Source organism: Sceloporus occidentalis, unplaced genomic scaffold (assembly GCF_023333645.1).
Source record: "Sceloporus occidentalis isolate IW3139 unplaced genomic scaffold, rSceOcc1.0.p SCAF_7, whole genome shotgun sequence".
Taxonomy (NCBI): Eukaryota; Metazoa; Chordata; class Lepidosauria; order Squamata; family Phrynosomatidae; genus Sceloporus; species Sceloporus occidentalis.
In genome coordinates this window covers 64,437,763-64,726,120 of record NW_028316987.1, presented here as the reverse complement: position 1 = coordinate 64,726,120, position 288,358 = coordinate 64,437,763, and the positions used below count along the sequence as shown (strand labels likewise).

The 288,358-nt window shown below is 38.8% G+C and overlaps 1 protein-coding gene across 11 annotated transcripts; it reads left to right on the top strand.

The window, feature by feature from the left end:
• The first annotated feature begins 119,604 nt into the window (after positions 1-119,604).
• PHF14 (PHD finger protein 14) lies at positions 119,605-288,154 on the top strand. 11 transcript variants are annotated; one of them, XM_089533155.1, is made up of 20 exons: positions 119,607-119,764; positions 123,595-123,705; positions 135,123-135,817; positions 142,238-142,382; positions 144,893-145,052; positions 150,690-150,801; positions 152,015-152,152; positions 154,560-154,706; positions 156,849-157,119; positions 161,985-162,091; positions 163,618-163,713; positions 165,541-165,644; positions 167,951-168,082; positions 172,926-173,094; positions 191,524-191,574; positions 191,697-191,818; positions 222,703-222,820; positions 234,438-234,470; positions 254,949-255,062; positions 287,605-288,154. In XM_089533155.1, coding segments are annotated over exons 1-20 (2,901 nt in total). In that variant the 5' UTR covers positions 119,607-119,763; the 3' UTR covers positions 287,680-288,154. The 11 variants fall into 11 exon arrangements, with proteins under 11 accessions (XP_089389290.1, XP_089389288.1, XP_089389281.1 ...); XM_089533154.1 differs by having other exon boundaries at positions 119,607-119,768; XM_089533164.1 differs by lacking the exon at positions 135,123-135,817 and having other exon boundaries at positions 119,605-119,764.
• Positions 288,155-288,358: the final 204 nt, after the last annotated feature.

Here is a 288,358-nt window from a genome sequence, read left to right as displayed (position 1 = left end):
TTCCCCCACTCCCATCCCCTCTTTCCACCAGCTCATGTAACTTCTATCAGTGAGAAGGACCAAACCTGCCTTCCTCTGTGCTTGGTCCCAAGTCTAACATCTACACAAGGGCTAATTGCACGGATCCCATGTGCAGCACCATTAGGCAGTATGAGCCTAGCAGCTTTTTGAGGGTTTGAACAGCTGCCAGTCGTGTGTTGTTTAATGAGCCTATTCAAGAAGATGAATCAGCTTTAGGACAGCCTCATTAGGCAGAATAAGCCTAAGCATTGCCCCAGCCTGCAGCTCTTGGTATCAAGAAAGTCCATTTTGTCACAGGAAGTAGTTCCGCATGCCATTAGTCAATGCCACTGAACAAAAGTGACTGATCATGATTGTAAGAAAACATGAAGCATGGTGGGTCTAGCCTGGTCCAGCATTCTGGTCATCCAAAAACCAAGGGACAGTCTCACACCCTTCCCACATTTTGCTTAGTAGCTAGGATTCAGAAGCATAAAGGTTCTCATCCTGGAGGCAATGTATAACCATAGTGACCAGTAGCCATTGATAGCCTTAATCTTCACAAATTTCTTTAGTCCCCTCTAAAACTGCCCATGTTGGAGGACATCACCACATCTTTGGAAGCCATTTCCATAGTTCAGAGATGTAGTATGTGAAGAAGGACTTAGTATCATAGAATCAAAGAGTTGGAAGAGACCACAAGGGCAATCCAGTCCAGCGCCTTGCCATGCAGGAACTCTCAATCAAAGCATTCCAGACAGATGACCTTCCAGTTTCTGTTTATCTTTTTATCTTGAATCACTCATCATTCAGCTCCATGGGATGGCCATTGTTCACTTTATCTATACAGCACACCTACACACCTCTATCATATTGCCAAGGTTTGATGAAGAACTTTGTAGAAGAGCTCTTAGAAAGTCAAAATAAACAATGTCAGTTGGCTCCCATGCTTGCTGATGCTCTCAAATCATTCTAAAAGCTTTTAGGGATTACCTCTGTATAAACTATGTTAACTCTTCTTCAGAAAGACTTGCTCTTCGGTGTATTTTATCTTTTATAATGCCTTTCACCAACAGATCCAGAACAATATTTAAGCTAATCAACTGAACATTTTTAAAATCCTTGTTTGTTTTTTAAGTGTCATATTGGTCATTTTCAATACTAATGTTACAGACAATGATCTTTGGAAGATCACAGAAAACTCCAACATGTAGAAGACGATGGTGATGATCATAAGCGTGATAATCATGATGACAGCAATGATAATAATTATGATCTTTATATTCTACCTTTTCCCCAAAACTGAGATTCAAGGCAGCTTACAAATTAGAGAGTACAATATAGTTAAAAATACAAAGAATTAACATTAAGAGAGAATTAAAGTATTGAAAATACAGAACATAGTTAAAACATACAATTAAAATGTTTTTTTAAAAAAATCAGTCTAACAATAATACATCTTAATACAGTATTGTACACAATAGACTACACTCTTATACACAATGCATAGTTATTAAACTTTGTACCTCTTAATTGTCATGGCTCCATCATATGGAATCCTGGGATTTGTAGTCTGGAGAGATACTTAGAGTTCTGTGTCATAGAGCTCCAGTGCTCCATTATACCTCACTCATCGGCCTACAAGTCCCAGGATTCCATGGCATGGAGTAATGACAGTTAAAGTAGTATCAAACTGCTGTCATTTTGCAGTGTAAAGACACCGTTAAAGATCCTTTCCTTAAAATAAAACATAGGTGCGTTACAGACCGCCGAAAAGCGGCGGACTGTACCCGCCCCTTTCCCTGGGCATCGGGGCCTCAGTGACCAGAACAGCAGCCGGTGAGGCCCCGATCCGCCGCTTTCCAGGCTGCAGGGAAGCGGCAAAAGGCCGCTTCCCCGCAGCCTGGAAAGTGGTGTCCTTGGGGCTTCAAGCCCCAAGGACACCCCGCGGCGGCGGGGAGGAGGAGAAAGGGGACGAATGGCCCCTTTCTCCCTTGCGTTGCTGGGCGCAGGCATCTGAAGGCTGCGCCCAGCGATGCAAAGCAGCGACGCAAACCAGGAAGGAGCTCCGAAACGGAGCTCCTTCCTGCTCTGCGCAAAGGGCGCCCTAAGTGCCCTCGCACGGAGCGATGACGTCACATCTGTGCCGCCCCGTATAGAGGCGGCACGGTCGTGACGTCGTCATGGTGGCCCCCATGTAGATGGGGTGCCGCCATTTTGTACGGACTCAGTCCGTACTAGGGTTAGGGGGTGCGGAAGCACCGCACCTTCCTAACCCTAGTACGGACTGACTCCATACTAAAAGGCCCGTCTGTAACGGGCCATAAATTTTCAAAAACCAGTTAAATAAAACTTAATATTCTAATACCAGCATGCTATTAAAATGATAATTTTAAAATATATTTTCCTTCATTTCAGTTCAAGATATATCCTGAAAGATGTTTTTTTACTATCCTATAATATGTTTTCACACACACACACAAATCCAAGAAGTACAAGAACAACAAGATGAAGACATGAAGATATGAAAAATCTGAAAGACAACTGTGTTCCACTTCATTGTTAATCTGAGAGGTGTAGACCAAGCAGGTTAGTTTGCTCCAGGCTGAACAAAAATAATAAAAATCCTTAGTTTTTCATTCTCTCCTTGTGGTCACAATGGTATTTATGGGGGGCAGAGAGGGGGATGATTAAAAAGTAAATAACCTTTTCATAATGTATCTGATGACCTCATCTTTGGGGATTTATAAGTCCAAGAAAACACCTGAGACTCCTTCTGGAAACTGCTGATCTCTCGTGGCCAAATAAAACCAACTAAGAAGTGACATCTGATATTGTGAATCAACTTCAGCTCCAGAAGCAGGCTTCAGCATAATAGAGCTTATTTTTAGTCAGTAATTGCTTCTGATTGCCATTAATGCTACTCTTCTTTCATCTTCAGAATGTGGGCTCCTCTTTTCCTTACGCTTTTTTACAGTCCTTTAAAGAGATGAATTGCTAAAATAAGCCATTTTAAGTTTTTGAATTATGATAATGAATAACCTTAAATCAGACCCCCCAAAAACCCCAAACAAAATGCTCTTCTACTAACCCAGATAGAGGCACACAGTATGGAAAGAGTTCTGTAAATTAGGATCAAATTAGATAGCAATGTTATTCATCTCTTTTGTCTCATGTGTAGAGACAGATTTGATTCATTTTGCATCTTTCTTTGCTTTACTGGATAGTATGGAAGGAGACTCCAAATCAAGATCATGGCATGATGGAAAGGAGAATGTAGCTCTTTGTCCCTCCCATGTTCCTGATCCATAGTTCAGACATGGACATGCCAACAGTGGGCATGCCCACAATGGAAAACTATTTCCACTAGTGTTAATGGAAGGTTTCCACATTGGCTGCACCTGCACTGCAGAAATAATCCAGTTTGACACCACTTTAACTGTTAGGACTCAATGCTATGGAATCCTGAGAACTGCAGTCTGTTGTGGCACCAGAGTTCTCTGACAGAGAAGGCTAAATGTCTCACAAAACTACAGTTCTCAGAAATCAATAGCTCTGAGCTATGGTGGTAAAGGCAGTGTCAAACGATTATTTCTGCAGTATAAGTAGCGATTGTGAATACAGAATTGTTATGGACAAAAAAATATACATAAATACAGAAACATATGTTATTTGTGTTTTGTAGAGAGAGAAAAACAAAACAAAAACAAAAAAGCACCATGGTTTTTGCCCCAAAAATGTACCTCTTGAAATAGTGTGGATGTTTTGGTCAAGAATGTGGTTGTTGTTTTTCCCCACAAAAAGTGTGTTTCTAGAAATGGTATTTCTTAGTGCAAATTTGTTTCTTTGTCAAAAAGAAAACAAAAACACACTTTCTGACACCCCTCCAAAAATATATGTAATATACAAACATGTGGATGTCAAACAAAAATGCGAGAGGGGGGTATACTCACACACACACACACACACTGGAGAAAACTAGAGAAATTAATCATCCTCTCATACAAGTATAAAAGAGTCAAAGGTTTACATCTCTAATGAATGTGCAGTGGGAACTTTTCCAGCAAAAGTGAAAGCAAAATTCCAGATGCCTTTGCAATGTACTCCAACTATTAAGCCATTTTACATCAACATAACTGGTTACAGACTAATAATTTGCTGTTTTCTCATTTCTTTTTGAATTATCGCACAGCTGGAATGCACACGTCAAATGCTCCAAATATCTTTAACTTATCTCTAACACCTATTACTCTTGAAACTTGAAAAAATTACCTTTCGGATGAGATATTTTAAGCAATGTTCCTTGGGGATTCTGGGAGCAGTAGTCCAAAAACATACCTTTTACAAGTGATGATTACAAAAAAGAAGGATATTACATATAATGAAACTTGGAGACTCCATTAGTACACAGAAAGCATTTTTCTGTCCCATACCAAAAGTGATAGCAGCAAGCAAGATTTGATGAAGTGATGTCTTCCAATGCAGCTTGCTACATCTTCAGTCTCTGAGGGGAAAAAATACTGTTGTCTAACATTAAAATCACAGACATTTCTCTAGTACAGCAGAAAAAGAATGGGAGAGATTCTTATCCCCAAGTTTTTTAAGAGAATGTGCTCCACTGACTTTCTTTTTATTTTAAATATGTCCATAACAAACTACAAAAAGATTAAATTCACTGTCTAAGCTATTTTTCCATGGAGGTGAATTAATGCAAATTAGACAAAATGACTTTCCCAGTTATAATTGGGCTGAAATGAGGTGGAAGGAACAGAAAGACAATTAACTTTAGGGTCCCCCCCCCCTTTTTTTTTAACCTAATCTGCGGTGTTTTGGAGTAGGTTTTAGTGTCTGACAGTAGGACATTGTCAGTGCTGCCAGGCAAAATTATTCCAAGACCTTCAAGGGCTTTGTTTATCTCATTTTTCAATTAACCTCTGTGTTTTAACTTCATCATAATGCCTGCACCAATTCACACCAAAGAACAAATAAAAATTCACTTTTTCTGTCATTATTTCTTTGCTTCTCAAAATCAAGATTTTCCTTTACCCCAAAAGGTTTTTCTAAACATAAAAGAAGATGATGTAAAATTAAGATTATTCTTCGCTGCAAGTATTGCTACTCCATAGGAAAAAAAAGTAAAATTAAGATTATAAGAGACCAGTACCCATTGCAAAAGGTTTCACATAGGTTATGTGTCTGCATTAACCTTTTCCATCTTTTGCTTATATGTATCATCCCCTTGCAATATGTGCAATACTTATAGCAGCATTCTACAACCTATGTCCACTTGATGTGTTTGAGGTGGATAGCTGTAGGATGCTGGGAGTTGTAGTCCAAAACATCTTGGGAGAACCAGTCTGACAGAACTAAGGCTGATTTGTAACACAAATGTTTTGTATGCAGCTCTGTCACTATACTTGTAACACAGTTGATTTACTAACAATAGTGCTTAAGTCATAGAGCATATGATGTTTTCTACCAAGACAACTGGAATGTTAGCTTTGGCTCACACAAGAAGTTACTAGCTCAATGTATATAGTTCCAAGTGTTGGATACATCTTCATATATGCTCTTAACTAGAGCCCCTCACTTCTGCAGAGGTTTTGTCTGCAGAGGTTGAGCCCTGGTGGCGCAGTGATTAAATACCTGTACTGCAGCCACTCACTCAAAAACTACAAGGCTGCGAGTTCAAGACCAGCAAAAGGGCTCAAGCTTGACTCAGGCTTGCATCCTTCTGAGGAGGTCACTAAAATGAGTACCCAGATTGTTGGGGACAAATTAGCTTATAGTTGTAAACTGCTTAGACACTGCTTAGGTAGTATGAAGCAGTATATAAATGAAGCTTGTTTGTTTGTTTGTTTCAGCAATAATCCAGAAGTTGAATTTAAATGTTCCACAGAACAATTAATATAGTGCTATAGTACCTAGTCTACCAATAGCATTCACTTTCTGTGGTGGAGGAACTGCATGCTCCTGTGAGGCAAGAGGCTATGTTGATGGGATGTGGTGCTGGTACAGTCTCTCATGTCAGACAAGCTTTTGCTGAAGGACCAAGTGCCAAACAGTTACTGGGCAGCAGCAGAAGTGGAGGTGACACTGGCGGAAGATCTCTCAGAGACAATGGCAGTGACACCATAACTAACAGTTGTTAGTACTGTGCAGAAGGAGGCATGGTAAATCCCCTTTGAATGTCTTTTACCACAAAAACACTATAATGGGACAACCTTAAATGAAACAAGAGCTAGTTCCAGAAGATGACACCCCCAGGTTGGATGCAACTCAGTTAAGTTACCGAGACAGAGCAGACAACAACTATGAGTAGCGCTGTAGCTAATCATGCAACTGGAGTCAAGGTGAAAAAGTGTGTAGCCGTTGGCATGCACAGTGGTGAATGGGAAAGTTCAAAGCTGAACAACACATATTGTAGGTACGTGGACTGTGAGAATGAATCAGGGGAAGGTGGACATAGTAAAACAAGAAGCTGAATGTGTAAATGTTGTGATACTTAGGGTAAAATAAGAGTTACTTCGATACTGTAAGAGTTACTCTAAAATGCATCAGTGGCCATGGGGTTCACAGGTGAGTTGAACAGTCTGTAAAGAACTTCCTGACATGGGGAGAAGGGAAAGAAACAATTAATATCATTTTTTTTAAAAAAAGGATTGTTGTCTTTATTGCATTTTCAGTACAGTACAAAAACTGTAATGGAAAAACCTTGCCTATGAGAGAATATGCTATAAATTGGAATAATTTACACAAAGGTGATAAATTACAAATTTAAGTCTATAACAATCCCAGGGTGGGTGAAAGTAGGTGCTAAGAATTCAAATTTTCACTTGTTTTTTTCATTCTCTCTTCACTGAATGAGTTTGCATGAGTTTTTAGGTATTTTCTATTCTGATTTTCATTTTTGCACTTAGGGGCTATTTGTAATTTTGTGGAGGTTTTTTCCCTCAACAAAACTCCAATGTTTTATTCAAAACATATTTTTTGCACAAAAAACAACACTTTTTATACCAAAAACTATTGCCGATTAAGGTTTTTTCTTATCTAATGAAATATCTCTCACACCATGTTTGAGGACAAGAATTGTGGCCAGAATGTTCTGTAACAGTCTAAGTAACTTTACACATACAGTGGGCCCTTGTTGTCTGCTGGGGTTTGGTTCCAGGATCCCCCCATGGATAACAAAATCCGTGAATGCTCAAGTCCCATTAAACATAATGATATAGCAAAATGGTGTCCCTTATATAAAATGGAAAATCAAGGTTTGCTATCAGGAATTTATACTTTTTAAAAATATTTTCAAACCTTGGATGCTTGAATCCATGGATAAAAACATCCATGTATAAGGAGGGCCGATTGTACTAAGCTACATATCTGAGGCACTAAGAAATCCTCATAGTGAATTGCAAAGATGTGTATCTGGGCACCAGCAAGAGTATCCCAATGCACATTGGGCTTTACCACTGTGCATCGGTACTCCCTAGCTGGTATCCCAATGCACAATGGTCCCATTGTGCATCTATCACTTAGCTATGTAGTTCTGTAATGATGGGACCTTGCTGAATACAGACATTATGAAACAGCTCCATTATATTTCCTACATATATAAGTTAACTTGTAAAGACATAGGACTCCAAATGAATTCCAGCCATTCTTTACATCTCCTATATCATGTGATTATCTGAACATATGTACATTGCCTCAATTTACTTTATTTCTGTAATGGAGTCCGTGGAGACAGCTCTCACAAAAAATCTCAGATGATCTCTTTCAGGCCAAATCAAAAGGTTTATATCTGGTACCTATTCTCTTTGGTCTCTCTGCAGCCTTTGACACAGTTGATCATGCCCTTTTGTTGGATTCACTTCATGGCCTAAGGTTTACTGAGTGAGTCCTCAGCTGGTTCACATTTTATCTCTCAGGTCAGTCATTAAATGTGGTAGCTAGAGGTCATATAACTTCTTTCTCCCTTTGGGTGCCACAGGGTTCTGCTTTAGGCTGTTTATGTTTTTTTTCTTTATATGCTATCTTTAGATAATCTTATCATTTCACATGGTTTTCAATATTATCTTTATGCTGATGGTACTCAGCTGTATTTCTCCACTTCAGAACTCTCTTCTGACATCAAACATCATATTACAGCAAATCTTTCAGCTATCTCAGCATGGATGATTCATCATTGAATAAAACTTGACATGGTAAAGGCAGAACTACTTATTTTTCTCTAAAACATTCTTTACAGAATGTATTCTCCATCACTGTTAATAATGTTTTCGTTTATCCTGTGAAGGAAGCATATAGTCTTGACTGTATTTTAGCTCTATCTTTTGTTCCTCACATTGAGGCTGTAGTGAAGCCATTTCAATTTTTTATTTATAGCATTGTTAAAAATCAGACCTTTTCTTTCTACTTCCTCTGCTAAGAGCTTAGTTAATGCCTTGGTCCTTTCCCGTCTTGATTGTTGCAATTTTATTTTGACTGGTCTTCCATTATCTCACCTTAGTCTTCTGGTTTCTATTATCTTTTGGGCCCATCAGTTGGATCATGCTATCCCACTTTTAATATAGCTTCATTGGTTGCCCATTAAATCTAAGATTCAGTGTAAGCTTCTTGTTTCAACTTTCAAAGCCCTACACAACCTAGCCTCCCCCTATCTTCCCACCCTTTTTTCTTTTGACCCACCTGCTTGAGAGTTCTAGTGTTCTAGATCTCCTCTTCCTTGCCTCAGCTTCATCCCCACAGTCAAGGTGCTTCTACAGAGAAAACCCTCTTGTATGTACCAGCCAACCTAACTTCACGAGGTGCTGAAACACACAACAGGACCTCCTCTGAAGATCTCAAATTTCTAGCAGGCTCATATGGGAAAAGATGGTCTTTCAGATATCTTAGGCCCAAGTCATATTATAAAACTTTAAAAAATTAAAATATATTCTTTTAATTGAGATTTTTAAATCTTACTTTAAAACTGTCCTGTTTTCCAAAGCTTTGGGGATTTTAGTTTGGTATTGTTTTTATAATCTTGTATATTTTAATCATATACATTTGTCTTCTCTGAAGATGCCAGCCACAGATGCTGGCGAAACATCAGAAAGAAACTCTGCTAGAACATGGCCACATAGCCCAAAAAACCCACAAAAAATTGTTTGTCAGTTTGCTTTATACTGCATTTTTGCATTTTATCTGGATAATTGTTTTACAGTTGTATTGTATGCTTTTATATTTTTATTGTTTCCTTCCCTCTGAGTGTGTGTATTTGTATGTACACACACACAAACATATATTTTAGATTGTAAACCTTTTGCAAAAACCCACTGTTTTTGGTTGTGTTACTTGGAAAGCACCATGAACATTGATGGCACTATATTAAGAAATGATAACAACAAGAAGAACATATAGAAGGGATGCCATGTTGGCCAAGGAATCAACAGAGATCACAATACAGAGGCTAAAACATCATGTTCCAATTTATCATGTCAAATCTTAATTTGAATTTGCCAGTCCTGGATGAAATGCCATACTTCTGGTCCCACAGAAGTGACAGATGGTTCCCCATGAGGGCTGGCCTAAGATATTTTGCTGCCTGAGGTAGAACAGACAATGATATTAAACCCACCAAAGTAAAGGTGGATAGTCCTCAAAGCTGCCCAGATGATTTTGGCCCATGATGCAGAAAACTCTGCAATCACATCCTCCTATCCATAGAAGTAAAATACATTAAGAAAATAAATAAATAAATAATAAGTAATAATAATAGAGTAATACTGCAGCATGTGTTAGCTGAAACAACTGTCTCACTTGACTTCAACTTACTTAACACTACCCTACTTAACCTTAAGTAGCAGAGATTGCAATGCACACCAACTCAACTATTGTTTTTACTTTGGACTGTGCCTTTCAATGTATACAAGGTGCATGAAAAGAAGAAGCTTCCTTCTGTGCATAGATTTCTTTTACCACATCAGACCACAGCTTCCCCTCACTCATGGATATTTCTTCAAGGGAATAGAATAATTTGAGGGACAACCCTAAAATATAAACTGTGACCAGTATAAATAGCAGCACTAGTGGGGAAATATGGGTAGGTTAAAAGTAGATGGCAGTGTCACACGGATGGAAAATTATGTGAAAAAGGTGGGCAATTGCTACACAAAACCACTGTGTGGGAGCACCCTACGGTTGGGTGTGTGACTGTGTGTGTGTGTTTCATAACCAAGCCACTGAGAAAATCAATTTATCTGGATCCTACACAGTTAATAGTAGTTTCTTGAAGTGAAAGAGTCACTATAAGCAGGAAAAAAAATTCTGATTAGAGCAGCTTAATCCTAATCCCTTTTCTCTGATCTTGGCAAAGAATTTTTAGCAAGTAACTATATTTAAATAACTACCCAGAATTAATCCTTTTGGTTGCTCAAGGCATGAAGGGAAAACAGGCAAAAACAAAGAATTCAGAAAAGTGTTGCAGCTGTTTCATAGAATTCCCTACTTATAATTGAAAAGATTCTTCCCTCCCCCACCCTTTTTATGAAGGCACAAAACATAACCTTCAGCTTGCCTGCCTCGTCCTCCCTTTTAACAACAGCAAGTTTCAAGTCAGACAGTATATATTTTATACTTTTGGGGAAGGAATTTAAGTTCTTTTGACACTTTACAGTGTGCAATATAATACTGTGTGTAAAGGGAAAAGAATATTTTTTGTCTTTATACAGTTGGAGGATAATTTAATAATATAAGAAGAAACCTCCCCCAGCACCACATTTTGTTTCTGCAGTAATTGGTTGAATAGTCTAGACTCATTTCCAGATAGCAGGATGTTCTGTTGAGTTCTTCTTATTAAAAAAAGAGATTTATATGAACGATTTTCATCGTATGATTTTATTATCATTTCATAAAACTTAGTACTTTTCTCCCTCAAGTCATTTTTATCATTGTCTCTTTAATCTCCTTAGTAACCCCATAGAAAATCTTTTTAAGCCAGTTTCAAAGAAGCAGACACTGGACTTATTTACTATAAGTTTCTATCCCTGATGTGCCACACCACAGTAGGGAAGGAATCAGAGCTTCCACAGCTATCCACAACCACTGGTGCCAAATGGAACTGGTGCGGCTTAGGACAGAATCACCTGGGGCAATGGGTCACTGGAGAATAGCAAGCCACCTATCATTCTCTTCTGCCAATAGCCTATGAACACATGTAATCCATTGCATGTATTTGGTATGGAAATAAAACTGAAGAAGACATACCCATGAGAAGGGATGTATGCTCTCAAACTCAGTTCTGGGTTGCCCTGGGACTGGGAGAAAAGGTTTTTGGCCTCCACCACCCCTTATAAACAACACTATTCTCCACTTAAAAACATCACCATTTAGTTACTGTATATACTCCTGTATAAGTCTAGAAATTTTAGTTAGAAATTTGACCCCAAAAAACTGAGTCGACATCTATAGGTCAATGTAAGTACTGAACTTTAACTCTTATAAAAGGGGAACCATCCCTTGGTGAAAGGCAAAAGTGTAATCTGATCTGAAAGCACTGCTCTCTCATCCATCCAGTATTTAATGGCAGCACAAACAGTTCTGCCTGCTGGAATTTTTTAAGTTCTTTGGCATCATTTTCCTTTGCTTCATTCTATAGATCAGTGGTTCTCAACCTCCCTAATGCCACAACCCTTGTGGTGTCTCGGTTCCTAAGACCATCGGAAATATGCGCTTTCCTATGGTTTTAGGCGACCCCTGTGAAAGGGTCATTCGACCCCCACAGATTGAGAACTGCTGCTATAGATCCTTTGTCACATACCCCTAAATTTTACCCTTGACTTATGAGTCATATCAAAATTTTAGCCCCAAAACCTGACCTCAACTTATATGTGAGATCAACTTATAGTCGACTATATATGGCACATCTACATAGCTAAATATTGTCTCCTGGGCCAACTTCCTGTTTGGCCCCCTTTAGGAGCCAGCAGCCAGATTGGGTGAAGGAGGTCTGATCAGGGTGTAAGAAGGGTGCAGTTTCCACACACTCCTTCCACCAGTGAACAAAGCTGTGAGAAAGACTTGACTCTTTTGATTCTGATTGTCACAAGTTTGCTTGATGGCAGGAGGGGTAGGAACATCATCCTTCTTGTGCCCCAATCAGAAGCTGAATGGACTTCCATCACCCAATGTGGCTTCTGGCTCTTAAGGTGGAGTAGAGATGTTGGGCCCAGTGACATGCCCCCCCCCCCATTGGACCAGCCAGTTTATTAATGTATAATTGGCGAATTGCCATGTTTGTCATCATTTCACTACAAGGGATGGGTGACCACTTGTGCGCATGTGCAGTGGATTCGCAGGAAGGTGAGAAAAACAACTATGAGCAGCCATGGTGCCAGAGGCTCACCAGCCCCTTCCATCATCTCCACACCAGTGCACAGTCCATACCCCAGTGCAATAGTTCACACTTTCCAGCTTGAACTGGAGCAAACTAGGGGCTATTTTTGCTCCAGGGTTTAGCCCAGAGCACAATTTCATTTCATATTCTTCCTGTTTTGGCCAAGTTTGTCATCTGAACAAGTTGCTTTCAACATGGAGTAGAGCCACTTCATTTAGCCTGTGTGGACTACCCATGAATGTAGACTAAATGCAGAGCAGCTATAGACCCTTAACTCAGTTACAAATTCTTAACTACAATACTGAAGATAGTATCAAATAAAAGTCAGCTTGAATCCATTTAAGATATATATATATATATATATATATATATATATATATATATATATATATAAATCAACTAAGCAAACACGAATGGGGGCATATGGAGAATTTTATTTGTTAATAATGGACTTTTATTTGTTAATAATGAAGCAAAATGGTGGAATTGCATGTTGTAATTCCAAATATTGGAAGTTTCACTTTGATAAAGGTAGGATATTAATTAAACAGGCAAACAAATACTGTCCCCACAGGAAGGACTGAGGGCTTCTGGATTCTCCAAAGATGTCTCGTTCTGTGTTTGGCACTAAATGGGAGGGACAATTCTTAGGCATCAAGTTTTTTATAAACTTTTCTACTGCTGGCATGAGTACATTAAAAATGTGAGACAAAACTTTTCAAATGAGAACATTTGGTTCAACGCTAACACAAAGATATATGATTCATAGATAAATGCTGGATAAAGGTATGATTCATAGAAAATAGTTGAATAAAGGGAATACAGATAGAAAGAGCACTTTTGTGTAAGTATCAGTGTTGGGGCAAAATCAGAGAAACTTTTTTCACACATGATCAATGAATCTGTGTAGGTTAAGCAGTGGGATTTACTCTGATTCATACACATTAATTCAAAACCCAAACAGAGTTCCCATGTGTAGAGCTGATGTGTATATCTGTGTGGTCCCCATTCAGGCATTGGATGAATCTACTTGGATGGGGAATGGGACCAGCTTTTGAGGATGACAGCATCCAGAATTCCACAGGCCACATGGCCCTGGTTGATGCTGGCTGGGAGATTTTGGCAGTTGTAGTCCAAAAAAGGTAACATTTCTAGGTGCCACAGTGCTGCTACAATTCAATTCTCCACTGCAATCATTTATCCAACACACAAAGGAATGATAGCTAAAATATTTAAAGGATACCAGGGGTGTTGTTTTAATCGGTGGATTGTTACAGGCTATAGTATGTTAATCAGATCTTGGTCTCTGTCAGTATAATAAGGTAGTTATGCTTTTCTCTTGCTGAGCAGGGTGCCAGTTCCTTTATTAACAAATAAATTGTCAACTTGAGAATATGACTGCTGCTACTAGCTTCCTATCATACTACAGGCCTCCCAACATATGTAGAGCTCAGGAACCATAAAAAAATCTACAGCAAGAAAGAAAGAAATAGACAAACTTTCCAGCACATTCTAGCATATGTCCCCAGTTTGACTGAGGCCCTGCTCTACTACATGATTTGCATAACAGTTAATCAAGCTCAGCTGGCTGGTGGCTAAAATGAAGTGGACAGATCATTGTTATTATCTGCACTGAAGATATTGCACCAGTCAAAGAAAAAGACAGGATTCTCCCTGAACCAAGCAATTATCCAAGAACTTGCAGTGTTAAGTGCTAACACACTGCCCGATCAATATCTACTGGAGGGAAATGGTTTGATTTGTGTCACATGTGGCCTAGATTGTAGCTACCACAACATACATCAGAGGAGAAGGCCCAATTTGGTCTGCAGCAGACTTGTAAACCAATAGCTGCAGAGGGGGCTGTGGAGAGAAAAACCTGAGTAATTGCCAACACAAAACTATTTTGACTGTCTGTGTTATTTAAGCACCAGCCATAGGTCCTAATTCATTACAGTTACAATAAACCATGGCTTCCCCAGTTAAAAATGACACTTGAAAATATTTTCTCTTTTTTCCTGGCTGACACCATCACACGACACAGTTAATGCAAGAGGAAAATAAATTCTGCTAACTAGCATCATGCTTTGTAGTCTATTAAAATTCAGGTGTCAGCCAGAGTTAATGAAATGATTGGGGTTTGTCCTATTTCTAATTAATAATAACCAAAGATTAATAAAGCAATTTGGGGGAAAGAGTGTACTAGGTAAAGATTTATGGACAAAGGAAAGTTGCTTTATTGTAAATAAACCTGAATGAAATTAAATGGGAGCAAAGACATTATATAGTGCAGCAGAAAATATCTGGCACATTTTTCAAGCTTGGCTTCATTTAGAAAGATGTTAATGGAGCTGGACTGGAAACTTGCAGTTTACCTAAGACAAATAGAGGCACCACCTTCAGTATTTTCTTGTACTTTCCACGGATATTATAATATATCTACTTCTAAACATTTTCATATTGATAATCTAATAGCATGTGACCAGTGGTCTTAAATAAAGCTCAGTGTATGCTAAATAGACTTAGGCTAGGCTATAGTAAACACAAAGTGCATTATTTCTTGAAGAAAGGGGATATTTTTAGTAGCTGAGTATAATCTCCTGTTTCTAACTGTGACCAGTAGAGGATGTTACAGAAAGAATATGGAAGAGTGAGATTCTAATGCATAAAAAGGAAAATTCAAACAGCGCCTGTCATGGTGCTGTGAATGTTGTTACATGTTCTCTTCCTACCCCGGGGATGAAGCTTGAGGGACGGCACTACTTGTTTCTCACAGATGGAAAATATTGGCGAAAGCATTGGGTAATTATTTATAATAATGCAAAGCACCAAAATAGAGCCAGTGTGATACAACTGCTAATGTGCTGGTCTAAGTTCAAAAATGTCCACATGGCCATAAAACCCCCTGGGTAGCCTTGGTCCTATCACTATCTCTCAGCCTACTCTACCCTACAGGTTGTTGTGAGAATAAAATGGAGATGAGGCAGAGTTGCAAAGTAATTTTTTTAAAAAAAAGTGATACGGGCAGTTTCAATTCCACAATCCCAAAAAATAGTAAACTTTATAGCAAAGTTTTAAAGCAATCCTTTCCTTCCTCATTATTCAAAAGTAAAACATCAGAATGGTACACACTGCTGCCCTATGGTACAAAACATACCTAAGTAGTAAAGGTACCCCCCACACACACACACACACATATACAGAGAGAGAGAGAGAATGAGAGCGAGGAAGAGAGAGAGAGAGACTATTAAAATAACGAAAAACTTGTTACACAGCAAAAAAAAGTCAGTCTTATGTTGAAGTCAAAACGTTACCATATAATACCTTAATTATTGCAAAAAGTACCGTAATTGATAACATCTAGCTCATTACTTCTAATTACAAACTGAATCTCCTTTATCCCTTATCCAGAATTCCAAAATAAAAAATATTTGAAAATCCAAACTTTCTGATGGTTCCAATGTATGCAAACTTTGTTTCCTGTACAATATTAAAATATTACAATAAAATATTGCAATATTAAAAAATATTACATATAAAATTACCCTCAGGCTATGTTCATAAGTATATGAACTACAGGCTATGTATATGTAGCATAAATGAATATCATATTTAGACTTGGATCCCATCTCCAAAAAACCTCCTTATGTATTTATTTATTTATTTTTATCCCACCTTTCTCCCAAAATGGGACCCAAGGCAGCTAGCATACACAAAACATAACAATGTATATGCAAATATTTCAACCAAAAAAAAAAAAATCAGAACACTTCTGGTCTTAAGCATTTCAGATAAGGGAGACTCAGCCTATAGTAACTTCCAAGCTCTTTAGAATTCTCTGTTGAGAAGTATAAAGTCTAGAATTCTAAGATTCTATGTGGAATTGTAAATGCCACTCCATAAATTTCCAATCCCAAGATTCCATAGGCAATGCAAGCTCAAAGAAGCGTAAATCTAACCTTGACCCTCAAGGTAGGGAACTCCCCTAATATTCTTGACATGTGGGACGAATGGATTGTCCTCAATATTGGCAAGAAACTGTTGCATGGAACTTTACACTCCAGACCTTCAAAAGGGTATGGGGGTCTCTTCAGAGACCAACATGCCCTCAAACAGTCCTGGAAGCCATTTATTTGGTTGTTGCTAGAGCCTGGAAAAACTAATGGGGCCTAGGGATGTTGTAGTCCCAAAAAGAATTTTCCCAAACTCTGGACTTCTCCCTCCACCTCCTTTTCCCCTACCATTTAGGGCAGCGTGCCTCAGCACATGCCTCCTGTTCTACCTCTCATTGCTGCCTAATCCTTTTTTATTTTGGTTCTCTTCCCAGTTGGGGCTTAATTCTCTGCTGGACCATTCATAGTCCAGTCTGGATCCATCACTTCTGGGCCTGATGTTATTTATCCTGCTGAGCCAGTTGCCCATCAGAGCCTTGGGAGACTTCTCAACCTGAGGGTTTCTCAAGATTGTGTACACATTTTAACCAGGCTGACTGAAGTGGTGATGCACAGCTATACAACTGTATGAACAAGAAAAGAATTCCATCACTCACCGATATATTACTCGGATGTTGAAAGAACTATGCCACAGATTGATGTTTGTTACCATTAATGTCACTGATCCTAATTCACTTTTCACTGATCTTTAACTTCTTTTAACAAGGTGCTTTCATTCAGTCTAGAACAATCTGCCCAGATGGTACTTATAGGTCATCATCTCATACAGTATCTACTTCATAAGAATGCAAAAAGGCTTTGGGGGGGGGGGGGGGGATAAAGACTGTGAGGAAGCCAGGGGCATCATCCATATGCATATCTATTGTCAGTAATATTTTTATATTAGAGTGGCAGATTAGGAGCCATTATCATCTGTGTTGTACAGGTGCCAAGGACTGTTTCAAATATGGGAACTGGGGCAACGCCTCCAATTGTCTGTGCATAGAGATGCAGGACATAGCTTTATGGGATTATGTTTGCTTAGAATGGAATACTGGCTTGACTGACAGTGCCATTAGATATAATTCTCCCAGCGGTCATTCCCTTTCCTATATTTACTATTTATTTCTCCCTTTGGCTTCTAGGCAGTAGGTCTTGGCCCTTCGCTTATCTCTCCTCTCCACTACGTCTAGGCTCTGGCTTTATGCTCACTGGGAAGCAATTGTTCTCCAGCAGTACAAAGGAATTGCTCCACTGGGAGAACCATTTGTGCAAACACAAATTCAGTTTTGTGTGCCCGATGACTAGGAAATCTCACATGACCAGATCTAGCTTCTATTTCCCAGTCCAAATTTCCAATGCATTATTGAATCCTAGTTGTTCTACTCTGCTGCTGACACAAACACCATCTGTGCTCACTGGCCACTTCCTCCCACTCTAATGCAACCACCCCCTCTAATTATCTCTACAGTTTTGGTCATGTTTTGTACATTTACTATATTTTGATCTTGTTGTACAAAGGTAAGAGGGGAACAGCAACCTTTCAGTTCTGTCCAAGGTCCTGCTGGGGACTAATTTCTGTTTCCCACTAGACTAGAGGTTATTTACTCCATCTAGGCCACATAGATTGCTTGGTTTGTTGTTGTTGGTGGTGGTGGTCATTTTCAGTTTAAGCAGCCCAAGGCAACCCTATCATAGGGTTTTCTTGGCAAGATTTTCTCAGAGGGGGTTTGCCATTGCCTTCCTGTGAGGCCAAGTACAGGATAACTGATTATGTGTCCATATAAGGCATTTGTATATGTCCATAATATAGAGGCACATTTATTTCTCACTGAAAAAGTACAATATGATCTTACACTCAGTATGAGGAGCCAAGCTAAAAGGGTAAAATCTATATATTTGTGGCAGAAATCTTGCTTGAATCAATGGGGTCCATACCTGTTTCATTTTAAAAAATGTCAAATTCTGTGATCAGCCAAGTGGAAACATAGAACACAGTCCAAGTAGGTAATTATACTGCAGTTCAAGGAACAAATGAGAAAAAGATTGAAGTCTGGGCAAACCACTGGGTAAAAACATCCAGGTAGAGTTCCTTGGCTTTGAATTCATAATTCACAGCTCAGAATGCCCAAAGCCAGGTTTGATTTAATCAGGAGATGTGTATATATGATTTCCACACTATTAAAATGGGTAACTCTGGGCTTAGGTTATCCCACAAGCAGCACAAAACATTCAGCTATTTCAGTGTTTACTTTAGCTTTCAGACTGGGTGGTTTGTGGATAGAGCATGTGCCAATCAAAATGAGAATGCTTTTGAACAAAAAAAAAAAAAAAGGGGGGGAGGGGGGATATACTGCCCTGATTCAGTAAAATTCAATAGTCCAAAATGTGTGAACTGTGGTAAGAAGGAAGCCAGGTTTCAGTATTGGAAAGACACGTTGTTGATAGCAAGAAGGAAAGAAAGAATCACCCTATCCAAGGTCAAGAATGCCTTAAACAGAGCCAGATGTTTCAGGGGTTATCCTTAATCAAGTTGTTACTAACCCAGGATAAATCCATCAGGAACTAAGGAACTATGCCTAGAGCTGAAATCCAGAAATGGTGTTGTCTTCAACAATGAGCTAGTGTTCTTTTCTGCCTTTTTTTAGGAAGAGATTTCCATACAACACCCAGATTCCCATCTGTAATAAAGGACAGGGTTCTTTTGCTGTGCTCTTCCCAAAACCTTCACTGCAACCTCATACTATGTCTGAAGGGAAAACCCAATCTAGACATCTTAATCTATGCCTTTCTTGGTATTTAAAGGTAAAGTTATTCCTCATTGACAAGGTTGTCAAGTCATGTCTGACCATAAGAGGTGGTGCTCATTTCCATTACTAACCCAAAGAGCCAGTGCTGTCAGAGACTACTCTGTGATCATATCACCAGCATGATTGCACAGAACACTGTTTACCTTCCCACCAGAGTGGTACCTATTTATTTACTTGCATTTGCATGCTTTTGAACTGCTAGGTTGGCAGAAGCTGGGACCTAGGTTGGCAGAAGCTGGGATTAGTGATGGGAGCTCACCCCATCATGCGGCACCTGGACCTCGAACTACCAACCTGCCAATCTTGAAATCAACAGAGTCAGCATTTTAACCATTTGAGCCACCTTCCTCCTACTCCTACTCCTACTCCTGCTTGGCTGGACTTCAGGAATCTACTGAGTCTCTTCAACTGGTAAATCCACTCCTTCTTCAGAAGAAGATGACTTGTGGTAGTGGTGTGTGCCTTCACATTGTTATGGTGTCATTAAAACAAACCTATGATGGGGTTTTCTTGGCAAGATTTGTTCAGAGCAGGTTTGCCATTGCCTTCCCCTGAGAGCATGTGACTTGTCCAAGGTGTCCCCCAATGGGTTTTACGGCCAAGCTGGGAATTGAACCATGGTCTCCAGAGGTGTAGTCTAACACTCAAATCACTATGCCATGCTGGTTCTCACATGTCTCAAAATAAGAAGCATCTAATAGCTCAACAGGAATTTATACCCCTCCTATAAACTTAGGAAATATCAACATTGTAGAAATAATGCAGTTTGACAGCACTTTAACTGCCATGGCTTCATTTGACATAATCCAGGGATTTGTAGTTCTGTGAGCAGCAGTATTTGGCACAGAAGGCTAAAGATCTTATAAAACTGCATATCCCAGGATTCCATTGTATGTAGCTACAGCCCCTTATACTGGTGTCAAACTGCATTTTTTTCTACAGTGTAGATTTACCCTTAGAAACACTGATGAGAAGCCACCCCCCTTTTTTCCATTCTTCTTCTTTTAATGCAAATTTAACTTGAGTCTTACTTAACTATCTCTCTTCTCCCTTCCCCCCCCCCCCCCCCCCAGCCCTAGCACTTGAAACACTTGCTGCCTTGGAAGAATAAACACAGAACTTTATGCATGAAGCAACATATTTGCAACTCCACTACAGGAATTATATATATATATTTTAAAAAACACAAAAGATAACATTGAGATGCACTTTTGAAAATTAGATCATTAAAAGTGCTAGCAAGATCCTGTGGCCAAGTACAGAGCAGTGCAAAATTTAGGAGGAGAATTACCAGGGTCGTTTCACTGAAATAACAAAAAGGGAACGAATAGCAAGAACAATGATAGCAGTAATAAAGAAATGCCCTTAACCTGTGCTTCTGCTGTCATTCGTGAAAATAAACCGAACAACTGTATTGACCTCAAACATATTATTACTTTATGGTCCTAAACCTGACAGAAGAATGGAAAGTAGTGCTTAAGAAGGGCTAGCACTTTTTGTAGTGGTATATACTCCAGAGGAACTGCCACACTTTGTAGAAATTCAGATTCTTAAATGCTTTTGGGACAAATTAGAATTTCATCTCAATAATTTTGGGGAATTTTTAGCTAAGAATCTTCTCTACCATTATGAAGACTTTGGCTTTCTCTAACACTTTTTACAGTAAATTGATTCTGTGTGCAACTTACGTTGATAGTTGTGGGAGGAATATATTTCACTTGAGGTTTAGGAGAAAGAGAGGAAAGAACATTACAAATCTAATATTCTTAATTTTTCTTGTTGATTCCATTCTCTTACTACCTAAATTTCACAGCCATAAATAAAACATTAAACAGACACATGCTCCACAGTCAAAACACATTATTACTTCATGAACAAGTCATCTGAATTACAGACAATGCCCACTCTGCAGGTTAAGTGTTTTAACAACAGAGGGGGGAAATCCATTCACCAAAAGAGTACAAAAGGCATGTTTTCTGGAAACATTTCCCCCTTACTGAGGTAAATAGTTCATAATTAATGAGGGGTTTGAATAAAATATAATCAGCCTTTCCTTTCATCTGGAATTTTTAAAGCATGTGATCCACTAAAGTTTGTTCTTAAATCTTATTCTGCATTCAAATCTGCCAAAAAATGAAAGAAGAAAAGAAACAGCAGAGTGCAAACCGATGAGGTCAGCTATATATGGAAAGTATGAAATAGTTCAGAGAAAAGATAGGCAGCTCTTGATACTCTGGGGAAAATTTGACAGATTTAGATTAATTTTAAAAATTGACTCCAATTGAAGCTAGCTTAAAATTGGGCCTGTCACTTCATTAAGGAAAAATTAGTGGATTGATTGGTGTTGCAAAGTGGAACAGGAAATGACAGGAGAATAAGGAATGAACAAGCAAGGTTTTCCTATATAACAATATTTTTGCTACATAACATATCTTGAATAAACTCCATGTACAAGCATCTGTAGCAAGAAGAAATATATCATTGCATAGCTAGCTTGTTTCCAGTCAGGGCACACCATTTGTAAGAAAGAACATAAAAGTAGGTGTGTTTCTGCATATGAATACAAACTGTTTGAGGGTGATACCTTGTCTTTATAAGCTATAAGACCCTGAACAAGCCTCCTACTATCTGACAGTTATGGGAGATTGTTGTCATTGCTACTGAAAGTGTTTCATCTAGCATTGAGAAAATGATTTGAGGTTCTTTGGGTTGTGAGAGGGCAAAGCACTAACTGTAGTGTCCATCTTCCATTCTGTTAGGTAGGAGAGTGGATGAATTGTTCTTTTTTCAACTGAACTGGGGAGACATTTAGAGGCTGCCCTGGATGTGATGCAAATAGAAATTGAACCCTAAATTACGACACTACCAGCATGAGGTCAGTTCCTTATCAAGCAGTTCTCTACTAGATGGAGGCACAACTTTATTTGCATGCTAAGCCACCCAAGGTTCCCAGGACAAGATCTCCAGTTCTCTAGGATTATTACCTTATGCTATCAATTGAGGGTGTGTGTGTGTGGAAAGAGGAATATGTGACCATTTTTCTCTGGAAAGAGGGTGACTAAAAAGAGATATGGCCTCTAGAGCAAGGTGGGACTAGTCAAAAGAAGGTTGAATTGGATGGTATGATCCCTAACATTGGTGCGAGAAGAGGAGAAGCAGACAGAAGGGAGTATTCTATTCACCAAATATTTAGATATAATTAATTCTGAACACTGTAGCCTGGTATGGTTTGTTATGATTATGGTTTACAGTTAAGAGCAGCCTTTGATCTGAATCTATGCTGGTATGAAAAGCAGCCTGGCTTGGAGTGTCAGTTTATGATTTCCACCTAAGCCAGCCAAGGGGACAAGGCCAGACATTAGCTAACTAAGCCACATCCCCAGCTGTGGCAATATGAGACAAGCATTTCAGCCCTGTTTGCTTCACTGGGAATTCAGCTGAGGTGGTAAAACCACATTTACGTATTTACAAATGAATATTCCATTTTTGTATTCCAACCTTTCTAATGAAAGAGTAGCCATTAAGTTTTATTACCATTCTTTTGATCTAAACCAAATTCAAAACAACTTACAAGTGCCATGAAGACATAAACTCCAAACTTTGGAGCTTATCGCATGGATATTTAAATTATCTTACCTCATCCGGTTTAACTCTTAATTCAGGTGGCATCCTGATATTATCAAAAGGTTTTTGACTCCAGAATACATACCAGGCCCATCTACACTTCCAGGAGGGCTCCAGCAGCCATTTTTTCAAGCTCCAAGATCCGAGAACTCCTGGATCCAAAAACTCCCAGATCCGAAAAGAGCCACAAGGAGCCTCTGGAAGCGGGGATGGACCTGGGATGTATTCAGGCAGCAAAACTGGAGCCAAAAACCTTGCGATAATATTAGGATGCTGCCCGAATTAAGGATAAAACAGGAATGAGATAAGATTATTTAAATATCCATGCAATGAGCTCCTGTGATTTCACAATCACTGGGCAACATGTTTTAGGGCTGAACCAAATGCTCCAAAAGCACACAGCCATATTCTCGGTGGAACAGTAAAGCCAAGGTATCAATTTATCTTCTGTGATAGTAAACTGTTTCTGGTATAGCAAAGCATTTCAGTTGCACTTGTTGGAAATACTAAAACCAAGGTCTTTTCCTCTGGGGAAAACTTTAAGATGGATTTTGCATCTGAGTTGGATTAAGTTTCCTTTCATTTATCTTCCTCTTGTTTCTGCCACTACTGCAAAGGGTGACAGCTAGCCCTAAAGGATACAGGTGCTTGTCCTCAGCCATATTCTGTCGCAGTCCCATGGTTCTCTTGATTCTATCTGTCCTACTTTCCCTTCTTTAGGTCTTGGTGTAACCCTGCAAGATCAAAGCAATTCTGCAGAAAAAAATAGTTCTGTGTCAAAATTACATTGTATTACTCTCTACCCATAAGAAGGCAAACATTTGCCAGGGCACTTTAGGCTTGCTTCCTTCATGTACAGAAAACAAAATGCAAAAGTTAAAGTCAAGATTTGACTGTGTTTGTTTGTTTGTTTTCCTACCTTTAGATCCTGCCTTTCCTCAACTAAGCACTAAACTTGGTTTCCCCAATAATATCTTCAAAACAACTTTGGAAAGCGCTGCTCAGAAAGCTTGATGGAGATTGACTGAAGCAAGTTCTTCAGTGAATTTCATGGCTTGGTGGATATCCCAAATTCCTGCCCAACAATCTAACGACTTACTGTACTGGTCCTGCAACATAAACTTTATCTTTATCAAATGAGTTGGAATTCTTTAGCCCTCTAGATGTTGACAGGCTGCAGCTTTCAGCATTCTTCACCACTGGGAATGTTGACTAGACTGCTGGGATTTGCAGTCCAACAACTTCTGAGCCAATTCCAATCTTTACTTTAATTGGTTCTATGACAGACACAGATACTGTTGGTATGGCAAAATATATCAGATCATGCATGGTAAAGCCCCTCCTTTGCCTTACCTGGAAGCATCCAGCTGCCTTTGACTTGTGATGCACATGCAGGAATGACACAATAGACCAAGGCCTAGGAAGGCATAGAACTTCCTAGCATGGAGACACCATGTCAGTGGAGGGCTATGCTGAAATCTAATTAGGCTACTGCACTCTGGTGACTTTAACTAGAGAAACTAGGAATGCATCCTCAGAGTAAGACTGGGAAACCAATAGCCTCCTAGAAGTTTATTGGGGCCCAATTCCTACCAGCTTCTACCAGCCTGTCCAGTTGTAAGGGATGATGAAACTAGTAGCACATCAATATCTGGAGGTCCATAGGTTCCCCAACCCTTATTTAGAGACAAACATATTTGGGGGGAATGTTTCATTACTTGATTATCCTGGAGCCCATCAAAGCTATTAGTTTACTATGTTGCAGGTCTATTGATGGGATGCACAAAACAAAGGGACATATTTGATTTCATAAAATCAATCAATAACACTTGATTAGAAGAGGCATGATGTATTTTACTGTTTTTCTGTTGGATCTAGTCCTGGGTTCATTTGGGGAATAAATTGCCTGGTGCCCATATATTAATAATTGCTGAGAATGGCGTTTATGAGGCTGTCATGAAGAATGAGGAAGATTCACACATAGGAATGTCATTTAAAAGGCCAGATTAGATGCTGACATGCCCAAGTGGCTGCTCATAATGAATTTGAATGAACTTCAGTTAATTGCTACTCAAATATAGTCCCATTTTGGCAAATATTAATAAGGCAATCAATAGGTTGCACTTTTTTTGCAATGAGCAGGGTATTTTCTTATTCCCCAAGTACAGATTCGAATTATGCACAACATTTTCTTCCATTTAATGAAATATTTAGAAAAACCATAATCAAAACCATCTCATTTATACACAGGAGATCCTGTCCTCCTAACATAGTTAAGATATAATGGTGCATTCCAACAAAGTAATATTTATTTCCTTTGATGTTTATGATCTTCTTTTACCAAATCAGTCCTCTTCCTCTCTAAATTCAGATCTTAAAGTATAAGTGTTGCACAACTGCTTATACCTATTAGAGACACTATAAAATTATTTGTTTTGTGAACCCTAATATAGTTATGGTTAGCTTGGCATTGAAACCAGAGCTGTTCAGGAATCCTACAGCTGCCTTTACACTGGGCTGAGGAATCTGCAGTTCTCCAGGTGTTGTTCATCATTCCCTGGAACCCTTCTCCTATGCATTATTTTCATTTATTCAGAATTGTCTATTGTTTCTCTATATTACTGACTGTTGTACTAAGTATTATGGAACTTCGCATGTTTCTATGTGTTATATGGTGTAATTACAAGTATACCTCTGTTAATGTAGTAGATGTGTTCCAAGGCATTACTTCTTTAACAGCACTTTTGGTGCCAAGGTCAGAAATAACATAGAAAGAATAGGGATAGATTCCTATACCTCAAAACCAAATAGAAGTTTAACATGGTTTGGCAAAATGTTTATTCCAAGATGAAGAGTAAAGAATGTTAAATGAAACCTTGCATAAGTACACAAAATATTTTGACTCTTCTAGAGACTACTTGAAAGTTTATTTCAAAATGCATCAATTTTTTTAAAAAAAATGCTATCAGATACTCTGTAATTTTTAAACAGTCACAGAATCTGCTAGTATATTTTCAAAGGTGTGGTATGTGAACAAGACAAGAGTTAAAATGTGTGTATATTTTCTGAATGCATGGTAGGAAGGAAGGCAGAACACCTTTTTTTACATCTGAAAGTGCTTTTACCATCATATCCAGATTCGTAGGATGTGTGCTATATAGTCCTATATAACTGCTTGTTTCAGAGAACATATTCAGCAAAATAAAGTGGGTCACATTTGAACATAATGTAATAAGCCATTTAGCAAGAAAGCATGTAGCCTCTCGCTGAACTCACAGGATGAGCATCTCCCCAACTTCAATATAGCCACAACTATTATCAAACATTTTCTTTTCTATTTTTGATTAACCACATCTTGTTGTGATATCTAAGCCCTGGCAAACTGTAAGCTAAGCTACTGGATGTATTTCACATGCATAACTACAGTATATCTCCCATTTAAAGCCACCTTTTCTCTGTTGTAGGCACCCCCAATGTGACCATTTTCTGGCTGGTGGAGAGAGGAAGAATGGCAGAGAAGTGTCCATCTAGCTTTTGTAGCTGGATGTGCAGAAATGACTTAATCCTTAGGGACTTCCATGTGACCTTCTCCCTCCCAGGAGGCTTCCAGGAAAAAATGCTGGATGCTTCTCTCCCATTCCCTTTTACTCTACCAGCCAGGAATCGGATGTTTGAGGGATGATATAGCAGATAAAAGGTAGATTGGGGGGGGGGGGGGTTTGCATGGTTGATACAGAATTCCTCAAGTGATTAAGATACTGACTCTGTTGATTGCTAGTCAGTAGGTTGGCAGTTTGAGGCCCAGATTCCGCATGATGGGGTGAGCTCCCATCACTAGTCCCGGCTTCTGCCAACCTTGCAGTTCAAAAGCATGCAGTTGCAGGTAGATAAAGAGGTACCATTCTGGTGGGAAGGTAAATAGCATTCTGTGCAGTTGTGCTGGCCACATGATTACAGAGTACTCTCTGAGAACACTGGCTCTTCGGCTTAGTAACTGAGATGAGCATCAACCCCTATGGTCAGATACAACTTGACAACCTTGTCAATGGGGAATACCTTTACCTTTACCTTTGATACAGAATTCCATTCTCTACAATGACCAAAAATGGAAGCTACAATGGTATAAGCTAGACATACAACATAGTGACTCAATGATAGGAGGCTAGCTACAATTTCTCCTAACCATGGTTACTGGAAATAAGGCAACTTGAAACCATGGTTTATGAAGACAGATTGTTTTTACTAATCAGAGTTAGATTCTGGATGACAAACTAATCTGTGGTTAATCCAAAAGGAATATGAAGCTTGTGGTCCCTTCCTCAAGGTAAGTCAAGGTGCAAGAGGAGTAGCAAGACTGGAAATAGAACCAATTCAGCATTCACTCAGTATTACATATACAACTTTTGTATGTATGTTTAATGTTTCTTATCATCACATGGACTCATGCTGGATCATTTTTTTAAAAAAAATAAACAAAAAGCAACAATGGAGGGCATTTGTGAGGCAATCCCTTGCAAAAAAAAAATTAAATCTGAATTTAACAATGAAATAAATCAGCCTCTATGAGCAACCTCCAAGGAAACTAAAAAAAATTATCAACAATCCTGTTAATTAAAATTTGCTCAGTATAAGCCCCATTTTATCATATCTATTGGTTTCTTTACAGACCCTCTTTCTCTTTAATACTGTGGCAAAGAATGTATTACTTAAAGTAATTATTGAGAGGACTGGAAATCTTAATCAAGTTGGTTTTTTACCATTATGGCACCTACCTAAGGATTTACATAGCATTTTATTTCATTTTTAGAAACACATTTTTAGAATGGACATTTTGCAATCAAATAGTCATGTAATAATAATAATGTAATATACGTCATCGAGATGAGTTGTCAATAAACAGTATCTATAATCACTATCAAACAAATGGTTCAAAGTTCTACACTTCAGTACCCATTTGAAATTCTCTTCTGTTCACAGACTACCTCATTCTGTTCTAAACTAAAATATTTTACATATCCAGGGAAACAGCTACACACATGGAACAGTCTTTTATTAAAGCTAGAATTATAGCAAGTTACATATGTGCAACATCCTCATGTGACTTAGGGTGTATCTCTTTCTTTTACTGAAAGCCTTACTCCTACCTATTTTTATTCTAAGAAAACTCAGAGGAGATTAAAGAGTAAAGAATAAATTTTGAGATGCAGGTACTCTTCCTGCCAATCTCCCACATCCACAAGGAGAGTTTAACAAACATAAAAATTTACAGCGCTTTATAAATAAAGGATGATAATAATAATAATAATAATAACAACAACAACAACAACAACAACAAAAATCCCACCACACATCTGGGTTGTTCTATATCAACATATCTGTTTGAGGATTTTCTAGCTCTACCAGGAGCAGGTCATTTCTATGTTAAATGCCCATTCCTGACCAAATCACCCCACAAAACTTTGCATTTCAAAATCATCTTTCCACCCAGGTATTATAAGTATTTCACTAAAATAAAGTGGAATAAGGAAATCTGAATGGAAGGTTGGTGAGGGGGTGGCTGATCATTGTCCCTGCTGATCAAAGGTGCCATTGCTTCAACCCTGAGAATCCTGGTTCCAGTATATTAGTGAGCTATAACCTTTGGTGTTAATCATTAAGATTCCCTGAGCTTTCAGTTCCTGTACAATTGGTCTGCAGGCAAGAAGACTCATGACATCTTAGCTGTGTTAATACGTATCTCATTCATTCTGCAGGTAAGCGTCTCCTGAAATGGGGCAGGTGTCCAAATGATAATAGAGTTGATACATTATGTTGGACTTACTACATGTGCTGTACAATGAGAATTTGCTGTACTGTACTTATGTATAAAGTGTGAAGGTGAGACATGAAACTACATACATTGGCAAGTTTCTTCAGAGTGGGTTTGCCATTACCATCCTCTGTCTCAGCATATTACTGGATTGTATGTTACTGCAGCTCTTGTGTAAACAACTACTAAAGTGGCCCTTTGTTTACCCAAATAATTGTGTGTATCTCTTTCTTCACTGAGACAGCATGGTGTAGTGACCTGAGTATTCAACTATGACTTTGGAGAGCAGGGTTTGAATCTCTGCTCAGCCCTAAAAACCCATCCTCTCATCCTCAGAGGATGGTAATGGCAAACCCCCTCTGAATAAACTTGCCAAGAAAAGCCTGTGATAGGTTTGCCATAGGATCACCATAAGTCAGAAATGACTTGAAGGCAAACAACAAAAACACACTTTTTTCCAGTGAGTGAGAAAAAAGCATAACGACCACTGCAGAAATTGTGTTCCACCCTGCATATAATTTTACACATGAAAATCAACATGCCACATATGAAAACCAGGACATGTGTGGCCAAGCAACATCACGCTATGGTCAAGATGACAAATGTTATTAATGAGAAATAACACACAATCTAGGACAGGACATAAGGTAAAGGTAAAGGCAGTCCCTTGACATGGATATCTAGTTGTAACTGACAGTAGGGGGTGGTGCTCATCTCCATTACTAAGCCAAAGAGCCAGCATTGTTAAAGACAACTCTGTAATCATATGGCCAGCATGACTGCACCAGATGCTGTTACCTTTCCACTAAAGTGGTACCTATTCATCTACTTGCATGTGCATGCTTTCGAACTGCTAGGTTGGCAGAAGCTGGGACTAGTGATAGGAGCTCATCCCATCATGCAGCACTTGGGCTTCAAACTGCCAACCTTCCGATGTTCCAGTTGTCAGAATTGGTGTTTTAACCACTAAGCCATCACATCCCTTGACAGGACATAGCAGTTTGCTTTTGAGTCTATAGGGAAGAGCAAGACTCCACCTTCTCCTTTTCTCTCCCCACTTCCAGAACGATTGAGAGCAAATTACAAAGTGGGAGGAAGAGAGTCTAACTGGGACAGTTGAAAAGCAGATGAAAATATGGGATGACAGAGGGTCAACTGGGGCTGTCCCTGCCAGATTCGAACAACTGGAGACTATGCAATATATAATTCACATGGGCAGGAGTTAAACAGTTCAATTGTGGTGGTGATCAGGCTCTCTTATGCCTAACCTTCTTGCAAAAAAGAAATGAATTTTCCTCCTAGTACCATACTCATTCTAGTTTGGATATTTGTCCTTTCATAAACTGAGTTACCAGACTGAAACTATCACATTCTGGCTTTTCCTTATTTGATATGATCTTAAATTTAAGTTTCCTACACAGTAGCTCTCTACTCAGGAGGAACATTAAAAGAAAGCATTAAAATGGATTTTCCCTCTTCTAAGAACTGTGAGATTAGAAATGGACCATGGGATGATGAAAACCCATACAGCATGGAGTACTGCCATCTTTTGGTTATACAATTTATCAGTGTTGCAACACAGATCCAACAGGAGCAGGCTTAGTAGGTGATAAAAGCACAACAGAATGGCTGCTAAATAGTAATTCTGTTCCAATTATAGGTTCAATTACATAACTCACTGGGATATAATTTGTAATATTTCTACCTATATGGAGGCACACTTCTGTTAGGCCACTTTGCATGAAGAGACAGTCCAAGTAAAAAAGAATACTGGATAAACTGGGGAAATATGGTTCAGCCAAATTTTCGGCTACTTTTAAGTACATCAACTTGAGGCAAGCATCCTGGTTAACTTTGATATTACAGTAGTCTAAATTTAATTCTGCAGCACATGAAGTGCAAGCAAAGAAACAGAGGGCACTGTTGTTAAAAATCTTTTGTATCAGGTGTATATAAACAACAACAAAGGTGAGTAACAACCTAACATAACAAGAAGAAGAAATAAAAAAATAGGTATTCACAAAATCTAAACCGTTAACGCAGTCTGCATTAATAATATCAAAAGTATTTATATACTGCTTAAAATTCTAAAAAATATACATAGACATAAACATTAAAAAATGGGGGAAAAGTATGCAACTGTAACCACTTATTTAGGCAGCTATGCTAGAATTATTTTCTCTACTTCTATACGTTTTATGTACTATACTTCTAATGCACTTCTTTAAAAAATAAAACTTCTTTCTGTTTCATATGAGTTCAGTACTTTATACATATGTATATATTTGTATGTATATACATATTTAAATAATTTCTTAAATCTAAAAATATTTTATGTTTCATGATTGTTTCATTATGTTATTGCCATTTCTTGTGTCAAATCCTTTTTATTTTAGACATTACGGAGACCAGCTTTTCTGACAGTACTTGAAGAAAACTTTGCAGTCCTTTTCCCATTTCTCAAATGAGTTGTCTCTAATTAGCATTATTAATCTATCAAAATAAATCATATCATAAGCTTTTAACAGCCATTCATCAAATGTTGGTAACTATTGGGCTTTCCATGGAGTTTATCAGACGCAAGTTTTTGGACCCTCAATTCCACTAAGGAAGTGAAACAAACGTTGCGCAATGACCTTATAGTGTGATGTTCTACCACATTGCTTGCTTTTCCGTCAATCCCCCGAAACGTTATGTTAGCGCTACAATTGCGCAAAAGTTGCGATTTGCGTGATGCGAAACCATGTGTAGCAGAACTTTTTACTACACCAGCGCCTTCCTTTTGTCTTGAACATTTCACATCAACATATTTGTGCATGCTCCTTGGAGGTTTTGGTGGCATCCTGACCTTTGTGCTTCTGGGGGAGAGAGGGGAGAGGGGAGAAGCCCCTTCCAGTTTCTAGCCTCCTATGTATTCCTTCAAGACAGAGTACGGGACAGGAGTGGAAGGCTCTTTGGGGCTCCTTCAATTTCTAGCCTCCTAGGTGTTCTTGCAGGGCAGAGGAATGGGGCTGGAATGGATGACCCTTTGGGGTCCCTTTAATTTCTAGCCCCCTATGTATTCCTTCAGGACAGAGTAGGGGGCAGGAGTGGAAGGCCCTGTGGGGTCCCTTTAATTTCTAGGATCCTACATGTTCCAACAGGACTGAAGAAGGGGCTGCACCGAATGGCCCTTTGGGGAATCCCTTGCATACATTAGTTGTATGTACCCCCCCCACCCCACCCCACCCCCCGGGGTTGCCCTGAAAAGGAAGGCCACCGGAAGGGAATGGGGTGAAAAAGCAGCTCAGCATCATGGGAACTTTGCAATCAGTAACATTTGCATCGCATTGCGTTGCTGCCTATCACACCAAACCATTTTGCAATGCATTCGCAAGGGTAACGGGAGACAAAGGCCTGATTTCCCTTTTTTCCCGTAGTGCACAAAAAGGGGAGGAATGACGCTAAAACTACAGGAGCGTTGCGCAATGGGCTCCCATAGAAATGAATGGTGTCTGGAAGAACATTGCGCTATCACGTTATTGCGCAATTTTGGTGGCGCAAACATTGCGCGATAGGCAGAAAAAATTGCCAAAAACTCGTGTCTGATAAACTCCCATTTTTGAGCGATAACTATCCTTGCTACTTTTACTAAAGATAGTATATAATTTAAATGTTTTCATCTTTCTCTTGGATAATGTTGAGAAGAAATAGTTCTGGCTCAAATTTATTTTTAATTTTAAAAATTTCTTGTATTATCTTATGTACTCCTTTCCAGATTTTTTTTGTCTCATCGCATGTCCACCAGGTATGAAAGAAGGTACCTTCACAGTTACCACATTTCCAACATTGTCTGCTTCCATTTTTGTACATCTTTGATAATTTGTTTGGGGTCAGGTACCATTGATAGAACATTTTATAAAAATTTCCTTTAATATCTATACTCAATGTAAATCTTAGGTCTTCAGCCCAGGCTCTCTTCCAACTATCCAATTGTATTGGGTGGCCAGTGTTGCATGCCCATTTTAACAAATTTTCCTTAATTATACCCGTCTCTGTTTCTCTTTTTAAAAGTAATTTATATGTTTTGGAGATGGTGGCCCTTTTTTCAGACCATAGAATCCCATTCAATTCATTTTTTATGTTTGTGATACCTTCTATTTTAAGATCAATCTTTGTCCTTCGTTTGAGTTGCCTGAGGAAAAACCATTGGCATTTGATATCATCTTTTTCCAGTTCTTCAGTTTTTAACCTTGGTATTTTCCCCTCCCAACTCAATATATTTTGGTATCTCAACCAATCTTTTTTTCAACTTTATTTCTAAACCTCAGCACTTCATGAGTGGATACCCACTCTGGTAGTTCCATATATATATATATATATATATATATATATATATATACATATATATACATACATACACACACACACACACACACACACACAATATTATTCTACACTCTTAGAAGGGATCGCCGAATTATATGATCATTCAATTCTTTATTCAATGGTAATTTATTATACCATAAATATCTGTGTCACCCGTATCACAAGTTGAATCCTCCCAAAGCAAGTAATTTTTCGTCTTTTAAATATATCCATTCTTTTGGCCAATCAATGCAGCACAAATAATAATACATTTTTAAGTCCTGAATACCTAGTCCTACATTTTCTGTTACATCTTTCATCGTTTTCCAGTGGATCCACGGCTTTTTCCCTAACCATATAAATTTAGAAATGTCTTTCTGCCACTGTATAAAAGGTAAGCCATTAATAATAACAGGTAGGTTTTGAAACAGAGACAGAAATTTGGGGAGAACAGTCATTTTGACAGATGCTACTCTCCCCATAAATGACAAATTTAGGCTGGGCCATCTCTCCATTTCTCTTTTGATTTCTTTCCATACTGGTAAATAATTGTTGTCATATAAGTCAGAATTCTTTTTTGTTATCATTATTCCCAAGTATCTAAATTTTTTTCTGTATATGAAAACCCAAACGATCTTGTAATTCTTCCAATACTACTTGGTTTGTTTTTAGAATTTTATATAAATACATTCAATTCTATATAATTTTATATAAATACTTCCAATATTATTCATACAGACTGTGTAACCTTTTAGATTTTGTTAATATCTAACTTTTCTTTCTTCTTCTCACAGATGTATATATTCAAAAGTTTAGTTTAGATGCCCATAAGGGAGCTGTCCTCTTTTAGCAACAGCTAACTTTGTCTTTAAATTGAATCAGCATAAAGTTTAGGTAAAATATACCCCCACTCAGTTTTCAGACTGCAATTTCATCCAAGATGTAAGTCTGCCATCTGTTGATATTTTAAGCATACATATTCATCATTGTAATTTAATTTATTAATTTTAACCTGAAATGGGGAAAGCTTCTTTAAAACGCCTGATGTAAAAAGCACTTTAGAAATCTGCATTTTAAAGAATTGTTCTGACTGAACTTTCTTGTTCTTCACCTTTCCTTACCTCTTGATGGAGAGGCAGGAAATACAGATCTGCAGAAGCATTGTAATACAGCAGCAGCCTCTACCCTTGACCAATCCATGTTTATTTCAACCTCTGAAATCAGATTTATACTTACAGCTTTATATCATGCAGACGCCTCTTTGCAGGGTCCAGAACTGTGCATTCACAGGATCCCACATGGCATCAGTGGTGCTCACAGCCTGGGTGACACCCGATGTTAGGCATGGGGCTTCCTGGGCTTTTGGGGCAGAGCTTGGGGTGGGACCAAAAGGATGACTTCCCCCCCATACCTTCTGAGCCCCACAGGACTCAAAGGCAGACTCCAGAAGGACTCGGAAGGCAGCTGGAGAGATGACAGCAGGACGCTGGCCCTCCTTCTCCATCTTAGGCTTTCTCCAGAGAGAGGAAGCTCTGGACAGAGCAGGCTGCAAGGGGACGTGTGCATCCTCCTGCCCCAAACGGGGAGGGGGCCCAACCAGGTGTCACCCCACTTCTGGGTGTCACCTGGTGCATTCTGCACTCCCTGCAAACCCCCCCCCCCCCCCATGATGCTACTGAATGGTATGGACACATACTTGTCCATGCCTCAACAGCAATGAATGCTCATAGGTCAGGGCACACCGTCATCTACACACATTCTATCTGTAGATGAATGATGTCTGAAAAAATGCTTCTGTTTCATACTTTTGATTTCTCAATCTATTGTCAAGCCCAGATCCTAATTTTATTTCTATACAGGGCTTGGAAAGTGAAGGAGAAAACAATAGTAAATAAATATTATGAGAATATAACAAACCTTAGCAACTGTTTTTCAAATATGCCTCAAATTTATTTGAATTATTTATACTTTATTATTTACACAAGGCTCCAAAGCATTTGCATTATTTAAATACAGGGTGATTAAAAAAGAATGACACAAAAGTAAAGCTGTTCTTACTAAGTTTTGCACCATTTTTAAATCACTCTGGAGAAAGAGAGAAAGAGACAGCATGGTGTAGTGGTCTGAGTGATGGACTACATCTCTGGAGACCAGGCTTCAATTCTCACTTGGCCATGGAAATCCACTGGATGACCTTGGACAAGTCACATATGCTCAGCCCCAGAAAATCCCATGATAAGTTCATCTTAGGGTTGTCATAAGTCTGAAATGGCATGAAGGCACACAACAGCAAATACTTTTAAAACATAATCATTTAAATGATAAAGGAGTGCAAGAACAGAACTTTAAACGGCCATGAAAAAGCTAATCTTTTAGCAATTTCAACACACAGACGAAGCTTGAAGCTGGCATGACTGTTAACATGCTCGTGACCAAAACAGCTGTTTGAGTAGATCTTTGGAAGCAACAACTGTTTTGGAAGAAAAAAGAAGGCAAAATTCCCATGTGTTCATTCATGCTTTTTCCTTAGATGCCAACCAATGGTCAGACCAAAGGTAGGAGAAGTACAGCCAGCAGTTCACTTTCTGCAGCCCTATCCCCCTGTGCAATCTCTAATCTTAAACAAGGAAGCTCCTCATCTTCACCACCAACACCCCCCCCACACACACACACACACACAAATAAGTAATTTTCCACTCCTGGAAGCCTCCAGGAGCAGTGATTGTTTACACAAAGTCCAAAGCTCCTCATTAAAATCAAAAGAGGAGTTCCAGTCAATTGCAGCTGTGAGTTGCAGATGCAGTGGCAAGCATGGGGCTATTCATATAGCAAGAATGAGAAAAGACCACATTATTCTGGAATGAAAAAGGACACTGATTTATTGGTTACAGCTGAACAGGATTGGCCAACATCATGGGTCCAAATCCTGGCATTGATTGACCTGCCTGCCAATTGATGGCAACTCATTCCTGGAAACTCTTCCATTCAACTCACCTGCTGGAGAGCACTGGAACAACAGATGTACTGGAACAACAGATGTACTGTAGAAGTAGACATCACTGTGTGATTCCCTTGGCATGTGGGACTGAATGGGTGAAGCTGACTGATTGTTATGTGGTGACAGAGTGACCAGATGTTATAACTGCAAAGGAGGGAAAATGTAGGACAATCAATAAAAATGTACAGTTGGCCCTTCTTATACACAGATTTTTTATACACGGATTCAAGCATCCACGGTTTGAAAATGTTCAAAAAAAGTATAAATTTCAAATATCAAACCTTGATTTTCTATTTTTTATAAGGGATACCATTTTGCATTTTGTCATTATATTTAATGGGACTTGAGCATCCACAGATTTTGTTATACACGGGGAATCTTGGAACCAAACCCCAGCATATAACAAGGGTCCACTGTATGTTATTACAAAATAAAAGCTAAAAATACTAATATAAATATAAATTCATTTCACATGGTTGAGTTACAGATATATTATACATACTGTATTTTATTATGTACTCAACCATATTTTTCTGATGAACATATCTTCATTAAAATGCCTTGTTGGCTTGTATTATATAGAACTCTGAATAAAACAAATCGTTAAAATTGTACTTCACTAGCAATAAACCGTTGACTGAATCTACATTTACATGATTACTTTCATTTGCGGTTTTCCCATTTGCTCTCTCATCTCTCCTGCATCTTCCTCAACCCAAATTGCACACCCACAGATCCACTTCCCCTTGGTGCTGCTGATCTGTTTCAACAACCTAGATCCATCTTTCCTTTCCATACCTCCATCAGAAAACAGACACATAAACAAAACCCTCACATGGTCAGCAACAGTCTTCTTGCCCCTTTCCCACTTCCCATATGCTGGGATTGTGTCGCTCAAGTTAGTGTCTCTCCAGCCTGCAACCTTGCCAACTCCTCTCCATTTCCATTATTATTATTAGTAGTAGTAGCAGTAGTAGTATTAATATTAGCTTTATTTATAAAGCGCTATAAATGTACACGGCGCTGAACAAAACCAAATAAAATCAAGGATATTTGGCAACAGTAGTAATGTGAGTTTTTTGGTCATGTTTATTGCTTGGCAAAAAGTAACAAGTCCATTGCAGCAGTGGCAGCAGTAATAAATCTGTTGAGCTACCTCTTGCTTGCCTGCTGAGCAATAGCAAGCAATAGCAAGTACATTTCTATGCTGCTTATCAATGCAGTATAGAAATGTACTTGCTAAATTCCCTAAGCAGTTTACAATGTGTAAACTAATTTCCCCCAGCAAGCTGGGTACTCATTTTAGTGATCTCAGAAGGATGCAAGGGTGAATCAGTCCTGAGACTCTGACTGGTACTGAACTCACAATCTTGTGGTTTTTGAGTGAGTGGCTGCAATACTGGCATTTAACAACTGTGCCACTAGTGCGGAGGCACGGTATAACACAATGACAGGTTTTATGGCTCAAAACAGAGGACATTTTGGAATTCCTTCTCAACCTCATGTCAGAAGGTTAAAATGTAGGACATGTCTGGAAAAAGGAGGACCTCTAATCACCCTGTGCAGTGAAGCTAGCTGCTTAGATAAACCAGAAATGGTACTCTGTTTCTGATTAGCTGACCTTCCATACCAGAGCACAGAAAAACAGTGCAGGCTTTTGGTAAACTGAAATAGCTTCAATGTCTAGAACATGCTGCCTGTCCTCACTTCACCAGCAGCCTCAGTCCACAAACTGGCAGTTACATAATATAATATAGGGCCCGAACAGACAGGCCAAAATAAAGCTGCTTTGGGTCACTATGGAGGTATGCTATTTAAATGACACATGCATCTTAAGAGGCCAGAAGCTGTGCCAAAGCTGCGCTTCAGTCCTTAGGACTAGAGCATGGCTTTGGCATGGCTTCTAGCCTCTTAGAATACATGCATTATTTAAACAGCATACCTCAAAGTGACCTGAAGCAGCTTTATTTTGCCCTGTCTGTTCAGACCCAGAGTTATGCTTTATTATCAGGAAAGGTAAGTATATAAAACTACCTAATTGTTTGTAACCAGTTATTTCTATGCACATAGGCAGAGTACATTCCTCTTATCACTAAGCAAGTACAGATTATGTACTCTTCCCACACAATCAGAATTACACAAGCAGTGCATGTGATATGAATTGTTTAGGCCTGAGCCCTGGTGGTGATGGTGATGTTTGCCTTCAAGTCATTTCCATCTTCTGGCAATACTAAGGTAAACGTATCACAGGGGTTCCTTGGCATGTTTCTTCAAAGGGGGGTTGCCATTTGCCCAAGGTTACCCAGTGGGCTTTCAGGGCTGAGCAGGGATTTGAACCCTTCTCTCCAAAGTGACAGTTCAGCACTAAAACCACTACACTATGCTGGCTCTAGGCCTGAGCCCTACCACCTCTCTTTCTAAAATGCAGCATTATCTCTATCTCTTTTACCAGTATAATATACAATCAGAAAACCCATTTCATCCCCACAGAAATCTGCTCTTGGTTTTCCATTCAGAAGTTCTCCCCCCACCATTTCTCTGCCTCCTACACCACAGGCAGGCATGTTCTCATTGTCTCAGCTTACCCAGAGATGCATTCAAAACCAGACGCTGTTCCCTATGTGCCAGAACTAAATCCAGAGGTACACAAACACATGAAAATCCATTCCAGTTCCCCCCTTACCATCTATTTCTTTCTTGATCCAAATGAACATGAGGTGGTTGATTGCTTTCTTCTTGACATTTCTCTTGTTGGAAAGCTTAAACCCTTTCTTTTTGCTCCTTCAGTGGCCTTTCAGGTTCCCCGCATATCTGGATTTATTTCTTGCATGAAATTTGCCATTTTGCCAGCAGTTATTCTGATTTGTTGTTGTTGTTGTTGTTGTTGTTGTTGTTGTTAGAGTGACTAAGGGGCTGTTCGGATTGGCCATTAAGGCCAGCCTGGGGCCGGAGTCAGGGTGTGGAATCCATACAATGCATGCCCCGACTCTGCCCCCATGGTGGCATGACGCTGTGTGCCGCTCCACATGGCATGCAGCATTACGGCACTCCTCTGACAGTGCATTTACACAATGCACCATCAAAGGAGTGCCTTAAAGCCACAATGCCACAGCTATCGCACCCAGGAAAGACCAGATTGGGGCCATGGTGCGCGGTTGCTGCAGCCCTGATCTGGGGAATCTGCACAGCCTCTATGTGAATAATCTCACTCACATATTCCGGTTTTGTTGTTCACACAATTTTTTTAATTGGAAACACATCTATGAACATCTTTGCAAATTTTGTTGCTCACACATGTCAGCACTGTGAAGAAAGATGGAGTCAATGATTCGGATATATTCTAAACACATTCAAGGCATGCAGAGTTTTATCCCAGTTTATCCCTGGCCTATTTGCATTGGTTATTCACACAGCCGACTATGTGAATCTTTTAGGAAAACTCAGGAAAAAATTCAAGATCAATTATCCCAGGTTAAGTGGGGGTTTTGGCAGCCTCCTGCCAAAACCTAATTCGAAATGCATGTGAACAATAATGATTCAACCCACATTTTACTGGAATTATTTTCACCATCTGAATAAACCCTTAGTGGTATTGAAGAGGTTTGACAGTTGTTCTTCCACACCATACTTGTTTTACCACATCCTGGTTCTGCTGATGTAGTGATGCATCTTCAGTCAGTGGAGGTTTGAAGGCATATTATAGGAATAGTCAGCTACAAGAATTTCCTGGGGAGAAATGTCCCACAAGCAGGAGGCACGATTTCTCATTTCTCATCTGTATTAATTACATTATCACCCTGAAACCACATTCTAAATGAAACCACTCAGTAAAATGCTTCCCAGCTGCTTGGACTTCAGTGAAGTCTTTGTCATCTATAAATAATCTGCAGGGAAACCAAAGAGTGTACCAAGGGGGTATCCAACTTCTTGAACATCTGCCCATCATTAGTGTGGAAAGCTTGTTCATCCTAGCAACTGTTGCTGTACAGAAGGCTGTGAAAACTAAGAGGCCAAATGGATCCATCAGAAAAGAACAACATGTTTGTTTTCTGAACCTCTTTCCTGGAATATATATATATATATATATATATATATATATATTTAAAGTCTAATAAACAGCTGTGTTTTTTGACATAGCAAAATATACGCTCCATACTGGGTGAATTCTGAGCCTTAGTTGAATGCATGTCAAAATGAGTCAAGCTGTATGGCAAAAAGCATTTTTGTACATGACACCGAAAGTAGCTTTTAAGCAGCACTACTGTATTTCTGTTCACCTGCATTGCAAAGTTGTCACAGAATCATAGAATTGGAAGAGACCAAAAGGGCCATCCAGTCCAACCCCCTGCCATACAGGAACTCTCAATCAAAGCACTCCTAACAGATGTCCATCCAGCCTCTGTCTAAAAACCTTCAAAGAAGGATACTCCACCACACTCCGAGGGAAGGTGTTCTACTGTTGAACAGCCCTTATTGTAAGGAAGATCTTCCGAATGTTGAGGTGGAATCTCTTTTCCTGTAGTTTGAATCTGTTGCTCCAGGTCCTATTCTCTGGAGCTGTAGAAAACAAATTGCTTCATCTGCAGTATGACATCCTTTCAAATATTTAAACAGAGGAGGGGTACAGACTGCCCAAAAAGGGCAGTCTGCCTGCACCTTGTTTTGCTGCATGAGGAAGCTGCAGCTGACAAACCATGCGGCTTCCTCACACAGCAAAAAGAACCCGCAAAAAGCATGTCCTTTCTGCAGCACCCTAATGACAACGCAGTGCGTCAATGGTGCACTCGCAACGTCATTATGGGGGCGTGACGTGTAGATGTTAAGCGTCCGTTGCGTCAAAATGTGTACAGGGCGCCGCCATTTTGACACCCTCGTCACGTGCTAGGGTTGAGGCACGTGTAGGCAGTGCACCCTTGGCCAACCCCTAGCACGTGACGAGGGCGCCCTATAGGCCCGTCTGGACTGGGCCAGAGCTATCATATCACATCTTAACCTTTTCTTCTCCTGGCTTCTATACCCAACTCCCTAAATTGCTCCTCATAAAGCATGATTTCCAGACCTTTCACCATTTTGATCACCCTCCTCTGGACATACTCCAGCATCATTTAAATAGCATACCTCCAAAATGACCCGAAGCAGCTTTATTTTGACCTGTCTGTTCAGACCCTTACATTTCTTCCTGTTGAAATTCATTTTGTTAGTTTTGGCCTTGTGGTCTTAGGTAATTCCATTCACAGTTGATCAGCTCTGAATGGATATAAATTCTTAAGTGATTCAAAATGGCTGATCAACCTTATTTTCTTCTAAATTGATTATATTCACTTATTATAATATTATAATATTTATTCATCACCCTAGAGATATCAGGATGACATGCAATAAAATCTATTTGACCAGTTAAAAAGCCAGTAAAAATAATTTACACAGGTCAAAATCATATTAAACAATTTAACATGTCAAAACAAGACAACTTTAAAACAGTTTGAGACAATTTAAAACTATACTCCTTTGAGCAATACTGAACTATAATGTCACTCTGTACTATATTGAGCCAACACTCACTTAAAACTTATCGATTTAGTGAGTTTGATTTACATTGGGACTAGCAAATGTATTTGGACCATATGTTATGAGTATCATGGCCTGAGAAAGAAATTAAAGATTTCTCTACAATCACTGTTAATGCTGGATTTTTGTGCTACTGAAGATCAATTTCTAGCATTATTCTTTGGATGCTCAAACCTTTGGTTGTGCTTTGTGTACCCTTGTTTCGTTTGAAACTCCCAGGGCACTTCATACTTTTAAAAAGGATTTTGTCCAGTAAAGTAGTGACTTTACATTCAGGGTCCAAGAAGCAAAAATAGATTGTTTGCAGTTAATTATTCTGAGTCTTCACCTCAAAGACATTCACACGAATAGAGCAGTTAAAGAGTAAGAGGCACAGAGTAAAAGAATTTGGGTACCAGAATGATTCTGAAGGCTATCTAGACTTATTCCTGCAAATCAGTACTCAAATTTTCTTGATAGTTTATTCTTACATCAGCATCCATGGATATTGGCACTAGAAAGACACCATAGTATTAACGCCTAATGGGTAAGTAATAAGTGTGGTTAGTTTTTAAAAAATCCAGATTGAAAAAGCAAATGAGCTATACCAACCATAAGCTACAGAGGAACGTGGAAATGCCAGTCTGAACAAGGGATTTGGAATTAGAAGGAAAAATCTATTAGTAATGACTCAATCTTGATACCTCATTGTTCAACAAAATTGTTAGTGATGTGTCTGTAGCAGAAGTCCATGCACTAATGCGCTGTCCCATTCTTATTGCATTTATCCTAACAATGTTCTGAGTCACAGAAGGCTACTTGGTATGTATTTGTGCTAGACTTTTATTTGTCTGAAGCCAACACTCCAGCTACAGCACCATGTTATATTATGGTTATATTATGATTAGCATTGTGCATATTATGATTATTTGTCCAAGAGCAGTATTTTGCATTTATTAATGATATAACATGCAGCATTACAGAAGCCAGGCACACAGCATAGGAAGTTGAACCTTACAACCCAGACGTCGCATCTTCAGAGTCAGAGTTTTAATTTTTTCAAATATTGCCAATCACTATTCTTGATCAGATCTAAACATCTGTGTTCTGAAGTTTCAAGGATGACCCATTCAAGATCAAAAGACCCAATATTTATCTCCATGAGCAGGAAACTTTAATAACATAATCAAATCCAGAAAGTCTTGGCATGCCCTAGAAAAGAACAAACACATTCAGATTAGTGCATACTAAAATGGACTATTCAGGAAGAAATAAAGTCCTCTAAATATCTAGAAGCAAAAAATTTCATTGTAGCACATTTTGTATTGGGTTCCAGCTTTTATTGTCAGAGTAACACTGACTGTACTACAGAGACAGAAACAGCAATAGAAATATAAAGACTTGTGCATGCCAACATATAATTTTTACCCTTTATATTTCAATTCAATTGTATTCTGTGTTGTTCAAAGAGATAGCCATGTTAGTCTGTTTTAGAATACAAAGAGAACAAAATCCAGTTGCACCTTTAAGAGTAACTGGAAGGCCGGGAAATCCAGCATAAGCTTTCATTGAATACAACCTACCTAATGTGTATTTTTTTTAATTGTGTTTAGGATTATATGGCCTCTTTTGTACCATTCCCCACATGGAGTGGAATGTTAACTACTGCTGCTACAACAATAGATGTATTAAAATACAGTATCTCAATGAATATATTTACCATGACTAAATATGAATGAAAAGATAAGCATCATCTGGTGAATCTTTACTTGTCAGACTATGGTTTAATGTGAAGGAGAGTCTATAGGGTTAAAAAAACAGGTGTTAACTGTTTCAGAATAGTGGCTTTTGTCAAGTGTGAGAGAGCTTGGTTATGCTGATCAATGAGACATAACCCCCAAAGAGGCCTTATTCCACCTTCCTCTAAACCTACTTTTGACATCAATCTTTTTCAAAAACCATGTATGACTAGGTGCAGTAAGTTCATGTCTATATTCACTCAATTGCAGATGAATCAGCATCTTGAAAACTGTTCTGTTATGATCTTCTGACAGACTTGTCAATTTTCTTATTATTAATTTCCCCTCTTTCTGGTGCCCAGTATTGAGCTATTTCCTTTCCCTTTTGTTTCTGCCTTTTGATGCAATGGCTGGCTCCTTGATTTCCTTTACAGATTCAAAACCATCCTTTTTTGTAGCAACACCAAAGGACAAGCACAAGGACACAGAAACTGCCAATGCAATGCAATGCCTTTTATTTCACCACTCTTTTCATTTTGAAACAAATAACCAAACCCCCAACTAATCACTGTGTATTTCTGGTTCCCAGGGCACTCATGAGTTCCCCATATGCTCTCTTCAAAATGGAGGTTCTTGCTTCAATGAGATATAAATTATGCAAAGAAATGTAATCATACAGTGAAAGAGTAATAGCCAAAGAAATTCACCTCACTTAACAAAACCATAAACTTAAACAATGTACCAAATGCATGTATTTCTCATAACATTATCTTTCATACTGTTTCAGACTCATGGCCTTTGTCTTAAAATTCTGCTGCTTCATGCATCAAGTCCATAGGATGGGGAAATACATAAGATAAAATTGTGGGCTAAGTGTATGCAGTAATATAGTATTTCCAAAGTCATATTGTTTTGATAGTTGAGATCTATAAAACACATGTTCATATCTAGCTAAAGCAGTAAAAGATTTTTGCCCATTGAATTATACATGGTGCATATTTATTTTTCCAGCCTTGGAATTTAAGTAAAATTATGCAGGAGGGGAAGGAGTACCTCAGTATTCTTTGCCTAAGAAAATCCTAAGAAATTCATGGGGTCACCATAAATTGACAGGTGACTTGAAGGCACACAAACAGAGAGAAGGAGAATCCTGGAGTTGAGTTCCATCATTTATTCAGCAAAGAGAGAAATAGCAAGGAAAATCATGAGGGACGTTCCTCACAGTTTCCCACAGGGTTTTTAATAAATAATAAATAATAATAAAACTTTTATTTATATACCGCCCTTCCATTGATCAGGGCGGTGAACAACATAATACAAATAATACATACAGTAAAACATTTTAAAAACAATCATAAAACCCCCGGTCAGCTCTCCAAATTGCCGTCAGCAAGAGAGAGAGGCCATCTAGGACTTCATTCGGGGAATGCAGTTCGAAATAGGAGGGTCTTTAACTCCCTCCTAAACTGAGCCAGGGAGGTGGCCGAGCGGAGCTCTGTGGGCAGCGTGTTCCAAAGGGTCGGGGCAACGATGGAATACGTCCTCCTCGATGTCGAGGAGAGTTTAGCCCCAGGTACCCTAAGTAATTGCTACCCAGAAGTTCTGAGGGTGCAGGGCGGAATGTATGGGGAGAGGCGGTCCTTCAGGTATCCTGGGCCCAAGCCATGTAGGGCTTTATAGGTAATCACCAACACCTTGTACTGTGCCCGGAAGCAAATAGGCAGCCAGTGCAGGTCTTTGAGCACCGGTGTTATGTGGCTGGTCCTGGAAGTACCAGTGACCAGCCTGGCCGCCATGTTCTGTACCAGCTGTAGCTTCCGGGTATGATACAAGGGTTGCCCCATGTAGAGCGCGTTGCAAAAATCCAATCTAGAGGTTACCAGAGCATGTACCACCGTTTCTAAGTCCCTCTGGGCCAGGTATGGGCGCAGCTGGCGAATAAGCCGAAGCTGGTAACAGGTGTTCCTGACCGTCGCATTCACCTGAGATGTAAGGTGAAGCGACGAATCAAGAAGCACCCCCAGACTGCGCACGGAGTCCTTCACGGGAAGCGTGATCCCGTTCAGGACAGGTGGAACTACCGCCATTCCTGGGCCAGGGGAACCTATCACGAGTACCTCCGTTTTCTCTGGATTCAGGCTGAGTCGGTTTTTCCTCATCCAGCCCATTACTGACTCCAGGCATGCCACAAGAGGAGAGACGCCATCCTCGGTCACTGCATCAGTCGGAGACATAGAGAAAACTATTTGGGTGTCATCAGCGTACTGATAACCCCGCGCCCCATGTCTCCGGATGATCTCTCCCAGCGGTTTCATGTAAATGTTAAATAGCATGGGAGACAGAATGGCTCCTTGAGGGACCCCAGTTGTGAGGGCCCTCTTATCGGAGCACACGTCTCCCAGCTGCACCATCTGGAACCTCCCAGAGAGGTAGGACCGGAACCACTGGAGCGCAGTGCCCCCGATACCCACCTCAGCCAGGCGCTCCAGAAGGATACCATGGTCTATGGTATAGAAAGCCGCTGAGATGTCCAAGAGCACCAACAGGGACACGCTTCCCCTGTCGATGCCCAGACGGAGATCATCGACCAAGGCGACCATGGCCGTCTCAACCCCGTAACCCGCCCAAAAGCTAGTTTGAAATGGGTCCAGATAATCCGTTTCATCCAAGACCGACTGAAGCTGGATTGCAACCGCCCTCTCGATCACCTTCCCCAAAAATGGCAGCAGAAAAACTGGCCGATAATTATTGTGTACCAGGGGGTCGAGGGAGGGCTTTTTTAACAAAGGTTTTACGATGGCCAATTTTAATTCAGATGGAAATTGCCCTTCCCTCAAAGATGTATTAATAATCCGTCGCAGCAACGAAGTTGCTGCCAGTCCCCCCTGCACTGCTAACCATGAGGGACAGGGATCGAGAGAGCAGGTTGTCTTCCGAACACTTCCGAGGATCTTGTCCACATCATCGGTACTCACCAACTCAAACTGATCCAGTATAATGGAGTCCACGGAGGCTCTGGACGCCTCTACCCTAGGTTCTGCTCCAATGCCAGCATTAAGACCTTTTTGACTCTATAGACTAGAATGGTCAAATATAATAGGCCTTTTTAAATATATGAAGAGATGTCATATTGAGGATGGAGCATGCTTGTTTTCTGCTGCTCCAGAGAATAGGACATGGAGTAATGGATACAGAAAAGAGACTCCACTTAAACATTAGGAAGAACTTCCTGACAGTAAGGGCTGTTAGACAGTGGAAGACATTCCTTGGCATGTGGTAGCATCTCCTACTTTGGAGTTTTTAAAATGCGGTTTGAGAGTCATCTGTCGGGGGTGCTTTGATTGTATATTCCTGCATGGCAGGGGGTTGGACTTGGTGGCCCTTGAGATCTTTTCCAATTCTGTGATTCTGTGACAACATCAAAGAGGCCATCCAATGCTGGCAAAAAGCAAGGCTTGACAGTTGCTATATAAATGTTTTATAAAAATCACCTGGGCAGACTATGATGAAGGAAGAAACCAGAGCGTCAAACAGCAAATAAAAATGTCACCATCCAAATGCTGGATATTTAGCCAGGTTTCGCTGGGCAAATGGTGGGGCGGGAATGAATGTATAACAAACCTCTGTGCTCACCTTAATCATATTTTCATGCCTTACAAATAGTAAGGAATATTTTTAAGAGGCTTTCAATTGTTACTTATAATGACATGAAGAATCAATATGCTTTCCTTTAGAAAATGCAGCACAAGTAACTGATTCATTCCTTTCTACAAATATGCAAAAGTCAGACCTGAACAATCAGCTGCATTGACCACACAAAACGATGTGTGAGGGCCAATTCATTTTCATTTGTCTGCTCAACCCTCCAAGTCCCACAGTTACACCTATTGATTTTGACTCCTTGTAGAACTGTAGGCAATTAAGTGTATACTATATGGATTATGCCTTTTGAAAAGGTTGTCACTGCACTGGAGTGTTGCTGTTAGATGGTAGGTAGGTAGGTAGGTAGGTAGGTAGGTAGGCAGGCAGGTAGAGATAGATAGATAGATAGATAGATAGATAGATAGATAGATAGATAGATAGATAGATAGATTTGTATGTGTCTTGCAAAGGCATAGGAACAAACTGATTTTACAAATTTCTGACACAGTCCCTGTACATAAATGTTAATTTGTTTTGTATGTATGTAACTTCTGATGATATTTTGTGACTACTTGTGCACTAAGTGCTTTGAAAACTTATTAATAGGGCCTGTTATGAGTAAAACACTCCCCCATCACCGAGACCCAGAACAGTTTTTGAACTGTTTTAAAAATTATTACCTATTAATGCTAGTATTACTTAAAAGGAAATAGTATGAATGCCTCCTGTGTCCAGACAATTGGTGAATAAAGGCCAAAAAAGGAAATAGACTTTGCAAGCAGTTTAGATCAAATCTATTTATCTAGAATATCATCATCAGAGAAACTGTTTAATTTTTAATTGCAATTTTAGACTATTTCAAAATTCTAACGCATGACATTTGACAGTGTTATAGACAAAGTATCTATCTGTGCAGGCTATGTGCTCTCATTTAGGGCAAATATTTAAGCAGAAGCTGGACCACTATCTGTCAAGGATTATGTAACTATTTTATGCATTGTAGACTTTCAGTGGAGAAGGAAGTTAGCCATTTGTTTCTATGATTTTAATAATTCACATGGTTGTACAGTGTATTGAATAGACATTACTATCCAATGGTAGTGATGGTGGAGGAGGAGACAATGAGGAGGAAGAGATGGAGAAGAGGTAGGCCATGGTCATCATCATTACTGATAATCAAATAAAGGTTACTATCTCAATGGTCACTATGAAAGCCAGCTTTCCAAATAAATATTAATTGTTGTCATCCTAGTTTTTCTTTTCATTTCATTCTGTTGAGTGGATCTTTCTACAGACAACCCATGAAAGGTGTGAGCCAAGCCCCCTGTACCTGGTCCTGAGGTCATCCACCCCTATATGCAAAGCCACCTTTATCTTTTAGCAATGATTTTCTTTTCTTCTTTCTTGAAGCATGGCCTTCCTTTTGTCTTGCAGTCTAGTTAGTTTCTGCACTCCTTGGGGAAATGGCTACAATATTCAGTTAGACTAGAAATTAACAGGCTTTTGCACAGTGCATCAAGGCTTCACTTATCTTCTTAGGGTCACCAGCTGACAAGAGAAAACACTGACCTATTCCAGTGTCATTAAAAATAGTTTGAGCTGAAGAAATCAGCAGGTGAAAATTTTCATGGCAATGACATGAATTCTATCAGCTGCTAAGATCTGTAGAACAAGCTGCTATTAAAGACATGAGAGCAAGCAAGGCTAGAAAAAAAAATCACAACCCTCCCCTTCTTTGCATTAACTGAGCTAAAAGGTCCTTTTCACAAAATTCTAGGTCATAATTTGAGTGATGGAAGAAACTCCTGTGTCCGTGTCTGAAACTGGGTAAAGGAACATTTGTGGAAGTTTAGGTCTATATTTCTGTAATGGTGGTCCTCTTTATTAAAATTTATTTTCATCACTGTTTGAGAAGAGAGAGAGGCAACCCTCCATAATGACTCTTGGAATATCATAAGGGAGGGAAGGAATAGAAGCCCTTACAAGTTGAACCAAAGTTGAAATGGGGAGGAAACTGTTGCTACTATCAAGTATTAAGTGCTCCACTACAATTCGCTGAAATCCCTTCCCATTATATTTTTCAGAAACATGGTAAAGTAATAATTTTGCTATTATTCAGCTGTAAAATTTAAAATAAAACCTTTTTAAAAAAAAAATGTTCCCAAACATTTTAATACACCAAGCACAGATTTACTGCTTTACAGGGCATGTCTCTTCATGAGTATTCCCTGCTGAGTTCAGTGCTTCAGACACCCGGGTGGGCATGTATCATAGGTTTACAGACTCAATTGGGCCAGTTTCAGTCTCTATTAAAACATTTACAGTGCGTGGACTTGAGCTCAAGCCACGGGAAGCGCACGGAATGCAAGGGGCAGTTTGTCCCATTCAAATGAATGGGGCGCGCAACCGTGGCACCCCGCATGCTCTCATGCCGCCGCACACACAAGCCCCATTCAAATTCGCCTTACGTGGGGGGGGGGGGTCCGGAATGGATCCCCCGCATAAGGCAAGGGCCCACTGTATTTGCTGTTTTGTTGTTATGCAGTATGCCAGCATGAAATTAGATATGAAGAATATGAGGAGAAGGCCTATCTCAACAACTCTGGAGGGGTTCGAGTTGTACTAAGCACTAGTCTGGACTAAAGTCTCATTCATCATGAGACTTTGTGCACTATTTGGAGCAGTTATTGCTCCAGATCACATGCAAAAATCTTGCAAGACTTTTAAATCTCATGAGACTTGGAAGCAGAATTTGGTAGGTCTTATATAGGCCTGACCACATGGTCTTGGACATTGTTGGCCATGGACTCAGTGTGAGCAGGTCACTCCTAAGAAGGTCCATGTAGTCTAGCCTACCCAGGCTAGGGTGCAGTATGCAGGTAAGTATGAGTTAAAGTGGGGGGGAAGATCTCCATAGGAGCAGGGAGAGAAAAATGTGGCTTCCTGCATTTGGCACAGATGCAGGTGACTTCACCCCTGAACTGTAGTTTTGGTTTTATACCGTGAGTGGCTAAATTGGGATACCCTGCCCAGAGGTTTACTAACGTACGCAGGTTTATACCCCCATATAGTGAAATACCAGATACTGACCTATTGGGGACTGTATCCCCTTCTCCTTGTTGGTGCAAATGCACTGTATGATTTATGATATGATTTATGATTCAGCTATTACCATTAAAGTTGTGGCCTATTTTAGAACCCAAATCACAGTGTCCAGCCTCTGGTCTCAGTGCAAAATGTGAGACTTTTCCTGAAACAGAACAGCCCCTTATGTGTAACACTTTAAAAGTGTGGATTTCTACCAGTGTGATATATATTTATTTATTTTAAAAGGCAGCAATATTTATTCAGGAATACACCCATACTCTCTAATAATATCATGCATCTCACTCACAATAATTTCTTTCTGATTAACTGCTTGGGTACAATTTATTTTCCTCTCCGGCTATGAAGGCGAGTGCAAGTATGGCAGGTTCTGGTTGAAGCTGATAAGCCATCCCATAGAAGCAGCACTGCTGGCACAACGAGATTTGTTAAGAAGACAATATACTATTGGCTCTGACAAATCACACAGTATATCAAAGCTATCAGCAATAATATCTACACAACAATGCCTTTGTGCATCTTGGCAACACATGCAGAAAGCTCTCTGGTGTTTGTCTAAAAATTCTCACTCTCGCACCCTCACATTCCCCCCCCCCCCAGCCTTTTGTGTTGCTGCCGTAAATGCTTGAAAGCATACCTGGCTGAATGTGTTTGAAATTTCTAACAAACCAATACAATGATTATTGAAATCCAGCATTCAAACATACAAAAAAGCTGCAATAAAAGATCATTATGATTATTCGGTGTTCTCCCTCTTTCTTACCCTTAAAATTAGCATCACAATACATATAATGTACACACAGAACTGCAGCAGAAGTTTTATACCTGCAGAGTCCCCAAAGGCTTGCAGACCTTTAAATACCAATGTGAGTTCTGTATTTTAAGGCATATCACAAGAGGCTTGGACATGCAAAGCTTGTAGTAAATGCCATAATGCATTGGCAGACTTTTAGTGAATGTCATAATGGAAAGCAAACTAAGTAAACTGCATAGATGGGGAAAGACATCTATGTTTACAAGACCATGAATGAATGTGCCAATGTCTGTCATGTTATGTGACTTGTTGTACCTGACAAATGAGGGTGCACTTTCCAACTCACTTCTGCTACTGTGAACCCTTTTCTCATTTGCAATGTTGGTTCCATGGAAAACATTGCTGCCTATCATCATCTCAGGTTTATGGCCATTATCTAAAGAGGGGAAAGTAACCACTGAAGGTCTCTAGTAGTGTCTTTATGCTAGTAGAAAGTACTTTGGTGGTGATAGGTATGTCACTTTTGCACCTGCACCTGCTACATGTCCCCTAAAAACCTTTTCCTAAGGGTTAAGGACAGTATGAGATATAGTGTGGTATAATGCAACTGGTAGCAAGCTACCACTCAATATACAGCCTATAATGTTGAACCTGTAGCATAAGCCAATATATTAAAAACTATGATCCAAAACACACTGCAGAAATAATCCAGTTTGAGAACACTTTAACTGCCCTAGCTCAATGCTATCAATTGTAGTTTATTGTGGTACCAGAGCTCTCTGACAGAGAAGGCTAAATGTCTCACAAAACTACAGCTCCCAGAATTCCCTAGCATTGACAGGTAAAGTGTTTTCAAACTGGATTATTTCTGCAGTGTGTTTTGGATATATATATATATATATATATATATATATACACGCGCTACCAACTAGGTTTTGTTTCATGTGCTGAGCCATTAGTCTACTCAACACCATTCTTGCTTTCATTCATTACATTTTTATCCTGGCCTTTCTCAAGGAGCTTAGGATGCACTGGATCCACCATTCGCCTTGACAACAATCCTGTGAAGTAGGTTGCCTGAGAAGAAGTGCCTTGCTCAAGATCACCTAGCAAAGTTCAGTATGCTTAAAATAGAGATCTGAACCCAGAACTTCCTGTTTTAGAATGTTTCCCTGTGTGTTTTACCACACTGATGTACTCTCATTTGTCAATTGCATGTTATTTTCATTTTAAGTGCCCTGAAGTGAAGTACTGTCTAATGCTAAAGAGGAAAGAAGGAAAGTCTTATACTGTATCTCCACCCTCCACTATATAAGGATGATAACATCATCACTAAAAGACACTCAGCATTGCAATTCAGTTCCCTCAATGACACCTATGCACCACCAGCAACTGTGCACAAATGCCAGCTCTGCCATCTGAAAGAGGAGAGTCCAGCCAGGACTCATAACCAGAAGACAACAAACTAGCATGGCCAGAAAGGCCAGCAGTAACAGCATCTCAGTTCTGCATTGGTCCCCCCAGCATCTGCGTAGCAAGAAGCCCCTTCCCCTGACTTGATGGTTTGCCAAATGTGGGAGGTGCGAAAATGATGTGATGCCATTTCCCCTGATATCAACAGACTGCCAAATTTGAGGAAAGTTGTAATGTCTCTTTCAGACAAGGCACATAGGGCACGTATACTTTGTTTAGAAGCTGTTTAGGACTCCCAGAAGCATCCAAGAAAAAGTAGTCCATTTGTAAACAAGGTGCCCCCATCCCTTCAAAGGCAAACTATGACTCTCTCTGCCCTCTCCTGAAATTCAGTGGGGCAGCAGAAGTGAGGGTGAAGGGCTATCATTTGCCATCCAAGCAAGATGCTCTTATATTTGGTCATCAGCTTGTGAACAAGGCGTATAGCACATCTCTCATAGCAGGACTAGAGCTATCTGAGTTGCTACAACTCCAATCTGCTACAGTCAGTGCTCCACAGCCATGGATTCTGTATCTACAGATTCAAGCATTCACAACATAAAAACATTCCCCCCTCTAAAAAATTTCAAAAAGCAAATCATTTTTGCCCTTTCATATAAAGCACACCATTTCACCATACCATTGTATATTATGGGACTTGAGCATCCATGGATTTTGGTATCCACAAGAGGTCCTGGAACGAAACCCCAGTGGATAGCAAGGGACCATGTACTTCTTACTACCTGTCTCAGCAAGCCATCCATCATTTCAGAATGTGTATCAATTATGGCGCTAACACGATATCTAGGCCCCATCAAATGCAGGAATATTAAACATGATTTTGTTTAAATATCTCAGGCAAATGAGAGTAATCATTGCACAGGTCAGTTGTTCTACTTTCAAATAGCTATTTCTCACAGTCTGTTCTCTTGCAATTTCCATCTATCTTTTTCTTCACAACAACAGAGAACAAAGTCTATCTTCTGTGGGACAGTCCTTCAGATCTTTATCTTTTTATTCCTCCAGGCTAAATCTACCCATTTCTTTCCAAACTTTCAACCAAACTGTCTCATTCCTTGATTAATTTTGTGGGGGGGGGGGGGGGAGGGGAGTTCAGTTGTATCAAATCTATAGCTCTTTAACAAAGTGCAAGTTATTCTCCATAAAGCATCCAGTTTAGTAGATCAAATTCATCCAATGGATTGCTCCAGTTGCTCAATTGGAGATCAACAGAATCTTTGCTTTCCTCCTAGACCAATTGGGTCCAACCTGTATCTTTTAAATAAAGTGCAAGATGTTCTGCTCCAACTTCCCAAAATATATCTGGAATCACCTTGCGCAAATAGTTTGTCCCAGCTACCACAATGAAATTACAGAGCATGAATTTAAGCAAGTTTCATAACTATCCCTGTTGTAATTTCCTACCAAGACATCATAACAACATCACCCATCACATATTTAACTTTTCATAGGAAGTGGTTAGGCCATGTCAACCATTCTCTTTAGTTTCTAGGACCACAGATGGCAATATCTGTAGATTCTTTTATCCAGTACAGTAGGCCCTTCTGATTTGTGGGGTTTGGTTCAACACACTCCTATGAATGGGAAAAAACATGGGAGCTTAAGCCCATATTAGTCAATGGGTGCCAATGTATGCATGCCTGTGGACATCAGCGTGCCCTTGGGTGCACTCCGCCATGGGCTAATATGGGATGGGATAATTTGGAGAAGCCCCAATCCACAGATTGGCTCACTGTATATGTATAATTTTGATATTTAATTTTTATATCCTTGTATTTTTGTATGTTTTGCAATGGCCTTTGATTACAAGAAATAAACTGATAACTGTCTTTCTGTCTAACTTTCTGCTTGCCTCCATCCCTATCTACCTACCTACCTTTGGTTAATTTCCTAGACATCTTTTTTTTTTTAAAGAAGCTTCCAAAACGCTCAGTACTACTTGTTCAGTTTGCACAATTACATTCAAAGCTATCTGACAAATGCAAACTTTGTTCTGTCTGAGAGATCTATAAGAGCTCCTTTGCCCTATATAGATGGATTTACCAACTTGCTCATAAATCATTTGCGGTAACATCTTCCTTTTATATTTAAAGGTAGAATATTACAAGGAAGAGTTACAGCACTTTTTTGGATTGCCTTCTTTACATCCTGAAAAGTTCCATCCTTCTAAGTAATTGTCTCATTCTTTCTTTTCTTTTTTGTTTTGTTCTCATTTATCTTGTTTCAATAGGCATGGGGCAAAAGTTAGAATTCTTTTGAAAAGAAAAGTAGCAAAGTCTGCTGGAACAGTCATATATTCCAATAACCCTTGTCTGTTCCCAGGCTTTTAACCCTTTGTTTCTTTTTTTTACACGTTTTCGCTTTTTGAGGGGAGATGAAAAGGATTAAAATCATACTAACTTTCTGACCTTTAAAGAAGTGAGAACGGAAACAGTAAAATGATGGATGCACTTCTAAAAAATGCTCCTAGAATTACCTCCCTTTGCTCACCCATTCCTTCCTCTAATATGGGGGAAAATATTCAGAAAAATAGGTTAATCCATTAACAGAAGGGGAAAAAAGAATTAAAATTGGTAAGATTAAATTTTGAGTTACATACTGCATAGACAGAAGACCGGAGAAAAATGGAGAAGCATTGTACACCTATCACTTCAAAATCTGGGGAAATAAATGTTTATAATGCTCTTGCAGTTTGGATGCAACATCCCGAGATAGTAATATGTGTTATAATCAATGGCACTTACTTCCAAATAAGGCTCTGTAGGGGTAGAATGTATGCCTACACAGCCCATTAATTTGAATTTTAAAATGAACATATTTCATGATCCAAACAAACTTCGCTGTCAGTTGTTACTAGTTATGTATCACATATGCAGTATGGATAAATGTCCTCCTATGGTGTGAAAAAGTAGATGAACATCCTATCCTGCCTTTCCCCTTTCTTAGCATACCACAGAGTTTTTTCACTAGTTGCGACAACATTTATGTGTTAGCTGTTGTTTTTCAGTATTTAGAATTGGTATCACATCAGTCTGCCCTTCTTTCAAGGCGCTTAGGGCATCATATATAGTTTCCCTTACAGTATTTTTCTCTTTAAAACAATATCAGGTAGATAATGCTGAAAGAGAGGAAAACCAACATAGAGCTAGCAGAGTAAGCTATATTGCCAACACTTTAAGCAATCTACTCATAGTATAGGGCTGTAGATTAAATATGAGCTTTGTTATAGATTCATGAAAGTGGATAAGACAGGAATGCTAATAAGTCTGGTTTTTTGTGTTTTTTTTTAAAGTATGTATTAGACTGAGGAATTGGCTAGGAAATGGAAGAGCATAGGGTAGGAGTCCCTATGAGACAAAAAGAAATATTCCCAACAATGGACCTCAAAGGCCTTGTCTGCACTGCAGAAATAAAGCAGTTAGACACCTCTTTAACTGCTTTGGCTCTATGCTATGGAATTCTGGGATCTGTAGTTTTGTGAAATATTTAACCTTTTCTCTCCAAGAGGTCTGTACCACAACAAATTACAAATCCCCAGATTTAATAAGATGCAGCCATGACAGCTAAACAGGTGTCAAACTGCATCAGTTCTGCAGTATGGCAACAGTTTGATGACACTTTTTAATGAGATGTTTAGCCTTCCCTGTTAGAGAGACCTGGTTCCCCCACAAAACTACAAATCCGAGGATTCCATAGTATTGAGCCATGACCATTAAAGTGATGTCAAACTATATAATTTCTGTAATGCAGATGCAGCCTAAATTTCAGTTTCCTATGTTTCCTATAGTCATGGCACCCCCCCCCCCCACACACACACACACACACAAACATACACACAAGAAGGAGTGGGTGAAGAAAACCAGCAAAATGAAGCGTTAAAGTAAAAGTATAAAATCTATGCAAAACAGAGATAATTGAAGGAGGGAAATTATTTCTAAATTAAGAATATCTTAAATATTGATCCCAATTTAGGGATATTGGAGATGGAGAGGTAATCTAAAATCAGGGGATGGATTCTTAATTGTCATCTGCAAAGACAGTGTTGAAGCTGACTACAAAGTAGCTCACTCCCCCAGATAAGGAGGTAAGAATCAGTGACTCCTTGGGAAAAAAACTGAAAAACTGGGGATGCAAATGTGACTTTCTCCACTGACCCATGACTGTTGGAGGCTATGGTGCCATACTTCCTGATTCTTTCATTTTGAAAGATCTAAGATTGTGACCTGATAATCTTGCAAATTCTATTCATCAAGATGAAAACCAGGGCACGTGTGACCAAGCAACATTAGAGTGTGATCAAGATAGTAAACTATTATTAAAGAGGAAGGGCACATAAGCTAGGAGAGGCTGCAACAGTTTGCTTTTGCCTCAGCCTGCTGGGCAAGGAAAGCTTACATCCTCTCCTCTCCCAGTGCTGAGTTGAATGCAAACTGCTCTTGTGCTTTGAAATCAGTTTAAAGCAACTGAAGTAAGCTGAGGACAAAGGGAGAAAGTGGGAGTAGGAGGAAGAAACTGGGCCATTTCAAAAGCAGCTGAAAAAGTGGGATGTCAGGCATTAACTGGGACTATTCCTGTAAAACAAGGACAGTAAGAGGGTATGCATGCTTCACCCCAATTTTTAGGCCTCATGAGTTCAGGCTAAAGCTTGAAGAGGGCTGCACAGATAATAGAAAAAGATTGCATTGATTAATTGGTCTCAGCACAAGAAATTATGTTTCAGCCTCAGTGCCACTGTCACCAAAGGGTTTTTGGCTGTAGTATAAATGACATAGCTTGAAAAAATATGCCTTCCTATGTCCCTAAGAATTAAAAAAGAGGATCTCTCTAAGATTAATTTTACAGGTAAATTTTTTGTGCGTCAGCTTTGTTAGCTAGGAAATCACACACACACAGAGTAATGTGATGTCTCCTTTCTCGTTTACTTAATATATTTGTTGCATTCAAGGAAGTGGAGACACAAGGCTATTTTTTAAAGGGATGTTGGAAAATAAGAGGCCTATTACCTTTACATTTTATGAGTTGCTCGCTCTCTGGTGTTTGTCAAGACAAATAGAATTGCACACTGTGAGTGACTCAGAACAGAACCTCCATATCAATCATCTGCCTGCCTCTACATAAATTCTGTAGGGCATTCAGGACATTTTGCTGTCTATTAATATTTTAGACAAGAAGAATTCATGAAAGCTTCCTGATGGATTAAGATGGGGAAGTGGGACTTTCACAGTGTTTTAGATCTGTTTGCCAAAATGCTACCACTATTACAGCTCTCTGGTGAAGTCAAGCCTCTATAAACAAAAGAAGAAGCAGCCCAGTGGAATATCACAACTTGCTCCTAATGCAAAGCCACTGGAAAGGGATGATATTTAATATATTAACATTGTACAAAAAACACAAATAAAAATGTGACGACATGTTAAGCATCAGTTTAAAAGCAGAACAGAAACTTGCTTTGGCTCTGGATGCAACATATCCAGGAAAACATCTGACATATATCTGGTTTTATTAATGGCAGCTGGTAGCTTCATACCAGTGTGGTGATAAATGCACTCTGGGTTTAAGTCTGTAGTTTAACTGAGCACTCCAAGTTGCAGAACATATTTTGGAGGCAAGGTTCAGCAACTTGGACAATTCCATTAAAATTAAAAGCCTAAAATAGATTTCACTAACAGAGAAGCTATCAGCTGCCGCTGGGTTTTATCAGGTACTCAGATTTTGTGGGGACAAGATTCAGCAACTTGAACATCTCCATTAAAATTAAAAGCCTAGAATAGATTCCGCTGACACAGAAGCCACTAACTGCCACTGGGTTTTATCAACACCAGGGGTACTCAAAGTACCAGGAATGGTACTGATCCTCAAACAGCTGGTGAGTTTCCAGGAAAGAATGAAAGAAATAATGAATTAATTGTAGCCAATGGGCCAAATAACCAAGGTCTGAAACAACTCCCATATGAGGAGTGCTTAAGGCTTTTAGCGTAGAAAAAAAAGATAAGACATTTAAGTGTGTGTCTGGGATGCAGTGGCTCAACACTGATTCTTGACAACTGCAAGACTGACAGGTGGGCAGTTCGAGATCCAAGTGCTGCGTGATGAGTGAGCTCCCATCACTAGTCCCAGCTTCTGCCAACCTAGCAGTTCAAAAGCATGTAAAAGTGCAACTAGATAAATAGGTACCACTTCAATGGGAAGGTAACAGCATTCTGTGCAGTCATGCTGGCCACATGAACAGAGTTGTCTTTGACAACTCTGGCTCTTTGACTTAATAACAGAGCTGAGCACTGCCCGCTACAGTCAGACACAACTTGACAATCTTGTCAAAGGGGAAATCTTTACCTTTTTTACCTTTATGGGGAGAATAAGCCATCTCTCAAAATATTAAAACTGGAGGACATCCAGTCACGCTTGATGGTGATTATGTGCAGATAAAAGGAAGTGCATCACATTAACTATGGAATTTGCTACCAGAAGATGTAGCGTTGGCCACAAAACCAAACAGCTTTAAAAGAAGATTTGTCAAATTCATAGAGTAGCATGCTAGTACTCATGACAGTTCTGTATTATTGCCAGTACCAGAGGAAGTATACATCTCAATACAAATTGCATGTAAATTTGAGTAATAGGGTGCTATGTCATTCCTGCCCTGATTGTGGGCTTCCCATATGCACCTGACTGACTACTGAATAGCCCTTTTGTTTTATTTAATGTGGCACTTATTATATTATTCCTTAAACCAAACACAGCCTAATACAAGACAGCCTACCAGGGGTTAAAAAGTAGCAATTGCTACTTGGTCAATCCTCAATCACTGGGATAGTGTAGCGGTATAGGCATCCACTCCCAGGTGCTGGAATTCCCAATGTGCCTTTATCACACACTTTATGCATGTTCTTAGCACTCAGGGGCACACTGTTTTCACAAAAAACTGAATACATTCATACTCTTCAACTGTCTCTATTTGGCAGGGACAGTCCTGAATAATCCTCTGCTCTCCCACTTTTTTCAGCTGCTTTTAAAATGCCCCACTTTCATTCTCCTATTCTCACTTTCCCCCTTTGTCCTCACCTTACTTCAGTTGTTGCAAGTTGAGTTCAAAGTGCAAAAGTAGTGTGTGCTCAAACACTTCATTGAGAGGAAGAGGAGCAGAGGACAGTCTTGGGACAGCAAGGGAATTTTAAAACCTCAGATAGCACAAATAACATGTCTTTTCTGGATTGCAACAGGATTAAGTTAATCACTTAGTGATCTGGATCCTATTTGTTAGTTGAATGGTGGGTCAACACATAGATGAATCCCACTGATGCACTGCCTTAGTTAGAACTAATAATAGGATGCAGTCCAATAGATGTGTTTATCACTGAACACTTGAACACTGATCATGTTTATCAGAGGGACCTGCAAAACAGAAATATAACAATATTGAAGGTGGCAGCATATAATCCAAAGTACAGCATATGTCAGTTCAAAGCAGCTGAAGAATGCTGATATCTTGCTACAGCTTTTTAATATTTCCATTTCATCAGTCATGTTGATATTGCTTTTGTCTTTAATTAGCATCAAGTCAGCTTTGATTTATAACAACCCTATGAACGAGATACCTCCAAGTCCCCCTCTTGTCAACAACCCTGCTCAGGCCTTGCAAGCTCAGAAACATGGCTTCTTTCATTGAATTTATCTACTTGTAATGCAGTCTTCCTCTTTTGCTACTGCCTTCAGTCTTTCCAAGCATTATTGTCTTTTCTAGCAAGTCATGTCTTCTCATGATATGCCCAAAGTACAACAGCCTCAGTATAGTCAACTTGCCTTCTAGGAAGAGTTCAGGTATGATTTGCTCTTGGACCATTTATTTGTCCTTTTTGGTACTTTGTGATATACATAGAAGTCTCTTCAGCACTACATTTCAAATATACTGATTCTCCTCCCATCTCATTTCTTCCTGCCCAGTGTTCACATGTAAACATATATATAGTAATCCAAAAGCTCAAAAAATGTATTGAGAACATTAACTGTTACCAATTAAAAAGCTGTAAATGCTGTAAATGTTCTACTGCTCAGACAACTGAATTAGATACATTCCACACTATATAGATGACCCCTCATTTATTTACCAACCATTCAGGGAATCTCATAGCAATTAAAACAAATTATAAAACACCATACATTCCAAAATATCAAAAATAAAAAAATAAAGAGAGATGGATGCTGCTGAAATGTGCCATAGCCTGTGATTTAGAGTAACAGAAATTTATAAGGAACAAAACCTTTATCACTTTTATCTGTTCTTTTTTAGACTTCATTTCATTTGCCTTTCCTCTTATAGGACTCCATTTGAAAACAGACCTGAAATAATTTGGTTGAGAGTTTTAGGCATTTGGGCTCAAACTTCATAATTTGTTAAGTGATAAAATATTTTTCTTTATTAGCAAATCTATTAAACAGACCTTGGCTAGTATCAGTGCAGTACATCTGTGGTAGTAATGGATATGAATTTGCCAAGCTATTCTTTTCATTTTGTGAAGTACGAATAAAACAAGCCCGGCCCATTAACAAGGACTAGGTAAATGATTGCACTCAATCATTTTCAAAGGAACTGATGGAATGTGAAATGAGTTTCCTGGCAATAAAACTGCATGGAACTACAGAAATTTTAGGACAGACAGACAGACAGATATAGATCAGTATAAGTAAATTGTGTACAGCAAATCAGCGCACTTCCACAAATAAGGAACTACAGTGGACCCTTGTTATACGCTGGGGTTTGGTTCCAAGATCCCCCGTGTATAACAAAATCCGTGTATGCTCAAGTCCCATTAAATATAATGACATAGCAAAATGGTGTCCCTTATAAAAAATGGAAAATCAAGGTAAATTTATACTTTTTTGGGACATTTTCAAACCGTGTATGCTTGAATCTGTGTATAAAAAATCCGTGTATAAGAAGGGCTGACTGTAGTGATATTCTAAGAAAGAGGTCCATCCATCTTTCTTTGCTTCTGCCAGCAGGGCCTATAAGGGGGGCTTTCAGTCGGTACATTGGTCCAGGGCATGAAGAGCCAAGGAGGGATCCATTAATTTTTGACATCCGTTGAATTATTTTAAAAAGGTTAGCAAACATGTAGCTTTTCAGGTATTTTGTTGGGTTTTTAAAAGGCCTGTCTATTCTTCCTATGAAACAAGTATTTTGTGGCATTGTTGTTAACTGCCCTCAAGTTAACTTTGACTTACGATGACCCTATTAAAAATTTTTAAAAATTTTATTGTAATATTTGTAATTGTTGATGTACTGTATTGTGACATGTGTGAACCGCTTTGATCTGGAGGAAAAGCGGTATACAAATAAAAGTTTATTATTATATTATTATTACTATGAATGAGAGATCTCTAGCATATCATAGCAGAAAGTGAAGTACTGGGAAATTTTCACATCTAGAACTCTGAGAAGATTATTGCTTCTACTTCTACTTCTCCCGTACTTTGCAAAAAATGGGGAACTCCCATTCTTTCAAAAAGTGCCAGAGAAGTACGGATCAGATATGGGATGTCAAGATAGGGTACATGATGCCTCCAGACTGGGTGCAGAGGTGTGCGATAATATGAACTTGCCCTCGATCATGATCGGGGCAAATTCAGGGAGGGATTAAGGTCAGAGGGCGGGCAGAGGTCAGAGCATTCCCTCCCCTCGTTGGAGTGGAGGGGGAGGAGGAGGAAAAAGCCGAAGGAAAAGGGGGAATCTGGAGGAAAGGGTGACAGGAGGCAAAAGGGGAAATCAGGGTGACTGGGCTGCAAAGGGCTGGTGGGGGGAGTGGAGAAAGTGATGGAGGAGGAGGAGGAGGAGGAGGAGGAGGAAGGAACCGTGGGAAGAAGGGAGCCATGGAGGGCGTTATCTAACAGAGCAGCAGGAGAAGGATGAAGGAGGGGGGAAGGGTCAATTCAGGGCCCCTCAGAGGGAGGGTCGGGTCAGAAGGAAGGAGGAGGTGGAGGATTGCCAAGGGAAATTGGGCTGCGGAGCTAAGCCGGGGGATGTCAGGAAATCAGGCTGCAACAGAAGCAGCCTCTTTTATTTTTGACAATTTATGCGCATGATTTTTTGGGTGACTGATAGGTCACTCTCTCTCAGCCTCAGTGGAAGGCAATGGCAAAGCTCCTCTGAAGAGAATGTAGCAGGAGGAAAGGGATCAGTTCAGTTCAGGTCAAAGGCAGGGCACAAACGGAGATCGCATCAGGCACCTTCCCCCCCCCCTTTTTTTTTTTTATTTTTTAAAATTATTTTTGACAAAATATGCACATTTTTTTCTTCAGGCAGATATATAGATGGGTAGAATGTGGCTAGCAGCTTGTTAACTTTCCCTTTCATTTGCTGGCTTCCAGCAAGGGGGAAATGTTGCAAAGGGCTAGAATTGTGAATGAATGTAACAATTCGAATGTTACATTTGTTGCTCTTCAAATTGGCAAAATGATACATGCTTTTGCTACTGTCTCTAAGGAATTCAGGGGTAGCCTTTTAAAAGCAAAAAAGAATGCATGACAATCGCATCCTTTTCTGGCATTTCCGAGGTGAGGAATTTATTATTATTATTATTATTATTATTATTACATGTGTAAGAGGCATTCTGGGGTGGCAAGGAGTGGGGGATACAGGATGCATTAGCTTGCATTTTGGGGTTGAAAATGGGGCCAAGGGCAGATCATAACCTGCACTGACCCAGATGCCCACAACACACACACATACACACAAAAGAGGTTAATTTGACAAAATGTGCACATTTTGGTGCATTTTGTGCCTGGCTCTTTTTTAACAAAGGAGGGGGGAAACATGCCCCAATGAGTGCTGCAAACGTCACCTATGATGATCGCTTGATTGACAGCAGGTGCCTTCAAGTTAAACCCAATTTCTGAGTAAGGCATTTGGGTTTAAATGCCCCTCAAATCGTAGTGGACACTTGCTAAGAGAGAGATTTGGGACGGGGCCCCCCGAATCTGCCCAGTTCCTTCCAGTGCAATGCTGCCAGTGTGAATGGCCCCTTAGAAAGCATGATCCTGGTAGATCCATGTTTTAAAGGCATTTTTTAGAAGTGGTTCTCAACAGGGCTTTGTTTCCAGCCAGGGCAGCTAATGATGAAGGATTCCAGGAATTTAAATCCAACAACATCCACAGCCTCCCTTGAAAGAACCCTGGCTGTGAAAGAATAGTCTTGCCCAGAAGAGGAGAAAGGATATGAGTATAAAGGGAAGGTGACATAATGACTGAATATCCTACTCAACCTCCAGAGAGCCAAACCTGACCTCCATAGTCAAATCAAACAGAAAAAGCACAGGCATGATGAACGGATAAATATGTGATAATGGAAGACAGCAAATAAATGTTATTTTAATGAACATTAAGCACATTACTAATTAATTTCAGTAGCAAAGCTGAATTTTCCAAATATTTTAATGAATTATGTATGGGTAGCAAGCAGCATGGAGATTAGTGTATTTCTTGGCTTTCTTTTAGCACCCAGCCATGAATTCCTTTTATATATCCAAGAATCTGTCAGAAGGCAAATTAATTTTGGAGGTGTAAAAAATGTATGTTTGGGCCACTAATACTGGAATGAATCAGCCAATGAGAAATTTGTGCATTGGAGACATATAATCAAAACTAAACAAACGGGGGAAAATAAGAAAATCTAGCACATATTAGCACATGGCTTCTGGGTAATGGGAAAATATTATTTTCACAACACCAATGTCAATATTCAACCCCCTCAATATAATCTTTAAGGTGTTAATATGAAATTATTCTATTTTCTGAAAATCCCCATTATTCCCTGTTCCCCAGATTTCAAAACCACAAACTGTATTTGTTTAATGTGATGTAAAACCAATGTATGGAAATGCTTTCCAAGTTTTCATGTCAAAGGTGTGAAATTAGTTTTGTACCAGAGGTTGTTTTTGATTGCTGGGGATTTGGAATATCAAGAAGCATAACCACTTATGGCATAATTGCTTATGTTCTATTGTAAGGATGATAAAGAAATTCATATAATAAAAAAGCAAGAAGAAGAAATAGATTTGTTATAGACTCTGGCATATAAAGCTAGACAGAAGTATGTTTTTTAATACAGTGCAGGATATTAAGCGCATTTGAACAAAATCTTTGTTGAAAGCGTTGAGTATGTTAGTCATCCTACTCGTTCCTGCTAATTTTTCCTCTGAGACCCCTTTACATTGCAGTTATCACAAATTCTCTATAATAACAAGATCATTTTGTTTACAAAAGCATAATCTTGCCAAACATTTGCATCACTAATGTAATTAAGTGCTTGTGAATGCGATAATGACTGCCACCTAATCTTAGGTTTGCAAATTTTCATTTCTGTAGTAAGGGGTTGAAATTACAGTTTCCTCCTTGCCATTTTAAGCAAATGCTTCCGGCTTGAATGACAAAAACATTCCTTTGGCTGACTTGCCCTATTTGGAGCAGTTGAGAAATCTAGGCTGAAAGGCACAATTTCATTACAATCAAATAAATAAATAAAATTACCATCCATTTACATTATTAAAATGGAGGAAATGCAATAGGACTCAAATTAAACTACTGTGTTACCTCCATTTACCGTGTGTGTGTGTGTGTGTGTAGCTTGTCGGGGAAAGACAGTCACAACAGAATGGAATGTTGACCACAAGAAATATGGCTGCTTTTCAGAACCGGTCCTGCTATTAGGCAGAGTGATCTAGCTAGCTCAGGCACTAGATTTTGGATGCTATGAAATGACAGACTAGTGAAATGCATTTGTTCTATCTCTGAAATATAATAATAATAACAACAATAACAACAACAACTTTTATTTCTTTCCTGCCTCTCCTCAAGGCTTGAGGCAGGGTACAACATTTTAATGTAGGGGAGAGCAGCAAGGATTGCTGCTGATTCTATCTTGCCTTCATGGTTTAGCCTAGAAATCTAGACTCAGAGTCTATCAGCTGCAGACTAGGTATATCATAACTGAGTGGCACTGAGCTTCTTTCATTTGCAAGAGTGGAGTGCTGTTCCATCAAGCTGGTCACAAAATAACCCAACCAGCAATTAGGAGAAGACTGGCTGACCACTTCATGTCTTACTGTCATACTTTATCTGTGATTCAGTGGTACATAGATGGCAAGTGCAAAAGAAAGAGGTGGAAAATGAAGCAAGCATAGGGTTGCATAGACAGTGTAGAAATAATGCATTCTGACACCATTTTAACTGCCATAGAAGGGTGGCTTGCCCATATTCACCATCTGACGCTACTGCTGAAGTCAGAATGAAATATCCAGCCATGCCATTGATACTAGGTGCCTTGTTCTGACCTCAAAACAACTCACATCCACAGTGTCAGCACTAGGCAACTCACAGGGACTGTGAGTGAAAAGGCAGTCACTGTCATCACTAGGAAGAGAGCTGAAACCCTGTAGCAAAAGATGAGTTTTTTAAACACTGGTTAGGAGAGGAAGACCCAAATCAGATGCAGGCATCATGAAGACAATCTGAGCCTGCTTCTCTCCGGATAACTTGTTTTGACACTTGCTGCCCATAGGCACAGGGCAATGCCTGGTGTGCATGACTTCAAAAAGTTACTTTTTAAATGTTATACCACTTTCTTTCTTTTTTCTCATGCCCCCCACATACTACTTCAGTTTGAGAGAGAGAGAATCCTCAATCTGTATGGATAGATAACTGTACTATATTTTTAAAGGGGCCATCATTTATGTAGGAAAGACAAGAGTTGAAATGGAAAGGTGCAGTGGAAAGCAACACTCATAAAGTGAAAAAAGTGCAGGATAACAGCAAGGTGACATAACATCTATCAGTAAAATGAAACAGCTGTCTTGGGCAACAAAGATAAAGAGCAAATGACTTCAAAATAGAAGGAATTCAGAGCCACCAGATATTGTTTGAAAACTGAAGCATCCTGTCTATAAAGAGTGCAAACTAAGCATTAAGTACTGAACATTAACAAAGAGTGTGCCTAGACCAGATGATTTAATAAATGAATATATTGCAAAGTGGAGCTGAGTATTTGTTACCCATTTTTGAATCTGTTACTTGTTTGGATTAATATGCCCCATCCATAATAATTGTTTAGCCCATCCATATTAATTCTGGACAATATCCTGCTATACTGTTATAGCAATATTATTCCACCTTGACTGCATGGCTGCCTCCTGTGGAATCCTGGGATTTGTAGTTTAGGAAGAGGCATTTAGAATTCTCAGCCCAAAGGGCTCTTAGGCCTCACTGAACTACAAACCCCAGAATTCCACAGGAGGCCACCATAGCAGTCAAAGTGAAATAACTGCTCCATAAGAGTGTAATGTGCTATTACCTATTGTGTCCCTTCCAGATTAATTTATTTTATACAAATTTCTTAAACACATTAGAAATACTAGATTGACCAGGACAGAAGTTTCTCTCTTCCTCATCATATCTTTTAATGGATGGCTAGTAAATTCACATTAGTGGAGCAGTTTAATCCACTCTGGGCTTTAGTATGAACTACGGAGCAGTTACACAAGTGCTGCCATGAGAGCCATCAGCTGTCAAATGGACAACAAATGAAATCAGAAAATAAGGAACTCACTATTTGATCTCCCAGGAAAAGTGGGCTATAAATAAACAGTTTATTATTATTATTACTATTTATATTGAACATATGAGAAGGTGTTGAAGATACTTTTGTTGGGGTCTAGGTTTGCCCTCATGTTTCTTTCTCAAAGCCTTCTTCTCATCTTGCATTTCTTTTGGTTGAAGGTGAATTTATAACATTTCCTCCCATTTTCCTAGAAACCATGTTAATTTAACATGCAAATAATTTTTAGAGGACACTGAAACTTGCCACACCACAGTCCAGGAACTCACCAACCGATTGACTCTCTTGGAACCAAAGAAAAGAAGGATACAAAAATCATAGCTGAATTTACATTTCTGAAAATGAAAGATCAGCTATGTTGGAAATAGTGAGAAGAATTTTTTTTTCCCTGTGGCAGTGAAGAATAAAGCTGTAATAAAACAAGATGAATTGTGTTAAACGCTAGTCTGAGTGTATCCTGAGATTAAAGATAACTTCAAGTTGATAGAAATGGAGAATTTTCTCCCTCTGAGCCTCCTCCAGATCTAATCCACTAACACTTTTCTGCTCCTCTCCAGCTCTAGGAAGTTCAAAGTTTACAATGTCTAAATAATATACCCCCACCTCAAAAAAAGACCTGTAAAAAGCTTTGTGAAAAACAAACCTTACAGCAGTTCAATGATGACTGAACTTGCTCAGTGAGGACAGAATAATGATCCAGATAGTGGATGAGTGGAGTGTCTGTGATCCTGAGCAGGAGACCTCCTTGTTGTAACATTTAACATCGTATTTGGTGTTGCAAGAATTGGTGAAAAATGCCCTTTTCATGTCTAATATATGCAATAACATAACAACATATTAACCAAATAACATCTTCAATGCAAATCATTCTTTGTAAGTTTTGGTAATGAAACTACTGTGCAGTTGATTTCATACCAACCGTATACAGTCAGTCCTCTGTATCCACAGATTTTTTTTAACCCATGGATTCAAGTATCCATAGCTTACAGATATTTTAAAAATATATAAATTCCAAAAAAGCAAACCTTGACTTTGCCATTTTATATAAGAGACACCATTGTACTATGCCACTGTATTTAATGGGACTTAAAACATCCATAGATTGTGCTATCCACAGGGGTTCCTGGAACCAAACTCCAGTGAATACCAAGGGCCCACTGTACTCTAAGAGGTCTTAGAGATTTCCAGAAAGCCATCTGTATGACTGAGACAAACAGACAGGTAACAGTGAAGGGTGTGGATGTCTACACTGGCAGGGGGTTGAACAAGATGGCTCTTGGGATTCCTTCTAACTCTATAAGACAAAGCGCAAGATGCTCTACCTACAATCACCATTGTTATTGTTGTTGTGTGCCTTCAGGTCTTTTCTGATTTATGACAACCCTAAGGTGACGCTTTCATGGGGTTTTCTTGACAAGATTTGTTTAGAAGAGGTTTGCCATTTCCTTCCTCTGAGGCTGAGAACATGTCATTTGCTCAAGGTCACCCAGTGGTTACATGATCAAACAGAAAAGCAAACCCTGGTCTCCAGAAGTATAGTCCAATGCTCAAACCACTATGCCATGCTGGCTCTTCATAATCACTATTACATATACAGAAATAAGCCAGGCTTGCGGGTGAATTTTATTTTGTGGTGGGCTCACTTCCTCCACTACAAGTAAAGGTGCAGGCTTTCACATCCAGGAAACATATCTGAGGTAATCGTGTTGTCCATATAGCACTTTAAAACACTTTGTTTCCCGGTACCACATGTCCAGAAGGAGAGGCCTGCCTGCATAGATATCCCTCCATACTCAGATGGACACCAGCAACCTCTTGACAAAATGCAGGCCAGTGACCAACATCATTTTAAAAACTCCTATATTATCTTTAATACCTTTGCCCGATGCAGAAGCCAGTGGAGTTTCAAAAGCTTGCAATATATATTTTATGCATTTTGGTTGACCCACTTTTTTGTGGATTTTGAATATTATTTTAGCCTCAGTGCATTCTTCTCAGTAAATGATCTTCATATTGACATGTCCTGATCCTAATGGCACTATGTGGATAGATGCAATGTGTGAGGTCAGTACTGTATATGTATCAAAAAAGGTCATGTTATAGATCAAAGAGGAATGGAAAGGAGAATTAATGCTTTCCTTGTTTTCATTTGTATCTCTATATGCCCCATTCCTTCTGTTTAATTTAGCATGAATTTTCTATAACTGTTTTTATGACTGAAAACTTATCAGTGTATTATGCATGTATATGTTTTCCTATAGAAGAAGTTGGGCATTTTAGTCTGATATAAAGCATCCACATTCAGGTGTAGGTCATGGAAACAGAGTTGTGTGTGCAGTGTCATTGCACATCTCTGTGTGCATGCAGATGCTTATTCAGCAGCACATTTGGTTGTGTGTTCAGTTCCACAGTGTTGCCATTTGGAATAAAGATTGCATATAGCACAGTCACTGCATATCTGTTTGTGGAGTGTCACACTACACAACCTTGAGGTAAGATGCTTGATGCACAATCTCCTAGCATACAGTCTCCAACTTATTAAATGGAACACTATAAGCAAAATGTTCTGATTGCTAGCCACATATTATCTGTTTTTAGAAGGTATTCTGAGAGCCAAGCAGGATTCATTTTTGAGTTTTGATAGCACTGTTTTGATAGCATTGGTTTGATGTGTTTTGCAAGTCATCTTCTAATTTAGTTCATTGTACAAATTTTCTGATTTCTAAAGCAATTTGTCCTCATAAGAAACATGTGAAAAAATTCAGACTGAACGATTGAGCCTTTTGTATTAATTTTCAAAGGAAAAACAACAAAGGTGCAGTTGTTTCTCATCCATATTGCAAGATCCAAATGTCTGTAGTCTGCAGCTGCATCTGCACTGCAGAATTAATGCAGTTTGTCACTGATTTAATTGTTGTGGGAAAACGCTTGCACTTGATTGTGACATGCACCACCCACTGCTTGGAGTTCACTTTGGTTTGTCTGTTTATTAAATGTCTACATCATTCCACAGTGAAACTTTTGAAGCAGATTACAATAGTAAGAGGGTGTGGGAGGGAGTAAAAAACCCAGTACTAAAGAATAAAATTTTAAAATGAAGAGAAATTTGTTTACAGCAGGAGTGCAGCTCACAAGTGCTTGCTGCTCCCAGGGCTCTTTTGTGGTCCCCAGCACCCCCATGAATCAAAAATCAAAAAGAAAAATTCAAAATATTTTTTCTCCAAATGCTCTTGGGGAAAATAGGTGGGATTATTGCCAAGTTTTTAGCTCCCTTGGGCCATTTTAGGCTCAGGCAATTCTTTCAAAAACAAGAGGTGAACAAGAAGTCACCTTCCACTTATGACCTGTTGTTTAAAAAATGCTTTATTGGGCGTACAAATGCCCAGGGGGCCTAAAAATGTAACAAAATGCCCCCCTTGAGGGATATAGAGGGCCTTTGAGACCAAAGAAAAATCAACATGGGATACAGTGGAAGTGCGGCACTTCAAGGTCTCCCTGGAGGACTAATGCAGCATCCCAGCCTTCCACAGCAGCCCACTCCTGATTTGCAACATAAAAATAAGAAGACAATGACTTATTTAAAAGCTCTATGCAAGTGACATTGTTTTATCTGCTGCTTGAAAGCCAGCAAGAAGGGGATGACAGACAACTCCCAGTACCTTTTTCTAAAACTAGGAACCACCTCAGAGAAACCTGTAGACAAAGTGGACAGAATGTTTTGTATGTTCCCTGCCAATCCTAATTTTTCAGTACTCAAACTCTCGGCACTCTCCTTCTAGTCAAAAACATGGTTGAACTGCCACTCCTGAAAGCCTCCAGGATCGGCAGTTCACTTTTAAAAAGTTGTAAAGGTCTCATGCAATATGTCACACAATATGTCCCCTTCCCCAAGCAAGAGGTCAGCTCTTAGACATTTTCAATTGTGCTTTGTACTTAAGGCATTTGGGTTTTTCTTTTTCTTTTCTTTCTTTTTTTCCTTTCTGCAATAGCTGCAGCCCCCACCCTCCATTCCCAAAGCAGTAATTCCTAGCCTCTGGCCTTGTAGATATTTTATACTTTGGTTCCAAGAATCTCAGTTCTTTGGCCAAGATGGCTGGGAACTGAAGTCCAAAACATCTGGAGGATTCCTGGGCAGAAAAAGCTCTCGAGACTTCATGCAACTGCCATCCCTGCTGCAGAGCTCTAGGGTGCTTATCATACCCCAGATTATAAGGTCCCTTGCAAAAAAGATTCCTGAAGTCCAGTGGCATCACTGATGGAAAGTGTGTCACCACGGAAGGGCATATGTTCTCATTCTCCTGCTCCATCACTGAGCTTCCTGCCCAAGGAGAAAGCCAGACAATGGAGCAATAGGGAAGGGCACACATTTACCTTCCTGCACCAAAGGGAGAGGAGGGACCTACCAGGTGTCACCCCTCCTTTGAAGTGTCACCCAGTACAGTCCACACCCCTCCTCCCATGATACCACTGTGGTGACCCGAAGAATTAAAAAGGGTTGGTTGGTTGTTTTTTTTATATAAGGAATACTCAGAGGCAGTTCCCCATTACCTTCCTGTGAAGGCAATAACACCTACAGCTTCTGAAGATTTTTATACCTGGTTCCATCTAAAAGCCTGGTGCGCTCCCTGAATCGTTGTGGAAACATGGTTCCCCCTAGCATCCCTGAATCATCTCAAGGGGAGTGGATTTCCTATGAACGCAAACTTTGCATTCATAGGAAATCCTCTCCCAGGAACATTTCAGGGACGCAGAAGAGGGAGCCACGTTTCAATGACGATTCAGGAAGTGTGTCTGGCTTTCAGACACAGGCGCTTCCCCCACCTTTCAGGGACATTTGGAGGATGTTTTAGTAGCAATGGAGCCAGGTATGAAAATCTTCTCTGATATTCATTGATGGTCCCCCATTCAAGTACTAAGCAGGCCTGACATTGCTTAGCTCCCAAGTTCAGAACAAGAGGAGACAATAGCCTCACCTGGTCATTCAGAAATTGTAAGCATTATGCCATTCATGTTACCAGCTATGGCCTCAGAATCCATAGAATCATAAAATCATAGGCTTATAAAATTGGAAGGGGGCCTATAGGCCATCCATTCAAACCCTTCAGTCAGTACAGTAACTTTAGCTAGATCATCCCTAGCTGGTAGCTATCTGGCCTCTTTTTTAGAGACATCCAGAGAGAGAGAGAGAGAAAGAGATGCTGTGGTGCAATGGTGTGAGCACTGAACTTCAACTCTAGAGACTAGGGTTCAAATCCCCACTCAGCCATGGAAACACTGGATGACCTTAGGCAAGCCACAATTTCTCAGCCTCAGAGAGAAACAAAAGTGTACCCTCTCCCAAACAAATGTTACCAAGAAAACCCTATCATACTGTATGTTCACCTTAGGGTCTCCATAAGTCAGAAACAATTTGAAGATACACAACATGAGAAAGAGATCCCACCACCTTGTTTAATAGCATGTCATAAGTAAACTGAACTCAATAAATTATATTCACTCAGAATGCTCTAAAAAGAGAAATTTTCTTGAACACCCATCATCAAGATATAGACAATATTAGCAACAGGAACTATTATACAACTTCATAAATGGTAAGCCCAAACTCCTCCTGGAAGTCAGCTAAGGCTGTCATACTTTGACTACACCATGAGAAGATATGAGTCCTTAGAAAAGACAACAATGCTAGGAAAAACAGAGGGTAATAGAAAGAGAGGGAGACCACATGCCATATTGTTAGACTCAGTCACAGATGCCATGGGCCTGATCATGCAGGGCCTGAGAAGAGCAGTGGAGGATAAGGGGGCTTGGAGAAATTTCATCCATAGAGTCCTCATGAGGTTGACTTGAGGATGATTAGCAACAAAGTGGATTACATGAGTGTGGAAGGAAAGGGGAATTCACACTCTAGCCCTGCTGCTCTACTCACAATATTCACAGTCAATAACCATGGTAAGCCAAGGTTCCCAGTGGCATAGAGTTTAGTAATCACATTCATTTTTACATGGTTACATTTCCTTCTGTAGAACCCCTGCTCAATATGAGACAATTGTAAGGGAAGGAAAAAGACTGGACTATACATTCCTCCTTATTTTCATGTCTGTAACATTTTAATGCCCAAACAGGACCACAGAATCAGATCTAGATATCTATAGCCCTGTTTGAGAATTCAAATGTTTCGACTTACCTGGAAAGAAAGGAAACCAGTGAATGAAAACCACTATATGTAAATTTTGGAGATGACTTAATATAAACCAATATTTAGTCTGAGGATGATGATGATGATGATGATGATGATGATGATGATGATGATGATGATGATAAATAATAATTAACAGCAGAAACAATAATAATAGTATGTGTTATTTGTTACCTATCTCTTCCCAAGGCTCAAATTGAGGTACAAGATAGGGGTGAAACAGACTGCCCCAAAGGGGCAGCTGCAAGCCACCCCTGACAGAGCTGGATTGCAGCTGCAGCAACCACACGCCGTGGCACCAATCTGCCTTTTTGTGGCCGAAAAAGGAGGGCAACCAGCTGCTCTTTTTTGTGCCAGCCAGGCTGCTGGAGCACCTGGAAGCCGGCACCCATGTAAACAGCCAGGCGGCTTGAAGCCAGCTTCCGGGCATATTGGGCGCGTTCAACATCTGCATGCCACTCCCTCAAGCCTGCTGGAAGCTGGCTTTTTATGCCGGTCTGTTCCAGCCTTAGATTAAAACACATAAAGCCATTTCAAAACATTAAGTAAAACACATAAACCTAGAACACATTAAAACCATCCAACATGACTGGGTAGGCTGGCTAGAAGAGTTTTAATTGCTTTAAATTCAGACAGCATATTTAGCTGTCAAATCTCTCTCAGCAGGTCATTCCACAGTCTAGGAGTGGCTGATGAAAATGTCCTCTAGGAGTCAGTTGTCAGTCTAGTTCTGGCCAGTTAAAGTAAATGTGCTCCAGAGGGACTGAGTGTATGGGACAGATGATATGGGAGGAAGTGTTCCCATAGATTAGATGAAATAGATCAGATGAAATAATGAGAAGGGATATACAGAGCTGGGATGCATTTCTTCTTCACTGCATAACTACACCGCATTTCCACAATTCAGGGATTAATGAAATGGTTGGTGCAGGAAGGAGTGTCAAACTCCACCAGTTGTTGTTGAAAATAATCATTGTTGTTGAAAACTATCACAGATAATTTTCTCAAAACTGTTATGGGTTTTCAAACTTTTTTCATTACATCAGACAAAAGTCTATATGATATCATTCAGTCTGCTAAAGTCTTTCATATCCTGAAGGACAATCCATTGTATTAATGTGTGATGTCGCACAATTCATCATACAGCAGGAACAATACTAATCACCCCTCTTGCTTGCATCAGCCATCACTCTTCAGCTCTTAATGTATCTGAATCAATCTAGGCTCATTTATATTAATCGCGACTTGTTTGTATAGAAAAGCATCAAGCAGGAATAATATGCACAGGTGCCATACTACAATGAAGTATATTATAAAAAGGAGAGCCAGCTCTGTAGAACTTTAGCCAATCTGGATTTTTTTCAGAGCCATTTCAGAAATAGACAAGCTAATCCAAAGATATGTTTATTTAATAATCACCAGCATTTTCATGTCTGTGGGGATATTCTTTGTGAGCCAAGTACAGTGGGCCCTCAGTATCTGCTGAGATTTGGTTCTGGGACCTCCCATGGATACCAAAATATGTGGATGCTCAAGTCCCACTATATTCAAAGGGTAAAATCCCCTTAAATAAAATGGCAACATCAAGGCTTACTTTTTTTTGGGGGGGGGAGGGAATTATCCATCATGTAAAGTGGGGTCTGGAGCCAACAGGGACATGGCGGTGGAAATAGTGGAACCAGGAAAGGCCACACTGTCCAGATCCATGCAGTTGTTGGCTTTGCTTGGCTTTCCCATTATTGCCTTTCACAAAAAGGGCTATCGTCAGACAAAAAAGTGGTCATGAACCCATCTCTGTGACATCTAAAGTTCTATTGAGGGATTTACCATGGAACTGACCTCTCTTTTTCTATAACCATTTCACTGCACAAAAGTTTCTTTCTCCATGAAGCTTCCAAAAACTTAAAAGAGAGGTGAAAAAGTTCACCAGGACCAAAAGTCAAGAGCTATTACAAGAATGAAAGAAATATAACATTTTTCAGTATGTGAAGACTACAAGAGGTAGAATTTTCATTTTAAAAGATTTTAATATAAAATTGAACTAAGATTATGAAACATTATAACTCAAACCATATGTTGGTACTAATTCTACAGTTTGATAGTGCAGGTTAAATTGGGGTGACCAGACATCTTCCTTTTTGAGGACATGTCCTAGATGTCAGCCTTCTGTCCACGAGGAATTTCAAAATGTCCTCCATTTTGACCATGACTAAAAAGCATGGATTTATATTTATATGAGTGTTTTTGGCTTTTATTTTGTCATGTCCTCCAGGTTTTGGGGGGAAAGTTTTACATTTTGCAGTGCCTTGTCCTTCTTTGTGCTTATGACACCTAGGAACCCTGGGTTGAGTACCCCTGAAATACTCCAAGATCCAAATTGTTCACATAGTTGGCTGAGGCAGTGACATCTTTGCTTTCTAATGGTCCAGTGTACATAAACTTTGTGTCGTGCACAAAACTATTTAAAATATTATATTTAAAATTACCGTCAGGCAATGTGTATGAGATGGATAGGAAACATAAATGAACTGCATTTTTAGACCTGGTCTCATTTCCAAGATAAGATTATGTTTGTCTAATTCCAAAATCCTCTAGTCCCAAGCATTTCAAATAAGAGATACTCAACTAGTAATGGTTTGGAATGTCAATGTTTCATCTAAAATGCAAATACATAATATATACTTTTTGATGTTTTTGCTATATTAGTTCTATTTTTACTCTAAACCAGACATGGACAACTGTGTGTTATCAGATGTTGTTTGCCTGTTGTTACCATCAGCCCTACCCTAGGGCTGATGCTGGATGTTGGGACGGTTGCACAAAATGCAATGGGTTTACTTACTGAAATACCTGCCCTCCATCAAAGTCCTAAAACACAACAAAGGATTGTGAAATGTGCCCAAATATTCATAATCTAGACCAGCAAGGAGAAAACTTTCCATATTTCATGTTCTCACATATGAGAATGGCATAAGTGAAGATTTACATCCTTAACATAAAAACCACTTCTAAAACAATGCTACAACATAACTTTTTCAAACTTTTTCAAATTCATATTTTGGGAAGTCAATTTCTTCACTGCACTCCACTCAGCAAATATATGACAGAAGTGTAAAATTCAAGCAAATGGGTATCAATATGTCACATTGTTTTAATAATCTAGCATTGGCCTAGGTAAGCAGAAAGTATGTTCTCACGAAGTCCATTTATGTTGTGTCTGTTGTTTTAAATGTAAATTTTTTAATTTGGCTATATGTTTTCAGTGCTGTCATATATAAAAATTAACCATAGTCACAAATAAGATTTTAACTACAAACTATCCATCAAAGTTTGTATTTGTAAACCATCTACATGATTAACTCTTTCAAAAAATTGAATCTCTAACAGAAGCATCAATATAATATTGAATGAAGTTAAACATAATGTTCTAGCTGCCAAAGGAGAGATATAAAGATATCTTGTTTCACCAGAAGTCAGTGGAAAAAACAGAGCTCTTTATATAAAAACCTCTTTTGTTGAAAACTGATTGCTTCAGCCTGGCATTTCATTTTTGTTTGTACATAATTTGTGTCTCACTGATTAAATAATTTCTAAAATTACCTTGATTCTGTCACCTGTATTTGTAGCTCTTCATAACAACCAATTTAATTTTAATCAATTTACATAATAAAAGCGGACAAATCTTATTCCAAAGGAAGTAACAAAGTATGCCTGTAATGTTTTGAAAAGCTAGACAACCTATGTATTGCTTCATTTCTGTGTTTTTGAAGGATGAATTAAATAAGAGTTTACTTCAAGTACTGTGGAAGTCTTTTACATATAAATGAGGTTAGCTATTGGATCCCAATCCTATTCATGTTTTCTCCAAACCTGAAGTAGTTTATGTGTTCCTAATATGAGACCAAGGCTGTCTCTTCAGAAGCATGGTAGATTTAGGACTGTCCACTAATAAGAGCTTCATAAGTTTATTGAGATTCTTCACTGTTATGGCCAGTTGCTAGAAAAGGTCATGGCGTATACAGAAGGGGAGAAAATAGATGCATATCCCATTATGTTCTCTGCCAGGACAGCTGAAAAAGGGGAACTTCCAGGGTATATACAGTGAATTAAACATGCACACACACATACAGAGAGAGAGAGAGAGATGCCTTATACCATCTTAGAAAAACTGGCCGAGATCCTGCCATAGGAGACATGCAAGTAACATACAGCTGCTTATCCTTTCAACAACTTGACTTGTGCAAGTTTGTCTATCAGATTTGTCAGAATTACAACCACTGTATTGTTTAATGACTTATCTACCGGTGACTCCCTACAAACCTGGTTCTGATTTAGTTTTCTTGATCCTGGACAGTTTTGACACCATATACCTCTTGTTTACATGGCTTTCTGACTTGGGAATGTTGAACTTTGAGCAGAACACTACCTCCATTCATGCTCTTATGAGTCCCCTCCTGCTTCTGCTGAGTAGTATGGCACCCCTTTTGACAACAAATTTTTATTATGGCATGCTTGTATGGAGACACAGTTTTGCCAGTTCCTTCCCCTGAAGTAGAGTCTCCAGCACCTGGTATCCATCTGCTGTCTCCCATCCAAATGATACCCAGGGCTGACCCTGCTCAGCTTCCTTTTTTTTTAGAGGTGATACTCCAATATTCACTTTTACCCCATTAAAAAGATTCCCACATACCCTAATACATCGTAGTATTCCCAATTAAAATAGTGATTATGTAAGAATTTGTAAAAGAACATACTTCCTAAATTCCATAATGCAGCTTCCCCCCATTTTATATACAGATTATCAACATGTGTCATCCCTCTTCTTTTAATTAAATTGTCAAAATTACTTCCTTTATTTCTTGCATTTTTTAAAATTAGGGAATAGCTATAGACAGATTTTTTATTGATGTTTATCACTTAATTCTCTACTATTCTTCAAATGGGAGCCATTCTTTTTTCTAATTTAGTTGCACATTTATTGGTTAATTAAAAATGGTAATTTGTCCAGTTCTTTCACATCATATATTTTGATTTTCCAGTCTTCCACTTTTGGAGGTTCATCTGCCTTCCATCCATTTGCTATGATTACTCTCGCTGCCATCAGTAAATACAATATAATTCTCCCATATGCTTTCTCATCCTCCTTTTTAAGCGCCAAGGTCATATTTAATAAATATAATTTGGATACAAAGGGATATTGAATATTCAGGGTTTTTTATATACATGTGTGTATTTTGGACCAGAAGTTTTTTATTATAATAATAATAAAATATTTATTTATATCCCATCTTTCCCTTTTGAGGATCTAGCCAGGTAACAACAGTCCAATATAAAATTCAAAAACAGTGGTGACATAATCCCAATCCCCTAACCTTCCTTCCTTCTACTAAAATACAAGTAAATCATCACATTATAATGACAGTAACAGTATCACATATTACACCTAGTTGCGTAGGAAATGCAACTAAAATTAGGAGCACAGAAAAATATTTACTGGAGTAATCGTTGGGAGAGGCAATGGGTAAGTGGGTAGTTCAGATTTAATAATGGGGCAAGTCCACCACATATGGTATAGTGTGCCAGACTCTTTCTGGCACTTTCAGCATCTGTCTTTCCCTGTATTATAAATTTTGTTCAATATTACTGGTGTATATTATTATTATTACTACTAGTAGTAGTAGTATCCCACTCTTTTTGCAGAACTGGGAGTCAGAGTGGCTTCACAACATTAAAAAATAATACAATTAAAAACATAGAAAAAAGTACATTAAAAGGAATTAAATTATTGCAGTATTAAAACAGATAGTTATTAAAAGAATAAAACACATTTTATACACACACACACACACACACACACACACACACACATAAACTATATCAAGTTTTTTAAATGGCACAACATCCCAGCCTGTCCTTATAACAATTCCTTAAAAGCCTGTGTGAACAGGTAGGTCTTAACCTGCCCACGGAAGGCCAGCGGAAGGCCAGTTCTAATCTCTCTGGGCAGAGAGTTCCATAGTCTAGGGACAGCCACCGAGAAGGCCCTCTCTTGCATCCCCACCAACAATGCTTGTGATGGTGTTGGGACTGAGAGAAGGGCCTCTCCAGAGGATCTCAGAGTCCAGGCCAGTTCATACAAGGAGATACAGTCTGCCAAATAGTGTGGACCTAAATCATGTATAATAACATCTATTAAATATTTTTAAAAGAAAATATTTAAATCTTGAGATGCTGAAAATGAGTTTGGTTTTTTCCAATAATTTTCCCAACTTTCTAATGGTATAGGTCGACCAACATCTTTTTTTTTTTAACTCCTTCCTTGTGGTCTTCCCTGGGGTTTTTAATAACCTCTTCTGGAAAGGATCTTGATGCTTTGTGCTTCTCCTTAACTCATTGAACAATTGTCTCTCATCACACTCACTCCAATAAATACAACTTAATACCATCATCTCATTAACTCTTTGGTTACCAGGAAGGGAGACTATATCCCTTAGTTGTGTTGCCCAGATAATGAGAGAGTCCATTATCATACACCCCAAAACTCCACACCTTGAAAGCAGCAAAACCCACCCCAACACAGCCATTTCTGTATCATCAGAGATCAGGAGGATAAGCAGCAAAACATCCAGCTATTTTCCTGTAGCTGAACATTCTGTGACAGGTATCTGCAGAGACCACTCAGCGTCCTCGCAGCACATCCAACTTCAAGAAAGTTGCTGGATGCATCCTCATTCATTCCCCCTGCTATTTGACAATATGAAAACGTCTATTTTGGGGAGCCTGTGTTGCTTACAAACTGAGTTGGGGATGAGATTTTGGCCAGTGTATTGTCAGAACAGAATTTTGACAATTATCATAAAAGTGAGTGGCAATAGTGTAAGCCACTGCAATTCACTAACAGGATTCCACTCTTTATTTGTAGTTTACCTGAACTGAACCCAGGACCTTCTGCATACAAAATATGTGTACTAAACTATGGGCTTTCATGTTTCCAAATCAGGGCTGGATAACCTTTTTGTCCCCAAGCCCTGTATTTGATGAATCCTTGAGGGCCCAGACATTCCATAGGTACATAAAAACATACACATGCATGTAGATACACACTCAGGAATGTGAACACTACAAATGGGGAGAAATCAGGAGCATGACTGGGAAGATGATTGGCTTGGGAAGGTTTTTCACCTCTTCTGTTTTCCTGCAGTCTCCATCAAAATAGTTGCTTCTCTCCTTTTACTAGCAGCAAGGAACCAGCAATTCCGCCAGCAGCAGCATCACTATGAGTTGGAAGACATTTTCAACTTTCCCACCCATCTACCAGCAGTCTTAACTGAAATTGCTTTCTGGTTGCTGCTAACAGAAATGGTGGGAAAGAGTCCCAGTCAACTAGGCAGTACTGGCAATGGGTAGAAGCTACTCCTGGAGCATCCTACAACTTTTACATCCTTACTATGAGTTGTGCTCATATCTTTGGAATTTCTCTTCATACCAGTTTCCTAACACCAGCTGATAGAGAACTGTCCCCTTTGCGCTACAAACCTGAATTTTACTCAGTTCTTAGCTCATTCACCCAACCTAAAAATTTGAGGATACGGGCACATATTGAAGCTGATGCTCTTCTTGTGGGCATGGACATCAGTGTAAAATAAGCATGCTCACAGAGTGAAGTCAAGGTAACACCAATGGAAATCACAGACAAAATGCTCTGAGGGAAACTTCAAGGGAGTAGCAAAACAGATCTCTGCATGGGCATTGCAGAAACTTTTATTCTGGGAATTTTGGGTCTCAGGAATTCTCTGTCCTTTAGATGATCATGTTCTTGTCTTTTAAAGTTGGTTCAGTTTCACTGAAAGAGAAAAGAGAACCTCCTAAATAATATCAAAAGTTCCACTGAGTGCCTGTACTTTGTTCTGAAGATATATAAAGAGCATCACTGCCACACTGAAAGTAGGGCAGCATGTTGGCATGAGAGTTACCAAATATTACCTAAAGAGAAAGAGTAGGTGACAGACTTGTTATTAAGAAAGGCTACATGTCACTGATAACACTGCCATCTACCCTAAAAACAGCATTTCGCCCTCCCTTTAAATTGGCTTCTAAATGAGATAAGACAAAGATTCTAGTACTTTCATTCTGCCCTAGAGCAAAATGACTGCTGAGGTGGAGAAACTATCAATCTCTTGAAAACGCTAACTTTTTTTTCCTTTCTTTCTTTTTTTCTTTCAATTTTTCTTTTCTCTCTCTCTCTCTCTCTCTTTCCTTTTTTTAGCCACAGCTGCAGTTCAATGCAGTGGAAACCAGCTGGAAGATGTTTAACTTTTTTCCCCAATTATCTTCCATGCATTGCAGATTTGTATTGAAAGAGTACCTTTGCTCATATTTCTAAGGAGATATTTGATAGGTATTGCTTACAAGAAGTTTCAGAGCTCTTTGTATTGCCAACCCACCCATTCAGGATATAGGTGGGTTGGCAATACAAAGAGCTCTGAAACTTCTTGTAATACAAAATGTATGGATAAATGAAGACTACTAATAGTCTTTAAAAACTATTTAATTCTGGTCTGCAAGCAGGATTGCCTAGTTCAGAGTATTCTGAAGCAGGTATAATCTTACCTCCTATTAAGCATGTCAAGGGTGAGCTATGCCAACCCCAGAGGCAAGCTAATCAATTTAGTGTTTTCCCCAGCCAGTCTATTTCCAGGATGCCTGAACACACTGACCTCTTCCCTCAAGCCCCAAACCTTAAAGGAAAAACCCAATCAAATCAAGTCCTAAAGGTCATTCTCTTTTCTATCTCTTTCCTATCCCTGTGTCCCATGAGCCAATGGGGAAGTCCAGAGAACTTTTTTTCACACAAAAACAATACCCATAGATGCTAACCAATTGTTGATCAAGATTTCACTTTCCCAGACTAACATGCTGAAAGCACCAAATACTAATTATTACAGTGTGTAGAGAGTTCTTGTAGCACCTTTGAGATTAACTGAAAGAAAGAAATTGGCAGCATGAGTTTTCTTAGACTTCAATCTGCTTCCTCAAATGCATCTAAGTAGACTGAAGTCTATGAAAGCTCATGCTGCCAATTTCTTTCTTTCAATTAAAGACTGTGCATTTACATGATGCAGCACCAAAGGAGTGCCCCAATCCAGCGCAGTTGGAGGTATCTGCAGGCCACCCCTTATGGGCGTGATGGAGTCCCAAAGGTGCTACAAGATCTCCCTACATACTGATTCCATAGAGTAACATTGCTACATCTTTGAATTCTAATTATTACAATGAAATGCTAACTTTTAAACATAACCTACTTAAATTGCACTGAAGCCAATATCTCATTTTTAAGCATCCTCAAACCCAAAGTCAATAAAAGTTAGACAACCCTTTCCACCTATGAAGACCATGGCAGAAGCAAAATTCCTACCCATTCCCCAAAGAGTGTCAAAGGCCAAAGCCTTTACTAATCTCCAGAAGAATTAGGGCAAGAAACATTTAAAAACAGAAGAAGTAAGACAGTCCACCAATGCCACTACCTTTCCATGGTGGTGGGAATCCATGCTTCTGTAAGGCAAGTAGCTATGCTGATGGTAGCAGTACTGCTGGTAGAGTCTCTCATGTCAGTCGGGCTTTTGCTGAGGAGCCAGACTAAAGTGTCAAATAACCCCTGGGCAGCAGTAGTAGTGGGTGACACTGGCAGAGTATTTCTCAGAGACAATGGCAGTGGCACCATAGCTAACACTTGTCAAACACTTGTCAGTACAACATAGAAGGAAGCACAGCTAACTCTCTTTGAATGCCTTTTATAATCAAAAACCTATGATATGACAATCCAAAAATGAAACAAGAGATAGTGCCAGAAGAGGAAATTCCCAGGTCAGATGGCACTCAATGAGCTACTAGGGTAGAGCAGAAGACAACTACAACTAGCTTTCTGCCTAATGATGCCTCTGGACTCAAGCCCAAAGGATGTTCTGCTGTTGATGTACTCGGAGACAAAAGGAAAATCCAATGCTGCACATCACATATTATGGGAACCCAAGATGTGAGAAGCATGAATCAGGGGAAGCTGAGAACCAGCATTGGACTATGACTCTAGAGACCAGGGTTCGATTCCCCACTTACCCATGGAATCCACTGAGTGACCTTGGCCAAGTCACATGCTCTCAGCTTCAGGAAAAGGCAATGACAGACATCTTCTGAACAAATCTTGCCAAGAAAACCCCTGATAGGTTTGCCTTAGGATCACCATAGGTTGACTTGAAGGCACACAGCAACAACAACAGATGAAGAACTTTATCACACTCGTTTTTCGGAGCATTAAAGGCACTGGAAGAGGACGCTCATGTGCGCATGCAACAGGCCAGAAATGGATTTTACTGCACGTCAAAGTATCCCCCAAAAGGCCCCGTTCTGTTCCATTGCGCCTAACCGTCCTCCTTCAGTGCTGACGGGCGCCATTTTGCTCGGTAGGAAGACTTCCGACCAGAACATTTCACATGCCTCAGCACTGAAGGAGGACAGCTAGGCAGAATGGAATGGAATGGGGCCTTCTGGGGGTCACTTTGACGTACGGTAAAATCCGTTTCTGGCCTGTCGGGCACACACATGAGCGTCCTCTTCCAGTGTCCTTAATGCTCCGAAAAATGAGTGCGATAAAGTTCATAGTCAAACAAGTAATTGAATGTATAAACATTGCAATACTTGGGGTGAATGAGCTAAAGTGAACAGAAAACTGTGTGACAAACTGTGAGTTTTTAAAAATTCACATTAAGGTGTTTTATTCCAAGTTTGCTGACGATTGGGCCCTGCACCTTGTGTCCTTGATGTGCCAGATTTGGGGGAAATGCCATGCAATGTGTGTCCTGATCAGCACAGATTGGGGAGGGGGGGGATTTCATTTTGTGTAAACTTGATTTGAGAGAAAGAAAATGAGTTGAACTACTGAAGTTTCACTCTAGCTTTACCCCCTCCTAGAATGAGCCCCCCTCCCATTATTGGTTTGCAGCCAGTTATCCCTCAGAGGCCTGGCCCTTGATAAAAATATTTTCCATTCCCTGGATTAGAACATAGTTTATAAAATAAATGGAAAGTGTGTGTGTTCATGTTCACATGCCCCCCCCATTCAAATAAAAAGAGCAACTAATAAATTAATTCCAACACTTAATAAATAACCATTAGTTGGAGGCATTTGTAGGTAGTGCATTTTCTTCTTATATTGTTTACAGGAAAGGCTCAGGATTTGATGAATTTCCTGAGGAAGGTGGAGATGCAGATATATATCAACTGCTAAATGGAATAGAAGCCATGCCTGGCATATATGCATGACAAGAAGAATGATACCACTTCCAACATTTATCATCAGACATATACTGCAAGTATACTAACAGTACAAGCCTATATATACACCTATGCAGAAGTAAGTATCAAAGAGTTCAGTGGCATTTTGCACAAGTTAAATACATATAGGATTGTAGTATAGATCAATGGAATCATAAATACACATACAAAAACTTCACATTATGTTTCCAATACCATTACTTTAAGAAAGAGCATGGTGGTTGGAATAATGTGTCATAGCTGTAATCTCTTAAAATATTAGAAATGTATGCAAATACTGAAGATAAAGCTGAAGATACTGGGGGGAGGGACAAATGTAAAACTTTTTCATTGGATTACAAATTGGGACTACAGTTTGGCAAGTTTGACCTATATCGCACCTAAAAGTTTTTCTAGATGTAACAATACAGAGACTCCTTGAGAAATTCAGTGTTCCTAGCTTAAGAAAGGAGCAGTTAGTTTTGCTCAGGACAGGGACATTTGAGTCTCAAGAGAAATTACCTATCTGTTCTTAATGGGAGTTGAAATTGTAATACCTGTCTTTTATTGCTCCTTGCCTTGAGTATTACTTGGACAATAATAGAACTGGCCTCTGCCTGTATTGAAATCACTCAATACCATCTTAATTTACAACATCTCAGGCAGAATGGAGGCCTGTGACTCTAACATTGTCATCGTTTTTCTCCTGTATCATTTTTAACATCTTTGCCTGGTAAAAAAGCCAGTGAAACTTCAAAAGCTTACTTGGGATGCATTTACACTGAAGAAATAATGTTGTTTGACACTGCTTTAATTGGTATGGCACAATGCTATGGAATTCTGGGATTTGTAGTTTTGTGAGATATCTAGCCTTCTCTGTAAGAGATCTCTTGTGCCACAACAAACTCCAAATCCTAGGATTCCATAGGATGCAGCCATAGCAGTTAAAGTAGTGTCAAACTGCACTATTTCTGCAGTGCAGATGCAACCAAAATGTATTTTATACTTTGGAGCAGATCCAAAAAAGGTATCACTGCTTTTGCATGTTGTATTTTGTTATATTTTGCTGGAGATGCCACGTTTCCAGAATTACAACTTTTTAAATGGCATTAGCTAAATAAAGCCCATGCAAATTATTATGAGGCGTTCCCCAAAGTTTGACATTTTACTGTTCTTACAGCTCGTAAATTTTGTATATTTAATTCTTACTGGTAAGTTTAGTTGTATTAAAAATGTAGTTTGAAATTTATATTTTATATTCAATATTTTATATTTCAACTTTGTTAATATGACATTTGTATAATCTCTTTGTTTTATACTGTGATGTCCTATGGTTATAAGCAATTAAAATTTGAACTAGGAACTACAACTGATTAAAGATCCAACCTATGAGAATGTGTGAAAATAAGTGCATGGTGGGGAAAGGATTTTATCTTTAAATATCATATGGTATTAAATAGTGTCTAAGCCTGTCTGTGACAATGTTTTAGGAGATTATCACATTTATTTTAAAGTGATTTATCCCTGATGGGATAAAGTGGCATTTAAATGTAAAAGTGGTTGTTATTGTACCCAGCCGCAGCTGGACAAGTGCAACCCGTCTGCAGCCTGGATCCCAGCCAAGCTTATCCAGAGGCTTTTCAAAAATGGGAGTTTGCCATTTTTAAAAAGTTGCTGGATAAGCACAGCTGGGGTCCGGGCTGCAGATGGGTTGCATCCACCTGTCCACAACTGAATGCAATAACACCCCCTTTTACATTTAAATGTGACTTTATCCTATCGGGATAAGTAACTTTAAAATGAATGTGATAATCTCATTAGTCTGCATGCACACTACAGAAATAATTCCAGTTTGACACCATGCTAATTGTCAAGGCTCAATGGTATGGAATTCTGGAAACTGAAGCTTATTTTGGCACCGTAGCTCTCTGACAGAGGAGGCTAAATGTTCAAAACAACAATTTCCAGAATTTCCAGAATTAAGCCATGGCTGTTAAAGTGGTTTCAACCTGAATTATTTCTGCAGTGTGGATGCAGTCTTATAGAAATATTTTTAAAAAGACATATCCAGGAGTAGCTATGTTGGACAGGTAGCAAAGTAAAATAACATCTGTTTTAGGCAGATTTGTTTCTATAAGATGATTCATAAGTAACACCTAAATTATCATATGTAATTATGCTGGACATAAGAAAAGTAACAAAATCCATATTGTGGAAATGTTCGGGGGGGGGGGGGGGGAGAATGCTAGTCCTTCACATCAGGAAGCCTAAGAAGCACTGATGTAAAATCAATAAAGTCAACAAATGTAGTGTGTGTGTAATAAAAAAAGAGCAATGGCAAATCCATTTTATGATGCCATGGTGTCCATTTAAATCATGTTGATATCAAAATGATTTCTACAAAGTCAGGTCAAAAATTTTGTTTTTTATAGAGGGAAAATCCAAATATAATGCAAAGGTTGCTACTCTAATTGGGAGGCATGAATGAATGCTGGTCAATGAGTATTGGCTGCTGATCCCAGAAGAATTTCTTGGAAAGAAAGAAACAGTTGTAGCCAATTGGCACAAGTATACTACAGGTCCCTGTTATGTTCAGAGGAGGGGAGAGAGAATGCTAGCCCTTGACATCAGGAAGCCTAAGAAGCACTGATGTAAAATGTTCACGTTGTTAAGAAAATGAATATTAATTGCACAAGTCTTTATATCAACAATGAAAGATGTCAAAGATGTGGGGGGAACTGACATTTTTCCTTGAGGTACTGATGCTGCCTTATGCTTAGCATGATGAGCACCTCAAGGAAACCAGCAATAACAGAAAAAGTAATGCATCATTCACACAAAAAGAGCCACTGGGCTTTAGTTGCCAGGATATCAGGAAACAGCATGGGATAGCTCCAAGAATCCTGTTGACAAGCTGAAGATGTATGAGGTAAGAAGATTTCCCAGACTAATCAGCTGAAAAACCAGAAAGTTATCTGAGAAAAGGATGAGGGAATAAAGTCTGAAAAGAAGGGGGGACTTTGAGCAGTATATCTGTTTACCATTATGCACATACCCCCACAGAAAAATCTGAAGAATTAGTTGCCAGTCCTTCTCCTTTATATTCTTCCTTCTCTTCCAATTTGGATCAAAAGGTGTTTTTGTAAAATTGCCAAACCAGTGTTTGTTCTCCAGATACAGTAAATGCCATTTGCATCTTCCCACATCCTCCTTATATTTACATGATCTAACTTGGTTTGTTGCAGTTTCACATACAGGGGGGTCATAGGTGTTACTATGCAGGGAGGGTGTGGGTATTGTCCAGCAAATAAGAATGAAATTTTCCTTCAGTCTTCACATTTCTAGCATTGTAGTAAATGTAAAACTTCAGTTGAGCATTGCAAATACAATTTAGTGTTTCTTTTTTCTATTTCACTATGTCTTATATCCAACAATTGCTGCCTCACCTGTTATCTCTCAATTATTTTATAATATCTTCCCAGTCATTTTCATATTAGCATCATTAGCTTGTCCACTAACATCATTTCAATTTATGTAGCCAGTCAACAATATTTGGTGTATTCTTCTCTTTCCAAATATTGCATATATGAGTTGTGCTGCTGTTATCATGTATAGCACAATTTTCTTCTGTGTCTTGTTATCTTGATCTTCTGTTGTATTCTGGAGATACATCTCTGGTTTCATTTCCATTCTCTTTCCCAATATTTTCTCAATCATGTCATGTACAGTATATTCCTCCAATATTTTCCAGCTTGTTCAGGTGCCCACCATGCACAATAAAAAGTTCCATTGCCTTCTCCACATTCCAACCATCTTCCATCAGTGTTTTTATACGTCTTGACCACCTGTGCTGGGGATAGATGCAATCTAAAAAGAATCTTGTGATAGTTTTCTTTCAGGTCCATACTTACCGTAAACTTCCAATATTTCTCCAGCCTTCTTTCACCATCCTTCAAATGCTGATGCTGTTAAAAATTCTTCCAGCTAGACAGAGGACAAGAAAAAAAAAGTGGGGATGAACAGATATAACATGACTGTGTAAAAAGGAATTTCACTGTCAGATGCTTTGATAACCAAAGCAGGCCTGGACAGTTCCCAGAATCCCCAGCCAGTATACTTTTTCCAAACTGACCAGGTGGCATAAATGACAGTGAGGCTTCACTTTCTGTTTGATCATCTTGCACTTCAAATGCTGCCTCCCTGTCTTTTGCCTTGCATGAATTTGGCAGCAATCTTGACTTTGGCTCTCTGCTGTAATATTTGCCTTGGCCCTAAATTGGTCCCTCAGACTGTGCAAACTTCATCTCAGTTTTCTTTTCCTTTTGTTGCAGAAAGTAATTTAAAACTGTTGGCGGATTCATTCTTCCTTTCTTCATGACCTAATTCACACTGCATCCTAATAGTACAAAAGTAAATGAATCACATTTCTATCTAATTATTGTGTGTGCACTGAGCCTGCATTTGCATTTCCCATCTAGGAATGCACAAGGACACGCTTCAGAAAACACTCGTCACCTCTTCTTCAATATAGGCAAATATTCCTCTCTTTTTTTACCTAGAAAATGGAAGCAAAAAAAAAATCAAACTTGAGTTCTCCTCCATTTTTTGTCATTATCTTAATTTGTGCATTAGGATACAGTTTTAAGATGACTGTGGGCTCAATTCAACTAACGTTAGCTGCTTATATTTCTTACAAGCAACTTTGAACAGATTTCAATTATTAATGTTTATTTCTTTAAGTATTTGCAAAACCATGTACAATGATGTACAACAGGAACATGTGACCCTTCAATATGATTGAACAACAGTTCCCAACACCTGTTCCCAGGTATGGTCAATGGTGAGGTATGATGGGAGTAGTAGTTCATCAACATGTAGAATGTCAAATGTTCCCAACTTTTTAAATTCATGGTGTTTTCAAAGGACAACAATCTAGAACAACATCTTTTTACTCTGGAGGAATCCTTAAAGTCACTGCAGGAGGTAGCAAAGGTGTCTTATGATAAGAACAGTGGCAATGAGGACCAGCGTTTACTGGCTTGTGCTCATCATTTAAAATTATAATATATCACCATGGCTGTAAGAGGGTGGCCACATGTACTGCTTTCGATAAGAACAAGGAAATTTAGGGCCCAAACAGAGAGGCCAAAATAAAGCTGCTTCGGGTCACTTTGGAGGTATGCTGTTTAAATGATGCATGCGTCCTAAGAGGCCAGAAGCCATGTCAAAGCCATGCTCCAGTCCTAAGGACTGGAGCACATCTTTGGCGCATCTTCTGGCCTCTTAAGATTCATGTATCATTTAAACAGCATACCTCCAAAGTGACCCGAAGCAGCTTTATTTTAGCCTCTCTGTTCAGGCCCTTAGTTTGCATTGCTCAGGTTAATATTGGTTATGATTTGAATGAAACACAAAAGTTGGATTGGCTGCATCTAAATTTTTTTTTAGTAAAATGTTTCACACCAGGTTCCATGCAAAATGGACAAACCCCTGTGAATTAGAAATGGTGGGGAGACCCTCAAGTTTACTGATTGGTGCCAAACATGAACAAAATGATATTTAACCTAAGTTACATATCACATTTGGTCAAAATCCATTCATAAATGGGCATGGTAGAACAAAAAATTGCTGAAAGCAAACATGTATGTTCCAGAGGTATCTGAAGTAGCTGACAGACCAAGTCCAAAATGTTATTACAGTTTCTGTTTTGGGTCCTACAAAAAAAAGCGGTATTGTGATCAGCATAGATTTGTATAGTACGGGGTGGGCTACTGTGTCAGGATCAGGAACAATTTTTTCCCCAAATATTTTTCGCCTGTATAATTTTTAACATTCTTCCCTGTGCTAGTTTCAAAAGCTAGCACAATTTATTTTGCACCTTTTTGTTGGCCTAATCAAGGCACCATCACAAAATGTATTTTGGATTTAGCTGTATGTAGCATAATAGAGGGACAGATAAACATATAGATAATCATGTATTGGCGCGGTAGTCAGGACAGCCCTATATTGGAAGGGTTTCTCTATTTGAAACTGCAAGTCTGGTTTAAGCCCTACAGTATCTCCCCATACAAACCTGCTAGAGCCCTAAGATCCCCAGGAGAAGGCTTTTTCTCAGTCCCGCCACCATCATAGGCTCACCTGGTGAGGACACAAGAGAGATCCTTCTCGGTGGCTGCTCCCACCCTCTGGAATGCGCTTCCATGGAATGTAAGGCTGACCCCCTCCCTGCTTGCTTTCCATCAGCAAGCAAAAAAATAGTTTTACTCAGGCAGGCATTTAATGCATAATCATGGGATCATTTTTTATATGGGGTATTTGTTATATGGGGTGGGTATCATGTTTTTATGTTACTTCTTTGATTAAGTGTTTCAATTAATTTCAGTATCATTTACCTTCTGATCTAGGATATCATTCCCTGCTTTCTTTCTCCATCCATCTGTTCGTCTAAGAGATGAGCTAGTTAACCCAAGGTAGGCCTGTGAGCTTCATGTGCAAGAGGGGTTTTAGAACAAGGATCTTCACAGTTGTAATACAAGATTCTACGCATCCACCATGCTGATTCTTGGCAGTGGGATGATAAAAAACAAGGACAGAGAGAAGAAAAATATAGAGTAATGGATCTGACAGAACTGTAGCTATATGTACCTTCAAGTTATTTCTGACTTATGGTGATCCTAAGGCGACCGTGGCTCCAGCCACACTGCAGAAATAATCTGATTTGATGCCACTTTAACTTCCATGGCTCAATGCTATGGAATTCCATAGCATTAAACCAGGGTCAACTTGGATCATTTTTTCAGTGCAAAGGCAGCTGAAGAATAAGAATAAACAACACTGTCATTGAAATCAATGGGACTTTAAATGCTTTAAGCATGAACAAACCAAGGTTAATTGTTCAGTTTCCATAGTTTGCATTCAACATGAAAAACAGGCCTTTATATTTGTCTCAGAATTGCAGTCCTGGATGTAAAATCTTTTCCTTTATACTGATTAACTATAAATGGTAGTGTATTATTATGCAGAGAAAATTCAGATTAATGAAGCTTGAAATATTGGGTGAGGTGGCAGAATTGTAAAACTACTGCCAGTACTTATGAATTCTTCCCATAGAATTACATTACTATTTGATTTTATAATGTACATTACCTTGAGAAAGAGAAGGGGGCCTAGGTTGTACTTTTTTACTCACTTATCTGAGAGTATATCCCTTTGAAATCAGTGGTGCTTACTTCTGAGTAGACACATGGGATTGTATTTCAGGATCTTATAGCCATATGATATTTCTTTCTGCATTATCAAACCGGTGTTAAGTGTAAAGTTCTTAATTCTTTAGTATGTCTCAGTAGAAAACAGATGTAGCCATTCCACTGTCAGGAACCTTGATGGCAAGGTTTGTCTCTCAAAACTATTTCAGTTCTCATTCTCACCTCATGTGTTGTCGGAGCCTGTCATCTCAGACCTGTGGCTTGATTTGTTATACAAATCAATCCACAGGTCTGAGATGACAGGCTTAGACTACACATGGCCCCATGTGAGATAATTCACTTAGTTGAACCAAATGTATTTCTAGACTATAACCACTTCATTTTTGTATGTTATCTGTTGTTTACATCATGCATTAAAATATATTAAAATGTAGTAAAATAGAAAACTGGTGGCACTTCTGAATGTGATTAATGTGAGTCCTTGAGATTCCCCCTACCAAGAATGTTTATGCATATGTAATGTCTGTAAACTCCCACTTCACCAGGTCAGTGGGTGGGTACTAGTTTCAATGTTGGACTAAGACTCTGGCAGACCAGGATTTGAAACCCTGATCAGCCATGGAAACCCACTGTGTCACACTGTTTCTTCTTCAAGTCAATGGCAAATTCCTTCTAAACAAATCTTGCCATGAAAACCCCATATTGGTTTGCCTTAGAGTTGCTGTAAGTTGAAAATGACTTGAAGACACACAACATGGAGATACACCAACAAAAGATATCCACCAATGGACACTGGTTGAGGCTGGTCCTATGATTAGACAAGGTGTGGCTACTGCCTTAGAAGGGCCAGAGAGAGAGAATGAAAGACAACCCCCATGGAAGACACACAGCCTACCCTAACTCCTTTACCCTAGCCTACAATGATAGCTGGTGGCTTCCCTTTCGGTGGAATGGTGAATCCAGCTTTTACTCTGAGACTTAAAGGAGTTATCAAAGATGCTGAACCTATCTAGAGGACAACGATCAGCACCATGGACAGCTTATATAAAGTTCAGACTAAAATTCATAGCAGACTGAATCTTGTAGTCATCATGGCTAGACTACTTCCTTCAGTTGGTGCTGTGTAGGATGTTATCCAGTCACCAGTGTTTTGTAAGATTCAACAGCCTGGCCAATAAGCTTCTATACAGTATGACCACCATATTTGCAGAGGATATGTTCCCAGACTTCCTGTGGAAATGCGAGACCATGGATAATAGCAAGCCCGATTGAAATTAATGACTTTTGAATTAAGTTTACCATAGAGTTACACTGAAGTACCTAGAGATTCCTAGAGAGAACACTTCTCCAGGCATTTCTAGGTATTCCTGTGCAACTGTTGGAAGCCTGTCATAGATCGTGCTGGAGGACCTAGAAGATGCCTATAGATAATATATTTTTTCAGACATGGGCAAGTAAAACCATGGGTACCAGTCCCATGAATATGGGGTTATACTGTATGTATGTGTAAGGGGCTTGGGTGCCATTTTGTCTTTTACTTTGAGCAGCATATCATGGATCACAGATGAAGATTAACTAGGCCCCTCTTCTGTTGGTCCAGGAAGCTCAGGGTCCAGACAGACTGAAGACCATCCCATCCTTAATAGAGGTATAGCCCAAAAAGAGCTGCCCAAATTGTTCCCTTCAGATGCACTGTGCAGCTAAAATCAAAATGTGCTTGACAGGAGCTTATCTAAGAATGCCATTTAACCAGTTTAAACCAACAGCTGGGAAGCTGCATGGGGTTAAGAGCCTACAGCATTATAAGTGAGGCAGTAGCTGTGAGCTGCATTGAAAACACCTAACGTCTTGCCATATCTCTGCTTGTTATGTTCAGCTTCTGTTTACAAACCATGTTCCTTCTTTATAATTCTCTTTGTTGCTGAACCTCTAGCTCTGATGTTGATTTACTTCCTGGCTCTCAACCTTGGACTATTCTTGGCACACACATTCTTCACTGCTTCTCCTTACAGCTTTCCTGGCCTTCTCATGGTTGACTTGTCTTTTCTCAGCCACAGCTCATCCACACCTGACTTCAACCTGCTAGACTCTGATGTAACAGAACACTATGCCAGCTCTCCTCATTGCATAATGATAGGGCTGTATTTGGATGGGCAAATTGTATATTGTGCAAAAATGTGTACTGCTTCCCTTTCATCTCCTCTTAGGTGTCTTTCCAGACAGAAAATATTGAACATATCAAGATTTGAAATCATTCTGTTAGAACACCCATATCTACTATGAGATTAAGGAGCAGACAGAGAAAGGCCAGACTGCTTTAGCAGTTTCTTGTGGAGATTGGAAGCTCATGCAATTTCCCTAGGAGAGTTATTTGTGAATGATGGAGGGCATGGGATAACTGGTGATGAGAACAATGCTTTTAACATTTTTCCAAAGTGCTTCTAATTACCAATAGTAATTTAAAAGACAAATCTAGAAGTGACTTATATTTCAGTCTACATACTAGCAAATAAATGGAAGTTGGGAAATGATACTATAATATAGAGTGTTTCTGTTCAGGATCCCAACCAGCTGTCCATGATCTCTTTCAGTATATTCCATTCCATCCCCTCCACAAGTTTTCTTTCCACCCTAACATTTTTCCACTGAGCATACACCATCTTCTCTGGAACTGTTTATGATGTGTTTGTGTGTGTGTGTTTGTGTGTGTGTGTTCTACTTCTACAACTCATTGATGTGATGGACAGAGCTTGTCTTCACCTCTTCTGTGTATAATGAGCCAGTATAGTATTTTTTTTATGTTTAAACAGAAGACTCAAAAATAAAACTTACTATCTAGAATTCAACCACTACCTGAACAATGCACTACCAGAGACACAAAGACATACACTCTTGTCCTTTTTAAGAATCACATTATTTTCCTTGAAGTAGCCTAGAGTGAATTCTGAAAAAGGGATAAGATGAGTAGCTTCAGAGTAAAAAACATGATCTGGAGGTGGATGCTGGCACAGTGGGATTCAGCTAATCTGGCTGATACCTCCTTTATTGGATAAGAATGGTGCGGCCCTTCTACTGTTATTGACCTACAATGCCAAGCAGCCCTAGCCAGCACAACCAATGGTGAGGGCTTATGAGAACTGCAATCCAACATTAGTAGTATGTTTAATTACCACCCAGCTCATGTGTTTGGATAAGATCTATAACAGTGGTTCTCAACCTTTGCTCCTCCAGATGGTTTGGAGTTCAGCTCCCACAAGTCCCAGCCAATAAGATAAATGTTCATGAATTTTGGGAGTTGAACATCTGAAAGAGAAAAGGCTGTGAACCACTTATCTATAAGGATCCACTTGGAGAGGTGAGTTCCACGTTTGGATTTGTTGTTGCTGCTGTTTTAAGATAAATGTGTTTTTAAAAAGCCAAGGAAGAGAAGAGGAAGGCGAATACTCTGTGGTGTTCCATGCTGAAGAGGGCAAAAACATCAAGAATTGTTTCATTTTTGAAATTATCATCCAAGGAGTATCTGTTAGTTCTCTTTCTCTCCAAAGTGGATTCTCTTTCTCAATCAGCTGAATTCAAAGTAATGGCTAGAATATTGAAGAGGATAAACTGCTTTGACTTCTCTGCCCATTTCAAATTATTCATAACCTGTTAAAGTGTGCTGCCGGCCTTTAGAACCCCTCACCTTTGACTTCTGAAAAATATGACAGTTCAGTCCAGCTTCAGTGGGGCAATTACTCAGTTTTATAGATCATTATATAGTCATTCTTTCAAGTCACTTTTTAAAGACAAGACAGAGTTAGGAAACATATCTGTGATAGGACTTTTCAGATTATATTTGACAAAAGAACCTATGCAGAATTAAACATAATTTCCTTCAATTAAATACCAGGCACAGATTAATTCATCTTAACTTCCACCTGTCTGATATTCATGACAGAATTTTATATCCACTCTTTTGTTCTGTTCTATAAATACACCAGGTTCTATAGCATGTAGTTTGTAACATTTTTTTTTCCTGATTATGATCACTTGGGAAGGATGTATTAGCTCAATTCTAAATCAACAGAATCAAGTTTACATCTTATCACTTTCCTCTCTGAAGATATGTGAACCAGAGAGGGTAAAGAACTCTCCTTTTAATTAATAGGTACTTTTTGTCTGAAGAATAATGCAGATAGACTTTTTCTGCAGCTTGTTAGACAACCACAAAGACCAGGTCTACAACTAGGCATTCTAAAGAAATTATTCCATTTAAATATATATAGGGCTTGCTTACAAAAGTTCTCAGAATATTTTACCTTGGGGAAAAATAAATAACACCATGTTTTTTAAAAAAATAAGAAAAAACCTCATAACAAAAATCGAAAATGCTATGGCAGCTGATTTTGAAGAATGGTTCAAAATTGTTCTTCAAAATTGGCTGCCATTGAAAAGATGGGTAACAGCCGGGGACTCCCAGCGGCATCAGCAGTGTTCTCCTGTGCAGTAACACTGATTCTCACCCATTCCACGCCGATCCCATCCAGTGCTCAGAAAGGTCTGGAAATGGCATGCGATAAACCTATATGATTCAAGCAGACCATTCACCCATTCCTAATTATAGGACTTCACCAGCTGATATCTTTTCAGTCTCATCTGGATTGTATTTATTTACCAACCAATTTATAGATTACTTTGCTCTGTCTAGCTGTATTGATTTCTGTGTTACAATAGTACAAACGCTGTACTAGCAATGGTAAATGATTAGCACATAGTATTAAGATTAGAAATCCTTATGGCAGCAGTACTTGAACACTAGTGATATAGGCAAATACAGACTGAATGAATTGAATTTGTCCCATAACAAACTTATGAGCAGAGATTCTATAGCACCAGTGGTATTAAGCCTTTTATTTGGTGCTGTTCTTCTAGCATGGGTGGCAGAATTGTTCTCTGAGCCATTTGAGTAGTCACGGCTATGACTAATACCTGATGTTGTGTTGGATTGCCTGCACACTCCCAAAGTTACTTTGCACCACTAGTGTTATAACTACTGATGGGTGAACCTCTCCAGCTCCCATTGGAATTTAGTTCAGTCATCGTTTTCTCAGAGAAATCTCCAAAGAAGCATAGAACTGTTCTGAGAATTCTCCTGCAGTGCTCAGAAAGACTAAATCTAGAGGTTCTTCCCAGCAGCAGTTACCACCATTGATCTCTCTCCCCACACCAACTAATCTTGGGAGGAAACCAGCAACCAGAAGAGCTAGAGAAAGCTGAAGTCTCATCTTTAAGTTCCTGGGCTTTGTTGTAGCAAAAGGAGACTCTTAAGCCTGGCAAGAAGCAGCACAATGATGCTTAGCACTGTACCTTTCTAGTGAGGAACAGACAACAAGAGTTCCCATTGCCTGCTTTAAAATTGTTTTAATTGATATTTAATTTAGCTTTATATTGGCTCACATCACTCTAGAAAGGGGCTAGTGCTGGGCAAGGTGAACAAAAAAGTCCGCCTCAAGAAAGCAACTTAATACAAGGAGAGAGAGAGACATAAAACACAGTAGTGAGCAGCAGCAGCCTGTGATTGAAAATGACATGGCTACCCCTATTAGATAGGCAGTATTTCAAGAGCTTAGACATTTATTTTCTAAGTCACTCATTTTGTAGTCTATAAGAAGTAGTAACCAATTGGTATTATTTGTTGCATGGTTGCAAAGGTAACTTAAATTCCAAGTGGCATTGCTTCTTACCTTTCCAATATTTTCCATCACATTTTTGAGAGACCAACCCTTACAAATTACAAAAGGGTGGCACAGAACTTGAAAAATTCCTTTCAAAATGCCTGGAAGTGACTGTGGCACCTGTTTCTGGAGATGTCACATCTGGCTGTGTTGATGCATGCCTCAATCACATCCTATTTGGATTACTGTAAAGCAGTCTATGTGGGGCTGTATTGAGAAGCTGTTCAGAAACCACAGTAGAAATGTTACAGCCAGACTGTTAACCAAGATTAGTTAAAGGACACAGATCTTTCTCTTGTTTAAACATCTTCATTGGCTACCAGGTCATTGCTGGGGAAAATTAAAAGTGTTGGTTGTGGCCTTAAAAGCACTAGATGGGTTGGGTTCAGACTATCTGAAAGAATGTCTCCCTGTGAGCCTCCTCCAGTTTTAAGGTCTTCAGGGGAGGGTTTCTGCAGAGGATATGAGGGCCTTCTTGGTGGGAGCTCCCAGGCCATGGAACTCCCTCCAATGGGAGGCTAGGCTGGCCCACTCTCTGCTTTCTTTCCACTGACAGAAAAAGAGCATATCATTTAAACAGTGATTTCATAATTAAGAGTGTATACTGAACTTTTTAACTTTATCGTTTTGTTTTTAAATGATTTTATACTGTTTCGAATCAAGACTGTTTTAATGATAGTTTGGATAATTGTTTCTAAACGTTTGTATCACTAGTTTTTTGCTGCATCATGTTTTCTTATTTATTTTCATTTATATGCCAGCTTTCTCAGAGATAACATTTTTTTAAATTACGATAAAATTTAAAACAGTTAAAATCATTTTAAAAAACTATAAAATTACATAAAATTATGCAGAAGTTAAAAGCAGGACTAAAACACACATACTCCATAAAAACCACCCTGGTATGATTATATATCAAACACCTGCTTAAATAAAGATGTCTTTGCTTGCAGATGAATGTTTTACTCTGTTCAGGAGAAAGGTGAACTACAAATTAAGTAAATAAATTACCAACTCACCAGCATGGCATAGTGATCTGAGTGCTGGACTATCTGAAGAACAGGGATCGAATCCATGTTCAGCCATGAACACCCATTGGGTGACCTTGGGCAAGTCACACTCTCTCAGCCTCAACTGAAAGCAAAAGCAAACCCCTTCTGAATAAATCTTCCCAAGAGAACCTTGTGATAGAGTTGCCATATGCTGGAAATGACTTGAAGGCACACAACAACAATTAAATTATATCTATAAAGTATCTTAACTTTCTAATTTCCTTATTTTCAAAAGTTTAACTTCATTACACTTCTGTTATGTGAAAAAATAACTACCGTATATACTCCTTGATAAGTCTAAAAATTTATGACCAAAAATTGACTTATTTACGGGTCACTATGCAAACATGATAGCAACTCTTTCAGATTTCCCTATGCCTTGTGGAGAGGAGTTTAACAAGAAAGAACCAAGCAGAAAGGGTCCTGGTGACTGACTGATATTGCTGTTTGTTTAATAGTCCCCCTCCCACCACCCTGGTCTGGCTGAAATGAAAGCTGCAACGATGAAGAAAAGCCTCAATGAGAATCACTCTTGCCATATGGACACATACACACAATGAAGGATCCTTCAGGTTTTACCCTCGACCAATCAACAGGTCATGGCAAAATCCATAATTTTGTCCCCAAAACCTGACCTCGACTTATACATGAGGTCAACTTATAGTTGAGTATATATGGTAGTTTCAAGTAACGTATTAACCTATATTATTTATAACAAAACTTTACATTTTCTCAGGAAGGAAGGGGACAAGGAGGGCACATTTGCTAATGCCACTGAGAATAGGGATGCCATATCTCTGCGGCCCCCCGGGACAATCCCGCTTTTGGAGGACCCCGCCCCGCCCCGGCCCGGTTCGTCCAAAATCCCGGCTTTGTGCCCGGCCACCAGACTCGCTCATGCGGCCATTGCCGCGACTGCTAATGCATGCAGCCGGCGGCCACCCACCTCCTCCTCTTCGACAGCGCCGCCCTCCTCCTCCTCCTCCTCCTCCTCCTCGGCAGCACTGCCCTCCTCTGCCCGACTGTGCCGCGTGGCACTTGCCTGGGCAGGCAACAACGCGCGCTTGCCCCACTAGCGCACGGGGCTAGAAAAGAAGAGCTCATCCTCTTTGTCCAGCCAGCCATTGGCCAGCCAGCCAAAGGGGACAAGCTCCTCTTTTCTAGCCCCGCGCAGCTGCAACAGTGTGCGCTTCCCTGCTAGCGCGCCTGCGCAAGGGACTGGAAAGGGGGAGCTCGTCCCCTTTGGCTGGCTGGCCAATGGCTGAAGAGCAGGGGTGGGGCTGTTTCCAGCCCCAGTGTGCCATTGGCCAGTGCCAAAGAGCTGGCGAAGCTTTGGAGGAGGAGGACTAGGAGGAGGAGGAGGACCAATGAGGGTAGGCCTCTGGGCCAGGGGGAGGGGAGAGCGCCATTTCCAAATGGTGCTGAGGAGGAGGAAGTGGAGAGGTGAGTGGCCACTTCGGCTCTGCCTTATTTCTTTTATTTTTTAATTATTTTTTATTCTTAAAAATAAACAACCCTGCCATTTTATTTTATTTTTATTTTTATTATTAAAAATGAACAACCTTGTCTTTTTATTTTATTTTTATTTTATTATTAAAAATAAACAACCCTGCCATTTTATTTTTATTTTTATTATTAAAAATAAACAACCTTGCCTTTTTATTTTATTTATATTCTTAAAAATAAACAACCTTTTTTATTTTATATTATTTTTATCTGTCTAGAAATAATGCCAAAATGTCCTCCATTTTGATCATGCCTAAGAAACATGTATTTATATTAACATTTTTTAAAAATCATCAAATTGTTTCACGTGTCCTCCAATTTTAAAAAATGTGCCCTACATTTGAAAATGTTATCCTACATTTGTCCTACATTTGTCCCGGTTTGGAGGTCCTGACTTATGGCAACCCTAATTGAGAACTACAGCACCAATTCTCTTCCAAAATCTACTTGTTTTTCCCATTACCATTTGTTGCCATGAGCCACCCCTTTTAAGCATTTTTATTTACCAAGGTCAAATGCTTTCTCTCCCATGGCCTGTTGGCAAGCTGGTTTGTTGAAGTCTCATAGTAAGCAGATACATAGTTTTAAAAATGATTAATGAAAATGTGAATTAATGAAAATAATTTTAAAAATATAACACAAATAGTTCTAGGAAGGTTTTATTCTCATTTAGTATGGCAGTGTTCCAGGGCAATGGGAGCTATAATCTAGTACAGGTTGATATGTCTTATCTAGAATTGTAAAATCCAAAATACTCCAAAATCCAAAATTGCCCACATGGGTAGCTGAGATAGTGACACCTTTGCTTTCTGATGGTTCAATGAACACAAACTTTGTTTCATGCACAGAACTATTAGAAATATTATGTATAAGTTGTTTATGAAATATAAATGAATTTCATGTGTAGACTTGGTCCCATTTCCAAGATGTCTCATTATGTATATGCAAATATTCTAAATTTTTAAATGCATGGATATGGAGGGCCAACCTTTGCAAGATTTTCTCCTAGAAGTGCTCTTAACATAATGCTCTTGGAAGAGCAACAAGTTTAGAAAAATAAGAGATAAGCATCTCCAGCACTATAATGTTTTACTTTCCTCCCTGGATATTTTGTCTGAACTATGTAGTGCCAGTACCTTCTAATGTCTTTCGCTTCTCTCTTTTTTTAACTGATTGTTAATAATTTCTTTCCTTCTGAAGAAAGGATGAAAGTAGTTAAGATACTCAGTGCCCCTGATCTACAATATCACTTACCAAGCTGGCAGGTTCGTTTTTCCTGGCTGAAGGTCTTCCTCTGATCTCACTACAATGATATTTCCTGGATCATAGAACAAAGCACATGGAGCTCTTTCTGTACAGTGGAAAGAGACACATTTTCATTATTGCGTTGGCAAGAGCCGAGCAGCCATGAACTTAAAAAGGGTTAGGAGTATATTTCCTGGGTTTCATATCCGACAGCTGTCTTTGAAATTCACAAAATAAGCATGCCAATGACACCATACTAGGCTGTACTCACATTTTGACAATGATTGCCCTGTTTTGATTTGCAGAGAAAGGCTTTCTTCGGCTTCTTTTTTCCCAGGCTTTTTGCAGATGAGCAGAGCACAATGAACCAGGTCTTAATCATGTTTTGCTTTCATCTTCAGATAGGTGTGGGCAATGTCAGGGGAAAGAGAGACAAGGAAACAAGCGGTTTGTGGGTGCATAGATTGGGGGGGGGGGGGGGCAAAGAAAAAGGTCCAAACAAGGAATGAACCTTGTCCATATCATTATGTTATTTAAAACATGAAAATGGATCTTAAGGAAGATAGGTGTGGGGAGCTGTTTCAGTGTTAGTGGGGAAGTCGCATGTGAGTGAGGTGACAAATATGCAGTGGCATCACTGGTGTGCATGGGGATGCAGACCTCAGTGAGTGACACCCTTTTGGGTCTTCCTTCCCCTTCAGTGTAGGAGGAGCAAATGTGCCCCCTTCCTGGCTGCTCTGTCACCAGTCGGCCTCCCTCGGGAGGAAGTCCAACCATGGAGCAGCAGGAGGGGTGAATGCGTTCTTGGCTGCTCCATCTCTGAGCTTACTCCCTAGGGAAGAAACCCAACAATGGAGCAGGAGGAAGGGTGAATGTGTGCCCTTCTTGAGTGACACTCTCCACATCGGGTTACATCCTAGCTAGTGATGCCCTGTAAATATGCTCTGGGTTTTAGCCAGAACTTTAAACTTCTTGGTGGGTTCATTGACTTGAATCCCACTAGCACCCACTGAACATTTCCCTTAAATACTGTTTCTTCTTCAAAGTAGAAATTCAGTGATTTCACACACACACAAATCCTTTCATCAGCATCCCTATTTCCTCACCAAACATAACACAAAACTTTTATTTTGAGGTTTAACCAAATGGGTGACCTTGGGTGAGTTACACTCTCTCAGACTCAAAGGAAGGCAAAGAGAAACTCCCTCTGGAGAAATCTTGCCAGGAAACCTCATGATAGGTTTGTCAAAGTATAACCATAAATCAGAAACAACTTCACAACAACAACAACATCTGGGTTACAATGTTTAGGAAAGACTTATCTATAAATGTACAAGACCTCCATATTCCCGATGCTTTTCCTCAATAATCACATTTTAGGATATTATTATAAATACGATTACTGCATATTTAAATTCTGATTATTTATTTTAATCCCACACCGTAACCAATGTTATCTGGGTGGTATACAGGTTTAAAACACGAAATACTAAAAAACAATACAGCAAGTCATATAAAACCAAAATATGAGTTAAAACAAAATATAGCTAAAACAATGAGTAAGACAAAGGTAATTTTTTTTAAAAAATATCTTATTTCAAGCATTAATTTAGAGCAGTTTAAATGATCCACAAACTACAGTCCCTTGGCAATGAACAAAGACAATGGTTTCCTGACTCACTACACACACTTCAACACTATCTGACCCATTCTCATGCGGGTGCCCTACTGTAGCAAGGCAGAGGTAGAGATTGGGAGAGTTGGGAGGGCTGAGGAGGACCAGGTGGAAGAAATAAGGGAAGGAACCTCAGGGGAGGGGCCAGAGAAGGAGAGGGCGGAACAGGAGGAGAGTATAAAGGAGGAGGAGAGAGCTTGCGCGAGGAGAGGGAGAAGGCGCGGAAGAGGGGGACGCGGTGAGGCGGTCGAGTTGAGAGGAGGAAAGGTAACTCACAGCCCACAGAGAGTGGGAAGGCCTGTGTCGCTGGTGGGCCGAGCAAGCCCTAGGAGGCCCGGACCCCACGAGGCCGTGAGGTTAATAGACCCTCGAGTGGAGGGGGAATTCGGGTACCCGGGAGAAAGCGACTGGCGTTGACGGGACCCAGGGAGTTTGGAAGGTGAATGGTGGGACCCAAAAGGAGGAAGCTGGGAGCAAAGCCCAAAGCCCCAGGAATGGGAAAAAGCGGATAGGGAGGCCCTGGAGAAACACTCAGAAGGAAAGCGAGGCAGAGAGCCCACACCCGGCCCGAGCGAAGGGACCAGTGAAGGCCTACCCACTACAGCCTGCTGAAGAGGACTACGAGACACCAGTTGGCTTTGACTGTTTATTTTGTTACGTTACCTGTTGCCAATAAAGGCGTTATTGTTGCTGCAAATTCTGCGTTAAGGAAAGTTTGTTTCCCACATGGAGCGGGTTTCCAGTTACTCTATTCCCGCCATGCAACCTGCTACGCCAGCCCCGCCCACACCTACATTCATCTATTTCGCTCACCACAGGCCAGTCCCATTGCAAAACTGGATCTGCCAGTTCATCTCTATGCACAAAGACCAGTTTTCTGTGCCTTTGTGCACTAACAATCACAATTAAAACTGGACCTGTAACTTCATTTCTATATACAAAGGATTTGTAATTTGTATTGACATCCTCACATACCACTGATACCTGTGTGTGTGTCTGTGTGTGTGTGTCTGTGTCTGTGTCTGTGCCTGGCTTCCACTCCACAAAATGCATCTGAGGAAGTAGATTCAAGTTTATGAAAGCTCATGCTGCCAATTTCTTTCTGTCAGTTAATCTCTAAGTTGCTACAAGATCTCTCTACGTACTGATTTTACAGACTAACACAGCTATATCTTTGAATTCTACCAGTTTAAACATAGTAAAGAAAAAAGTACATAACATCATGTTAACAGATTTTTATGCCATAGCCAATTTAAAAGCTGAGGGTTTATATGAATAAGGTGTTTGCTTGCCAGTGGAAAGAGAGGAGAGGCTATCCAAGCAGTACTAGTCTGGGCACAGCTGGCAGGAAGGCTCTCTCCCATGTCCTCACCTGTGAACCTCACTGTCAGCCTCACCTATGTGCCTGTGAAGGCGGTGGGATAGAGACAGAGCACTCCATCAAAAATCTTAAAACATGGGCAAATATATGTTTGGGCACAGGTTCATATAGAGAGAGATATGTTTGGGCACAGGTTCCAAAGGCAGTTTTATGTACAGCAGATTCCAGTAATCCAAGCAGGGTTTTACAGTACTATAAGACATGTTTTACTGTAAGTTGTATGCATGTCAGAGAGGAAGAAATAGGACAACAATAATGGAAAATACTGTTGTAGTCAGATTATTAACATTCAGAAAACATATTTTAACTGATAATACAGGCAGCTATAGCTACCATCATGTTTTGAGGCATGTCAGAACATTTAGTTCATATCAGAGGAGTCTGATTTCACAAAAGAAAAGAAATATTAAGTTTTCAAGCTTTAGAAAAGTCACTTTTCTATACCATGACTGAAGTGCAATGTACACCAAAGTATCTACTGGATGATAAAATATATGGCTACCGAAAGATCCAATAACCTTTATTTTGTACAGTGGATAGAGAGTTTGTTCATTAGAAATCTGGGATCTCCTTTTTTAGCTTTCTGTAGTCCACATTAGTGACATAAAACTGAGTTATTATAAGTAGCATGAAAAAAGTATTAAGTACAGAAATCAATGGTAATGTGTCACATTTTTTATTTGGGGGGGGGAGTTTAGATTTTGTCTAGAGAACAACTACTTGCTATCAGCTTTCATATTATCTATCATTGCATTAAGTTAATGTGTCAAAAGTTCATATGTTTGTTCACAATGCATCATAAGATGCTTAATAGATGTTATTTAAATCATCACTTTTCTATATTTCCTGTTTTCATACACCTACTGTCCCTTTTAATAATGCAGCTGGAAAAAGCTGGATGACAGCTTTTATACAAAACCAAATGTGGGAAAGCATTTTATGTTTTCTTTCTTTCACAGATAAACTGGAATGCCTTAACTATTACACTGTTATGCAAAGGCAACTGGCACATAATATAAGTGTCATACATAGATAGGAGGTATCTGAAAATCAATGCCATAGAAAGCACAAAAATACTGCTGGCTTGTAAGATCTTTGTTAAGTGCCTTGAAGCTCTGCACAGGTGGTTAATCTTACAATTCGTCCTCGACACATCCACATACACCATTGGAATTCTACGTAATTGCTTCGATATGAACATATAAAGAAAGGCTGTCTGATTCTTTGCCTGTAAAGGGTTTCAAAGCAAGTTTTCAAGAAGAGTCAAGAGTCAATGGAAGTGACTCGGCTTCTGCTGTGTTTACTCAATTACAGAAAAGGTTTAGAGGAGATAATGGGAAAGCAGATTGAAGGGAAAAAATTGAAACCCAGTGTAAGTGGTTTGCAGAGTCCACCCCCTGCTTTGGCACATATATAATTTAGAAAGCGTTTCCATTAATACTGAAGCCATTGATTGGCATGCTACATTTCAATATGCTTCCAAACAAGTCACCTGAGCCAAAACATGCTAGTTCAACTACAGTAATCTCATTCTAGGGTATGTAAACTAGTGTAATTGATCATGGTCAGCAATTTACTGTACCAGAAATCTGATCAGCTGTCAAAAATATCAGCTGTCCCTATCACTATGACTATGGCATTTTGCTGTCTAAGGGCTTTACCTTTCAATAGTTCTGTGGGACCAGATGGTGCTTAGAACAGATTTGCCTATTATTCCTAAACAGGATGTATCTGAGGAAATTAGCTGCAGTCCCTGAGAGCTTATGCCAAGTAAAACCTGTTAGTCTTTAAGGTGCCACCATACTGTTGGTTTGACTGCAACAGACTAACATTGATACTCCCCTGAGAAACTCTCCAGAAAAATGGAGAATGCAACTCTGCAACTGACAGGGGAGCCATTATGCTGTCAGAGAACACCTGGAAATGTGCTGTAAAAAACGGAGGTGGAAGGAATAGCTACACGTGCTGCACTGTAGATGAGGACTACGGTTTTGCTAGGATTTTGTAAGCTCTAGGTTTGACTAATTCAATGAACTCTATCTATTAGTCCAATAGTATAAATTTTGTATCAGTAATGTCAGTTAAATGATAGTTATTTGCTGACCTGACTTTCATATTGGCCATGAGACAAAGAAGCTTGTAGGGCGCTGTATTGTATTTAGAGATGTAGCAGCTCAAACTGTTATTACCAGGCTTCCTCAAGCACACTGGAAGCTGGAGGTGCCGTGACAAAATAATGCCACATCTGAAGGAAGAGGTATCTTTGAAGATGCAAGCAACAGATGCAGGCAAAACATCAGGAATAAATTCTTCTAGAACACAGCCACATAGCCTGGAAAACCCACAGAAAACTATGGATGCCAGCCGTGAAAGCCTTCAACTTAACAAGAGGTATCTTTGTTTCTAAGAACAACATACTTGCTTTAATACTGACCCAAACTGACAATGACCCATGGGATAATCAGGGTTGTACCAAACTATGTTTTTCACCATACCTTATGTCATTGGGCCCAGTTTCTTTCAAGGCTCTGGATTATTCTTTTTGTCCCAATTATACAGAGAAATGCTAAAAAGAAAAAGATATACTTCAATCCCTACTTCTCCGTCAAAAGAGTATTATTACAGAGTATGTGAAGAATTAAATACAGGATTCCTCCCACAGTTGTCACCAACATAATGGCATAATCACTGCCTTGAGTCCCTATATTGGGAGAAAAGTGGCATATAAGAAAATAATATTAATACAATGGACACTTGTTATATGTGGGGTTTGGTTCCAGGATAACAAAATCCATGGATGCTCAAGTCCCATTAAATATAATGACATAGCAAAATGGTGGCCTTATAAAAAATGAAAAATCAAGGTTTGATATTTGAAATTTATACTTTTTTTAACATTTTCAAACCATGGATTCTTGAACCCGTGTATAAAAAATCTGTGTATAAAAAGGGCTGACTGTAATAATAATAATATAGTTCCCTAGCAGCCTATATGCTTACAGTTCATATGTCCATGGCTCTTTTGTAACCTAGATTGCAAGAACTATACACTGTATTACCAGAATTTGGGGGACAAGTCTTTCAAGCCAATGTTGCATTTTTTAGAACGACTGCACCAGTTCTCCATATAGTGGTACATTTGTGGGATGGTGGAGCGTGAAATGTGGTGCTAGAAATCCAGTGCTACAACTCTCTTTGCTTCAAACTCCTGTCTCTTGGGATCGTGAAGAGCAAGGCACATGACATATAGAGGATACGTCAGTTCCTCCAGCTCCAATAAACAGGAAGAGAAGAAGCAACTACATATAAGAAATGGAATTATTTGATGTTAACAGATAATCCTGAAAACATTGGCAGTGTAGTCATATGTCTGAGTATTGGTTCTGATATGGTATATTTTTCTCTCAGGCAGATCACCTAACTTCATTACATAAATGTTCAAGGCTATGGAACTGAAGGGAGCATGAAAGACAGATTTGAAAACAGCAAGACTAGAGCTTCCTGATGGGTAACAGAAACCCTGTGGATTAAAAAAGAAAAAGAACAACAACAAAGCATAACACTAAGAGCAAATGGACTACTGAAGGTCAGAGTGAAGTTTCAATTCCCGAGATATATGAAAGTATGTTTCACTTGAATAAAAGAATATCCACTTTTTCCTGATACAGTCTTTCTCCCTGGTTCTCCAGGATCTTTACTGAGCTGAGGAGGCTGAGACAATTGAGACATTCTGCATACAGGGTATGTGGTCTTCCCTTAAAGTGTAATCTCCTTCACATTCCCAGATGGAGCATCAAGTAAAGTTGGTTGAGAATTAAGAATCCCTGATCAAAAATCAACTGGAAGCCATTGTGATCTAGTCACTGAGAAGACCAAATAATTTCAAAGATGTCATCAAATAATTTTTTATGGCTCTACAAGAGATGGATAGATATATTCCCAAGGATTCCAAGAATGTCAGAAGAAACTCTTAAGCTTTCAGTACTATATTCTGAAAGCTGTTTCAGCTGAGAAGAGCAATCTTTGTCTCAAGGGATCCTAGGAATTTTGGAAATGAGAGTGATGGGAATTCCCAAAGTGTTCTCAAAAGATTACATGTCTTACAATTCTTTTGGGAGAAGAAGAAACCCATGACAATAAAATTAGCTCACATTTGCACTGAAGACAGCACACTAGGGGGAAGTAGTATAGACAAGGAGATGACTAAGAGGGTTATCATAAGTGAAGGAAATCAGTCAAATTCCTTCTTCTGCACCTTAGAGTCCAATTAAAAGCTGTGTAAAAGAACCCGAGAATGCCCAAGAACACTACTATGGTATAGTGAAACATTTAGGTACCTCATGGGATAACCAGACATTTTCAGAACAGTTGAAACTGATGGACAATTAGCATGATTCACCTCAGTGATGCTGAGTACTACAGATATTTTATAGTAAAATATATAAACATGTTTGTATGAAAAGGAAGTGCTGGTTAGTCAGCCTGACAATTTTGAGGCCTGTATGCCAAGACAAGGATGGCATGAGACAGATACACATATGTTGATGAATTAATTCTAGATATGTACAATGGCTCCCCGGAAGCCTGTGTACAAAGAGAGGAGAGGAGAGGGCATTGCTAAGAGCAGTGCACTGCTTTTTTTTGGGGGGGGGGGAGCTCTTCTAAGCGCTAGCTATTTTCAGTGGCATCAATAACAGGGTGCAGACTGTATGAGGTGACAACACAAGGGAGGTGACACCACTTTCCCTCAAACATCTGACTTTTGGCAGAAATGGGCAGTGGCATTCACCTGTATCTCTTCAAAATGCTGAAGAGATGGGGTGAGTGAGGTGAGGCTTAGTGGCAGGAGAAAGGAGAAATAAATTTAAAATTTAAAAAATTAATTTAATTTTTTAAAACTATTTTTTAAAATTTCTTTGAAAATATCACATTTTACCAATTTTTCATTTTAACCACATAAAACTATGTATATGTAAACACATTTATTCTGTGTGTATGGTATTGTAATTTAAAGGTGTAATTTTAATTTTGTAAATTGTTTATGTCACAACTCTTGCAATTATATTCAGCGATAGATGGGAATTATGAATTAAAAACATTACTAAAGATTTTGTATGGGTGTGGCAATGGAGGAGGTGAATAGGGGGGTGACACGATGCCCTGGGTGACACCAACCCTAGTGACGCCACTGTCTCTTTTCAGGATCTTTTAAGCTGAAGGCTTTAAAAATGGACCATTAACCAAAGTGGCTCCAAGTAAAAATGAGATAGAAGGAAAAGCTGATTTTGCAGCAAAAACATTAATTATTTTTCTGTCTTTATTAAAAAGACAGCACTAGAAACCAGCAGAGCAGTCTGTACCTATTTCTCAAAGTAAAAAGGGTGGTAGGACAGAATTGATGCTAAAATGTTCTCCTACCTAACCAATCTAAGAGGGACTAGAGCAGTGTAGCTAAGTTTAAGGGGCTTACAGACTAAAAAAAAATCACACATGGATTTTCTCACCCTCTGATGTGAAGAAGTTGACTGAAGACTGGGGAAGACCAGAGGGGGGGGGGGGCAAGAGAGGCCAGGTTAAAAAAGAGAGAGAGACATCAAAGACATCTTTGTGCATCATTGTCCCAAAACATATGGGCCAAAAGAATTGGCTTCCGGCCACTTCAGTGATGTGGCATTCAGATGAACCCCCCCCCCCCAAAAAAAAAAAGCAACATGAAGTTACCTGAGGCTGCCAAAGGCGGCCCAGAGACAACAAAAACAGGAGTAGATTTAACCCACTCCAAGTAGTAACTGGCTCAGGACCATGGTGGCAGCCCGCTTTGAGAGCAGGCCATGCGGTTACTGCAGTCCTGGACTGATCATGGCCTGGTTGCAGCCAGAGAAGCTATATGCCGCTCCTTGTCACCCTGCTTCAACCTGCTATTTTAAAAGCTTTCCTAATGTGAGGAGCAGTCTCCTAAAAGTGAAGGGAACGTCTCTGGGTGGAACAGACATGACTTCAACATGTACTTGCAAAATGACAGAGGTGAAGTGTGCTTGAGGTTCTGATGATGGCTCATAAGTGGTCTCACTAGGAGGGAACAATGGGGTTGCATATACAGGACAAAACCAATCATATATAAATATTTACTCCCTTTGAAATCAAGGTAGGTTTGCCAGCCTCTCTGAAGGCAGTGCACTACCTCTCCATGGGCATCCATGGGCAGTGTCCCAGTCTGAGCTAGCTTGGCAGTGTATCCATTCAGCCAACGTGAACAAATTAAGCCCTGATTGCTTTCACTCAGCGAAACCATTTCCAAGTTGGTGAGTACGCTTGGCGCGTACAAAATGGCAGCACCTGTTCTATAAAGGCGCCGCCATCTTGACGTAGCAGACCCTTAGCATCCACACCTTCTTATTTCGATCGGCATTCCCTGTTTAAAAGCCCCTGGTGGCCCCCTCCCTCTTTTTAGCCGGCAAGATGGCTGGCTGACTAGGTTTTTAATTTGTTTTAATACTGTATTCCATTTATTGTATTTGTATATTCATGTATGTGCTTTTAACATGTTGTACACCGCCCTGATCTATGGAAGGGCGGTATAAAAATAAAATTTTTATTATTATTATTATTATTATTATTACACGTCGCGTGACGCTAATGACGTCGTGAGTGCGCCATTGGCGCCTTGCAGCATCATTAGCGTGCTGCAAGAAGAAGCAGCATTTTGGGGCTTCTTTTTTGCAGCGCTGAGGAGCCTCGCGGTTTGGCCGCTGGGGCTCCTCGCCACCGCAAATGACGGCGCCAGCAGACCGCCCATTTTTGGTGGTCTGTAATGCGCCAAAGTCTAATATTTCTGTTTGCTGAACATACCTCATTACAGCATAACTAAGCAAAAAAGCTGTAAATGGAAGAGTTGAGTGGTATAATTCTAATATAATAAAAGCTGAAACTCTTAACAGATATTACTATGTCTTGGCACATACAGCAAAGAGCAAAATAAATTGGAAGAAGAGAGAGGTGCTTGGATTAGGATGCCACTTATTTTGTCAGGCTTTGACTAGCATGTTAATGCTTGGATGTGGAAAAGAGATTTTTTTTAGTCCTGACTATATGAAGGTTTTACAATAACGAACATGAAGAATGAAAGTACCAACATTTGAAGGTACATTGAGTACCAACATTTGACCAGAAAAATGTTAGTTGTTTAATTTATGATGATTCTGTTTTTACACCAGGAAAAGAAGATGTTTGTGGGATTTTCTGCTCCATGTGCCAAAATAACTTGGCTGGCTTTAGATCTGATGCACTTCAACTGTAGTTTTATTCTATTTTATTCCTGTAGTAATGTTCAGGGAATTTCTGTTTTAAAAAATCAGAGCTGGCAAACAGATGTTTGTTTTTATTTGGTGTTTTGTTCATCAGAAATGTAGAAGCAGGTGGAAAGCAAGAAATTCTGTAGGGAGAGAAAAGTAATATTAGTTTTGTCTGAAGGTAATACACATGACTTTGTAAGGGTGAGGAGGTGTGAAACATTTAAGCCCAGAGACTAAAATTACCTAGCTACAATGTAACTGCTTGCTTACGCACTTCAAGGCCTGTCCCAAGAAGTGACAAAGCTCAGACAAGATGGTGTGTGTTTCCCTGTTGTCTTCCAGCAGATGCTGAAGGAACAACTACTGGAAAAAAAACTGCTGCTTACTATTTCATTGCCTCTCCTCACCAAATCAGGTGTTTCTCCTTGGAAATAAAAAGCACCTTTTTCCTAATACATATTTATATAGGGGCATCAAACAATCCATACAGTGTCTTGGTCGCTGAGAGTGAACCAATCAGTGAGTGCCCCTGTTCTGAACCAAGAGGATTTGTATGAGATAGCACTGGGATGCAGTATTAATCATGTGAAACTACAAGACCAAAATATCAAAGGCAAACTGAGTTGAGTCAGGAATAAAGTGTATTGTTACGTATGCTAGACTTATCCTTATTTACCAGGGGCAGATCCTATTTTCTGATATGCGTCCCTCATAAATCGCTAGCGTTTTTTGTCTCTATTGGGGAGATTTTGGAGATCGCCTTTTAATAATATTGTGACTGAACAGACATATTAATTGGTTTTTCTCCCATCGCCCCTCCCTGGAATTGTCTATCAACACAATAAAGCATTGGAAATGTCTAAATTCCAGGGGGGAACATGTAGGTCGCTATATTTTAAAATGTCCATGATCCCGAACCACTAAAGTCATTGGTGAGGGATTGTGTAAACTGCAATTCAACAATATCTGAGGGGATGAACCACACATTCCTTATTCTCACCATACTTTCCCCACAGGTCCTACAGCCAGATCCACTGCATTATAAAGAGAATATTATATAATGTTAAATGCTATGAAAGAAAATGAGAGTGTTGTGATTAAACGTGTCAGGCTAAAACAGAAGATATCTGGATTCAAATCCCCACTCTGCTGTTAAGCTCACTTGGTCTAGTCACCGTTGCCCAGACTAACTTACCTCACCGAGTTGTTATGAGGGCAAGAGGGGAGAAGACCATGCACCTTACCATGAGCTCCTTGGATTAAGAGAAAACACATACATTTAGGCTGTGAAAATTGGAGGAAGGAACAATTTAATCCATGCAGATGACACCACTCTACTAGCAAAAGCAGTAAAGACTTGGAGCAATTACTGAAGAAAATCAAGGAAGAAAGTGCACAGGTAGGTTTACAATAGGACCTTAAGAACACAAAAATATTGAACACAGATTATTTACATCACTTTAAAGTAGATGGTGAAGACAGTGAAATAGTTCAATATTCCCCATATCTTGGCTCAGTCAATCAGAATGGAAATTGAAGTCAAGAAAACAGAAAAAGACTTGGCTTAGGAAGGGCAGCTATGAAGGAACTAGACAAGATTATGAAGCATCAAGATATCTCATTGAATACTAAAGTTAGGATTGTCCATACCAACATATTTAACTTATTTATATGATTGTGAAAGCTGTACAATGAAGAAATTTGATAGGAACAAATATGCAAGGTGGTGCTTGAGAAGAGTTTTACAGATATCATGGGCTGCTAAAAAGACAAATAAATAGCTCCAAGAGTCTGAACGCTCCCTAAAAGCCAAGATGACTAAGGGGCTCAACAGACAGCCCCCAAGAGGCAGCCTCCAGCCTCTTCTTTCTTAGCTAGACCCTGCCCCAATCCAATCTTTTGAGGGAGCAAAAAGGAGCAAGGAATGCTGTTACCTTCCCACTGAAGTGATACCTATTTACCTACTTGCACTTTAACATTCTTTCAAATTGCTAGGTTGGCAGAAGCTGGGACTAGTGGCAGGAGCTCACTCCGTCACACGGTGCTTGGGTCTCGAACTGCTGATCTGCCAATCTTGTAACTTTCAGAGTCAGCATCTCAACCACTCAGCCACCATATCCCTCTGTATTAACAAACAGGAATGGATAGAAACTTAACTGTTTTTATTTGGCTATAAATTCCGAGCTATACTAGAAAGGATAAAGCTGATTAAACCAGGTCTCAAATATATATCAGAAAGGCATAGATAAGATGAAATGCATTTAGGGTCACCTAAATCTGTAAATTTGTGTTGTGCACTTAGGATTTCTGGCTTAAACTATGAGCTCTGCCACGGTTTGTCTATTCATCCTACTTTTTCTTTGCAAAGAAAAGTGTGAGCAAAATTTCTGCCTTCATTAAAATTTGTTGATTTTACTAAGGGCCAGATAAATCATTGGTTTGGAAGGCAGGTTTAGCTTAGGGTGGAAACAATGAATTTTGGGGGCAGAATGTAAGAGGGAAATTAGTCTATCAAGAAGGAAAAATATTTCTAGTGTTTGTTAGATTAATCAGTAGAACTTGGTTTCATTATTGCCTAACAGCACAAGCTTTTTGGAAATTAACAAAAGTAACATAAAATTAAAAAAACTGTTGTTGTTGTTGTTTTCTAGTGAGAGTGAGTTATCCTGTTTTTGAGCAAGGAGGCTCCATAATGGCTGCGGATGGCCTTATCCTATCTCAGAATATTTTGTCTGAAATGAAGCCCCAAGGAGGTCTCCTATCCCTAGCGCTTTAAAACATGTCACTACCGCCCTCAGACATCAATTTGTGTCCTAAACTATTAACACATTTATGTGTACAGTCTGAGATATATTTCATGCCACGCTGTTTCACCGGCACTCTGGAAACACCGATGCCCTAAGTTGTTCCTATAAATCACGTGGAAGCAATGTACAACAAAGGTTTAACAATCCACTGGCTCTCACTCTGTGTTTCATGTAGCCGTTCAAGCCATGACTAGCATCCCTCATAAGGACACATTTTAAAATGCAGACGGTCTACCACATGCTTTCATACACAGCACCTCTTGTGAATAACAGTGCCTCTGAGCAGTTTATGAACAAGTTCCACTAAAATGAAAGGCATTTACATATGAATAAACTTGTGCTCTAGGATCAGAGCTTTGGTGTGCCAAAGCTGTTAGGCAATACAGCTAGTTTTAATAATGTGTACAAAAGCAGGTGGAAGGTTTGTACAATCTGATAGCTTTATGGTGTAGCTGATAAAAAACCAATGGTGGGGCTTAGGGGTGGAGGGGGAAGAATCTGAAAAGAATTGCCAGGGTTACAATCTTCATTTTGGATTACAGCTTTTGGAAGCGTCTGTATTTTGTGTGCTCTGCCAATTACTGTGGGGAAATATTTCCCTCTTCTTAGCATAATATCTTTGTTCTTAACGACGTTTCCATTTAAGTGTGGAAGACTGCATTAGTATATTTCTGAGGGGTAGATAATGAGATGTTTTGATGTGAGCACTGAGGCCTGTCATCCTTCTTTGAAGCATATATACAATATGCCCGTCCAAATCACATTGTATGATTGCGTGTAATATATAGCTGTGATAAGACTTCAGAGATAGAAATTCTTATCTTCTTTTATTTGATCAGTGGAGCCTAGATTGAGGTGTAAATTATGTGATAAGCAAAATACAGCATATTTTGATTTTCCCTTTTCCTACAAGGCGCAGAGGCATCAAAAAATTCCTTTGAGCATGGGTTCATCACACAAACCAGCACAATAAGAGAAAAATGGGGTTGATAAAGGACTTAGGTGTTACTGTGTGACACAGAGTAGAGGCTCATGTTTTGCAGCAAAAGAAAAATCAAGATGAAGGGAAGGGAGCAGATTGTTTACTTGTTTGATGCCTCCCCCACCCCAGGTCTTCAAAATGATGACAACAAAATAATAATAATCATGTCTTTTACATAACTTGCTTGTCTGAACAGCTCACTATCCTGTCCATTGCTCCACTGATGCTGTCTCTGCCCATCTGTTTTGTTTCTCTGGGATTTGCCCCTTAAGAGACAGCTCTTCCAGGCTGCTGTTCCTTGTTCATTGAAATATGATCACTACACCCACAACCCCCACTCATTGGAGAACTCCTGTAATGAACATCCATTAGAATGAATATACTACACACTGGCAATAAGGCTGCCATGTCTCAGAGCCCGGTCCTGGTTTTCCAGTTTTCATGAGTCATCTCATCTCAGAGGGGAGGCGAGAGTGCAAATGCTGCCATTTTAGTGGGTTCAGCTCTAGGCAAGAGATAAGGGCTGTGTGCAGTTGTCCAGCTCAGCTAGCCGAGCAGCAGCTTTTGGCAAGTTGCAGGTTTTGACTGATTTGCTACTGCTTGCAAAGACACTCCAAAAGATCTATATATTTACATATTTAGGTTATTCCTTCCTTCCCAGACATTGTGGCTTCAGGACTCACAATCTGCTTTGCTCTGCATTCACCTGGGAACAAACAGGCTACATTAAAAGTTCCTTATCCCATTTCTCTAAATTAGTGATAGGGGATAATCCCATTTCACCTTAATGTGCAAACAAGTCCTTTAGTAAAGACCTCTCTATTAGGTCTTGTCTAAATTAAGGATACACACTGGACTCACCCCAGGCCTGGCCACATCCACAGCAAAATGTCTGTTTTAAGCCATTAATTTGGCTAAAGAGACCCCATTGTTTACTCTGGTTCTCTTTGGTATCTGGACAGCTGGATCATGTCCAATTCAGCCCAATCCAGTTGTCCAGACAGCAAAGACAGAACCATCTCCCTTACCGTGTACTGAGCAGCACAGGGAAGGGGATAGATCCTCTTGGGAGCTGCCACCACCGCATCTTCCCCAACTAAGCAGCCTTCTGTTCAGGGAGCTGTTTGGCTGACAAGGCAACTGCAGCAACAGGGACAAGGGGACAAACTGATTTGCACTCAAGCAAATGAATTCTATTTAATTCAGGGTACAGGGCCCAGTGGTGTTGTCACCATTGTGGTTGGTTTGGGGCCAGTCTGGGATATAATACTCTGGACTGGCCTCATATTAAAGGGTCAGTGTAAACGCACCCTCCATTTCATTTGGCTCAGAAACCTTAGGGCTTTGAACAATCCTGACCTGGCAACTATACTTGCATACATACATGCTAATGACACCCAAATATTTCTCTATGCCTTCAATAATAGCATCAACTGAGGGCAGTGTATCTCCTCTGAAGGAATGTCTGGAGGAGGTAATTGGCTGGATGAGGAAAATAAACTGAAAGTGAATTCAGACAAGACAGAGATGCTTATTGTCAAGCGCCCTAAATTCCCCATTGCTATTGAAAATGTCTATTGTATATGTTTTGGAGACATACATTGCCCCAGGGCATGATCTAAAGGCAAATGAGGTACCCACCTAAGTCAAACTAATCAAGGCTGATGCGCTGGCTGCTATGGGACATCATCATCATCATCATCATCATCATCATCATCATCATCATCATCACTGTCATCTTTAATAATTATTATTAGCAGGTGAACTGTTGTAATCTGCAAGCTCCTGGAGTTTCTCTATTCCCTCTGAGTGTAGTTGTTGACATATTCATAGTAATCACAGGTGAGGGAGGGACAGATTTTCCCAATAGCAAGATACTAGTGTGAAGAAGTAGCTGTTAATCTCTTGTAGCATAAAAGGAGGAAAGGAAGTGGAAGGAGGAAGAAATGTATCAGACATTTAAGATTAACAGATTTTAATTTTTGAGATTTCCTGATATAAACCAATTTCTTTGGATCCAGTGCGGAGTGAGCTATCCCAGGTGTAATCTAAATTATTCTCTGCTGGCTTGGTTTTGAATAATTCACTGAAAACCATTAGTTTTGCTGGATCATTGTGGAGATGAAAATGACAAGAATTAATTTCTTGTTTTGGCCAATAGATTAATTTTTGTTTTTTTTCTTGCAGCCTGAATGGCTGTGGAGACTGTCATACATAAATTGCTGGACTTTACAAAGAACCCAGTGTTTAGACACAGCCGATGCCCAGATAAGTAAGTGGAGCAGAATCCTATGTAAGCCCCTTGAGTTCATTGGTAAAAGACACAAACAGGATATAACCGTACTGAACAGCATAATATAACAACACTGAGACCTCTCCAGGGGTGTCACTAGGGTGGTGCAGGGGTACAGATCAGAACAGGTATCACCCAAAGTGGAGGGCTGATCCCAGTGCTCCTCAGACATCAGGTTTTTGGCAGACGCAGGCATTCACCTGCATCCCCTTAAAATGCTGGAGCTCAGTGGAAAAGATGATTTTAGTGGGGTGAGGCTCAGTGGGAGGAGAAAAGAGAGAAAACAGCCAGCCCCTAAGGGATGGCACGATGCTGCCCCTTTCCTAGCCAGATGGGGCTGCAGCAACTGCATGCCACGGCCCTGATCCGGCCTTTCCAGGGCACAAAAAGGAGCGGCAAAAAGCAGCTCCTTTTTACGACCTGGAAAGGGCACAATAGCTGTGGCACCGCAGCTATACAGTGCTGTGTTGTGCGGACACAGCACTGGAGGATCGCCATGATGCAGCGTGCCATGTGAAGTGGCGTGCAGCATCACGGTGCCCTGGGGCAGAGTCGGGGCATGAGTCATGTGGACGTAATGCCCCAACTCTGCCCCCAGGCCAGCCTTAATGGTCGGTCTGAAGAGCCCTTAAATTATTTTAATTTTGCTAGTTGTTTGTGTCACAACTGTTGCAATTACATTCACTGATACATGGGAATTACAATTTAGGAGCGACATTAGTACAAAAATTGTTACTAAGGATTCCGTATGGTGTGGCATGGGAGGAAGTCATTGTTGGGGTATGTGTGACACCATGTGTCGCCACACTAGACACTAGTGGACCTCTTCCTTAAACTGACTGTTGGTGTTGTTATGTGCCTTCAAGTCTGTTTCAGACATATGGGGCTGGGAGGACAGATAGGTACTAAAGAGTGGCCTGAGTCTGCTGTAGCCAGAAGAGGGTTGGACATCTGCGGTCTGCATGGCCGACTGCCAAAGTGGATCATGGACATAGGGGCTGACTGGTACCGCCAGGAGTCACATTATCCTGGCTCCTTTTTGCTTCGGTCTTAAGGACCAGAGCGTGGTTTCAGCACAGCTTCGCGTGCTATGGAGGCATGTGTCGTTTAATAGGCATGCCTCCAAAGCAGCCAGAAGCCACTTCATTCAGCCCATCTCTTTCACCCCATGGAGACCCAAAGGCAAACCTATTATGGGGTTTTCTTGGCAAGATTTGTTCAGAGGGGGTTTGCCATTGCCTTTCCCTATCCCTAAGGCTTAGAGGGGGTGACTTGCAGAAATAGTCAGAGATAATGTGAAGACAACAGCAACCATGTTTTTAAAATTATCTTTAAAAGAAGCTTTGTATCTACACTTTAATGCTTTTGTATTGTTTTTAACTGTTTTAAATTTGTCATCAGCCACTTTGGCTGCATCCTCACTGCAGAAATAATCCAGTATGACAGCAGTTGAACTGGCACAGCTCAGTCCTAGGGAATCCTGGGAACTGTAGTTTGTTGTGGCACCAGAGCTCTCGGACAGAGAAGGCTAATGCCTCACAAAACTACAATTCCCAGAATTCCCTAGCACAGTTAAAGCGTTCTCAAACTGAATTATTTCTGCAGTGTTTTTTGAACCTGCATCTTTGAATTCTACGATTCCCAGGATGCCCTAGCACTGAGGCAGGACAGTTAAGGCTAGATTATAGCACTAGACTCTTATAGCGCTACTATTCCTCTTTCACTGCTCTGCCTGCCTCCTGTTGCATTCTGAGTTTTGTAGTTCAGTGAGGCCTAAGAGCTCTCTGGCTGAGAATCCTAAATGCCCCTCATTAAACTGCAAATCCCAGAATGCAACAGGAGGCAGTCAGAGCAGTTAAGAGAGGTATAGCAGTGTTATGAGTGTAGTTTAGTGTGGTAATGCGGGGTGTTATTTCTCTACAGCAGCGGTTCCCCAAATCGTGCCCTTTAAGAGATTTTGGACTTCATTTCCCAGAAGTCTCAGCTATGTCGTCCAATAGCCTGGGACTCTGGGAGCTGAAGTCCAAAATCACAGTTTGGGGACCACTGTGTGTTTTGGGCTGCTTCTGAAGAGCAAAGCACCCTTCACGATCCGAGTGCTGGCAAAAGAAAGCCTTCAGGTCTGCCCAGGGCGCATGCGTCCGAGCCCACCGGAAGTTCCTGAGGCGGCGCGGTTCCTGTTTCTGGGTTTTGGGAGTGAAAGGAGGAGGAGGCTAGGGAAGTGCATCCGGGGCGGCGCTTCGCCTATTGTCTGGGCGACGGAGCTGGCCTGCAGGGACGCCGCAGCCTCTCTTGGCCTGAGGGCTTGGCCGCTTCCCGTATGCCCGGCAGCGGCTGCTCGGCTCCAGTGAGTAAGTCCGGCGGAGGAGCCCCTGAGGGACGGGAACGTACTAAACGTACTAAAACAAAGGGCAGTACTTGCCCATGGGGAAGCCATACTTGCCCCATAGAGAACCATTGGGCAAATGCTTGCCCATTCCCTATGGGCAGGTATTCCCCAATGGTTCCCTATGGGCAAGTATTCCCCAATGGTTCCCTATGGGCAAGTATTCCCCAATGGTTCCCTATGGGCAAGTATTCCCCAATGGTTCCCTATGGGCAGGTATTCCCCAATGGTTCCCTATGGGCAGGTATTCCCCAATGGTTCCCTATGGGCAGGTATTCCCCAATGGTTCCCTATGGGCAAGTATTCCCCAATGGTTCCCTATGGGCAGGTATTCCCCAATGGTTCCCTATGGGCAGGTATTCCCCAATGGTTCCCTATGGGCAAGTATTCCCCAATGGTTCCCTATGGGCAGGTATTCCCCAATGGTTCCCTATGGGCAAGTATTCCCCAATGGTTCCCTATGGGCAAGTATTCCCCAATGGTTCCCTATGGGCAGGTATTCCCCAATGGTTCCCTATGGGCAAGTATTCCCCAATGGTTCCCTATGGGCAGGTATTCCCCAATGGTTCCCTATGGGCAGGTATTCCCCAATGGTTCCCTATGGGCAAGTATTCCCCAATGGTTCCCTATGGGCAGGTATTCCCCAATGGTTCCCTATGGGCAGGTATTCCCCAATGGTTCCCTATGGGCAAGTATTCCCCAATGGTTCCCTATGGGCAGGTATTCCCCAATGGTTCCCTATGGGCAGGTATTCCCCAATGGTTCCCTATGGGCAGGTATTCCCCAATGGTTCCCTATGGGCAAGTATTCCCCAATGGTTCCCTATGGGCAGGTATTCTCCAATGGTTCCCTATGGGCAGGTATTCCCCAATGGTTCCCTATGGGCAGGTATTCCCCAATGGTTCCCTATGGGCAAGTATTCCCCAATGGTTCCCTATGGGCAAGTATTCCCCAATGGTTCCCTATGGGCAAGTATTCCCCAATGGTTCCCTATGGGCAAGTATTCCCCAATGGTTCCCTATGGGCAGGTATTCCCCAATGGTTCCCTATGGGCAAGTATTCCCCAATGGTTCCCTATGGGCAGGTATTCCCCAATGGTTCCCTATGGGCAGGTATTCCCCAATGGTTCCCTATGGGCAAGTATTCCCCAATGGTTCCCTATGGGCAGGTATTCCCCAATGGTTCCCTATGGGCAGGTATTCCCCAATGGTTCCCTATGGGCAAGTATTCCCCAATGGTTCCCTATGGGCAGGTATTCCCCAATGGTTCCCTATGGGCAGGTATTCCCCAATGGTTCCCTATGGGCAGGTATTCCCCAATGGTTCCCTATGGGCAAGTATTCCCCAATGGTTCCCTATGGGCAGGTATTCTCCAATGGTTCCCTATGGGCAGGTATTCCCCAATGGTTCCCTATGGGCAGGTATTCCCCAATGGTTCCCTATGGGCAAGTATTCCCCAATGGTTCCCTATGGGCAAGTATTCCCCAATGGTTCCCTATGGGCAAGTACTGTATTCCCCAGTGATCCTATAGAAAAGTATGATTTCCCTATGGCCAAGTACTGTCATTAGTTTTAGTATGTCCCTGAATATATATATTAGCTGTTTCAGTTTTGGTCACATCCTACATTTTGTCCTCTATTATCCTACATTTTTGTGGGCCCCGGTCCTCCTTTCCGGTTGGGACCTGGAGGCGTCCTCTCAACCATCCCATGGAAGGGAGCCTTTTTTTTTTGCAGCCCTATTGCACACAAACACAAGCGATAATAATAATAATATTTATTTATTTACGGTATTTATACCCTGCCCTTCAGCCCTAAAGGCTCTCAGAGCAGCTTACAATTATTATTATTTTAATTAGATGGTTCCTTAACCTCAGGCTTACAATTTTAAAGCTGTCAAGATTGGTAATATTTCAGATCTCCTCCGACAGGCCGTTCCATAATTTGGGAGCAGCAGATGAGAAGGACTTCTGGGTAACTGCTGTCAACCTGGTCTTTATTGGCTGAAGAAGGTTTTTCCCAGAGGACATGGCCAAATCCAAAGACATAGCCATGTTAGTCTGGAAAACCCGATAAGAGAAGGGATCTCGCAGCACTTTTGAAGGTGAACTGACAAATAGAAATTGGGGCAGCATGAGCTTTTGATAGACTTGAGTCTGCAAATACATCTGAGCTGTTCCTCTGAGGCTGAGAGAGTGCAGCTTGCCCCAGTTTCAACATTGAGTTTCCATGGCCAAGCTGGGACCTGAACCCTGGTCTCCACAGTTGTAGTCCAACGCTCAGACTTTTAGATCTCACTGGCTTGGAAGAGGACACCTTGCTCATCATTCTTAATTGGTTTAAATCCTGTGGCTTGCATTGAGTCTTCTTGTTGCTGTGTACAGTCCTCCCTCCAAATTAATGGGCGGTCCATTCTGGGGACCCCCCCCCCCCCCGGTGAATTTAGAAATTCACATATATTCAAGCCCCATAGGGTTGAATGGATGCATGCTCCCATGCGTGGGTATCATGGGCGCGGCACCATTAACTTTAATGGAGGTTGCCCTTCCGTGAATAATCAAAACCGCAGATCTCAAGTCCGTGAAAATGGAGGGGGTGACTGTACTTTCAAGTCGTTTCGGACTTATACCAACCCTAAGGCAATCATATCCCTTGCTAACACCTGTTCAGAGGGTGTCTGCCATTGCCATCCTCTGAGGCTGAGAGAGTGTGACTCGCCCAAGATAGTTGGACTGGATGGCCCTTGTGGTCTCTGCCAACTCTACGATTCTATGATTCTAGTGGGTTTCATGGCCAAGCTGGGAATCCAACCCTGGTCTCCAGAGTTGTAGTGCAACCATGTGTAATTTTAAGAGGATTTATAATGATCGTTCAGCCAATATATATTTTATAGTCAAACCACTACACCCCACATGAGCTTTTGTAGACTTGAGCCTACAAATGTATCTGAAGGAACATACTTAAGTCTACAAAAGCTCATGCTACCAACTTGTCTTTCAGTTAGGGCCTGAACAGACAGGCCAAAATAAAGCTACTTCAGGTCACTTTGGAGGTATGCTGTTTAAACGACGCATGCATCTTAAGAGGCTGGAAGCTGTGTCAAAGCTACGCTCCAATCCTTAGGACTGGAGCGTGGCTTCGGTGCAGCTTCCGGCCTCTTGGGACGCATGCATCATTTAAAGAGCATACCTCCAAAGTGACCTGAAGCAGCTTTATTTTGGCCTGTATTCAGGACCTTAGTCTCAAAGGTGCTGCAAGATTCCTTTGCATACAGAAAATAAAGTGATCGTTATGGTGGTGAAACTTCTCCTTTGAAAAATTCTGTGATTCGCCCCCTCCCCATTGCATCTTAACATTGATTGATTGATTTGATTGAAATTTTATTTATATACCGCCGTTCCTATGATCATGGCGGTTTACAAAACAGAATAAAAATACAATACATTACAGATTACAGATATAATACAATACAGATCACAGATTAAAAATCAAAATTAACAACAAAAATCCCTCATATAAAACCATACACTACTATACATCATTAAAATCCGTCGTTAAGACCAGTCGAGATAATAGAACTGTCTAAAAATACAATACATAGTATACAGGAGCAAAACAGTCAGGACATGTGAGGGAAGGCTTGATGAAATAAATGAGTCTTGAGGTTTTTCTTAAATGACTTCAGGGAGGGGGCTAAGCGGAGCTCCTCAGGAACATATTGGAACCAAAAAAAGAAACATGTCTCTCTCTCTCTTTCTATTTTTTCTCTCTTTTTCTCATATTTTTTCACAGTGGATCGTAGCTCAAAACGGAGGCAGGTGAAGCCTTTGGCTGCTTCCCTGCTGGAAGCTCTAGATTATGACAGTTCAGATGACAGTGACTTTAAGGTTGGAGATGCTTCAGGTAAATGTTTTGCCCTTCCTTGTGTTTCACAATTTCTTTAGGTTGGATACCCCACCCACCCCATATCACTGTCTGCTTTTTAATTCAGTTGTATTACTTTACATGAAAAACATTTTTAGGTTTTGGTCCCTTTTTGTTTGAATGGAGAAGAACTCAGATCCATCTGGCAATCATTTTTCTCCATCAGGCATTGCCCAGGAACAGCTCAGGGAATGAAAAATAAATTTGAAGGGGCCAACAAGACATTGAAGGCTGGAGAGTTGGGAGAGTGGTCTAGGATATGGAGGTTCTCCAAAGATCTTGGACATATGCTGTATTCTCTCAACATGCCCTCTTCCTCTGTCCCTCTATCAGGTTTTGTGCCTTTCTCTGTCTAGGCTCACTTTTCTGGCAATGCCTTCAAGAACAAATCCTTTCTGCCCAGTTTTGTCTATCTTCTCATATCTGCAAATCAGCCATTTTCAGAATCACTCTGATCTATCTCTTTGTCTTGGCCAGCTGTCCAGCACTGCTATCCTGTTTTCCAGTCCCTGTTTTTCTTCCAGCCTTCTGTTACTTGCTTTCCTTTCTCTCTTCTAGCTCTTCACATATAGTTCCAAAATTCTCTTCTTCTTTTTTTCTCTTTCTTTTTTTCTGCCTCAAAGCCTGTAACCCCATTCTAACTTTTTGGTCATTGATGTTTTGTTAGCCCATCGACAATATAGTTCTAGAAACTGCTGGTGAGAGCAAGCATATGAAATGTTCATAGCACATAGAAATTCGATAAGAATTGTGTTGGATCACACCAAAAGCCTGTCTGGTACAGCATTGTGTTCACACACAGTGGCCAACCAGATGCCTTTAGAAAACTGTCAGCAAGCTTTGAATGGAGTAGTCATTAGTAGAACTGTAATTCAAATAATGGGATGAGACATATACCTTTGTGTATGAGTATTCAGCACTCAATAGGGGGACTGGATGGAAAGGGCTTCCAACTGAACTGGCACAAAATCCAGTTAAATTTTGTTCTTGAGTTCTTGTCATGAAATTCTTCTGCCTTGCAACAAGTTTTGTAGATATACACACTCGTGGTGGTACTTTTTTTTGTCTTGAATATGCACTGTGAGTTGCATGCTGACTTAGCCACAATTAAAATAGACCCATCATAATTACTATAATTTAAGTTAATCATGAGTAACCTGTTGATTTTCATAGATGTGCTTTAAGCCTGACAGAGGTCCAAAACATACTGCAGAAATAATTGGTTCATTGCTAGGGAAACATGGAAACCAAAGTTTATTGTGGCAGCACAGCTCTCTGACAGAGAAGTCAAAATGTCTCAACAAACTACAGTGTCCAGAATTCCCTGGCATTAAGCCAGGGCAGTTAAAGTGGTCTCAAACTGGATTATTTCTGTAGTGTGTTTTGGACCTACATCTACTAAAGCTAGCTTTGGGCATACATTAACTGTGTAAGAATTGTGCATTACACTACGCATGTAAGCATACATTCAAATAATGTATTTCTAGTCATGTGAAGTCGAAGGCTTTCATGGCCGGCATCCATAGTTTTTGTGGGTTTTTCGGGCTATGTGACCATGTTCGTCAGGAAGAAACTCCTCTAGAACATGGCCACATAGCCCGAAAAACCCACAAAAAACTATTTCTAGTCATTTTTGGAAAGCAACGCTTTGGAAAATTGCAATGACTGCTGATTTGTGCATGCTGTTTATACGTGATTACACTTTTTTTTTAAAGCCAAGATTTGCATGGTAAATGCATGTTCCGAGTTTAAGCACCTTTGTAACTTTCGGTTTGAAGACACTGACAAACAGTGCATTAAGATTAGTATACTAACATAGTTTTTTTTTAAGTTAAAATCTTTTACACATTTCATACTGTAAGTCTGAGCTGATATTTTATAAACTTGTACAATTTTTTTCAGTATTATCAAGTAACAATAAATAGGCTATCTATGGACTTGGACAAGATGGTTCAGTGATTTAGTGTTTTAAGTTACACAGAGATCATTTCTTGGTGTACAACATTTAACAGTAGCTGCAAAGTCTATAGAAATATTTTTTGTAATGTAACTGTAATTAAATCTGATTAAAATATTGAGCCAGCATGGTGTAATGGTTTTACTGTTGGACTATGATCCCAAAGACGACTGGGTGCTTGAGCTAGTCACACTCTCTCCACCTCAGAGGAAGGCCAAGGGATCCCCCACCCCCCAGAGAAATTTTTCCAATTAAAACCTGTGATAGGTTCAATTTAGGATCATCAGAAATCAAAAACAACAAAGGCACACAACGATAAGGTGCACTTGAGGATCATTGTTATAAAGAAATAACAACCTCTAATTTATTGGTTGTACATTGCTCAGAATAATTCAGTAAATATGCTCAAACAACAGTGCATATTTTCAGGAAATGAATGATGGAATTCTGTATATCCTATTAGGTTATGTAACTTTACATAAACCCAACTGCATATCAGAGATGCTAAGAAGCCCCTTTACTGAATTGTGAAGATGTATTAACTAAACACCAGCAAAGGTGTTCAATGCGTATTGGTGCCTGATGTGCATTGGGACCAATTGATGTGTATCAAGACTAATGCGAGCACATCCTGTTGTATATCAGTCCCATTGTGTAACTTAAAAGCAACTTGAAGACAAAGAAATATGGAAGTTTGTGCAAAAATAGGAGAAATATCTAATCATAATGCTGCTGTCTAACAAACCCCTCAGGTTTTTTCGGGAGCACCTTGCGGTCTGGTAGCTAATCTTGATATCTATGAATTGATTCAAGTATCAAAGAGAATGTGCTTCTGAATACTCTACGGGCTCGAAAACACAATTAAGAGGGCAGTCTAGTCCTGCATGTAGGTTTTCCATAGGGTTTTGGTTACATGAGATAGGCCTTGGATTTGATTTCCCATGGCTCATTATCTTACAATAAGGTAGCATAAGCTTTCATATACTTAAATTTACATCTGATGATGTAGACTTAAGTATATGAAATCTTATGCTACCCTATTATAATACCCTCCTGGACATGACAGTCCGCACCCCCCACTGCAACTGCTTCTGCAAAACAAATGAACAATTTTGCCCCCGGGTGTTCTCTGGGGGACATTGAGGCTGTTCCCATCATGTTCGGGGGCCTTCCTGTCCTCCTAAAAAGCATTTTTGGGGCATTTTCAGACAAAAAACCTTTTGGAAAAAATGTTCAAATACTTGTTTTGACTTCGAGGGAGGTCCAGGAGGCCTAGCAAACATAGTAGAAATGCCTTTCACACTCCCTAGGTGTCAATTTGATTTTGTTTTCCCTCCCAAAAAATTAACCCTTGGGGGCCTCTGGGAGGCCATTAAAATGGTTCTAGGGAGTTGCATGAAGCATACAGATCACACTTTGCCCACCCATGGCCTATATAAAGTGTCATTAGTATTTTATCGTTTTATTTTTATTTGTTAAAAATATTTTATACTGCCTTTTGAGGCAAAGCAACTTCTAAAGCTGATTTCCAAGGCATTTTTTTTTAAAAATAGCTATCATAACACAATAAGCAGCACATTAAAATAACCACTATAAAAACATAAAATAAAAATTGGCATCCTTTCATCTAAAATCTGACTAGGTCATCTAGCTCTTGAAGACCTGTCTTAAAACATGATGGGATTCACATACATAGCTCTGGTAAGACAACAAGGATGGGTCTAGCACCAAGAAAACAGTATTGTGCCTGCCAGTCAAATAATTCCTAATAGTGAGGTCCTCCATGACTTAACCTAAAACCCAGGCAGATTGATATAAATGAAAGAAGCCCTTCCGATAGTCTGGCCCTAGAATATTCAGGGCAGTAAATGACTTGAAGTTAGACCTACAAATTCATAAACAGCAAGTGCAGTTACTTGGTACTGAATTGATATTATATGCTGTGACTGCCTAGCTCTCAAACTGCCACATACTAATACTGAAGCTGCTGAACTGTCTTTAAAGAGAAGCAATATATAAAATCTGTGAAAGTAGTCAAGTCAGGTTGTAGCTAGGACATAGTTGATTGTAAACAGGGACACAGTTGGCAAATTTGCCAATGCTGGTTAAAGCTTACATGTACTTCTCACACAAGTAGTGCTGGTTTCACAACAAACTTCTAGCCATACACTTTTCCATTCATAATGAACATAGTCCTATCCAGCACTAATTTCAAACCTCCATCCAAACTGGAAGGTCTTCCCCTGACAGGACCTTATCTGGATTTAGTCTTAGCTTTTTTTTTGCCCTCATTGACCCCTAAACTGCTCCTAGAGAGCTGTTCTGTAGCCTCCATGTGACCACTTGGAAAAAAAATAAGAGGTAGAATGTTGTGTCTTCCTAATATTGTCAATTAACAACTGTTCTTCTGGTTGCACATGAACAGTCAGATTAATGGTTACTTAAATAGTACTTTACAACTACCAGATGCTTCTCTGTGATAACTCATATCTGCCATTGAGAGAAATCTACTTTGAATACACTGCAATTCAAACCCATCTGTTCATGCATGTTTGGGTAGCTTTGTGGTGGCAATTGTAGTTGGTCATATCAAAAATTAGGAAGCATCTGTAAAGATTACTGTTCCTCATTTGCCCCCGTGGATTGGAATATTTTAAAGCATTCACATTAACCTTGTGAATAAAATTTTGGTTTTCAGATACAAGACCCACAGTCCTGCTGTCCAAAGAGAAGGGCAGGATATAAATTAAATAAATAAAAATACAATTTGTGGTCTTTTATCAGTAGTCAGCAATTTGCTTTACTTGGTGGCATTTTTTGCTAGGTAAGTTACACCATAATGCAACATTAATTGAAATAATTCAAATTCACAGTATAAGGACTTGATATTAACACTTGATTCCCCTCCCCTTGCTTTTGAAAAATTGGCTAGCTCCTTAAACCACACCAGTTACATGTTGTTTATATGTTGTTCTTTTGCTTGATATTTTTAAATGAAGAGGCAGAAGTGTAGAGATACATTTTGTCTCCACTGTTGTTTGAGGAAAACTGTGCCACAATTGGCAATTTAATAAAGAAAGATAATGTATATCAAAATTAGCAGACTTTGTTGCTAAAGAATGTTGAGATTCATTCAGCATTTTAATGTTTCAAATGTGGAATGAAAATTCTGAAATTTTTGCTTGTTATGTCACCTGAATCCTTGAATTGTATTTTATTGGAGTCTTGAATTGAGAGTGATCATAATAAATTGGGAATATAGAGGTTGTCCTTAATTAACTTCTTTGTCGCTTTGAGTCTTACCTCATGCTTACAGTCTTCAGGTCACTTGCATATGAGTGTTCATAAGAAACGCCATTTATTATCACCTTTTGAATATAGAAGGTAATAAACCTACCACTGCCTAAATACCCTAAAGGCACCGGATCTCATTTGATCTTGGAAGCTGAGCAGAATCAGCTCTGGTTAGTACTTGGATGGAAGACTGCCAATAAATACCAGATGCTATATCTTAGAGGAAGGAAACCCTATGAAATTCATGGAGTCACCATAAGTCAACAGACAAGTTGAAGGCACATACACATACAAATCTGTTATTATTCATACAGTCACTAATCATATTTTCCTGTCAGTGACTATGTTCTCTTGAGGATAATCTGTTCAGGAGTTGCATGATGGTAGTGGGTGAAGTCAAGTGCTGCCATTTGGTGGGGCTGAAGCTAGTGCTGGTAGATGTTACAGCCTACAGTGAGCAAATCCACAACCACTTTCCTTTCTCTCTCTTCCATCTCTGTCCCTTTTATCCAAGCCTTGTGAACTGAGGAGGGAAAGAATGGTCTCGCAGAGGCCTGAACTGATCGTTTGCAGAGATCTTTAAAGTGAGAATGAGAGCTGCAATTCGAGAAAGAGTTTTGCATATATTTGTGTTATCAAGATATTTGAGGGATTTGGCTTATATTTTTGTAATTATATTGTTTAAATAAATTTGCTTTACAGAGTTTACCATTTAGTTGCATAGTCGGACTCCTGCTCCCACCCAGCAGATGCCAAAAACAGCAGGACCTCAAGTTCTCTTGTTCTTAATGGTGGTGCATGCATACATTCATGCACATGCTACCATAAGAGCCAATGGGGTTTGCCAGCTGCAAAGGCTCAAATCTGCAGATGGCAAGCCTGCAGTTGGGGCAGGTGGGCTGTACAAGAGCAAGATACATATATGTTTGTGTGAATAAGCCTGACTGTTTGGGTGGGTGCAGTTTGAGCAAACTAAAGTGAATGTCAAAATAAGCAGGGATCCAAAAAATTTGACGTAATTTACTTGATAGATGTTATATGTCATCGTTGGCTGCTTTTCTTCCCTAGATTCTACAAGTGTGCAAGAGAAGTTAAGACAGGAGCAAGGAATTTTCACTTTGCTCTGAGCTCTGGAACATGTAGAAGCCATGCTGTACTGTCAGATGCTGCTTCACTGTGACATTAGAGCTCCTCAGTTTGCTGTATTTGCTAGAGGGCTCAGGAGATGAGATGAGAGGAATGGCTGTCTCATGTCATACTGGCCTTAGAAGCAGTCCAGTTAATGCAAGTTATTTTGGCGCACACTCTGGACCTTGTTTTCTGTGCTGGGTGGGGTGGGGTGATGATGATCTTGGTGTGGAAGAACTCAACAGATCATTATCCGGTAAGGTTTAGAGTCACTGGGACTTGGAATCTCTACAGGAGTGGGGGACCAATTAAGATGGTCTTCCCAGGAGGCTGATGGATCCAGATGGATTCCTGAGTGCTCTTGGGGAGTTTTGTATCACCTCGGAAGGTGCTTCTGTTGAAGCTCCGGCCGACCTTTGGAATGAGGAAATGGCCAGGGTGGTGGACACAATTGGTCCTGAGACTCCCCTTTTACGGAGTGGAGCAAAACCAGCCCCCTGGTTCTCCAGGGAGTTAAGAGTGATGAAGTGAGAATGAGACTACAGCGATGTTGGCAGAAGACTTGAAATGAATCTGACCAAACACGGATTAGAGCCTATTTCAAGGCCTACTCTATGGCAATGCGGGCAGCAAAGAAATTAATTTTTACTAGCAGCATTGCATCTGTACGGAACCATGCAGCAGAGCTGTTCCGAGTGGTCAGGAGTCTTTTACGCACTCACCCTCAAGTAAAAAATGCAAACCACTTTGCATGCGGTGAAGAATTTGCACTGCACTTTGCGGATTAAGTCACTCAGATCCGCTCCGACATGGATGCTGTAGGCACCTGTCTGTCCATTGTTAATGGATACTTTTCAACTTGTACATCCTGATGATGTGGACAGGCTCCTTGGAGAGGCGAAAGCCACCACATGTATCTTAGATCCGTGTCCTTCTTGGCTGATTAAACAGGCCACGGGGGACTGGCTCAGTGGGGGAAGGAGGTAGTCAGTGCCTCCCTACAACAAGACAAAGGCCCAGCATACTTAAAAGAGGCAGTTGTGAGACCTTTGTTTTTTAAAAAAAGCCATCCCTGAATCCTACTATAATGGATAATTTTCGACCAGTGTCCAGCCTACCATTTTTGGGCAAGGTACAGGAATGTGTGATGGTTTCCCAGCTCCAGGGGTTTATGGATGAAACGGATTATCTAGATCCATTTCAATCTGGTTTCAGACCTGGCTATGGAACAGAGACAGCTTTGGTCATCTTGGTGGATGACCTATGCGGGAACTGGACAGGGGGAGTGTGTCTCTGTTGGTTCTACTTGACCTCTCAGCAGGTTTTGGTACCATCAACCATGGTATCCTTCTGGGCTGCCTCTCTGGGATGGGACTTGGAGGTACTGTTTTACATGGGCTCCGTTCCTTTCTGGAGGGGTGAACCCAGAAGGTGGTGCTGGGGGACTCCTGCTTGACCACCTGGCTATTGGCCTGTGGAGTTCCTTAGGGTTCTGTGTTGTCCCCTATGCTATTTAACATATACATGAATACTCTGGACGAGATTGTCCGGAGTTTTGCAGTGCGGTGTCATCAATATGCAGATGACACTCAACTCTACTGCTCCTTTCCAACTCAATCCAAGAAGGCTGTCCTGATTCTAAACCAGTGTGTGCCATCAGTAATGGACTGGATAAGGGCAAACAAGTTGAAACTTAATCCAGACTAAACAGACGTGCTCCTGATCAGCCATAAGGCACATCAGGGAATAGGGATCCAGCCTGTGTTGAATGGGGTCCCCCTGAAGACACGGTTGGTGGGGACACAAGAGGGGGCCTTCTCGGTGGCTGCCCCCTAGACTCTGGAACTCCCTTCCCAGGGAGGCCAGAATGGCTTCCCCTTGTTGGCTTTCTGCCAGCAGGCTAAGACCTACCTATTCAGACAGGATTTTAAAACGGAATGTTTGTAAAGGACCAGCTTGGGATGTTGTTTCATTTTAAAATGTTTTATACAGTTTTATCTTTTTAAAATGTATTTTATTCTTTTAATAGCTGTCTATTTTAACATCGTAATTAATTCCTTGTCAATGCACCTCTTTTCAGTTTTTTATTGAATTTTTTTTAATATTGCGAAGCCACTCTTGAGTCCAAGTTCTGGGAAAAGAGCGTGATACAAATAAATAATAATAATACAGTGTGCCCGTGTCTTACGCGGGTGCCATATGCCAGAAGAAACAATGGCGCGTGCGAGCCGCTGCGCACCGCCACAAGCATGAGCCCCATTACTTGCAATGGGTCTCGAGCATACGGGTTTTTTATATGCAGGGGGGTCCAGAACAGATCCCCCGCATAAAACAAGGGTGCACTGTAATAATAATACATACTTACTACCAAAGCCCAGAACAATATGAAGATTCTGATCTTGATTCAAGAGAATCATACTGTGCTGGGCTTTGGAACAGGCAAGTGCTGGAGGACTTGGGATTATGGAGGTAATAATAATAAATAATAAAAATTTTATATATATTTCCTCGCCTCTCCCATTGGATCGAAGCAGGGTTACAGACTAGGTAAAATCCAACATGTACATAGAAATCTTTAAACAAATTACTAACATTAAAACCTCAGCATATCAGCCACAATTATCAATTAAATTACCAGTTAATAGTACAGTTGGGGAATAGAGCAGCATCTCTTCCAGGGAACATGTCAGTCAGTATATGGTAGTGTTGACTTGGGGGCTCTCTCCAGGGATGAGCTGGGAAGGAGATTTATGGGGGCCTGGGAGAAAAATAATTGTAACCAGAGTTGGATAATGACATGATACTGGTTACATAATGGTAACAAGAGTTGGGAAACAACATGATACAATTAATGTTACATATTGGGATAATGAAATTAAAAAAATTCAATACGTTTTTTTAAAAAAAATAATGTAATGACAATGACATTAACTTTGTAACTTTTTAAGTAGCATTAATAATGTTTTCTTGTTAATTGTAAACCATTGTTTAAAAGTGTTAATTATGGCAGATTTTTATTTAAGTATTTTAAAAAACAAAAAGTAACTTTAAAGTAATGCAGGAGTAACAGTTACTCTTTAAGTAATTAATGTTTATAAGATGTTACTGTAAAATTAGAATGATAAATCACTTTTAAAAAAATTCATGCTGTAATAAGGAAATGGTTTTAAATTTGGTTTTTAATGAAGTGTCCTTCAGCTTGTTAAGGATATGATGATAATAGAAAGCTAGATTCTTTCCATCCTCATTGCTACAGAGATAATAAGGGTGTAGTGTCAGCCTGTCTTCTAGGTGGGTATTTTTTAAGGTTCTCTGGCTCACTTAACATTCTCTTACTTCATTTTGCCTTGATGTATATTGTCTTATGATGACCAGATGTTTTGTTTTTCAGTTGCACTTGAAAGGTTGTTCCCAGTTATGATTATTGTGATTACTATTATTAAAATTATCATTGTGATTAAAATTGTGATTAAATGTAGAATTGCTTTGTACAGTGTGACCCAGCAGTCCATTGGATATGTTCATGTGAAGAACTTTGTATGTGCCAGGTCTCCTGAAACTGTATCACCATTGTGAAGAAAACAGGTCTCAGGAAAGCTATGGCTGTGTTTATTAAGGCATTAGTCACATGTACGGCTCTTCACGTGAATGAAACACCTAAGAGTTTTAGTGTGAAAAGTATGTTTACTGTGCACATCTGAACTGGCTTAAGTTGTAAAAGCAGAAATGCAATTTAAAAATAATAACTAATTACCTCCTAAAATAAGTTCTAATACAGGGTGTCTGAAAATTATCTCCACAATTTGAATTATATCTAGAATTGAAATTGTAAAGATATTTTTCAGATACCCTGTATAAAGCCCAATCATTTTCTTTATTTGAAATACATTAATGTTTCACTTATGCTGTTGATAATTTTATTATTGATAACATGAAAAGTCAAATAAGGTACATTTAAAAAGTATTACAGCAGTGATTCTGTTACTACTGTACTTTTATTCCTTTGATTTGGAAAATTCCCAAGGTGCTGCATATAAAACAGTACACTAGAATTGAATGTAATTGCATATATGTATTGACTAAGATTACAGGTTTTACAGTTAACATGTTCATATCATATTTATGTTCATGGCTGAAATCAAGCAATGGAAAGAATCTTCAATATTCCTCAGTTTTATTTGGGTTAGGAAGAATCAATGTTCTTTTCAATATGTAGATATTTATGATGATAGTATTTACAGTTAGCCCTCCGTATCAGCAGGATTTGGTTTTGAAGCCCCCTATGTATACCAAAAATTTTCTTATTCATAAAGTGGGACAGTTCGTTTTAAATTTAAAATGCCTTAAAATACTGTATATATAAGATTTAATATTATGCCCAGTTACGATGCTTGAGCAAAGGTTTTTCTGTCATAGGCTTTTTAAAAAATACTTTCAATGCCACACTACAAGAGCATGACAAAAACTTGTTTTGTCTTGGTGAAAACATTGAACTTTATCTGCTACGTCTAGTGCAGGCTGGAGAAAAATGTTAATCTTTTAAACCTCCAGAATAAAGGTTTTAAGTTCCTACGTAGCAGTGCATTGTCAGACTTTTGTTTGATTATGAAATAACATTGTGGGTAGATGTCTGGATGATGTAACAATGATTTGGTTTTCTCATTTTAAAAAATCAGCTGCTTAATATAGTGTGGCATGCTTCACTAGAGTAGTTTGGATAATGGCTAGTATATGTAAAAACATTATTTCTTGTTCATGTTATTTATTGTGATGGAGACAGAAATTCTTCTTGTTCTGCTACATAATAAAACATTCTTCATCAGTAGGTTGACAATGTTAAAACAGCTATGGCAATTTTTAAAAATGGGCCAGATGAAAAATAGGCTGAGTACCATAAAGGGAAGAATATTAAATTTGACTAAGTTAGTTTCCCCAAGCCTTTTAAAATTCTTTTTTAAATTCTTTTTGGTACATTTTGCTTTGGAACTCCTTTTTTAAATTTTCATATGCTCAACAGATTCTGAAGGCAGTGGACATGGCAGTGAAGATGGATCTAAGGATAGCGGAGATGGCTCCTGTAGTGAATCAGAAGAAAATATATTGGAGGAAGATCTGGCAGAAGAGGAAGAAAAAAGAGAAGAAGAACAGCCTAAAAGCTCAGGTGGAGAAGAGCTGCCAATAACAGAGAAAGAGGTGATTAAAACAGAAAAAAAGGAAGAAGAGGAAGAGGAGGATGGAGAAGGAGAAGAAAAGCCAGGAAAGAGAAAGGAGAAAGAAAGAGAGAGAGAGAGACCTTCTGAAGCTGATACTGGCATTGATGAGCAGTCAAATGAACCCAAAAAGTGGAACTTACGAAGAAATCGTCCTCTGCTGGATTTTGTATCCATGGAAGAGCTAAATGACATAGATGATTATGACAGTGAAGATGATAATGACTGGCGTCCAGCTGCTGGGAAGAAGAAGGGGAAAAACACAGTTCAAAAAGAAGGCAGTGATGGTGATAATGAGGATGATGAAGATGATGGGAGTGGAAGTGATGAAGATGACAATGAAGAGGAAGGCAATGATGAGGATGAAGATGATGATAACAGCAGTGCCGCTAGTGATGGTGGATCCAAGAAGAAGAAAGCAAAAGCTCTTAGCAGAAATAGTGCTGATGATGAAGAGCTGACAAATGATAGCCTGGCCCTTTCACAAAGCAAGAGCAATGAGGTAGAATAGCCAACTTTTTCTAATACCTCTGATGAAAAATGGAAAATGCTCTGCAGTGTGGTTGTTTTGAAATTGTTCCCTAAAGCTAGGTAGAATTACTGGACAGTAATTGCATTAATAAGCTTCAGAGTTGTGCTGAATGCTCATTATGATAAATTTTCATCAGCTTTATGCCTAAATCCAGCACCCATTGAAGACCAGTGGGAATCTTCCATTGGCTTCAGTGAATTTTGCATTTGGATTTTTAGATCATAATTTATGCTCTTATAAGAAATTAACTTTTGGTAAGAGCCTGCACAACACTGAACACAAATCAGGATTATACCTGGGAAGTCTGCAGAGAAAGCATAAAAATGCTAATGAAAGGTAAGGGAATATGGCTTTGTAGGCTGTCTCTGACTGGTGATGAGAACACAACATTCTCAGTTGTTTCAAAAACTGTTTAAAAGGATCAGGATCAATTAGAAAGTGTAGATTTCTTGTGCAACTTAAAACACAAAGATGTGTTACTGTGTATATTCTTTAAAGTTGTGAACTAACATGAATAATGTTGATGTTGAAGTTTTAGTTGCATAAACCTTACACTGAGTATTAATGATGGTATGTTGTAACACCTTTAATTAATAGAAAATACATTTTTGCAATATCTTTTACATGTAGTTTCTCAATATGGTATGCTAACTTTGTTACTTTTAGGATTCAAACTATTGGTTGATTTTTTTTCTGAACTAAAGGAAGACACTATTTGGTTTTAGATTAGTAAAAAGCTTTTAAAATTAACCTGCTTGTTTAAATGTGCAGAATCAATTCAGTAAACCTCCCCCTCTCCCCAGTTCCTGTTTATTTTCAGAATTCAGATTTTTAAAAACTCTAACATATGTATCTACTGAAAATATAAAATGCTATAAGTACAGTTGGCCCTCCACATTTACATCTTTAACTTTTGTGGATTTGCTTATTCTCAGATTTAAGTGATATGTTCTCTCTAGGAATCTCTAGGTCTGCCAGCTGATTCTGCTGGAAGCTGACCATAGAGTCATGCTGTAGGACCTAGAGATTCCTAGAGAAAGCATTTCTCTTAAGTATTTATTGGTCCTCTAGCGCAATTCTGTGGCCATCCTCCAGCTAGTCTTGACCTTAGAATTTCACTGCAGGGCCTAGAAATTCCTAGAGAATGTGTTCCCTCTGGTAAAAAATAAAGAAACACTTTGTAATTTTTCCACTATCATGAGGGTCCTGTGCCTCCAAATTATTATTATTATTACTCTGTCTATTTATATCTCTCCTTCCTGCAAGTACAGGGACTTAAGGCGGCTAGCAAATCTAAAACAAGTAAAAACAGTATAAAACATTAAAAATACAAAGTTTAAAAAACAATTAAAAACATTACATTATAAAAAATTAAAACTCTTTAAAACAAAACATCACCCATGTCAATATTCGAAGGCATGGTGGCATAAAAACGTTTTTATCTGCCATTGAAAAGAAAGCAAAGATGGAACCATCCTGGCCTCTCTGGGGAGGGAATTTTAGAGCTTGGCAGCAGCCACTGAGAAGGCCCTCTCTCTTGTTCCCAACAAACACGCCTGAGAGGGTAGTGGGAAAGAGAGAAGGGCCTCTCCAGATGATCTCAATACTTTATGGGGCTCGTACAGGGAGATAAGGACCTTCAAAATAGCCCGGACCCAAGCTTTATAGGGCTTTATAGGTCAAAACCAGCACTTTGAATTGTGCCCGCAAATGGATTGACAGCCAATGGAGCTATTGCAACAAATGTAGAGAACCCACTATATTTAAAACATGGGGCAAGACATTATTTGCTGTGATAAAGCCACAATCCATTCCATAACACCTGCTATGCTAGAGCTGAGTTTTATAATCGTGCATTCCAACATATCACAGTCCTTGCTCAGAAAGCCCTGCCTCATTCAATAGGCTTATTTTCTACTAAAGGTTACTTCTTTAACAGTACATGTCTGTTCAGGTCTGCAGAGGCACGTATTCACTGCTGACTGTCCTGGCATGTACAGTGCATAGTTAATGTGCTTTATAACCTGATTGTGCATGATGTGAAGGACTCTATTACAGTTGAATTCTTTGATGTTTCATCTGCACAATTTTTATCATGTTTCTTTGCCTTTAGGCTATCCTTCAAGTAAAGTCTCACATACTCTTTTACAGATATTAATAGGCTGAATCTTAACAAAATTTTCCTCTACGTCAATTCGCAGATATTATGACTGCAATCCAGAGAAGCCATATGCCTGCATGACAAAAAATGCAGGTTTGAAATTTGGGTCCTGACAGAATTGCCTTTGAAGATTTTGCTTCAGCTTCTCTTGCTACTAAACTCACAAGCTGGTTTCAAAAATGAACATATACTTTCCTTTACATTAGTGGGAGCCTTTGCAATAAAACATTTTTTAAAAAATGTCTGGCTGGGCAAAAGGGCCTCTCTCCCTTGTGGGAATGACTTTGTACACAGTCTTGCAAACATGCCCATAGGTGTGCATACACATGTTGTTTGGATTGTAAATTGCATCAGTGTTCTGTTTTAAGGAATGAGGAAAATGAAGGACAATGACATGAATTTTATTTATATTTAATTACTGACTTTTATGTGCAGTTCCAAGTGCTGTCAATACTGCATCTTGAAAGCAAAGTTCTTAGTGGTAGCCCAGAGTGTACCAATTAAAATGAATGGGATATGTCAGTAATAGTTCCATGTAATACTAATATAGGACTCATTTTCTAATCTGAATATATATGCATATGAAAGAATACATCCGGGGGAGTTCTTTTTATGTCTTCAAATGATGCACAAATGTTAGGCAACATATTCAAAGAAGCACTTTTCCTCTCTCAGATGAAGGAATGCCTCCAAGATAGTGTTTGCAGTTTTTCAGGGGCACTATTTTAGTTAGTTCAAAAAAATTAAATGTGTGTAGTGTATTAATCTGTCCAAATAATTGCCAAACTATTGATTTAGGTCTAAATTCTTGAATTAGAATTTTGTACATACAGCCATACTTCAGTTAGCAAAGCTTCTTTAAGAGTTTAAGAGTTTTGCCATTTACACCTTTAATTTTCTCTTCTACTCTTAGTGCTCTATTCACAACTTCAATCACCAATAAGAATAATAGTGCAGATAGAGGACATCTTTGTCTCATCCATTTTTGGATCTTGCAGGGTTTAGTTAAGTCTCCATTTACTATTATCAGTTCATCTTATTATACATCTTCTCTTAATCCAATCTATCATTTTTTTTCCAAATTTTCCAGAATTGCGAATAAGAATGACTAACTGAGATTATCAAATGCTTTTTCACCATATAAAACAAAAATCATTGCTATCTGTTTCTTGTTACGTCCCTCATAATACTCCAATATGTTCAAAACTCATCTGGTATTGTCTCGCAAACATTTTTTAGGTAAAAACCCTCCTTGATCTTCAAATAGAATTTATTTATATCCTGCCCAATCACTGGAAATCCAGGCGGTTTACAATAGTGGGGATAATACAAAGCAATAACAATAAACATGAAAATAATAAAACAATATAACATAGCAATACATAGTAAATCATCATAATAATAATTTCATAACAATTCAATAATAACAAAGGATAACACAAAAGATTACATTCAAATCAATGATTATTGTAGTCATCAAAACATTTTGCAATCTTTCTGCCAGAATAGTAGAAAAGAATGTGCAGTTATTATGTAGGAAAAACATAGGTCTATAATTCTTAGGTTCTTCCAAGTCATGGTCTTCCTTAGGAAAGTTATATTTGTCTCCAAGACTGGTAATTTACTCATCAATGAATAGTTCATAATTTGTTGAAAGGATATCACTAATTGATCTTGAAATATCTTATAATTTTGTGCTGGTAAGACCACTAGGGCCCAGGGATTTGACTGTTTTCAAATTCTTTATTACCTCTGCTAGTTCCATCATGTATGAAAAGGGATCTTGTAGCACCTTTGAAGCTAACTGAAAGCAATAAGCTGGTAGCACAAGCTTTCATAAACGTGGAGATGTAGTTCCTTCATGGTGATTGGTTCATCAAATCTTTTTCTTTGTTAGAAATTTCCAAGAGATTCTACCTTTGTAAATAATCAGGAGAATTTGTCTTTTCAAATAGCCTATATGTTGATCTGGTACATAGATAGATTTATGGAGAAAAACATAAAAAATCTGGAAAATCTTTTTGGTAATATCACTTTTCATTTCAATATTAACTTCTCTCTCTCTCTCTTTGCCTTATAGGCAAGACATTGGTCTGTTGTTGTTGTTTTTGCTAATTCAACATTATTATTTTTGCTTTGCATAACGTATCTTCTCAATCTCATTCACATACATTATTGACAACTTTCTGTAAAATCTTAATCTTGGATCAATTCTTTATTCACTTATTTTCTCACCGGTTTCTGTTTCTTTTTTAAAAATCACATCAAAAATCTTCCCTATATTTCAGAATATTCCAGAAGAATATGCTTTTTGTAACCAAGTATTTTTGTGACTATCAAGCCTCCCTTTATCATTTTTGTTATGTTTAGATGGATGTTTTTCAGCAGCATTGGGACTGAGACCATGGTAAAGGAGAGGTGGAGAAATACAGACTTGGTGCAAAGTTTTAACAATATGTCTGCTGTAAATAGTGCAGTAAAGCTTGAGGTGGCAAAGAATGGGATTCTGCTGTAGTTCATCATCATTCTGCAACTTTGTGTGCCTGCCTAGAACAGGCAAGGTAAAAAGCAGCTGCTGTCAGAATCTTTTACTGAACATACATGAACAGCAAAAAAGAGAGAAAAGAGGAGAGAGATCCACTTCCCTTGCCATATTTAAAACAATCAAACAAACATAGATCTATAGATTTGACCACCAAAATGGAAACCATAATAAAAGTGGAGGCAGGTGGAAGAAAAATTTATCCCTGGATGCATTTTGGAAGAAGCCTTCAGATAGTCTCTACAAGGTTCAATATGTTTTTGATTCCTTATTCAAGGCTTACTTGACCTAATTGTTTCATTTCACATATGCATCTTGTTAGTTTTGGATAAAAAAAAGTCTGCTAAGGCATGTTGAATTGCTCTTCTTTTTTGTGATGCAAGAACCTCTCTGTATTCTTCTCATGTTATTTCTACTTCTGGTACCAAATTCTTTGTTAAAGAAGTAATGCCCAGGAATGTATCTATTTCGTTAACTGAGATATACCTGTAATTTAGCACCTTCATAAAGGCACTGTCAATTGGGGCTAAGCAGCCTAGATGGTTTAAATTACGTTGAGAATTTAAATCACTAGTAGAAGGAATTATAAAGACTTCAGATGTATTTAGTTATAATAATAATAATAAAATCTTTATATTTCCCACCCCTCCCCATGGATCGAGGCAGGAGTACAACACTAGTTGGTACTAGTGGGGTATTTTTAGTTACCTGACAATGTTTGTCTTATTTTGCTTTGCTCCAGATTAAAATATATCAGTGAATTATATGAACAACAGTTATCCCAAATACTAATTTAATGGTATGCTTCTCAGAAACTGTCAAAGAGGAAAATCAACTTAAATTATTCATATAAACACTTCCAGATCTCATTTTCCATTTACAGTGCTACCTCGGGTTACGAAATTAATTCGTTCCGCGGCGCCGTTCGTAACCCGATAAATTTCGCAACCCGAAAAGGCGCTGGAAAGCCGCTAGCTGCCCGCTAGCCGCGCTTTCAGATTTGAATTTCGCGCCGAAAAAAATTTCGTAACCCGAAAAAATCTTCGTAACCCAGAACAGTTTTTTCCTATCTAACTTTTTCGTACCCCGGAAATTTCGTAACGCGAGCAATTCGTATCCCGGGGTACCACTGTACTTAGTACCAAATAAGAGTATATGGTTTTATGATAGGTAACATTATAGCATGCAGTGAGAAGTTGATTAAATGTGCATCTGCACTGTAGAAATAATGCAGTTTGATACCACTTTAATTGTCCAGCCTACAGAATCCTGGATTTGTAGTTTTGTGAGGCACCAGCCTTTGGCAGAGAAAGCTAAAGATCTTATAAAACTACACATTGCAGGGTTCCATAGGATGGAACTACACCACTCAAAGTGGTATCAAATGGCATTATTTCTACAGTACAGATGCATCCTAAGTCAGCAATTATATAACTGCTTACCTAAAAATAAGTAATATTGAATTCAGTAGAAATGTAATCAGAACCTTTAATTGTATAATCTTAGCACAGGAGTTAACTGGAAGTTTTTGCAGCTGGGCGAATCATAACATCAAATAAAAGAATCAAAGGTGCTGCAAGGTGCCTTTGCATACTGATATTCCAGACTAACATGGCTATGTCTCTGGATTCTACACCCATCAGGCAATGGTGTTAGTAACTTATACGTCTTCATTTTTCCCTTATAGGACTCTCTGATTCTTGAGAAATCTCAAACTTGGAGCTCTCAGAAAATGGACCATATTATGATTTGCTGTGTTTGTCTTGGAGATAATAGTGAAGATGCTGATGAGATAATCCAGTGTGATAATTGTGGGATAACAGTGCATGAAGGTAATTCTATGATGACTTCAGAATGAAAGAAACTTGTCCATTCATCAAAACGATCTGGATCTGATAGAGATTAAACTTGTCATTAAACACACACACACCCCAATAATTTCTGGTGGTGTAGAAGGTAGGAGGAAGCCAAGAACACCACATTGTAGGAATGCAAATGCTATCATAGAACTCTGGATGCAGCCTTTTACGTTTTCATATGAGATAGTGTTTAACTTACTGCTGTCACATATAAACTTATACAGTGCTACCTCGGGTTACGAAATTAATTTGTTCCGCGGCACCATTCGTAACCCGATACATTTCGCAACCCGAAAAGGCGCTGGAAAGCCGCTAGCCGCGCTTCCGATTTGAATTTCGCGCCGAAATTAATTTCGTAACCCGAAAAATCTTTCGTAACCCGGAAGTTTTTTTAAATCTAACTTTTTCGTAACCCGGAAATTTCGTAACGCGGTCAATTCGTATCCCGGGGTACCACTGTACTGTTCTTCCTCTGTTAATGGGACTATGCCTGTAGAATTAAATTCTGAATTTCCGAAAAGTGATATTATGCCAGAACTGTAATGAATTGTGAAGAGATTAAAATAGTTAACTCCAGCACTGAAAGGTCGTTGCTTTTCTTTCCCCCTCCCTGAGTGGCATTTTGGATTTACAGTAAGATCTTGGCAGCTGCCTGATGTTGTTCACCCCTGAGATGTTGGCCCTCTCCTCCAGACTAGATAGGGTGACACTTGTGGATGAAAAATCTTGTTCGTATTGTAAGGAAGGTGAAACCTTAATGGAGCAACTCCCCCTCCATAGTTGCTAAACTAGAGATTCTCTGTCTGGGCATTCCCCTCTCAGGTAGAACTTTTTCTAGTTTTAGATCTTTAACACTTTCTCTTAAGACTTGGATGACAACAGTGCTTTGAATAGAGATTGTTCACAACATCAGAACAAGTATAATTAATGTTAACATGTTTCTTTATGAATAAGACATATCCTTCTGTAGATAAATCCTTTTAAAAATACATTAAAAAGTTCTTACACTCTCCCCCATCACTCTGAATAATAAGTTCTACTAACCGGTTTGTAATAGCAGAGCACCCCCAGCTGTGGTGTCACTTCTCCTGATGTACTGATTGCATAGTGTCTGAAGAAAAATGTCTGGTATATATTGTAGAATGCAATATAGATGTAGATAATTCACATGCTGGAAATTGCCCTTGCATCATTGCTGTGAATTAAAGACATAGAACCATTTTTCTAAAATATGTTTTATTCCTTTGTTTACTGTAATATTGGCATTGTATAGCAGGAGTATTTATGTTTCTATGAATTGCATAAGCTACTTAAAAGCAGGAAATGGTCAGTGCTTTAAAATAATGCAGTCTTTTTAAATGTCTTTTGGATTAACTGATTATTCTAAAGTAAAGTACAGTCAAGCATACAAATGAACAAAGTAGGACTTTCTGTAAGAAGGTTTGTGTTTCTGAAGCATTACAGTGCACCCGTGTCATGTGCGGCTTTCAGCTTATGCTGAAAGCTGCACCCCGGAAGAAGCAATGGTGCATGCGCCCATGGTGCGCACGCCGTACCGTGGGCACGAGCCCCCATTGTTTTCAGTGGGGCTTCAGCATATATGGTATTTCCCTTATGGGGGGGTCCGGAAAGGATCCCCCATGTAAGGGAAGGGCACACTGGACAATTACACAAAACTGTAAAATATGATTTAATAATCACATCATTGCACTTGTTCTTTAAGGAACTGCTGCTTTCATTTTTAGTGGAAGCATCCTTATTGCCACAGGAAAAAGCTTCATAGGTAGTTTCCAAACTGGAATGTAGCCTCTAATAGTCAAGGGGTAGGGATTTACTTAAGTTAGTTTCTCTTCTGAAAAATAAAACTATAGAAACATTATTTTCCCCCCTGAAACTTGAGAAACCAGTTTGGCTAGAGTTCATAATGAACCTCCCTTAAGTGTATATAACAGGTGCCCATACCACCTTCAGATCTTTGGATGGGGGGGAGGGTAACATTCTGTATGTAAACATTGCTTATATCACTTTCTATTCCTGTTTCACCCAACCTTATGGTTTACTTGACAGAAAAACTGCTTGTGAGACTATATGTAAATATAAATACACATGTACAGCTGCCATCTGTATGGGTGCCCGCATCATGATGCATAAGCAACTAGCAGGGGGTAATGACCAACTGCCTTGGTTCTGTGAGCAAGTATTGTACTTCCCATTGTGTTTTGGTATACTTTAACTCTTATCCATACCAGTTCAAGTACCCTAGTTATTTGCCTACTCTACTAAAAATGAAAGATAGGAGAGGTTTTTGAAATCTTCCCACTGTTCAGTATATAGCTCTGATAGTTCTTGAGAGGGAAGGAAAGAAGGAAGTCATGAGATGTACTTCTGGTCTTTTGCGTTCCTTGCCTTCTCTCATTCTTTAATGTGTCCCTTGATGTAACCTACCTTTTGGTTTAATGCATTTATAATTTTCATGCTTTCAGGTTGTTATGGAGTAGATGGTGAAAGTGATTCTATTATGAGTTCTGCTTCAGAAAACTCCACTGAACCATGGTTCTGTGATGCCTGCAAGTGCGGTGTCTCGCCAAGCTGTGAACTCTGTCCAAACCAAGATGGAATCTTCAAAGAAACAGATGCTGGCAGGTTGGTTAACAGAGCTGTTGTCAGTAGGTATCTGGAAGGTACCTCAAGAAATCTAATTCTAAGTTTCTTAAGCCATTTCTGAAGAATCAGACATATATTTTCTTTCTACTTTTTGAGTAACTGCTTAGAAAATAGGAGAAACACAGCACTTTTCATACTTTCACATTAAAGATACACAATTTGTCTAGGACCCTGTGCACTGCTCGTAGTGGGAAGACTGAATGGATATGTAATATGCTGTTCCCTGAACATGATAAATATGGCCAGATTACCACATTGTATAACCCTCTCATGAACCTTTGCCTGATCAGTTTACTTGTGGAGAGTTTTATTGAAAATATTTGTGTGCAAAGATCATTCCCATTGTCAACTTGAGCATGGCTTCATTTCCTTTTTTCTGTTCAGAGTAGCAGTGTTTCCTTAGCGACCCAGTTCTCAAAAGGAGGTGCTTTGTTGCTGATGCAGAAGGAATTTTATTGCATTTATTTTACTGCCTTTGTTCCCAGTCACAGCATGGCTATAAGGGGATGTATGTAACCTCACCTTTCTGTCTCTATTGACCATCCTCAAGACTACCTTAAGCATCAGATATCTCAAGCAAGATGTAGAACAGTGTCTCTGTTGCTTTCCTTCCCATGCATGATTTTTACTCCCTTTGTCTGATGAGGTAATCAATGGGCTTTGCAGGCTAATGTGATATGTTGCACTTTTTGTTTGGCCTATTAAAATAGCTGCAATATGTATTCTGAATATACAGAAACAGAAGTCCTAGCAATACAAAAGCATTTATACATTTCTTGCATTTGTCATTTAAATTATAGTCATTTTGGTTTTGTCTCTATTTAAAGCTTCCTGTTGAAAATGATCTTTGCATTTGAAATCATAGTCAACAGGTTGTACAGTATATACTCATTATAAGTCTAGAAATTTAGGTCAAAAAATTGACCCAAAAATCTGAGTCGACTTATCCATGGGTCAGTGTGAGTACTGTATCTTAACTCTTATTTAAAAGAAGGAACCAGTATAATCTTTTCTGGAAGGACTGATCACTCTACTCTTTCATCCATCCAGCTTTAAGATTGAGTACAAAGAGCTATTTCTGCTGGAATTTTGTAAGTTCTTTGACATTGTTTTGCTTTGCTTCATCCTTTAGATCCTTTGCTATATGCCCCTAAGTTTTACCCTCAACTTATCCATGAGTCATATCAAAATCCATAATTTTGGCCCCAAAGCTTCCCTTCGACTTATACATGAGGTCAACTTATAGTTGCAGATATACGGAAATTTAAATATTTGTAACATAACACTACTCCAGTTTTAAGAATCTCAGTGCTTACATTTTGCTCAGGTGCAAATTATGTGTTCTTCAAAAAAGTTAAAGTGCAAGTAAACAACCAATTTTGTAAGCTGCCTTGAGACCCTTTAAAGCTGTGTTGACATAAATTAATAAGGATTTTTTAAAATTTAAAAAATGAACAGATATCAGCACAAAATAGGCTTTTGAAAGCTTATTACCTTATGCGGAAGCACTTACTGGCAACAGCTCTTAAAAGACAGATTGTTAATCAACCAATTATTCTAACTGGAAATTCATGTGGGATGCTCCAGTAGAAATGGAACCAGAATTACGCCACCAAGAAAGAGGACATAGTTTGCTTAGGAAAATCCTGTGGTTTTCAGATACTTTTAAAAAAAAAGTAAAAATCTTGCTGAAATTAAAAGCAGCAAATAAAGGGAGATGGATAAATACCCCTTATGCACAAAGACTCCAATGAGTGAACCTTTTCAGTAGCTGTATTGAGCCTCTCTTGTGGGGGATGAAGAACCGGGGTGAGGAGGTACAGTGTGAAAAAGCCTGCTAGATGGGAGCAGCTGACTAGAACCTCAAACAAAAGTGTTTGGGAAGGAGGACTCACTGCATGTTTATGTGCCCTATTTGTTCCTTCTCATACAGGAAGGGACCATAGAAGCCAAGCAAGGTTATATAAAGCAGCATTTTTCACATACTGGAGGGATTCCCTAAGTTGTAGAAGTATAGTTGTTATAAATAAAAAAAACCTATATAATTAAAATGTCTCTAGAGGAGGGGAGGGGTAAGGGAGTGCTTCTGGGCTGATGGCCACATTCCAGGTTGGCCAGGAGTTTTGTTTTGTTTTTAAATCTTATTTAATTGAATGATTTGTTTCATTAGGGGGTAATTATAAATTATAATTATATTATAATTAAATTATAATTATAAAATTATATTAAAATTAGTAAAATTATATTACATTAATTGTAAAATGCTCTAAATCAAATTAACAGCAATTGGATACCTCACCACTGCTTCTGTGATTTATTTATTAATTGACTGAGGCCTGTGCTTTGCTACCCAGTGCCACTTTGCCTACCAAGCCCTGCAGGGATCTTTTAAGCTTTTTTTCCTGACATCTCTTCTCCATGAGTACGCCCAAAAGTGTCATTTTTCAGATTTTCTGGTTCCATGAACATTCCTGTTAGAGCCTGATTGCTATATTGGGTTACAGCTTGCTACTTTGCTTGTATGTTCCAGCGCAGTGTTCTTCCTATTGCTGTCAGACCTGCTCTAAGGCCAGGATACCATGTCCATGTGCTCCAGACATTCACATCCTGCAAACAAAATTACATAGCTTTCCTTTCTGCTTAAAATTGTCAGAATATTAGACTGAGGGCCTGAACAGACAGGCCAAAATAAAGCTGCTTTGGGTCACTTTGGAGGTATGCTGTTTAAATGATGCATGCATCCTAAGAGGCCGGAAGCTGTGCCAAAGCCACGTTCCAGTCCTAAGGACTGGAACACAGCTTTGATGCAGCTTCTGGCGTCTTAAGATGTATGTGTCATTTAAACAGCATACCTCCAAAGTGACTCAAAGCAGCTTTATTTTGGCCTGTCTGTTCAGGCCCTAAGTCTCTTAAATGTCTTTCTATTGAGGGATGACTTCTCACGATCATCCTTTTGTAATGAAATTGATAATTTGAAACAAATTTATATTTCATATATGTTTCTTAGGGGTGAAAAAGACTTCCCCTTTGCATTGCTGTCTGGGTGACTTCAGAGCGCAGCGTTTTGACCCTGTACACTCTGAAGCCGGCTTCACCCCACCCAGTTGCCCAGATATGGTCAAGTTTCTGAGTGCTTCAGTAGCACGGCGTTGAGACATGGCATGCCACAGGAGTGTGATAAAGCTACGGCTGGCTAGAAAAGCTGGCTTTCTGCTGGCACAAAAAGGAACAACAATTTGCTGCTTCTTTTTGCACTGACAAAAAGGCAGAATTGGGGCTGCAGCACGCGGTTGCCATGGCCACATTCCGACTTTCTTGGGGGCAGCTTTGGGGCAGTCTGTTTCGCCCCTTAGTTTTATGTACAGCAGTGTGGATATGTAATGAAATCTGTTTTGCTAGATACTATATTCCCAACCAGAATAAGACTATTGTCTTTATTTTAGTTCAGTTTTTTTCCTTCTCCATCACCAACATCTGTCATCATTGCTCAGAGCAAAATGGATGGGGAAGTAACATGAAAGATTATTCTTCTTTGATTACCCAATTTGTCTTAATTACAAGGTTCTCAAACATGTGCAGCTAAATAAATGAGCAGGAAAACATTTAGGCACTAGTATTAAAAGCAGCTGAAGCTGCCTCAGCTGTGAACTTGACTGACTTCTGTGTATTTTAATAAAGATTCAGGATGGAGTTCACAGATAGGTGGTTAAGGAAATGAGACACTTGTGTGCCAATCATACTGAAATGGCAGTTTAAATCTGTAATACTACAGTACTTGTGTGACATGTACTAAAACATTTTGAGAAGGTCAGTATGAAGCAAGCAGCCAGCTGTTGGGTTTATCATAGATAAACTCCTACAGAGTGCAGCAGCATTTAATACACCAGTGGAGCATGAAAAAACTGTGCAAATTAAATTGAGAAGCAGCTGCTTGTTGAAGATGTGTATCTTTATATTGAACTCTACAGGGAGCAATGGGGAGGATGCATTAAAACGTACTATCGAAAATCTCCAGCCAAACCCTTGGCTTTTAAAAAGAAAATATAGAAGATAATGCAAAGATGGGCAACTATTTCCCTCCATTTCTCTCTTAAAGTTGTTCCCAGTGTGATACATCAGTGGTATTTTACAAAAAGTGAAGCTCCCTCAGAATTTAAAACCACAAGGACTATCTTAGTAGGGGTGAATACGTTAGACTTTGTATTTATTTGCGTGAATCACTGGCTATTTTATTACAGATTAGTATTAAACAAAAAACTCAAACTGTTCTAAAGATATATCATTGAAGTGACTTTAGATGGGGGGAGAAAAGCAAGGCATAAACTCCCTGCCCCCTTTTTTTTTAGTCACAGTGCCTGGGAATGAAGTCCAGCACATGTAAAGGACAGGAGATTGGATAGGGTTGGTATAGGTGTTCATGTAGGAAAAACAGATTGAAGCACAGGAAATGAGTAGTTCACCCAAGTTATATTGCTTGCTGCTTAAGAAAAGGTTATAACAATAAAATGTAAAAAGAATAAAGATGTAGACAACGATGCACAAATTACTCCTCTAAGTTGCCTGAATCCAAGTAAATGAAATTAAATGTATAACATGCATATCGACTCATTGTAGATATCAGTCACCCTAATCAAAGCAAATTGAGAGCTGGTGATGTAGTGGTTTGAACATTGGACTCAGTCGTGTAAACCCCTGGGTGACCTTGGGCAAGTAATACTCTTTCAGCCTCAGAGGATGGCAATGGCAATGGCAAATCTGCTCAGAGAGAAACTTGCCAAGAAAACCCCATGATCAGATTGCCATAAGTTGGAAACAACTTGAAGGCACACAACAACATCATAATAATAATCAAAGCTAACACATATGGCACAACTATGGCTGTGCATATAGAACCCGTTGAAAAGGAAGAGGAATAGAGCCTTTGCTGAACAACTGTAAAATGGAAGGAAGGAATAATTCAAGTTTTCCTTGCTAAAACATTGAGCTGTGTTATATTCAACTGTGGGGGGAGATGAGTTTTTGTTTTGTTGAGATTTTTAAGGGACTGTTCTAACATAGCCTCAGGCACTGGATCAGTGACTTCCTCTTTGTATGTATGAGTTGTGCCATGTTAAGGATAGCAGAACATACAGTGCTGTACACAGTAAATGTACCAGAAGTGGTTTTATACCGATTACCTATTTGCTGAATTGGCATAAAAGTTTGGGGGGTTGCAGGATTTATCTTTAATATAATCCCAAGGAATTCAAAGGAAACATTTAAAATACTGTTGAGTTTTACAGTAATTATTATCATATTAGAAATTATATTTTCATTCTTGCTGAATTATTTAATTGGTTCTAAATTGTATTATCTTAATACTCATATTATATGAAGAAAGTGTCATAAACCGCTTTATAATTTTATGTTATTGTGCCTTTAAGTCATTTCTTTCTTATGGCAACCCAGGGATTCAAACCCTGGTCTACAGAGTCATAGTCCAACACTCAAATCACTGTACCACACTGGCCCTCACTATTCTTTACTTCTCTGTAATTCTTTTTTGGATTCATACACAAACAATCTGATACATCCCTTCCCTAAATGCTCTGTATTCCTTCCCATTTTTTGTTACAGATGGGTCCACATTGTTTGTGCACTGTATGTTCCAGGAGTAGCATTTGGAGATATTGACAAATTGCGACCAGTAACGCTTACAGAAATGAACTATTCGAAATATGGTGCTAAGGTAACATTAATTATATGTTTTGTTTCTTTCCTTTGCAATTACTCGCAACTAACTCACTGAATGTAATGAAGGTCAATATAGACCAGGAGTAGGAATCCATGAGGCCCTTCTGCCCTAACTAGTTCAGCCACTAGTGAAGAAAGCTGGAGATTGTAGCCCAGCATCTTCTGGAAGGGGGCTTGTTTCCCACTCTGTATATAGACAGTCTCCTTTCTCTTTGCTTATGAATCCTAATTAGATAGGGATATGCAGCTATGCCTAAGCAAAGTTGGCTGTCTTTTTCTATACTGGGCTTTAGTTACTATTGTTCTAACCCCAGGGTAGTCATACATGCAAGGCAACCCAGTTGATCTTCTGCAATTAAAGATGTCGCTATAAAACAGAAGTAATGTTAATTTGAAAATATGTAAGATTTCCAACATGTAATGTTTGAGCAAAGAATTGAGAGGCTTTCCCTCAGCCTAACCCAGAGATTTCTAAAATTCAAAGGCATAGATGTATTAGTCTGGATCAGTCTGCAAAAGGATCTTATGACACCTTTGAGACTAACTGAGATAAAGAAATTAGTAGCATAAACATGTGTAGACTTAAGTATGCATCTGATGAAAGCTTATGCTTTAATGCAATCTGCCAAAGCTTATGCTACTGACAACTTTCTTTCTTTTAGTCTCAAAGATGCTACAAGATCACTTTGCATACAGAGTTTCTAGTGATTCATAGAAAAACCTCTACTTCTGTGGTTTTCACTCATATTGATGCCAGCATTTTAGATTGTATGCTGAAGGGAAATTGTAATGACTTACCAGTTTAGATATGTTTTCCACCCTGTATCTGTGGTTTTTGTGTGTCACTTAGTAGTTGCCTTGGCTTTTAAATGTAGATCATTTCTTGAATCTTCTATGTAACTTTCATTTAGATGGCAAGATGGACATAAACTTAATAATTAAAATAACCTGTTTTAATCAGATTGTGATAGAGTGTGTATACACACACAGAGAGAGCATGCATTTTCTGTTCCCAAGTAACTTCTTTCTCTTGTTCCTTTTTTCCCTTCATCTTTCTCTTCTGGATACTAAACCACTTAAGCCACTTTAAGTGTGTAGGAGCCTTTTAATTTTTTTGTGAAAGCATATATAATGGTTTTAGCCATTATATAAAGACAGTACTTGAGTCTGTTTTTAATATTTACTCAGCCCTCATTTATCTACTGCAGGAATGCAGTTTCTGTGAAGATGCTCGTTTTGCCAGAACTGGAGTTTGCATTAGTTGTGATGCTGGAATGTGCAGAGCTTATTTCCATGTGACCTGTGCTCAAAAGGAAGGCCTGTTGTCAGAAGCTGCAGCAGAGGAGGTAGATAAACAAGTATATTTTGCTTTGGTTAAGTTATCTCCCTATGGGATGCAGTGGATTAGTGGTTAAGACACCAGTTCTCATAACCGGAAGATCGAAAGGTTGGTAGTTCGAGGCCCAAGTGCTGCATGATGGTGTGAACTCCTGTCACTAGTCCCATCTTCTGTCAACCTAGCAGTTTGAAAGCATGGAAATGCAAGTAGATAGATAGGTACCACTTCTCAGTGGGAAGGTAGCCGCATACGGTGTAGTCATGCTTGCCACATGACAACCAGAGCAGTCCTTGGCTGGTTCTTCAGCTTAGAAACAGAGATGAGCACTGCCCCCTACAGTCAGTTACAACTAGACATTCATGTCAAGGGACTACCTTTACTTTTTAAAATTATCTCCTAGAGTCATATGCCAAAACACCAACATGGCATCATAAGCTACAACAGAATCTTTGGCAGCATTATTCACATAGGTACTTACTACAATTCATTTTGAATTTGTTAAAATAATTTCTGTGCCTGTATTCATGTGCACGCCTTTGATTTGGCTGCAGAATGGAGGATGGAGGGCTTTGGGTGAGGTTTTCTTTAGATTCAGTTTCCAATCAAATACTTTGTTTAATGTTAATTGGTTAAGCTTTGCAGTGTCAGGATGTAATGACTACCTGTATTTTATACTTTCCTCTCCATTTCATATTTCCTTGAATGTAGATATCTTTAGCAGGAAGCATTTCTTTGGCACACATTCCATACTAGAAATAGATGCATGTCTGAGGAAAGTGCTTTACTTCCAATCAATCTTAATTATTCTGCTATGAAATACCTTTTTTTCAATTCCTCTATCAACTTACCATCTACTTCTTGATTATTTTTCAGAGAAAAATTTGTCAAACCTTTCAGCTATCCAATTTCTGTTTATTATAATTTGGAAATAAAAAATGTAATGCAGCATAAAACATATTTGATTGTGCTGTGTCTGACAGAGAAGCAAATATGTTTTGTGATGTATGCCAAAAATTCTATTTTTTTCAGCTGTGGAATATATTAATGTATAAAATGTATTACATCTTGCATTTATGTATTTGGAAAATGACACAGAATTATGTACTTGATTTTCAGTAGTACCTCCCCTTTGAATGCATGAGATTAAACTTGAAATTTGCACACTAATATTTACATAAATGTTGCTAACAGTGAGCTCTTTGTGAAGCCAAAGCATTTCAAATTAAATGAGCTGGATCCATATTTAGTCAGATTTAGAGTGGACCCATTGAAGTCATAAGCACTTAGCTAAAGAAAACGTCCCATTGATTTTAGTATGTCTGTTCTAACTGTGACCAAGTCTGGATCCAACCTAATGTTTTGTTTTATGAACCAAATTATAAATAAATAATAATAAATAAAATAAAACTTTTATTTGTACCCTGCTTTTCTGTGACGAGACAATCAGAGCGGCTCACAACACATTAAAATCCACATTCACAACATTGTGTCCCAAATTCCCCCCCCCCTTAAAACAGGATTAAACATGTTACAATTAAAATATCTATTATAACATATATATATATATATATATATATATATATATATATATATAACGAGGACAGAGCGGTGGGCTAATACATGATGTGAGGGGCAGTCATTCTGTGGCCGGGCACTTTTATTCAGGAAAGGCCTGCCGGAAGAGATCCATCTTGACAGCTTTTTTAAAGCTGTCTGAGCTGGCAGTTTTACGGATCTCGTCCAGCAGGCTGTTCCATAGTTTGGGAGCAATTGCAGAGAAGGCCCTCTGGGAGGTAGCAGTTAGTCTGGTTTTTAAAGGCTGCAGTAGATTCCTCCCAGAGGACCCGAGTGTGTGGGGTGGATTATATGGAAGTGGGCAATCCCTCAAATAGGTCGGGACCAAGCCATGTAGGGCTTTAAAGGTTATAACCAACACCTTGTACTGTGCCGGAAACTAATAGGCAGACAGTGAAGAGATTTTAGGACAGGTGTTATTCGGTCACTCCTAGTTTTTCCAGCGACCAGCCGGGCTGCCATATTTTGCACTTGTTGAAGTTTCCGAACTAGGCACAAGGGTAGCCCCATGTAGAGCGCATTACAAAAATCAAGTCATGAAGTTACCAGTGAATGTACAACAATTTTTAGGTCCATGTCCTTTACCATTTCACTTGTCATTCATTTTCTGAATTTAAAAGCTATATCAAAAGGAAAGGTTTCACATTCATCAGTACTGATTTTATGTAGATATACCTATTTTTAGTTTAACTAATTTAAACACTTTCACAATTACAATACTCTTTTCAAACCACATTGTCATGAATTTGTGAAACGTATTTTTAAAAACGATTGTATGGACTATTTTCTTTGTTTTCTTGTATAATCCTTCACATTCTTAATTTTGAAAATTTTTACAGGATATTGCAGATCCTTTTTTTGCTTACTGTAAGCAACACGCAGACCGGATGGATAGAAAATGGAAACGCAAGAACTATTTGGCTTTACAGTCTTATTGCAAAATGTCTTTGCAAGAGAGAGAGAAGCAACTCTCTCCAGAAGCTCAGGTAGTTTACCCACACCAAACTTACATTTATATTCAGTACTGAATGAAAGGAGTGACAGATGCAGAGAGATGCTGGAATTGCAGTGGTTGCAACTTTAACAATGTTTCTCATTTGTTTGCAAACAATCTAATATATATCCTGAAGCTTGAAGGAGAATGCAAGCAGATACACCTGATCTGAACCCCATGATTTCCCATGACTGTTTCCATATCAATTGTTCCAACCCCCTCAGTCTCCAGACAGGCTTTATCTCCCTCAGTCCTGGCTAATGTCTAACAAACAAAAACAAGCTTCATTTATATACCACTTCATACCGCCTAAGCAGTGTCTAAGCGGTTTACAACTGTAAGCTAATTTTCCCCCAACAGTCTGGGTACTCATTTTAGCGACTTCGGAATGATGCAAGCCTGAGTCAAGCTTGAGCCCTTTTGCTGGTCTTGAACTCCCAACCTTATGGTTTTGAGTGAGTGGCTGCAGTACAGGCATTTAACCACTGCACCACCAGGGCTTCTAGCTTGAGTACATAGTACTGTCGCAAAATTTAGGCTATCACAATTTTCTGCCTTGCTGTGTTCTGTTCTAGTGTTATCAGCACCCTTTAGGTAGCATTAGCTAAGGAATTCTGAAAGGCTACCTGCTTGGGGAGATGTGAGTGATATTCTATTCTCCATGGGATAAATGGGCAATATGTGTTTAATTGGACTTTCAAAGAGCTTTTGACAAATTGCCTCCCCAAAACTTCTGAGGCAACCTAGCAATCTTAGAATAAGAGGACAAGTCCTTTTATGGATCTGTAACTAGTTAGAAAGCAAAGAACAAGGACAAACAATACTTTCTCACAGCAGAAGGAAGTATACAATGTTATCTGTCACAGATCTGTATGGGAGACCAAAATAATGAAAAGGGTAGAGCAACTTCCTTATGGAAAAATACTACATTTGCAGCTTTATAGCTTAGAAGAAAGTAAATTAAGGGAGAAACGATAAAACTGTATAAAATGATGTATCAATAGGTAGAGCTTTTCTCCCTCTCTTGCAATGCTGTAATCTGGGATCGTCCAGTGAAGCTAGGGTTGCCATAATTGTCCACTTTTACCAGGGACAAAATGTGGAACAAATTCAAGACCAAACTGTAGGACAACTGCAGGACAAAACTCAGCCCAAAATGTAGGACATTGAAGAAAAATGGTGGACCTTAAATGTCCTACATTTTGAGCTGAGTTTTGTCCTGCAGTTGCCCTACAGTTTGGTCTTGAATTTGTCCTACATTTTGTCCCTGGTAAAAGTGGACAATTATGGCAGCCCTAAGTGAAGCTGAGAGGTGGAAGATACAGGACATAGAAGGGAATTTCCGTACTATGGAATTTGCTCCTACAGGATCTAGTGATGGCTGCCAACTTGGGTCTAAAACACTTCAGAAATAATTCAGTTTGAGACTGCTTTAACTGCCCTGGCTCAGTGGTATGGAATCCTGGAAATTGTAGTCTATTGTGACCCCAGAGCTCTCTGAAAGAGAAGGCTAAATATCTCACAAAACTACAGTTCCCAGAATTCTCTAGTATTGAGCCAAGGCAATTAAAGCAGTCTCAAACTGGATTATTTCTGCAGTGTGTTTTGGCCCTTACATAGCTTTATCCAACTTGGATAGATCAGTTTGTGAAGGATAAGCCTGCCAATGGGAGCTAGTCATGATGGATATATATTATGTTCCATTGGAAAGAGCGTATCATTGAATACTAGTAGCTGGTAAACATGAGTGGGAGAATGCTGTTGGACTCATGTCCTGCATAAATATCATGTTGACTACTGTAGGAGAGTGTTGGATGAAATAAACCGCATGTCTGATTCAACAGGGCTCTTTATGAGGATTATGAAGTGCTATTATGGGAAATAAAAATAATGGAAGAACTGGTGCCATTTCTAGATTGTTCTTTAATGTCTATCTAAATATGTTGAATGTGTGTAGGATCTGTTTCAAACCTATTATTTTCTAATCATAGAAGATTGAAATTCATGTTAGAGAAGTAGTTCTAGGACCTGTTACTCTGCAACATTAAAATTCATTTCTTCCCACTAAAATATTTTTATGAAACAAAAATGTTCATACTTAATTTGATGCTTATGTGCTATTAAACAATTTTAGGCTCGAATTAATGCCAGACTACAGCAATATCGTGCTAAGGCAGAAATAGCACGTACCACCAGGCCTCAAGCATGGGTACCAAGGGAGAAACTGCCACGGCCGCTCACTAGCAGTGCTTCAGCAATACGTAAGCTGATGCGCAAAGCAGAATTAATGGGAATTAGTACAGACATCTTTCCAGTGGATACTTCAGATACCAGTTCCAGTGTTGATGGAAGACGGAAACATAAACAGCCAGCTCTGACTGCTGATTTTGTGAATTATTACCTTGGTAAGGATGAAAATACACATGCTGTTGTTGTTGTTAATTTATATAGGGCCATTGGTATATTTTTGGAAAAGCTTCCAGCAATCACAAAATGCAGGATTATTAATTATGCATCCAGCGAGGTCCATGCTGCCCTTATTTTCAGCACTTCTTGACCCTTTTCTGATCTTAAATAATTTTTTGCCCCCCAAAATTGAGAATTGAATCTTCAGAGGCCTCCAGTGGGTGTTATGTTCCCTTTAAATGCTACTCCTATTACTATTTAAAGCCCAGAAATACCTTTTTGTAGAAAATGGGAAGTAATCTTCAAGTCACTTCCTTATCTGAAAAATAGGTAGGTGTGATTTCCAGAGCCAGGCACATAAAGCTTGTGGGAAATGGGATGGATGTAGCCCCTGGAACCACTGTGATTGCCTAACCTTGACCTAATAGCTTTCCCTCTAAACTTGGAAGGAATTGTTTTCTAGTCCATAAATGAAAAAGTGGAGTTGCTGTCCTTCTGTTGGAAGCTAGAGACTGTTTTATCCCAAGAAGCATATGTAAACTGAAAGTTTTTTAAAGAAAGAGCTTTTGATAAGGTGCTGTATTGCATTAATTGTGCTGTTTTTAAACTGCTTTTTATTATCTAATGGTATGTATTAAATTGGTCATGATGTTAGTGACTTAATTACACTGGTGGCGCAGTGGTTAAATGCCTGTACTGCAGCAATTCACTCGAAACCACAAGGTTGCGAGTTCAAGACCAGCAAAAGGGCCCAAGCTCGACTCAGGCTTGCATCCTTCTGAGGTCGCTAAAATGAGTACCCAGACTGTTGGGGGCAAATTAGCTTACTTGCTAATTAGCTTACTTGCTGTTCACCGCTATGATCTTTGGAATAGCGGTATATAAATAAAACTTACTATTATTATTATTAATGGCGCGGTACACACGTTGCTAAAGTGCCATGCTGGCGCCGTACTAGGGTTAATGGACTGCGCAGCAAACGCACGGTCCCTAACCCTAGTACAGTGTGGCGCCATAACATTGTGATGTGACGTACACATAGCAGCCACACGCTGCACCACATCTGTGACGTCATGAGTGTGCCAAGGGTGCACTTGTGACGTCCGCCCTGCGGGTCAAAAAGAGCCCGCTTTTTGCAGGTTCTTTTTCATCTGCAGGGAAGCCGCACGGTTTGGTGGCTGCAGCTTCCCTGTGGAGGAAAAACAGGCGCCAGCGGGCCTCGCATTTTGGGAGGTCTGTACCGCGCCTGTGTCAACCTTTTTTTGTTTGTAGCTATAATGTATTTGTATTAATTTGTGAGCAGCCTTGACTTCTGGGTTGGGGGGAAAGAGCCAGACTATAACAATGATGATCATGATGATGCCTCCTATATACTCTGAGATATGGCCAGTATAAACCCTACATTTTAGATTTAAAGAAATGAAACAGCCACCGATCATTGATGTGTAGCAATTAAGTAGTGATTCAGACTATAAATGTAAAATATTTCAATACAAATATTTTAATTTTAATTTTAAAATGTATTACCTGATTCCATTATAAAAAATACCAAACTCAGTTAAATGCACTACTAGTGGTACTGCATAATAAAGTAATATACTAATATTGTATTTAATGCAATACTAGCAAAAGACAATATAATAATATTGTTGACTTGTAAAGCTATAAAAACAAGGGAGAAACCTTGCACAGTTAAATTCAAACCAGATTGTTTATAAATAAATAGACATTCACACGATGCCAAACTTTATAAGACTTGGTTCCAAGAATGGAGATAAAGAATGGATTGAGTACTCCAGATTGCCACTTGGCTATTGTAGCATTGTCAAGATAGCATTTTTAATAGATCTTAATACCCAGAAACATAGCACATAAGGCACTGCATCATGTGCAATCCACCCTTCTTATCGGTAGATTTGCCATCCATGGATTTAACCATACGTGGATGGCAAGCTCCCCTTTTGCTTAATGGTGGCGTGCGCACGTGGCTGCGCTATAGGGTGCACATGCACCATTAATTTTAATGAGACTTTAGCATGCATGGATTTTGGTAACCAATGGGGATGGGTCTGGAACAAATCCCCTGCGGATACGGAGCAACAACTGTATCTAAGTTACGTGGCCAGGCTATTGCTGTCATAGAACAGCCATATCTGCACAGAATCATTCCTTACCACTGAAACCACTCGTGACTACATTGATCATGATGGAGCTAGGAGAAATATCATTCAAAGGGGCTCTCTGTCCAGAGCAAATTACGGTTGGCCCTCTATTTTCAAGAGGGATCCGTTCCAGGATCCACCCCTGGCAAAAGCAGAGGCTCACGCATATTTAAGCCCCATAGGCTTGAATGGGGCCCACAGCCCATTGAAAATAGTGGAGGTCACCCCTCCGTGAATTTTTGAGGTCGCAGATCCGCAAGTTAGGAGGGGCAACTGTACTTCCCCAATTTCCAGATGAGGGAAGTGTGTCTTCACATTGTTTCCACCTTGACAGAATCAGCTTTGGCTTATCTTCTAGCCGACTGGATGTTGGTCCAGAATGATAGAGAGAAATATAGTTGGGTGTCATGTGTATTAGCGTTAGTGGTAATGCAAATCTAGTAATGATTAGGAACCCTATGGAACCTTAGCCTTAACTACCATGGCATTGAGATGTTATCTTCCAGTTCTGTCCTCTGGGTATAAGTTCATATACTATGGCCCTGATCAGAAGGAATACCATAATTAAAGCTGTTGAGATATTAAGGAGAATGAACAGTCTCTTTCTTCTAGTAAAGTTCTTTTGCCACATTGGCCAAGACTTATGCTTTTAGAAAAGCTGGGCTTATATTGCACAAGAATGGGCCTAGACTGTGCTGGGCAAAGTGTAGTCATGCAGATGCTGTTGTGCTCCTACAACCAGCATTCCTTGCCATTGGCTTTGCTGCCTGGGTCCTGCAAGAGTTGTAGTCAAACAACATCTGGATGGATGTACTTTGCTCCTGGTATAGACAAGGTTGTTCGTCTCAAGAATTTTAGAAACTACATGGTCTGTTCCCTCTCATGCATCTACCCTATAATGGGTCTATTTGTGATTGCAAAGTAGTTAAGAAGCTTTGGGCCAGTGTCCATGTTTTGAGAAGCAAGCTCATCAGTGCCTTTCTGAAGACATCAGCTCTTTGTTGAAAGCATAAGAAACAGTAGTGCACAGTAGATCCACTCAGTCAGTCTGTTCCAACTCATTCAAATTAACCATGGGTGGAGAGAGTATATAGTTGTCTTGTCCAAATCCTTTGACTTCAAAAGCTTAAACATTTCCACAAGAGCAAATCAGACCAAACAAACTCTGGGCACTTCATTTGGCCTTGCATCAGTTGTGGTATCCAAAATCACCATTGAGGCAAGCAGTTTTATCCAAAAGTGCCTTGCAAATGTGTCTCAGTGGGTGTTTTCTCTGAAGATGCCAGCCACAGATGCTGGCGAAACGTCAGGAAGAAACTCTTGTAGAACATGGCCACATAGCCTGAAAACCCACAAAAAAACATGTTTCAGTAGGTGTTTCTGTACTCAGGTTTAGGCTTTTTTTCACATAATGTTATATTGGCCTTAATGCTACCAATTTTCTCTCAAATCCTTGTTTTTGAGGCTAGAGTAGCATTATAAAATGCTCTAATAGTGTGACCAGGATTGCTCTCCATTGTAAGATTTCCTTTTCTGCTCTCTGGGGATGGAATCACTTACTAGCATGTTTTATATATTTATTTTTGATCTTAGTAAAGAAGTGATTTTAAAATATAGGTATGTTGCTGGGCATAACTTCTTTAACACATTGGTACCAGAGGCAAAAATAGCATGGAAAGAATAGAGACAGTTCCTACATTACCCACCCCCCAAAAAGTGCAGTTTTATCAAAAACTAACAGTATTTACATGTGAAATGAAGTGACTCAAATAAGCCTTGCCTGAGTGAATAAAAATTGTTTTCAACTTTCTAGATCTCTTGAAAGCATCTTCCAAAATGCATCCAGAAACAATTTTTTTCTTTCACCAAACTCCACATTTCTTCTGATTTCCATTTCAGTGGCCAAACTTATAGAACTATGCTTTTTTAAAAACAATCAGGGCAGAGATGTAAAGCAGGTTTATCTGTTCTTCCCCTTTTGCCTTTCATGCATGCTCAGTAAGAGATTCTGGAGGGAATGTCTGTTTACCTTGCTTGTTGTAAGCAGGCACACACAGCTTCTGTAGAATTGATTAGAATAAAATCCTGCTTTTTCCCATTGAACTGTTCAGTGCAGACATGCTGCTGCAACTTCACACTGAACATCTGTGTTTCTCTAGCCCTCCTTCACCATGCTCTTAATGCAGATGCTGCTAAAAAGCTACCATCTAGACAGAATGAATGGGGGGGGGGGAGGCTGGACAGCATCAAAGGACTTTGTAAAAAGGAGCTTCTTTGTCAAAGGCTTTGTTAACTGAGGTATGCTTGTACTGTCGGCCCTTCTTATATACGGATTTTTTTATATATGGATTCAAGCATCCACGGTTTGAAAATGTTAAAAAAAAAAGTATAAATTTCAAATATCAAACCTTGATTTTCCGTTTTTATAAGAGACACCATTTTGCTATGTCATTATATTTAATGGGACTTGAGCATCCATGGATTTTGTTATCCATGGGGGATCTGTGAACCAAACTCCAGCGTATAACAAGGGTCCACTGTATTATGCCCATTCTCTAACTTACTAGAGGCTGAAGCGGTCTGTGTCTTTGTAACCAGCTATATATAAACATCATATGTTTTGTGTTATCCTGATTACATTTGGCCTGTTGCTTCGCACACTCAAAGAAATAAATACAGAAGGTGCTGGTTTTTATTTTAAGAGAGAAACATGCGCATGATCCAGATCCAGGAAAATATGGCAGAACAAAAAAAAATTAAGGACAAGCTGGAGAATGAACAAGAAAAACTCCATGTGGAATATAACAAGGTAAAGAATATGCTTTCAATAATATGTTAATTAGTGCATTTAAAAAATAGAATGGAATTGAACTTATTTACAGAATCATTCATTCCTGTGTCCCCAAAATTCTTGTTTGGTCAAATTTTAGAATCAGTTAAGGGTCTTGATTTTTCAGTAATCTTTACGTATAGCCCAGTAAATGATTAACTTGTTCCTAAGAGGCCCTCATTTGTACAGCCTCTCCCCACCTGGTATCAGAGGCTTACACTTGCTTATTGGTTGTTTGTTGCTCATATGTACAACACAGAGTTGCCACTGAAGTGGTTCATTAGGGCATATCTCTGTCAGCCACTATATGGTAATTGCAGAGGGAAATTTCTGACCTTATCTTTAAGCATGAAGTTGCGACGGTATCATGAGTTAACTCTTTTAGTTCAGTGAAGCACAGAATTAATATATGAACAGTTGGCTCTGCTGATATCAGGTGCCCAAACTGGTTCAGGGATGCTTGTCCATTCAGCAACCATACAATTGCATGGTGTTTACTTACATGACCTTTATCTTCACCACAGCCTATCAGTCTTAAAGATAAGGACAGAAATTCCCATCTGCACCCTTAGATATGGAACATCCCTATCTGTCCATTTAATTTAATATTACCTATTTTGACTTGCAGTGGCTCTGCAAGGACTCAAGAAGAGGTGCTTTACATCACCTGCTACCTGATCTTTTGGAAATACTAGGGATTAAACCTAGAGCATTTTGCATTTAACTGTGAACTGTGTTTCCTTCCACTTGGTCACCATGCAGCAGCTTCCAACAGCTTCATCTTGCAAAGCATTTCATACCTACCACTGTGTATATACTGTTTCCTTGGTGTAAAATTGAAATCTTTCCTAAATGAAGTTTGGAAGTTTTGAAGGAACCAGTTACATATATGTTTAATGATAACACACAGTTGTGTGTGTAGAGTGATCTAGGTGACAAGAAAAAAAATGCTGTGAAAATTTAAACTGCAGATTTATATTGTTCTCAGCTTGCTTTCAGAAAGCCATTTACATATACACCCCCTGAAAGTGACACTAGATGTTGGAATTGTCCAAAAATAAGGAGTAGTCAGGAAGAAACAATGGCTTTTTCATATAAATGTACAAGATGTAACATATACATTCTTGATTTATATCTTTATACTTTTTAATGTGCAGGTGTGTAGTGCTGAAATCATGATTCCCTGTGTAAAAATACTTGGCACATCTTTGCAGATGGAAATAAGAGTGGAACTGTTGTGATGTTTCTTGACTGTCATTATAGTCTTATTGTCAGACAAAATTGCTTTAGGTTCTCTCTGACTAAACAGATGGATGCCCATGTTTTCTTTCTGGTGTTATTGAATGGCTGATTAACTTTACTGATTTCAGTTGCATTGACATGACTGAACAATTTTATTATTTAATTACCTCTCATAGATCAGGTATTGTAGGTAAAGAATGCCTCCTCCTGGATAAGAAGTGCTAAATAATTTTCACAATGGTTTCCACTGCATTCCTTTTCAGTTGTGTGAATCCTTAGAAGAACATCAGAATATAAATGCAAAATTGCGTACTGAAGGGCAAGGAATCTGGGCCGTGCTGGGGAGAATAATTGGGCAGGTTGGTTTTTTCTTCATCCTTGTCAGGGTGTTTTTTGTTCATTTTTGTTATGTCTTGCCTGTCGTGTGACTCCTAAGAATAGGCTTTTCTGTTTGTTACTGCCACATTTTGTGGCCGAAAAGATATATTTGAGAAACCCTGGCATTTCCCTGGGGATAATGATTTCTGATTGAAATATATCTAGGGCTCTGCAGGCTACCTATTGGGAACCTGTAGCTTAATTTTGTTTTTTTATTAGCTATCTTGTTTGCAAAATTCTTTCATTTGCTGTAACTGATTGACCTGTCATTTGTGATGAAGCTAAACCTGAAGCATGGGTTAATCCAACTGCATTTCTCAATGTTCCTTCTCTAACAATTGTAGCTTTCAAACAAGTTTTCTTGGGGTATATTATTGTCTAGAGTCCCCTTTCCTGAATAGGATCATGACTGAAATAATTTGCTAGAGTTTTCAATTAATTATGAATAGGGAAAATCTTTCTTTCTCTTTTTCTGTGTTTAGGGCACAAAAGATTCCCGAGCATGCACAAATATTTAGATTTTTGAATGCAGTACTGACTATTTTGTCAGTTGTAAAAAAGATGCAGCCTTCCAATTATTAAATTTATTGAATTATAGAGTTTTCCATTTGTAAATCAGCAAACTCCAGTAATTTTCAACTGTGTTTAAAGATGGCAAGGAACAATTTTTACTATTTGGTGCCTGTTTTCCCCCTTATTCTCCCATCCTCCAGAATAAATGCCACTCTATAGCTGGCTGTATCTGAAGCATTGATGACTGTCACTGGCTGCTTTCCACCTCAGCCTTCACAAAAGGCTTATAACTGGTATTCATTGCAGCTAGCCGATTCTCAAGAATGTGGATTTGTTTCATGTGTTATTCCCAACACAAAGAAGCATTTAGCTTTTTTCTAAGATTAAAGATGATCTCTTCCAAAATTAGACAACAGGCCAGCAGTGGTCTTGTAAATATTCGTTAATTTAAGTTAGCAATATTGAATTAAGAATTTATACAGAAGTGTTTGGTAGGTCCTGTTAAACTGACTAGAGAATGTAATTGAATCTGGTCTGTATGAGCCTTTCATACATATGAGAATATGTCTTCATGAATATAACTTTGTTAATAGCTCTTTAACTTGTTCCCCCTTTTTTAAAAAATCTAAAGATTCACACATGTATTTCCTGGTGCAATCATTTAATAATAATAAAAAGTAGTAGTTTCATTTGCACAGCTTGCATGACACTTTTTTCCAGTTGGCTGAACAGATGCAGGCCCACAGGGCCACTGAGAAATGACTTTGATAGATGGTTGCTGTCTGTGAAGCTAGCATACTGCAGATTAGTAGAAACCCGAAGAGAATCTCTCCTGCTTTGTGGAGAGTTTGGTCCAATAAGATAATTTTTCTAATTAACCTATGGAGCACCACTGTAGCAGGGATGCTGAGGAAAATAAACTGCCTCAATATTCTTTTGTGAAGTGTAGTGGATTTTTCTTTTTTTCTTTTTTCTTTTAACCTTCTAAACCAGCTTGTCCTTGTCTGTCTCTGTTAAAGCTTCCTCTGTTAAAGGGGGAAAAGTTAAAAAGCCAGGTCTTTAATGTCTTTGGCTTTTTTTTTTCATTGAAAAATATAGGAATGCAATTTCATTTTTCATGCAGCTCACTTGGGGGCAGAATATATAGCATACTCATTTTTGTAACCTGACTAAGCAGTTTTTCCTCATAATTTTTAGCATATTGGGCATGGCCAAATTTTATGACTGCTCAGAATTAAATAAAAAGGAATATTCCATTATATACCAGTGTTTCTATATTTCTTTACACTTAATAGAAATTAAACATACCAGCAATTTTGCGAGCACCTAAGGAGAGAAAGCCAAGTAAGAAAGAAGGTGGGACTCAGAAGACTACAACCCTTCCAGCAGTTCTTTACAGGCAAGTAGTAGCAACGTGCTGCAGTAGACACTGGTGATAAATAGAGCAACATGTCTCTATAACTAAAGTTGATATTATAGGCAACTGAATAAAATTTGTTTCAGCCATTCCTTTTTGTTCCTATATATACTATTATAATGTACTAATGTCATTGGTTTTAAATGATTTTAAAATACTAAGGACATCAGAACTGGAGCTTTCTCCATCCACTGGCAGCACTTCAAAAGGAAATTGATTTTATATCTAAAAATCTTAGAATCTATTTTGTGAGCAATTGTTGAGGCCTTCGACCCCTGAAGCTTTATATTGTAGGTTATTCAGGAAAATATGAACCAATGTGCTATAGACCCTTAAATATGATTTTTAATTTGATCAAGTTAATTTATGGTTTTTACACATTCATTTATTGTTACACATACAAGTTCTTTTTTCTTTATGTTTCCAACAACTACATAGTATTTTTACAAGTATAAAACATTTCTTGCCCAATTAGAGCAAAGGTTATTCTGTCCATCAGTTTAATCAGTAACCTCTCAGATATATTTGTGAAGCTTTCAGTGGGTATCATAGTGAGAACCAATTCCTGCTGTCTATTGCCAGCATCTGATGACCCTTTGTACTCATTCTTGAGGTTACCAATTTGCTGTCATAGCTAATACCTTTGATACACTGATCCTCCATGGATCTGCCTAATCCTTGCATATCCATATCTATTTTACAAATTTCTATATTGCACTCTCATCACTTAGGTTCCTGGGGTGGTGTACCTGAATACACACACACACACACCTAAATTACAAGAAAATGGTACAGCTTTAAATAGCAGGCAGTGTAAAAAATCTCAAACCAGCAACAAGCAGTTCATCCAAGTCATGTAGATTGAAACTGGATTTATAATTTAATAATCTCATGATCCTGATTTTCTCGGACCTCTTCTGCAAATATGGGCATCATAATTTGATGTCAAAAAGAGTATAGAATTGACACTAGCCATATCTCCCTGAGGGGGTTCGCACCACAAATAGGGACCTTTCTTATATAGATATTTAACACACTTTCCCCAGTAATGATAGATGGAGAGAACTGTCCTGTAAAAATGTTAATACACATGCAGCATGATATGGGAGAAAGCATTTCTTTAGATATTTGAGCTTCAGACCATTTTATTCTAAATGATTTAACACTGATGATCAATACCTTGAATTGTTTTTTTTAAATCCATGTTAGTTATTTGCCATCACCATGATTTATGATGAATGTCACATGTCAGTTACCTTTGGTGCGAAGTAATACTTTCTATTTGTCATGAGTCTTCTTTCATTTCATTTCAGTATATGACCCACATTTGATCTTTCTGATCACAGTGTTCATAATTTTATGAATATATAATTGAATTGGGACCATTGAATGTTAGTTTGTCCTGTATGATCCGGTCTACAAATTAGGTTCCATCACTTGATGTTTTCCACCCCATTCTCGCTGTATAAATGATCAGAAATTGTTGAAATTCTTAGATGAATACCTTGTTGAAGAAAGACTTTTTTTTTGTCACAGCTGTTCTGTTCTTTTCTCATTTTATTTGTTTTTGCTTAGCTACATAGGATTGGATCCAAACCTAAATCTCACAGTAGATGAATTGAATCAATGGAGCAAATAAATCATGACTAAAAACTTCTGATTTCAGTGAGTCTGTTCTAAGCATGATTAGGTCTGGATCCAGCCTATAACATTTTGACTCTGACATGACATGGGTTATTTACAATTCTACACTGATTTAAAATAATAATAAGGTTCATAATTTTGCATCCCTCATAATATGTAAAGACCTTTTTTTTGCACTGTATCATCATCACAGTTTCTATTCAAAATGAAGACGTGCTTTACAGATAACTACCTGAGGTAGTAAGGTTTTATCAACAGACACCTGCTAATTCTTAATAGGTAATCAGGGAATTAAATAGAGGTCCCCCATGTCTCATGCCAACACTGCCTATAGAAGAAAACTGCTCATATGGAAGTTTAAAATTAGTTAATTTCTAATACTTAAATGTATATCGGGGTATTGGAAATTATAAATACCTAACATACATTTGTTATTGGGGGTCTCCAAGTCATTTCTGACTTATACAACCCCAAGATGAACCTTTCATGGGACTTTCTTGGCAGAATTTGTTCAGAGAGGGGTTGCCATTGCCTTCCTCTCTTTGTTCAGGGGGTTCTTTGAATCTCTTCCCATGTAAACATTGAGATGATTCAGTAAAGTATCTGCATTATTTCAAATGAAACTTTTTCCCTGCATTTCCAAGTTGTGGGATTTGCAAGAAGAACCATGATCAACATCTCCTTTTGCTGTGTGATACTTGTAAACTCCATTATCATCTTGGATGTCTGGACCCTCCTCTTTCAAGAATGCCAAGGAAGACTAAAAACAGTTACTGGTAAGAATATTGCACATGTGTTATATTACTTACTAGGGCATTATAATCTGCCTGCCTGCCTACCTACCTTATTCTATATCAGTTTTTCACAGATTTTAAAAATGTATATTTGAGTGCATACCAAGTTTCACTTCTAAAAATTTACTTGAAAACTTTCCCTCTTTTAGTCACTTTTTGGAAGGCATTTTTGTAAGAATACTTTGGACTAGCACAAGTATATCACTGGAAAGGAATTCTGCAGTCTTCCTTTATCCCAGTGAAGGGCAGTAGCACTGCTTAATGTTAACAAAGGCTCTGGCTTAACTAGGGTCTGAAATCAGCATAAAATATGATTTGATTCCTTGGTTACATGGAATATGTACACTTCTTCTCCATCCTCTCACCTTAATTCTGGATAAAAAAGTTTCACGTAAGAAAGAATTGTACATTAAAGATCCAGCAAACAAAAATGAGTAATAAACAAAGGCTGATCAGACATTCAGGCCAGTTTACTTTTATGACTTCAGTCCAATTTATTTTTATGAAGTCATACTTAAAGTTGGCAGTGTCAGTTCCTTTAACCAGAATTAAGGTGGGAGGATGAGAAGAAGTGTACATATTCCCACTGCTCAATCCTATTATATTAAACACAGTTAAGAGGGAGTCAGTAACACTTTTACAATAGTTCCAGAATTTGACAAAATCATTTAAGTTCTCTATATAGTTGGCTCTACATGTCTGTGGGGGTTCCATTCTGGACCTACCACCACCACCCCATGGATAGCAAAATCCGTGGGACCTCAAGTTTCATTCTTTCCAATGGTGATGTGACGTGTGGCCATGTGCATGAACCATCACTGGGGAGAATGGAGCAGGGCCATCTGTGGTGCTCCAATCTGTGAATGGCAAGCCCATGGATGAAGCGGGCCGATTGTGTTACCCATCTTTTTTCTTTATGATATTTATGGCTCATATTTGGTTGACCTAAATAGTATGTTTTTGCCCATATCTCCCTCACAATTTTTTGGGAGATAGTTCTGAGTTGACCAGAAGAAGATCGTAAAATACAGTGCGCCCTTGTTTTACGCAGGAGATCCATTCTGGACCCCACCCCCGCATAAAACAAAACGTTTGTATGCTCAAGCCCCATTACAAGTAATGGGTCTTGTGCTTGTGGTGGCGCATGCGTGCCACGGGCGCATGCACCATTGTTTCTTTCAGCGCATGGCGCCAGAAGAAACAGCATTGCTTCCAGCGTATGCTGAAAGCAGAGTATAATGCACCCACATATGACACGGGCGCACTGTACCATAATCAGCAAAGAGCCCAACACTTTCTTTGATAAACAACTTTCTCCATTTGACTTCCGTGTAAGAAGGAATTGCACATTAAAGATGCAGCAAGCAAAAATGAGTAATAAACAAAGGCTGGTAAGACTTTCAGTCCAGTTTACTTTTATGAAGTTGACCATGGAGTTGCACTACAGGACCTCCAGATGCCTAGCAAGACCATCTCTCTATGCACTCGAAAGTCCTCCATCACAACTCTGGTCACCTTCCAGCAGAAATCTATATTACCATTATCCTGTTTCTGTAGATGAATTCCACCAGTGAAATGGATGTGTCCCTCTCCCTCCACATTCCCCATTCATGTTTCACTTGGTTTCTCCTGCTACTGTGCATCTTTTTAGACTGCCAGAAAATACAGAGTGCCCACCCCAAACGTGGGCTTGCCATCTATGGATTTAAGCATCTGCGGATGGCAAGCCCCATTGACTTTAATGGCCATGCATTCATGCGGTCATGGGAGAGCAGCCGTACGTGTGTCACCATTGAAAACTGCAGGACTTGAGGTCCCATGGTTTTTGCCATCTGTGAGGAGGGGGACAGAACAGAACCCTCAGGGATAAGAAGGGCCCACTGTATGCTCCAGAGAGTTTACCAGGCTTTGAGATCACATGGGTCTGTGGGGTGGGAGTCTGTTGCTGAAATTGTTCCTTCATGAGATAATAAGTTGGCTCCAGTAAGCAGACGGGCAGCCTGGATTGATCTCTGGCCACTCTGGCGGCAGCAGCTGAGCAGTGTGGGACCACAGCAACCAAATGCTGTGGTCCTAAGGCCAACGTCTTCCATGGTCTGCAGTGGACCGCCAGCAAGGAGCACTTCTTTTGTACTCCTTTTGCGGCCGGTTTTGGGCCACCCTAGGTGGCTGCAGCACACTCTTGGCCCAGTCCGGGAGTATTGTGTCATCTGAATACCATACCCCTGGATTGGGCCTGAATTTGGTGCTTTTGGGCCTGTTTTGGGGCTTTGTTTCTGTGGTCAGTTACAACTGTGCTGTAATTGACTATTGACTAAAAGTTGCACAGTTTTATTTTGTTTTTAAATTATATTGAAAAGATTTGTTTGACGTCATCAGATCAAGAAAACACAAACTGAATATCTCCATGGTACTAGGTCAGAAAGATAGCAAGGCCTTTTTTTCAATAAACTTTGTGCCTTTGCTATGAATTTCATGCTTCAGCTAGACTTCCGATCACACACTTAGCTTTCACTTTTAATTTAGCTAGGGTATATTCTAAGGAATAGGATTATAACAGAGAAATTGAGTCTTATTGATTGTGTCCTTTTCATCTTTAGATGTGTCTTTGTAAATTCTTTTCAAGATCAGGAAAAAGGATATAGACTACGATCCTGATTATACATGTGCAGTTCAACAGAATGGTGTTGCTGCTGTTTATAGTACGCTTGCCTTTTCAGATGTTTCTCATATTAACTCTTAGGGCATCAAATCAGTCAGCTGTAATTATTATGTATGCAGTCCCAAATTCTGAATTATTTCTTTTTTTTCCTCTTTCCCCCATTGAGTTGAATAGACCATGTATAGAAAGAAAGATTTTGCTAACTAAAATTCTTGTCTTCATTACACTTTAAAGGAATCAATAGTTAAGTCATCTTATCCTTTTTCTTTTTCACAGCTCTCTATTTTATTTATCCATCTCATGTTTGTATTTTGTAAATATTGTGCTAGTAGTTAGTTAAAATTAACTTTTTTTATTTCATATTTAAACAATCAGTTTAGGAAAATGCCAGTCTTAGAGATCCCAATATACTTTGCCAGTCCAATTAATGAAAGTATGTGGGAAAAGAAGATGCTTATTACATGTGTACTCCTGAGAGGACAATATGTAATGCAAGGCAAATACTCTGTAAGCAAAAGAAAATCTGTACAGAGTGACAAAAGGATATAATGGAGGGGAGACACAGCCGTATATGGGCATTTTATTTTATCAGATATACCATCTTTTAGAAGCCACATCAGTAGTTTTAGTCCTTAGCGCCATAATGTTACTTAGCGTTGCAGCATGGATGACTAAGGTATGGTTAACTAGAGAAGATGAAGACAGGCATTTATGAGTTGCATATATGTTGCAGCTAACAGTTTCCATTTTGGGTTTTAAAGAAAACACATTCTTCAAGAAAAAATATTTGCTGATTCATAGGCTGTAAGACACAGCAATGTCTCATCAAGGAATTGCAAAATTTCTCTTGTATTTAGCAGAGTGGAATATGTTAGTTTGTTAACATCTATAGAAGATGTTTTATCAAAGTAGTCCTATGCTGCATCCGCTCTGAAGAAATACAGTCGGCCCTTCTTATACACGGATTTTTTATATCCGGATTTAAGCATCCACGGTTTGAAAATGTTCAAAAAGTATAAATTTCAAATATCAAACCTTGACTTTCCATTTTTTATATGTGACACCATTTTGCTATGTCATTATATTCAATGGGACTTGAGCATCCACAGATTTTGTTATCCACGGGGGATCCTGGAACCAAACCCCACCGTATAACAAGGGACCACTGTAATTCGGTTTGACAGCACTTTAACTGCTATGGCTCAATGCAATGGAATCCTGGGAATTGTCGTTTTGTGAGACATTTAGCCTTCTCTGTCAGAGAGCTCTAGTGCCACAACAAACTGCAAATCTCAGAATTTCCTAACTTAGAGCCACAGCAGTTAAAGTTCTATCAAACTGGATTGTTTCTACAGTGAGGATGCAACCTTAGTGTCTTTTAAAGCGGTCCTTTTTCTGAGACATTAGCCATTAAACCAGTGTAAACTAACACTGCAGTTCTTACAAAAAGTATCTTCCTTAAGCATCTCAACAGTGAATTGTTAATTTTATATAAATCTAATGTTATGTATGATTCAGGTATTTCATATTACAGCTGTCTTCTAACTTTCTTTCAGCAGGCTATGGACCTATGTTAAATGGCCTCTCAGTGAGGGTTTAAAAAATAAGAAAATGTATATTTAAATCTTTTACAATCTTTGATTTTATCCATACATAGGGGTGATTCTTTCCTTGTCGGTTACAGTTTTTGTCTCAGAGATCATGTTCAGCATGAATGTCATTGATAAAGATTAGAAGGAGAAGCAACTAATGAAACAGGGAAGCATAAGTCTTACAGAGTCAATGATGTAGTCAGAACGAGATATTTTCTATGAACATAATGTTCTGAATTTTGCAAGGTGAAGAAGAGTGTTGTTGAGCTCCAGATCTTGGCTCTAATCTCTTGATGCACTGGCACACAGCACGATGTTTCCAAATAGCTCTCACTACAGAATTTGCCAGCTGTTTTTTTTTTGTTTTGTTTTGTTTTGTTTTTAATTCAAGAGTTTGAGGAAGAGCTTGAGCAATGCTTTTCAGGAAAGGAAACCAAAAAGGCATCTTTTACATTGTAAGAATTGGCTTCCCTCAGTCTTTGGCTTTTGATTTTCAGTCTGCATGTTTGTTTGCGTTTGGTAGCTGCTGTATTCAGTTAGGGGTTTTGTTTTGTTTTTTTGGTACTTCCAGGCAGTGTTCAGAGTGTGACCAAGCAGGTAGCAGTGACATGGAAACAGACATTGCCATGGAAACTTTACCAGATGGAACTAAGCGATCAAGGAGACAGATTAAGGAACCAGTGAAATTTGTTCCACAGGATGTTCCCCCAGAACCAAAGAAGATGCCCATCAGAAATACGGTAAATGATAGCTATGTCAGAACTACACATACCACTGTCGTTAGCTTCAAAACCAGCATTCTTAAAATGCCGTAATCTTCAGTGTGAAGTGTTTATAATGATATAAAATGAATATAATGCATTTGGTAAGAAGCATGAAATACAATAAACACCAGAGATTTGTTTTGAAGGATAAAATCCCCTTTAGGTTTTTTCTCAAGTTGATTTCACATAACTGAATATTCTGCAGTCAGTTTTCTTTTTGTGCAAATATGCATAACAGAACTTAAAGTATTACAATTTACAAAACTGTTCTCAGTCTGTTTTGAGCGGTAAGCAATAAATGGCCTTATTTTCCTATTGCATGGCCATACATTCGCTCTCCATGGAGAGATACATTTTGATGTCAAATTATTTTCAAACACAGATCTCCACTGTGCATTCTGAGATGGTCTCATGTCAGTGAATTATGTCATATGAATGTCTGCACTTACAAATATATGTGCTGAAAGTAATTCTACTTCCCCAGTCCACATTCTTATGAATATTATTTTATTTGACAAATATTTGTGCTTTAATTCATATGGCCAAGTCCTTTGTGTATCTGTTCTTCTCTGCAGAAGCACATTGTTTCAGAAAGTGGAAATATTTTCTTAGGAATGGATTTAGAAGGCTGTTCTCCCCCACCCCCTCCTAATGGCTGACACATTTTTGCCTGAACCATTGAATTTTGGGAGCAAATATTTGCCTTCCTATGTAAAGGTGATGTTAAATTACTTGACAATTTTAAACTTTGTTCTGATCCTCAGAGGCAAGGTGGGAAAGAGCATTTATATATTTGTTCAGTAATTTTGTCTTGTGGCAACATGTTATGTATGCTGTAACTAATCTATTTTTAATGAGGTCTTACTGCCGTTGCTTGTCGAAGTTAGACAATAAACATGAGTCACTTAAATCCCTAGTTCTGAGATGGTTGTGTGGTTTGCTGCCTTGACAAGATTAACCTTCTCTGTGTAGACTGTGGCCTGCTGTGGGTGATTAAGTGCTGTTTTATAGAAAATGTTCTCCATGTTGTACTGTCTTATATTGCCTTTATTAATGCATGACAGCATTCTGTGTTACACTTTAAGAAGAAAGAGAGAATACTGTGCTTTAAAAAGCAAATAGTGTTCTATTATATATGCTTCTTTGGATATTCTTCTCCCCCACCCAAGAACTGTGTTTAAGGAATACACTTGTTCAGACTATAGTAATAACATATATTAATACGTTTTCTGTCATGATACAATCCATTTATCATTTGTACATTAAAAAATTTGTGAATGTTAAGTTGTAACCATCAAAAATATAGATATTAGATAGCTAATTTTCCATAGAATATTTGCTAAAGATGTTTTCAGTGCAATCTGCTATATGTCAGTTTACGTGATGTCGTAATTATCAATGTTTCCTTATCTGTCCGTCTTTTGTCCCTGTTGCCAGAAAGTATAGATAGACATTGCAGCAAAGATAGTTTTTTTCTCAAATAGGGAGGCATAACACAAAATAGCAGGCACCTTTGTGGCACTTTTCTGTATTTAAAAAGGAGATGAAGAATGTTATATCCCCTCCCCCTCCATTTCAAATACATAGGAGTTTGAGCAGACAATATTTTTCTAAGAGCAACTGCAATATGTCCCTGGTAATGTTTAATTTTCTAGTGTGATGAACAGTAAAGTATTATGCAACATACTAAAGTTGATTTACATTGATTGATTACCCCATTGGAATCAGCAACACTTACAGTGTCTTTTCTGAGAAGTGCTACAGAAAGCATCTGGTGGATAGGCTTATGATCCATCTTTGCTAAGTAAGTGTGTGCCATCACTGAAAGAAAAGTAGCTGTCCTCCAGTTACTTCTTTGCCTCACTGATAAAATTGTTCTTTTTTTAGCCTTTGTTTCCTCAGACCCTTTATATAACTACCTATCCAATAATCTTGGCCTCCTTCATTTTTTTTTTCTTTCCTACCTCATTATTACCCTAAGTATGTCCAACATTGTTTATCCAAATTTGCTTTTTGGATCTTTTTTGGATCTTTCTCTTCTGTAGTCTTCTTTTATATTTTTTCCCTTTTTCTTTTCCCATCTATGATAATTGGTGAGGAGAAAAACTCCATTACAAAATAAAAGAAAAAAGCCTTTGTCATTTTGTGGTGTTAGACCTTGAACCTGCTTCTGTGAATATATCCACAGTACTCCTAAACACCACCGCTAATTCAAACCAGAGTATACTAATCCCAACAGTCACCTGGGAGAAAATGCAACTGCTAACATGAGAGGGAAAATAGTGTGTCCCAAAGGCAGACAGTGCATTGGTCTGACAACATCCGAGTTTGGCTTTTTAGGCAGTGTCTTCAATTTAATCTCCTCTTCCTGGAAACAACATTGAAGACAAAGGTCTTTGGAGAAGGTACTTTGGCTTTTGAAGCTACCATACCACAAAATTACAGTGGTAACTGATTTCTGGTCACTTCTTAGGCTAATTGCCTTCATGTATGGCAATTTTTTTTAACTTCCTAGCAGTTGACTCTTTCTCCAGTTGTCCTGAAGATTTAATGAGCAACATGCACAGGCTCCCTGTCCTTAACACCCTTCGCTCATTATTTTCTATGGCTTCATGAGAATTCCCCTTCGCCACAGTAATATTAACTGTTCTATGATTGAACAAACTGTAGAAATATTTTAGGGACCTCCCATTGAATGCTCTCCTCCCAAATTCATTGTGCTACTGCAGTTAATCCATCCACCAAGAGGCAACCTTAAAATTTCTATTGTTACGTGTTTCCCAGGCAGTCCTAGCCAGCTGACTTCCATTCTTGTAATGATTTCCTCTGAGCCTCTCCAGGAACCTTTGTAGAAGATGTCCTCCTTCGCTCCCTCTGTTCTGGGTGAGGCTAGCATGACAGATAAAGACTTAGAAGAAAAAGAAGGATTTTTCTAGGGATAGAAGGGGTTGTTTTGCTCTTCAAAGCTATAGCCTTTTTAGCTCTTAATCCTGAGCTTCTAGCTGCCCAATCTAGTTCAGACTGCTTTTTTTCTGCTCATGCCACTTTCATTGCCACTAAATAGAAGCTGATTAATTACATTTCCCTTTTCTCTCATCCTTTGATGAGTTAGGCTCAATACAGACAGGCCAAAATAAAGCTGCTTCAGGTCACTTTGAAGGTATGCTGTTTAAATGATGCATGCGTCCTAAGCAACTGGAAGCTGCGCCAAAGTTGCACTTCAGTCCTTAGATCATGGCTTTGGCGCGGCTTTCAGACTTTTAGGACACATGCATCATTTAAACAGCATACCTCCAAAGAGACCCGAAGCAACTTTATTTTGGCCTGTCTTTATGGGGCCTTAGTTAAAGAAGAAAGGGATTCAAGAGAAATGCAATACAGAAAATGTATTCCTTGGCCACTCAAATTGTACATGAACTAAAGAACCATTGATTGTTGCCCCTGTGGTAGCTTTTCTTTCTGATGCTCTGGTCCCCACCTAAAGAACCTGGAAGAAAAGATATAATTTAGCCCAGGGGTAGGCAACCTGCAGCCCGCGGGCCAGATGCGGCCCGGCAAGGCCTTGGGACCGGCCCCAGCCTGGTCCTGCCACCGATTGCCGCCGGAGCATTTGGTCTATCAGGAGGAGGCGGGCAACGGGGGGGAAGCGGCAGGCAAGGGGAGCAAACGGCAGGCAAGGGGGGCAGTTGTCTATAGAAGCCTCCAAAATATGCATTTATATTAACATTTTTTTGAAATCAGCAATTTTTTTAGCGTGTCCTCCATTTGAAATATTTGTCCTACATTTGGCCCGGTTTATTTATTTAATTTTTTATAAAAAAATTATTTATTTTTTTTTTGGCTTCGGCCCCCCAGTTGTCTGAGGGACAGCAACCCGGCCCCCGGCTCAAAAAGGTTGCCTACCCCTGATTTAGCCCTTTGGAAAAGTAATGAGGCATCTGCCTTAACTGTTTTACCTTTTGTAGTGATACACTGTTATGGGTTGAGAACACCCCCAATTCTTACTTGGATAACCAAGCTATATGCAGATGTCTGCTTAAACTTTACAGAACCTCACCTTCATGGCTGATGGTATTAAGAATGCCATTTCTTTTTGATTCCAGCTATAGCTTACCACCACAGTGTCAAGACATTCATCTTAGTTAAAACACTGGAAACACAGGCATCCCATTCTAGGACCAGTTTAACTCTTTTTCAATTAAAGAATCATTTCTGTTTGAAAAATATATTCATGGAGGCAAAAGATTTAAAAAAACACCAATTCCTTCTTCCCTAAAGTAGGAGGAAAATAAGGTTACTGAATGCCCTTAGCAATCTTTTTGTCTCGATATTTCTCCAGAGGCCAGGAACATATAAACATATATTTAATCCCATATGCCACCTTATCCTGATGTGCACCCTATCCAGTCCAATAATAGGCAGTAACAGTTCTACTCTTTCTTGCTCTAGGTCAGAAGGAGATTCAGGTATATACTTGAGAACTGGAAGAATACCTCTGTATATACCTGGATCCTCTGGATTATCCAGCTAGGATGTTAAATAGAATTCATCTGCACACATAAACACGCACCTTGTTGGGTCATGGTCTGCAATTCACAGTCTAGGCAAGATGTCATCACCAAAACATCTTCACAGTATGGAAATACAAAGAAAGCATCTCCAGATGTTGGCTCTATTTTATTTGTGGTACCAAAGAAGTGGGTCAGTTGAAGGTAATATTAGACTTCACATATTTGAACAAATTTGTGACATACAAAAAAATGAAATTGCAAATACAGTGCGCCCTCGTTTTACCATATGCATGTCGTGCCATATGCAGCTTTTAGCATACACTGAAAGCTGCGCCTGAAGAGCCCCTTGCACACCCCAGAAGAACTAATGGGATGTGTGTTGTTGTGTGCCGCAAGCGCAAGCCCAATTACTTCCTATGGGCTCCAGCATACGCTGATTTCCCCTTATGCAGAGGGATCCGGAACGGATCTCCGCGTAAGGGGAGGGCCCACTGTACTCAGAGCAGTACAAGGGGCCTTGCACAAAAGAACTGTCCTGGCTGCAGCGTCTTGAGAATCATCAAACTAATATGCAATTACACAGATTCCTCATCACCCTTCCCAAGTGACATCTTGTCTGTTATTTATTATTTATTATTATTTACAGTATTTATATCCCGCCCTTCAGCCCTAAAGGCTTTCAGAGCGGCCTACAATTATTATTTTAATTAGACGGTTCCCTGCCCTCAGACTTACTAAAAAGACACGACACAAAAGGAGAAGGGAATGGTGGTGGGGAAGGGGATCAGGTCCAGCAGTTCTTCTCTCTGAGGCCTGGACCAAAGCAGATAGACTGGAGGGAGGGCTCTTCTTCTTAATCGAGGCTGGGCCCAATGGCGTTGGGCCTGTTTTTTCACTCCCTCCAGGCCAGAAGATGACAGTTGGCAAGGAGGGAGGGCCTTCTTGTTTAGGTCCGATGGCGTTGGGCCTGTCCTTTCACTCCCTCCAGACCAGAAGATGGCAGTTGGCAAGGAAGGAGGGCTTTTCTTCTTTAGGCCTGTTGTTCATGTTGTAGCATTAATAGACATCGTGAACGGCATCATGGCTTCACTAGAGTATATCTCCAAAATTCATCACACAGTGAGGTTATTTAATTAGTTATGTGGACCTTATGCCCTTTACCCAATTCCTGAGTCTTGTGATTTCCTATATTCAATTAGTTCTATATGTCCAGATGGTTCATACTCACAGTGATGGTCCAGTCTAACCCTTGATCACTCCTGTCAAGGAAATTGTGTTAAATTGCTTCAAAGTGTGGCACTGTTGCCTGAGAGGTTGAGGGTGGGGGGTAGCTCCCACTCTCCATGCAATTTTTCACCTCTTCATTACACATATGCAAGGGAACAGTATTTTACTTTAAAAGAACCGAGGGCTTTAACTGCTACATTCTCCTCCCATCCCATTTCAATGAGATGAAAATTTCTTGATCCACTTTAGCCTGTCCGATTCTGATCTGCATACCACAAGCCTATGGTTTGGCTCACATACTTACCCAAAGAGACATATACCACATTCCAGTAGGATAGTAGCTGCACCATTGCCAGAAATTTGTGGAGTGGCCACTTGGGCTAACCCAGCAATTTTACCAGATACTTTCAGACTCTTTCTTCAGCAGTGACTCGTCCATAGACTTCTCCAGTCAGCTGTCCGTCAGCAACAGACCCACTCTTCTTAGGCCTATGCTTGGGCAATTTTCAGCCTTCCAGATGTCATCCAAAACACCTCCTAGAGAAGATATACAAAGGTGTATCTTCTAATGAGATCTGAAGAAGCTATTTAATAACTTTGTTGCTATGGATGTTAGCCCGAGGCCGTACACACAGTGCAGTACGATCTTTCACTTTGTTAGTGTAATCTTGGGGGGAGGGGCTTTCCTTCCTCTTACATCTCTCTCAAGCTGTTTTCTTCACTGAAGAATCCCTAGATCATGATTTAAGCTTGGTTGTGCTTAGAATTGAAGGTATAAGTGGAGGGCAGGTACTTTTTGAATCATAGAATTGAAAGGGATCTCTTGGGCGTCAAGTCAAACCTACTTCATTTAGGATCTCCGGCTAAAGCATCCCCAGCAGGTAGCTGGTCCAGCCTATTTTGGAAGACAATCAAGAAAAGAATTCCACCACCTTCTTTAGACAATTGGTTCTTTTATCATACCACTCGTGTTGTCAAGACGTTCCCTCTAATGTTCAATCAAAATCTGCTGTCCTGTAACTTCAAACCATTAGACCTGGTCTTCCCTCTGGAGAAGCAAACAGCAGGCTTGCACCCTCCTCTTTGTGACAGCCCTTGAGGTATTTAAACAGTGTAATCATGTCATCCCTGGTCTTCTCTTCATGCAGCTAAACAAGCCCAGCTCCCTCATTCTTTCCTCACATGTTTTATCGAAACCTTTTATCATCCTTGTTGCTCTTTTCTGAGCTTGCTCCAACTTGTCTGTATCTGTATCTGGGACCTAAATGTGGTCCCAAAACTGAATGTACTCCAGATGAGGTCTGACCAGTGCAGAATATAGTAGGAATATTACTCCGCTCAACTTGGAAACTATGGCCTATTCCAGACTGCCAAAATAAAGCTGCTTCGGGTCTCTTTGGAAGTATGCTATTTAAATGATGCATGGGTCCTAAGAGTCAGGAGGTTGCTCCAAACCCACACTCCATTCCTAAGCACTGGAGGGCAGCTTTGGTGCCGCTTCTGGATTCTTAGGGTGCATGCATCATTTAAACAGCATGCCTCCAAAGAGACCCGAAGCAGCTTTATTTTGGCAGTCTGGAACAGGCCAAAGGTTCTATTAATGCATTTAAAAGATATCACATGTCCTTGCATCCCTGAACAGTGACTGAAGCATAACCAATTTTTGTCCCATCCTCCAACTTCCCTAGAAGGTACCTTCACATTAAGTATTATATGTTTGACATTATTTATATTCCACCTTTTCTCCAGCATTGGACCCATATATGCCTTAACTCCCAAATGGGAGAAAAGCAGGATGTAAATAAAATAAATACTGTAAGTGTAACTTTGTTTCATTTCATTTTACTGCAGTTCATTTCACAAATCACAACCAGATCAGTTTTCCCAAAGGTCTGTTTCATTGTATTTATAGCATTAATTTTCTTCCCTCTTCCTTCTGTATGTTAAGTTGTGGATGTAGAATTGTAGAGGTTGACAACTTTTGTCGTTGAAGGGCTATAGTGATGGTGTTTGAGTAGCTGAGGAATGACGAGCCAGCAGTGGACTTTCATAGTCAGATGAACAGACAGACTCTTTTTCTCTGATCATAGTTACACACACGCAAGCACTGTCATCAACACTCATTTATGCTCTCTGATTAACATTCAAATTATTTTCCTTGCACCCTCTTGAACACCCTCATCTTTGGGACATCCCTCCATCCCCACTTATCTTCCTTGGTGGGCAGGTAAAAAAAAGTTTCTTTTTCCCCCAGTCTAGCACTGATAGAAAGTACAGATTGTTTTGTTTCTGCACTAACAGCTTGCTTTCCTTCCATGTTAAGTTGTCAGGAAAAAAAGCCTCCTCATCCCTGAGAAGCATATCTTTTCCCCCTATGAAAGCTGTATTTGATGAGTGTGAGCTTTGAAAAGTGCTGTATACTGTCATCCAGATATTATGCAACACCCCTTGCAATGCAGAAAAATGGATTTGTCTTGGAGGTGCACATTTGGCCAAATCAGTGGGTGAGGGGCATGGATGCCGTCTAGGGCTCTTGGAAAGCCGCAAGAGATTCCCTCTCAAGTCTGAATGTAGGTTGTGAGTTGTCCATTTGTGATTTGTGGGCTGTACAGACCAGCAATTTGAGCCAGCATCCCAGCGAAGTGGGGGCATGGCCCAGACTCTATCCCAAGCCGCCATCATGCTTCCCACCCAATGACATGGAAATGCTTCTGCAGCACAGCATTTATACATGCTGTGTCGAAGAAACAGGAAAAAACCACTGCGGCTGCATTTTGCTGCTTCTTTTTGAGCTGGCAAATCGCCAGATTTGGGCTGCAGTGTGCAGTTGCTGCAGCCTTGATCCAGTGCTCAAAGGGGCGGTGGCAAGCCACTCCTTTGGGGTCATCTGTTCAGCCCCTTTGGTCCCACTGAAATCTTTGGCATATGAATTTGTTAAGTCTATTTAACACATAAATTTTTATGTCATTAAAATATGACTAATGCAGTTGGATTCAACCCATTATTGTTTATATTACAACTTTATTTTGACACAGAAGTCATTATACTAATCTAGTATTTGTTAGACATGCAGAGGCTGTGTAGGAGATCTAGAAATTTTTTCACAGTTTCTTCTCTGGCAAGAATTAAAATTCTACAGTTACAGTTGATCCTAGTAGCAAAAAACTGCTCAGGAGTTGATCAAGTGTGCCACCTACTGTCTGTCTTCCTGATCCTGTTTGACATGACATATTTTTACTCTTTAGTGTGTTTTTGACTGATAATGCAAACTTAAAATTGACATTTTTCTTTTACTTAGTTTTAGTAAGGCAATGCCCATCCAAACATAAATGGGGCAAAGAGCTAACAGCTAAAGAAGCTAGGATTAGGAGCTACCTTACAGATCACAAGTATTATAGGAAATATTTTTACTTATTTTATTTTAGTTACTTTATTTTGACTTGTGTTCTTTTTATTGAAATGTTTCATGCCATTTAAGTAAGAGTGGATAACTGTGTTCACTATACATTCTTGGACTGCCATTCTCATCCTAGCTGTTATAGGCCATATAAATGCTTGCCTTATTTGTAGATAAATTCATGAGATGAATTGATATGTTCAGTGATGGAATTAAGAATTTCTTAATACCATTGTAAAGGTGAAAAGGTTTCCCCTTTGACAAGATTGTTTAGTCGTGTGCGACTATAGGGAGCACTGCTCATCTCCATTACTAAACTGAGGGAGTCAGCATTGTCAAAGACAACTCTGTGGTTATGTGGCCAGCACGACTAAATGACAAGGCTCACAGAACATCTTCCCACCACAGTGGTACCTATTTATCTTCTTGCACTTTTACATGCTTTCGAACTGCTAGATTGTCAAAAGCTGGGACTAGTGACGGGAGCTCACCCTGTCACTCTGCGCTTGGGTTTTGAACTGCTGATCTGCCTAATGTTGGAGTCAGTGTCTTAACACTAAGCCACCACATCCCTAGTAATTTGGGGGGGGGGGGGAATGTAGATCATGCATATTACACAGTCATTATTTTCTTTTTTTGCTTACTTAAGTGTATAGGCAAGGATCCAACATTGTTCATTTGCCTATAGAAACAGTCTTGTCAGTGGAAGTAGATTTCCCTGCCCCCTGGCACTCATATGCCCCAGGTTATACTCTGGAACACTAAAAACCCCTCTAGAGCAGGTTTTCAGACAGAATGGAGGACTGGAGGAAAGGGGATAATCTCCCTGCCCATTGTTTTGCTGATCAAACTGCTTCTGACACTAGAAATACAGTGCACCTGTGTCATACGCAGCTTTCAGCATATGCTGATAGCCATGGCTGGAAGAGGCATGGCGCGTGTGCCGCAGGCACAAGTCCCATTGTTTTCAATAGGGCTCCTCCATGTGCAGTATTTCCCTTATGCAGGGGAAAGGATCCCCTGCGTAAGGGAAGGGCGCACTGTACATTGTTTTACCTGGCCATGGAATTATTCTTCTATACTCATTCATTCATCACTTTTATTAAATACTGGTTTTGAAACATTTTAATCCTTAGCCTCTTATGCATTTGGAGGCATTGATTTTTGCCTGCCTTTATTAATTATTTTATATTTAATTTAAGACATATTTTAAATAAAAAGAAAAATGTAATAGCAATAACAAAATATATCATTAAACTAAACTAAATGCACCTTCATGGTAAGTCTAATCTGTCATTTTGTTATTGCTATTATATTTTCTCTTTCATTTATTACACTACAGATCATAGGAGAGGCAGTGTGATGTAGTGGTTTAAGTGTTGGACTATGACTCTGGAGACCAGGATTTGTACCCCTGCTCAGCCATGAAATCCCACTGGGTGATCTTGGACTCAGACTCAGAGGATTGCAATGACAAACCACCTCTGAAGAAAATGCCAAGGAAAGTCCATGATAGGATTGCCTTTGGGTCACTATACGTCAGAAATGACTTGAAGGCATGAAACAACAACAGCAAACAAATCATAGAGGAGATACAGATTCAGAAGTCAGTCATAAAAAAGCTAAAAAATTATTTAAAAGATTGTGTGTATATAAATGTACATTTAGGCCACGCAACCCTATGGGCAGCGTCAGGTCCACCAAGATCTACACGCCGGGACGGAAGGAACAAGGGCAGCCTGCCATCCCATGCCAGCTTGCTTTGGTCTGTAGCTGCCCACACTGTGTACATAGGCCCCCTCCTGCTGCCCTGGCCTGGGCAGGGCCCATCCTTGACAGACACTGAGAAATAATTTTATTATTTCTATAAATGTTGCTGCTTGCTGGCCAATAAATAAATAAATAAATGTACATTTAGATGGCAATCTTGGCAGAAAATTTAAATTAGTGGTTCAAGTATTGGAAAAATTTAGTACGTCATGATTTAACTTTTACCTTATTTCTTAAAAATGCATTTTATTGTACAAAAAAGTGCAACAGGTCTCTTTACTACCATTTGTCTTGGATGAAACCGATTATCTGGACCCATTTCAAACTGGCTTTAGGATGGGATGCGGAGTCGAGTCTGCCATGGTCGCCTTGGTGGATGATATCAGTCTGGGCCTCGACAGGGGAAGTGTGACCCTGTTGGTGCTCTTGGACATCTCAGCAACATTCGATACCATTGACCATGGTATCCTTCTGAAACGCCTGAGAGAGTTATGTATCGGGGGCATTGCGCTCCAATGGCTCCACTCCTATCTCTCAGGTAGATTCCTGATGGTGATGCTGTGGAACAGCTGCTCCCGTAAAAGGGAGCTGACATCTGGTGTCCCTCAAGGCACCATTCTGTCACCCATGCTGTTTAATATTTACACAAAGCCGCTGGGAGAGATCATCTGGAGACATGGGGCGCGGTATGATCAGTATGCTGATGACACGCAAATCTATTTCTCTATGTCCCTGACTGTTGCAATGACCACGGATGGCGTCTCTCCTCTGAATGCCTGCCTGGAGTCAGTAATGGGCTGGATGAGGAAAAACAAACTCATGTTGAATCCAGAGAAAACAGAGGTACTTGTGATAGGAACCCCTGGTCCAGGGATGGAGATTTGCCAACCAGACCTGGACGGGGTCACACATCCCCTGAAAGACGAAGTTCGCAGTTCCAGAGTCTTCCTGGACCCGTCTCTACAGTTGACATCTCAAGTGGAGGTGGTGGCCAGGAGTGTGTGGTACCAATTTCGGTTGATACGTCAACTGCGCCCCTACCTGACCCAGGGGAACCTTGAAGCTGTGATACATGCACTGGTAACCTCTCGCTTAGATTTCTGTAATACACTCTACATGGGGCTACTCTTGTACCAAGTTCAGAAGCTTCAATTCATTCAGAATGCAGCAGCCAGATTGGTCACAGGAACACCTAGTTCAGACCCTATTACACCAGTGTTAAAATCTTTACACTGGCTGACTATCAGCTTCCAGGCGCAATACAAGGTGTTGGTTATCACCTTTAAAGCCCTACATGGCTTGGGCCAAAGTTACTTGAGGAAATTCCTCTCCCTACACAATCCGCCCCGCACTCTCAGAACATCAGGGAAGAATTTGCTTGACTATCCAAAAGCAAGACTAACAACAACTTCCCATAAGGCATTTACAGTCGCAACCCCCAAATTGTGGAGCAGTCTAATAGGTCAGGTGGGTAGGCCTGCTGGAAGAGATCCATCTTATTGCACCTTGGAGGCTTTCAAGAGGGCACTTAAGACGGATCTCTTCTGGCAGGCCTACCCACCTGACCTATTATGATGACCCTGAAACAACCCCATCCGACTATGACAAGATGAAAGATAGATGACAAGCTAGCTTTTAGAAATAATTGTGATATTGTGATTTTATTGAATATTGTAATGTGTATGTTTTTATGCTGTGATCCTGCCTCGATCCACAGGGAGAGACGGGAAAAGATAAATACTTATTATTATTATTATTATTATTATTATTATTATTATTATGCACATGTCTTCATACAATTTTGTCTTATCTACCTTCTTGCAGCTAAATTATGCTAACCAATGCCACTTCTGTAAACTCTTCCCGTTTTTTTACCTGACCAAAGTTCCTCCTGCCCTAGGCCTTGTTACTTTTCTTTTTTTAGACAGGTTTACCTCTCACTTGCCTTTGGAAAGCCAAATGATTTGTCAATATTTTGTTGCTGATACTGTCTTCCTGAATGTGTATGGATATCAGTTGGAATATTACAGCAGCTGAAAGAATATAAGATGGTTCAGACATTTTTCTATATAAATTTGGTGCATTTTGTTATATGTCAATAATTATGCCTCTGTACAGTATTTCATTTTGGTTTGCATTCTCCTGAGCTCTGACTTTAAAACGACCCTTTTAGCAACCCACCTTAGTTATAATAGGGACATGATGTAATCTTCAATAAGATGTCACAAGACCTAATACTGTTGTGTAGATAGCATCTTTAGGATGTCACCCCAAGGGTAGTTGTAGATGAAAGCCCATCCACAGATGGTCAAAGTTTTCATGATGCAAGTCTGAATTAATTATGTGTGGTTTTAATTAAAAAGGAATAAAAAGTACCAGGTGCTACAACTATGGCCCTAAAGCTAAAATCCGGGGAGGGGGGGGGAGCACTCTGATGCGTTTTAGATAGAAAACTGATTTGTGTATGGTGAATAATGTAAATTAGAAGAAAAAGCTACAGCTGGTACATATATGTGCTACAGAGAAAATCAAACAATGCTTGACAAGTGTATTCATTAAGCACATTACAGAATGTGTAAGTGGGAGATTTTTAATGGTCTAGTTGCTGTTGTAATCTTGATATTGAGGAGTATAGGGTGAGATCTGTCTTGCACAGTTAATATGGGTCTTAGTCAATATGAACAAATTCATTTTCCTCTCTGGATTAATGAACATCATAAGGAATAGAAATAATAGGCTCAGTTTCATGAAGACCTGTTCCTTAGCACTTGACAACAGAAAATACATCTAACATCACTATCATCATTTACTGATAGAATTAAATTTGTGTATTCACCTTTTACTTTCCTAGAGGAAAGGTGAGATATAAATTAAATAATAGGTAAAAGTAAATAATTAATCTTGGCTAGTAGGGTGGGTGTGGAAAAATTGTTGGCTAGTCTGAAGATTCTTGTCTTTCTTTCTTTCTTTCTTTCTTTCTTTCTTTCTTTTTTTGAAGGTCCTAATTTGATTGACATACTGTCAGAAGAATGCACATAGTTTGTAATATTCTATTTTATGTACTGTATGTACATAATGTACTGTATGTAGATACTCCTAACATGTACCATGTACTGTACTAGCTGTAATAACTGTAGATACTCCTAACATCCATTTCACTCTGGATTTTAGTTGGATGTTGGAGCTGACAGTATCTTGACCAATCTGGTGGTTGGCCTATACTGGGAAAGATGCAGGGATTATGATCCCATTGATCTTTCTGGACTTCTTTATGACTTTCCTAATATCCTTCCAGATCAGTTATGCGAGGTTGGAGGAAAACCACTACTTTGTAATAGCTCATTTTTTTTTGAATATTTGAGAAAAGGATGCTAGAGTACTCATTGTATTCCCTGTAGGAAATAGAGGCAAGCATGTACGCTCCGCTCCATCCCCTCCCTGCCGCTGTGTAACTGGCCCAGCTGATCTGGCTATGAGATGACAGGGAGAGGAAAGATAGGCAAGCATGCGTGCTCCTCTACAATGCCTCCCTGCCGCTCTGTAACTGGGGGGGAAGGGTTATTCGTGAAATTTTTGCATTCACAGGAGTCCTTCGCCCCTAACCCCCACAAAAACAGAGGGACGACTGTAGTCTAAATGGTAAATATAAAGCATACATATTGAGTTATTATAATCAAATGTTGGACTACAATATTTGGCATTGAGCATCATAAAATTTCCTATGAAGTATCATGTTGAACAATATCATATCTTTGCATTTGAAAAACATTATAAATGAGTGAGTGAAAATGAGTGATCATTGGAGCTGTTCAAAGCAAATGTCCTAGTCCCCTCCGCTTAATACAGTAGGGTAAAAAGCTGTTCTTTTTAACTGTAAGGCTTTTTTTTAAATGTAAGGTTTTGAATGTTTTCTTAAAGTACAACAGAAGCAGATTGTCAACCTAGGCCCATCAACACATCCTTGACATTACCTTCTCCCACCCTTCCCACTGATCCCACATGTAAGACCATAATAGCAGTAAATCCTACAGCATATACATATAGAATCATAGAATTAGATGGACTGCAAGTCCAATCCCCTGCCTTATATGAATAAACATTCAACTTCTGCTCATAGACGTTCAAAGGAGAGTCCACCACCATGCAAAATGGGGAAAAAATTAAATAAAACATGCTGTATTCTGTGCTGTGTGTTTTCAAGTCATTTTGGTTTGAGTATTGAACTACAACTCTGAATATCAGGGTTTGATTCCCAGCTTGGCCATAGAATCCACTGGGTGATCTTGGGCAATTCACACTCTCTCAGCCTCAGAAGAAGGCAATGGCAAAACATCTGTGAACAAATCTTGCCAAGAAAACCCCATGATTGCCTTGGGGTCGCCATGAAGTGGTTTAAAAGGACAAATAAGACATACACATTTTAAAACAGTCCGCATTTGAGATTCATGATCTAAATATTAAATAATTTCTGGAAAGGCTTAGCCAATCCAATCTAATGGGAGACATTTCAGATGAGATGATCACATCGTAACATTTCTAGTGGAGTGATTCTTAAATATTGGTAAACAAAGAACTGCTAGATTATGGAAGTAATTGAGAAAGATTAGCATATCGTAATGAAGGATTTATGTTGCATTTAAAAAAAACCACCAAGGATGTTTACTGTCAGGTTGGTGTAAATGGATGTTGACCAGTTTTAATCAGGCTTCTTGTGACATTGTGGAGGCTATATGGAGCAATATGTAAAAAGAGTATTTAGCACAATCTGTATTTCTAGGTATGACTTGCTTGCTTGATCTGCAAACGTACCAGGACATTTTTGTGGCTCACTGCTTTGTTCTTTTTAGTTGGTTTCCTGTGTATGACATTGTAAGTATAAACTAAATTAAATTATGTTGCACTACCAATTGGCAGTGTTAAAGTAGTTGCCACTTCTGGTGTGATAACCATTCCATCTGCTATATGCCAGTAGCCAGTGAAAGCAGATGGTGTTACACTTTGTGGAAATATGTTGCAGATTTCCTTTTTTGTAAATGAAGCACATGAATATACAATTTGTTTTCCATGCTTGCTTGTTTCATAGATTTTTTTAAAAAAAAAGTTTTAGTACTTCCATATGTCTGTGAATGCTGATATATCATTAGTATTGTAGCTTCAGGACTATCTGCCAATAGCTGTTGGCATTAGTGTGTTTCTGCATTTCAGTCCACATTAATCTAAAACTGTATAACTTGACATAAGGGGTTGACTTAATTACCCTAGTTAACATTGAGCAGTTGGAGTTCCCTAAGTTCAGAAGCACTTCTTGTATTTAAGTATGATTGAGTACCCGAAGATCAGAGCTGGGACTGAGACTTGTTTGGATTCCCAGGCTTGAATCCTACATGTCACTCAGCAGAGGTCAATTTACTTAAATTACCTGCTCAGACCTCCTCCCCCAGGCCAAATCCAGCATGGAGTTGAATGCAGAAGCTTTATGCACTCCATGGACTTATTTTTTCATACACTTTATTCACAGGATCAAGTGCTTTTTGCACACCATGAACACACTGCAGTGTTTTGTTGGAGGGTTTCACTTATTCTTATGGAATAGAAAATAAAGGGTACGTAAGTTAGCAATCTCACCATAGGTATTTCACGTAGGAAGACATGTTGGACTACTGTCATCAGATACCCTCTCCATTGCAAAGATCATCAAAGGGAAAGGAAACAGTAGCTCACCCCCATTGTGCTCTGTGTGACCTGCTGCTGTGTGTCATACAGATGTGAATAGCTTTGAATAACAAAAATAAGGACAGTATCATCCTAGACAGAAGTGGCTGGAGAAGTCATAAAAGGCTCTATTTAGGTGAGTGGGATACATATGGCAGCAGTAACTAAAATGAAATGCTCCCCTATCTCTGGTTCTGAGTGCCCAAGATGGCTTTCAGTTTGTGAATCTTGAACAACAACTGAGAGGAAGTCAGGATATTAAATAACTGAAAATACATTTTTAAAGTAATTTGAAGGGGTCTGCTGTATGAAGAAAAAGAAATTTAAAATCTCAATGGGAGCAAAAGCCCTAAATTGTACCAAAAACAGCTTTCGGGGAAAACAGCCAAAAATGTTTGCTAAAAACAAAGATGAGTATAGATATAAACCAAAACACATGCTCCTTAAAAGTTCTATATATATATTCTACTGAAATCAAACATAACTTATGTCAGATGAAAATTTGTCTTTACTTTGGTGTATAGGTATTTAGAAACAGAATTCATTAGGGCCAGTATGGCATAGTTGGTCAAATATTAGGCAAAGATGGCAAGCGACCAGGGCTTAAATCCCTGCTCAACTGTGGAAATCCACTAGATGATCTTAGACTTAGAGGAACGCCATGGCAAACCACCTCTGAATAAATCCTGTCACGATAACCCAGTGATAGGGTTTGGACTAGTTGGAGTCTCCTTAAATGTACATAACAGCAAATCTGAACCACTTAGTCTGGGCTATTCATTGAAAACTCTGCTGTTGCCATGTCATAAGTCATGCCTTCTCAACCACAGCCCCTGACCTGAATTATAGAGACAACAAAAGGTATTTGCTTTGGGATTTGGTTTTCTAATGCTATGTTTTTAAATGGTCTCACTAAATAATTACTGAATTAGCAAAAGCTACCTTTAGGATACTTTTGGAGATAGGGATTGGGTGGACACACTGTTTTTAATCTTGATCACATTACAATATTGGATTTCTCCACTGATTTCTATGAGCAACTCTTTACCTTTGGGGACTTTAAAAAAGTATCTTCACAGAGTGAACCAGAAATATTCAAATATGAGATGCTTCTCTGTGTCCTTTTTGTACTGGTGTGTCTTATCTTCTGTCTTTTTTGTTTTGTTTTGTTTATTTCTATCAGAAAAGTGAAGAGGAAAGAAATGGTGCAAAGCACAAGGGAGGAAAAGACAGAAATGCAACTGTTTACTTTCCACCCCTGTCTTATACCCTCTGTACTTTTTGCCATTTTTCTTCAGACTTTCCTCCCCTGTCCGTACAACCCCTGCAGTCTATTCAGGTGCATTGTGAAGTTTCTTGGCCTGCTGGGACCACATCCTCCTCTTTACAGGTGCCAGTCAGTAGGGAATTCCATTCCCCTGCAAGCCAGCACATACTTTCTTTTCTAATGGACTCAGTATTTTGTAGCAATGGAGCATTTTAAGTCTCCACTGACCTTTCACCTCCCCCCCCCCCCCATTATTCTCATTTCTCAGGGTTCCCACCCTCCCCTTAGGACATTTGTTTTGGTACTTCTGAATATCTTGCAGTTTTCCCTAGCTTACTCTGTTTTGTTTGTGCCTGGTACTGTTTCAGTTGTATAAAGATTGGCATCTTTATCACCTTTAAACACAGGATATAACGATACAATAAATACAGGAAACAGTGAGCAGGTCTTGTATATATGGAGCTTTGTTTTGTTTTGTTTACAGTGAATGACAATTAATTTAAAAATATATTTACTTCCAGAGAACTAGAGGACGAAAACGAAGCTATCTTCCTGAAGAAGAAAAACCTGAGGTTGGAGTATTATGATTTTATTTATTTTAAGTTAAATTGATAGAAGTGTTGCCATTTAGATGAACAGTATTTTAAAAACTAAAAAAGTTGCTTCTCCCCTCCCTTTTTTACCCTACTGATAGGAACGTATTCCTAGAGAAAGAAGGCAAAGACAGTCTATAGTACAAAAGAAGCCCAAATCTGAAGATTTAAGAACTGAATGTGCAACATGTAAGGGAACTGGAGACAATGAAAATCTAGTCAGGTAGGTTTAATGGTGTAACCATTTCCCAAGGGTATTAAAGGTCCGTCTTCATCACCTTTTTATCACGGCTTTAATGAATCAAATCTTTAAACAGAATACTTTTTTTAAAAAAAGAGTTTTATTTGTTTATTTAGAGGGAAACATTACTTCTGAAACAGTCATGATACACTTATGACTGGCCACACACCCTTACATAAAGTGTCTTGATGCAACTAAGCAGAGTAATGTTTTCTGACATAAAATAATTCTGTGTTGTCAAAATAAGTTTCCGGGGGTTTATCAGAGGTCATAAAGATAACCATGGCAGTCATTTTGACAGCATACAACAATAACAGTTACTGATCTTCTACCCAAGAAAGTTACATATGAAGTTGACACTTTAGCTCTAAGATAATTGTAAACTTTTCTTTTAAATGGCCAAATGCTTTATCTCAGTGCAATCTGAGGAATGCCTCATGATTATCTGTTTTTCCTCTGATGAACAGCAGTAATGATCCAACCTGTTAAGATGTTAGAAAGTAACCTTTGTGATTCAGACTTCAAACCAAAAAGCTGTGATTATCAGATAATGAATTGTAGCTATTAACTGCTAATGCCCAGATGAGTGGTTTGTCCTTGGTTTTATAACTGATTCTTTTTCTGCATTGTGAAAACAGAAGGAAACAAGGAATTTTCACTTGACTTTTGATGCCAAATAAAATATACCCAATATAAATATTTGTTCTTCTCCTAAGAAAACCTGCCTTAATATTACTTTTGTTGAAATATTAATCGGAAAAAAAAAACCCCACTTGTCATCTCTGCAAGGAAATGCAAAAAAAAAAAAAAAAAAAAAAACCTTTAATTTTGTCAGGAACAATACTGAACTTTTAAAAAAAATCATATTATGGTCAGAATCTTGTGGGGTTACTAAGCTGTATACCAGCACTTGACACCATTGGTGCCTCAGAGGTAGGTGTGGAAAGAAACATAGAAAGAAATCACAAGTGAGCTAATGAAGTATGATAGTGTGTACTGTTATGATAATTCAGCATGTAAAGTAATGCATGACAACAACTTAGTTGTGATTCACATAAATAATGTGTATTTACTTAGAATGAAAGACTTTGAAATCCATTATAATTTTTTTCTCTCTCTCAAGGATTTCAGAACTACAGTAAGGTCAAGCTAAATACTTTTTTGTTTTGTTTTGTTTGCAACATCTGACCCGCCAGTAACAAGCTGCTGCTACATATCTGCCTTTTCTGAACTAGGCTCTTTTTTGAAAAGTACAACTTTCGATGTGCATTATAGGGCAATTTACAGGAGATGCCTTGATAACAGTGTTGTGGCCCTGGGTGTCAGCATTCCTCTTAAGTTTTGCTGCCTACACATGTTTATGGTTCAGTCAAAAAGGAGAGCATTGTTAGAAGTGTACAAGCTCATTAGAGCCATTCCCTACCCCACATTGTTCCAAATCCAGTATTCAATGTGTGTTCTTAGGACTGCATTAAAGAACAAACCTGAAAGAACAAACTAACTTTTTATTTTTAAAAAAACCAAACTCCTGGCATTTACTGCAAGGCGTTCCTTGAACATTTGCCTTCTGCATGTCACACTTGCAGATGCTATGGCCTGAAAATTTATGTTAATATAGCTACCTGTAATAGTGATGTAGTTGCAATATAATTTTTTTGTAGAGTCACTTTATAAAGGTGCTCTGATGTAACAGAAATGTCTAATGCACTACAATTACTGAGCTGTTTCAGTGTTGTTTGATATGCAGTCTTGTTCTGTAGTTTTATAACTCATAGAGCTCCTCTATTAAAAACTTGGGATTTGCTCCTTATAACTCTTACTTTCCAGAAAGTTTTCACCAGTGTTGCACTTAAGGAATAGTATTTAGTTTTGGAAGAATATGTATTGGGAATAGCTGTTGTTTTCAAAGAGCACCACCATTCTAACAAATACCATTATTAAATGCACTTCTTTTCTCCAGCAGCCAAAACTGTTCTCAATTCTATCATCTATCAGTAGGCAGGCTTTGTTTTAAGATTGTACTGTTTTGTTGTGTTTTTTAAGGGTCAGAAGGACGGTTTCTCTTCTGTCTCTCAGCAGTAGCTAAAAGTGTTATTGATTGAACTGATCTTGCTTCTCAGACAAAGGCTGTATTTAAGAGGATGTGTGTGATCAATTGAAGCCATATGCCCTAAGAAACCTCCTAGTTTATGTGAAAACTTCAGAACATTATTGAAGCTCACTTTCTATTTTTCTTTCCAAGAATCAAGGGATAGTTTTTACAAAATAAATCTAAATGATAGTGCTTCTCTTCCCATCTTTGTAAGGTTAATCTAAAATAATATTTGCAGTATGAGGAGTGTGAACATCTCGTATGTAATGCTGATAGTATGTACATCTAGAATATTAAATTACATCATGTTTTGTATAATGCTATGTGTTATTTTCATGTGCGATGTTGTTTATATAGATGCCTGATGATAGGTGGCTATATAGGAATTAAATTACTGAACCTCAATCCAAACAAGATTTAATTATACTTACAACGTGAAAGGGAACATGCAGCTTTAATTTGTTGTTGTCATGTGCCTTCAAGATGTTACTCATGGCAACCCTAAGGGAACCTATTATGTGCCTATAATTCTCAAGGTACAGTTTAAAATGATAAATACAGTGGTACCTCCTTATATGCGGATTTGCCATCCGTGGATTTGAGCATCCATGGATAGCAAGCCTAGGTTGTCCCCAATGACGGCACACACGCACCCGTGCCACCATTGGGGACAAAAGGCTCTCCTTCCCTTCCTTCCCCTCCCTCCCTCCTCCCTCCCTGCTTTCCTGCTTCCTCAGAGGCTTCTGCCCCAGCTTGGCTGTGGGGGCGGAATCTGCTGGGGCCGGGAGCAAGGCCGAGGCTCGAGTCTCAGAGCCCCAAGCCTAGCAACCAACATGGTTCTAAAGGAGCCAGTGCCAGAGCCAAGGCTTGGGTTTCATAGCCTAGAGCCTCCGTCCTGGCTGCTGGGCCTGGGGCTCTGAGACTCAGGCCTTGGTCCCGCCCCTGGCACTGTCTGCATTCTTTTTCAGTTGGTCCCATTGTGTCTCTTTCCATTTCCTGTAAATTTTTTCTCTTGCTCTGCCAACCTGATTCCCTTCCCTGGTTTAGTCAGGAGAATTAATACAGAATTATTTTAGAGCTAAAACTGAATTTATTAGGGATCAGAATGGAGAAAGAAAGATGGATTAACTGAGGAGAAGAGAGATCTTACCGCAGAGAGCAAAAAGTGCACATGAAAAGTTTAAAAAGGGGGTAATCCAGATGAGCACTGCCCAGCAGGTCTCTGGTAACAAAACAAAAGGGCCAATTTAAGGAATTTTTTCGAGTCCAGGCTAGAGTGATTTGGAGGCATTAAAGCTGAATTTGGGTTGTAAACACAGATAAAGAATTATCAAAGGCGCGTTACAGACGGCCCAGAAGGGGCCGTCTCACGCCGCCGCCGGTTGCAGCGTCCGGGAACTGCAGCAGCCAAACGGCACGGTTCCTGGACGCTGCCAAGAAGGAGAGCGAAAATCGCACTCCTTCTTGCTCCCCGGAAGAGACACCACGAGGCGCTAGTCACGCACTCGCGGAGTCATTTCCTGGGTGCGACGTGCGGATGCTGAGCATCCGTTACGTCAAGATGGCGGCGGCCGTGTGGAACGGCCGCCACCATTTGTTACGGACAGAGTCCGTAACAGGAGTAGGGGCGTCTAGAAGAGATGCCCTTTTTAAAACTGGGACGTCCTGAGGACGTCCCAAATGGTGGTATGTAACCTGCCAAAGACAGGGTATTAAAGTCAAAGGCATAATAGATTGAATTCATGCACCTAAGTGAAGAAAAAAGGCAAACAGGGTAGTAAAAAATGTTACTCATTCTTTAAAATTTGACAGAGAAGCTGTGGCAGTGGTTAAATCTCCATGCATCCCTTGGCCTACGATATTGATGTTAAGGATCCCAAGGTGGCAGGCAGGCTTTGTTTCACTAACAGCAGACTGTCTAGGAGAAGACACAAAAACGTAGCAAATGCTTAAAGAGAGCTGTTCGAGCTATTCTTACATGCTAAACAAGACAGTAGATTTTTAATAATTATTTGAAGAACATATTTACAAATGTGCCTAGCATGAGTCAGCCCAGCCTTGAGGAGCATAACCAGGCACCTAAGCAGTGGTGTGACCAGGCAGTCAATATGACTGCGGATACAAAAGTGAATGTAATATAGCCTCTGCTGCCACTGACTTCCAGGAATTAAGCTCCATTTTCTAACTAGAGGCAATGAGTTTAGAAATTTTAATCCAATGAATTTGTAGTCACAGATGAGTTTAATAACTTTAATGAATTTGTGGAATACATTGAAGCTTATGGAACCAAATATTAAATAGCACAGGGATTTGAATAAGGAGGAGATTGGTGAGAGCCAAAATTTACAGGAGGATAGTGGTTCACAAAAGGAGATTATGGTTAGCAGGAAGAGGAAATTAAACATGGATGTAGACCACAATGATTGTTTAGTGGAAATCAGACAAAAAATGTTCTGAGAACTCAAAACATGTAGAGAAATGACAAAGGGATGAAGATTTAGAAGCACCAGAGGATGACTGGCTGGATTGTATACTAGAGAAATACATCATTAGTGGGGAGTACAATTTCGCAGAAAAGGATGACTTCCTTATCAAGTGTTTTTAAATAGGTCCTTCAGGAGTTTGTTCAAAAAAATATAAACATTTGGTTTAGGCTCCTCCAGTAATGGCTCCCAGTTGTAAGATATTAATATTAAGGAGAGGATAGCATCAATTTTAAAGAAGCAGTTGCCACAGGGAGTTGAGATGCTACTGTCTGAGATGTTCAATGATTTAATATAAATTAATTGGGGCACTCCATAGAATATGAGGCACTGTCTTGGGTACAGAAACTATTGGTATTTATTTATTTTTATTTTTAATATTTTTTTTAATTAAATGGAGTTCCTAAAGCTCCCAGTAGTGGATGGTTCTATAACTGCTCTTACTTCTGATGTGATTGCTCCAAAGAAGGTGATTTGGTGCATTAGAAGTAGATGAAAGGAAGGCTGATGCAGCCCTAAAGAAAGTGCATAAAACTTCGACTTTAACGATAAGGGTATCTATAGCTACTTTCGTGTTTACTTGAGAAGCAATATTATGGGTTCAAGAGATAATGGAGAGTCAGGATTTCAGTGTGCAGGCATTACACAAGATTGGATAAAGTTTGGAAAGCCCTCAAATATGTAGCCAACATGGGGAATGATTCCACTGCATTTGCAACAAGGAATATTAATATAGTATTGGTAACTGGGAGATAAATATGGCTATGGCTACAGCACTGGTAGGCAGACCAAAAATTTAGGAATAATTTGACATCTGTTCCTATTAAAAGGAAGTTGCTTTTCAGGGAACAAGCATTAAAGAGTGTTTTGTTAGACAGTAAAGAGAAGAAACGGATTATGCTTACCTTGCATAGAAAGACAATAGATAGAAGATTTTTGATTACTAACTGCAGCTAATTACTTTTGAAGAGTAGTCTTCCAAGCTTTGGTTTTGAATATTTTCTATAACTTATTTTTATTTATATGCTTTTAAAAGAATATTTTGTTCATTGTCACACAACAGAAAGTTTACCTAACAGTTTACATAGTAAAACAGAGCATTTGAAACATACCCAAAAAGTATTAATTTTAACATTTGCCTTACAGTTTTGTCTCTGCTCTTTGTTGAGCAGACCATTCGTTCAGGTTTAACATTAATGATTTGGTAAAAAATATTATTCTGTTTTTACATATATTAATATTGACAATACCTGTGATCCCCTTTGAAGAATGTATTGTTTCTCCACTTTTACTAATAACATAGCTGTCTGTCATGGATGCTTAATTAATTCATAAGTAACTATTAAGGCTGTAGACTCAGATATCTTTAGGAATGTTGCACATGGCCTACATACTTGGACTATCATTGCTTAGACATAACTTATATTAATTTTGACTAAGATAGAATACGGTGGATGAGAAGGAAGAAGAGGCTATTGTTGCAGACTGCTGATACTTTATCAAAGAAACCTGAGATGTGCAGAGACACTTTAAAGAATCCATAAAGTGGGAAATTGACAGAATTTGAGGGTGTTGAATTGCCCCCCAGGGAACCTTGGTGCGCCACACCACACTGCTTTACTTTCTGTATTTGTTTTAAACTTCTAAATAAATATTGCTAAACATAATCTCACTCCCCCACAGGATATAAAGGCCTTTATTGTAGGCCTACAAGATTTAATTTCTAACCAAGAAGTCAATCAGAAGTTATTCAAAGTAGGCCTAAAATGGCCCAAGGTGCACAAAACATGACAGACACTTATCATCTCAAGTGGATGTGATGGCCAGGAGTGCTTGGTACCAGCTTAAGCTGATACGCCAGCTGCATCCCAACAGGACCGAAAGGACCTTGAAACGGTGGTACACACACTGGTAATCTCTCACTTAGACTTCTGTAATGCGCTCTACATGGGGCTACCTTTGTACCAGGTTCGGAAGCTTCAATTCAAAATGCAGCAGCCAGATTGATCACTGGAACTTTCAGGTCAGATCATATAACACTTGTCCTAAAATCCTTACACTGGCTGCCAATTAGCTTCCGGGTGCAATACAAAGTGTTGGTTGTTACTTTTAAAGCCCTACATGGCTTGGGCCTGAGTTACTTGAGGGAACGCCTCTCCCTACACAATCTGCCCCACACCCTCAGGACAACAGGGAAGAATCTTTTAGACTACCCAAAGGTCAGACTAAGTTACTTCCAAAAGAGCATATATAGCTATGACCCCCAGGTTATGGAACAATCTGCCTGAGGAGATCCTTCTCATCATGACCCTACATGCCTTTAAGAAGGCATTAAAGACGGATCTCTTCCGACGGGCATACCCGCCTGACCTTCTATAAAGAACTTTAGGAAACCCCGCTTCCGATCATAACAGCATAACTGCCTGCTGCCCTGCGATTACTGTAATTGAAATTTTTATACTTTGTGATGTTTTTATGATATGTATTTTAGACATGATTGCCTGTATGGAGATTTTTGGTTGTAATCCCGCTTTGATCCATTGGGAGAAGCAGGAAAATACAAATAAACTTATTATTATTATTATTATTATTATTATTATTATTAATGTCTACATAACATCCAGACATGCCAAAGTCTTGTTTATAGGCCTGTGAAATTGTATACGTAGATCACTTTGTAGAATGTTCCATTATAGTTGAAAGCCTCTGTCCCACAGTTTATGTCCTTCTTCTTTGGATACAATCTTTTCTCTTCTTTAACAGATTAATTTTATTTGTTACTTAGCATCCTTTTTCCAAACACAGACATACAAAACATTTAAAAGAATAGAAATAATTCTTTTTTAAAAATATATTTTTATTAGTTAATTACGCATATTAAGATACATCACATATAAAACATATATACAAAAACAAGACTCAATAAAGAAGTAAAGAAAAAAAAGCACAGAGCTGTAACATATATTACACATGTAGAGTTATTCCTGTTCTTAATCCATAAGAATAATTTTCTGGGACCTCACTACTATGTTTCATAGAAAGTTTCATTTTTGTTTTTCTATTAGACTTATCCAAAAATAAGAACCACAGACACCATATAGAGTAATAGAACAATAAATCGTCTAGTTCCTACTTACATAGGAACTTATATACATTTGTAAAGCATATACATCCTTTACTTCTTTGGTTGGGTCCAAGTATTAAAGAGATACTCTCTATCACCATACTATTTCTTATACCAACAAAAGAATAGAAATAAATCTCAATCAAAGAGGAAAAACTAATTTCTGAGTAGTTATCTCTGTACAGTTTTTAAAGAAAAGCTTGTATTTCTGATTCTGTGACACATTTTATATAGAAGAATACTGATGCTTTTAATGTTTACAAAATAAAATGCAAATAAATAATTTTAGCAGCTGCCACATAAAAGGCTGAGTTATCCCCAGGGAAAACTTATATTAAAGGATATGGTTAAAGAATTTACCTAAAATTCAAATATTAGGCACTTGTCTCATATTCATAAGGAGTTAAACTTGCACAAAAGTAAAAGCTCTTTGTTGGTGATCATAAAATGATTCTCAGAATTACCTTGTTTTGTTTTTACAGTTGTTGCTGAACAATGAATAATATAATGACATGCGAATTGTGGAGTAATGTAGCATAAAAATTTATGTTGCAGGATTTTGCTTGCTTAAGGGATGTGCCAGGTTGTGAAGGCTAGAAAAAATGGGGTGGGGGGAGCAAACTTTTCATCTGTAGGTCTCTCCTTCCCCTCAAAAAATGTGAAAATGGATTATGGAATATTTTTTTAGAATGATGAATAAAATATTTAAGACCAAGTGCCCATATATTTAACTACCATGCCCACATACATGCACACACACATTATTTCTAGAAACAATGTTGGAGATAAACTTTTGGGTAGGACAATATACAATATCTCTTACTGCAATTCCTTGTCTTAGTTACCTTCTCTCATGTCTTTCTTTTGAAATGAGTGTTTTATGTCGAGTTAGCAATATGGAGCATCACATAAGGCAAAGTAATTTCCTTTGTTTATTAGTGTTGATGGTTCACTTTCATTTTATTTGTGCTTTTTGTTGTTTGTTTTGGTGATGTTGGCCTGCTGCTCATAAACTGGCAAACCAAAGATTTTCTTATTTTTATTTTTATTGTGTAGTTCAGACGCTGCTATCTCCATTTATAACAACAAACAAATGTAAGTAAATTTATTAGAGAACCGGCATAGTGCAGTGGTTTAAACACTGGACTATGACTTTGGAAACCAGAGTTCTTGCTCTTGTGCCAGGTGGCACTGTGATTTTATAAACTGGATCTGAAAGCTTCCACACTTCTCACAAACTAGTCATACTCATTGGGCTGTTGTCTCTTATGATATCTGTCACTCCTTCATGATGCTGGCTCCCAATAAATGTAACTTGTTTACCTGGAGGAAAGACTATACCCCTCAGGTGTGCTGCCCAGATAAGGGAAGTGCCCACTATCACAACCTCCATGCCTGGAAGGAGATTGTACAGCAAGAACTAGACCCAATTTTACAGTCAGAACTAGGTTCACAGTAAGAACAGAAAAATTACTCAACCTGCTGATATGGTTTAAAACCAATTATTCTTTTCACACGTCCCTAGAGATGTAAAATTTCTGGAAATTTTGAAGCCATGAAGCAAAATGGTTTTAATGGCCTGATACAGACAGGCCAAAATAAAGCTGCTTCGAGTCACTTTGGAGGTATGCTGTTTAAATGATACACGTGTCCCAAGAGTCCAGAAGCCACACCAAAGCCACGCTCCAGTCCTAAGGACTGGAGTGCAGCTTTTGTGCAGCTTCCAGACTCTTAGGACGCATGCATCATCGAAACAGCATACCTCCAAAGTGACCTGAAGCAGCTTTATTTTGGCCTGTCTGTATAGGGCCAATGATTTTCTCAAGAGAAAGACCTGGCCTTTCTTTTTTAAAATATAATGGTTTTCTCAAGAGAAAGACCTGGCCTTTCTTTTAAAAAAAACAAAACCCAAAACTCAGCATTCTTTACAAACTGAAATACACTTTATTACTTTAGGAATATAAAATAAATTATGTATCACTTAGTTTGGCATAAGACTATCATCTTTTAATGACAAATTAAAAGTAATTAAATTTGTTGTTGCATGCGTTTAAGTTGTTCCTGACTTGTTCCAACCCTGTCATGGGATGTTCTTGGCAAGATTAGTTGAGAGGGGCGTTGCCATTGCCTTCCTCTGAGGCTGAGAGATAGACTTGCCCAAGTTCGCCCAGTGGATTTCCATGGCTGAGGGTGGGTTCAAACTGGTTTCCACAGTAATAGTCCAACACTCAACCCACTACATGAAATTGGCTCCCTCACTCCTTAGTAATGCCTGAAGGAAGGTGCCTTCATGTACAAGATAGTGTTTTGCTAATGTAAGCAATGTAAGATTGCTTGCTTAGTATAAAAGCTTTCCTTAAAAGGTTTTTTTCTTTTCCACACTCTTCATATGCCTTTGCTCACGAAAAAGCTCTGTACAGTCAGAGGTGGGAAACGTGCAACGTGTACCCCTCAGTAACTTCCCACAAAGTTATTGTGTTGTTGAGAATGTGGAGGTCCCCACTCTATAGTGAAGAGCAAGAGATAGGGCCAGCACTTTATGGAGGTCCAGTGTACAAAACTTTAAATCCATTTCACGGAGTGTTCCATGAATCAATCTATCAATTTATAAATTATAATAAGTATGAAGAATAAGGGGGAAATCAGGGAAGAATAAGAATTGTAAATAACTTAAAGGTATATGTTGCATGCATATTTATAATCTATAAATTCAGATAGTACCCCAAATGCATGTAATGAAGATTAAAATGAGAGACAGTAAAAGAATTCCAGGCTGTTTCTGGCTTAGTATTAACAGTAGTGATAACCCAGGCATAGACAAAACACTATCTTCCCAAATGGACATTTAGAGGAAAGGTCAAGCAGTATGAAACTTGTTATTTATCTAAATATAAATAACGCTGAAATGTAATTGCATAATGCTTATTTAAGATATATAGGAAAATCTTTTAAACACTAAAAGTGGAAATAGAAAATACAATGAAACAGACCATTATGTCTATTGTCTTGGGTATTTCTCTTTGGCATAATGTCACAAACTTATGAATGTGGCATACTTTTTTCTCTAGAGCTGCAAAAGAAGCAAACAGTTTCTCTAATTCCCTCTGACTTTTGTATCTGCAGTGAAACCATACTAAGGGAATATATAATGGAAGCAATGAGTTGACATTGCAAGATTGTGTAGTAAGTGACTTTTACCACTGCACATAAACAGAGCAGTTATTCTAAATCATAGCATCGGTTTCACTCAGATAACCACTAAAATCACTGCACTGTGGTCTGCTGAAAATGCCATCATCCTTCATCTGCCACATTAAGCCCAGGGAGAGCAGGCAGTAGTAGAGCCTGCACTTCTGTGGAGAAGGATGAGCCCTGAACCAAGTGAAAAGATGTTCTGGAAGAACAGTAACCTTTCCTATGATGTGTGCCTTTTCCATTATATTTTTGACGCAAAATGCTGCCAAATGATTTAATGGTGACATTTTGTTTTGCTGACTTTCCTCTTTTCTCATTAATAAGAAACAAAAGTTGGGGTAGGAAGTGAATGAGTGGCCAGGCATTTTGAATTCTGTTACAAGCACAATTGTAAGATAGTAAGATTATTAGAGGGAAGCTCTTCTGCAGCCCCGAAAGTAGTGGGGTTTATGGTAATTTTTTTTCCTTAAAAAAACCATTCTATTCTCTAATGGTATTGGAGCTATAGTTCTTTTCATAACACTGTTCTGTGCATATCTACACAGAAGTAACTACCAAGTGTTTTCGGTGCCATTTACTCCCAGGTAAGTGTACTGCAGCTTAAGTTTATTTTGTTTTGTTTTTTCCTTTTATATAAATTGCACACAAAATAGCTTGATAAATCAAGAACATTTTTCATAATTTGCATTTACAGATTCATCACATGTCAGACCTTTTGGCAACATTCCTTTTTTGAGAGCTTATAGAACATTCCTACTATCTTTACTGTTCAGTTTGTAACTCTGACCCTATTCAGAAATACAACCTCAATGAAGTTTGTATTGCATTAGGGAGAGGGAAGTGCCCCTTGCCAGTCACTGCAACTTCCCATGCTTTGGGGTTGAATGTCTACAGAATGGGGGTCACATATATAGCCTCTCTGCATTACTAGAACCCTGATTTCCCAGATCTCTGAATCATCTGATGAGTTTACATGTATAGGGCTGGCTCCCTACAACAGACATTCATCCTACAGTGCATAGAAGGCTGATAGGATGAGGGACTAGATGACACCAATGCATTCATCCTTGCTCTCTCCCTTGTCTGATTCCAGTTTGCATGGTGTGTGGGGCAATTTCATTGGAGTTATGTGGGTGAATGAATTCAGTCTTTTTGAAAATTGATGTGTCTTCCCAATTTGGCAAGGAGATAATTATCAGAGATGAATACTTTTAAAAATGGCCAGAATAACTTGATCTCTCCTATTTAAGGACATGGTTTTGTCACATCTATCAGATGTCACAATAAGCTTTCATTCACTTACTTAAATGTATTTGTTAGCTGGCAGAATGTTGTGGTAGTATTTTAAATTTTAAATCATCTGAGTTATGAAAAAAAAAATAACAACCCTGTGGAACTTTAAAAGCAAACACATTTATTCCAAAAAATGTTATAGATTGTAGTCCATTTTGTTATTCTTTGTTTGGCCCTATGTTTAATCCTTTTTGACTCTGAACTCATGCCAAAAATTCAAGAATCAGGAACTTACATATTTCATGTTGATAGAAAATAAAATAAACTAGAAAAGGTTCTTCAATATAGTTATGCTTTGATTCAAATGTTTTTGAAGTTGAATTTGAGGATATTCACACTCACGCGCGCGCACACACATGCACACACACAGAGTTTACCATTCAGTTTGAAGCAAAAGACAAGCAAGCAAAGAGGCTTACGACAATAGTGTAGAAACAGCAAAACAGACAGATCAAAGTGAAAAATATATATTCTAATAAAAATTCTGAAAGGAAGATAGTTACATAGCTGCTGGTGCCCATGTGACAGGTAACAACTTAGATGAAAAACCGTAGACCACCAAAGTCACAAAGCCCACGTGAGAGCTATCAAAAACTGATCCCATCAGTGAAAGAAATAAGAAAAAGACATTTCCATGACAAAACTATAGAGTGAGCAAAAGAGAGCCTGACTCTTGTCAGGATAAATGTCCACTGTCCATACCATTATATCTTATTGATGAAGATGTCAGAGAAACGCACACACATCCTTCCCAGAGACCAGTATTGGTTTAGGCAGTCAACCTCCGATATCAGAATTTGCATAATAAATTCTGCTGCCAATTACAGAACATGAATTATGTTAAAAAATATATGTCTGAAATGAAGGAAACAACTCTCTTCCATCCAGCAGCAAGTTAGTTGTCAATAACAGAGGGGAAAAAACACAAGATGTCTGCTATTAAACAGCGTAACAAAGAAAAGTGACTTGTTCATAATTTTTAAACATCCACATTCATGGGCCTATCTGAACAAGAGTGTTCAAGGCATTTCTAAAGGCAAACAAAATATATATTTAGAATCAAGACAATGCCTAAACATTAGAAGGATGAAGGGAATAAATTTCATCTAATTACATATGTCATTGATATAGTTCCACTGTGAAAGATTCTTCACAGTCTCTTTCTTTATACATGTTTGTAACATTGGCCCGAGATAGACAGGTGGGAAGCGGTGTGCTGGCGCCAATTCTAGGGTTCGGGAGCACGCACTAACCGCACACTCTCGAACCCTACCACATAACAGTGGTGCCATGATGGCAGCCTCCCATCCACACAGGGGCCGCCATCATGATGTAAGCGACACACAGCGTATATCACTTACTAATTTGCCGGCGGACTGAAAAGAATCTGGTTTTTCTAGGTTCTTTTTGGTGCAGAGGGACGTTCCATAGTTTGGCTGCTGCGGCGTCCCTCGGGAACAAAAATGGGTGGCTCCAGCCTGCCCTTTTGGGGCAGTCTGCACAGCCCCATTGTTAAGATAGATAGTTGTAATATGCAAATATTGCATGTTAAACTTAAAGCCTTTCTTGTAGAGATATGGAATAATATAGATCATCCAGCTTTCTGTAAATACTAGTGGTTCAGAAAGCAAGTTTAAGATTGTTCTGAGAGTCTTACCAAAATACACATAGTGCTGTTTTAATTCAAAATCTAATGTTGAGGTGAGGGTGGTGTATGCCCTGTTACTTTATTAAATGTCATTGAGTGAGTCAAGACCATAATGATGTAATTTCTTAATTTTGCTTTCAATGTTAGGAGAAGGCTTGTTGGCTCCAACTCTGTTCCTGCTCCATTTCTCATTTTTCAAACATTAACCATGGTTTCACAATATGCAAATCAGAGTTTACTGAAAATATGGTCTGCTGACCTATTTCAAGTGGTGTTGAATCCCTGTTTTAATTTACATTTTTAGTTTATATTAATCCCAGTTTGTATCAGTATCTGTGCCATACCATTGTTCTGTTTGTGGCATGTTGTCATCTGGATATCCAGATCTCAGAGGGGAAATGTTCATTATAGTCTTTGTCTTATTCATGTTTATTGTTTATTGAGTGCACCCATTCTGATGGTTTTGTTGGTATTGTTTTAACAAAATAAAATAATAGAAAATGGTTTCATACCATTATTTTTCAAGCATATGGCTGGATTGTGAATCATCAGTAAAACATATTGTATTTGTTTTACATTGGGCAATTGAGAGAGAATGTTGGAAATATTTGAAAGTTTAAAGTATCCAAAGAGGAATGATGATCAGTCTCTTCAGGAGTGTGGCTCTTCATGAACAATGAAATTGTGAGTATCAATGTTTGGTTTGCAAAAAGTAAGGTGATTTTCTTGCAGTTTTCCTAATACATTATTTTTTTATAATCTCAGAAAAACCTAATAGCAGATCTGATTAGTCTCTGATGAGACATGATCTGTTTTGTGATCTAAAAAACATTCCCAAGCATATCTTGGTGTCAGAGGAGTTTAGTACAGAACTGCAAATACAAGAATAATTTTAAGAGGTCTTTCCAGATGGCAGGGCAGAGCCAATCCAAGACAGTTTGCTCCCAGTGGTGAAACAAGAAATGGTACTAACCTCCCAGAAGAACTTAGAGGCCTCCCTCACATCAAGGTATATCATATTCCAAGCTAGCAAAATTATATGGGCCCATGAGGCTTCTTATTATCCCTGACAGAATAAATACAGTAATAACAAAACTGTCATTCCTTCATGACAGACAAATTAGCAGCCAGTTTACCTCTGCCTAATAACAAGGCCAACTCTTGGTAGGACTGTGTCAATTACCAATTGCTTTCTCCCCTTGAAATATGGAGGTGAACTGCTAATGTCTGTAGTCTCTAATGCTGGTCAGTCACTTGCTCATATGAGCAATCGTTTTAAGTGACTGCAGAGAACAAACTTACCTCCACTCACTTCCACTGAGTGGTACAATGACCCTATCAGCTATTTCTTGCACATGTCACCAAATCAGGGTTTTACTTTTCAACCCACTGTGCATGAGCAGCATCCACCCTTTTCCTCAAACCCACAAGCATATATACCAAAATACTAAAACCTCTTCTTATGAAAGAAAGGAGTAAAGATGGAAGCTATAGATGGAAGAACAGGAAAAGGGAATTCAAAAATAGTCTTACCATGCATGTAAATTTAAATGGGTTAAGGCCAATTTAAATTGGCCTTAATCTAAGAATTTGCTGTCATTCTTACAAAAATGAAAATGAGCAAGCCACTTTAGTGAGTGCTTGCCTTGAGAACATGCCATGTATGTCTAAGAGGCCAGTCTTAAAAACAGAATAAAGCATTTGAAAACACCAGTCTGAGCCATCAAGGCAGTTCTTAATCAGAGTAGTTTATTCATTTATTTAGAATATTTATGCCCCATTCTTCAGCCACAAAGGTTCTCAGAGCGGCTTACAAATTGTTAATTTGACATCTCTGAAGATGCCAGCCACACATGCTGGTGAAACATCATGAATAAACTCTTCCAGAACACGGCCACATAGCCAGAAAAACCCACAAAATCTGTGTTAATTTGACAGTTCCCTATCCTCAGGCTTACAGTCTAAAAAGACAAGACACAAAAAGAAATGGGAATGGTAGTGGGGAAGGGATCAAGTCCAGCAGATACTACTGGTTCTCCTCTCCCTCCAAGGCCAGGATGGTAGCAGATTAAGATCAAGGGAGGGCCTTTCAACTTCCTTTGGGCCTAGGCATAGTGGAGCTGTGCCTGCCGTCTCCTTCTCTCCCTCCAAATGTTTAGAGTGTTAGATTGGGAAAGGGTGACCTTGAGCCGGTCACTTGCTTAGATTAACCTATCTCACATGGTTGATGTGAGAATAAAGGAGGAAGAGAAGGAGTAATGTGCCTCACCACAAACCTATTAGACAAAAAGTGGGATAAAAATACAGTATAAATGTAAAGATTGATAATACACAGCTGGCCCTCCATATCCATGGATTCTTTATCCACAGATTCAACTATCCATGCTTGCAAATGTAATTTTAAAAATTCAAAAAGTAACCTTGATTTTGCCATTTTGTATAAGAGATAGCATTTTACTATGCCATTTAGCACCCACAGATTTTTGTGTCCATGGTATACCAAGGATAACCACTGGTGGATGCCAAGGGCCTACTGTAGTGTAGTACAACTTGGGTATAGTAATAATAAATGATTCTTAACTAATGGTGAAGGGAATGCGGTTGGTGTTCTTCTGGTGTTGTGTTTTGCAAAATGTAATAAATACAGTTGAGTCGTTTTTCCCAGTATGATAATCATAGATGTGCACATCAAACCATTTTTTCTAATTATCTGAAGAGTCCAGTACTTAGAGATGTCAGATACCAATATAAAGAGTAAAGACGTTCCTCCTTTAACATTTTAGAGTAATCTGTTTCCTTCCCCTCAAGACAAGTCTAGAATAAATCATTTTGCCTCCATTAAGTGAAGTGTGGGGTTGCTAATTTCATAGTCTAAAATATGAGTTTAGACAGAATTTTTCCTTCCATATAATCTTGTGCTTTGATTGATTAAAACACAGGTAGCTAACAGTCAGGGACTGAGGGGACTGTCCTCCCATAAGAAGTTGGAGGCACACACTTACAAAGCCTAAAATATTTCCCCCCTTAAAATGTTCCCAAACACCCTCTAGGGGATATGGGGGCAATTTCACCAGTCTCCTCCCCCTGGTCATTTTAAGCCCATGAAAGGCCCTTTTTACAATAGGAAGTGACCTGAAAATTAATTTCTCAATTCACTTCCTGAAAAAGATTCAGAAGTCAACTTGCAGTTTATAACAATAGAGAAAAGGACTTCCCTGGACCTAAACAGCCTACGGGGGCAAAATATGGCAACATTGTCCCCCTTGCCCCCTGCAATAGCAGTAGCAAGTTCATTTCTATACCACTTATCAGTGCACTTAAGCACTCCCTAAGCGGTTTACCATGTGTAAACTAATTGTCCCCAATAAGCTGGCTATTCGTTTTAGTGACCTCGGAAGGATGCAAGGCTGATGGACCCTGGAGCTCTGCCTGGGATCAAACTCACAACTTTATGGCTGTGAATCACTGCAGTATCAACATTTAATCACTGCGCCACCAGGGCTCCTTAAAGAAGGGGAGGCAAAATATTTAACACCCCTTGGTCCACATGCACCCTGTCTTAAAGAATAGTAATTTCATTGATTCAGCATTAGCAGCTGGTTCTCAGATTCCTACTGCCTATGAAAACTTACAGCTACCATATAGTCATTGTCAATAACGTTATCCTCCACAAATTTGTGCAGACTTATTTTAAAGCCATCCCTAGTTGATGGACATCTCTAAAACCTTCCTTTTTTTAAAAAAGTCATGGTTAATTGCCATAAATAGCAACAAGGGCCTTTGTTGTGACAAAGTTTTCAAACAGTAGATTCTTAAAAGAACATGAGCCATGCTTAAGCAAATTTTATTCTATAATTTTGATATCTTTTTTGTATTTGAACAGTATAAATCAAGCACTCAATATAGAAAAAATGAACACATATATAGAAGTTATGCTCACATTATCATTATAAGAATATGGGCATAAGAGGAGTACATAATGCCTTAAATTGTTCTATTGTGGTCAGCACTGTTGTGAACAATCTCACTATTCTATATTTTCACTTTGGCTCTTCAACTAGTTTCCAGTATGCTTTTCACTTTCCATTAATTTTCCAGTCAACCTAAATCTGAATTCTATGCTACTGTTTTGCAATTTCAGTTTATAATTCGTTGTTATCCAAGTCAGGGATAAAGTATACAGACATAAAAATAAAACTGTGAGCAGTCTTGTTTTGCATAATCTACATTTGCTCTACAAAACCAGGCATTATATTTAACTCTTTATTTCGTAGTAATTAAAAAATCTGATGTATGTCCATTCAAATATATTTTCAGAATGGACATAAGAATTCAACTGATTTGCATATAAAAATTATTTCATGCTATTATTAATTGAAACATGTGGCAATACCTACCATGTTTTCTTTTGCTCTGTTATGATATCTAGTAGCAATTTCTTCATGTTGGTATTTTAGTCCTGCTAGGTTAAAAAAATTACTACTTCCTTTCCTCTAAGGATTGTCCATATTTAAGCACCAAATGCAAATAATAGTAATAAGGGTTCATAATGCAAGGTCATGTTTTTGTTGTTTTTTATTAAAAATCCAATCAAAGCTCTTTCTTACAATGTTTCCTTACAATGGTAAAGTTAGAATTAATCTGAAATTTAATGGAATTAAATAATAGACTAATTGACTTGGAAGGACTTGAAAATGCAGCTGTGAAGGAACAAGATAAAATTGTCAGTTTCAAAGATATATCTTTAAATACCAAAGTCAGAATCACCCATGACACCTATTTCCAATATATATATGATTATGAAAGCTGGACAGTCAAGAAAGCTGACAAGAAGAGTATCAACTCAATTGAAATGTGCTAGAGGAGATTGCTATGGATATCATGGACTACCAAAAATATATAAATGGGTCCTTGAGCAATTCAAGCAGTTCACTAGAAGCCAAAACAACTAAACTGTCATCATACTTTGGACATATTGTGAGATACGTATCTGACTCATGGTTAGCAAGCATAAATACATAGCTGGATTAGAAGCCAACATTGTTTGCAAATGAATAATTGGAAAAGGCAGCAGTTTCTTCTGTCTCACCTTCAATATCTAGAATCCTTTGCCTTGCGATTGATTTTGCTTGATCTAATCCTAACTTTAGAATGGTATCACTAGAAAGTCCAAAAAGGTTCATGTTCTTACGGATAGCTGTTTTCCAAGAAGATTTATAGTTTTCTACCAAAATTAACTGGGACATTCTGCCATGTAACTTTCTATAACTTTAACCAATAAGTAAAGATGTTTATCCACAGACTGGATTCAATTTTACTGACTCTTGCTTCCCTTCAAAGTACAGCATTTAGTAAACATTGGGCTACCTGAAATATGCTCCTCAAAAACTTTGTTTGAACTCTTTCAAGCGAGATCATATTACTCAGTGGCCCTAATTGAGTCCCATATAACAGTTGAGCTCGAGCTTTGGCCATGAAGAGTTTAATTGCAGCAGGAATGAACTGTGCTCCTTTAGTAAATAAATAATTTTGAATGGCTGTAACAGTTCATTCTGCATTCCAAGAGATATAATCTCAATGAGCATTTCTATTTCCTGAAGCTTAGAAAACTATCCCCAAATATTTAAAGTTCTTAACCTGCTCAATAGGCTGCCCACCCAAAATCCAACTTCTCTGTTGAGGATATTTTGAAAAGGTGAGGATCTTAGTCTTGGTCTTAGTCTTATGTTACAGTGCCTAAATTTAGGAGAGCTTTACCATTAGCTCGATTCAATGTTCTCCCAACAGCAGTACTGGAAGGAAAATGGGGGAAATCCCCTATGAATTCCAACTCTGTCCTTGTGATACTAGTGCTATAGAAACTACAGCTCATGTGCTTTTGTACTGTCAATTTTATAAGGACATTCGCCACTAACTGATTAACCCTCTTTTAACTAAATTTCCAGGACACACTGATGTTTTTTTTATTTACGCTATCTTTTGGATAGTCAGAATCAAACTGTTATACTTAAAGTAGCAAAATTTTGCTACATTATTTGTAAAATATGTCTCCAGATGGTTAGTGCTGATTGACGTTAGATGGCAGAAATTGATTTTGTTTCTTGTTTTAATAGTTGTATTCTATTTTTGTACTGGTCAGTGTCCAAAATAAATTGCTGCTGTTGTTGGTTAAAAAAATAATAATGCTCAGAAAAGTAGAATGCAATAGGAAAAGAGGAAGACCTAATTAAATGTAGATCGATTCCAGCAAGAAAGCTACAGCTCTGATTTTGCAAGACTTGAGCAGGGTTGTCAGTGACTTAGGTTCTTGGAGAACTCTCATTCAGAGGGTCGCCGTATGCTGTCAAGTTGACAGCATATAGCAAGAATAGTTAACATGCACTGTTTTCTTGATAGGAAAACTGAAAAATTATTTTCTAGTACTAGTATCCGAATAAATGCCAATGTGCCCTCACCTAATTAGATAGCCTGTCAACATTATGACAACTCTTTCATAACACTACATTTACAGGTATAGTTAGTAGTATCATGCTATATAGTTAAGAGTTCTTTCAAAGGGAAGTTTTTTCTCTTTATATACAGTTGGCCCCCCACGTTGGCAGCTTTGACTTGTGCATTTGAGTATTTCTGAATTTGATTAATGTGTTCTCTTTAGGAATCTCTAGGTCCTCTACCACGACTCTGTGGCCTAGTTTCACCAGAAGTTTCACTGGCGAATGTAGTGATTCCTAGAGAGACACTTCTCTAGCGTTTGTAGGTCCTCCGGCACAGTTCTGTGGTTAATGTCCAGCAGATGTTGACCATAGAGTTGTGCTGGAGGATCTAGAAGTTCCTAGAGAGATATTATTTAAGGTTAAAAAATAATCTTTTTGTTTCTAACCCCAGCAAATGTGGAGTGCCCACTGTAGTCATGTCTCTCATTAATAGAAACCTATCATATTGCCAAAAGGTTACTCTGCTCAAAATTATATAGCTGATTTTCTCTCTTTTTTTTACAAGCATGGTATAAGGACAAAAATGGATGATTCATAACACTGACTTACTTCCAAATGAATTTGGAAATGTAACACTAATCTTAAATTGTCTCTTTCCAGTCTGAATCTGCTATGATGTTGAAATGTTTCATAAGTCAGTCGAACTGTTAAGAATGGTAAATGTTAATTTACTTTCTTTTTCTTATCACTTTACTGTGTAGATACTCTTCATGAGACACTACTCTGCCACAACTCATCCTCGGAGGCAGTCCTGGAAACTACTTTTATAAATATGATTTTAAGCTGTGGATAAGACTTTCAATAGGACCAAACTAAAGGAAAACAGTATATTTATCCTTCCCGTGTTCCTAGTCTTGATAAAAACTTGTTTGCCAGGTCCTGTAGAATATAACCAATTGGTATGTTACTTGGACTGACAAGGCAGTTAATTTACTTGATTTTTTTCCTTTGCACTAATCAGGCACATTTGATATGTGCATTGCTGGAAAATACCGGATAAATGTCTTGTCTGAATTGTTCTATTAAGTAATTTTGTCTCTCATTGCGATTCCTTGGCAAATGATGATGTACAGTACTTGGACTCACTGAAGAGTGACAGGAGCCTATGGGACTTAAATACTTTATGTGATGTTATTGAATGGGAAAAGCAATGCTTTGTCATTTGTTGGCTGCTCTGTTTTCTGTGCCTCTTAATAAGCAAATTCCTATATAAAATAATGTGTTGAGGAACTATATGTAAAAGGCTTGCTTTCTGTAAATAAATAAATAAATATTAAGTTCAGTGGTGTTCAGATATCTGTAAAACATTTCAACATTCTCATTATGAAATTTATTTATTTATTTATTTATTTATTTATTTATTAGTACATTAGCATTTCATTTTAGATTCAGTGTGTAAGTATGTGTGTTCTGGGTAGTGATGTTCCATCAAACCCAGTAGCATTCCCTGTTTCATTTTGGGAGAAGTGAAAAGCTAATTACATGGTATCTGACAACAATAAAAGGTGCTCATTAACTTTCTGTTTAGTGTAAGATTTGTATTTTCCCCCGAAATAATTCACTTGGGATCCAAAGTATATTAAATACTTAATTTTGTCCTTGTTTTGAAAGAAGCTGTATGTGCATTTGTATCTGTAATGTTGAAATATATATGTTGCGATCCAACAAAGATACTAACTCATGGGGAGAATACAAAATTTCTTTATAGTATTTATTGTACCTGCTCTCATTGGTAAAAGGGCAAGTTGTATTTTTAAACTAAAAGGTGGCTTGGCTCCCCAGCAGTCAAAGAAATATCGAAGAGGCCACTATTGATTTTCTTATGTGCACTTATCACTTTGTTGGATCACAGCCATGATATTGGAATTTCTCAGAATATGGTAATGTGTTGGGTTTTTGGGTACAATTAACAAGGTATATATATTACCTGTTAAAAGAGATTTTATAACCAGAGTATAAAATGGAAAACAGAATAATAAGAGGATGTATCAAATAATAGGAAATGATAAATTAGTGTATTCTCTTGGTTATGGATGGGGTTACAGGCTGTATCTTATCTGGATGTGTTCAATAAAATATAATTTGATCTTGGTTATACTGTTTGAAATAAGCATTTTGTCAAGACTCATTCTATTAAGATGGATTCACAATGTAAATACATACATGAGAATCAACAAATAAAATTAGATACAACATTAATTTATTTGGGATTTAATACAAATGCTGCCATAGATTGCCCTGAGTATGCAGACTAAATTCATTTCCCCTTAAAGTCCTCCACATGAGCAAAATTAATAATTTAATCACTTATTATTTTTACAATATACCTAAGTATAGTTTAAATAGCATCTATTCCTAATAGGAGAAATTTATTAAGAAACAAATCCTTAGTAATCACTAAATATTTGCCACACTTTTTCTCTTTAAACACATACACACAAAGACACATATGTATGCTTTGACCAAAATGTCCTTTACAAGTAGTACATGGAGTTGCTAGGACTATATTGGACATGTGTACTTGATTGTATGGTGCCCTGAGCAGTTTCTTGGGATGACAGTTAATAATTAAAATAAAGAAATAGATTTTACTTTTAGAGTAAGGAGCAGATGAATGCCTGTAAGGGAATAAAATGAATGGAGAATAGTTCATTATTTATTGTTCATACAGAATTCTTAATTTATGTGTACAGGCAGCAGGATTAGAGTTATATTCAACAGTCTATGTACTATGCATTTTACATAAGTATTCTTGCTTATTTTTACTTATACATGCTTCAGTTTTCAGTTCTCTAATAATAGATTCCTTGTACTATCACATTTTTGTGTTTGAGAAATTCCTTAATAGTTTTCCATATTAAATAACAATACAGAAAGAAATGAGTATCTTCTTGAAAATACCAGTGTTTTCAAAACCTAATTATGTACACAACTAAATGGGAATCTCATTGAATTCAAAGAACTATATGTATATGTAAACCTTCATAGTATTGCACTGTATTCATGTGCATAGTCGCTTCAGAATAGCTTTGTGCATATTATTCCTTTATAGTTTACGCTTAATGGTGTATAATTTTTAAGCCATCTTAGGACAAGACTCTTGGAAAAACAAAATACATTTTTTTTAAAAAAAATGACTGAATAATCTCAAATTATAATTTATAGATGCATGGAGAGTAAGGATTGTGTAATGTGTGAAATACTGTATATACTCGACTATAAGTCAACCCCATGTAGGACCCTGTTATCTCCTGGGGTTTGGTTCCAAGATCCCCAGTGGATAACAAAAACCATGGATGCTCAAGTTGCATTAAATCTAATGGCAGAGCAAAATGGTGTCCCTTATATAAAATGAAAAATCAAGGTCTGCTATTTAGAATTTATACTTTTTTAAAATATTATCAAGCCATGGATGAATCAATGGATAAAAAATCCTTCGATAAGTTGAGGGCAGGTTTGGCGGCCAAAATTATGGATTTTGATATGACTTGTGGATAAGTCTAGAGTAAAACTTAGGGGTATGTAACAAACAATGCAAAGGAAGACAGTACCAGAAAACTTACAAAATTCTAGGAAGCATAACTGTTTGGGCTCATATTAAAGGTTTTGTGGATATGAGTGTTTCCAGAACAGGTGACGCTCTTGCCTTTCACCAGGGAATGGTTCCTTTTTTAATAAGAATTAATGTACAATGCAGTGCCTACCTTGACCCGTGGATAAGTCGACTCAAGTTTTTGGGGTCAATTTTTGACTAAAATTTCTAGACTTACACATGAGTATATACAGTAAACAACAATATATTAGTAAACTGGAAATATATATCAGTTTTCAGAAAGTGTAATGCTATATTTGTGGGGGGATGGAAAACAGTAGAACCACTTTGTAAAATAAGCCTTCTAGTCTTTCAGAATGATTAGAACACATATTTATATATTTCTGTATGTATATTAATGATCAACATAATAGTAGAAATAGCAGCAGTATCCTTTATGAGGATAAATTCCCCTTCACCATTAAAAAAAAAGACGTTAAGCTTTTGGGAGAATGTTTAATGAGCAGTAACATTTCTCATTTTTAGAGGGACATATTAGAGTGCTTTCCTTCAGTTTTTAAGTTTTATGTTTACTTTTATGCTTTACATTTCTTTGTCTGTTTTCAAAATCTGCTTCCAAAATAATGAGGTATATAATGCATTCAAGACTAACTTTTGTCTTGCTTGACCTTAACTAGATCTTATAAGATAAATTTTGAAGACGTACGCATTCCAAGATTTATGTGAATGTTACCTCTTTGGTCCATGTCTGATCTTAAAATGATCCCATATTTTGCTCACAGCCAAACATAGCAGAGGGTGGTGTAATATTTAAATTCTGTTCCAGCTTCAAATACTATATGGGTGGTATTGCTGAATACATTTTTAAATATGCTGTATATTTGTTGATTCAAACAAGAAAGTTAGATCAACTTCAGATTAAAACTAGTAGTACTAGAATCTGTAATAAATATTACTCTGCAAAAGATTACAATATAAAACATTAAATGCAAAAATTAAAAACCAGTATGTAGTTATCTTAACATTTTTGACATGTCTCTTAGACATAATTAGGTGGTGCATAGTATAACATTTATTTCTGAAATAACCAGCACTAAATTATGGTGAGATGCAATAGTGCATTGCTCACATGTGGTATGGTAGCAGTCGGACATATATTCACTGGTATTTATAACTAGAACTTTTTGTGGTTCACAATGGGCTACTGGGACAGCATAAGTTTTTAAAATGCTTAATATAAATAAATGGTGAAGTTCCATGGCAGAATGGAGAGGTGCTACTCCAGAAAATAATGCATTAGATCTAAAAGCAATAAGCATAGAAACACTTGTTGGCTTAAGTATTGTGTTCATCTAGTTAGTAGTAATACTAGTATTTGTTTACTGCCTCTCAGTCAGCCGAATCACCTGATGAAAAGTAATGAATACTTGAGATTTTAAACAATCAAAACAAATAAAACAATAGACAATTTTTATAAGGATCAGTTGCTGTATGAAAGGTGTTCGCTCCCGTCTTGAAACTTTTTTGACGTGGAGCTTGTCTTAAATTGAGATTATATTGAGATTGTGTTAATTCAGGCTAGACTCTGGGAGGAGACCATATTTCAAATATTTTTTGAGGAGGCAATTGGAATAGTGGGTAGGGACAGTAGTTTTATTTGCAAGATACCTGGCATACATCTGACAGATTTATATCAGTGCCAGCTTTAGACATGCATTATTTTTTTAAAAAACAATCTGCTTCTATCATTGCACTAAACCTTACGTGTGTTTTTAACTCTTCTATAGAATGAAAATGGTAGTGTGAAACTGTACTCCTTCTGTTCCTTTATCTGCTTCTTGTTACTTCATTTTAATTGTGGCCTTGCCCATGTACCTTACGATAGTGTAAAATCCTAAACTGACCAATGGAATTTTTCTTCTTTCAGATGCCAAGTCTTTTGCTGTTTTATGGTGTGACACTTTGCAAGGTTATTGTAACATTTATGTAGCACTTCAGCTTGTAAACAAAATATATTTGTACATTGTTAAAATTGCACTTTCATGGGTAATGTGAATACTGTTCAGTAGCACATACTTAGGTGGGAGAGGTTTTCTGACCTTTAGGAACAAAATTGGTGAAGTTACCTTTAAATATAACCTGAATTTTAGGTGGTACTTTTTACAACCAAACATGATTGTAGTTGAGTTATGAATAGAAAAGACATACATTTTATTCTTTGGAGTTTTTTCAAATCATTACGGTGACTTACAAATATGCAAACTATGCACACATTTTTCTTTACCTCTTCATTTAGATAAACACAGGTCTTTCTCCTCCCCCATTCCCCCAGTGTCTGTTCTAAGACTTCTGCAGACCAGCTGATAAGACTCCCTCTTGTGCAAGTAGGCGCAGTGTAATGAAGTTGGACGTGCGTGCAAGGTTTCGTAAATAGAATGAGATTGACCCCCCCAGCCATTATCTCATTTATCTTATTTACATTGTAAAATCAGGATTTACAGTATTGATTAGAACATAATTACCTAATTATGAACAGGAAAGTGCAGAGTTATGTGCGGGGTTGAACACAGCAGGCTGAACTGCTGAAAGATTTCCAAGGGCATGAGCAGATGGAGATCACTTTATTAAAGAACAAAACAGACGTGTTTCAGGTATGGAAGTATCTAATCAACATCTCTTGCTGTGCTAAGGTACTTGACCTCAATTCTCTATTTTTGTTTTTGAAACATATTTTCTGTTAGCTGCTAATTTTTAGACTTTATTATTTAACCTCTCATACTCACTGTGACAAATGGCAGAGGGGTCCCAACCATTTCTCTGTCCATATACCTATCATACTTTTATTCTTTAGTAATTTAAATACTAGTTGATTTGCCCAGGCTGGAGGACAAAACCGATTTAATTTTGGCTTACAACACTATAGTATATTAAGGCCTTAATTGCCAATCAACTAAATATGTTATTTTAACTTTTGGAGTTAACCTTTTAGTTATGTACGAATTTAATTTATAGTGACAGGACAATAGAGGGCTTAAACCATGCCTCTTGATCTTAGCACTTGGGACATTAACAAGTATGTTTTCATTGTGGCATGCCAATTGCTAAACCAGCACAGCAAAAGAAGCATGTATGTTATGCTGCTGGCATTACAATCAGTCACAGAGGCATTTGCATCTGCCAAGAGGTCTGGTCCAGGCATTTAAGAGACTTGGGAAAGTTTAGGATAATTCTCAGCCATGCATCATGTGTCGTGTATGAATTAGGCACCTTATATCTGCCTCAATAGCATGATCCTTCCTAATATAACCTCAACAGTTGCATGCATAGACACACACACACACACACACACACCTTGATTGGTTCTATGTTTAATCAGTTTCAAATTATGTAGGAAAGGGTCAGTATTGAAATTGATAAAATGCACCCCAAATTACCCCAATCAGTGTCACACATCCATACCTGAAGTTTAAAACAAGCTGTAGCCTCTGTTTTTGTAGCTATCTTGGGAGGTAGAACAGTAAATCCCAAAACTTCTATTGATCTCCTCTACTAACAGCTGATAGATATTGCAGATCATTTATTCAAACAATGCATGGAAATCCTAATGTGCTGATTTCTGCTACTACAGACCATAAAATCTGAATTGGGATTATGTTTTCAAAATGATTAGACACTTAAGTAGTTAATGCATAATGTAGTCATTTCTTACTATTTTCACATCATTGCTTATTATCCAGTATGTCTTAGTAACAGTCTGAAAATGGACGGTAGTGTTTAAAGCCCACTTCAGCCATATTGATCTTGGCCTAATAAACCATGGTTTATTATTCTGAGGGGAAAAAACATAATAATCATGGACTAACTAATCCCTTTTTCAACTGATTCAACAAACCTTGGAAGTTTTGCATTAGGGCATGGAAGAGCAGGAGAAGAAGGAACATGTAGACTCAGTGTGTGTTCTCCATCAGAAAACATGGTTTATTAGAGCATGGTCTGGTGCTTCCTCCCGGGTGAGAATAATATAATAGGGCTGTTATTTTAGCCTGGTAAAGTTTTTATTAGTGCCTCAAAAATAATATTGGGATAACAGGAGTGTGTGTGTGTGTGTGTGTGTGTGTGTGTGTGTGTGCGTGTCATATCCTGGGTAATAATTTTATTATTGTGCAGTCTTAATATACCTCATTGGAAGTCCCTAATCTTATCGACTGTCTCCAGTCTCTTAATTCTTTATGCTTCTTGTGCCTTATGTCTCCATGTTCTGCACAATATAAGTGATGAGCATGACATTGGGAAATCTACAGATACATTGAGGAAATAAACTGTTTAAAATGCTGAAAAGCAATGCCCCATTCATCTCCCTTTACAAAAATATCAACCTGAAATATATAATAAATTTCCTGAGAATCGGGATCCAGAATTTATTCAGAGACTTAACATTAAGCTAGAAGCATTCTAATTTTTTCAAAACTGTATTCTGTTACTGCTGTTCCTGTGTGTGTGTGTGTGTGTATCATTGAAATATTATGATATATGCTGCTAAGTTTTGAATATGTACTGTATTAGTGTACTAGCTTGTAGCAAAAAATTTTGTGTCAAAAACATCATACCTAAAGCATGATTAGATTCAGAATAACGAGGAGTGGAAATTAGAAGAAGGAACATCAATAATCTAAGATGATACAATATTACAAAAAGAAGTTATATGCTGGAGTTTGGTTCCAAGATCCCCCATGGATAACAAAACCCGTGTATGGTCAAGTCCCATTAAATATAATGACATAGCAAAATGGTGTTCCTTATAAAAAATGGAAAATCAAGGTTTGATATTTGAAATTTATAGGGTTTTTTTAATATTTCCAAACTGTGTATGCTTAAATCCGTGTATAAGAAATCCGTGTATAAGAAGGGCCGACTGTATCAAAGACTTGGAACACTTATTTTAAAAAGTCAAAGAAGAAAGTGCAAGGGCAGGTCTACAGTTGAACATTTAAACTAGTAACCACCACAGAGGATTTAGATAACTTTAAAGATTTAAAGATTTTTAATACCTTGGCTCAATCATTAATCAGTGGAGACTGCTGTCATGAAATCAGAAAATTAGGACTTGGACGGGCAACTATGAAGGAACTGGACAGGATTCTGAATTTTTTGTATTCAAGATATATCACTGAATACTAAAATTAGCATTGTACAAACCATTGTATTACCCATCTCTATGTGTGGGTATGAAAGCTGGACAGTAAAAGCTAATAGAGGGAAAAATCAACTCATTTGAGATGTGTTGGAGAAGAGTTCTCCAGATCCCATGAACTGCTAAAAATACAAATAATTGGGTCCTAGAGCAAATCAAGCCAGAATTCTCCTTAGAAGCTAGTATGACTAGACTGAGGCTCTTGCACTTTGGCCATATAAAGAGAAGTCAGAATTCACTTGAAAAGAGAATAATGCTTGGTAAGGTGGAGGGCAGTAGGAAGAAAAAGAAGACCACACTGGGTAGACTCAATCAGGGAAGACACAGCTATTAGTCTGCAGGACCTGAGCAAGACTGCTGAGGACACAGTAATTTGGAGGTCTCGCATTCATTGGATCTCTAGGGTCTGTCAAGTCAAAGACAGCTAAACTAACATAGTAAAGCAGAAATATGAATTTCATGAAAAGTATAAATATGTATATGTATTCAAAATATTTTCATTTCATCTTTTGACCATAGTTTTACCTTTTATTAAGCTTAGTACAGTGGCCCCTCGGTATCCATTGAGGTTTGGCTCCATGGATGTTCGAGTGCCATTCCTTATATAAAATAGTAAACAGCAAGGTTTGCTTTTTGGAATTTTTTTCCTGAATATCTTTTGAGCCATGGTTGATTGAATCCATGGATGCAGAATTTGTGGATTTAGAGTGCCAAGTGTAAAGGTTAATATTGTAAATATAAGTATTTACATAGGAATATGAGTTCCTCCCCAACAATGTTCACTTCTAGGGAGTGGGGTTGAGTTTCTCTGATGTATTTTGTACTGTGTAACTATATGTCTACCAGTATGTGAGTTTAAATTCTTCTTTTCCTCCCTCTGTTTTAGAATTGGGAAAAATCACAACTGGGAAATTGTTTTCCTTGAGCTTTAGATATTATATTAGACATATGTGAGATCCCCTTGGGTGACTTTTTGGATTTAGTATGGATATGGGTTTAGGGGGGGATTCCCTTTGACAACTTGTCTAAATTTGACACAACCTTTTGTGTTTTGCTGTTTCAGATAACATATTCCATTCTTGATTCCTGGTAATGTTACAAAGGGCATTCCTTGGTATCATTAAACATGATACATTCAGCATTACTACAGTTGTATAGAATATGCTATTCAAATAAAAATCACCAAATTTAACAAAGGAGGAAAACTCATACACTTGCAGAGTAGGCCTATCACCATCAGTAGTTTCCCCTTTTAACGTTCAGTAAAATTTACAATTTTTAAAGTTTAGTCTTCAAAGTAAGGGGCAGTTCCTCTTTCTTACCCATGAGGACTGGAGGGAAAAAACATTCCATTCAGACAGATACCTGTGGCAGGGCCACATCAGGCCATGTCTTACTCTTGTTTCCTATCATCTGATATTCAGAGTCACCTGGTACCTGCAGGATTCTATTTTGCTCACTGAGTTTAGCGTCATACAGTCTTCACATGATTAGGGTTTTATTCTTTATTAATTTTTCCCCATCTTGATTTGCCTCAGTGTTCAGATCTCTTAAGTGTTGTCAAACTTGTACTAATGTATAGCACTGCTGGGGACTCAGGGACCATGGTGTGTACATGATGCTCTTCCACATGTGTGAGCTTATCTTCTACGTAATCAAATGTCCATAAAATAACATAACTCTTGTTCAAAAACTTTCTGGAGTTTTCATCTTCTAGTTGTCTTGATATTTCTGTTTTATTCTGAAAGTTTTGATGTTATTATTATTTTTAAAAAAATGTGTTTCTAATGCAGGTGTGATGAATGCAGGCTTTGCTATCATTTTGGATGTTTGGACCCTCCTTTGAAAAAATCTCCCAAACAAACTGGCTATGGGTGGATTTGTCAAGAGTGTGATTCTACATCTTCAAAAGTAAGTGAATAAATTATAGAAAATTCAGACAAGGGAAATCTTTTAGTAAACATTTCTTAATAGTTCCTTTTGCATTTCTGTGTGAACACTATTATATTTAGTTGCCACTATTCTGTTATATCTTATTAGTGGGAACTCACACAGTTTACTGTTTGTTTAATCTCTAGTTTGATATTCCTGAACTATTTTTCTTCTAGTACTTTTATTAGCTCAAAATAATTTTAAAAGGTTATTGTATTCTGATCTGTCACTGCAAGATGTTTTACAGTTTTTAAAGTTTAGTCATGAGTGCTAATATACTAAATATGTTTGTGGAATATACTTGGAATCTGATGATACTGCTAAGTGTTTTTATTATAGAAAGACTATATTCTATATATTTTAATTTACTTGTATTGTTTTTTTTTCTAATCTATAAAGGCTTTTAATGAGATATTAGAAATTTAAATTAAAACGTGTTGTGTATCATTTTTTATTACTGACTGCATGAGATGCTTTAATACATGTGTGGTCAATATGCTGAAAAAGACCCTTCACAGTATGCTAAATGAATTATTTTGTACATTTATTTAATTCAGTAGCACATTTTAGAGGAAAAAAGCAAAAGGCAGAACATGGTTTTCAGGTGCAGTTTTTCTTTACAAATTGAAAAGTAACCTATGTGCTACAAAATAAGTTATTAGTTAGACCATTCCTTAGAATACAGTTTTGGCACAGAATAATTAAATGTTACCATCCATGATGGCCTGGGCATCCTAAATCTTTTTAAAAGCACTTAAGTGAGCCTTATGTCTTTGTGAGAATTACTGTAGATATAAAATTCCAAGCAGCCCTCTAAATTAAAATGGCTTTTCTGTAACATGAATGAAAATGGTCTGTTAGTCACTGAGGACTTCTTGCCAATTGGATTATTACTTGAAAAAAGCAGAGCTCTGATAAGACAAAATCTTAGATTGATTAGGCTGCATTGTTTTCAGCATGGGTCAGTTTAATGGTATTTGAATGAGCAAATAGGATCAGAAAAATTGTCTTATGAGGACTCCTTGTGGTTCTGTTTAGTTACATCAGCCATTTTAAGGAAGTATTTTACTTACTTTGAAATCATCTTATACTGTTTTGTGCATCTGAATGTGGCATGCTGTATACCACTTTGCTTTATATGAATGCTATTTTGTCATATCATAGTCATCTTTTTTAAAAAAAAATCAGCCTTTTCAAACAGTTATACATGGTGTAAGTTTTAATGTCCTCTGAATAATATGAGTTTTGCAAAGACTTGACTTATGAGCACACAGTTGTTATTGGTGTATAAAAGCCAAGTGGTGGGAGTGGGGAGGGAACACAGTATCCAGCATTGCATCAGATTACTGGTCACTGCTGAACAAGATTCCTAGTTTCCATTCCTACATGTCTTTGTGAGAAAGTGAGAACAATGCCATACAGGCAAGCTTCTGCCACTCATAATGTCTCTGAATTGCGGCCTCATTGTATACCTATTTATACATACACAGACTTAGTGTAGCGGAAGAGATCAACTGGGACTAGTGTGATGAAGAAACTCAACCATAACACTTTTATTTATAGATGCATTGCAACCTGAAGTTTCCAATATCTCCTGTTCATTTCCAACATGGAATTTTATTTTCCACATGTTTCTGTTTAGATTTTCCAACACAAATGGCATTGCCTTCTTAGTGCTTGACATATTTTAATATAATTTAAGCAATACTAACAATACATTGCTTCAATAATACAGTATCTAACATTTTTTGGACTGTAAGATGTGGCAAAATAAGTGATTGGAATCATATGTTGCTAACATGTCCAAAAATATGTGGATTCTGGGAGGATGTATTAGAATGAATAAGTCAAATGTTGGGTCAGAAACTCTACTTCAATGAGGCACTATTGTTAACCTCTCTGTTTTAAAGAAAAACTGAAAACTTGCCAAATAAGGACTTTACAGCACTCATGTTAAGTGCTGCAAGACTAGAACTAGCTAAAACATGGAAAGCATTTGAAAATCTATCCATGTAGAAGTTACTAAATAGGATATGGTCCATAGTTCTTTCAGAAAAAATAACATACAAAGTAAGAGTAGCAAGAGGAGACTAAAAGGAAGATGCAGTTTAGATTATATGGAAGCCATTTATTATTTATATTAATAAAGGGAATGTAACATATAATTACTTGGAAGACAATTTATATTTATGGTGATTGACAGGAATAAGATGCATGATTCCATTATTTGAGGAAGGGAGGGATAGATTATCTTTAAAAAATATATAATGTAGGAAGAATGGATATTATTGTATGTATTAGAATTAAAATTGTTATTAAATAAATAATACATATATTTATTTTGCTTTATTGTTTTCTTAAAATAAACTTTTTTTGAATAGAGGTATATACAGGTTGAGTCTTCTTTATATGGCATTCCAAAATCTGAAATACTACAAAAGGCAAAACTTTTTTCATGGGTGGCCGCGATAGGGGCTGTATGCCTGGGCCAAAAGGCCTGTGTTCTCCCCAGCCTGGTGTCATCCTCTACAAAAGATGAAGGCCATTAGCCCCAGGCTGGGATTGACAAATATGGATGCTAATGTGGCAGCCCCAGACCCAAAGGTCCCTTAAAGCCAGGGAAGATGACCAGTTATTTATGTCACAGTTTCCTGGAAATTCCATCATGGCAGATGGCAGACCACATGGGCCCATGTGCCCCTTACTGTGGGTCGCTAAAATGAGTACCCAGCTTGTTGGGGGCAATTAGCTTACACATTATAAACCGCTTAGGGAGTGCTTGGGTGCACTGAGAAGCAGTATACAAAATGTACTTGCTATTGCTATTCCTATTACCTGCTGCCACCATGACATCTGCTGCGAAGGCCCCCACCACAGCCAATGATGTTGGAAAGGGTGCCTGTCCATGTGAATGTAGCTAGGTGCCCCATTTCTGCCTTTACGGGCTGCAGTGGTGGCCTTCAGAGTGGATGTGCTGACAGCAGCAGGTAAGGGGTGCATGGTGGCAGATCCATGGTGTGACAGCAGGCGGGTTTGTTTGTGACCACCCATCCATTATCATGCCACCCCATGGACTGATCTGGGTCAGAACCACTGGCAGGATACCACAAGGTTGGCCTATGGTATTCTACCTGTCTGTTTAGGCCCATATCAGGCTTGCCATATGTGCTGGGAAAATCACAGACTGGAGGGTCTGTCTAAAACAGACCCAAACAACATACAGCCCGTGGGCCTCATACAGCCTGCCAAAGGATTTTGGGTGGTCCACAAGGAGAAGGCCAGGCAGTGGAGGGGTAATATGGGCAAATGCAAATGCTTGCCTCTCAAGACTCCTCTGCTGCCTGGGATGAGGATGGGTGAACACTGCTCCACAAGGCGGCTCCGCTGCTCAGCTTTGTCCCAAGGAGAAGGCTGGGTGGAGGAAGGCAGGCAAGTACTCACCCTGAAAAGCTCCTTCTCTGCCTGGCCTTCTCCTGGGAAGGCCAGGTGGTGGATGAGGAAGAAGGACAAATACTTACTGTCAAGGCTCCTCCATCACTTGGTCTTCTTCTGAGGAGAAGTTTGGGTAGCAGGGAAGAACAGACAAGGCTCCTCCAACGCTTGGCTTTCTCCTGCAGAGAGGTTTTATTTATTTAATAAAACCTATCTGCGGCCCTAAGAAGTTTGGCCTATTTTAATTTTGGCCCCTACCTACTGCCAGGCCTGGTCTAAAAAAGCCACAAATCCTGGATTCCTACTTTGTTCTAGGCTGCATTTTGGTAGAGACTGAGAAACTCCCCTCCCCTTTTATTTTTTTCTCTGAAGAGAGCAACACGGTGAAAATCAAAGACAGGTGATGATAGCATGATAACACCAGAGAGGAAACAGGAGCTAGGGAGGGAGTAGGAATAGCCTCCAGCAATCTTGACTTTAAATCTTGGATGGGCAGTGAGGTTCTCTACCCCTCTCCTGTTGGACTCTCTTTCATCTTCAAGTGGGGGGGGGGGAGTGTTTAAAAATAAAAACATCCTCATCTCTGCACAGTATAAGCAAATATATTGTGTTGTCTTTGTCTCCAATTCAGATGGCATAACTTACAGGATGGTGATTTCAATTTTGAAGGAGGAATAAGCAACCAGGGATGGGGAGTCGAGTTGGTGAGAGACTAAAAATTGGCAGGGGGAGGCAATCCTGAAAATACTTAAGCCTTAAGGAGAGGTGAATAGAGACAAGAATGGGGGGGGGGGGGGGTTGCTTCAAGATCTAGTCTGTCATCTGGTTTTTCACACTGTCAGCCTCCCTCCAGAATGAACAAATGAATAAATACACCACAATCCTAAACAGAAGCAACATTAATTGGGACTAGCCTCAGAGGAAGGTAGTGGCAAGTCCCCTCTGAAGAAATTTTATCAAGAAAACCTATGATAGGTCTGTCTTAGGGATTTGGGTCTCCATTCCAAATCCTGCACTTTAAACATTGGTATGTACTATTTCTGTCAGATCCACTCTTAATTTGTAAAATAGTACGAAGGTTAAACATAATGTAAGGGGGGGAAATGCAACCATTAATGTGCTGAATTTTCATAATTAGAATGTAAATTAGAATGGCTTGCATAATTAGAATATTTTCATGATATGCAAATTAGATGCCTGGATTTTAAGAAGTGGAATACGACAACCCTAGCCTATAGTAATACCTTTGATTTCTGATGGTTCGATGTACACAAACTTTGTTTCATGGACAAAATTATTAAAAATACTATAGAAAATTAGATTATGTTTATAAGGTGTATATGAAGCAAAATTAATTGGGTTCCATTGCCAAGATATCTCATTATATACATGTATACAAATCCAAAATCCCCAAAAAACTGAAATCCAAAACACCTCTGGTCCCAGGCATTTTGGATAAAGGAGACTTAACCTGTATTGTCTTTTGATAATTGAAGAAAACATGAGTAAATATTAATTATTATCAGAGAATGCTTTACTGGTGAGCTGTTCCATAAGGGTGATTGTGTTCTTTAGTAGTAATAGCAGCCCTTATATAATCTATGTTCAGATCTTTTATATTAATGATTGTTTTTTGAGCATAGATATTTACAGATAATGCAGTTTTTCTGATGAGGGTAATTTTTATATGAAGGTGCAGTAAACACAATTAAAATATGCCTCTAATATATGCTACTGACTTTTCACTCATAATGTGCTATGTAACTCTCCTGTATTCTTGTCAAGTTATTTCCCCACCAGTGTAACATATTCCCATATTACCCTGGCTGTCAAATAATGACAGTGACTTTGCTTCAGGGCACGAGGGCAGCATTCTCTTTGCTAGTAATAGTGTCACTTTTATAGAAGGGGTGATACGTACCACAGAGGTCTGACAAGCTTTCTCATCCCAACAATACTGGGGGGAAAGTGAGATTTTTTTTTATAGTACATGAAAACTGAACATAGCTATTTCTATAACTTTGCCTTCTTGATTTTAACAAAAATACTTTGCTTCTATAAAGTTGCTAATTTTCAGGATAGGATCCAGAGATGTGCAGGAAAGGTGAGCTGGCTAAATATGGCTTTCCCATCCTGTAATAACCAATTTGTGTTTGTGTGTACCTTTTCTTGATTTGCTAGTAAAAGTAATAGTTTGCTTCACTTTGTAGCTACTGGTACTGGTATCAGGCACAGAGTACAGTTTGTATTTGTTTATATGTAGCAAATCTCCAGGTGGACCTGTGGGTGAGGGATCCTGCTAATAGGCTTTACAGAAGCGTGTTTAGTACCATAGCCCATCAGTGCTGTAACTTATTGCATTGAACTTGTTGCCCGTCCCCTTCACAGAAGCATTGTGGAGTCAGGAAAAAGCCCTCTACAAGTCTCCCTTTCCTACACTTTTCTCTGAAATGCAACCCTGAGTGCCTTCAAATGGGATAGCATAGCAAATCCAATTTGCAAAAAAGGCCACAATTTTATTGTGTATATCTACCATGTAGAGTGGGCCCTTAGTGTCCATGGGGGTTTGGATGCAGGAACTCCCCCTCCCATGGATACCAAAATCCATGGATGCTCAAGTATCGTTAGTAAAATGGGAGTAAAATGGAATCTGTTATATATAATGACAAAATTAAGGTCTACTTTTTGGAACACTTCCTTTAAAAAAATATTTTCAAACCATGTATGGTTGAATCTATAGATAACGAATCCTTGGATACAGAGAGTATTTGATTATATTTGATGTGTAATCAGTGGGAACATTTACAGTGATTACTAGCTCCTGGCCAGAAAAAATTATCTCAGTCCACCTGTTATTCAAGGGCAGGAGAACAGCAGAAGGTATTAATCAAAACTATTTGCTCATTCTGCCTGCATCCACCAAAGTGGATTTATAGATAAAATGCCCAAACTCAGGAGACTCCTAATGCCCAGCCAAAGATTTACAAGGAGCTCACTTGATGTTGCATGTGTACCATTGTCCTCACCTGATATCAGTGTCTGTTTTGATAGTGTGGACTGGATTGCTACTTCAGACATCAGACTAAGAATATATGCCTATCAACAGAAAGCAAAATCAAACCTTTCAACTGGTGGCCAATCAAACTCAACAGGAAAGAACTGTAGCAACATTCTTCAAACTAAACCAAGTGGGGGGAAGAGATTAAAATGATTAGTGTGAATTTGTCAGGATTGAACCTTTTTATAAATAGACTTATTAGCCACCAGCAGAGAGTCTGCCCTTGCTAATTCTTCACTGCAGCACACCAAATAGTTGCTTTGAAAGCTTGTGGTACAGTGCATCCCTGTAGATATGGTAGATAAACACAGGCCAGTGGAAAGCCTGCAGTTCTGTTGCATTGGGTCACTCTGTTAATATTATTATCCTCTCTCTAGCTTTGTATTGGACACAAAGTGCTAGCCCCTCGCCCCACTAGACTGTGTGTAACTGTGCTTGTAGAACTACAAATGCACAAAGAACAAATCTAGAACACAAATGTTATTTTGTGTTTGTTGCTGATGCTAAAAATAAATAAATATGAAAGAATTTCCATGTTTTCTAGTGCTCACAAATGCAATTTATGTATTGCATGGATTGTTTCACAAATTCCTTGTTGTGGCACATTTAATTGTTTTACTAGTGTAGTATACTGGGATGTGGTGGCTTAGTGGTTAAGATGCCAGTTCTGACATTCGGAAGATCAGAAGGTTGGCAGTTCAAGGCCCAAGTGCCACATAATGGGGTGAGCTCCTGTCACTAGTGCCACGTCTGCCAACCTAGCAGTTCAAAAGCAAATGCAAGTAGATAAATAGGTACCACTTTGGCGAGAAGGTAACAGTGTTCGGTGCCGTCATACGGGCCTCATGACCACCAGAGCAGTCCTCGAACAACGCTGGCCCTTCAGCTTAGTAACGGAGATGAGTGCTTCCCCTTACAGTCGGTTACGACTAGACATTTATGTCAAGGGGAAACCTTTACCTTTAGTGGTTAAAGTGTTGTATAGGGATCCTGGCAGCCCAGGTAAAAGTAATAGAATCATAGAGTTGGAAGAGGGCCATCCAGTCCAACTCCCAGCCATGCAGGAACTCACAATCAAAGGACCCCTGACAGATGGCCACACAGCCTTTGTTTAAAGACCTCCAAAGAAGGAGACTCCACCACACTTTGCGGGAGTGTGTTCCACTGTTGAACAGCTCTTACTGTCAGGAAGTTCCTCCTAATATTGAGATGAAATCTCTTTTCCTGTAGCTTGCATCCATTGTTCCAGGTCCTATTCTCTGGAACACCAGAAAACAAGCTTGCTCTCTCCTCAATATGACATCCCTTCAAACATTTAAACAAGGCCCTTTGGGTTCAGCCAGTCAACCAATTACAAATTCATTTAACAGTTCCATTGTCTAAACCACATTTTACTAGCTTGTTTTCAAGAATGTCATTGGAGACCTTGTAAAAGGCCTTACTGAAATTAAGGTATGCAGTATCCACAGCATTCCCTTCATCTACCAAGGTGTTAATTTTATATTTAAAAAAGAGATTGGATTAGTCTGGTATGACTTGTTTTTCAGAAACCCATGTTGACTTTTTGTGATTATGGCATTCCCTTCTAAATGTTCACAGACTCTCTGTTTAATGATCTGCTCTAGAATATTTCCTGGTATTGATGTCAGACTAGCTGGACGATAATTGTTGGGATCCTCGTTTTCCCCCTTTTTGAAGATAGGGACAACATTTGCCCTCCTCCAGTCTGCTAGGACTTCTCATGTTTTCCAGGAGTTCTCAAAGATTATTGCCATTGGCTCTGGGATTACATTTGCCAGCTCTTTTAATACCCTTGGATGTAGTTCATCTGATCTGGGAAACTTAAATTCATTTAGATTAACAAGGTGTTCCTGTACTACCTCTTTACCTATTCTGTGCTGTATTTCCCCTGTTGTGTCCTCTGCTCCATTTTCCTCACGTTGAGCACTCTTTTCCTTTTGTGAGAAAACTGATGGGAAAAAAGGTGTTGAATAATTCTGCCTTTTCTTTGTCCCCTGTTAGCATTTCGCCATCTTCTCCACATAGTGGCCCTACCATATCCTCCTCCTTCTTTTTCTGTGAACATACGCAAAAAAGTCCTTTTTTTTATTCTTAACCTCTCTAGCAACCCTGAACTCATTCTGTGCTTTATCTTTTCTGACTTTACCCATACACGTGCTCGCTATTTGTTTGAATTCTTCTTTGTTGATTTCTCCCTTTTTCCATTTCTTATACATTCCCCATTTACAACTTAGCTCCATTGAAAGTTCTTTAGTCATCCATCCTGGTTTCTTGAGACATCTCCCATTTTTCCTTCTGACTGGAACTGTTTGAAATTGTGCCTTCAGTATCTCCCTTTTGAGAAACTCCCATCCATCCTGAACTCCCTTTTCTTTTAGTATTCCTGACCACAGGTATTTCCTTAAGTTTACTGAAATCAGATTAACTAAAATCTAGAATGCATGTCTGACTATGCCTGGCTTCTCCTTTTCACTGTATAACAAATTCCAGGAGAACATGATCACTCCCACTTAAGTATTCCACCATTTGCACCCCATTAACCAGGTCATCCCTCTAGGTTAGGATCAAATCTAAAATAGCTGACCCCCTTGTTGCCTCTTCCACCTTTTGGACAATGAAATTATCTTCCAGGCAAGTGAGGAATTTGCTAGACCTTGAGGTTTTGGCTGAATTTGACTTACAGGATAAGTTCACTGTCGCTACTACATCTCTCCTTTCTGAGTGTGTGGTCATCAGTTCTAGAAAGGCATCATCCAGTTCTGACTTGGGGGTCTGTAGTAGACTCCCACAATAACATCCCTGTTGTTTCACTCCTCTTTCATTTTTATCCAGATGCTTTCCACTTGGCTTCCAGAATATAAGTCCTGGATCTCTTCACTGGTGTAAACATCCCTGACATACAATGCTATTCCTCCTGTTCATCCACAAGATGTGCATCTAATGTGGGATGTTCTACAAGTGCTGTGTCTTAAACAGTTTTCCTGTAAAGGTGAAGTCCAAATGTTGTCAAATTTTTAAAATCATTTTATACAGTCCGCCCTTCCCATGCACGGGGGATCTGTTCCAGACCCCATCGCATGAGGAAAATAGCGTATGGTCACCCCCATAGAAAATAATGGGGCAATAATCACTATGCCACCAGGGCTCCCATTTTAGACATAAAAGATGCCTTTTTTAAAAAGCAATATCTGATGACCCACAAGACTATTCAGAAAACCAGATTTTGAGCTATAAGTTGAATGATCACGTGCACAACCAGAAATATGCAGAAATTATCAAGGAACAATGGTCATCTTCTTCCATCAACCCTAAAATACCCTCACACTCAAGACGATAAGGCCACCCATAAGAACTTGCCAGCCCATTCTACTTCCTTACAGCTGTGTGTTTTGCTGAGGACCTCTGGGGAATGAAGCATCTTACATACTTGTATGGGGAGTGCTGAGACCATAGCTCTTGATCACTAAATTATGTTGGTATGTTTAATGTAATTATTCATACTGTATTTTATCATACCACCACTACCCTCACATCATGTTGACTTGAACCACAGGTAGAAAAGTGACTGTAGAGGTGTAATATATATCATAATTTCTGACTTATGGTAACCCTAAAGTGAAGGGTGATGGATTTGGTTGGGGGGGGGGGTGTTTTTTAGGCAAGATTTGTTCAGAGGGAGTTTGCCATTGCCATCCTCTGAGGCTGAGAGAGTGTGCCTTACCCAATGGGTTTCCATGGCTGAGTGAGGATTTGTGGTCTCTCAGAGTCCTATTCCAACATTTGAAACCACTATACCACACTGGCCATTATGTATATACACTTCATAGGCTAATAAAAAAATGCTGCAAGTTTGGTGAATTGGAGCGTTGTCTTCTAATTTCATCTTTTAGAATAGTAGGTCAAATGCAGTATGAGGTATGGGTCAAACTGAGTATATGAATTAGTCACAATTAAGCCCATGGAACCTTGCATTGTGTTGGGCTATATAGAGTACTAATGTATATTAATGACCCCAAAAGTGCTGCAGTCAACAGTTTTCATGTGATATCCACTTCAAATTTTTGCTTCTCAAAATTGTAATTACAGTAGGTTATTTGGGAAACGCACAGGCCTGTACAAAAACGTTTAGGATTAGGAAAAGTGAAGGCTTAATATCTCACAAAACTACAAATCCCAGAATTCAATAGAATTGAACCATGGCAGTACAAGTGGTGTCATACTGTGTTTATTCTGCAGTGTAGATGCAGCCTTGATCCCTTGAGGTTAATTGAAACACATTTTACTTGATAAGTGGCATTGTATAGTGGTAAGAACTCTATAAATTAGTGTAAGGTAACTGACAGAGATTTCTGAGAGCACAACTCTTTCTGACGTACATAATAGATATGACCAACTTGATACTTCGGTCTTCTGTGCATTCAAGGAGTAACAGCTTGTTCTTATATTTCACTTTTCAGGTTCAGAACTGATTTTGGAGCCTAGAGACTAGTTCCAGCTAGAGAAGACCCATTAATTCACTGAGATTAAATTATTTTAATTCTCCATTCAACAATTCAGTGAACCTACAGTAACTGAGTCTACCAATTGGATTTGGGGAACATATGTTTTAAAGACCTTGGACAGTAGTGGCCTCCAGAAAAAGGAAACAAAGCACCCTTTCTCTCATAGCCAGTACTTTAGCTCTTGTCATCCTTTAGAATGATTATGACCCAAGACAGACGTCTTGTCTCCATGTGCACCAAGTCTCTGCAATAATGCCTAATTTTATTTGGTTTTGAGATGTTAGATTTTTGACAGAAATACTGTTCTCATGGATGAGGATATAATTTCTACTCAGATAGGCTGACAAAGTAATATACTCATTCTTTTGTAAATAAGTAGTAAGATTGCTACGGTATATTTGTATGCAGTACTCATTTTTTCCTATTCTTCAATCATCATCTATAGTTTTAGCATCCTAATGTTTTGTTTGCAGTTAATGAAGTATGTACTTACCTCTTTCCTGCTGACATCATTGCTTAACTGGATCTTACCCTGTGCTTTGCATTTCTACTAACTGCAAAATACCTTATGTGTTAAATATAGGGAGAAGTGGATGGAATGAAAAGCAAGTATCAGGTAACTGTTAAAACATATAAAATTAGATTTCTGTTATGCAATTTAAAATACAGTGATTGTTGACACGTACACATTTATTTTAGAATGAAAATTTCAAGGCCTTTTAAAATAATACTACTGTATATATTCATGTATAAGTCTACAAATTTTAGCCAAAAAGTTGACCAAAAAAAACCTGGGTCGACTTAACCACAGGTCAACATAAACACCATACTTTAACTCTTGTCAGAAAAGGAACAATCCTCTTCTCTGAGTCGAGTGATGAAAGGTAAGAGCTTAGTCTATCCCAGGACCTAAAAGCACCTAAAAGAAACACTGACTCTTGTTCTCCTCTCGCCACTGCGTCACCGCTTCTGATGTTTTTGATTACCTCAGTGGGAAAATAGCAACAGTGGCTGTTCTTTGGCATTTCTCTTCAAAGGAGCACCAGCCAATTTGAATCAGTCTTTGAGGGATTTGAATCAGATATTTGTTTATACTTGTCAGCTTTTCTGGCTTAAAATCAGGCAAAGTTATCACATTAAAGTTTAAGGCTGGAATCACTGCTAACATAGACGCAGGACAGATCATCCAAAAAGAACGGTCTCCTGGTGCCTAGTTTTGATCTGTGGGGAAGCCGCAGCCTCCAGAGGCGGGACTACCCCACAGACCAAAAAGAACCTGCGACATCATAATGGCACCGTGACATGCTGATGCTATGCATCCGGCATGTCATAATGGTAGCACCCGTCTGTACAGGGCGCTTCCATTTTGACGCCCCGTCATGTGCAAGGCGCGTCTAGAAGCGCCGCTCCTCGCACGCGACGAGGGCATCCTTTCCCGTCCATCTGGACTGGGCCTTCGTTGCCATTTTCTTTGCTTTGCCATTTCATCCTTTTTGATACATGTGCATTTTCTTAGCCCCACCTGTGCCTGGCCCCTCCACACATCCCACAGCCACTATTTACCATAACTCTCTCCTCATATATATAGCCTTTAGGGTTATTTTTAAAAGTTCTTTGGCATCAATTTCCTTTGCTTTGCCCTTTCTTACATGCCCCTAAGTCTTACTCCTGACTTATCCACAAGTCATATCAAAATTCATAATTTTGTCCCCCAAACCTGCCCCCAATTTATGCATGAGGTCAACTTATAGTCAAGTATATATGGTAATGATTTTGAATTATGGCAACTTGTATATGCTCTGAGAACACAAGTCCTTGAGATAATTGTGGTGCTATGCAGTGTGGAGCAAAGAGATATTTAGATTAACCTTGGGTAAAATATAAATTAGTTTTTGTTACCATCACAGTATAGTTAAGAGTTGTGGCAGAATGCCTGTGGCAAGGAAGAAAAAAATAATGCAGAGCTGAGGTGAGCACAGGTCCATATGTTCTCCACTTGAGTAAAACCGGGTAATTGTGGTTTGAGTGTATCTTTTTGTAAGAAACTATTGGACTTCAAAAAAAAGTACTGGAAATCTTTCAGATTTAGGCGCTGTTCAGACAGCCCAAAAGGGCGGGCTGCCGCAGCAGACAAACCGCGCAGCTCCTCCGCGCAGCAAAAAGAAGCCGCAAAAAGCGGCTTCTTGCGGTGCCGTTGTGACGTCGCAAGGCGCCAATGCCACCCTTGCGGCATCACAAGGGCGCTGAGAAGTGCGGATGCTAGGCATCTATCACGTCAAAATGGCGAGGGGCAAGGCGCGTCAGGAAGCACCACCCCTCACGTGTAACGACGGCACCTGATAGGGCCCGTCCGGAACGCGCCTTAGACTGCTTGAGGCAGAAAGATGATCTGATATACATATGCACCAACTGTGGTTGAATTGCTGACCTTTGATAAATCTCAAGTAAGGGTAACATCTCATTAACTTACCAGATCACATCTTCAAATTAGATAAGAGTCCCAAAGTAAATTTAAAAGGACAATCTCCATTTCGTTAACCAGACACAGTTCCTTGCACCCAGAAAGTGGATAGTTTTGTCTCTGTGTAGCCTATATTATCAAGGGGCTAAGTCATAATTGTGACATCGCTGAAACACCAAAATGTTTTAGCATTATCAAATGACACTGCTGGCAATAGTGCTCCATATCACTTATTCTGAGCTTAAGATCAGAATAGATTTACACTTGAGAAGGAAGTTGCCTATACACCAAATGTCTTTACACTTGTCTGGAGAAATGTCATCCCCTATTGGTTACATAGATCATAGAGTCATAGGGGGTGGAAGAAGAATTTGAGGTCATTTAATCCAGTGCTGCCTTTGGCTACTCATCCCTGGAAAGTTTCAGAAAAGAAAGAAACAATTGTACCTGTCACACTAGGAAAAACTAGTTGCTGTTTCCCCACATCAGTTACCCTAAGAACCACTGATTTGGTCCTTTTTCTGCTCTGCTGGTAAGTCCAGGTAAAGAAGAGCCCATCCACATGCAGTATTCCTTCAGTTAAGACAATTAAGATGTTTCACCAGATGTTCAGTCAATTTGCTTCATCCATTGTATTTAGTCCCACTATCTAAAACAACAGATAACATATTCACTCCATCTCCTGCATGTCCTGACTTTCACATATTTAAAGACCACTATGATATCTTCCAGTGTCACTTCTCCAGACTAAACCAAGCTCTTTTAACTATTTTCACAAAATTGTTAAATTTCATTGTTAGGTGAAACCTTTATTTGCTATTCAGAACAAGCATTAGCCCAGCTTACCCAACTGGATGCCTTCCAAATTTTTAGGACAATTCCAATCAGTTCAGGCACTATGATCAGTTATCAGGGATGTTGGGGGCTGTAATCAAAATTATCTGAATTAGACTTGAATTAAAATGGCTTTAATGAGCACTCTGGCTTTGGCTAGTTCTACATAATGATACCTTCAACCTACATGTATTCACACCAATAGAAAGTATTGTGCATTCCATTTGTAGAGAGATTTAATATAGCCAAAATTTCCACTGACTGTGGGTCTGACATCCCACTAATACTTCCATGAGCTAAGCCACTATCTAGAAGGTTGATGTATGTCTTGGTCTGCCAAGAATAGTTGATAGTTCTTAAAATCTTTAGTACTGTGATATTGTGCAAGAAAACAAGAAAGGGATCCTCTCATTGGAAAAAAACCCTATGTAAAATTGTTACATACAAAAACTTCCATACAATATGGAAGAATACTATCTCTTGAGTAATATTTTGCTTGAGTAATTAAAGCTAATTCAATCCATGGATACAGAATCCGTGGATATGAAGAGCCAACTGTAAAAGTAATGGTAGAATTTTTAAATAATAATCAGTGTCCAAGAATTGTTATCTCCCTACTAAGTGAGCTAACAAAGTGCAAGTCCCATGGACCACTGAAGAACTCCACAATTAAAATAACTGGTACTACTATCTAAATACCACACATTTTGTGTATTAAACGCCATTTTGCTGTCCACGAACAAAGTTTTTGCCTCATTTGGAAAAGAACAAGTTCCTTACAAAATAAAGAGAACAAAATACTGCACATTACAGAAAGATATTGGCTGAATAGTTGTCAAGTGCATATTACAATTCCCTTCAAATAGAGTAGTTAGAGAAATGAATTGGCATACTTTCCCATTTCTGTTAATTGAGTAAAGTAGAGAAAAGAGCTTGATGAGTAACCAGCACCATAAAGTGAATGCCAAATAAAACCAATGGGAAAATTATTATTGCACTTGATTCACAACTTTAAAAGATAAGCTTCTCATAACATTATTTCACACTAGAAAAATCGAGGAGTATTTTGAAGACAAAGCATCAGAACTAAAAAGTTTTTATTTCTACTTTTTCCTAAATTCTTCAAGGGAGGAGTTATGGATTTCCCCAAATGGAATTTAAAGTTAGGAAAAGAAATGGAGGTTGAAATGAACGTGAAAAAAATGAAAGTGATCTTCAAATCACTTTTGGCCAACCCATTAAATATGTGGTCTGAAACTTTGTACAAAGTCTTCTTGTTTTGAAAATGAACATCATGAGAATCCCAAAATCATGTCTGCAGGTTCATTTCATCTTCGTGAGTCTCTTCTAAGCCCTGTAGCATAACTAGCAGCTTCTTCCTCAGCTGCAGAGAATATAAATGTCACATAACATTCAAATTTGAAGACACAGAGTTAGAATATTGTAGACATTGAGCAGGTCTGATGTTGGCATACACATCCTTTAAGCCTGACCATCTGGCATTTTGCAGCTTACAGCTGCAGTTTGAATTTCTCATAGTTCTTCTGAGCAAAGCTACATTGGAGACAAATGAAACTCACAGGTCCAGATTGCACTATTGCCTACTGTTGGGTAAACCAGTTGGGATTGACTGTTGTAGAAAAGGGCTCACCAGAGAGCACTTTGCCCACAAACTACTCTTGCGTTCAGGTTGCATTGAGCTGGATGCTTAGAAAACTCAAAATGGATAGAGATGTTTTTACTTCAGATTTCTAGCCAGCAGATCCTTGTCCTCCGTGTATGAGATTGCTTTTGTCTTCAGGCCCAATCAGGGTGTATGGATTAGTTCTGACTTCCTTATCCAAATTTTCATTGTTAGTACTTAACGAAGCCAGTGTGGTATAGTGGTTTGAGAGTTGGACTATAGCTCTGAAACCAGGGTTCAGTCCCCACTCAGCCATGAGGACCCACTGGATGATCGTGGGCAAGTCACACACTCTCATATGGCTGAGAAGGACCAGGACCGTGGTGACCACACGGCCCACTCCCAAAGTGGGCCATGGCCGCAGGTCTCAAGCTACACCACCAGGCTGAAGTGGGTTTAAGCCTACTCCTTTTTGCTCCAACCCAAAGTACCAGAGTACAGCATTAGAGCGGGTTGGGGGCATGTGTCATCTAAATGCCACACCCAGAGTGGCTTCTTTTGGCCTGTGTGTTTCGGGCCTCAGACTCAAGAAGCTCTGTGATAGATTCACCTTAAGGTCACCATAAGTCAGAAACAATTTGAAGACACGCAACTATTATACTAGCTCTGCTACTACTATACCAGCTCTACTACTACAGAGCACAAAATTCACTTTTCTAGAGATTTTATTTTATACTCATCTGTCTTAGATTGCTTTGGAAGATGTGTACCATATGCAGACAGCAGTCATTCTTTGCTATGGTCCTATTGTTAAAGAGGCCAGTTTTCTCTTGATGGCAACACCTTTATTGCTTTTCATTTATTAAGACTGATAGCTAGAAAATGTGTTTCGATCCAGTTCTTTAATGTAATGGACTTGTAAGATTCTTTAGACTACATGCATTCAAATTAGTGTACTAATAATTAAGGTCTCATGCTGACAACAGAATTATAAGCAAATTGTAGTTCACCATTACTCCTTTCTATTAACATCCTGTGATTGCAAAGTTTGGTTATTATTTACTTAATTACAAGAACCCATATTGACTTTAATAGAATAAGACTATTGGAAAAATAGATATGGCTCTTTCTCTTAAAACCTTCCCCATAAACTGTTAATAGGTACAGAACTTTGTACTTGCTAGTACACACACACCCTTAATTGTTGTTTCAAATAAACACTTTTTGTCAAGTGAAGTGCTTGAGAAAAGAAAGGCTAGAGATGAATGTGTGAGGTGCTAGGGGTTTGAAAAACGTAACCCACAGAAAACATGCTATGAGCAATTATCCATCAGTCTTCAAAAATGATAGATTTTCAAACAACATTTGCATTCATGCATGCTTCAAGGGTCAGTAAAGAAAAGAAGATGTGTATGCTTTTGTTTTGTTTTGTTTTGTTTTATATGACATCATTTGCTAGTCGTAGTGATTCACTGCCTTTTGTCAGGTATCTAAAACATGACTAAGTGTGAAAGAAAATAATAGAGAACATCAGTAAAAATTACTGAGTATTGAACAGCAGCAGTATTGATTGTTGAAATCCCAGTAGAGGCAACATTCTTCCATGGGCTGTCTAACCCACAGCAAGATGTCTGAAAGTGACAGTGGTTGCATCTGAACTGCTAAATTAATCCGATTTGACACCACTTTAACTGCCATGGCTCAATACTCTGGTGCCACAACAAACTACATTTCCCAGAATTCCATAACATTGAACCATGGTAGTTAGTGATGTCAAACTAGATTATTTTGGCGGTGCAGGTGCAGCCAACAGATTGGAGTTGGAAGTGAAGATGGCTTTAACATCTTCTCACAATCATTTTTAATAATGATTTCTGTTTGGATGGTGGACTATGTAGTGCCTTAAAGCTGATTCCTATCCTTTTACCATAATTGTTGTTTAGTTCTTCTTATTTCTTCACATGATCCTCTTGATCTGTGTAGCAGAGCATGTTAGGAAGGAGATTGTAGCACATAAAACAGGAATGACAGAATAGTTTACATTCAGAGCAATAAGAACTGGGATTCTATTGTTTCAGGTAGCTTCTGATGACTTTATGCTAATCTCGTTCATTGAATATTATCTAGGGATTAGATACAAGAAGAGTCCAGAGATGCCACTTATTAATTGAAGATATTATACTAATGGTTGTAATAAAAATGTTCATTCATATATTACACTCCTAGTAAATATAATGAGCATATATCTGACTACCTACATGCCATATATCTGACTACCTACATGCGAAAACTATGCCATATAATTGTAAATATAATATATGCCATATAATTATAAAAATGTAACTTCTGCTAAGAAGAATTACTAGTAACATATAATTTAATCAAGACTTTAAGTGGAAACAGTGTAGGAAACAAAGCAGGTGATCCCCTTACTTTTTATGGTAGTAAATTGCGTGTACACTTAAGTAAATGGTTATACTTTTGAAGTCTAGTGTTCCCTTCTTTGAAAAGCTTTAGAGATGATCTAGCAGTTGATTTAAATGTTCAGGTATTGACTGTTGCATGTAGTAAGCTTAGTTTTTCAAACAGTAATTTATTTTACACAGGAGTTATCTCCTATCACAAAGTGGTACATTGCTCGTTGTTGTTGTTGTTGTTGTTGTTATTCTTGTTAGCTGCTCTTGAATCAGCCCTGACTCCTGACAACCCTGTGGATGAATCATCTCCAAGACCTCTTGTCCTCGACTGCTCTACTAGGTCCTGTAAATTCAGGCCCATGACCTCTCTGATTGAGTCTATCCATCTAGCATATGGTCTTCCTCTCTTTCTACTACCTTCTGTCTTTCATAGCGTTACTGCCTGTTCTAATGATTAAGCTTCAGTTAGTGCAAAATATGGCAGCCAGATTGGTCACCGGTTCATCAAGGTTCAACCATATTACACCTATCTTAAAAGATCTTCACTGGCTCCCTATTTGCTTCTGGGCACAGTACAAGGTGTTGGTTATTACATATAAAGCCCTACATGGCTTGGGCCCGAGTTACTTACAGGACCGCATCTCCCTATATAATCCGCCCCACACTCTTACAACATTGGGTAAGAACCTATTGGAAATAGCAGCCTTTAAATATGTTGCTACTTTGCAAAGAGCATTCTCATCAACGGCTCCAAGACTTTGGAATAGTCTTCCTGAGGAGATCCACTCGGCAGCCTCGCTAGAAACATTTAGAAAAGCAGTTAAAACTGAGCTTTTTAGCCGAGCATACCCCACCTGATATGAATACTCCCCTGATATGATATGAATGATATGCCCCTGTCTGTGTATGATCCCTGTCTTGCTTGTTGATGCTATTGTCTGATGTTGGATATTTTATTGTTTTTAGCTGCTTTTAATTGAATTTTTATGTAAGCACTGTGTGCTATTATTTAGTCTGTAACCCCGTTTTGATCCACCGGGAGAGGTGGGGAAACATAAATATATTTTATTATTATGATTTTTGTCTGGTTCTTTCATGGCTGCCATACTGATTCTTATCCTCTTCCTTCTTTCTTGATTGCAGTGTCCATTCTGACCAATGTTTCATCCAAGCTATGGGCAATCTTTAACTATTACAATTTCCTCGTTGTTTAGATTGAATTATGTAAATCTTCCGTGGACATTATTTTTGTTTTCTTTTGTTCAGGGATAATCCTGCCTTTGCACTTTCTTCTTTGACCTTAATTAGTAATTGTTTCTGTCATGTGCACATCTTAGTTTGCTGATGTTCCTTCCTCCTATCTTCAGTCCTCCTTCTTGGGAGTCTAGACCTGTTCTTTGTATGATATTTTCTGCATACAAATTGAACAAGTAGGGTAACAGAATACAACCTTCCCTGACCCTTCACAAATTGGGGACCACTCTGTTTCTTCATATTCTGTTCTAACAGTAGCCTCTTGTCCTAAGTAGAGATTTCTCATCTGCACAGTCAGGTGTAGTAGAACTCCTATGTCTTTAAGAACCATCCATAGTTTATTACAATCTGTGCAATCAAAAGCTTTCATATAATCAATAAAGCACATGTTTCCCCCCCTGGAATTCCTTGGTGCACTCCATTGACTATCATATGTTTGCAGTGTTTGCTAAAGCGTCTTCCATTCCTGAACCCATTTACACCTCTTGTTTCTCTCTCCAAATATGGCTGGCTTGTACTTTGCAGAATTTTGAGCACAATTTTGTTTCCTTGAGAAATTAGCGCTCTGATAACCTTTTGGCTGAAGAGCAGGGTATAAATAAATAAATAAATAAAAATTAAAAATGCTATGGCCCTATAGTTGCTGCAGTTTTTTGTGTCTCTTGTTTTGTGATGAGGGTGTGTATTGATCGTTTCCAGTGATATTAGTTAAATTTTATTTTGTGAGTTTTGTTTTGTTGGTCCACTGGTTGGGGCCCCTAGTATCTGTGCAAATGTGCCTCTTAGCTTTAGTCTTATTTGAATGTTAGACTGGACACCGTAAACCATGTTGTACTTTTCTGTAAGAGGGATGGAATAGTAGTATTAAATTCTTGATGAGATACCTCATATATGTCAGTTCATGAACCTGACACTGTTGTAGGAGATATTAATCATATGTCTAATTTTAACATTTTCATCTTAATGATCTGTCACTTGTTAAAGCATACTATGAATATTTTTTGTACTTCATTGGCCAGTAAAGGGAAAATTTATTTTTCATATAGCACTAAGCACATCATCTATTTATCTGTGCAAAACATGACTTTTCATAATGATGCTAGATACTAGCAGCAGCAGTTGTTGTTGTTGTTAAGTTTAAACATTGCATTTGGGAGTGATGACTAGGGTGAACAACATTTAATATCTTCTTTGCAAAAGACATCTGAAGATTTTTGGGTTATACTCTCAGCTAGTATTGGTGGACAGAAGGAAGAGAATCCCAATTGTATGAGTTCTAGTATTCTTCCTCCTAAAAGTTTCTTCTTTTAAAAAATTGCTTCCACATATAGTTAACATGTGGATATAATTTTAAGTACATTATAATTAATTCTCCCAAGAGATTGCACAAATATTTTGTGATTTTGTAGCTGGCTTTAAAAATATCTTCTCTAAATCCTGGAGACGTACATTGCATTGTTAAATTCTGGCAGCAATTAAATTTATCTCTAGCTTTTCACTAAACATATCTTTGGTAAAGGATGAAAGTGATTATGTGGTTCAGTGGTTTGAAAATTCCTTTGGGTATGTTTGGAGAGCCTTGCATATTTTGCATCTTCTGCGTTGAAAACTGTATATGCAATGAATGATATCAAAAACTACATTAGCTGCAAAAGTAATATTTATAATACTTAGCTACCAGAAGTTACTAGTTTAGCAGCAGATTCCTTAAAATATCACATAAACAGCAGATTGAAGCAACATGTGCTTCAACAAGAAGATATTGTCAGGGATGATGGGAGTTGTAGCTCTTCACCTCTGGCTCTGACTCACCACCTTGTTATGCAGCGGAGCTGACCAACTTTGATCAGTGGTTAGTGCTTTTCTCCAAAGCAGCAGAGTTTCAGAGAATAGGCTGAAGACCCTGACAAACTCTCCAAGCCTTCTCAGTCTTCTTCCTGTGAAGTCTCCAAACTTCTCCAGGATCCTGCTGGCTCTTGTATCTTCACTCAAGACACCAGACAACTCAGTAGTCTTATATAAAAGATCTACTTTATTCTACTATATACACAATACTATATGCCCTACAAATCACAATCTCTACAATCTCCAAACTACTCCAACTACCCACAAAATACATTGGCAAACATAGCAATTATTATAGCCATTGTCAAACACCACCCACTAGTCAGTTTCCACCCAGTTGGCGTGTACACTCATTTTGATTGGTTCTCATAGTTCCACCCATACTTAAGGATTTCATCATTTCACCTTGTACACTTAATGAATCTCAGGTGTTTCCAATTGATCATTCTACAATTCTGTCCTTGACATTCAGGACTTCTAAATTACATTAGCTTTTTCACCTGTGTGGCCTCTTAATTGCTTTTGCTTAGTCACTGTGACTTTCACATACATGTTTTATTTCTTTCACTGTATGTCCCATGTTGCATTTTCCTTAACAGATATTTACAAACTATGCATGTTAAAAGATGGTATAAGTAATTTATGAGTATAAATAAACATAGCTGATTTACTTTTGACTAATTGGGACTGGTACCTCAAGCTCCAATACCTTTTAAATAGATTACACATTGAAAATATTTCAGATGACACTAATAAAGCGCTTCCGTAAAAAAATCAAAATAATGTATAGTTGGGAGTATCAGGTATTCTGCGTTTGTGCACATGTGTGTGTATGTGCCTTCAAGTTGCCTGTTGACTTATGGCAACCCCATGAGTTTCATGAGTTTTCTTAGGCAATGAATACTCAGAGGTTTTGTTTTTTTTTACCAGTTCCTTCCTCTGAAATAAAGCCTACAACACCTGGCATTCATTGTTAGTGTCCCATCCAAGTATTTACTAGGACTGTCACCACTTAGCTTTCAAGATCAGATGAGACCTGGTGCCCTTAGGGTATTGAGACAGAGGATCATTTGTTGCTGTTGTGTGCCTTCAAGTCAGTTCCAATGTATGGCAACACTAAGGCGAACCTATCACGGGGTTTTCTGGGGCTAAGAATGAATCACCCAGGGTCACCCAGTGGGTTTCCATGACTGAGCAGCTATTCAAACTCTGATCTTCAGAATTGTAGTCCACTATTCGGGCCGCTAACACCATAGCCACTGTAAATGTCAGTAATATTTTTGACAGGTAGAAGGGGTGATGATATAATAAATGAAGGATAGCCAAACAGCAACACCTGGATATTAATAACAACTTCCTTTCCTTGAACAGCCAAAATGGTACCATCTAACACAGCAGAGTTTGGCAAAAATTGCCCTAGTCACAGAAGAGACTAGAAAGCTGAGATGTGTGAAAGTATAGGACTGTGAATAAAAGAATTAGCATACTGAATGAAAACTTCCTGGATTCTTGTAGGCCTGCATACACCATACACAGTGTGGAAACCTCTCAAGTTCTAGCATCCCCTTCCTTAGATGGAAAGTTTTTTGTGCTGTATGAAGATTCAGAATGTCTTGTGAGTGCTGTCCAATGTGGTATTGCACCATCTTCTGTGCCTTCTATGCATCAAAAAGGTTCATAACGTGTGCTACCAAGGAATAAAATAATCTGATTCCCTTACCTGGAAGTATGTTTCCTGCTTAATTATGTTGTGGCGGCCCTGTGATGCTTTGTTTTAGTGTTGTACCATTATCAAAGCATCATTTATTGAATATATTCTCTATCTATAATACAAAGCTGTCCTTGAACAGAATAAGTGGAATGTAGCAAAAGTGCATTTCAGTTATCATAATTGGGGGGGGGGGGGGTAGGTATAGTAGGAGAGAGAGAGAAAAAAAACTGACTATGCAGATTAATTTGATAGATATAACCTTATGTGGCATGAATACAACTCCAGGAGAGCCCATCTTAAAAACATTTCCAATGACTTTAGCAGAGTAATACTCTGCATAATTCTCAGTGCCTTTTATTTATGAAGACTGAAGAATTTCCCAGCTTTTGAAACAGCACTAGTTTTGACCTTTCAGTTACTGTGAGCTCAGCAAAAGGTTGCTGATTAATTTTGCCCCTTAAACTGTGGTAGCTGGACTGTTCATTCCTTTTTAATAAACAGGCCCAATTTTAATACTGCTGACTTAGATGTAATAAAATCTTCTTTGTGTTAGGCTTCCACTGTATTAATAATAGGATCTGTATTAGCAGTTTACAACTAAATGGCATTGGGAACATTCAACTAGCTTGCATTAAATCAATTTTATAGCACGACTGCTTTGTCTTGTCCCGTATCTGATACTTTTCAACCTTATAGGGCAAACCTGCTTCTAAATAAGCCTAGAACAAAGAATATGAGACATATGCTCTGTAGGACCTTTCCACAAAGAGAGCATTTATTTGTACTGCTTGTTTTTATTAATATCACAAATAAGTGTGACAGCCGGTTTAGTAATAGAACTGTAACCAAAGCTGCCACTGGGTGCAAAGATGAATTTGAGGTTGAATTGTAGTATTTGTTTTTTCTTAATGAGGCATTATCAAAATGTACAGAATTGAGTTGAATAACAGGCACTGGGCATACATGCATATTGAAAGAGATAAGTCCAAAGTTTGTTGTTGCTAACTGCCTTTGAGTCGACCTTGATTCATGGTGACCCTGTGAATGAAACATCTCCAAGACCCCTATTCTCTACCACTCTGCCTGTGACATCCCTGATTGAGTCTTGGCATTTACCTAGTAAATTTAGCTCACAGTTATATATGTATTGTAGTTATGCAATATATTTATACAACTTACTTCATTCATACTGCATTTTTACAATTTCGTTATTGCTTTCCTGCATGTGCAAACTTGTGCCAAACCATATGGGGCATGATGACTTAGTATTCACACAATGAATAGTAAAGCAGTGTTTATTAATCATCCAGAACTAATCAGAAATCTAGAAAGCTGCAAGTAGCTGGGTACAACAAGTGATGGGGTTCTAATTTGGCCACATGTGCACTACAACAGATTTACAAATGGCAGCCTTGTGCGAAATATTTTATATGGCTGACCTAACTTTGTATTTGTAACAAATATGTGAAGCAATGTTTTGCTGTTACAGTGGAACTTGCCTTGGGATAACATGTAAGCTTTGTACAAACACAAAGCCTGTAGAGCTCTTCAATACAAATTCTCATCTGTACAATGACTGTAGAACAAAGTACAAAAGTAAAAATGTTTGAAAAATGCAAAAAGTAAAAATGCTGGGTATTTATGCATTTGCTGGTCATTTTTTTTGAAAAATAGAAGTATCCCTCAGTAGTAAATTAGATACTATTTAGAAGCATACTTGGGCTTTAAAAAAAAATACCATACCTCTTCATGTAAGGAAATCCAATGCAATTAGTACTTCCTTCCTTTGATCTACAATTTTTTTAAATAATGTAATAATATTTTTCATGTATATCCTTCCAATATACGCCAGTACATAGCAGCAGTGGAATTCATTGTAAAAAGGAAATAATTAGCAGGAAAAGTGGTAGTTGTTTTTCTATTATCTGCCCACTTTGAAATGGTTTCACGACTTTTATTTCAAAAAGGACTTTTTCTCCCATTGTGCAGTTCTAAAATGAACTACTGTCTTCAGCTTTGCTGTTTTTTAAAGTCTTTGTTAGTAACTTTGGTTCCAAATTCATTACTGCAGTCAAGTAGTTCAGTGCCTGGTGCAGGAGATAAACCCTTTGCAAATGAAGACAGCATCCATTTTCCCTATACCTTAGGCCACACAGAATTGATTGCAGTAATAAAATGACAGCACCTTATAATATACTGACGGCTTTTTAATTTGAAAACTAGCTTGAGCCTGATTCAGAGCTTGTTTAAAGCTAATTTATGGCTTGCATAATGTTCAACTGAATTCAGGATAAAGGATGATGTATGAAAACGTTTGAGCTAACATAATACAGTCAAATATATCATGCTGGGAAAAGATATTTCCTTTTTGAAGTATGTATGAGTCATACGATGTTTAAGCATGGATGTAAACATCTATTGAAGTTCTGCAGTGTGTTATTTTTTATTTTTATTGTATTACATATATGTTTGTATGACTAGCACAGTTATTAATGTCAATGTGTAAAACTATCTTACAATCTAAGTATACATCATTATACTTTGAACAATCATTACTTAATCTTAACATAAATGATGAAATATATTACATTTGTTCATATGTATGTTTTTTCTACTTTTCTAGGTTTATATGTATATAATCCCATGTTTGCAATCTTACACTGATTTCTGGCCATGGGTTTACTTCCAATAGTAAAAGAAAGCATTTTTGTGTGATATTACTTTGACTCTCTTCAAAGGAATCTATTTTGATAGCTTTATGAGTTAATGTTAAGTGGCAATTCTATATTTAAATTTTGCATTTTATTTTACACATGGAAAACATTTAAGATTAATGTTCACATTTGATGTCTGTTATGTTACACATAGCACATTGCTACAAATTATGTTTCTTTTGAGCATATACTTTGCATCAAATGTTTGTCTCATTATGGGAGTCTTTTTGCATTTCAAGTTTCCTGGGACCTGCTTGTGTTCTTATACATCAAGAGGGGAAAATGCATTAATTAACAGCACACATGTGTACATGCAATACAACTCTACTTTCAGCTAGACATGACAAATCTCTCTTTTTCAAATCTTGATGGATGTCAAAGGCGGGTTACAGACCGCCGATTTGGGGTGGGCTGTACCCGCCCCTTTCCCTGGTGTATCGGGGCCTCAGCTGCCAGAACGGCAGCCGCTGAGGCCCCGATCCGCCGCTTTTCAGGCTGCAGGGAAGCGGCAAAATGCCACTTCCCCGCAGCCTGAAAAGGGGTGTCCTTGGGGCTTCAAGCCCCAAGGACACCCCGCGGCGGCGGGGAGGGGGAGAAAGGGGCCGCTTGGCCCCTTTCTCCCTTGGTTTGCTGGGCGCAGCCGTCTAAAGGTTGCACCCAGCAATGTAAAGCAGCGCCGCAAACCAGGAAGGAGCTCTGAAACAGAGCTCCTTCCTGGTCCGCGCTAAGGGCGCACTAGGCGCCTTGGCGCGGAGCGAGGACGTCACGTCCGCGCCGCCCCATATAGAGGCGGCACGGCCGTGACATCCTCATGGCAGCGGCCGTCTGGAACGGCCGCCGTCATTTTTTACGCGCAGAGCGCGTATTAGGGTTAGGAAGGTGCGGAAGCTCTGCACGTACTTTCATGGCGGTGTGTAACCCGCCAAAGAACAATGAAATAATTTTTTACCATATCTTTGAGACAATCTAGAATGCCCTTCCTAGTGCAACAATAGGAAACTGTGCAGTTTTTCCACGAAAGTTGCACAGTTTGCCCAGAAAACAGTGTCATTTTCTGGAAACCGTGGAGCATCTTGTGAAAATTGTGTATCCTTTCCTGAAAATTCTGCAGCTTTCATTATGAAAGCAAAATTGTACAACATTCAGATTGTGGGGGTTTCACAAAAAGGATCACTCATCTCTCCTAATTCCACAGTTAACCTTATCTCCCAGAAATCAAACAAATGTCAGTATAAGGTAGAGATTGTGATTATTATTGTTGTTGTTGTTGTTGTTATGCTTTATTTATATAGTGCTGTAGATTTACACAGCACTGTACATACAAACAATTCTAGAGCAGATAATTAAACAAAGTCTATGAACATTTAGAAGGCAATTCCATAATCACAAAGAGTCAACATGGGTTTCAGAGAAACAAGTCATGCCAGACAAATCTTATCTCTTTCTTTGATAAAATTACCAGCTTGATAGATGAAGGGAATGCTGTGGATATAGTATATTCTGATTTCAGTAAGGCCTTTGACAAAGTTCCTCATGACATTCTTGCAAACAAGCTTGTAAAATGTGGGCTAGACAAGGTAACTGTTACATGGACTTGTAATTCGTTGACTGGCCGAAGCCAAAGGGTGCTCAACAATGGCTCCTTTTCATCCTGGAGAGAAGTGACCAGTGGGGTCCCACAGGGTTGTGTCCTGGGCCCAGTGCTATTCAACATTTTTATCAAGGACTTGGATGAAAGGATTAGGGGCATACTTATCAAATTTGCAGATGACACCAAATTAGGAGGAATAGATAATACTCCAGAGGACAGGATCAAAATTCAAATGACCTGAATAGACTAGAAAGCTGGGCCAAAGCTAACAAAATGAAATTCAACACAGAGAAATGTAAGGAAATGCACAGATATAGGATGGGGGACACCTGGCTCAATGAGACTACATGTGAAAGAGATCTAGGAGTTCAAGTAGACCACAAGTTGAACATGAGTCAACAGTGTGATGTGGCACCAAAAAGGCCAATGCAGTTTTGGCTGCATCAATAAAAGTATAGTGTCTAGATCAAGAGAAGTAATAGTGCTACTCTATTCTGCTCTGGTTAGGCCCCACCTGGAATATTGTGTCCAGTTCTGGGCATCACAATTTAAAAAGGACATTGAGGAAACTGGAGCATGTCCAAAGGAGGGCGACTAAAATGGTGAAGGGTCTGGAAACCATGTCCTATGAGGAACGACTTAGGGAGCTGGGGATATTTAGCCTAGAGAAGAGACGGTTAAGGGGTGATATGATAGCTCTGTTTAAATATTTGAAAGGATGTCACATTGAGGAGGGAACAAGCTTGTTTTCTGCTGCTCCAGAGAACAGGACCCGGAACAATGGATGCAAGCTACAGGTAAAGAGATTCCACCTCAGCATTAGGAAGAACTTCCTGAGTGTAAGGGCCAGGGGTAGGCAACGTATGGCCCGCGGGCCGGATCCGGCCTGGCGAGGCCTTGGGACCGGCCCCAGCCTGGTCCTGCCGCCGATTGCCGCCGGGGCCTTTGGGGAGCAATTGTCTATAGAAGCCTCAGAAACATGCATTTGTATTAACATTTTTTAAAAAAATCAGCAATTTTTTTTTAAAAAGTGTCCTACATTTGAAAAATTTGTCCTACATTTGTCCCAGTTTATTTATATATTTAATTTTTTTAAAAAATATATTATTTATTTTTTGGCTTCGGCCCCCCAGTTGTCTGAGGGACAGCAACCTGGCCCCCGGCTCAAAAAGGTTGCCTACCACTGGTAAGGGCTGTTTGATGGTGGAACACACTCCCTCAGAGTGTAGTGGAGTCGCCTTCCTTAGAGGTCTTTAAGCAGAGGCTGGACGGCCATCTGTCGGGGATGCTTTGATTGAGAGTCCCTGCATAGCAGGGGTTTGGACTGGAAGGCCCTTGTGGTCTCTTCCAACTCTATGATTCTATGATTATGTGAATAAAATAGCCAAAATAAACCTACCCATGGCATACAATTTAAGAAATAATAACATAATATATATAAATAATACATAACAATACAGGAAAAAGTTCAATAAAGTAAAGCAGGCAACAAATTAAGAATGTCAAGTAACAAATTGTTATGTAGAGGTATTTGTTTTCACAGGCTAGCTGTCAGAGTATGCTGTCATGGACTCATGATGGTATTTTCTATGCTCTCTTCCCATTAGCCACTTTCTCTTCCTCAAAAGTGGTTTCTGAACCTCCACGGATACTGCAAATTATTATTTGATATGGCTTGTGGAAATGGTCATAGACAGAGAAATTGTTGCTTCTCCAGCTTACGTTTGTTGAAGGCAATTTTGTGTATATACAGAATTATTCAATGATTTAAAAAACCTGCTAGTCTCATATTCTCTCTTTTTCCCCTCACAAAACCATGAAATCAGTGGTTGAGAAAACCTTTCATGTTGAGCCCATTCTACCTGTTATGCTTACCAGAGCTGGATAACTTTATAAAAATGTTTGAGTCCTCAGTGATGCTTCAGTAGCCCTTACAGATTTACTCTCAGACTATAGTCATTTCTGTCTGTGTGAGTGCCTCTTTTTCCTTTTCATCCTTCATAGGGAAGCAACACTCCTTTCACAGTCAGATATAGGTTATCGTAGGGCAAGGGCAATGCTATGGAGAGGCTAAGGTGTGTGTAAACTGCACTGAGTGACATCCTGGGAGAATGAACACCCGCTGGGGCAGTCACTCCTGTCCATCCTGGACAATGGCTCGAGCTCTGCCATCATCTCCTTGTCCTCTTCCAGCTGCTTCACTGGGACTGCCACTGATACTACTCTAGCTGGAGGAGAGGCTGAGCATGCTCCCTGGACCCACGTCTCCTTCCAGGGCTCTTGCTCAGGCAAAGCAGAGACAGGTGCAGCACAGCATGTGCCCATCCACAGCCCACCTGGCTGATCTCCCTGGGTTTCCTTTTCTTGGGGGCTGCTGCTGTTTTACTTTAGGCTCTTCTCACACAAGGGAGGGAACTAAGCATGTTCCCCAGTACCACTGCATGTGTGCACTCAGACCAGCCTATTCATCCAGCCTGTCTGAGTTTCCCTCCGAGCATGAGCCAGTGGCAGCGGCTCTGGGTAGGGAGAATGCATAACATACTGTACCTTAGCCAGCAGTTGCTGTTGCATACTCTCCAACAGTCCCAATTTGGCAAGGATAGTCCTGATGAATCCTTTTTCATCCCACTTTTTCAGCTGCTTTTAACATGTCCCAGGTTTTTTGTCTTCCTCTCACTCTCCCCCTTTGTCCTCAGCTTACTTCCATTGCTGCACACTGAACTCAAAGTAAAAAGTAGTTTGCACTCAGTTAACCCATTGGGGATAGAAGAGAGAAGGGGTGAACTATTGCCCTTCCTAGTACTCAGGCAAAAACAAGCTGATGCAGCCTCTCCTAGCTTGTTTGTTCTTTCTCATTGCTATCACTCACCACTCTCTGATCTGCACTGTTTGCAACTATATCATATCTACAGGAATTTTGTGATGGCCACTGCAACAAATAGCTGTAGCTTCATCAGAGACTTATCCAGTTTTTACATAGCTCAATAAATTCAGCCATTCACAGAAGGAGCAGAGATATTTAAACTCCATAATTTCTAATACAGGGAAAGACAAAGTGCGGAGATTAATTAGTTAGCAAATAAAATTCATAGTGTAGAGAGTCTATTCTTGGATTATTTCAGTATACCACTATGCAGATTAAGAAGTACAATGCAAGCTCTATCTAACAGTCTTTTCTGCTTCTTCTTTTTTTTACCTGAAACACATGTTAAACTTGAATTTACTATACTCTGGAAGAAAAGCTATGGGAGGTCCATTATCTCTGGAAATCTTTTTACTGATAGAATGCTGGCAGTTAGATTTGTGTAACATAATTAGCATCAAAGATTTTGTATACTGGGCTCTGCCTCTGCAGTGGGCATGTACAGGGCAGAAAATAAAGATTCCATGGGTGATTGTACACACAGTGGCTACATGTCCAGAATGACCAGTGGCTTGCACCAACACTTTATTAGCCAGTCACATAACGTCCTGTTTGGCAGAATCCTGTTGTGGCATCACAAACCATTATGTGATTATCTTTACTGAAGCTGTTGCACTTGAAAATTGTTCAAGGCAGGTATGCTACTCAGAGTTATGCAATAAGAAGGTTGCAAAACATTGCTCAAGTGGCTGCACAGTTGCATAAGCATAGTCCACTGTAGTGAATGAATAGCTGAATTGACTGTTGCATAACTCCCCATTACACAATCAGTTCCACTATTGTGTGATCTAAGAACTTTAATGGCGAATTCTGGTATAATTTTATAGTGCACAGCTGGTGATTCATATCTTAACCATACCCCCATTTCCATTTAAGTTGGGAAAATCTGTTTATGAAATGTAAAACCCTGTATTCTCAAGCTTTGTGAGTTTCTTGCAGGGTATTTTTCTTTTTGGAGATTCAGTTGCAAATAGAATATACTGGTATTATGATTTTGCATTAAAGTCAGTTAATATATATACAAAAAAAGTATAAGCAGGCATTTAACATACAGTTTAATTGGCAACTAGAAATTCTGTTAAATCTAAATCTCAGTAAATCTCTGAAGCTTCCTACTCCTTTAAAACAGTACAATGTATTTGCATATTAGTGAAATAATCCTTTTTCTGTTCACATATCCAGTTTCTTCATATACCTTCTCAGATTTCATATTGGAAGTGTAAAATTAGCCCAAAATGTGAGTTTGAGTTGCTATTAAGCTTTTATTTTTATGGCCAATCAGGATTTCACATAGAAATATTAGTATGTGGTGAGGTAGGGTTTGTTTGATAAAATAATATGTGACATTTCAGTCCTATGTTTTTATGTTCTTCTGTATTTCCTGCTGAATTATTTTCTTGGCGTATAAATGGAAAATACTATTACTACTACCATACAAAAATATTAACCTTTTTTTTTTCTTAGTGGAATTTGGAATACCTGTGTTTATGTAGGTCTCATGCCAGGAGAAAGGCAGGCAATAAATTGAATAAAAAATAAATTATTGGTTTAAAAAAAAAATCAGTTTAAAATGCCAAAAGTTTGACAACACATTTAAGAAATACAGAGGCTACTTGGGTCACTCAATTTCTTTAGTCAGACCTACTATTTCCTAAAATTCTCTTATACAGTACCACTTCAGCACACCACTGAGGGGTCTGTTTGTTTCTGTTGCCCTCAGGACTACGGCTCATCAATTGAGGTGGTCTCAGAGGCCTCAACTAATGTTGTACCCTCTACCTCGAGAAGTAGCACTGAACAGCTGGTATCGGTGGCACAGAAACATCCAAAAGAGGTAGGAATATCCGTGTCTATTCTATGACTAAATTTCAGATTTGTTTCTGGTATTGATTTTTTTAATGGAACAAGTAACACTAAATCACATGTCCAACCCATCAGAAAGTTAGTTCCATCTAAAACCAATTCATATGCCATGCTTACCAGTATTTAAATTCTTCTCTTTATGATGGTCATTTTTTCCACTGTCATCCTTTTATTTTTCTCAGGTATTTTACTTTTTAATTCCTGGTAGCATAAAAATCAATTACAGTGGTACCCCGGGTTACGAAATTAATTGGTTCCGCTGCCGCTTTCGTAACCCGGAAACTTTCGCTAGCCGAATAGCCCATAGGCGCTAATAGCGAAAGCCGCGATTTCGTGTGAAATCGCGCCGAAAAGCACCAAAAAATTTTTTCGTAACCCAAAAAAAAAACCGTAACCCGGAACAGTTTTTTTCTTTGGAATTTTTTCGTATCCCGGGAATTTCGTAAGGCGGTGCTTTCGTATCCCGGGGTACCACTGTATGCCTTATTTTATGGCAGTAGTAGCATACTTCACTCATATAATGTTGTTTAGGAAGTCTCACTTTGTGGAAATGAAATTTTGTGTCCTAGAAACTCTTTTTCTTAGAGTCTTAGTATTCTAGTCAAATAGATTGGAAGAATTTTGCTGAAAGGTAAACCTGCTAATGATTTTAGGTTGGTAATATCTGTTCGTGTAGCTCAGCTGCCAGCCTCTTAGGTTTAATAAGAGAAGTTGATAAAATAATATCATCTATAGATGTAGGAGTACTATTTCCATGGGACCCTAAATCGATAATATCCCAATGAGATATTATAGCAATATAAATAGCAATCTGTTAGGTAAGTACAAACATCTTGGATGAAAGGAGGAATAAGATTTTTAAAAACATAGTAGCACCCTGGATCATTGGGGAGGAATGCTGATTGTTCTTATGGTGGTATGGCAATGGCAAAAGAGCAAGATTTGGGCCTAGGTGATAACACAATCTGACTGATTATGCAACCACAATGGGGCTGTTGCACTGTCTTGAGGGTCTGTCAGTTGTGTTGTCTTGTCTCATTAGGGGAAGAGTCCTATTTTGATCAATTCCTAGCTGGGTCCTTGTGCATCTTCAGTTCCATACCAATGGATCCCTAAGGAGAGTACAGGAAATTTCTGCTATGCTTGTTTGAATAACAAATTGTCAGGAGGTGAAGTTGGCAAGGAAGAGAGTGAAATAAAAAAACATTGTAATGCTACTTATTCTTGAATCTCTGAAGAGCTTTCTTATTAATATTTGTGTTTCCATACTTGTGGAAGTTGTCTGCAGATCTATAAATGTCAATAACAAAATTCAAAAGTTTGGATATGCTTAGTGTTATACATTGAGATGAGGTAACTGGATACATTTCTTTTGGAAATTGGGGTTTCAGTTATTTATTGCCAAGTTCCTGGAAGAAACTGCCTAAAAGCATTCTCACCTCCACTAAGGAAGCTTTCTCTGGAGAAAACTGACAGTGGGAACTCCTTTCTACTCCATCGTTGACAGGATACAGACCGCCCAAAAAGGGTGGTCTATCCGCCCCTTGTTTTGCTGTGCGAGGGAGCCGCAGCGGACAAACCGCATGGCTCCCTTGCACAGCAAAAAGAACCCTTAAAAAGCGGGTCCTTCTTGCGGTGCATTTGTGATGCCGCAGTGTGCCAATGCCGCACTTTGACAATGACGCCGGGACATGCAGACGCTAAGCGTCCATCGCGTCAAAATGGCAGCGCCCATGTATACAGGGTGCCGCCATTGTGCGGGGGCGCCCTTGATCCCCTTTTTGCTGCTCTTAGAATTGGACTTTTCCACTTAAAAATGATGCCACTAAACTACAGGTGCTGCTCTCTCCTTTCCCTAGGTATTGTAAGTCTTCTTATCCTAGCTCTATATCTGATATTGTAGTTCCTTGCAGCAAAAGTGACAGTTTATTACTACAGTCTTTGGGGCTTGTGATATGGCTCTCTTACTTTTCCTTGCTTTTCTACAGTAAGCTGGCCCTACTTTTAATCAGAGGGAGCTGATTTGAGTTTTCACAAAAGGGCAGCAATTTCTTCATTGCTTAATGTTACTACATTTTTGCTGCCTGATGGGAGAGAGGTCTTTATGGGATTTTCTATCTTGAGCATGATAATAACTTAGAGGTGGAACGGACTGGTTTACACGCCGCATGCTTCCACGCTGCCCTGAAGCCGCTCGAAAGTCAGGCAACTGGCCAGGTGTGGGTAGCTTCAAGATGCTGCATGCCACTGCAGCATCTGGAAGCCAGTTTGGAGCTGCAGCAGGGCGGGAAAAGCTGCCCTTTCCCTAGCCGAAAAAGGAGTGGATCTTTCCCGCCCCTTTTTCGGCTGGGGAAAAGGCGGATTCAGGCCATGGCATGTGTTTGCTACAGCCCCAATCCGTCTTCAGAATGGCAGCTTCAAACCACCCTTTCTACACATCTTTTTCACCCCTTAGTTGGCCTTTGTTACTTTGTACGTTGACTTTATAATGGTGGATCTTGACTGATTAAACAGTTTCCCTAGTTGAATTTGTTCCTTTTGAGAGATTGAATAAAGAACCTAGTTACAGTTTGTATTCTTTATTTATGCTTTGTCATAGATCATTAGCTAAAACTATTTTGTCAAAGGCTACATTATGGTAAATAATCAACTGGTTGTTTTGCTAAACTTCATCTTTTTTCCATTTACATTTTTTTTAATTTTCAAAAGAGCAATACAGTTGAATAATTATATACCCTCATGTATTTACTTAATCTCCAAGGAGCCATATGCCCATGTGTAGCTATTCTTAATTTAGTGTCCAGGTTCTTTTTTTAAAAAAACCAATAATAATAATAATAATAATAATAATAATAATAATAATAATAGAGATTGGAGTAAAGGCTTGAGTAATACTTGACTAAAGCAGGAGCTTCCATATCATTACAGTGCTGGAGGACAGTGTTGTTGTTGTTACTGTTGTGTGCCTTCAAGTCGTTTCCAACTAATGACAACCCTACACCAGGGTTTTCTTGGGAAGATTTGTTAAGAGGGCATTTGCCTGTCCAGTGCTCAAATAACTACACCATGCTGGCTGTCTTGTGGACTATATGCTTAGACTGTAAAGCAGCTCTGGTGATCTATTGATTATCACTGTTCTAATACTGAAGCAGGATGAAGCATGTGTACCTGGGAAGTAGCTGTACCAAAGTGGTCAAGCACATACTCTGCATGTAAAAGGTTTCTGGTTAAATTCATGACATCTTTAGGTAGGGTTTGGCACAGCTTTTTTTCCTGACATCCTAGAAAATTACTGCTAATCAGTACTCATCAGTACAAAAATGTCTGAAACCTACTGTATTTTATTGTATATTATAGTTGTACTAGCGAAGCACAGTTTTATATTTTTAGTCAGTCCTATTTCATAATACTAACTGACATGCAGGAAAAAAATCCTTCATAGCTGCCAAGTGACATAGAATATGGTTTCACTGTACAATATTGGTATTTAGGTGCTGTTAGTTGACTTCTACATACAACTTTCACATTCTACAATGTAGAAAACATCAACAATGATCTAAAGCAAAAACATTAAAACAGGTTTCTGGCGCTGTTCCTGATCTAATTGACATTCCATACTTGTGGCATTGCAGGCCCTTCACAACAGCAATGTATTGCCTTTTTAAATAAGAAAGAGGTTTCATCTTTCAAAGTTAACTTAGCTTTGTATTTGTTCCTTCTGTGCGATGTTTTAGCTGTAGGGCATATAAAGGAACTAAGAAGAACAAGATAATATTTGTGGTGATGATGATTTTGCAAACAGATTACAGTGATGTATGTCAACCTATTGAGAATAGTGGGTTTTAGATAAAATGTTAAGGTTACCTTCCCATTTGTTAATGTTAGCCATGCAAATGTTACCTAGAAGGGAATCCCATCACTCACTCAGCCTCATACTGGCTAGACTAACCACCTAACAGTTTTAATGGTCAATTTTAAATCAAACAAACAAACATATTATTGTATGGTAAACTGATTTGGAGGGGACAATTAATTTTTTATGGGCCATAAATGGTCCACTACCTGCCAGTTGGTCATTCCTAATTTAGATTAAGTATTCCATTACACTAGTACTCTTTCTTTTCTTTTTTAGACTGCTAATACTGGGGTTTATCCAAGCTTTATCACACTTAGAAATCAATGGAACTTCTGCTGTATGTATGATGAAATCTGGATCCAACTCGTTCTTCATCTTGTTGCTATAAAATTTTGAAAATAAATTCAGATGTACAGATTTTGTAATACAGTTCATCCACACCAACCATGGGTTTACCTTCTGCGATCTGGGCTTTCACAGACTGCAAGCCCCAGCTTTTTCAGTGGGCATGCACATACGTGATGGCATGAATGGGAGCGTGCACCCATTGAAAAGAACAGGACTTAAGGTCCCACATTTTTTGCTATCAGTGTGTGTGGGGGGGGGGGGGGATCCAGAACGGATCCCCTGCGGATAGCAATGGTACACTGTATATACAAAATTGATGCATGCATTTTTAACAATTAACACCATTTCCATAGTTCTTTCTACCTTCTCTGACTGAATCCTGTCGACAGCATACAGCTCTGTTTGTCTCAGATTAAGTTGGCTACCATTTAAAACAAAAACATTTGAAATATCCATAACTGTTCCATAATAGTTGGGGCAATATGTTAGGAGAACAAATTTCATTATTATTGTTGTCACTCCATTTACATGCTTCTTCTCTGTCATCAAGCAGCTCACATTGAACTTGTTGGCCCTCAAGCAATTTACATTCAAGAAAAACAAAGATGCAGATCAACAAATCACTTAAGAAAATTTTGTAACACAAACAAACTGGCAACTGAAGGCAGTATTCTCGTGGCCAGTGTAATTTTCAAAGACTGTAGGCTACATTTTTCACTGTTTTTGTCCTTTCAAGACTATGTGACTTTCAGGAAAAGTTGACACTGGCGGGTTACAGACCGCCTGTTTGGAGCGGGCTGCACCCGCCCCTTTCCCCAGTGTATCGGGGCCTCAGCTGGTAGACCGGCAGCCGCTGAGGCCCCGATCCACCGCTTTCCAGGCTGTAGGGAAGCGGCAAAAGGTCGCTTCCCTGCAGCCTGAAAAGGGGTGTCCCTGGGGCTTCAAGCCCCAAGGACACCCCGTGGCGGCGGGGAGGAGGAGAAAGGGGCCGCTTGGCCCCTTTCTCCTTTGGTCCACTGGGCGCAGCCATGTGAAAGCTGTGCCCAGTGGACCAAACCAGGAAGGAGCTCCGAAACGGAGCTCCTTCATGGTCCGCGCTAAGGGCGCACTAAGTGCCCTGGCGTGGAGCAAGGACGTCACGTCTGCGCTGCCCTGTATAGAGGCGGCGCGGTCATGACGTCCTTATGGCGGCGGCCATGTGGAACGGCCGCCGCCATTTTGTGCACGCAGAGCGCGCACTAGGGTTAGCTTTCTAACCCTAGTATGCGCTCTGCGCATACTTTCCTGCCCGTTTGTAACGGGCCACTGTTCTTATCCTGCATATTTGTGTATTCTTTATATTTCTTTTTAATTCTTCATTTATCTCTACATGCACATACTGTTACTTTTAAGCAGGTAAATCCAAAATTTTGGCCCCGAAACCTGCCCTCAACGTACACATGAGGTCGACATCTATTCAAGTATATACAGTATATAAAATTGTAACTTGATAAATTGAAAGGTGTAGCTTCCCTTTGCCCTCTTGGTATCACTGTGCCATGCCAGTGGGACTAAAGATGAGCCACTATGGGCTTCCATCCTCTGTAGAAAGACTTTCTGATCTTTGACTTGCAGCTGTTACTCACTCATCTGCTGATGATGAGATACGGATTGGTTTGATTTTCCCTGAAAGGTTAGTTATGTACCTCTTCTTTTAAGGGGGGAAAACAGTTTCTCTTTTAGCCCATATATAATATTGTCATGTTCCTTTTAAATGATTAGAAACAACTTCAAATTGCTTTATAGCAACAATTTTATGACACAATTTATAAGAAAACAAGAAAAAACAATGTTGCCTTGCAAGTTAATTTATGATTATATATGTTTAAGCTGAGGTAGCTGAAGTAGAAGGCTGCTAGTTTAAATATGAATTACTCCAGTTAAAATATTTCCACAAATCCAAGGCATTTGTCTTTATTTAACCTTTTCACAGTTCCTGCCTTTCTTTAAAGTACACTTACTCACATTTCTTATATTACTCAAGAAGGTATTTAATACATGACTTAGTGTCATTTGCATTATACAAGAAGATTAACTTTACAAGCTATGCTATTAATCTGAGGAGCTCTACATATTGACCTATGAAAGAACGTAATTGTTAGCTTAATTAAGTTAATTAATTGTCACACTCTGACGAACTTAGTATTGAGAGGAAATTAAAGGCAAATAGAAATTGGTAGAAATCATATTTTATGGAATTTTATAATGCATTCTGTTTAGGTGACACTAGCATCTATTGTCTGAGTAGAATACAGCCAATTAAGAATGCTAAAAGCTAAGAATTTTACATTCTTTATTTTGATTGATAATATGTCAGACTCCCCAAGATTAGCCAAAAAATATGTTTAGCAACTTTTGTACCACACTTGTAACATATATCTTGTAAAATGTTGTTTCAGTTCTGATAATGGGAGAACATTCAAATAAGGATCTAGCCATCCTAGTTTTCTTTGGTGCCCCACAACAATTTAAGTAAGACCTTTTTAGACTACTGTGAATGTGGCTTTAAAAAAAAGCTTTTTCTGACTAGCCACTCCAGCCACATGCCCATCAAAACATATATCCATCCTACAAAAAACAAGCTATACCATCATCTCATTCCTGCTGCTTGGAATTCACTACTTTTATTACAGAAATAAGCCAGCGGGAGACTGTGCTATTATATATGGGGAGGAGAATGTAGACTGAAATAATTGTTTTATAGCAAGTAGCAAATACATTTCTATACCGCTTATCAATGTACTTAAGCACTTCCTAAGCATTTTACAATGTGTAAGCTAATTGCCCCCAACGAGCTGGTACTCATTTTAGCAACCTCAGAAGGATGCCAGGTTGAGTCAACCCTGGAGCCCCTGGCTGGGATTGAACTCACAATCCTGTGGATTCTGAGTGAGTGGCTGCAATACTGGCATTTAACCACTGTGCCACCAGTTTTGTTCCTAATAATGGAATTTGGGGTCATCCAGCAAAACTAATTGATTGCCAGAACAGACAACAGACTATACATCTACAGGAAGTGAGGGTGGCAAGTAGCTTGTAAGACTTTAAGAATAGATTTAATAATATGGTGGTTAGATCTGTCTATGGCTACTATTCACAATACCTGTACTGAACTTTAGATTCAGAATCAGTATGCCTTACTGAGCCCTGATCGCTGGAGAGAAGTGACAAAAGATTGCTGTTGCCTGTGTTTATAAGCTTCTACAAGCATATGGTTGCCTATCGTATTTCCACCTATGATGAGCTAGTTTTAATTAATTGTTATTTTACTTTATCAGTGAGTTTTTATGTGTCATTTAGTGAGCTGTAATCCTGCCTCGATCCATTGGGAGAGGCGGGAAAATATAAATTATTATTATTATTATTATTATTGAAAACAGGATGCTTGACTTGATGTTCTGTTTTTCTGCATTCTCATGATCTTGCTGACTCTGACAGATGTAAGCAAGCAGGTTGGAACAGAATGGTCTTGCTCTCCCTGTTCATTTCATGTTTTTCTAACTACCTTGACTGGCTTGTAAATTGGGGTGAGGTAACTAACGGAACAGCACCCATATTGCCTCATTGCCTGTGAACACATTAGTCTCTCTCAACCTTTTTTCCATTTTGAATGTGTAGACACTGGTGACTCAACTTGAAGAGGGCTTTTAAAAAATATAATTACATTACATTGGTCTTCAGAACATTTACTTTGGAATGGCACATTGGTATATTGTCTTTCTACTTCTTTTATGCTTTGTGAACTATTAGTGTCAATTAGATGATCTTTTTACTCTGTTATATAAATGATGCCGAAAACTCTATTTTAGAATGTTCTTATCAGCATTTGCTTCTGTTGGCTTTTCTATAGCTTATCATATTTTAATTTCAGCTTCATTATTTTTCTTGGTATAGCAGTCCTTCCTTGATTAATTGGTGGGCCTTGGCTGTGGATGTTTATCTTAATATATTTTTCTGTTGAAATATTTAAACACCCTGTTAGAGATATATTTCCAGTTACCAGAAGTAATGTTGTGAATTCATGCATGGACTTGCATAGATACCAGCATTTGCCACAATTTGCTTTGTTCCTCCTATGTATTTCTAATTAAACTCTACAAAAGAATTAACAATCAGTATTCTGATTAGTACATGAGATGTGCAACTCATTGCCTATCTATTGCCTGAGCTTCTCAAAAGAATAAATAGTTGATCATCTAACAACAGATGGAGCTTGTCTCTTTATACATATATGTCCTTTTCTGTTCTCTTTCAACTGTGAATACATACACACAGAGATTCTGTTCCACGGTAGCCAATCAGATGCCCAAAAGAAGCCTGCAAGCAGGGCATGAGTGCAGTATCATCCTCCCTCTCATATTCTTCCACATTTGACAGTGAGAGAGTTATTGCCTTCACTACCAGAAGTATTATATAGTCAGCATGACTATTGGCTGTCAGTCATCTCATAAGACCTGATAGAACACTGAGAAGGTGATGCTCTCAGTTGCTGTGAATGGTGGTGATAGAGTATATTGGTCTGTCATTATGAGCCATTACATACATGGATACCACCTTACTCTCTTTTCGCTGTTATACATATTTGGTGTTGCTCTTTAGGTTGGTAGTTCCAAAACATGGCTCATGTTTTTCACTGTTGTTGGGTTTCAGTGCCCACGAGTTATAAGCCAATGTGGCCAATGGTCAGGGGGTCTGGGAATTGTAAACCCAGTGGTTTGGAATAGATGTCTTCAGAAATGTGGTGAAAGAGTTAAGCTGATAATTTGATCCAAACAATCACTGATACTCATGACTACTGTTCATTAAGAAAGCTCTTCCATTTTGGAAGGGTGTGCAATTCTTGGAAGAGGACTATCTTTGAACTAAATCCAAGGTCTGTGATAGGCAAGCCAGAGCCAAAAATAATCAGGACAGCCTTTTTTTCTCTTTCTGTCAGCCTTTCTTTTGGTACTTACCAGGGAAGAGACCAGTCATTATCACCACGTATCTAAACACAATGCACACAAATGTTTTTTGATATTGTGTAGGGATGCAGGATACAGGATGCCAGCCAGGTTCTGGAAATGGTCATACAGTCCCAGCCAGTGTACCCTGAGTAAAGCATGCAGAATACGCATCAAGATGGCACTAGGACATGAACTGTGCCCCACACTGGAGAGAAAGGCCAAGAAATATGCCACTTAATCATATCTGATGTGAGATAATATAATGATCAGACATAGCAAGAGAAGCAAGCTAAAACCACAACAGCTTTAGTGGGGAAGTGGCAGAAAGGAGGTGGAGAGAGGAATGCTGACCCACGCCCTCCAAAATCTTAAGAGTGGGACTGAGCAGGTATAAAAATCTTTCCATGAGTAAAAATTAATTACAATCAGCAGTAACCTGTCATGACAGTAGAAATTTACATCTGTATTTAATGAAATCCTTTTCCACACTGTACAGTTGCATAGGCAATGGTTTTTCTGTTTCAGTTCTTAGTATCACACAATATTGATCCTTGTTCTTGGGGTTGCTAGGGATTGGATTTAGGACTTTATAGATGCAAGGGAGATAGAATTATAGTTCTATCATGGCCACTGCAAGAACACTAGTCTAAAACCATTGTACCTGAGTAGTTTATAATAAATAATTCAATTAATGGCCAATATCTAGATATTTCTTCTGGTACCTAGACTGTTTATTTCCGTTCTGTAATGTATTGTGCGCTTTATCACTTGTTCGCCATGTACATTTTATAACTCTCCTCTGCATTCTTGTATGTCATTATGCTAAGATAGTTATCATTTGAGAATTAGAAAATTATTGCTGTTTTGTTTTTTACTCACTTTTGATACCTTCTAATTAAAAAGCTGGCTAATGTTTTCTGCCCTTTGCTGTTCTGACAAAGGCCTAGGTAACAATTATTCAGCATCCTGTAATGTATCATTTTTATCAGAGCCTTGTGTCTCTTTTATATATATAGAATAAATATTTATGTTTTCTCATTTTTCTGAAGTAGAAGATACAGAGAAAATAGGTTTGAAGTGTCAGCTATAATTCATTGCTCACAAAGAACGGTCTCACTCTGATACTGCATGGAAAGAAAAAAAGTATCTAAATCATTTCAGCAGCAAGCTTATAACCAAGATACCATCAGCATTTTCCTCCTTGAAAATATATCTGCCATAAATTAAATGAAATCTTCAGTATTAAAATGTCTCTGACAAGTTTAACCCAATTGTTGCCATATATGTGTTTTACTAGCAGTGAATTTGTGAATAGGTTTAAAAGAAAGGACAAATGAAAGTTAAAGTAGATTTGCAGTGGGATTTCTAGTCACTCTGTTAAAATAATACATCAAATCCAACTAGAATTTGATTTTAAAGAGGAAAACAAAATATATGAAGTATGAATTCCTTTTCTTATCCATACTAAAAGTATAAGGTCTTTCTGACAGCACACCATCTCCTTTAAACCTTGTATTATCTTTTGTGTATTGTTTGTTTTATATAATGAAATATATTGATACTACAGTTGAGTTTAAAACTATGATATTAAACTTGGGAGCCCAACTGGCATATTATTCATATTTGAAGTTTGTTCCTGACTCTTTAGTGGTGAGGGAATACTATAGTACTCTGCACAGGCTTGGAATTAATGGGTTTTATGCCTAACCCATACTTAATAATAATAATAATAATTTATATTTCCCGCCACTCCCTGTGGATCGAGGCAGGATTACAGCAGATAAAATCAAACAATACAATTACAAAATATCATGCTTCATAAGATGATCAATAAAAGCACGCAAAGATACAGGTACAATCATTAAAATAGCCAAATTGTCATCTGTTTTCTGTACTATTGAATCAGGTGTGGAGAATTCTTTAGGATCAGCTATAGAAGATCAGGTGGAAAGGCCCGCCAGAAGAGATCCGTCTTAAGTGCCTTCTTAAAGGTTTCTAATGTGGTGATGAGACGGATCTCTTCCAGTAAGTTGTTCCAAAGTGTGGGGGTCGCAGCTGTGAACGCTTTATGGGAAGCTGTAATTAGTCTAGTCTTTGTATATTCCAGTAGTTTTTTCCCAGATGTTCTGAGAGTGCGGGACGGATTGTGTAGGGAGAGGCATTCCCTTAAGTAACTCGGGCCCAAGCCATGTAGGGCTTTAAAGGTAATGACCAACAGTTTGTATTGGGCCCAGAAACTGATCGGCAGCCAGTTTAATGATTTTAGTATTGGGGTGATATGGTCAGATCTTGATGTTCCCGTGACCAATCTGGCTGCAGCGTTTTGGATCAGTTTAAGATTCCGAACTTGGTACAAAGGTAGCCCCATGTAGAGCCCATTGCAGAAATGTAGGCAAGAGGTTACCAGTGCAAGTACCACTGTTTCAAGGTCCCTCTGGGTCAGGTAAGGGCGCAGTTGGCGTATCAACCGAAGTTGGTACCATGCACTCCTGGCCACCGCCTCCACCTAAGATGACAGCTGTAGAGACGAGACAAGGGGCACTCCCAAACTGCAAACTTCGTCCTTTACGGGAAGTGTGACCCTGTCCAGGACTGGTTGACAAATTTCCATCCCTGGACCAGGGGTATCTATTGCAAGCACCTCCTGGTATAGATAATCGGCTTCATCCAAGACAGCCTGGAGTTGGAAGGCAACTGCCCTCTCAATCAACTTGCCCAAGAATGGTAGTAGGGAGACGTGTCTATAGTTGTTTCTTATCAGGGGAGCAGCCACAGAGAAGCCCTCTCTCTTGTACACATCAAACATGCCTGAGAGGGTAGTGGGACAGAGAGAAGGGCCTCTCCGGATGATCTCAATACTCTGGAGGGCTAGTACAGGAAGGTACTGTCTATGCTCATTTGGACTAACCAATGGGATTCAGGCCATTGTGGGCTGCAGGTTCTCAGTCATTGGTTGAGACAATCATGCAACAATTGGATTGGCTATGAGGTTCATAATTTTTCACCTTTCCTGCTCTCCACTTTCAAAAGATGTTGATGGTTGATTAATAAAACTATATCTAGCAGTAATGTATTTTGACACCAGTCAGCCTACATACATTGAAAGGATAATTTCTACTCTTAGTAAAAGTAGCATTCTTTGGTTGTTTGTGATTTGGATTCATTTAAAAAAGATTCATTAGATTCAAAGTTATTAGGTAGAAAAGATCTGAGAAATTAGGATTGAAAATATTAGAAAATACTGTGTACTTTCTTGAGATCCAGTTATCATTTAAAAAATAAATAAATGCAATTTTTAAATAAATGTGAAATACAATAGTAATGGTAATCATCAGTGATCTAAATACATTAACACTCATCCTGCTGTAGCTTAACAAGTGAAGTTTTGTGTTTTTGTCGTCAGAAATAATATAATAGTTCAGGTAGTAGTTTGTTTTCAAATTGCATTTGCCTTTCTGTAATGATAAGAATATTATTAATGTGATGCAGAAAAATTAATTACTATGGCCGGTTACAAACCGGCACTTTAGTGCGTGACGAGCACGCACTACGGTTACAAAAGGGCGGTGCTTCTGCATCGTCCTAACCCTAGTGCGTGCTCGTCACGCACTAAACGGCGGCGGCCCTTCCATACGGCCGCTGCCGTGAGGACGTCACGGCCGCGCCGCCTCTAGATGGGGCAGCGCAGATGTGACGTCCTTGCTCCGCGCCAGGGCGCTTATTGCGCCCTGAACACGGAGCAGGAAGGAGCTCTGTTTTGGAGCTCCTTCCTGGTTTAGTCCGCTGGGCGCAGCCTTCAGACGGCTGCACCCAGCGGACTAAAAGAGAAAGGGGCCAAGCGGCCCCTTTCTCTTCTCCCCGCCACCGCGGTGTGTCCTTGGGGCTTGAAGCCCCAGGGACACCCCTTTTCAGGCTGCGGGGAAGCGGCGTTTTGCTGCTTCCCCGCAGCCCGAAAAGCAGCGGATCGGGGCCTCAACGGCTGCTGGTGTAGCCACTGAAGCCCCAATTCTCCGGGGAAAGGGGCGGGTCCAGACCGCCCCAAATGGGCGGTCTATAACCCGCCTATGATAAGGCAATGAAACTTGTTTAATAGAGCATAATTAGTAGCTTAAATTTTCAGCACACTTTTTTAAATTTTTCCTTAGGATGAAAGAAGATTGTTTCAGTGTTTGCTTAACTGTGAATTGATATGTTTTAGGGCAGAATCTGAGTGAGAGTGTAATCAAACATGCTTCCTTGTAAACAAAAAATAGTACCATGGAGAACTGGTGTAGAAGGGGAAGAGGAAGAAAGTTCCCATTCTTATTGGCAGGGGATACCAAACTGCACCATTAGATCTTGGCCTCACATATCTAGCAGAAGAAATTTACAGTCATCACATGAATGAGAGTGCATTTCATTACTATAATAGTGACGGCCCATTGATAAGATATACTTCCATTAATTTCTCTGGTTATTGTTTCAGAAACAAAGTACCCTGTGAGCAAGTTGTGTGTTTATTCTGTAAGGAACAACATATACTACAGAGAGAATGTCCTTTGGAAACAAGACACTTGGAGATTATCCTTTTTTCGTGTGGGATTTGAAGTGTATTGTCAACGAAAGCAGCTAGTATAGATATTGCATGCCCCCACATGAAAGCTTCACTTTAGAGAAAATCTGCCTTTATGCCTCTCAGCTTTTTACACAGAATGTAATTCTGGCATGGAGTCACTATCAGAGGAGTAAACCTTCCATTTGAAACCTCTAGCGATTCAGTAAAATAGAGGGCTATATCAATTGATAATATTAATTCAATTGTTCATGAGATTTATATATCAACTTAGTTCCACAGAGATGAATTTGGCAAAATAACATTACTATCTGCAGACAATTAAAGCTGATAACCATACCACAGTCAAACAGAGTTTAAACCAATCTGCATTAATAAATTTAATATAAAATAGTTTAGACTTTGAAATTGTGTAAACTTCAAACTTTTAGATTCGTTCCATTAATGTTTCTTTTTAATGATACCATCTATACAATTGACCCTTGGTATATGTGGACTTGCCATCCACGGATTTAAGCATCTGCAGTCAGCAAGCCCGTGTTGTTCCCAATGGTGGCATGGCCACATGGCCATGCCACCATTAGGAACAACAGGGCTTCTTACTTGCCTCCCCAGAAAGCCAAAGAAACTGCTCCTGGCCATAACATAAAAAGCTAATTGGATCTCAAGTTTATTTTCATGATGGAGGTACACAACATGAAGGATGCTGAAGTTAGAATGAATGAACACTGACTGTTTGTATTCCAAAGATCAGAGCCTGCCAGGCTGCCTCCACCCCACCTCTTTCACATTATCGTCAGCCACTGGTCAGAGGGAGCCATCAGTCACATGGTCCTCCTCCCCAGGTGATTGCTGGCTCCCTCTGACCAGTGGCTGATGAGAGTGTGGAAGAGGTGGGGCAGAGGCAGCCACTGGGCAGAGACCAAGTGACCATGCTGCCATTGGAAACAATGGGACTTAAGCATCTGTGGATTTTGAAATCTGTGGGGGAGTCTGGAACAGATCCCTCGCATATACCAAGGGCCAACTGTACTTATAAAATTATTAATAAAACATACACCAAGGAGGAACATTGCCAATTTAGAAATTAAATATAGTGTAAGTAAAATTAACTGTTGTGATTCTTAATAATCAATTTTGTATAACTGTTATATCACTATATGATTTAACAGCAATCTCTGTGTGTAGCATTTACTCACAGTGACCAGTTCTAGGTGGAGATACTGTAAATGTATATGAGAAACAGAAAAGATGCAGAATTTTAAGTGAGCATCACTACTCTCTTTAGTACAGTCCTATTACTAATATGTAAACCATAAAGCAGGTTCTAGAAAAGTAGCTAATGGAAAGGACTAAAGGTGACTTATATAACATTATAATTTGATATAATGTTCTAAGTACATAAATAATTATTTTAGCAATAAAATGCTAATCTTTTATCACATTTCTACACTAATGTAGCCAATGTTGTTGGATAGCAACTCCAATAGCCTCAGCTAGCATAACCAATGTTAAGGCATGTTGGAAGTTGCAGTTCATTGCAGTTCAAGAACATCAGCACTAATTCCCAGTAATTCTTGTCCTTGCTATAGCAAGTGACAGGATCCAATTGGAATCATGGGCATGTATTTAGACCTTGGCCTGAATGCTTTTGGTAGTCCAAACTGGAATACATCAAGTGAATCAGTTATGGAATGGCGATTCAGCATATATGTATGTCCCATTGATTCAATTAGTTTACTCTGTTTGAGCCTATCATTAGGATTCATGCACTAATATACACCTTAGAACAGGAGTTCACAAATTTTTTGACTTGCAGAGCCCTTATTTCTGTGGTAGAGACCCTAAGATGCCTGCCATATGTCTTACAAGTTAAAGGTGTTTAGGAGTGTGTATATATATATATATATATAAATATATTCTTATTCTTCCATTTCATTCAATTTTTATTTATTTCATTTTCCTGGAGTGGCTGCAGAGCACCTGGGAAGTGCGTGTGGAGCCCTAAGGGCTCCTTGGAACACAGGTTGGGAACCCCTGCCTTAGAAACAAAGGATTAGAATTAGTTGTGAACCAGTGAGTTGGATTGGAACACATTATGTCAGACAGAAGCATGCTAAAAACTAAATCTGGTCTAGAAAACTGCAGCAGGAATATTAGCAGGGGCATATGGCTCTATTATGTGGATGGATTTTTAAAAAATTTCTTAGTGTATTATTCTTTTATATGCATACAAAATGTACCCTTTTCTACTTTATAATTTAGAAATAGAAGTACAAAAATTGTAATGTACTAGATATTACATACAGCTGACCCTTGGTATCTGCTGGGGGTTTGGTTCCAGGAATGCCCCCCATGGGTACCAGAGTACATGGTTCCTCAAGTCCCACTAAATACAATGGTATAGTGAAATGGTGATCCTTCAAACGTTTTGCTTTTTGGAATTTATATATTTTGGGAACATTTTCAAGCCTTGGATTCTTGAATCTGTGGATAAAAAAAAATCTGTGGATATCGAGGGTCAAGTATATTTTGTTCTGCCTTTACTGTTCAGATTGATTTATAATTAATAACCCCCAGATTTCATTTTCTACAAATTGAAAAGGCCTATTTGATTCCATATCAACGTAAATAGTGTGCTGGTGGCTTCTCGGGCCAACAGGTGCTATTGACCTTCACAGCCTGAGTGAGGATATTACATAACTATGGAAAGGCGGGGTAAAAATAAAATTTATTATTATTGTTATTATATTAGACCTTCTTCTCCCGTACGATTGTCTGTTGGCTTAAACTTTTGGGACTTAATTTTGTTTCTTCATACCATCTGATGTGAAATGGAGTAGCTACAGAAGACACAGTCTATTTGCTTGTGATTCATAATTTATTGAATTTCTAAGAGAGAGTCCATTGCCTCCATTATTGCTGAAGTTGTTACTTCAACTAATATTTCTAACAATAATTATGTCTCTGTCCATTTTTGTTAAAATTTTTAGTTGTTTTATTAGTGTAAGAATGGTATAAATTCTACATATTTTCTACAGAGGCCATGAATTTTGGAAGTTCTTAAACTGAAATCATAGTTACACTTGTTGTAGAAAGTGGACATACATGTTTATAATTACAGTGAAATTGTATTAAACATCGGACCCTTATTTAGACATTGTGCAGTTAGATCATTTCAGATTGCATATACAACAACTAAATCATTTAATTCTGTTTAGCATCTTGCTTAAGTCTGCATGTGTTTATTCAAAACTGTACAAAAGCACCCGTAAATAACTGTGTTCATCATAGTGGCTACAGGCCAGAGAACATTGTGTGTAGCCAGGTCTCACTGTCTACTGTCGAAAGCCAAAAACTGTAAGCATAAACCATTGAATTGCTAACAGTGGGAAGGCACTAGCTGTACTTGGCAATGCTCACTTACTGGATCACAGCCAATGTCTGGACCAGACCAGTCTCTGTACTTTGGCTTTGACACTTCAGCAGGAGGCTTGTATTCCAGGTTAAATACAAGATAGCACTTGGGTGGATTTTTCTGTAAATTAATAATTTGCAGATATATAACACTTGTAGTGTTTCATGGCTAGGCATTGTGTGAATACTGCCCACAAAGTAAATAATAATTTGAAGTATGCTCACGCACATATATATTATGTTCAATAAAATAGAAACAACTGCTTGTGTGTTTTCAGGACATCTTCTCTCCAAAATAAATTGGCTGGGGAAGCTTTCCTTCATTACAGCATATTCAGTGGCTTCTTCATCCTGAATAGGATGATGATGATGATGATGATGATGATGATGATGATGATGATGATGATGATAGGATACTCTCAGAGAAGCTTTTCTTAGTTAGTTAGTGCCTTTATATGCCACCTTTCTCTCAGTGTGAGATCCAAAGCAGCTCACAAACAACAAAATTAAAATAAAACACTTTGAAAAGATCATCATTTTAAAATAAAATATATAAAATCATTCAAGTATAGAATGTAACTTGGTATCCTATTGAACATAGAACATAAGTGCTTATTCAGAGGAGGGTCAGGATAGAGGACTGTGTATTTTGAATTGTAATTTTATTTTATGATGTTTTTACAATTGCTGTTATCCACCTTGATTCCCAGTGGGAAAAGGCATAATAATAATAATAATAGTAATAATAATTAGTTTGGGGAGAATTATTATTATTAGCTTGTGTGTCTCCCTCACTCAGGAGAATGAAAAAATAATTTCACTTTTCAGTATGAAAAATTGTCAGGCACTCACTATAATGTAATGATACGAGTGGTGCCTTACATGTAGTGTAATGTTATTCAGTGGACCCATGGTATCCTCTGGGGTTTGATTACAGGACTCCCTGTGGATATCAATATCCGTGGATGCTCAAGTCCCCTCATATGCAATGCGGTAGTAAAATGGCATCCTTTATATAAAATGGCAAAATCCAATTTTTTAGAATTTATAATAATAATTATTATTATTTGTATTCTTCTCGGTTTCAAGAGTTCACTTAAGAGTAAATGTATTGGATACAGTTAGTCTTAGTTCTAAGTAAACATGCACAGGATTTATACCAAATAAACTGGTATAACATCATATCCAGGGGTAAGCATGTTGGCCATGTAGCAAAGTATAATAACATCCAAAATCCACAAAACAGTGATACCTTTATTTGGCCAACCAAAAAAATCAATTATCTCAGCTGTCTTGTATTGCTGATTATTATAGAAAAGCCATAAGTGAGAGAGAAGAAGCAAACAAGATAAATGCCAGTATGGAGGTTCCCTGGGATTTTAACATCTTTAAAAAAATTTGTTCCTTTATCCAATATTGGCTCTGCAGTATCCATTCTATTTTTTATTATTTATTTGCAAAGTCTCCCATTCCAGAGACCTCCGTCTCTTTGAGCAATAACTGAAAAGTTCTCATCTTTACCATGCTAATTCAATGTGAGAACAGATATAAAGAAAGTAGGGAGTAAAAGCACTGGCAGTCCAAAGCTTTTTAACCAAGGACATATCAGTTAACAACTACAGTCTGTGATGAAATAACTTTTTTCTCAAGATGTTTGAGTCTATTGTTGTTGCTGCTGCTGTTGTTTTTAGTAGTTCAAGATAATCTATCTGGAGGGACTTTTTGTAGCCAGGATTCATCTGATAGAAGATTGGGGATTTTCAGTGTATCAGCATCAGACTGTATAGTACTCTGATTAACCTTTTCATCTATTACCTGCTGTTCACAAGGGCAGGTTATAATGTCTATACATTCTGTATGTTTTTGAAAATCTGGATAATTTTTGTTTGTTGTTGCTTACAAAGGAACATATTTCAGACTATGCATGTGCTAGGTTTGAGTCTCATGTTTCTGAGTTGGTGTGCTTCCAGATTCATGGATGTGCTAAGAATTCTTTAGTTGCTCTAAATTTATTGTACAGCTTTAACCTTTATCTCATTAAATATGATTTTTCCTGGTACACCCCCTGCACGACTTCATTTCTTTTTACAGTAAATTAAATGAAGCATTTCCTGTAAGTTCATTTCGGTACCTATCATTGCCCACCAATGTGGGAATTCAGTGTAGAATCGTAAATTAATTGCCCTTTATACTAAATGAAATAAGAATTCCAAATATGCAGCATCAGGAAATTTAATTGTGTTTCTCAATTGCTTATCCAATGCATTGGAAAACTGAATCAAGAAAGACAGAAGAAAGTGGGCAGAGGGTGCTAAATGAAGCACATAACACAGATTTTGAACTTTACTTAATGATCTGAGTGTTTATTGCTATGAAATAAATGCACCATTTCAAGAATTATGATGGAATTGTAAAACATTAAAATTCTAATTAATTTTAGTCAGTAGTATGCATTGTGCATATTTTACCTAAAATGTCCCACCATTTGATAATCATTTTCATTAGCTGAGATAAATTTAGACTTGCTGTAGAGTGCTGATATCTTTTATAGTATAAAATGTCAGGTTTGCTATGGTGTTGTAGAATACCAGGACTATGGATGATTATGTGTTGAATATGTGTAAAATCTTTGATCACATCTGAAAAAAATGCATGCATCAGAAATTTGAACATGTCACAGCAATGCCTCAAATCTAACATTCCAAAATAGTTGCACATGGGTATTCTTGGACATGAAGATAGCTTTACAGAGAAGCCTTCCCAGGCATTGCATAATTGTTGCTTACTATTTGATGTTCTTTTGGTGCCTGTTTATCAAACCATTTCCTGTATTGCTATGTACTGTATATGTATTATCCTACTTGAGAGTATGTATTTTCCCTGGAAGAAGATTAACCATCCATTATGAAGCCAAGCCCTCCCTCCAGTCTATCTGCCTTGGTCCAGGCCTCGGAGGTAGAGAGGAACTGCTAGACCTCTTACCCTTTCCCTCCACCACTCCCTTCTCCTTTTATGTCATGTCTTTTTAGATTGTAAGCCCGAGGGCAGGGAACCGTCTAACTAAAAAGATTGTATGTACAGCGCTGTGTAAATTTACAGCGCTTCATAAATAAAGGTTAATAATAATAATAATAATAATAATAATAATAATAATAATAATACTTTGAGGACTGGAACACAGTCTTCTGATCTGCATTCAGCATCCTTGGGCAGCTACTCTTAGACAGAGTCCCCTGAGACTTACATCTGCTTGATGCAAGCTATCATTTGATTTTCCCAGAATTCCATAAAATAGTGCCACCCCTGGTCATTAAGGCAAACTCAGATGACTGACTTCTGCTTTCACGGTCCTATCCCAGCAGTGGGTGCTTTGCAAGGACTATCTCAAATCTGGAACCAGTGCCAGGAGTGTAACTGATGTCTTTGGTTCAGCAGTTTCTCCTCAAGTGATAGAGAGTATGTACCATAACTTTCAAGCCTGAAGCTGTGGAGGACCAAAAATTCTTTTTTATTTTGTGGAAAGCAACCACAGAACACCCCTCTTACACCCAAAATAAAAGAAAGTAGAAATGAGAGGATCATGTTTCAGAGAGGAAAATTACCCCACAGTGATGTATAGTGAACATCAAGTACTGCAAAGAAATGGCTTCCCCTGTATACCACAAGCAATGGAAATTAAGTACAGCTCTATGTGTGTTGACTGCTATATGGTAGAACTCAAAACCTGGAACCCTTGAGAGATTAATTGTCTTAATTTTGGAGTTGTTTTTTTTGTTTTTTAAGATTAAGACAAAAGTAGTCTCCCAAGACAAAGTGACATCTAAGAGTGGCAAGCCAGGCCTATCCAAGGTTCCTCAAAGCTCCATAAAGAACAAACAGAAATTGGCCCCCTTGTTGACCTAGCGTCACATCTTAAAATATCTATTTATACTTGAATATTATTGAGTACAATAACAGTGTGGTGGTTAGACATTTGGACTAATAACTGGGAAACTCCCCCCCCCCAAAAAAAAATCCTTATTCATCCATAGAGTTTACTAAGGAGTGACTTTCCACCAGTCAGACTCTGAAACTAGCCAATCTACCAGGATGATAGCTATGAGGATAAAAACAATAGGGCTACATTCGCTACCCTGAGCTCTTCAGAGGAAGGGCAGGATAAAATCAAAATATTAAACCAACAAAACCAGAGAACATGCTTTCTTTGTGTACCAAGCAAAATATGTGAAGTTGTTGAGCAAATGCATTGGCAGAAAAAAGAGGATTTGGGATACAAAATGGTTATGACTCTTATGTACATTAAGAACAATGCTTACGTTGTTCTCTGTTTCATGCGTGTTTCATGGGTTCATAAGACTGTTTGGGTATTGCTAATCCTTTGTTCCATCTTAACATGGTTTAAATTAAATGAATTTATTTCATAGCCTACACAGATACTTCTGACATGATGTGCTTTAATCCCTCCTCCTGCCTCCAAGCATGAGGGGTATGCTGGAAGGGATTTCTAAGAACCTTCTAACCCTGTTAAAATCATTTCCAAATATTCCTGTCTGCTGCCTTCAGAAATGAGCAAACATGTCCCTGCATCATTGTTTAAAAAATAAATAAACAAGAATTCTGTTGAGCAGAATTGGCTGTACTCCTAAGGTAGAACTTGTATTTGGTTCCAAGCACCACCTGCCCAGCTGAAAATCACAACTGTAGTGGCTGGCAGCCAAAAGGGCCACTCTGTGGAGAGGCTTCCTTCTAAGCTAAGGAAGAGGAGAAACAGATGGAGACTTTGAGAGCTGGCATGAAATCCTAGTGCTGTAGCGAGCAGTAAATGAAATTTGGCTTTGAGGAGTTTGCAGCGGTATGCCTATCCCTTTTATCAGAATTAAAAGCAAGTAAATGGAAAATACAAATTCTGGCAGACCCATGAGTGTGGTTTGGCTTTTTAAAAATCCTTCAAGTTTTCATATTCATACAAATTAAAGGAGTTAGTTTTCAGATAAACATGCAGGTGCTTATACACCCTAAAAGTTTCTTTGTATTTTTAAAAAATAGTAATGTGAATAACCTAATACGATCTTGCATTGCCATCTAGAGCATTGTAGCAGTACTGCAATAATTTTAATGTTCCCTTTAAGGGTTTTTCCTACCATCAGTTTAGGCTGTCTCTTTGTCTTAGCAAAATAAAGATGTGTGGCTGCAGCCTATTAATTGCGCATACCTCTTACTTTCATTTAAAAGTTATTGCACTCATAGTCTCAATTTTTAAAACCATCAGTTCCAGAAAGAGCCGCCATTAGGAAATTGGTTGGGTTTTGACAGTGAGAAATAAAGGAGATGTACACAGAAAGGTAAGATTGTCAGTTTCCCTGTAGCCCCAGAGGGTGCATTTTCTTGATGGCTGGTTCAGAATATTTCATGAAGTAAATGTCAAACTTGTCAAGCTTGTCACTATGAAAATGATCCATGTAGTGAGGGTCTCCTTTCCTTGGGAAACAAACAGCTGCCTTATCACTAAATAGATTCAGTGACAGGAACCTGCCATCTATCATAAGAAATTTATATTTGCTTGTAATACCCGGCTGTTCCAGTCATTCTCCCTATTGCTGTACTGTGGTTCATTATAAGGTTTGTCAGCAGCACATTTTGAAGGATATAGCATGAAATAGGAAAAGAACCCCTGTGCACTTGAGAGTTCAGCATGCTCTCCATGCTGATATAACTATTGGATTGATTTATATCTGAATCTGTTGCCCTTTAAGCACATTTTCCTTCAAACTTGGCATGTTAAGGTGAATGGGTAGGAAATCAGTTGACACATAAAAAGAAAATGCAAAATCCTTCTCTGAGAAAACGTGAAGCTTTTTAATAAGGGATGACCATAGTGTCTGTTGCATTGCTGCCGAAACACAGTACAAAATTCAGTAGCAGTAGCAACACTAAACTGTCCAGAGATAGATAGACAGAAAGTGACTATAATGGCCTGCAGTCTACTTTTGAAAGCACTTTCAATATCCAAGTTACTTTTCAGAATAAAAATTAAGGTGGGTGGCTCATCTCATCTTTCTGAGTATCTTAGTTCTGATTTCTAGATAAGACATTTTCAGTGCAGCCCATGGATTTCATTGGGAGCTTTTAAAGACAATTTTTGTTACTTAATCTTTCTAGAAGATGCTACAAGATCTTTTGCATACTGTTATTCTTTAGAGTAGAGGCTGATTTTGCCTGTTATCTGGCTTTTACATAAATATCATATTTTTAAGTGGTAAGAACAGGCAGGGCTATATCACAAAATTAGGCTAGCTATGCTTGATTATTATTATTATTATTATTATTCTACAATAAGTTTTTAAAATATGAAAGTGATGGAAAGCTACACATTAGACTCCCTAACAGCTTCATATAGCCATGGATGCACAGCTATCAAAGGAATCTATGAACTGAAGGTGGATAGGGTAATGCGAGTGTGATATGGTACAAAAAGATCTTCAGTCACACATGTCAGTTGTTTCTTTTCGCTATTAATATGAGCTGCAGATTGTGAGCATATGAGCTCTGCCTCCAGGTATCACCATATACTGGAAATTATTAGACTTTTATTAATTGAATACAAACATCCAAAGAGCTGAACAGAGTTCATTCATATCAAGCTGAACAGAGTTATAGAACTGCCATGATGCAGAATCTGGCCTTGTCAGGGTTACTAATCATTAGGGTTCTGTGGCCACATTTAGTGCGAGAAGGCCTGGCATGCTTCCAGGGACCCATTCACACTGCACAAACATAGTGCTATGATTACACTTTATCTGCCATGGCAACTTCCTATGGAGAGAATTCTAAACATCCCTCCCTAAACTGCAAATCCCAAGATTCCACAGGATGGAACTATAGCAGTTGACCGAATCACAGGAGCATGATTGTCTAGTTCAAAAAAGGCCACAGATGTAGAGCAGATTTTGCTGGTGAGGCTTACAGGCACACTCACTTTTTTATCTCCTGTGCCACCATAGGGCTTGCAAATATCCTGTGTTATAGAAGTAACCAACCCCAAAATAGTAGTAGGCCTCAGAGTAGCCATAAAATAGGTGATAGAGACAACATGGCTATAATACTGTTAGCAAACGTGGTTTTTAGTCTCTTCTGTACACTCACCAAAAATATATATTTGACAGATCTATTTTTTTAAATATATATATTTCTTTTTAAGCATTTGGCTTTTTAATTTCTAGTTTCACATACACAGAAAAGCAATTATGTATAGAAAAATGAAAGTTTCTACCAGGCTGTCTTCTATTGAAAAGTGTATTAACAACGGTACTACAGATGCAAGTGAAGGAATATCTGTATCTATTGGGAGCCATAGCACACACTCTGCCATACTGCCATGTTACCCAATTTCATGTAAAGCTAGAAATTGTCCTTTGACTAATTCATAAAGCATATTGCTGCTCTCTTTTATTTTGCCCTATGTGTTTAGCTTGTCCTGAAAAGTCCTGCCACTCTGTATTTCTGTCCATAATTATACACGTGCAGTATAGATAGAATTGTACCTTTTCCTTTTACTGTATATCTAGCAAAGCAACAGCACATTATTTCTTGGTTCTCTGCATTTTGTGATACGTCTGTTATGCTGATTTACACAGAAGGGCAAATTATAGGTATGGTTTATTACACATATCTCTACAATTGTGTTCTTACTAACATTATGAATTGATTGATGATGTATGATCTATGTATAGAATTCTCTCTTGGTTCCTGTAGAGATAATAATTGTCTGCCACTTCTTTCTTCAAGACCTCATGTTGTCATCTGATACAAAGGGAGAAATTCGTGTTCTCCTTTACAATGGAAAGTTGAAAGTGAGTGTTCAAACCCATCTTTTTGGTGCAGGTCAATCTTTCTTATCTTTCTCCTTCCTCCTGTTCCTCTCCAGGTTTTCTTAACAGAGAGATGCAGCAATTTAATTTTAGAAGCAGTCCTTCTAATTTGTGCAGAATATATTATTATTCTTAAAAGTTTAAGGTTTGTTTTTTAAAAAAAAACATGGAAATGAAATTCTACTTATTTTCATATGTAGAAGGGAGCTAGAACAACATTTGATGATGTTTACTACTATTGCGCTGAGCTGCACAAAAGGAAATATTTATTTTAGCTTAAAATGATACTCACCAGAAGGATCTCAGGAAGTGTACTGTATAGCAACAAGCAAAATTTGTAACATATTATATTTCATTAAAAGAGTTCAACAGATTTTTTTCCCTCCTTGATCTGTAAATCTTCTATGGATTGGCTATACCTGGCATCCTGCTTGGACTGACTTTGGTCAGATTGATTATATAGAAAGTCTGTAGTTTATTTCAGAATTGGCACATTTGTTGTTTGTTCTTGATGAAAAATTAGCAAACTTGGAGCCCTGAAGCCCACCATTGACATCTCCTGTATGGCCAGGGGCTGCATGTGTTGGATGATACTTCTTATTATTATGCTTTATTTATACACATAAACACTCTCTCTTAAATTGCTGGGAGGGGAGGCTTTAAATATCTCCAAATCCCAACAGTTTTTAGTAGGATGAGGTTAAAGCATCACCCTGTCCCTTTTATCCTTCTGGCAGAAACAGGTGAGATACCAGTAAGTAAGCTGCATACTTATTCTCACCTACCAATCGGGATCAGTCTTTCTGCACTGGTATTGGCTATTAGCAGCAGGAAACAGGGGCATAGGGATGACTCATTGCATGCAGTTAGACTTCCACTAAATAGATGCTTAGCAGACTACTAGGAGCCCAATTATGTTTGCAGATATGGTGCCCTAGGAGAGTCATCTTCATGTGCCTTTTTTTCAAGCAGATTCAGGTCCCTACGAGATAGCCATTTGATGCTATGATTCACATCCAGTTGAATGTGTAAACTGGGCACATGGAGAGCACACCTATGTAGCAGTGGAGGTGAGGGATAAGGAATTGGATGGTCAGGGTTCCTTACCCTTGTCCTATAAACCGAAGATAGTTGTTTCTTCCATAAGAGCATATTGTGACTTTATAGATGTCATTTGAACCAATAGCTGGCTAACCTGAAGCTTGATTAAGGCTGCAGTCCTTTTACTTAAAAGAAATCTGCTCAGGGGCCTGGATGTTTCTGTGTCTGACCTATTTGACAGATGGAAATCTTCTTCTTGGTTAATTTCTGGCATTTTATTCAAAACAGATAAAAATATATTTCCAAAAGAGAGAGAGAGAAAAATAGAGTCAGTGACTCGTTGCAAGGAGAAGCAGCACTTCTAACTCAGCCTACCAGTATCCAGTGGTCTCCCTTCCCTCATCCATGCAAAGTGAAGGGGCATAGATGCACATAGTAACTCAAATGGAAAACTGAGCAGTGTGATTGCAGGAAAAGTGCCACTCATACATGGATAGAGAACTTAACCAAACAAAAAATCTGACCCTTTGTATGCTACCATCACAACAAACTTTTAAAATTTGACATATCCAAGTCACAACAAAGGCAGAAAACAAATAAATACATTGATGCTACCCTAAAACCTGAAAAAATATCTCAGAATTGTTAGATTGAGAAAGATTTGGAAGTATCTCTATTCATGAGTGTATTTTTTCCCTGAAAAACCAAAAGTAAATGATACATTAAATTCTATCCATCCCATCAGTGTTGTGGCACATTCCTCTTGTTTTGTTTTGTTTTGATTTGATTCTTATACTTTGGAAGTACTGTGGTAGCTACGAGCCCCATAAAATGCAATCTACCCCAGCCTTGCTCTTGGCTGCTGTGTGATGTACTGGATAAAGTGCTGGACTGAACCATCCACTTGCTTTCATTCTGAACTGCTTCACAAGGTGGTTGTGTGAATGAAGCAGGGAAGAGGAGAACAGCATATGTTGCCTTGAACTCACTGGAGAAAAAGTGGGGTATAATTTTAACTAGTAAACTCTCTTTTTAAAAAAGACTTTTTCTGTGGCAGATGAATGAAACTGCTATTCCAAATAAGGCATTAATTGTTATGGAATTATTGATTTTACTTGGTGTCTGAAATTTATCACACAGAGGCCATTGTCCCATTCAGTAATATCTCCGCAGATGGCATTGTATATTCTGTGTTCCTTTGGAGGACCTACCACCTCTTCAGACATTCTAGACGTCTGCTGAACAAGGGATCCTGTGATTAAATCATCTGGTTTTCTTTATCAAAGATCTGCTGTGTTTATAGCTCAGCTATATTAACTATGGTTAAGCAGAGTACATATAGCAGTAACAAACGCAGCCCCCAGGCTTGTTGAGTAGAATAGCAACTTCCAGTTCTGCCTTTCTTCCCAGAAGGTTCTGTTCTTTTCTCACCCAAGCCTATATTGGTAAAAAGGAAAAACATACAGATAGTTGCCATACAGATTCTTCTTCTTTTTAATCCAAGGAACCACTTTTGACTTTGGCTGCCTATCCATTTGAATAAGGAAAGTGTGAACAGCAGATTGCACATGCAGTAGTTCCTATAACTGGTAGCCTATAACCTAGCAACCATAATTAAAGAAATTACTGCTGACAGTATTTGTGAATTATCTTAATTTTGGAGCTGCTTGTCTCAGTTTGTGTGTATGTGTTCATGCACGTGTGTGGCATACACTACAAACCAACCCTAAGTGGACTCCAGTTAGGTGGTACATGGCTGATACAACATTTTTCACACACATACACACACAACAGCTAGGTTTTGACACAGTTATTCAGTCATAATCACCTTCATCTTAACTGAGTAGTGCTTCCTAGCATTAATGCTGTCCCCTACAGATCTCCTGTTTACACTCTTAAAGTAATAGTATTTTAGCATGTCAAAATCCATTTTACACGAAATACAAGAGACTGAACAAATCCTACATATTAAGTCCTGATTGTGTAAGTTCCTTTAGGTTGGAAAGCTGTACTGAATGGAGATGGTAATTAGTAAAGCAAATACATTAAACATGTTTAAACTTCAGTCTGTTCAGCATCATTCCTTGATAATTAGCCTAAATAGCCCATTTAGCTGAAAGTTCAAACATTGCTAATTACTTTAGAAACAGCAGTAGTTAAATATTTTATACACAAAAGAACAAATGCTTCCTAAAGTAGGATGAAAAGTTTTACCTAAAACTTCAGTGAAATTCTAAGGTTGTGATCCTGTTTGGTTATTTGTACAAACAACACAGTTTATTTCACAATTTGAGATTCAGAGGGATACAAATTAGAGATCAATATACTATCTTACTAGTGTTTAGGGTACTTCCTGGACAATACCGCCTTCTTAATTTTTTATATTTATTTTCAGTTAGAATTTATTTTGCTATTATTTTGCAAACATTTTAATTCAGTTTTATGCCAATATTGTGGATTCTGTAGTAACACTAGACAGCAGCTTGATGTGCTACGTACTCTGTGATGGCACCTCATAGTCAGTTTGCATCTAGATCTGATTGTGTCACTGAAGTCTATATTTTTATAGCCTGAAATGCTTTAAAATTCAGATTTTAAGTGTGTGTGCAACTAATACAGTAAAGATCTCTTTATGAGAGATCTCTCTGAAGAGAGATCTTACAGGGTGGTGTTTGAGCAGCTATGAGAATTTGTGCTCTGAATTCCATAATTAATTTTTTGGAGGTCACCATTTAGCATTGGATAAAAGGAACTATTCATTCCTATGGATGCTGGCATTGTGATGTCACTTCATTTATGCAGGGTGTTCCAAAGAAGCTTGCCATGAATTATGAGCCCAACTCCTAGAGCTGAAGCTGTAGAATATTGTAAGCATGCTGTTGCCTGACATGCTCATGTTTCCTATTTTAGACCTGACTGATCTTCAGATAACATATGGCAGTACAAGTAATTGGAAAATTGGCAGACCTGTCATGAAACCTTGCTAGATGGGACAAAAATATGATGCTGCAGCACATAAAGTGTCTCTGAAGTTAAATTTATTGTCCTTTATCAAATGGTGAAGAAAGCATATCTAGTCTCCCCCCCCCCCCCAAGAAAAAGTTCTTTCTCAGTAGCAGATACTGTTCAAAAGGAAATTTTAAATAGAAAGGTTGTTTTTGCATTTTAAAGACTGTTCACTGAAAACTGCTGGCCAGCAATTAGAAAAATATGCCAGATATTGTCTCTTTTAACGCTTTACCAATTTCTCCCTTCTAGAATCTCTCAGTGGCATCTGGTAAAAGAATTAATAATCCACATAAAGTGCAGCAATTATGTTGTATAGATTAGCAGGTCTGTCTTAAATGTTAGTAGTTACTTTTTTTAAGGACAGGAATAACTAAAACAGGAAAATTATGGCTATATTTTGGCATCTGAATGTGTTCTCAAGTAGCAGCTTGCCATGATTGACTGGTGTCCCAAGTCCAGATTATAACTAGTGTGTCCTTGACATTCTTCCTCTATGCTGAAAAAAATGTTATTGTACTTTCCTTTGTCTTTAAAGATCTCCAGATCCTTTTGATTTAAATAATGCTAGGCTATTTTTGACCATACGAATGTTCTGGATCCATTTAGTCTGGCTTTTGGTAAGGTTCGGAGTGTTTTTTGGTGACAATAATAGATTGTCTTCACCAAGAAAGAGACTGGAATAGTGTCGCCTTGTATTTCTCAGCTGTTTTCTGTGCTATCAAACATGATTTTTTTTCTGTATCATGTGTAGCTGTTAGAAGCAGGAGAAATTATATTGATGTGGCAGCGCTGTTACATCACAGGATGATTCAAAGAGTTGGCAATAGAGAAATAATGTTTGTAACAGTTTTGCCTTGGGGAAATGCTGGAGATGTAGCAATGAGGTCCCTGACAACCTTTCTGGAGTCACTGAGAAGTCTATGTGAGGGCCAGTGAGCGGAAACTCCATCTACATATAACACTGGGCTGTTCATGGTGGGAGAAGCCCAGGAAATAGTGGATCGGCCTATGCTAGCTGCCACCACACACCCCTGGGGAAAAAAAGGCATAACTTTAGCTAAGTTCACAACAAGGCTCTGGCTCTTGCAGTTCACTCTCCTAGGATGTCTACTGAGTCAAGACTTATAGATTTTGCCATGACCCGTTGATAAGTCGAGGGTAAAACTTGGAGGCTCCTTCTGTGTGTGTATGTGTGCATACAGCAAGAGAGACTCTAATTGAGGCTGTTTCTTTCAGCTTTGGTTTCAGCTGGCCAGCGCAGGTGGGAGAGGGTCTCTGTTTATTTAAAAGCAATTAATCACTCAGGACTCTTTCTGCTTGGCACAAGAAGGGGGGAAACTATCTTGGGACTCTGTTTGTGGGTCTAACAGCAATTAATCACTCAAGACTCTTTTCTGCTTGGCTCAAGAGAAAAAGAAACTATCTTCCACCCCATTGGGGAAATCTGAAAGAGTTGCTATCACATTATCATACAGACCCCGGAAATAAATCGACCTGGGATTTTTGGGTCAATTTTGGGGCATAAATTTTTAGTCTTATAGATGAGTATATATGGCAATACCCACAGGAAAAAGCATAAACTTAATAGAAAAAGAAGCAACCATTTCTGCCAATCATGGGGGGAAAAAACACTGGCAGAATATGTAAGGTCCAAAAGTTTTATTTGATATGTATGTGATGATTCTGCCCACTGTTATTGTATTAATGTTTTAAGATTTTATTGTTTGTAATTTTAATTGTTAGAACTGTTTAAACCTTTTTTAAGGGGAAGGAGACTGTATATATTGCTGTATTATTTTAATGTTGTATTCCCCTTTGATGGTTTTAACAAAAAGTGGGATATAAACAAAAGTTATTATTATTATTATTAAACACACTGCAGAAATAATCCAGTTTGAGAATGCTTTAACTGCCCTGGCTCAATGCTAGGGAATTCTGGGAACTATAGTTCTGTGAGACATTTAGCCTTCTCTGTCAGAGAGCTCTGGTGCCATAATAAACTACAATTCCCAGGATTCCTAGCATTGAGCCAGGGCAGTTAAAGCAGTCTCAAACTGGATTATTCCTGCAGTGCATTTTGGGCCTAAGAGTGTTTTTACTTTACTATATAAAGAAGCAACAGATGCAGACCTCCTTGTTTTCTGTAATATGAGAGTTCCACAAAAGGCTGGCTACTAACACAAATGCACTATTCCTACATGGGTGACAACCTGATCTCCTTCAGAACCATTAAAACAGTGGTACTCATACTCTTGGGCTCCATCTTTACATCTACATGCAGACATCCCCCCCCCCCCCCCATTTGATGTAGTATATGAATACAAATATTTTGTTTCTTTAGTGTACATATTTTCATTCTACATTCATATATATACATACTTACTTGCTGTTCACCGCTATGATCTTTGGAATAGCGGTATATAAATAAAACAAATTATTATTAATTATTATTATTTTAACATTTCATAAGAAAATAACATAATTCAAATTAGAACATTTTTGTTGAAAGTAAATTGAATATTTAACACACACAAAAAAAGTTTGGGAAAAGGAGTAGGAGGGATCAAGCTCTCTAAGTTTCATGCTTCCCTTCAGTAACTCTTGTGCCCTCGTTGGGGTCCTGCCCCTGAGAACCTCTGCATTAACAGGAACTCATCAGTAGACCTGAAAAACTGGAAAGGATGGGAAAGGCCAGTGGGCTTCTCTTTCTAGAAAGTGATGCTCACAGCAATTCTGCTATGGAGAACCAGGGGTTTCAAATTCATTTCCTTGAGCCCTGATGAAGAAATGGTCCAAGTGGTACTTTTCTAACAGAGAGGTTCATATAACATTATATAGTATTTATTTATGGTATATATACCCCGCCCTTCAGCCCTAATGGCTATCAGAGCGGCTTACAATTATTATTTTAATTAGACGGTTCTAATAATAACATTACCACATTAAAGTTAATCCATATGAAAAGAGCATTTTCTCTGCTCCTTATTTTCCATCAATCCGTACACTTACATTTCAATTTCTAAAAGAATTATGGTCTAGGAAGAGCATATCTCAGCCCATCTGTTGGCTTTGAAGTGCCACGGCCAAATGTAAAAGGGAGATTCCTATAGCCCTCTGTAAATTACTAGCATGCAAATGGGGTGGGGGGGTACTGGGGCATTTTGGCCCCAAAACCTGCCCTCAACTTATACATGAGGTCGACTTATAGTCGAGTATATACGGTATTGCTGATAATTGTTTTAATTTTTGGTTGTACATTGCTTTGGAAGTGGCATTGTATTCAAAAGTTAAAAAGTGACTTATAAATCTGAATTAATAAGTCTAGCAATTAAAAGAGTTTGCATATATTGTGTATTGCATATGCAGGCAGCAGTATGACACGCATGTTTTTTTTTCTGAAGACCCATAAGATGACTGATATTTTTGTTTGTTTACAGGAGGATGAAAATGAAGGAGAAGCAAAAAGTCCATTTCAAGATCCAATCATGGAACAGAAGAATTCAAAAAAATAGAAGATTTTTCCTCTGAAATACTTTCAAAGAGTACCATAGTGATTAATGTGTCTCATTGTTAAAAAAAAAGGGGGGGGGGCTGGAAAATTGTCACTAAAAGACACTGCAAATTAAAATGTAAGTTTCATTGGAGAATTGTTTCCTAAACTCCTGACATTTATGATTATATGAAAATAGGAATTTTCAGTACTCAGAAACAAAATAAAAGCATCTGTTCAGTGTATAAGAACTTAAGAATTATGGACAGAAGAGCAACATGATCTTCATTATTGCTACTTTTTGCCATGCAAAGTTGTTAATGTTCTTCATTACATTATTTAATGTGAATCCCGAAAGGCTGAATACCACTCAGAATGTGTGTCTCATTTCTCTGCATTGATGCATGGATGGTTATTGATTTTGATACTTATGGATTTGAATAAATATGTAACTACACAAATATACTGAGTGAAATGAAATAAAACTAATAATTATTGAGAGCGTCCACATTTTTTAATCACAGAGAAGGGACTTTGAAACCCTGCAAAATCTCTTAAGCTGTTCCAAATACTTAGGATTTTCTTTGTATGAACCAGATCCTCCAATGTGGAGCATCACGTTTTCCACTAGTCAGCATTTATTTGTCTCTAATTAGAAAAATGTCTATATTTGATCTAGCATTACACTGCTTGTGTAAGGA

Coding starts and splice junctions, on each gene's coding strand:
- PHF14 (XM_089533154.1), top strand. CDS start 119,738: ATGCCCGGCAGCGGCTGCTCGGCTCCAGTGA. Junction 119,769..123,594: donor CGGCTGCTCGGCTCCAGTGA/GTAAGTCCGGCG, acceptor ATTTTTTCACAG/TGGATCGTAGCTCAAAACGG. Junction 255,063..287,604: donor CACAGAAACATCCAAAAGAG/GTAGGAATATCC, acceptor GTTTGTTTACAG/GAGGATGAAAATGAAGGAGA.